Source organism: Martes martes (genome assembly GCF_963455335.1).
Source record: "Martes martes genome assembly, chromosome: 8".
Lineage (NCBI taxonomy): Eukaryota > Metazoa > Chordata > Mammalia > Carnivora > Mustelidae > Martes > Martes martes.
This window is the reverse complement of record NC_137895.1, coordinates 15,628,894-15,831,204: the sequence shown is the minus strand read 5'-3', so window position 1 is coordinate 15,831,204 and position 202,311 is coordinate 15,628,894. Positions and strand designations below refer to the sequence as shown.

At 46.4% G+C, this 202,311-nt stretch overlaps 1 protein-coding gene across 3 annotated transcripts; it reads left to right on the top strand.

Annotated features, from left to right (window-relative positions):
• Positions 1 to 39,268: 39,268 nt before the first annotated feature.
• Positions 39,269 to 196,864, top strand: RFX4 (regulatory factor X4; the record flags this gene model as incomplete). 3 transcript variants are annotated; one of them, XM_080810751.1, is made up of 18 exons in its annotated part: positions 39,269 to 39,311; positions 65,569 to 65,655; positions 86,547 to 86,607; positions 100,021 to 100,144; positions 119,191 to 119,252; positions 123,622 to 123,835; positions 125,464 to 125,541; positions 131,932 to 132,095; positions 151,890 to 151,990; positions 154,038 to 154,096; positions 157,640 to 157,784; positions 162,242 to 162,336; positions 162,764 to 162,881; positions 174,311 to 174,430; positions 174,770 to 174,931; positions 186,153 to 186,315; positions 188,037 to 188,175; positions 196,592 to 196,864. In XM_080810751.1, 18 exons carry the CDS (start codon positions 39,269 to 39,271, stop codon positions 196,862 to 196,864), a joined length of 2,208 nt encoding a protein of 735 aa, XP_080666877.1. The 3 variants fall into 3 exon arrangements, with proteins under 3 accessions (XP_080666877.1, XP_080666876.1, XP_080666878.1); XM_080810750.1 differs by lacking the exon at positions 39,269 to 39,311 and adding an exon at positions 58,355 to 58,424; XM_080810752.1 differs by lacking the exons at positions 39,269 to 39,311; positions 65,569 to 65,655; positions 86,547 to 86,607; positions 100,021 to 100,144; positions 119,191 to 119,252 and adding an exon at positions 121,860 to 121,954.
• Between the last annotated feature and the right edge of the window lie 5,447 nt (positions 196,865 to 202,311).

Sequence of the window (202,311 nt, the reverse complement as noted above, 5' to 3'; positions counted from 1 at the left end):
AGTCAGGGCTAGGAATTCAGCCCGATAGAGCTGAGGGAGCTCCTGAGGCACAGGTCACCTGTGCTTCGGAGACATGGAAACACTTCACAAATGGGAATATTCCCTTTCTCTGGCTGCGGAAATGGAAGCACCACGTGGCTGACCCGCAGAGCCACACCACTAATGAGGGAACAGCTTGGGCCTCGAGACCAGGCTTCCTTACTCTGAGTGCTTTGTTTGGGCTCATCCATGATTGTATTTTTCATTCACCAAATGTGACTTTTTTTTTTCTTTTTAAACTCAAGTGCCCCTGAATGGTTGTGCTTCTTAAACATCTTTTTTTCAAAAACCATTCCAGGCAATTCCGATTCTTTTGAGGAGAGTTGCCTGTCCTTCTAGGAAATTCTCAGTTCTCTAAGTTAGCAAGATCTGGGAAGTGTGGGTTCCAAACTGTGACATCCTTGGAGGAAAAAATTGTGTCAGGTCGATATTTCAGAAACCAGCAGATAGGACGTTTGAATAGGTGTTTGACTCTGAGAAACACCGCAGTAGAAAGTGGCCAGAATTGCTGAGTTAGTCCTATAGTTTTATTTTGTCGAGTTATTTGTAAGTTCCTTGTTTTAACAACTACCAATTAGATTTCTATTTTCAGTAATGACAGAGTAAACTTTTTCAGGCCACCCTCAAAGCCTGTTTTCCCCTCAAGGATTTGCCGTGTTGGAAGTGGCACAAGGATGAGAGGCTGAAAAGCCACACCAAAGCCACTGAGAGGCCACAGCCCGACCTGAGCTTTGGCAGAGTCAGCGAGCTGGGGAGACAAAACTGTGAGCTCAGAGTTGCCAAGACACCAGAACAAGAAAAGCCAAGATCCCACATAGAAAGAAAGCTCATTGAGGTGAGCCCAACTTCTCCACCACTTTTACTCTTGGTTCGTCCGCTCAGGCTGTCACAACAGAATACCGCAGACTGGGTGGCTCACACAGCAGCGTTATTTCCTCGCAGTTCTGCAGGCTTGAAATCCAAGATCCGGGTGCTGACAGGTTTGCTTTCTGGTGAGGACTCCGTTCCTTCCTGGCCGCAGACGGTCACCTTCCCACCGTGTCCTCACACAGCCTTTCCTTGGTGTGTGCGAGGAAGGCGAGCGAGCGCTGGTGTCTCTTCGACTCCTTGAAAGGATGCCTGGCCTGTCAGATTAGGGCTCCTTGTAACCTCATTTAACATGAACTACCTCCTTAAAGGCCCCATCTCCAAACAGTCAACGTTGGAAGTTGGGGGCTTCAACGTATGAGTTTTGGAGGGACACAGTTCAGACTAATACCCCTCAAGGCATTTGGCAACTAGAGTAATGCACAGGTTGAAATGCTCTTAGTATCTGTTCAAGCTGAATGTACCTAGCAGGTCCACTCCTAGGTGTATGTATGCCCAGCACAAGTGTACCCACGTGTGTCACCAGTAGGCATGTCCCAAAATGCTCCTCACAGCATTATTTGTGATGGCCCCAATTTATAAATAACCCCTTCCCATTAATAATAGGATAAATCTTGTTATGTTCACACCATGGAACACTGTAGACAGCGATGAAAAAACTTACACTATCATAGATCCATCTCACAACTGTAATATTGGGTAAAAAGAAAAAAAAAAGGAAAAAACAATACATGCTGTATTGGTTCCATTTAAGTTCAAAAATAGGCAAAACTAATCTTAAGATCTAAGAAGTCATGATAACGGTTCCCTGTGCAGAGTGGGTGGCTAATGACTGGGGCAGGTAGGGTGTGCTGCTGGTATTTTGCGGGGTGAGGGGGGAGATTGAGTTTCTGGTTACATGGGTGTGGTTTTTTTATGCAAATTCACTAGGCTGTATACACTCAGGATTTTTCATTTTTCTGAGTATGTTATACATTGAGTTTTTAAAAAAGGATACGGGTTCTAAACCAGTGTTTCTCTCTTCACTGAGTACCTCTGTCACCCCAGGTAGAATATTCTTTCTTTGTTCTAGTCGTTCTCTCATCTTCAAAATGGGAATGATAACCGTGCTCGCACCTAGGGCCGTTTTTAAGATTCAGTGAGATGACACATAAGGGCTCAGCACAGTGCCTGGCCCCCAACAGGTGTTCACCAACGTTTGTCACGCTTTCGTTGCTAATACTGTTCTCCTGCCAGCACCGCGAGGACGGGCCTTACCCTCGGCCGCTTCGCTGGGAAAGAGGACAGGCAGGCGCTGAGCTTGCTTTGGAAGGAGTTCGGAAACTAGGACCACGTGCAGAAACTGCAGGCCTTTGCACGGGCTGTTATTCGAGAAAGCCGCCTTGCTCGGCCGTGATAGGAAAGCAGGAGGGTGGGAGGATCGGAGAACGCACTTCCCCAGAACAGCCATTTACCACAGACATCAAAGCGAGGCCTGTCGTCGGCACGGGAGTCCCAGAATAGCTTCGTGGAGCCCTCAGAACCGGTTCTCAAAACGCTTCCATGTGGTGAGAGTCAAGAAAAGGGTTTAAAAAAAGAAAAGAGAAGAAAAAGGCCTTGATTGGGTGCTACATAATGGGATAGTTTTCAGCTGCTTCGGAGCATTTGGGGCCAACACCTTTATTTGCAGTAATGAGTCACATGAGAATGAGCACGTTAGGGCTGGTGGCTGGGCCTGTCTGCCCCTCGGCCGGCGGAGTAACAGAGAAGCCAGTTTCGGAGAGACCTGTAAATAATTTGTGAAACGGATGGTCGGAGAAGTGACTTGTAAAAGTAGCACCTCTTTACCGTCCATATTTACTCCATATGTTCTTGAAAACAGTTTATTTCATTTGCTGAGCAAAAGTTGGAGTTTTACTACATCGGTCCTGCAGGGCCAAGGCTGGTGGGAAATTAGAGTCAAGCTTTAAGTTTAGGCCATTTTCGAATGGAAGGGGAAAAAAAAAAAAAAAAAAACTGGGGGCAATCCGGAAGTGTATACTGTTCGTTGCCAAGACCAAGCTACCAATTTGGATCTCAGACATGGGCCTCAGGAGCAATTAAGAGGTTTGCTTCAGCAAATCAGATTCACTGTGACCAGGATGTCATGGCAGAAGGTTTCAGAACAACCCAAAACTCCCATTTTCCCTCCCAAGTCTCAAATCTCGGACCGTGGTCAAAGGAGTTAAAGTATTTTTCAAGTCCAGGTAATAGCCCTCGTTCCATGCGCAATAAATTTTAAGTCTGGTTAACTCCCAATCATTCACGTTATTGGAGGCAAGGAACAGTTTCTATAAATTAAAACATGATGGATCCACATTCTTTCGTATTGGATGTGGGGGTGAAGTTTACATTCACGTTCTGAATAGAACGTGAGTGAAGGCTTGGTTTGCTGTACGTGAAACAGCGACGTCCACGAGCCCCGTCTCTGAAGAATCCGGAATGAGAATGTCCTCTGCAGTTGAAGGAATGATGACAGATCTTGGAGGGTCGGGTAGCCTGGCAACGGGGGCGCTCTAGGACAGTGGCTCTCCGAGTGTGGTTCGTGGGGGCGTCAACATCAGCATCACCTGGGAACTTCTGAGAAATTTGGGTACAACCAGCTGTCTGTGTATTAACACGTCCAATGCAGCCTACAAGCCAAGGCCCCCCGTTGTAAGCTACATGAAGAGCTTTGGGATCCCATCCTGTCTCAGAGCCAAGCGTTGGATTTTTAGGGGTGCCAGAGAACCCACCTCTTGGGAACCGGCCGCCCATTTTCCTCTTTCTTGCCAGCGTTAACCTCCTCTGTAAGCGCTAGCTTGTGCTGGACTGCTCCCCCTACAGGTTCCAGCCGCACCCCTGCTCCTCCCCGACCTCTGCCATGGCCAGTGGAGAGTCTACGCAGAGGACGCTGCCATCAAAAGGCGAGATTTATACCAGAAAAGCTCCTCCCCAGCTGCCGCTCACTTGTGCTGACCGGGTTCTGGCTCCAGCCTGGAGCTTTCTGTTCTCTGCTTCGGCTTTCCGCCCTCCCTGCGCTGCCCGCCGGTCCCACAGAGACAGCCCATATCCAGAGTGGCCCTTCTAGAATCACTCTTCGGAAAGCTCCGATGTCTGTCTGTCTCCTGGCTGGTCATTCCGGTCTGCCCTCGCAGGTCCTCGCAGGGAGAGCACGGTCGCCTCTTCCGAAGCCAAGCACAGAGTCAGCAGAGACGCCCTCGGTGCTGCGAGTCTTCCTTAGGGGCTGTGGAGGTGGCCCGGCGCTGTGCTTTTCCAACTCTTTCCACCTGCTGTGCCTGCAAGGGTCGGGGAGCCCCCACAGCGACTTACCTGCTCTCCCGACAAAGAATGGGTGGAGGTGTCATCAGCAGAGAGACGGAAGCCACCCTGCCCTTTCTGTGTTGTGTGCCCTGGTCTGGCACTGGAAGGCCCAAGTCTTCCCCTAACAGCAGGAGTCTCGTCTTCAGCGTTCAGGAGGGGTGTAACCTCCCCACCTGCCTCGTCCACCCCCACGCCAGCCTGTAGGGCTAAGAACAGTACCTTCCCCGTAGGTTTGCTGGGACAAGTCCTAGTGAGCGCAGGTGAACGGGGCCTTAGAACGGAGAACACTGCCTGCCCCGAGGAAAGGTTAGCCTCAGGAAAAGTTAGCTTTCCTCCCCTGGTACCTGTAAACCTCAAACTAAACCAGAGTTCCTCCCTCTCAGCTCTGTTACCATCTTGAGCCGAATAATATTTTTGTGTAGAATGCTGTCCCGTGTACCTTGGGCTGTTGAACAGCACCCCCGGCCTCCCCCACTAAATGCCAGGAACATGCCCCAGCCGCGACAAGAGCGTCTCCAGACACTGCCGCACGTCTCCTGCGACAGAACCACGGAACTAGACGATGCTAACGAGAGTGGTGTAAACTGCAAAGCCAACAAGAACCATTCCAGCTTTGCTTTTGGGTTTAGTGCTATGAATTGGTTCCCAGGAAATGGACAGCTGCCGTGCTTCTGGGTAATTGAGTGACTCACGTTAGCACGGCACAGCCCTTGCTTTCTCTTCAACGCACCGGCTGTGAGTGGCGTAAGAGACAATTGACGTCAGCCATATGGGTCATCAAGTGAAATAAGTTTCGTTCCCTATTGTAAAATGTGCTTTTGTATGTCTGATGATAATGTTACAATGATTAAAAAATAAGGTCGTTATCATCTCCATTTTTATTCACATTTGCCCACAGCCTGATGTTTTAGATCGGACCTTTTTTTTCTTCAAAGACGCTCCCTGATTTTCATCATTTACCTAATCAAACCTCGGCTGTGCACCTGTCCACCTGCCTCCCATGTGGCAGGCACTGTTCTGCCCCCAGTCCACCCCAAAGCCAGAGACTGTCATCCCTTTGAATGGGGCACAACAGCCCCAGAAGTCAGTGGGGCCATAACCCCCTCCTAGCAAGCTTGAAGGTATGCAGTAGGGTCCCCAGAGCAGATTTCTCAGTAGCAGCAACTGTCTTTCTGAGTTACCGGACAGTTTCCTTCCCCATTACTCTGGGTCCTGCATACTCCAAGTAGGTCTACAATCTGTCAGGACCTGAAATATAACAATGCTGGTCCAGAAAATGCAACAGAAGGCTGTTAGTGATTCATTACCTGCTCTGCCTACAGGGAGAATTGCTCTGATTACTTAGTCAGTGTCAGATGTTACAAAAATCTAGGAGTAAATATTTGTCGAGATTGAGACAGGCACAGTTCTGAGAGTACAGATGCTGTAGGACCTTTGAAATAAAGTCAGGGAGGCAAATACCCGTACATGTGCCTCTAGTCTGTGTCTGGATCCCCTTAGGCTGTTCCCTCATTACTCAAGGCAGGCTACTTGGCTAAACCTGAATTTGGCCTCAGACCCTTGAACCCCCAGCTCAACCAGCCGTCACCCATCAGCCAGGAGGCAAGAGCGTGCCGGGGTTGAGAGAGAGGACTGCAGCCAGACTGCCTACCTTCAAATCCCGCTCCACCTTCTCCTAGCTGTATGATCTGGGGCGTTGTGTTTTGCTTGTTTCCTCCCTGTAAAAATGAGGCACTAGTAGTACCTACTCATAGGGCTAATGGCACCAATGCATGTGACCCGCATAATAAGTGCTCATCTATGATGTGTGTTGCAACGGAGACTGAATTGAAGGGCAAGGCTGACTGAGGGTGCAGCCACGGGCACTCCCAGAAAAGGAACCGCTGATTTACCTCGCAGTGGGTTAGGAGCTCAGTCTCCACCGCTGATTTACCTCGCAGTGGGTTAGGAGCTCAGTCTCCACCTGGGGAGGCAATGCACAGGGCATCGCTGGGCTTCCCATCCAGCATCCCCACTCCCTCCAGTTACCAGATCGTGTCTATACCCTTAGATTCAGCCGTGTGCACTGAACTTCCCGTCAGCATCCCCCCAAGTAAGAATCCGATGACCTGCGTAAGAAAGAATTCGTGTATGAAGGAATCTTTGGCTTACGTGCAAAGGAAAAAGTCTCCCTCGGAAAAATACAGGCCTTACACATTTCGCAGACCCTCGTGTCCACAGAAACAGTCACTGGCAATTAGGCAGCCGCTGAAAGATCAGAGGCAGGAGCCCGCACATGAAACACAGGCAGCGCCTGAAGATCGCCGCCTTCTATCTGAGTTATGGGCGGCCAAGGTTGCCTCCCCCTGGGTCCAATATGCTCTGAGCTTTTCCTGCTGTGGACGGAGGCCCCGGGGACTTTTATGCACCCCAGTTTTCATGCAGCTTACTGATCCCTTTTTCACATGAATGAAAAACGCCTTTGATTTTGAATACTCATGTCTGTTTTGTGTAACACTTAACTGATGTGCCAGAATCATTCTGTACCTTAAAGGGGGTCTTGCGCTGGGTTATTAAAATCAGTCCTTCTGTGAAGAGTCACTTTGTTCACTTAAAGGATAACCGCCCTGCCTTTCTTAATGATGCTCATCTCGTTAAACCTGGATTAGAGAAGAGAGAGGCAAGCAGGCCAGCAGTCGGAACACGGCCAGAGCCCATCGATGAGTTGGTCCAGCCACAGAAGAGGCTTCAAAGACATATTGTCTGCTGATCAGCTGGGCTGGAGGCCTCTGAGCCTTTTAGCCCTGCTCTCCCTCGGGAGCCCTCCTTTAGAGCATTCATTCCAGTTAGAATCCTGATAAGCCAATAGAGACCTTTACCCAATGAGTTCACTTCATTTGCTCAGATGGCATAATGTGCTGTTTCATCATCTGTGGAATTCCCCATCGCTGGAGAGGTCCGTGAAGATAAACCATTCATCCATTCAACCAGCGTTCTCTGTTTCCTCCAGGTGCAGGGCATTGCAAGTCCTGGGAACGAAGTCATGAGTCAGATGTTCAAAATTGGGAGGGAAGACAGAGAAGCTACAGTACAAGGGGTCGAGGCTTCCACTCATATATGTAGCTGTGGCAAGTTCAACTACATGTTCAGCACTGGAAAACAAGAGGAAGGTAGTATTTAAACAAAGCTGACAACTCTGCTCTCATCTCCGCTCTCATTATTGAGTATCATCTGCTGTCTGCTCCGGCCCCTCGCAGTGTGAGATTCTCTGCTGTAGCGTGAGTCTCTAGAATTAAGAAGACTGTAGGTGGTGGCTTTGTATTTTGTACATTATGGACCCTAAATTTAAGACACCGTCCTGTTGGGTGCTCAGCCAAAGAGCCAACTGTTCCAATGCTGAGTGGCTTCAATTGTCTTCAAGGGTAATTTTGACTTCATGGGGTTTTCACTTTAGCTACTCCCCAGTGAGACCAGATTCCTCTATCATAACCGCAGAAGGGGAGCCACGCTGTGACATCGTAAAATGGAAGCCTCCGAGCAGTCAGGATACCCTTCCCAGAGGAGGCAACTGCCAGAGCTGGTTTTGGAAGAATGAATGGACATTAGCCAATGGAAGGAAAACCTGAGTGGAATTGATGGGGAGGAGGAGAAGAAGGATGACGGTGATGACGACGACAGCAGGTGGAGAAAGCAAAGAAGTACAAGTGACAGGACTCTAAGAAGTCAGAGAAAGAAAGGAATCAAGGAGGAGCTCTGAAGTCACGGCTTGGACACCCAAGTAGCAAACTAAGTAAACCAAGTTGAGTAGCAGACCAAAAGCCAGTGATGTAGGGACAATGATGTGCTCCATTTAGAGTAGGCTGAGTTGGGTGCCTGTGGGACACCTGAGTCAACAGCGTGCCTGGAGATGAGAGGCAGGAGCGGCCAAGGCAGACTAGGAATTCACCAGTGATGGAGGGCCCTGGAATGAGTGTGACATCCTCCCCAGAGACGTACAGAAGGAAGAGGACCAGAAATGGAACCTCAGAGACACCAACATGCATGGATGGGCATGGAAAAAAGCAGAAACAAAGCCCCCCCAAAAAGTGTACAGCAACCTAAGGAAGGACAGGTTTTGAAACGAGAGTGGGGATCATGAGTAGGGCACTGGGGAGACAGGAAGAGGATCAGGAAGAGGAAGTTTGAAGGTATCCTAAGCTATGACAGCAGATTCAAGGGCATGAAGGAGCTAGGCATTTGCAGAGGTGGAGGGTGAGTGGAAGGTAGCAATTCAGTAGGGTGCAATGGAGCTCCTAGTCTCCCTCCTACTTAGTGGTTCATAGGGACCAACACCAAGGACACACCCTGGCATCTGAGGATCCTCTTATATGTTTCAATACCCTTTCCCAGAGTTCTCTCTCCATCAGTCCGCCTGAAACCCCTACCATCGGACTCCTGCAGGCAGGTCTCTGGGAGAATGCATTAACTAATGAACACCCTGATCAGTGTCATGACTGATGAGATTTGCTCACCTGTATTCTCAGGTCCCTAATGGGGGTGCACAGAGATCAGGAGGAGTGTATGAGGCCAGTGAGAGAGGAACAAAGTGGGCAGACAGCTAGAGGTCTCTTTCCCCTACCCCATTCCACCACCACCATAGTGGGGCTCTTGGATTCATGATCAAAAGGGACAAGGAGGGTGATATGAGAACCTGATGTTCTCCTCACAGGTTTGACAGTTTTGAGTTTGACAAACTTGATCAATCTTGCTAGTGAAGGAAATTAAATTGAGTACCTACTATGGGCTAGCCCCTTTGTATAAACTATGCCACCACCCAACTCTGCTAGGTAGGCATTATTTCCCCCATTTTATTACCTCTAACCAGATGTGATGGGAAAGGTGTCTTAATACCAATTAGTATTCTAGACTTTTTTCTATATATAGTTATACAAGGGCAGACACACATACACATGCATGCGCAATCTCTTTTTTGAACTTTAATCATGGAAAATTCCAAATATTTACAAGACTAGAGAGAAGAGCATAGTGGTCTCCATGTACCCACCACTCAATTTAAATAATTATCAACTCATTACTGATCTTGTATCCATAACCCCAACCACTTTCCCCACCTAGGTTGTTGTGAAGCAAATTACAGATTTACAAGTATCATTTCACCCGTAAATGTTTCAGTATGAACCGCTAAAAGAACTCTTTTTAAAAACTATAACCATGGTACCATTGTCACACTCAATTATAGGTAAAAATAATCTCTTATTATCAGTAAATATCCAGTTAGTGTTCAGATCTCCCAATAGTCTCATAAATATTTTTCCCAGGTGTTTCAGTTGGAATCCAAGTAATTGACATTAGTTAATAGATCTTTTAAGTCTCCTGGAATGTGTACTACTCGCTATGATCTCCCATGTACCTACCTCTTTTTTTTTTTAAGATTTTATTTATTTATTTGACAGACAGAGATCACACGTAGGCAGAGAGGCAGGCAGAGAGAGAGGAGGAAGCAGACTTCCTGCTGAGCAGAGAGCCCGATGTGGGGCTCAATCCCAGGACCCTGGGATCATGACCTGTGCCGAAGGCAGAGGCTTTAACACACTGAGCCACCCAGGTGCCCCCCTACCTCTTTTTTTAAGTTGCAATTTGTTTGTTGAAGAGCTGGGGCATTCATCTTCTAGTTTCCCATAATCTGGACTTTGCTGACTGTATTTCCTTAGTATTATTTATCATGTTTGTCTGTCCTCTGTATCTTCTGTCAGTTTGCATTAGATAGAAAGTCTTGATTGGATTCAAGGTTGATTTTTGTAAGAGGGCTCATTCATAGATGGTTGTGGTCTTCCAGTGGGAGGCATGTACATCTTGTCTCTCTTTCTGTGATGTCAGCAGCCATTGGTGCTCCAAGCTCCATTCCTTCCATAGAAGTTGTGGAATGGTGATATTACTGATTCTATCACTTCCTCGTTTATTAGCTAGGATACACCCATTTAGAGGACCCCCCCCTTCATCAACTGTTCTGCTACTTAGCGGTATATTTCATTTAGTAAGGGCTGGATATGTGCTTGATTCTTTTCCTTTACTTACCAGTTTTCAAAATAATGAAAACATTCTTTCAGTGAGACCAATGAGATCTCAATGAGGGGACTCAATGAGTTTTGGGGGGGATATTATTATGACTAAACATGTTTCATAGGTCCCAACCCATTGTCATTACTATCTTTCTGATGCTCCTTGTGACCCATCTTTGGCCAAGAGAAACTATTCATGTCAGCTCCTGAGTCTTTTTGATACAAACCCAGTAGCCCTTGAAAGCTTGCTTGCTTTCATGCCATAATGTTCCAGTCTCCTATTGTACACTTCCTGTCCAAGGACTGGACTGAACAATTTCTCCAAGGAGCACGGGTTTTCCGTGTGTGTGTGAGGAATGGTATTTCCAGACCACAATCCAGGTGTTAGGAACACTGATTATTACTAAGCAGGTAATTGTTTCTAGGTCTTTTTGCTAGTTAACATTAAGATCAATGAGAGAAAGAAGGGGGAATGGGGGAGAGAGAGAGGAAGGAAGAGAAAGTGTATCACAAGTTCACGGGAATGCTTTCAATTCAGGACTACAAGGTTTTCTTAATTTCATCAATCTTGCATCTATTTCCATACCAAACTCCCAGTACCCAGCTTTTAACAACATCGGTATAGTAACTCACTATCCCAGAATGCATGCACCAGTCTCTGAATAGCAAAACTAACACCAACACGATTACTGAAGAGAGTTTAATGTTCTTGTGGTCTTAGAGTTCTTTATACAGTCTATCTCACCAGGGATATAGAGTTAAATTACTAGTTGAACAGTAATTTAGAGTTGTTCTCTCTGAGGTTTCCACTGATAGCATATAAAGTTAGGTTCGTTTTTTCATTTGGTTTTGGGTTTTAGGGATTTTTAATTTAATTTTGTGTTATATGAAGTCTAGCTTCTATCCCTATTCTCTATAGGTAACAATTTAAATTTTTTACATTTATATTTTTATTGTTTTTAAAATATATCATATAATCTCCTCCTCCAGAAATAGAAACATACGACATATACTTTTCCAACATGATTTTTTCATGCACGTTATATCCATGAGGCCCTTCCATAGTATTTGTGGAGCAAATGGGTCTGTCAGTGAGACCAGATACTACATGCTATTCTGTAGCTTGCCTTTTATCACCTCATACTCCAGGAGCTGTGTCCCCCTCCCCCAGTGCTCTAGAAATACCATCTGATGCCCACCAGCTTTGTGGGAAGATCCCCATGGCAATGCTTTTTGGACTTTTGGCTTTATCCATCAGTGAAACACTACACTTATGTAGTCCACCAATTTTAGTCTGCATTCCACAGAGTTTCAATACATTTTGTAAACAATAAAAACAGTATTTTAAATTATTCCCTCTTGTTTTAAATCTATGAAAGGGATGATATTCACCATTTTTCACCCAGGATTTATATGTAACGATGGTGAATGGCTGGAGACCTAGGCAAGTGTCTCCATGAGTCCTGTCTTGTTTTTTTTTCCCCTCAGCTATTCCATTTCACTCAGAAAATTTTAACTCACATGTATTTGGTAGTTCTAATTGTTTTGGATGCTCATGTGGAAAGTGTTTCTAGTATTGCCTTAAACTACTTCAAAACTTAGCAGCTTAAAACAGTAATTCATTTCTCATGATGCTGTGGGTCAGGAACACATGCGGGCTTGGCCACGCAGTTCTTCATCTTCATGCCATATGCGTCCAGCTGGTGGCTGGGCTGGGCTGGGCTAGAGGGCCCAAGAAGGCCTCATTTACATGTTTGTAGGGGAAGTTAGGAGTGAAGCTTTGGGGCCAGAGGGCCCAGGTTTGAAACCCAGCTCTGCCACTTGTCACTACACACGTGGACTGTTGGATAGGTAACCAAAGTCAACTGGTCATGGACCGTATTCTGAGAACTCCTGATACTCTACATGACTTGCTCTAAGAGTCCTTGGAATTGCTTGATGGGGAGCGGTTGGAAGGCAGGAGTGAGGCTGAGGCCCAACTCATAAACTTCTCAAAGGTATCTGTGACCACAAAAATTTTGAACTAATGATGTAAAGAAAGCATGCCTTTGTTACACTCTGAATTGGTAGAGGGCTCCTGAATGAGAACATACCAGAGATTATTATGTTGTGTTGTAAAAGGAAGTTAAAATTGGATGCTTTGGGGTTCTCTGTCTTTTTTTTTTTTTCTTTTTGACTAAGGTCCCAAGGTGAGACTTCCTAATTTGAGGTACTAGACACCCTAGTGGGGCATGCTGAGATGAAGCCTCTTCTGTCAATATCAAGAATCACCCACCTCTGCTCACAAAGGGAGGTGGTTAGAGAGGCCAGAGGGGAAGATTTCTTTGGAGAGAGGAATTGGATTGTTGTGGCATTTTCCCTTCCCTTCACATATGAGGGACTCGTGGGGAGCCCAATTCTTTCCTCCCTTTAAGGAAGGTTGGATCTGAAGCTTGACACATGCCTAAGAAAGCAAAAGTGAGAGGCTGAGGGCATGGGACCGAGTAAGTATAGAGGGACAGGGCTGTTCACATTCACAGATGACAGGGACAAGGCTGCGTGAGTTTCCCCAAGGGTCTGCTGGACTCACAGGAGTGAGGCTGCCTCGCACAATTTCTTGGGGACACCAGCCAAGAGAACAGCTTCCAGATATTATGCAACTTCACGAAAGTCAGAGTAGGACTATATTAGTGAGGATTTAGCTTGATGCAAGTCAGGAAAAAAACCCACAATAGCAAGACAAAGAAGTTAGTTTCTCTCAAACAAGACTTAAAGGAGGAAGAAGTTAATTTCTCTCAGGTAAATGTAAGCAGACCAGAGCTGATATGGTGGTTCCCAAATCATCAGCGATCCAGCATCCTTTTGTCTTGTTCTGCTACACTCAACACATAGCTTACACCAGAGGTCCCGACATGAGTTCCGTCTGTCCATCCCTTCTGCATTGCAGCCAACTGGGAGGAAGGAGAAAAGTAGTCTCTCCAGATCTGTGGACAATTCCCAGAAATTGCACATAAGACTCTCATATACCACTGGTGAGAACATGGTTGTTACAGGCCACGTCCAGCTATGAGGCAGGCTGGGAAATTTCATTATGCCAATTTGTCATGTGTTCGGCTGGCTGGGGACTCTACTTCTGAGGAAGGAGGGTAAAATTGCTACTGGGGAGTAATTAGTAGTCTCTATCACATTGGTAGAAGACTGCCCACAGTTGAGAATTGAGTGGCAAGAGACTGGGCATAAGAGAGGCATTACCCAGGTCAAAAGGAATTAAAGGAAGCTCCCAGCAAGGGCATCGCCAAACACATTCTCATTGTGGCTCATGACAGAAAGAATCCACGCCAATACAGATGGTAGTTGAACTCACCGTGTAAGGCTGCATCTCCTTTTCACCAAACTGTCTCTCCCCGCCAGACCTCAGGTCGGAGGATTCGGAAGCCATGACCCATCAGTGACAGAGGAACCAGGAAAGACAATAAAATCCCCCTTTGCCGTACTTCAAGCTGGGGTCCAGCCCAAGCTGGAGGAGGGAAGGCACACTACATAGGTAAGAACTTGGATTTTTAAATTATTATTCTACACTTTTAAATGACTAAGATAAGACTTGCTGTTTTTATAAGTGCCTAGAGGACTTCAAAAAATCTAACAGTGGCATTTCCGCCAAAAGTTGAGCATAGAATTACCATATGACCCAGCAATTCTGCTCCTAAGTTTATACCCCAAAGAACTGAAAACATATGTCCCCACAAAAATTGTCCATGAATGTTTCTAGCAGCATTTTTCATAATTGCCAAGAAGTAGAAACAATCCAGATGTCCATCAACTGATGATGGATATACAAAATGTGATATATCCATACAGTGGAATATTGTTCAGCCATAAAAGGAATGAAGTACTGAAAAACTTGAAAACATTATGCTAAGTGAAAAAAGCCAGACGCAGTAGGCCACATATTGTATAGTTCCATTTATATGAAATGTCCAGAATGGGAAAAAGCACAGAGACAGAAAGTCAGTTAGTTAGTTGTTGTCAGGGATTGGGACCGTTGGTGGGTAACTGGGGAGTGATTGCTAATGAGTATGGATTTTCTTTCTGAGATGATGACAATGTTCTGGGCTTAGATAGTGGTGATGGTTGCTAAACCTTGTGAATATACTAAGAACCACTGATTTATACACCTTCAGAAGGTGAACTTCATGGTATTTTAATTATATCTCCATTTTTTCAAAAATTTTAACCTAATACGAGCCAGAAAGTTATCCTGCCTGAGATTCTACCTGGAGTTGTGACAAGAACTCATGCATGGGCATATCTACAGAGACAGTGGGAGAAAGGGTTGTTTTTTAATTATACTCAAAAAAGCCCAGTCCCTTCCATATAATGGTTACATTTACGGAGCTCATCTATGATCCTTGATATGATAAAGATGTGATCAGAGCAGTAGAAACGATTAGGGGACTTCAGGCTCAGCTCCCACACATAAAGAGCTTGTAGACTGTCATTCCCATTCTTCCAGTGAGAAAAAAACAAAAAAACAAAAAAAAAAAAAAAGAAAGAAAGAAAGAAAAAGAAAAAACCAAGTTAGCTGAAAATTAACTTTTTTGAACCCAGCAGAGAACAAAGTCTGCCAGTAGGCTGCTATAACAGCCTATAACAGGTAGACTGAGTGGCTTACAAACAACAGAAATGTATTTCTCACTGTTCTAGAGGCTGGAAGTTGCAAACCAGGTGCCAGTGTGGTCAGGTTCTGGTGAGAGCCATCTTTCAGGTTGCAGACTGCCAGTTTCTCACTGTGTCCTCACACAATGGAAAGAGGACAAGTGAGCTAGCTCTCTGGATTCCCTTCTATAAGGGCACTAATGCCATTCATGGGAAATCCACCCTCATGACCTAATCACCTCCCAAAGGCCCTATCTCCTAATATCATCACATTGGATGTTAGAGTTTCAACATATAATTGGCGGGGGGGTGGGGGGGGCACCAATACTCAGTTTATAACAGCAGAGCAAACTGCCACCTTGAAATCCAGAGAGACGGGAAAATCCAGAGACACATCGAAGATGGGCTTACCTGGAGCAGAAGCTGCTGGAACCGTAAACTAACAGGAAACTTTAAAGGTAATTTTGATGAATTTCTGGAAGATGAGTGGGGACTAGCCTGAAAATGAGAAACTTTGGGGACCTTCAATTTTGGGAGGCCTTCACACTTTACCTTTAGTAACCCTATCAGGTTACCAGATGAAAATGCTATAAAAATCCCCTGATGGCTCTGGCAGGGGTAGGGGAAGAATAATCATTGTTACTCACCCCTGAGTGTTGTCCATAACAAAGACTACTCCAGGGAAAAAGCCTACACCAGAGCATTATCCCACCTAGGGGAAGGGCAGTGCTCCTCCTTCAGCCCCCTCTAATCTCTGATTTCACTTAGGGAAGAAAATCTATGCCAACAGAGAATCACTTGTGGAGGTCACAGCCAGAGGCATAGCTCACAGGAACACTGAGCTCTGAATGAGGCCATAGTTTACCACCACTCCAACAGAGCTACAATATATTGACAGTGGAATACAGCATAAAGAGCTGCAAGACACTGACCTTCCCTTCACAGATGAGGAGCACTTAGGGAAGCCCAAAGTCAAGACAGAAGACAAAAACAAGAACACTAAGAGGAATTTGAATCCTTTGGCACCTGTAGCTGCAGGAAACCTGAAACACAGTCCAAATCCTAACCAGATTAACATAATCCTCACACTAAGGGCTCAGGCCCTGTTACTCAATACAACATGTCTGGCTTTCAACAAAAAATTACAAGGCACACCAGAGGCATGAGAAAAGGCTGCAGAGATCAAGCATCAGAACCAGACTCAGATATGACACAGATGTTGGAATTATCAGACCGAGATTTTAAGATAACCATGATTCATGTTAAGAACTCTAATGGGAAAAGCAGACAACATGTAAGAAATGATGGGAAATATAAGAAGATAGATGGAAATTTTAAAAAAGAATCAGGAGGAAATGCTAGAGATCAATACTCTAGCATAAATTAAGATTGCCCTTGATGGGATCATGAGTGGACTCACCATGGTCAAGGAAATAATCAGTGAGCTTGAAAATGGATCAATAGAAACTTCCCAGATAGAAATGCAAAGACAAAACAAACAAAGAAACCAGAACAGAACATTCAAGAACTATGAAACAATCTCACAATTTCAAAATATGTAACAGACATGTAATTGGAATATCAGAAGGAGAAAAACAGAGCAAAAGAAATATTTGAAATAATGTCAAGAATTATCCAAAATTAATAACAGACACCAAACCACAGATCCAGGAAACTCAGAAAACACCAAGCAGAATAAATACCAAAAACTATACATAGGCCTATCATACTCAAATTACAGAAAGCTAAAGACAAAGAGAGAATCTTGAAAGAATTCAGAGGGGAGGGAAAAGACCTTACCTATAGAGGATAAGAATTACAGTGAACTTCTCATCGCAAAGCAAGTAAACCAAAAGAAAGCAGAATGCAATATCTAAGATGTTGAATGAGAAAAGCCACCAACCTAGAATTCTATATTCTGCAAAATTATCCCTCAATAGAGGGGATAATAATAGGAGTCCTAGAAGTACTTCTAGAAGTAGAAGTAGTAGAAGAAATAAAGACTTTCTCAAACAAATAAAAACCGAGGGAATTCATGGCTGGCAGACCTGCCCTACATGAAATGTTAAAACATTTTCTTCCAGCAGAAGAAAATTATATAGGACAGAAACTTGCATCCACTTAAAGGAGGAGGAATAAATGAAGGTAAAATAAAGCCTTTTATTTTTATTTTTCTTAACCTTTTTAAAAGATTTTATTTATTTACTTATTTGAGAGAAAGAGAGAGCACAAGTGGGCAGGAGGGGCAGAGGGAGCCTCCTACTAAGCAGGGAGCCTGACATGGGGCTTGATCCCCAGGTCCTGGGATCATGACCCTTGCCGAAGGCAGACACTTAACTGACTGAGCCACCCAGTCGTCCCTACTTTTCCTAGTATTAATAACTGTTTAAGGTAATAATAATGATGATGATGTGTTGGGTGGTTATAGCATATGAGTGAATGAAGTAAATGACAGCAATGTCCTCGGGATGAGTGAGAGGAATTCACAGTACTCTGTTAGAATGCACCTGCACTGCGCATGAGCTATAGAGTGCGATTTGAAAGTAGACTTGGGATGGCTAAAAATGTATTTTGGAAACAGGAGGGGAACCATAAGGAAAGTCTAAAAAGAAGTATAATTGATATCATAACAGAGAGGATAAAATAAAACCATATAAAATGCTTAGTTAAAACCAGATAAGGCAGAAGGAAAAAGGAAAGAAAAAGAAACAAAGAACAAATGCAAGGAATAGAGCATATCACTTTGAATGTGAGTTGTCTAAATATACCAAAAAATCTAGAATAAGCAAAACAATCCTGAAAAAGAAGAACAAAATACTAGTGTTAGATGTTAATAATAAGTGTTCATGGGTGCGGGATATATGTGAACTCTCTGTATGATCTTTGCAACTATTCTGTAAACTTAAATTGTTCTAAAATAAGAAGTTATTGTTTAAAAAATTATAGAGAATTCCTTAGAACTGCAATTAGAATGATTTAAATTTATATTTCATCTCTGCATGCCAGTGAAATAGTAAGCAAAACAATAGTGAATGCTAAAATTTTAAAGAAAAGATTAGAGAAATTTATAATGGAGATACCAATGTACCCATGAGAATGACCAAAATTTCTTGATTGGCAACATTGATATATGATGTTAGCACTGATGTGGAGACACTGGAACTCTCATACATTGCTGATGAAAATGTAGAAATGATATCTCTTTAGTATAAGTTAAACATGCACTTACCATATGGTCCGACAATTTAACTTCTAGGCGCTTCCTCAAGAGATCACACAAAGACTTATTCATGAATGTCCATACAAATTTTACTCATAACAGCCCCAAACTGGTAACCCCACCCAAATAGGTGAATGGCTAAACAAATTCTGTTTTGTTTTGTTTTTTTAAGATTATTTATTTATTTATTTGACAGAGATCACAAATAGGCAGAGAGGCAGGCAGAGAGAGAGGGGGAAGCAGGCCCCCTACTGAGCAGAGAGCCCAACGTGGGGCTCGATCCCAGGACCCTGGGATCATGAGCCAAATGCAGAGGCTTTAATCCACTGAGCCACCCAGGCGCCCCTCATTCTGGTATTTTTATATAATGGAATACTGCTCAGAATTAAAACAGAACAAACCAGGGTTTCTACGTGGCTCAGTCCTTTAACCATCTGATTTCAGCTCAGGTCATCATCTCCAGGTTCTGGGATCGAGCACCCCCATCGGGCTCCCTGCTCAGCAGGGAGTCTGCTTCTCCCTCTCCCTGCCCCCTGCTCATGCTCTCTCTTGCTATCTCTCTCTCTCAAATAAATAAATAAGTAAGTAAGTAAATAAATTCTCCTTTAAAAAATGTACTGATTAGCTCCTGTTTGACAACCTGACTTCGAAGGGTATTAAAGCTGAGATATTACAACAAACAGATATAAAAGGATATATTAGTTTTTTAAAAGACTTCAGAAAGTTATTTAAAAGTTTAGATATTTAAAGTTATATAAAGATATATAAAGGTATAAAGGATATTTAAACATAAATACTAGAAGAACCAACAAACACAGGGAACTGAAAGTTACCATTGAGGGGAGAAATTTGACAGAGGAGGTGGGAAGAGGCAGAAGCATACTAACTTTTATTGCACATAGTCAAGAGTTGATAATTGTTACTTGAAGAGAAAGAAGGTTAATTATATAAAATTCAACCACTAAAATAACTTTAAAAACACTAGCCATTGAAATAACTAAAAGCCAACTTAAAACCTTTCAAATCCTCAGGAAATATGTGCACAAAATTAATACAAAAAACCACAAATCACATAATAAAGAGATTTCTAAAGGGATAAGCAGTACATATTGTAACATAAGAGACTATTAAAAATACCAAATGTAGGGGCACCTGGGTGGCTCAGTGTTATGGTTAAAGCCTCTGCCTTCGGCTTGGGTCATGATCCCAGGGTCTTGGGATGGAGCCCCACGTCGGGCTCTCTGCTCAGCAGGGAGCCTGCTTCCTCCTCTCTCTCTCCGCCTGCTTCTCTGCCTACCTCTGATTTCTGTCTGTCAGATAAATAAATAAAATCTTAAAAAAAATACCAAATGTATCAGTTGTTACCGATAAATTCAAATGGATAAACTTACTAAAATAGAAATACCCAAGCTGGGGGCACCTGGGTGGCTCAGTGGGTTAAGCCTCTGCCTTCGGCTCAGGTCATAATCTCGGGGTCCTGGGATGGAGCCCGGCATCGGGCTCTCTGCTCAGCAGGAAGCCTGCTTCCCCCTCGCCCCCTGTCTGCCTGTCTGACTGCTTGTAATCTATCTCTCTCTCTCTGTATCAAATAAATTTAAAAAATCTTAAAAAAAAAAAAAAAAAGAAGTACCCAAGCTGGATCTCAAAGCAGAAGTCAACTATTTGCAGTGATAACAAAACGTGATAATGAAGGACGTTTAAAACAGAAATACAGGGTAAAACTCTGGGCTATATAAACAAAAAGAGCAAAAATGGTCGCTTAATAAAATTCAGGGCAAAAAATATTAAACGGGGTTAAATAAAGACAATTTATAATAAGGAGAATACTATAAGGAAGACCGATATATATTTATATACCAGTTACGATACCGTTCAAATTCACAAAGCAAAAACACAAAATGGTAAAAGAAGAGGTAGGAGTAGGAGACTTTACCTGAGCTGATGACAAGTAAAGTTCATAAAATAATAAATAAGCTGAGGGAAGACCTACATAAAATAGTTAAGACATATTTTATGCATTAAGCTCACAGAACAGGTAGTCAGTATCTTCTCAAGAACCGCACAAGATAAAACATTTTCCAGTCACTGTCCAGAAAAACTCATAATCAATGACAAAACTAGAAAACAAAGAAGAACAAGCAACCTCACAACTGTTGAATCAAAAACTGTAACAAAAATAGAATTTTTAGGAAATAGCTGTAATGAGAACACTTCGTATGTGGACTTACGAGATATGACTAAGATAGCATACAGAGAAAAATTCAGAGCTAAAGACATGGATACTTATAAATTTAAAAATGAGCCCTGGAGGCCTCAGTCAAGGAATATGGGACTCTTGATCTCAGGGTTGTGAGTTTGAGCCCCATGTTAGGTGTAGAGATTACTAAAAAACATAAATACTAAAAAATGAAAAATTATCTAACTCAAGAAATTAGAATATAATGGAATAAATATGAGGACAGCAGAAAGAAAAACTGATGGGAGACTTTAATGTATTAGAAAGGAAAAGATTTTAACTAAAAAGTAAGCAGGGTTATTTAGGATAAAAACAACCTAATCAAGAAAAAAAAAGGAGAAAGCACAAAAAACACAATAAAGAAGAATGATGAAAATAACCTCAGACTTAGAGTGAATTAAAATAATTACATGTCTTATTTGTTTAGTTGCAAAACTATATAAGATGATCTTCCAGGAAAAAAAAAACAATGTCTAAAACTAACCTTAGAAAAGAGAAAAATCTATACGGACCATTATTTAGAAAAAAATTAAGTTTTAAAGATTTAGTCAGCTATCATCCACCAAAAAAAGGCTGATGTGTTTTCCCACATGGAATTGAACCAAAACTTTAAGGAAGTCTAATGTTTTAAAATTTTTTTCTGGAAAATTATAACGAATAACAGTTTTGAACATTCATGCATTGAGGTACTTCCCTCCTTTTTTATTTCAAACACCAATAATGGACAAAATACACAAACAGAAAATTAGACAAACAGAGCCAGTTTCAAAAACAAATTAAATATCTCCATGCACTAGGAAACAGGACAGTAACACGAGGTGAAAAACCCGAGCTACTGACACTGGGCTCTGAACCGGCCATGGCAGCTGGGAGCTTACCTTTTGTAGGGTCACAGGGTCTAAGCATGATCATATGCGGCCAGGGTCATCACCAGAAAACAGAGGCTGTACCAGGGTTCCTCCATTTAGGAAAGGAGGCTGAAAAGCCATTGCCAACTGTGCCTGGTACGAGGCTTGTGTGAAGCTGTGGTCCTTGGGAAGCAAAGAACACAGCACAGTTTATGACCAGGAATTAAATCAAGCTGTCCACTGACAGCTTGGCAGCCTCTTTGCCATTGCTTCAATATCACCATGGGGCAGGAACCCTACATTGCCAGATAAGACCGGCTCAGGAGTGAGGGAGCCAGGTAGGTCCACTGGGCTGGCTGGTAGGATTGTGAAGAAAGCGGGGAAGGGGAGGGGAGTGATGACAAAACAGTTTCCAAAACACAAAGACTAAAAGAGTGTATTGTACATCAGATGTGTCCTTTAGCAAGAAGAAAGGAAGAAAACTGTGGGGTTCAAGACAAAATGATGAATACAGCAATTAATGAATGTGTGCATGAATTTAATTGTAGACTGCAGACTATAGACTACAAAAACTGTTAACTTTTTTATGTATAGAAAAGTGAAACAAAGTATAGGAATCAATATTAGGTGGGGTTTATGTTCACGAGGCAATATTAAAGCCTGTTGAGATTCTTATTTTGTGACGTGGCTTTTTATAAGATTAATTATTTATGTTAAAACTTCAAGTGCAACCATTAGAAGGACAGAAATACAGTCAACACATAAGGAAGTAAAAGAACATAGAAAACCTTATCAATCCAACAGAAATCAGGAAAGAAAATTAAGCAGAAAAAAAACCGTGGTAGGGGCACCTGGGTGGCTCAGTCGGTTAAGCATCTGCCTTCAGCTCAGGTCATAATCCCAGGGTCTTGGGATCGAGCTCCGCTTCAGGCTCCCTGTTCAGTGGGGAGCCTGTCTCTCCTTCTCCCTCTGCCCTTTCCTCTGGTTTTGCTCTCTCTCTCATTCACTCTGTCAAATAAATAAAGCCTTTTTTTTAAAAAGTGGTAAACAAAACACAAAAATAGGTGTTAAATATAAATAAACCCAACTCTGCTATTTACCACAATAAATATAAATAGAATTATTCATTTTCCAGGTCTGCTATTACCAAGATACCACAAACTCGGTAGTCTGGAACAGCTGAAATCTACTCTTTCAGTGTTCTAGCGGCCAGAAATCCAAAATCCAGGTGGTGTCAGCAGTGTCCTGCTCCCTCTGAAGGGTCAGGAGAGAATCCTTCCTTTGCAGCTCCCACCTTTGGCTTGTAGCTATGTAACTCCAATCTGCCTCCTTCTCATGGCCTTCTCTCTTGTGTCTGCCCCTGGTGTGTCTCTTATAGGAACACGTGTCCTTGGGTTTTGGGTCCATCTGGATGATCCAGGATGATCTCATCTTTACCTCTGCAAAGACCCTTTGTCCAAATATCACATTCACAGGCTCTGAGGGTCAGGAAGGGCATATATCTTTAGGGGTCACCATTCAGCCCACTCCCCAGGTTAATTTACCTACCATAACAAAAAAGAGAGACTATAAAATTGGATCTTTAGTATCAGCTATATGCCAATTACAAATTATATACCTAAAGGTAAATCACCTATAATGATTGAAAATAAAGGGAAAGAAAAGTATATACCAAGGAAGTGCTAATCAAAAAGTTGATATAGGGGCACCTGGGTGGCTCAGTGGGTTAAAGCCTCTGCCTTCGGCTCAGGTCATGATCCTGGGGTCCTGGGATCGAGCCCCGCATCAGGCTCTCTGCTCAGCAGGGAGCCTGCTTCCTCCTCTCTCTCTCTCTCTCTCTCTCTCTCTCTGCCTACTGGTAATCTCTGTCTGTCAAATAAATAAATAAATAAATCTTTTTAAAAAAAGTTGATACAGCAGTAGCAAACAGACAGCCTTAACTTGTATTTTCACTCTATTTTCAGTGTCTTTGATGAATAATTCTTAATTTTATGAGACAAATTTATCAATATTTTCTTTCATAGTTAACACTTTTTGTTTAAGATATTCTTATCTCTCAAAATAATAGTTACCTGTATTTTATATCAAAACTTGTAAAATTTTGCTCTTGACATGTAAGTTTGTGATCTATCTGGGTTAACTATGGTGTGAGGTAGGGATAAATTCCATTTTTTTTTTTTTACCAATATGAATGACTTTTTTTTTTTTTTTCAGATCCACTAGTGGAATAGTACTTCTTTTCACCACCGATCTTCCATGACAGATAAGTAGATCTGTTCCTGGGATCTTTGCTCTATCCAGTGTTTAAATTGTTTATCCCTGCTCCTACACCATGTTCTCTTCATAACCATAGCTTCATCGTAAGTCCTAATTGCTGACAGGACAAGTCTCTCTGCCCTACATTGTTCCTCTAGAAGATACTGACCTCTTTGGGCTTATTATTCTTCTCTATAAATTAAGAGACAATAAAGATCTGAATAAAGAAATCTATTATGTTCAGGAAGATCTATTATTATCAGGAAGATAAACATAACATAATAACATAAACATAACATAAAGATGCCAGTGCTCCCCAAAATGACCTCTAGATGCAATGAAATTTCCAATCACATTCCCAGCAGGATGTTCACAGCACTTGATAAACTGATTCTAACATACTTGTTCTCTTTCATCCAGCAATTCTATTTATAGTATTTATAAATAGAATATTTATATATATAAATATATATATATTTATATGTATAAATATATATATATACTATTTATAGTAACATATCCTACATGTGTTGCACATATAGGCAAAGCGAACATATACAGAAATTCACTGTAGCAGTGTTTATACTAAAAAAAATTAGAAACGACCTAATATCAACAAAGATGGAACTGATTAAATAAATTATGGAACATCCATACAAAGAAACACATAAAAAATGTTTTTAAAGACCAAGGCTACTCCATATACATATGTCAGGAGCTCCCACATACATTGTTAAGTGAAAAAGAAAAGAACAGAAGAATTTAAATTATGCTTTTAAATTATTACTGTGGTATTGTTGTTAATACCACTAATACCTATTGAACATGTATTATGAGACAGGCACTTTTCTAAGTGACAGAACATGGCTGAGATGGTTTTACCCTGAGGAGTGTTGAGAAGTGGCAAAGCAGCAGTCATCTACTATTGCCAGAAGGAAGGGTGGGACAATGGAAGCAGTACACATGTATATTTACCTTGGAGAATTCAGCCCTATGTTCAGGAAGAGGGAGGCAAGCAGGAAGACATCATGTAAATAGTGTGGAAGTCCTATTCACCATTCTACTCAATAAGCACATGGTCAGAGGAGACGGACCCTCTCCATCATTGATGAACATTGAAATAGCGATTAAAAGACATTGACCAAAGCTCTCAAAGGAGAAGAACAGGTATGATTAAAGTCTATGACATAGAGATTATTCATTTATTTGGGACTCTCTTGTTTGCAAGTAGCAAAAGCCAAACTCAAACAGCCTTAAGCAAGAAGGCAAATTTACTGGTTCATTCATTTGAAAAGTCTAAGAGGAGATCATCCTTCAGGCATGGTTGGATCGGATCATTGGGACTGTCCTATCTTTCCTTGGCTCTGCTTCTATCTGTCCAGAACTTAGCCTTGGGCAGCCTCTCCTCTTAGTCTACCTCCGGCAGAACCTGTAATTTGCCCTTCCTGTTTAAACTCTCCCAAGAATTCTAACAAGAGCCCAGGCTATGTTTGGGCCAAATGCCCACCCCTTGAAATGGGAATGGAGTCAGTTCCATATAGGTCAGCCACAGAGACCAAAGCAGATGGTATCAAAGAAAAACAGAGCTGTTTTTTTTTAACAGAATGAGTGTGAATAGAGAGATGCTGAGTGTGCAAAACCTACAGATGTTTATAGTCGGGGCTTAGCCTAGTCTGGAAGCCCAGGAGTGGCTATTTTGGGAATGTGGAACTTAAGACGAAATATTTAGAAAATTCTACCAAATATGCAAATGTTTACCGCTCTTCCAAATAAAGACTCCTGGTGCCTTTTATTGCTTCTACCCTTATGTGACATTAGTGAAAGTTCTCCTAAATTGGGAGGCAGTGGAGGAAGAGGCATGAAAGCCTTGTCTTTCCTTTTTGCCTTTACCCTGCATCTACCCCCAAGTATAGGAACAATGTCTTATTCTTGTCATATGCCTAGAACATAGCCCAGGACCTGGACTGTAGTGGGGAATAGGTAAGTGTTTGACAATCAATGGTAAAATAATGAATAAAATATCACTTCTAAGAGTATCTTTTGTCATTAGATCCTCTTAACTATATTCTTGTACTGAGCTGTTTTGTCTTTCTGTTCTCTTGGCATTCTTTTTGCTAGTATTTCTGCCTCTTCTGCCCCTCAGTTTTGTATCTGGGTTCCCTTTAGCCACTCCATGCTGTTTATGTTTTGATGATTTGCTTCTTTAAAAAAAAAAAAAAAAGATCTTATTTATTTATTTTTGAAAGAGAGAGAGAGAGCATGAATGGGGTGGGTGGGGGACAGGAGCAGAGGGAAAAGCTCCCTTGAACAGGGAGCCCCATGTGGGACTCGATCCCAGGACCCTGGGATCATGACCTTAGCAAAGGCAGCTGCTTAATGAACTGAGCCACCCAGGCACCTTTGATGACTCATTTCAACTTGTTCTCTCACAGAAGTCGAACCCTCAGTTTTTATCCAGGTACCCGAATGTCAGTTTAAAAAGTCTGTTTTCTAACCTCCTTTGTAGCTAAGCATGGTCATACAATCTAAACTTAGTTCTGGATGATGGGAGGTGAGCATAGGTGTCCTATGACAACTTTCAGGAAATTTCTATGATTGCTCATCTCTAAAGATGTCTCCCAACGATTCCACCCTCCAGGACGTGCAGGCCACTCCACATCAGGAAATGCAGCGCGTCCACCACCACCTCTTCCTTGGGCTGCTCCTGTGGCTGCTTTGACCAGTGCAACGCAGTGGGAGAGACATTCAGGGACTCCCCGGCTTCGGCCTTAAGAGGATTAGAGCTATAATTTCCTTCCTCTTGGGACACTCATACTTGGCCCGGTCCTTTTCAAATGCAGCTTCCATGCCTTGAGGGGCCCAAGCAGCTGTGAGGAAAAACCCTCAGGAAGGAGAACTGAGGTTTCAGGCCATGGCCCCATCTAAGCTCCTAGCTAACAGCCAGTGCCGACTTGCCGGCCATGTATGTGGCTGAGGTCTATTTGGACCTATCAGCTGTCCCCAAATGTTGGCCAACACCATGTAATCAGAAGAACTGTGCATTCTACTCACAGAATCATGATTTATAATAAATTACTGTTGTGAAAAAAAGAAGAAGAAAAAAAATAAATCACTGTTGTGTTAAGCCACAATAGTAATGTTAACTTGTGTTAAGTGTTGGGGTGGTTTGTGATGCTGCATTAGAAAACAGAAACACATTCCTTAAAAAACAGTTATCATATGCCCTTTGCCTCTTCTTTTTCCCTTTCTTCTTCCTGTTGCCTGCGAGAGAGGCATAGTAAATAGAGCTAAAGCAACTATCTTGAACTATGAAGTAATCTTAGGGATGTAGGTTATGAAGGACAGGATAACTACATACACACACACACGTGCACACACACACACACACACACATAAAAGAAATAAACTTGTATCTATCTAGAATAAACCACTGTTCTTTTGGGTCTCCTACTCAAGTTGAACCTAATTCTAGCTGTATTGACTCATTCTCCAGGCACATTCAAATGGTAACTTTTGCACATTCCCTCGGTTTCTTCAGTTTCTTGTTGTTCTTTTCATTTTAAAATTAATTTTTGTTTTATCCAAGACACACGTATATACAGTTTTAAAACTCTAAATAATTTGGGCATTCCAGTCTCTGATAATATGAGGGATAAGCTTAGCCTCCCTAATGCCTTCCTTCAAGCCCCCCCTCATAAATGCCACAAAAATCAGAAGAGAGTTGTGTGAAACGAAGGTAAACTTGTGAAAACTCTCTGGAGCACTGGGAGGTGTTTAGGTCCCGGTGTGAGGGAGAAATGGAAGCCCAGAGCTTCCAGAGGTTCATGGCTGAACCTCATGGATGGAGACCAGGGGCAGCTGGGTTGCGGAGACTTTGAGATGCACCTGGGCTCTTTAACACTGTCCTGGGCAGACCTTGCCCAGCCCAGTGCCACAGTGAAGCAGAAAACACAGTGGCCAGCCCTGTACTGCCAGGACTGCCAGTGGACATGCTAGCCAAGCTGGGTTGTTAAGAACTAGTTAACTGTGTGTGCAAACTGACTAGCCAGCCCCTTCGCATTCCTTGCTTGCCCCACTCTGCTTTATGGTGACTCCTGCTTCATAGACGGTTCTTGAAGAAGAATGAGTCTGAACCATCATAGACCGAGATGGGTTCTCACTCTCCCTGCAAACCCCGAGTCAAACTTATCAGGACAGATAGAAGCTAGGGCTTATGCTTTGGCCCTTCTCATCAGCTCAGACATCTAATACTTCTAGGGTAGAACTTCTCTTCCTTGGCTTTAAGGACAGTTTGGGCAGATAAATTATTATTGTGAGAAGATTTCCGGTACCTGGTAGGGTTTTCAGGAGATCCCTGGCCACCACTCCCTAGAAGCCAGTAGCCCGGTTCTAATACTGCATCCCCTCCCCTGAATGCAACCTCATAGGAAAAATAATAATAACAATTAGCTTGTTGGGAGGGCCACTGGGATATGAAAAAAAAAAACACATGGAAAAAATGTAGATGAAGCAAATTCAGCAGACCAAACAGATCAAGAAAGAAAAATAAATATATCGAAGCAAAAAGAAATGATTGTAAAGGCAAAGGCATAAAGGAGCTCTGAGAGGAATTCCTGAGTATGGGGGGAAAAAGGAAGCGAAGGATTCAATAGTTTGAATAGCAGAAAAAGACAGAATAATCGAAGAAGTGGAGGATTTGTTACAGGAAGTATCAGGATGGGTTATAGAGATGAAATATAAGAGAGAAAAGAGACATGGAAAATAGAAGCGTCAACATTCAAATAATAGAAGTCTCAGAAGAAGAGGAAAAAGAGAGAGTGGGATATTTAGCTAAATAATGACAGAGGTTTTCTCAGATTAGAGAAAGTTTTGAAACCTCGAATTACAAATACAAGTACTTAAAGAAATAAGACAGATGAGGAAAAACATACGTAGGTACATCTTTGTATCACTTAAGTACATAAAGACAAAAGAAAGCTTAAACTCTTCTAGATGCAAAGCAAATTGCCTATAAAGGAAGAAGAATCAGACCAACATTATTTCTCAACAGCAACATCTGCAAGGAGACCAAATAGCGATATTTTCAGTAAAAGAACTTGGGACCTAAAATTCCATAGCCAGCTAAACTTTCCTTTAAATGTGATGTCAACATAATTACTGTTTACCATGCAAAGACCCTCTTTTAAAACATTCTTAGAAGAAGTGGTCCAGCAAGAAGGGAAAACACTGGGGGAAGGGGAGGGAGGGTGATGGAATATGGAGGTACAAAGAAATAATTCAGTAAATGTCACTGTTGTAAAAGTCAGCAACCATCACAAAATAAGCAAACAGAAATTTTACGTATACAGCAATCAGTAACGAAGATTGATCAGATCGGGGCACCTGGGTGGTGCAGTTGGTTAAGTGTCTGACTCTTGGCTTCAGCTCAGGTCGTGATCTCAGAGCCTTGAGATCAAGCCACAAGTTGGGCTCCAGACTCAGTGCAGAGTCTACTTAAGATTCTCTTCTCTGCCCCTGTGGCCATGCTCTCTCCCTCTCTCTAAAGTAAATAAATAGGGGGTGCCTGGGTGGCTCAGTCCTTAGGCATCTGCCTTCAGCTGGGGTCATGATCCCAGGGCCCTGAGACTGAGCCCTACATCGGGCTCCCCACTCCACAGGAAGTCTACCTTCTCCCTCTCCCACTCCCCGTGCTTGTGTTCACTCTCTCACTATGTCTCTCTCTCTCAAATAAATAAACAATCCTTTTTTTTAAAAGTTTCAAAAAATAATAAAACAAATACGTCTTTTAAAAAAATTTAAAACATTGGTCAGATATATTGAAATTTTTTTGCCTGAAATTATACATTCAATTTTATTCTCCTGGTGGTTACTCATAACTACTAAACCCAAACTTGGTTTAATTTTCCCCTTTGTAATGGAAAGTAACAGGGAAGGAAAAAAAAAGAAAAAGAAAGAAAGTATGGTAGATAGATTACATGAAAAAATACTGATGGGTTTTTTTTTTAAGAATTTAAATATAAGAGTAATTGCAGTAAGTAGAAATAGATCAAACTCCGTATAAAAGTCTGAAGACTCAGAAGGACTTATCTACAAGAGAAAGCCTTAAAGCAAAAAGTTATAAAAAGATTAAAACCATAGGGATGGAGAAAGTCAAATGAGAGAAATACGAAATTTTTAAAAATGTAGCGATGTTATCAGAACAAATAGATATGACCAAAAGGATGCTATATTTTTATAAAACATACTTCAATAGATAAAGTGATCATATACTCACCTAAGGATTCTCATTAAAATGGTCCTCTAATGACCATTGAAAGAAAGAATTGAGTCAGCAAGTGTAGTTGGCAGACTGAGATACACAAGCATGAGAAGCATTTCTCATCCTCATGGAACTGTACACAAGATCTGAGCATTTTATCGTATGTAAATTATTCCTGTTTCGGTGCAGGTCTCCCAAGAAGTAGGAGCGAAAACAAGATTGGACACAATAGAAATTTATTGGAGTAAAATCTCCATAAAGAGTAAAGGGAATGGAACAGAAAAAGGTGGGGAGACTCTTCACCGCAGGGCATGTTTGATACCTGTGAAAGGAGAGGATGAAGGGAAATTGAGTAAAATACTCTTGGACTTCCACGTGGTTCTAAGAGTGTTTCTGTTAGGCGGTTAGGAGAAGAGGGAGACCTCAAGGCAGAGTCTGCATCCCGTAAGAATGAACCAGCTCTATCACCCCTGCTGTGCCCAGTCATTGAAGTGTGGCCCCTGTAGACAAGAATGAGAGGGGGATTCAGAGTGGTAGCAGCAGAGGATATGCCAGTCAACCTCACTGCCTGAGCAGTTTCCCTTGAAGGAGACCTTAGTGGCACAGCCCCAAGTCTGTCCCATCCTTAAATAAAATAACCCAAGAGTGTTCTTCTGTACCAGCAATAGCTACGTATAAAATATAGACAGGATATCATGCACAACAGCAACCCAACCATAAAGCCTCCTGGAATGAATCAAACCAAAGCAAAGTCCTTTATCAAGAAACTCAATTAAAGGGCATGGGACTTTTTTCAGTAAGTGGAGAGATTATGCGATGTTCATATGTGGAATGAATAACATGTAAACGTGCGGATTCAACTCAATTTAACTCAAGTCCATTTAAAATATCTCACGAAGTTTTAGTAAATCTGATAAATTTATTTTAAAATATATGTGAAATCATTAGTTCCATGAGTAGCTAAATTTTGAGAAAGAATGGGAGAACTTGCTTATATAGCACATATATAAAGAAATGTTAGAGAGCCATAGTGATAAAAACGGAGTGGCGCCGGGCAGGGACAGGCAAAAAGATGACAGAAAAAGACTAGAGAGTACAAGTACAGGAAACTAAAATATGATTGTGAGGGCACCACCAAACGCTGGGGAAAGTATGGATTATTTAATAGATAGTTGGTATGGACTGAATTGTGTTCCCCCTCCCCCTCCCCACAAACCCACATGTTGTAGCTCTAACCCTCAATGTGACTATACTTGGAGATGGGATCTTTAAGGTGGTCACTAAGGTTAAATGAGGTCGTAAACGTGGGGGCCTAATCCTATAGGATTAGTGGTCTTACAAGAAGAGGAAGAGAGAAAGATCTCTTCATCTGTGTAGGCACACACACCAAGGAAAGGCCACGTGAGGACACAGAGAGAAGGTTGGCCATCTGCAAGCCAGAAGGGTGGTCCTCCCAGGAAATCAAGTCAACTAGAACTTGATCTTGGACTACTAGCCTCTAGAACTGTGAGAAAATTAAGTTCTGTTCTTTAAACCACCCAATCTCTAGTATTTTGTTATGGCAGCCTAAGCTGGCTAAGACAATAGTTTTGCGGGGGGGGGGAGTTAACTGTATTGAAAAAAAATTGTTTACAAAGATGAACTGCAGACGGATTAAACATCTCTGATGAAATGGTCAAAAGTTTAAGCTAATGAAAGAAAAATGAAAACATGTTTTATAACCTTGGGGACAACAGGAAGATTTCTTAAATAAGACCCTCAAAGCACAAACCACAGAGTGGGGGAAAACAAAACCTGAAAGTGACATCCCATCATTTTTACCAAATTCTATTCATTACAAATAAATCACTAGATTTAGCTTATGCTCAAGGAGAGAGAATGGCATAAGTACATGAATATCAGAGGTGTGGTCCCTGGGAGCCATTTTAAAGGCTGCTTAACACAGAACAGAAGTAAGCAATTCCTTAAGGACAAAAAGCAAAAACTAAATAAATACATGAAAAGGCACTAAACCCCACTAATATAAATTAAAAGAGCAATTATTCATCATTTTTACTTCACATTTGGCTAAAAATCTTTTAAAGTAATGACATTCAGTGCAAGTATGGGCTTGCAGAATCTGCCTCCTTCATATATTGGTGGTAGAAGTGTGAACTGTTAAACTTTTGGGGAAAGCAGTCCTTCAAAGTCATTAAAATATTAAAGGACTTCACATTGCCGTTCATAACAATCTATTTGATAGAAATAAAAGTGCCAGTACTTAAGAACATATGTGCAGGGATGGTCTGTTGTAACATAATTGATGGCAAAAAAATCCAACAACCTGGGAACAACCCAAATCACATTCAAAAGGAGATTGCAGAAATTACGGCACAACCAAACTGAAATGTTCTTATCCAGTTATTAATGTTCGAGCCTAGAGAAAGGTATGGAGTTACATATACCAAATCATTAGTATGTTATCACAATAGGATTATAGGAGAGAAAAGAGATGATTAATTTTTAATGCACTTTCATATAATTTGAGTCATACAGCATACATGTTACCTCATTATTTAACAAAGACAAACATAATTTTTTTGAAAAGATAAACACTTTCTTACCTGTTGCATTGATTTACACTTCCAGATGAAATAAAACCACATTGGAATTTCTCTCGGAATTGCATTAAGTATGTAAATATTTTCTTCCAAGTTATTTATATATTTTAAAAGCATACATTCATTCATTTGCTCTGTGTATAGTTCCTGAGAATGGAGAGCCCTGGCTCCCGAGAGTAAATCATTTCACTCTGGTAAATCAGTTCTTCTCATGAACAAGAAGGGAGAGAAGTTTTTGTAGGGCGGGGGACATGGGTTTTCTTTACACCCATCAAACCCAACCAGGGAACCAAGTTTGGAAGATCCCATCTTGAGTAATGGGTGGGGTGCTAAGTTTTTGCCATCCTCAGTGAACATTATTTCTCACACGTGAACTGTTGATGGAATCAAACAGGAGAGCATGGAGGTCATGTGCTCCCGCAAGGCAAGGACCTGGAGTGAAGGTATTCACGGACAAGATGTATGTTTTGTTAGTTGAGCAGAGAGCCCTTCCCATTACACAGCATGAAGTTATGCAAGGCTGATCCTCTATTGAATGGTATAGCAGACACAACTGGCTACTCATGCCTCCCCTTCTTCCTTGGTAACTGAACGCAGATTTGGTTCATGTACCTGATGTCTGTCTGTTTTAGAGGAAGGTGGGCCCTTCTTTAGCCCTCGGGGAGAATTTTAGTTCATCTTAGCCTCCCATGGTATTTATTTGCCCTTTGTTACTGGTTAAGGGATGGACAGGTAAATCAGTTATCTGATGGGACAGGAGGAAAAATTATCCAAGAGGCTTCTGAGAAAGTTTTCTTACTCTTAAAGGATGGGGGAAGGGACAGCCTGTCTTTTCTCCTTCCAGTCTCTGAGAAATGTGTGAGGGAAGCTGTGGTACTTTAGCAATTATAGCCATTTTGTGATCATGAAGAATAAATGAATTTGTGATCATGTCCTTAGTAGCAGAAGACAAGAAAAGCGGGAAGCTGAGCATAAGTGGAAAGAACGTAGAGCCTGATAACACCTGAACTTCTCGTCTTCTTAATAACCCAGAGGGACACTATGTGAATTCCTGCGTGCTACAACAGGAAGTACGCATCACCACCAATGTGCTATTTTTGCCATAAACTTGAATCTGAATCTGATCATGTCTCTAGACCCAGCTAACAATTTACAGGAACTATAGGGGACAGAAGAGCATGTTCAATAACACGGTGGGGATGCAATGAACATATTGCAAAATGGTGGGCACACAACAGGAAAGACAACTTGGCTTTTGGCAACAAATAACTGAAAAAGAATGAAATACGGAGGGAAAATCTCCAGATTCAAAGAGACTTCAGAGACATAGCAACCAAATACATTGTGTGGATCTGCTGTGGATCTTGATTCAAGCAAACCAACTTTAAAAAAAAATTATCAGCAGTTGGGCAAATGTGAACAGTGAAATTTGGTTATGGAATGAATTATTGTTGATATTTTAGGTGTGATAATGGTAACATGATAGTGATTTTGTAAAAAAAACTTTCACTTGAGATTTTTGCATTTTGCATTTTCTGGCTATAGAAAACAGTTGTGAGCAGAAATTAATTTAACCTTCAGGTGCTTCCTGAGTGAGCTGGGGGAGTCCCCTCCTTCCATGGCTATCCCAGGTACCCCTCTTGTACAGTACTTATCCAGCTGTTTTATAGTTCTTCTTGACTTTCTCCTTCACTGAGGCACGACTTAAGGTAAACACAGTCATATCAGACTATTTACGCCCACAACTCGCAGAGGTACATAGAAGGTGCTCAGGCAATGTTTACTATTATTATTCAATTATTATTGAAATAATGACTTAGCTAATTAGAAAATGAATCATTAACACACATAAGGTTGGGGCGCATGTCTTTACTATAATATAAGATCCATGAAGGAAAGATTGCTGTATCTCTTAGTTTCTTTGTTTATTTTCAGCTCTCCCAATAGAATGTAAACTCCAGGAGGTGGAGGAGAGAGGAGGACACTTGACTATCCTGTTCACCTCTGAACCTCTACCTAGGGCAAAGCCTGGCACATGACTTGTTGTTCAGTATTGGAAGAAAGAAAAGGAAAGACAGAGAGAAAGAGGGAGGGAGGAAGGGAGGTGGGGAGGGAGGAAGGGAGGAGGAAAAAGTCTTACTCTGTAGAGGTTTCTCTACGGAAGGTGATCCAGGCTTAGACCCACCCGTAATGCAATTCTAAGCTATAGATGTATACAATGTATGCGTATTTGGGAGATTTTTAAAGACAAGATATTTTTCCATAGATTTCATTTTTAGAATCACTTGAACAAAAAAAAAAAAGAATCAGTTGAACAGAGCTCTGATTTTCACTTAGAATAACTAAGAATCTTTCAGTACTATGCAAAGTGCAAATCTTGTGTCCAGCGACTTTGTTGCACAAGGAAATCCACCTGTGCTCTTGTGGGTCTGTGTCACCTGCTTCCAATCAGGCCAGTGGATGGGTTGTTCATGGTGGCAAATAAATGCTGTCCAGAGACAGAGATGAGAGCAGTGAGCAAGAAGGACAAGGTCCCAGCCCTCCTGAAGCTTGCATTCTGATGTGGAGAGGCATACAATGAACAAGGAAACAAACAAATAATTTTAGATGGTGGTAAGCTGTGTAGACAAAATAAAACATCAGACAAGCAAACGATTCCAAGACTTTAGGATTAGCAAGTACAGGGCACCATGGAGAGTGCAGCTGTGGTGGCAGAACATACCAGATGACAGAAAGGGAGGAGTCCTGCACCTTCCCTTTGTGTGTGGCTCATGCATCCATTCTGAGGGTTCCAGCAGCCTCCCAGGGCTATCCAAGCGGTGCCAACCCCATGCTTTTGTGGGACTGCCTGGTAGTGGGCCACTGGGAAGCTTTATGAGCTCTTCAAGTCACCTCTTCCTTGCTGCCAAATCTCTAATCCTGCCATTCCCACCACCTCCCCCTGACCCTCCCCCCGGCCGATGATCTGTGGGAAGGGTGTAAATAGGCCAAGTCAGAAAATTGGACATCCGTCTTCTGTGTCCCTAACTGGCCACACCCAGTCACCAGCAAAGCTGGTGGATGAGTCACCTCTCCCTGCCCCCACTGTCAAGTCTCTATCCCAGACCACCATGATCTCTTTCTCAATGACCTCCACCTCTGGGAACACCATGTGGGCACACCATGACCACACTGGCATCTCCAAAACACAAATCAAGTCCTGTATGCTCAGAACACTTTCAGCATAAATTTCTTAGCCTGACCCTCCCTATCTGATCCTCACCTACCTCCCCAAGAAATTGCCATGGCATGTGTAGCCGTGCCAGGTTCTAGTCCTCAAGCATACTGCACAGGCCCTCCTCATGTCCTTACAGCTGTCGGGAACACCCTCCACCCTTTGGCCTGCTGAGTTTGGCCCCTGGCTTTGTCATCACTTCCGCTTCCTCGAGGGGCCTGCCTCAACACCACCAGCCTCCCAGACTCAGTTTCCCCTCTCCTCTCCTCCCTTGGTCCCCATCGCACCCACACTCTCCCTACTGCAGGCCTTGCTATATTCGCTTTCGATTTCGAGCTCTGGAGACTCAGCGCTGCATTGTTCGTGATTGTATCCAAGGGGACGACAGCCACGCTGAATCCCAATTGTCCTCCTCTGAAAAGTGGAGACGAAAACGATATTTAATGTTAGTTGTATTGTATGGATTAAATGAGATAATGTGTGGAAATGCCTACCACAGTGGAAGCACAACCCACGCATGAAGAGTACATGGTAGCTATTCCTCTTACGTTATTGAACCTGAACAAGCTTTTTATTGAGGTTTGAAATACATTCAGAAAAATGCATAAAATCCTAAGTGTACACAGCTCAGTGAATTTCCACCAGTGAACACACCCTTGTTACTAGCCCCTAGGATAGCACTGTTTTTAAACTCAAATGTTATCACCTCAGAGAGGTCCTCCCTGGTCCCACCTGCTACATAGCACTCCTCACTGGACAACCTCTATAATCTAATTATCTATTTTACCTATTAGCTATTTCCCTTCCTTCCAGTGTAAGTTCCAGGAAGGCAGGGATTTTTTTTTTTTTAAGTTTCCTTTCTTCACTGCTGTATCCCCAGCTCCTAGACTGACAAGTTGTGGGCACATAGTAGGTGCACAATAAAAATTTGCCAAGGAATGAATGATGCCTGCTTATTTGCATTTCTTTCAGCTCCTGGGTGCTGCAGCACTGTCAGTGGGGAGAGCTAGTGCCATTCCAGGTTAGACAGTACAGGGCAGGACAGCCCCTCCCCCCCCCCCCCCCCCCGTGCACCAGCCCAGCCCGACCCACCTGAGACTTCTTTCTCTTCACTTTACTCTCCAGCCAGACCCACCCCACCTCACCCCACCTCCATTTTTCGTGTATAATTAAAATAATATTAACAGACCACCTCGCCCCCCCCGCAGCGTCCCTTAAGAATTGTCCCGCGGACCCCCAACTCTCCGGGTGGTGGCAGCTCCGGCTGCCCTCTGCAAGCACCTGATGGAGCTCCTGGCCAGTCTTCCACCTCCGGCTGGGCCTGCAGGCGGCCAAAGGGGGCTTTTATCATTCGCCCCATTCCGCTCAGGGAGAAATCGAGGATGCGTGAGGCAGACCCAGCCGCTCAAATCCTCGGACTCCGAATCCCGCTGTCTTCACCGCCAGGCACACCACGACGACGTGCCACCGCCACCTTCGGTCGCCACGGGTTGTCATCGGTTTTCCGGTCGTCAGCCGTCGCAGCTGGAAAGAACGCCTGGCTCTGTTCTGGGGCCTGGGCTTGCTTGCGGCTGTGAACAAAGTTTCCGCAGAAACGAACGGGTAATGAAGGCGGCGGCGGACCGAGTCAGAGGGGACCCGCGCAGAGAGGCTCAGCCACTCCCAGGAGGCAGCCCTTAGCGGAGCCCCGGGTGGTGGGAAGGAGCGGGCCACAGGGCGACATGCTTGGGGTGGGGGGCAGGTGGTAAAGAGCAAGTAAATGTTCGACTCCTGCCACATCCACTGCCTCATTGATTCTCCCCCCTAACTTTGAGAGTGGACATCTTTGCCCCATTTTACAGACAAGGAAGCCGAGGCCCAGAAAGATGAAGGAATTTATCGCGCCGGAATTCGAACCCAGTGCTCTGAAATGTGCCAAACCCGGGCTCTGTCCAGCCCTCGTTCGGCGCCGCCGCCTCCTCTCTCCCGCACCGTGACCTTAACTCGGCACGTGCTGGCCCCTTGCGCCTCCCCCCACATTGTCCCACTTAGCCCTTCCTGGAGGGCAGACTGGGGGGCTTTGCGAGGGACCGCGGGACGACGCACCCAGCTTGGGGTCCTGGGTTAGAGACCCCCCTCGCCAGGCGTTAGGGACCCCGCCCGCGCGCCCCGCCCCTTCCGCGGCCGGGCCGGCGCTGCCTCTGTCCATGGTCAAAGCACCCGGGGTAATCCGCCTTTCTCTTCCGCCTGCCGAGCCCCATTCATATTCTAATCACAGCGCTGCCGGCCCGCGAACGGCCACTTTATCGGGGCCCTCAGAGACGCAGCCTGCCCCCCCACTTCCACTTCCAGACCCCCAGCTCCTCGCCCCCCTCTTTCTGCACTTTAAACTCAGCCGGGGAGGGGGTCCCTGGGAAAACCGCGTCCCCACTTGGACGCCGGGCTTCTCACAAACTTCGCGGCTGGCTGGGGGGCGGGGGAGAGGGCGGGAGGAGGGAGGGAGGGAGGGAGGGTCTGGGACACAGACAGACTGACAGAGTTACGGGAAGAGGCGGGGAGGGGGGTGTCAGAGAGACCAAGGGGGATAGAGACAGAGGAGCAGAGTCCTAGGGAGAGACAAAGAGACGTGGGGGCAGGGGCTGGACAGAAATACTGGCAGCCAACACAGGAGAAATAGAGGGACACAGAGGACGAGAGAAGGACAGAGTGAGAGGCAGAGACTGGGAGACAAGCAGAGAGCGAGAGCGAGGCAGGGAAGGGGGAGAGACTCGGTGAAGGAGATGGATAAACCCAGGGAAAGACAGAAAGTTCTGGAGGAGACGAGTCCGCCCCTCACACCCACCCCGCCAGGCGGCCTCCTCGCCGCCCAGGTTGGGGGCTGGGGTCTTCGGGCTGCCGTTCTCTCCCCCACCTTTCGCCCTCCGCTCCCTCTACTCCTCCACGCGTGTCCGCGGATCCGCGTGTGAGGGAGTCGAAGCATACCTCCTCCCGCATTCCCAGGGCCCCCACTCAAAATCTGACCCGGGACCAAACCGGGAGAGGGGCGCAGGAGGAGAGGGAAAGGAGCCCACTCGCGGCCGCGTAGGCGACTCCCCAGGCTCCCCGGAGTCCCCTGCCACCCCCACCGCCCCGCCTGGCCCGATCGGGGGAGGGGTGGGGAGGGAGGAGGGGGCCACATCTAAGCCAATTTTGATTTCGCCTATAATGAGTGCCGGGCGAAGGCTGGAGAAGGCCTCTGGAACTTTAAATAAGAAAAACGTTGCTAATGCTATAATAGAAGGGGGAAGTCGGAGGGCTGGGATTGCGTCGCTCTGAGCCCCCCTTTTCGGAGGCGGCTTTTCTTATTCAAAACAGGCCCACAATGGGCTTCACAGTGCGCCTCGCCACGGCCCCATCTGACGAGCGGCCATTCATCAGGCCGGCTGGCCTATCAATGACATTGCTCCCATCGGGGCTCCTATAAAATGATGCTTTTTCCCATGAAACATCCGCAAACATTTTGACGGGTTTGGCTTTGCCCGGCTGGATTACTGAGTGTCCCCTCGCCCACTCGCTCTTTCTCTCTCTCCCTTCTCCCTCTCTCTCTGTCCTCTTTCTTCTTTCTCTTTCTTTTCCTTTCCTCCTCTATCCTTTTGCCCTTGCATTCTCTACGTCTCTTTTTCTTTCCGATTCCCTTCCTCCCCGGGCATCTCTAGCACAGGGGATCCCCAAACATCAGGACTTTTGGGGAGCGCCCGTGCTGTCCATGGGAAGAGCATGCATTGTGGGTTACTGGAGGAACCCGACATGGATTCCACAGGTCAGTCCTACTGGTGGGGGGTGGGGGGAGACATTGGGAGGGAAAGAAAGGGGAGAAGGGGAACTTCAGAAAGAGTTGCAAAAAGTTCAGAAGGGTCAACTTGACAGTGGAACCCTAGGAAATAGCGGAGAGCGTGCACAAGTTTTCAGTCCATCGCAATGTGCGATGTAAGTGGATGCGTGGAAGTGTGTGTGTGTGAGCGTGATATTGTGTGTGTAAATGTGTGTGTGCGCGCGCGCGCGCTCTGATGAGCGCGCTTTTGCTTGCCCTGAACACAAAGTTACGTAAAGATTCTCTGGCTCGCGGCGAGCTCGAGGTGCCGCTCGCAGAAACTTTGCGAGCCGACCGCCCCCTTCCCGGGCCCGGCTCCTCCCCCGGGTTTGGGGGCCCCGGAATAGCGGTGCGCTCTGAGGCTGGTGGCTAGGGCCAGGAAGCCGAGCGGAACTCCCCAGAGGCGGGGGAGGGCGAGGGCTTCGCACAGCGCCTGGGAGGTGGGGACGGAGGCTCCGACTGGTGGAGACGCGCAGCTGGAGGGAGTGGCGGCGGCGAACACGGTGGTCCTGGGGAATCCGTGCCGGGTCGGAGGTGGGAGCCCCGGGCCGTCCGAGGCGGGGTGTAACCTCCTTGCCCGGAAGGGCCATCCGACAACGCGCTCCGCTGCGGGGCTGTAACTGCGCTGGAGGAAGGGCTGGACGCAGTGCGGCCGGCGAGGCCTGGCCTCAGGGTCTGCAAAACTCCTCGGCACTTTGGAGGCTGTGGGCGTCAGGTTTTGGGGTGGCGGCGGTGCATAACAACTGAGGAAGGAAACCAAGGAATCTCTTACAACGAAAAAGCCCGGCGTCTTGGTTCTCCAGTAGACTTTTCTCCACCTTCCTCTTCCAGCACCTAGGAGGAGCCGCCAAACTTCTAGATCTAAGTTATGCTCCCTAGGCTCGTTCCAGGTGGAAGAAGTTCCCTGGAAGCCCCCCCCCCCCCAATCTCCTTCTCCAACCACAGTCCCTAACCAATCCACTCCCATCGCCAGTCGGATGCAGCCTCTGGGATTCTTGGGGAGATAGGGTCGGGGAGAGGCAGGAGCCGGGCAGTGAGCGCAGCCCGGGCCGAGGCCGCAGCTTGACGAGATCCTGGGGCTGAGGTCTAGGAGCAGAGCGGAGCAACAAGTGCTTTCTAGCAGCTGCCATCCCTGAACACACTCGCGTCCCTTCCCCGAGCAAATAAACCACCACCACCAGAATGTTTCTTCACCGTCCCCGAAGCAGGCTGGAAATAGATGTGGGATGGGGGTAGAGGTCATCTGGGCATCGCCCCAGATGGTCTTTCTTCGGTCTGCGCAGAGATTTCCAGCCTCTGCAGGCTTCTGCCGAGGCCCTAGTGGCCAGGACACCCATTCCCTCGGGCCAGGGGGATCTTCGGTTTTCCTGGGTAGTTGCCTATCTCTGATCCCAAGAGTCAAGTCCCTCTCCCACTGAGTGTGGGCCCCCTCGGAGTAGGGAAAGGCTGAGCCCCACAGTCTTCCTTACTGTATAAACCGAGGCAAGGAGAGGGGTCGCCTGCAGCGCGTTCCAGCCTGCAGGTACCCGGCGGGCCCCGCTGGGGTGCTCTCTGCTGGCGGCAAAGAAGGCACCACAGAAGGGGAAAAAAAAAAAGCCCAGCCCTCTATATTTTTATGTAGAGCGCTTGCACCAGCACGCACCCCGAACACCCCAAATTTAGAAGCAAATACCCTTGAATAAAATTAAACCCACGTCTGCATTGTTTGCAGCCAAGCATTCACAAGGGGAACCACGTAGGGGCTTGGGGTTTCCCCACATCCCACACCAGCCAAGCCCCAGTTTGGGCTTTTAAGTGCCCTCTCCACTTGACGGGACCTCCTTGTGCGTTCTGGGGGAGGCTTATGGGGCGTGAAAACGTTCTGTTTCCTGTCCTCGATGTAGCTGGTGGCCGTGGAGGCATCTGGTCACTTTTACCCCAACCGCAAACACCCCAAACGGGTTCTGAAACAGAAATCTTTTCCACATCCACTCCCCTCTCTTTTCCGAAAATCGGAGACATCCTCAGATCGCCATCCTGAAATCAAAATAAACGTTTCGGGCAATGTCAGGGTGAAGAAATGACACGGGGAGCACCAGGTGACATTTCACAGTCGCAAACCCGACGACTAGGAAAGTGCAGCTCCGCGCGGTCCGGTCCAGGAGCCTCCCCTCACCTCCCTTTCCGAGAACTTAATCCAATTAGCTTTTCTTCAGAGTTTCCCTTGTTATGTAAAGGTCCTTTCTCCCCGCTCGCTGAGACTAGCGCTCCAAGGAGCAGTTCGATTCTGCTCCTTTTACAGCAGATTGCGTGCGACCGGAACCACGAGTGTGATGATCACTGTCTCATCCTCAAAGGGCTCGAGCAACCGATTCGCAGCAAGTGCTGGAGCCAGGCCTCCGATCCCGACTCTCAAAAGGAAAATCCCCGCAAAGTGCCTCGGGCCCGGGAGAACCGTTTTGCAGGGGCCGGGGCTCTAGTGGTCTGCCTCGGGGCCACTTCAGCGTGACCTGAGGAAACGCGGCCCTTTGTTCCGCGCACCGAGTCGGTAATATATTCCTCCAGTTTTCCCCAAATACTCATCAAGTGCGGGGCTAAGACAATGGGCCCGTCGGGGGAGGCCGCGGAACCGGCGCGCGCGCCTCAAAGGGCCTTCCGCGCGCTCGCGGCGGAGCGCGACAAAGCCGAGCCCCTCTCCCAGGAGACCAGCGGCGCAGCCGAGCTCCGGCGGACGGCGAAGGCCGCAGGCGCGCGCGTGGGGCCGTCGACGCGCCGCCCCGCCGGTGCGCGGTTTGAGGTTGGGGCGGGCGCACGCCGCTCCCGGCCTGCGCGCGGGTCCCACGCGGCCGCCGCACGCTGCCCGCCCGCCGGCACCCGGCCGCCCGGCCCACCTTCGCCTTGAGAGCCGACCGCGGCGGCCACGCGCGCCTGGCCCTGTGGGTCCGAGCCGGGCCGCCCTGTCCAGGCGAGCGTTGCTCGGTGACTCAAGCCGGAAATTCGAGAACGAGGGAGAAAAGCAGGTAGAATTTTAGGCCACGGAGAACTTGTGCCAAGTGGGCCGGGGCGGGGTTGGTCGGCTACGCAACAGAGGGGTCGTTTCTTGTTAAACGGGATGGCACGTTAGAAAGGGGCACTGCCCAGCCCGAACTGGAAATTTCTGCCTCGACCACTTTCTGCCCGGAGATCCAGAATCCAGAGCTGGAGAGGCCGAAGTACCCCTGGAGTGGGATTTGAGCACCACGGGCCACAGCGGCGGGGAGGCACGCTGGCCTACAGGCCCCGGCTCAGCACAAGGCCTGACCTGGCCCCATGGGCCCCCAGGTGGGGACAGTCAGTGGCCCTGGCTTGGGGACCCCGGGACGGAGAGCGCTCGGGTGGGAACAGGGCCCGGGGCTCCTCCATCCTCTCCTGGCCACGGTCCTAGGCAAGGAGTAGCCTTCTCCCGCCGGGGGGACCTGTCTGCCGGCTCAAGGGAGCAGAGGGCCGGGGGTCTGCCCTTTGCTCCTGCGCCCACATCAGGCTGTTCTCTCCCTCCCCGGGCCTGTGTGTGTGAGTGTGTGTGTGGCCGGCAAGGGGTGGGGGTCATGAGCGCCCCCTCCCTCGCCACCTGCCAAGCGCCGGGGTCTGTGAGTTTGGCAGCAGGGTCAAGTGAGAGCCGCGTGGTCCTGGGGTCCCCAGGCCGGTGGCTGCGGCCCTCGCCGACGCGGACGCGGCGCTCAAGACAGGTCCGCGAAGCCCCGCAAGCGACTCCGCGCGGCGGCGGTGACAGCGCGCTTTTCCACCCGGCCTGCAGGATCCGGAGACCCGGAAAAGTTTGCCGGGCCGCCGGGCCGCTAGGCCCTAGGATTGCCTTAGCGGCGCCCTCCCCCCGCCCCGGCGCGTCGCCATGGTGACCGCTGGAAGTTGGTGGTGGAAAACAGACCCGGCGCAAAGCAAAATATTATGAGTGCAGTTGGGGTGACTTCATGGGGGGCGGGGGACCGGAGGGCATGAGCGGGAGCCAGAGGCAGAGGCCGACAACAAAGGACCCAGTGCGAGTTGGAGAGAGGAGTTTGCTCGGGGCCTTCCCGCCGCTGTGTGAGAGCTGGACTGACCTGCTCCCCAGAGGCGCCGAGGTCTCTAATTTCCCTCCCGCAGCTACACCTTTTCTCTGCCCCCCTGTGCGCCCTTCCTCCCACACCTCTTCTCCAGGTTCTCCTGCAGCCTCACTCCCCATCCCCAGGTTAGGCGCCAGCTGGGCAGTGCGCCCGCCTCCCCCACGAGCCACAAGCTCACCAACGTGAGAGGTTCAGGCTTCTTTCCCTCCTGCCCCGTAGGTCACCCAGGAGGAATTTCTCGTTGCTCCTTCTCAAAATCATTCTTAAAAGGGTGAGGGAATGGGATAAGGCGGGAAAGAGAAGAGGAGGAGGCTCCTGGTCTGAAATCTGGGGTGGGGGGGGGTATGGGAGCGGGGAGATCCTGTCCAGGTTTTTTTTTTTTTCTCCTTTGCACAGTGGGAAAGCTCTGAGTTATAATTCCAACTCAGCCGCTTATAAATGTTACTTTAGGTAAATCTTATAGAGCTTTGTCAGATTTTCATTTGAAAATCTAATAAAACCTTAGGCAGCTTACAGTCTGGGATTTTCTGATAAATTAGATACAAACCTCTCCGTGATAGAATCCAGGAAACCTCTTTACTTGTAGAACCCAGGAAGCAAATGGGAGCCGGTAACCACCATCTGAACTGTGACCCACTGCACAGTTAGTGCCTCTCTTCCCACACTAATGATACACTAAAATGTTTCAGTGAGCCAAGTACAAGGATTTTAAGAGTCAAGGACCTTGGATAACCACTTTTTAAAGGCCTATAATTTCCTTTCTTAATTATACCTAAGGTGCATTTCTGAAGACATGAATTTTATGGGGCGATACCCACATCAGTTTAGGAAACACTGAAATGCATCTGGAGGATGAAGCCAGTATCACAGACCCTCATCTGTGTGGGAGACGGATACACACTGGCCAAAGAAGGGAAATGTTGCAATCAAAGGAAAGCCAGACTCCATTCTCCCTTGTTCAAGCTTTTAGAAAGGGGAGAGGGTCTTCTCACACAGCCACCCCTCCTGGTGATAATTCGAGCAGAGGAGCCCTTCCCTTCTCCCTGACACCCTGTTACCTCATTTATAGTTGAGTGCACTCGTTGTAAAGATGGCTAGGGCCCACCTAAAATTTTCCATATGGTTACCTGCCTGTATTATGTATGTGGAATCTGCCATACTTTGTAAAGCCATTTTCCAGACATTGATCCTCAAAAGCACCCCAAGAGAGGCTATAATTGTGACCTGCACCAAGCACAGGGTTTCTCTTCCATTTCTAATGCTGTAAGGTGGTGCTTCTAAGTCAAGTTGATGTGTGTGTGTGCGCCTTGGTGTCTGCGCCCAAAAGGCTGAGAAAGCATAGAATGGTGACATCCCAGCATGGGGGGGGGTGTCGGACAGGCAGGTGTCCACTTTCACAGGCCCCTGAGAGCCAACCCCATGTGTTCTGCACGTCACTTGGGACTCCCTTCAGCTGCCCCTCCAGGGCTCTGCGGGGTAGAAAAGGTGCAGGAAATGTCGAATGTTGTTTTTGCCCCTTCCACTCTATTTGAGATATCTGTGCAGTTTTAATTAAGGCTGGAGGAGAGAGAGTGAACTCAAACATGATTTGGAAGCCTCAGGTAAAAGTAAAAGGAAATACTTCTCGTGAGTTTATTGGAGGTTTTGTTCAGTCTCACTCACTGAGCACCTGCTGGGTGGCAGGAGAGACAAGGTCACAGTCTCTGCCGTCAAATGCAGTGCATTTGAGAAGGGAAGGCGTGGACACCCTGAGAGCCGTGAGTGGCCAGGGGACATAGAAATAGGTGCTTCTTGGAGCCTGAAGGAGAGGACGTGCTTTCTTGTCGAGAACCCACTATGGGTCAGCCCCGTCACAGGCACATTTTCACACACTAGTCAAGTAAACCTTACCATAATTCCGCGGCATCCCTTTCGTGGGATGAAAGAGCGTCTGGAACTTGTGTGGGGTCACAGCTCCTATGAGACCAGACTGGGAAAGCCTGCCCCTCGCCACAGCCAGTCCCCCTCCCATGGGCCCCGCTAGAATGCTAGCCTGGCAGGGTTGGTGACGCTTCTGGCCTTGAGATGGATTTGAATTCCACTTAGAGAGAAGTGAACGAAAGCGGAGAATCATGGAAAGTTTTAGTCTTGGCCCCCAGAGAAAACGTCTCTGAAGGAGTCATGTGATTCTTCATTTGGAGAGGATTTTAATGGATGGCTGTGATGGAAAGCCATGGATCATTGTGGTTGAGTGATGATTTTGGACACATTTTAGCTTGCTTTATTCATTCAAGAAAACTACATGTCTCTGGTGTGCCAGGCACTCTCCTGGATGCTAGGCTTACAAAAATGCCAGCAGCGCTCTTCTGAAGCATAAATTCTAGACAAAGAAGGTAACATACACAAACACACAAAATAGGTAATTTCAGTGTGTGATAAGCACTATAAAGAGAAAAACCACTCCCTGGGGTGAAGAAGGTAGAGCATGGTGGTGGGAAGGTTGCTACCTTCAGGGTGCCCCATAAAGCTGGATGCCCTTGATCTGGAAGCTTACTTTAATGAGCCCCAGTGTTCTGATGGAACTGATCCAAGCATCTGAAAGGGCCCTTGTATAAAATGTGAAAATGGCCATACGAAACAGTCAGTACATATCTCTACTGTGCTACTAAGCATTTTTGTTTAAATGCATTGGCTGCACAATGCTCACAACAACCCTATATATATAGAAGGAACTGTTATCATTCGCAGTGTAAATGGGGAAACCAACAAGCTAGAGACAAAATTTAAAGCTAGGAGCTGTCAAGTGTTCAGTGAGTTTCTGAGCATTAGAAGCTGGGCTGGTGAGATGGAATGTGATTGCACCAGAAGCCATGTCCACTGTGTGTGTCTGACTTTTACTGATGCAGCGTGCAAGCGCCGACTCTCGCTTCGCACTTGGGTATTTAAACTTTGTTACGTGCCTTTCACATGCCAGGCATGAACTAAGTGCTTTAAATGCATTATTAGTTGAAAAAAATAAATGCATTTTTGTTCGCATTTTAAAATATATGTCATGGGTACTGTTATGATCTACTCCATTATATGCAGTGATTTCTGGGGCAAAAAGGGTACCCAGGAAGGGAGTAGGTAGCCTAACCTGCGTGTGGTCCTTACTGAGTCACAAGGCTATACTGATGACTTTTTCTTCTTGTTCCCCCTTCTCTCTACCTCTTCCTTCTCATGCTCTCCCCTTCTTCTCCTCTTCCTTCCTCCCCTCCTCTTCCTCCCCCTCCTTCTTCTAGTGAGGGAGAGGGTTGTGTTGGAAAGGATGTGCAATGAGGCATGTATCATTTTAGTGAAAGCAAAGGACTTGTTATTTTTGTCCCTATATGAAAGTGGCAGGTAGTCCATTAAACTGGAGGCAACATTTTGTAACGATTGTTGGCAAAAATAGGGAGATAAAGCATTCATATCTTTACTACAGAGGTGAAATGTACTTTAGTCTTTGGGATTCATTTGAACGTAACATTTGCTTTGTCCCTGAGAATGTCAAAGCTTTCTTCAGGCTCACATGCAGACATACCTCCATAAGATTAAACTAAAGAGGGAACAGCCATTAGGTCATGTGTGAATAAACATGGTCTTCAGGTGACTTATCCAACAGTGTATTGCAGAGAGAAGTCATTCACAGACATGCATTAACCTATGACTGGAGGCAAATGTGGTCTGACAGTGACAAGAACATAAGCTTTGCCATCACACAGACCAAGGTTTAAGTCTCAGCTCATTGGCTTTCTAGCTGTGTGACCCAGGGCAAATGACCTAACTTCCCGAAGCTTTCCGTTTTCTTCTTTGTGAAACCATCTACACCGTACGTCTCAGGGTTAAGAGAATGTAATGAGATCACACGTATTAAGTTAAGCCTGGCTTCTAGAAATTGCTCAGTAAGTGGAAGATAGCATTATTAAAAATATTTATCTGGTCTTCCTACGCCCACTTCTGTGTGTCTAGTTTGGAAAAGGGGTAAGAATCCTGAAACAAACGTGGACTGTTTCAGCATAGCGAGATGTTTTCTGTTACTGCGTAGATACAACCTTGATTCTAATGTCAAGATAAATCACTCTTCTCAAGTTTAGAAGGAGGGATTAATTTCATCCTCGTTTCCCTACCTTTCCATGAAGAAGGCATCTTAAGTGCTCCCGTTGGCCACGATTTCATCCTTGTGTTGTCCAGCTTGTTAAAGGAAGTAGGAAATGTGTCTTGGTAGGGAGAACACATGTTCGCTGGAATGTGAACCCTGGAAGGAAGTTCTGTGGGGCCCTCAGAGTAGACCTACGTTCTGCCCCCCTGCCGGAGGCGCCCCCCCCAACTCCCAAGACCCTTCCCATCCTGGAATAGGAAGGCCTACGTTCTCCGTCCCTGCCCCCCACCCCCGTTCTGCTTGTAGGCATCACCGTTTTAAAGACAACCATTTTACACTTGATCTTCAGGAAGTGGCAAATTCTGTTTCAAATGAGCCACTCTCTGAAACTCAGTTGAACAAGATACACAGAAAGAGTTTCCTCCTTTTGCCTTTCTTGCATACTCTTTTCATGCAAGGGGCAAAATGTTTGCCTGTCTGTCTCTGCCTTTATCGTGAGTTTTTTAAATCTATGTTGTGATTTTTAAATTTTTGAAATGTGAACCAATTTTTTTAAGGGAAAGCGAGAGATCATAAAAAGCAGAAAAGAATGAAACGCGGCCACTAGGTGTTCAGTTGACTGTGATCCAAACATAGGCGAACAGGACTGGATTGCCCTGTACCAGCAGACTATCCGGTTTTTGTTTGTTGTGTTAGATGGGATCCTCAGAGCAGAGTAACTTCCAGATATGTATGTGGTTTCCACTTGTGAGGGTGGTTAATCCCCAATGAAACATAAAAGTGTGATCTGCCCCTGAGGAATCAGTCGTTATTAGTAGACAGGTGAACCTGGGTGCGGTGGGTTTCCATCCCCGTGGGGGTCTTGTTTAATTTAAAGGGCTAACAAGAAGAGCCTTTGCAAAGGCTGCAGCCCAGGGAAGGTCAGTTCGCACTTTGTGTCCTGTGTGCTTTCGGACCAGCCCGTTGTGCTAAACGTCAGTGTTGTTCAGACGCGGCCTAAATGAGCTGGATGAACGTGGCAGATTTTTATTTCCTCAGAATGGAGCATGACCGCTTCGGAAGCGCCGATCCCCTAACTCCATCTTGTTGGCAAAAATGCACCTGGTCAACACAAGTGAACTCCTCTTGAACTAGATTTTAAACTGTCATTTGAAGAATCTGGAGAGTGACGAGCGATTGCTGATTTACACCAGCAGCATCTGATTTTTGAGACGTAGATGCGTTTCGTGAAGAAAATCACGGCAGCGTGTTTGTTTTGAGTCTTGTGATGGCTGCGAAATCATTTCCCGCTATTATTAGACTTTCGAAGAAAGAGGTATTTCTTGGAACGTTACAGTTATTGAATGTATGATTTTTTAAAAAGATGAGCACGAGCGATTTTTTTTTGAGTCCCACGTCCTCTTTTTCAGAATGATTAGTCTAGGTTTGGGGTGTTCATGGGGGGCATAATGGATTTCTAATTTGTGTACTGATTCTCAATGCTCATGGGTAGGCTGGGCTCTTAGTGAAGTTTTTAGGATTTTATAAAGTTCCAGAATTGAGACCAGGGCACACACTCAAACTTAATTATGATGTGATATCAATAACTTTAAATATTTTGTCATGTTTTCGTGGCAGGGTTCCATTCCACTGCTGATAATACATCTAGAGTGGGGGAGGAATTAGGAATTAGTATGTGCCCATTTTTTGTTCCACCCAAAAGAAAACCGAGTTTTGTGTCATCCTTCTGTGACTACGAAAAAGGCTATATTATCTCTGTTTCTAGGAGTTTAATTTCTTCTGCTTGATGACTTCTTCTATGAAAGAGAAGTAGATTCTCTATAAAAGCATTATTTGACCTCATACAAAATAAATAACGTTGGCTGAGAAAGCCCTGGGAGTCCACATGGAAGAGAGATCCCAGAGGGCTAGAGGCCCTCAGTTAAATCGTTGAAACTCTCAAGCATTGGAAAGAAGATTGAGCCGTTATTGTGAGAGAGGTTTTGGTCTCCATGAACTTTTACTTTCAACGCAGTGGGCAGAGTTTTTGAGGTTGCTGTGGTTTGGGTAGAGTAGGGGAACTTTTCAGAAATGCCAGCCTTTTAGGAAAAAAACCCAAAACAACAACACAGCTTTTCTTCTAATCAAGGCTCTGTTTTCAAGTTTGAAAACTTTGCTGCGATTAGAAGAATGAATTATTTCTCTGCTTCACTGGGGTTTCCTCAGGGTGCCCAGGTGGCTGGGCATTCTTGGCTACCTCACTGGGCACAGCCGAGGTGGTGCTGGGAGCAGGGAGAGCTGCCCACCCAGACTCGCACCCCACGCCAGGTGCAAGCCTCACCTGGAGCCCCGCCGGGAAAGCGCGCAGCAGGGCCCAGAGGGCCGCAGAGGGGTCCAAGGGAAGAGCAACCTAGAAAAGGGACTCCCTGTGGGTCTGGGTTTTGTGCAAAGGTTTTCATGATCTCGAGAGATTAGAAAACAAAAAGTCCCATGAAAGTTGTATGATTATAGATAGTACCTGGAGACTATCCGTTGACACATAGATCATTTTTGAGAAGCAAAGAATGGGAGGGAAGAAGAAAACTACATTGAAATCACTTTTGGTAATTGACGTCAGGCTGACTGAGTGAGTTATTTTCAAACTGGTTATTTACTTTCTTAATAAAGTGACCCCCTTCTTTGAAACTGGGTAGCAGATTAATAAACCAAACCGTGTCTTCCAGGCTCTGTGCTAACTGCTCATGCATGCTGCCTCGTTTCATTCTTGTTCTGGACCTTTGGTATCATTGTCCCCTTTTTGCAAGTGAGGAAGCTGAGATTCAGAGCCAAGTTACCGTGTCCAGGCCAAATATCCGGTGTTAAACCGGGTTGGAACACAAATTATTCTGATTTTGAAGCCAGGCTGCCTCCTTGCCTCCCCAAACCTAGAGTTAGAAGGAAAACCCGAGAGATGTCCATGCTAGCTCACCTTCCCTACTTCCTACCTAAAGAAGTTCAGGAGGTCAAGTCATCCCGGATCCTTGATGGTGGGGAAGGTGGGGGGTGGCAACCCACACTGCCATTCTTGGGAGCTCACTGTCCCGGGGGCAGTGAGTGTCTGGCTGCCATGGGGACCTCAATGTCACTTTGGCAACAGGCTGACTGAGGACGCCCATGGGCATTCCTTCCTGCGGGGGTGCCTTGGTGCAGTGTGTACCTTCATCTCAAATCATTTCCCCAGCTTCCAAACTCAATCTGGCCCCACCACTGGGGAGGGAACCCCGCTAGCCAGTTACTTTGGCAAATTTGACATCCTAACACACCATCAGGACTTCATAGCTACTTACTTACAGGCATGATTTTCCTTATAATAGGTTCAACATTGAAAGCTTGCTGTTCAAATAAAACAGCACCTTCCATTTGCATAGCATATTACAGTTTGCAATCACGGGTATAATTGTCAGTAGGGGGAGTTTGCGGTCGTCAACCCAATCATTAACAGCTCTGGCTCTGGAATCCCAAAGGCTTGGTGAGAATTGGTTTTTCCATGAGTTGGGATGTATGAACTCATCAAGCGAGGTAAGCTCTCTGAGCCTCAGTTTGCTTGCCAGTAAAGTGGGGCCATGCATAGTCCCCACCTCCTAGGATATTGTGAGGGTTAAATGAAATAAAGTGTATAAAGGTCAGCACAGGGCCTTGGCATGTCATAAAAGCTCAATAAACAAAAGGTGCTTTGAGCTCCCTGTGCTTCCTGTTTTCCCCTAGTAGCTTCCAAGACCTGTCTTCTCCCCCCTCCCCATGAGGATGGCATAGGAGAAGAAAACAAAGTTGTATACAACAACACGCCCACTGTGTCCAGTCTCTTTAATCCATGACCTTGTAAACCTATAGGCAGGGTCTTTCCCAGTATCTTTTCCTCCTTCTTTCTCTTCCTCCTCCTCTCCTCCTCCTCCTCCTTCTTCAAGATTTTATTTATCTGAGAGAGAGAGAGAGAGAACACACAAGCAGGGGGAGCAGCAGACGGAGAGGGAGAAGCAGGCTCCCCGCTGAGCAGGGAGCCCGATGTGAAACTCGATGTGGACCTTGATCCCAGGACCCCGAAAGCATGACCTGAGCCAAAGGCAGATGCTTAAGCGACTGAGCCACCCAGGCGCCCTTCCCCAGTTCATTCTTAGTGAAACCGCCCCTCAGTGGGCTCAGTCACACGTAATGGCTCATGTAGCGAGACTATCCACCCTGAGGTCAGTTACGGCACCAAAGCTGATGTTGCTTCCTTTAAACCGGGCCATCGCTACCCCACTTAAAAACATCAGGTCGTAAGGAAGGAGATGGCGGTTTCCCTTCCACAAAGAACCAGCATAACCGCACCTCACGGGGGACTTACCCACATGTGCACAAGTGCACACATTTTTCCGGCCTCATTTTTACATGTTTACTTGACGCTTCTTTCTTTGTTTCTCAAGATTTCCCCCTGTGTCGTCACTATCTGGGCTTAGCCCAGGACAAAGCATTTTGCCGACTGTGTCTTGCACAAGTCAGTGCTCAGTAAATGTTTACTTAAGATACAAGTCAATGTGGGATGCCTGGGTGGCTCAGTCAGTTAAGCATCTGCCTTTGGCTCGGGTCATGATCTCGGTCGGGGTCCTGGGATCAAGCCCCGTGTCAGGCTCTGTGCTCAGTTGGGAGTCTGCTTCTCCCTCTCCTTCTGAAGCTTTCAGTTTTCTCCATTGTGAAAGCTTCTATCCTGTACTTTCCAGGGTTAAGAGAACATGATGCAGATTAACTACCCCCTGCCCTGCTCATGCTGTCTCTCTCTCAAATAAAATCTTAAAAAAAAAAATGTCAACCCATCCTTCATATCATGAAGAATGCATCTCTCTGCTTGCTTTCTAGAAAGGCTGGCTCGTAGCTCCATGCAGATGAGTACTTGATTAACTCCGGCTGAGCTGGCCCTCTTCGGAGCCCCTGCGTGGTGCCAGGCATGGATGCTGGTGCTGTTCACTCCCTTTCCTCCTCCCTCTCCTCACTGACCTGCAATTCTATGCCCAGCTCCGTCCTAACTGCAGGGAACAGGGGTGAGTAAGGTGCAGTCAGCTCTTAAGGAGCTTATATTTGTCCTAATCCTCCTAGTAACTTCATGGGGTAGTTTCTTATTTATTTATTTATAAAGATTTTATTTATTTATTTGACAGAGAGAGACACACAGAGAGAGGGAGCACAAGCAGGGGGAGTGGGAGAGGGAGAAGCAGGCTCCCCGATGAGCAGGGAGCCCGATGCAGGGCTTGATTCCAGGACCCTGAGACCATAACCTGAGCCACCCAGGTACCCCGTTTCTTATTTATATATAGGAAGGAATTGAGACTCATGAGGTTAACTAATGTGCCTAGGGTTGCAGAACTTAGTGACTTTTCCGGGGGTGGGGGGACAGAATTAGTGTTCTCCTGGCGTCCAAAACTCTTCACTGCACCAAAAAATCTAAGAATCACACAGAAAGAATGCTCACAGAAGGGACCACCGCGGCATGCCATGGGGGTGGCATAATGCAAAAATTATAACAGCTAAGACTTTCGAGGTGCTTATCATGTGAACATTCTCCGTGTGTTGTTCTCTGAGTCTCATAGAAACTCCATGAGGTGTTGTTAGGACCACCCTCCTTTTGCAGATTAAAAACAACAAAGTGAAGCTTGAGGAGGTTGTGTCCCTCACCCCAGGTCACACGGCAAAGCAATTAGACTTGAACCTGGGAATTGAGCTCCAGGGGCTGTGTGCTTAACACCTACCGTGTCGTGAAAACACACAAAATATCTCTGGCATAGACAGGGCCTCGGGAATCGTGGTGGGTCCGTGGTTCTAGAACAGGCGCTATGCTAAGAGCTCTCCACACCTCCCACCACTAAGATAAGGTTGGCAGATTATCGTTCTCCCCGATTTACACAAAGGGACACTGAGGTTTAGAGACTTTGCCCAAAGAGTGAAGGCCGGAATTCAGGCCACTCATTCCTGGCTTGTTCCTAAGCCCATGTGCTTGCTTTTCTTTCTCCTGGCTGACTCTCAGGAAGTAATTCAAAAGAGAAAAAATATGTACCAAATTCATTAAGACGTTATAAAAATAGGAATATTGCTTGTGGAAACACTGGGCATCAATGAGCGATCGATACGAGGGCTGTAGCAAAACAGGAAAAAGCTGCGTGATGGAAGGTTAAGGGAAAACGAATAGAAACAGTATGTCCGACTGGGCCCTGGGGATGTAAGTCATATGTGTGCCCATGACTGCTTTAGATGCGGAAGCACCAGAAAAAGGACAAGTATTCACACGTGAGAGGGGTGGGATTGTGGACGAATAGGTTTCTCCTTTCAACAATTTAAAATACAGTTTCGAGGATCCATGAACACAGGAATGAAAAAAGCATTTTGCCTAAGAGAAGGATATTTTGGGAAGGTTCAGACTAGTTTGAAGTCTGTTTGGGTCTTGCCGTCGGGAGTGGCGGGCTCCTGAGGTTCTGGGGCAAAGCCCCATCCCCTCAGAGAGGGAGTGAGAAGAAATGCGGATGAGGCAAAGCAAACCCACAGACTAGAAAAGGCAGTGATGGGGGCGCCTGGGTGGCTCAGTGGGTTAAGCCTCTGCCTTTGGCTCAGGTCATGATCTCAGGGTCCTGGGATCGAAACCTGCATTGGGCTCTCTGCTCAGCAGGGAGCCTGCTCCGCCCCCGCACCCACCCCCCCGTCTCTCTGCCTACTTGTGATCTCTGTCTGTCAAATAAATAAATAAAATCTTAAAAAAAAAAAAAAAGAATAAAAAAAAAAGAAAGAAAAGGCAGTGATGTCAGAAATCAGATACCATCAGATGCCATGCATGGTGAGGAGCTTCGGCCCCAGGAACCTTTCTCCAGACTTTTATATGTTTTTTAGTAATGTTCTAATCATAGAAATAGAAACAAAGGAAAAGTCTGCCAGCATTAGGTGGAAGGGAAGTGAAATTTGCCCAGCGTGCCCAGGCAGGAATGTACGTTAACTCTGCTGTTCCCAGGGACATTTCCAGAGCAGAGATCTGCTTTTACATGGAATGTGTCTTTGACAGGAGATGGCACTGAACACCTTAGCTTTCATTTTTTCTAGTCTCCGGGGACGTTGGTGAGTCTGTGTGATCTCCGAGCTAACAGCACTGGGGCACTTCAGGGTTTCCTTGTTAATTCTTGTCTGTTGCCAATAATGACGCCTCCATCCTCTCTGTGACAGCTTTCGAGGTTTCTGTACTGAGTTTTCCTAAAGTGAGAAAGGGCTTAACTTTATTGAGCCCCTGACGAGTACTTGGCAGTACGTCAGACACAGCTGGGTACCCACAGTGAGACCTTAAGGCATGTATAATTACGGGTTTTGTAGTATAAGGTAATGGTTAGGTGTAACCGCTGGTGTGTTTTGAGTCAAACTGTCATTCTTTAAAATTATTCTTTCACCTGCGGATGATTTTAAGTTCTATTTTTGTTGCTTGCGTGTGAACAGTGACTTTGTGGTTTTGGTTTACTGTTGTATCTTCAGAGCCCAGAATAGTGTCTGATAGTAGTTGCTCAATAAATAATTTTCAAATGATAATTGAAGCAAAAAAAAAAAATAAGTAAATGGTTAGGTTAGATTCGCGTTCAAACTCTGGCTTGGCCGCTTACTGGCTGTGTGATTTGGGACAAGTCATTGCCACGACTTTCATGAAGATACGGTGCTCGCATTGGGAGGTCATGTTCCAGCAGATGACATTAGTGTCACCTTGGGCTCACCTGCATTCTGCGGTGATTGAGACCCTGGCCGATGAGGAAGACCTGACAGGACACTGGGCACATGGACCAGCCAGGAGAGGGAATTCCATTAGCCAAAAAGAAGGCAGAGGCCTTAGCTCTTTTCATCCAGGCCTTTCTCTCTGGGCCCTGCTTCCCCCATCTATGAAATGAGATGATAATTCCTGTATATGAAGTAATTACAAGAGGAGGTATGGAGCAGTTTAGCTCAGTGGTACAAAATGGCGGTTCGCACAGTGGTAGTTACTGTAGCTGTAACAGAGAGAGAAACTGAGGCTCAGAAAGGGGTAAGTACGTGGTCACGTTCACAAACCAGTGAGACAGCGAGGCTCAGCAGTCAGGCCTCCTTGTCCTTTTCTCTGTATCGGATCCCCCGCTGACAGGAGGGGCTTCCTTGCTGCGGTTGGCCATAAGGGGGCTCAGGCCCTGATGCTTGCTCATTTCCAGACCCGCAGGAGAGGCTCCCCAGGGTACGGATGGGGAGACAGCACAGCCAGCGGGTGAACTTGGGGAGTCTGGAGAGGCCCCTAGAAACACAGAGTGAGTAGTTTGGGCAGGTGGGAGAGCACCGAGGCCGAGGGGGTTGAGGAAGAGTGGCAGTGCCTGTGGCGGAAGTAAGAAGGCCTTGTGTGCGATCGGCACGTCCGCCTTCCTCAGAGACTCTCGTCCATCGTCAGCACCCGAGGAGTCTCAGGGCAGCCTTCTGAAGCAGGGATTATTTAGCTGAACTGGAAACTGAGACATACCTACAGTGGGAGTTGGGGGTGGGGGACATTATTTTTTAAAGGAAAATATTAGAATTGGGAAAGACATGAAAACATGGCTCAGATTTTTTTTAAAGATGTGATTGATGGATGGATGGATTTTGAGAGAAGAGATCGCACGAGCATGGGGAGGAGAAGAGAATCCCAAGCAGACTCTGCAGGGGGGAGCCTGACGTGGGGCCTTGATCTCTGGACCCTGAGGTTGTGACCAATCTTGTTGTGACTGACGGACCCACCCAGGTGCCCCCCCCCCCGCCCCTGCTCAGATTTTTAAAGAAAAGAAGAAAAGTAAAGAGGCAAACTGGGGAGGGTGTTCTTTAGCAAGTACTGCAAGGAGAGTGAGTGGGGCTGTGGATTAGGGATCTCGTCCCAGTAAAGGGTTCAACTGAAGGAGGAAGCGATTCCCTCCCATCTTTGCAGAGAGCCAGGCCCAGGCTACCGAGAGTTGAGCGGATACTAAGTGGGCTGGTGTTTCTGAGCACCCCGGCCCCTGTGTGCAATGGGTACCCATCAGCTACAGGGACAAAGAGCATACAGTGGACACATCCTGAGGCCCGGGGTGTGGGGATAATGGCACCAAGACATTCACACTCCTCTCTGTCCTGGCCACGCGTCTGTGTAACCTGCACCTTCCCCATCTGCGCTGTTGTGATCGAATGAGATCATCCCCATAAATGACCAGGAGCCCAGCGCCGATGCTCCCAACAGCGAGCCGCCGTGCTGCCTGTGGTGAAGATGGTGGGAGGCCACGTTCCAGGACGTGTCATTACTGTCACCTCAGATTCACCTCCTCACGCTGTGCTTGAGACCCCAGCAGGTGAGGAAGAGCTGTGGGGACATGGGAACACCTGTGTCTTGGACCAGCTAGAGCAGTGGATCCAGTTAGATGGAAAGAGGGCAGAGTTCTTAGCTTTTCTCATCTTGCTGCCTCTGTCCTAAGCCACTCCGAATTCATTAGGCTCTTGCAGCGGCCTCCTACCTGGGGGACCTTGTTAAGTCTCAGTTTGCCTGGGACTGGCTTGCACATGTGGTCCTGGCAAAATCAATTCTCCAAAGTTTGGATAATAATCATGTGGTCTCCTGCTTCCCTTTCTCTGCCCTCTGAGGTTGTGTTCAGTAGCACCCGATGGAGCTGCCCACAGAATGGTTTCTGGTTTTGTTTTTTAAGAGATTTGTTTATTTGGGGCGCCTGGGTCACTTGGTTGTAGAGCCTTTTCACATGACGCTCCTTCCGCCAGAAACACTCCTCCCTCGCTGTTGACCTGGGGTGGCAACAAGATGCCTTCGGAGTCTGCAGCGGTCAGTTTAATGCCACCTCCTCCGAGAAGCTTCCCTGACTCACACATTAGATCAGACTCCCTTTTCTTTTCTCTTCCGTGGCTCTCTCAGGAGCCCCATCTCTACTATCCAACAGCTGACTCTTGTGCTAAACTCTAACCTTCCCCGAAGGCAGAAGCGGTGCCTGCCTGGTTTGCCGCTCTGCCCCTCCCGTGTCGCGCAGCGCCTGGCACGCGGTGCCCCACAGATGCCTCACCAACAGGCCGCGGGGTGAATGTGTGCACGGCCCCTAGCAGGCTACACTTTCTGAGCCTGTGCAGCTCACGTCACCTGCTTCGGGCCCCCCAACAGCTTCTTAGCACATTTGGGGGTAAATGTGGGGTTCTTCCTAGGGCCAGCAAGTGTCTACACGCATTCGGCCCTTCCTGCCTCTGACTTCGTTTCCTGCCGCTCTCACCCGTCCTCCCTCTCCCCGCCACACTGGTTTTCAGGCCCACTCCCTCCTCAGGTCTGTGCCCCTGCCCCAACATCGCCTCTTCCAACAGGCCCTCGGTGTCCCGCTACCTCAAACAGCTCCCCCGTCTCTCTTTATCTCATTCCGGGGCTTCATTTTCTTCCTAACGCTCCTTGTGTTCTGAAGTCATCTTGCACATTTGTTTCTGGGCATCACCACCACAGAATCCAAGCTCCCTGAGAGCAGGGACCTTGTCTGTGGTGTCCAGCACGAGAACCTACCTCAGTGCCAGGCAAACAGTTAGCGCTAAAGCAATGTTTGGTGAGCAAGGGAAGGAATACAGGCAGGGGCAAGGTGGGGTGGCCCCCTGGAGGCAGGGCAGGGGCCCCTTCCTGGAACCCAGCGGCCCCTGGGGCAGGGCCTGTGGTGTTGTCATGGCAACCCACTGACCTGTGCTGCCCCCCCTCCCCCAGAGGCCACAGCTGCCTGCCTCCTGGAGGCAGACTTTCCACGTGTTCCTGTGTGTCACTTCGGTGGGGAGCCCAGGGCAGAGGGAAACTGGGGCCGAGAGAGAGAATGATGAAGAGGAGATCACGCCCTGGTGCCGGGGAAGACAGGAGCAGGCCTTGTTGGCATGGTTCCACTGGTAATGGCTGCGCCTGGGGGAGGGGAGGAGGGGGCGGGGATACCCTGACACCTCCCGGACCTGGGGTCTGGCCCTCCCTTGGCAGCTGGGAGTGTGACGTGTCAACTTTTTGATGTAACATTTCTAGAGCCGTGAGTTCCTAAAATAGGCCCTAGCACAGGGCTCTGAAAGACTGTTGATATAAAGAGTATGAATAACGCCTTCTATTAAAACCCGGTGACAGTTTGTAAGTCAGGCAGCATTTTCTTCAGGTGTTGCATAAGTCAAGAACTCCCTGTTCTCATCCAGTTCCTCAGAAACAAAGCTCGTCGTGTCACTCCCCCACTGCTCAAGAATGATAGCTGGCTCCCAGCTGCCTGTAGGCTTCTCGGTCTGGTGGGTGAGGCCTTGGCAATCTGCTCCTCCCAGACTCTCCCACCTCCACCCCCCCGGCCCCCGCCCCTGATCCCAGGTCAGTAGGCTTGTCGCCTTTCCCAGAACCCACTTTGTGCTCTTGTCTGTGACATGGCCCTCCTGGCCTCTTCTGTCTGGCCGGGGCTGAATCCTTTAAGGACCGGGTGAAATGCCACCTCCCGTACGAAGGCCGACACGGAAGCTTCTCTGTGCTTCCGTGGCATGGTATTAGAGTAACAGACTACTCCCGGTTACCTGCCAGCTTCTCGAGGCCGTGTGTCCCAGTGAGAGCACACCAGCCTCAAAGGGAGCCAGACCTGACCCTGGCGTGGCCACCAGCTAGCTGCCTGCCTTTACCCAGCGTCTCTGAGTCTCCAGTGCCTCCTCCCGAGTCAGAATCATTCAGGTCTCTGTTTCAGAGTGTCGTGAGGAGGAAAAGGGAGACATGTGGCGCAGGGTGACTGGTGTGGGGGGAGAAAGGTCAGCAAATGCTGGGCGTGGCCTTTACTGACTGTCCTCGTCACTCGGCTGTGAGCTCCTGGTGGACAGAGACCATGCTTTCCTCGTCTTTCCATGGCCCACAAAGCCACACCTGCTAAGCGCTTCACCTGTATTATTTCAGTTAATCTGCGGGAAACCTGGAAGGTAGGGCTTTTGGAAGCTTCAGGAATCGTCCTGGTGTTACACAGCAAGTAAGCGGCAGGGCTGGGGTTTGAAATCCAGTTGTTCTACCTCCAAACCCCACATTCTCCCTGGACTGCCTCTGTCTGCTCTTTGATCTTGCACTGTCTCCCCCTTGGTCACTCCATCAGTGAGTGATCAGCCACAGCGCATTCTTGCCATCCTTCCATCCGTGATCACCAGCCACCCAGGATCTCACCTCAGGGCCTTGGCCTCTCCGGGCCTCTCCCTGTGGACCTTTGGAAGACTTACACCCTCCCTGCACTCAGTTGCACTCAGTCTCTGTTCAGATGCCACTACTTCTCAGAGGCCTTCCCGGGGGAGGACCCCTTCTCCCTCATCCTGTTCTTTCGTCTTACTTGACTTCTTCACAACCCACCACTAGCAGCCGAGAGCCCGACACGCGGCCAGGTGCCTGCAGATGACGCATGGCAAAGATGGTCAAGGTTATTAGACTTACATGTTTAAGGCGGGGAAAATAAATAATAAAACAAGAATAAGTAAACAAGGTATTCTCGGGTCCTGAGACCCTGGGTCCTCCAAAGATCTCTTGCTGCAATATATTGGCCCCCGGTTAAAATGTAGGTGTCGTCTCTTCTGTTGCAACTTTACACTGAAGGCACTTGGTAATGACCTGCAAAATGCACGAGTGGATGGATGGCTAGCCTAAGATCACTGTCTGTGCCCGGTATGATGTGGCAGGCAGAAGCAGCATAGGCTTTGGAGATGGAAGTTCTGGGATTGAATTCTGGCTTTGATCCCTCTGACTGTGTGACCTTGGACCAGCCACTGCGATGGTCTAGACCCCAGTTTCCTTATGTTTAAAGTGGGATGAATTTCAATCTCATGAGGTACACCGGGAAGCTCAGATCACGTTCTTCTGTCAGTGTGCCCTGTGAACGTCAAGGATTACCTGGCTTTGGGCCACCATCTCTGTTGGGTCCTCCCGCCAGATCAATACCTGTTCCCGAAGCTGCTCTAAGCCTTGGACACGCCATTTCCCTGATGCAGTTACTTCCTGGTTGCTCTTTGCTGCTGCACAGGGACCCAGCCTTCTAGAAAACCCAATCTAAAGTGGGAAGGCTTGAAGATCTGCCTCCGAGGAGTGCAGGTTAAACTCCTCGGAAAGTAAGAATCTACAAGCGTGGTTGGTGTCTTCCTTCGTGCCGGTGACCCCAGATGAGTCACGAGAGTGATGCTTTGCAGCCTAGAATCCCAACTCACAGCTGTCCGTACATCCTGTGGGACACTTAGAGCACACGGGGTCCTTACTCAAAGATCAGATAATTTATTTTTATAGATCAAGAATGAGGCAGTGGGGAACAGGGAGTTAGCCAAGTGTGAGCTGAACTCTCTTTGTCCCATGCCCAGGTCAGGGCGCAGATACGGCAGCACTGACCACAGCCTGCCTTCTCTTGGAACTTTTGCTTCAAGCCTCAGTTTTCATGTCTGTTAGTAGAGATCTGAAAACATACCGCATACTGTTATTCTGAGATCCCTGTAATGTAAGCCACATTTGTGAAAATATCTTGCATAGTACCCGGCACACAGTGGGAACTTATCGTTATTCTTCAAAAAAAAAAAGGAATGCACTGAACAACACGTTTATTGTGTCACAGCCATGGGGTGGGGCATAGTGCAAGCTACTGGGTACAAGGTGGACAGAAAGGACAGGCTTCCTGCACTCGTGAGGATGGGGAGTAGCATCTTCCCGGCTTTCTAGTGACAACTGCAGGCCAGAAGCCAGTCTTCCTCATGTCTGTGTCACTCACAGCTTTTATTAAAGCTGCTTCTTCCAGAAGGCACAATAGAGACACTCGTTGAATGCTGCTTTCTTTATTTGAAAAATCACCTTTGACGTACCATTTCGTGCCTTCTGTGGTAAAAAAAAGAAAAGATTAGGAAATTCTGTAGACATACGGATCTGTTTATATGCTGTGCATTCTTTGATACCACGTGTGTCAGTGACGTGACATTTCTCAGGACGATGCTATCGGAGCAACTTCAGACCAGGTGCTAGTGAGAGTCGAAAGAAATAGAATAACATGGACTTCATTCTGAAGATATTTAGGATCTAAACAGAAGGGCCTGCTATGTGTAGCCAAGGCTGGCAAATAAATACATGAATGAATTTAACAAAAAACAGTAGTAGGTACGTAGACTTTCAGCGAAAGTCCGAATGCCAGGCAGACTGTGCTCAGTGTTGCAGTGTTGGTACCGTGTGCTGGGGACCGTAGAGGACACAGGAGGAGAAGAGCTCAGCCCACCCTTGGAGAGAGCATTTTGGTCATAATCTAAGTCTAAATGACAGTCCTGCCTCTTATTAGCAGGGTGACTTCAGTCAAGTCACCTAATTTTACTGAGCCTTAATATTCTTGATAACACCTACTTCAAGCTCATTACGAGGATTAAGTATGCTGGTTTATGTAATGTATTTGCGTAATGCTTGGCCCATAAAGAGCCAATGGACAAAGACCTTTATTATTATTATTAAATCACATAATCTTCAAGTAAATAAGTTAGATGAACACAGCACTTTATTAGAAACGCAATATTCCTGTCGCTCTGGTTGAGTAATTCTTGATCTTTGTAAGACCAAAATTCATTGTTAATAGTTTTCAAGTAGATGAAGTTTCCTGCAGGTGACCTAAAGAGAGGCCTTGCAATCATGTGGAGCAACCCGACTTAGGGGGCATCGGCTGCAGATGCCGCTGTTGAGAGACCCGCCGGGGGGGAGGAGGACGAAGGTCAACGAGCACCTGTGGATCCAAGGCCTGTGGCCCGTTTAGCTGTCCCAGTGACATCTGATGTGAGACCTCTGAATGCTCTGAGAACTCTAGATGTCCAGAACAGCAGATACTTCTGCCATATTTGGCACTGCTGGGACCATGGTCTGGACCCTCCGGAGTGCATCCTGGATGCTACAGGTGCAAGTGGCTGTTGATGAGCCAGAAGGCAGCCTGATGCAGGTGAACTGGATGACGCGGAAGTGGGAAGGGCTCCCTCCGGGCCAGAGCAGAAATGGGCGGGGGTACTTTGACCAGAAAGATGGAACCGCGGCGGCTGTCTTCTGATCTGTGCCGTGTGCATGAGAGCCCACCCTACTCTGTGCTGCCCCGGGGAGAAGAGTAGCAGGGTGGCTCCCGGCACAGGCCATGGGGTCGGAGAGACCTGAGTGGGTGCTGTGGGCGGAGCGAACGGTTACTTGGTGAGCTTTCTTCTTTCCTTCCGGCACTTCCAGTCCCCTCTCTCTCCTCATCACCCTGCTCTCATTTCTCTCCAGTGTTGGGCAACCTGGTGGGGGGAGCACAGCCCTCTGGAAAGTTCTTCCTTGACTTGAGCTCTTGTGGGCTAGTTTTGCGCTCTCTTGGCCTTGGGTGTTCAGAGCCATCTCCCTTCCAGAATGTTAGCATGAGTTCTTCAGAGAGTGCCCCGCCAACCACTGGGGCTTCTCACCTGTAGGAACTGGCCCTTTTGAGGACTCCAATGTTAACAGGCCTGATCTTTTTTTTTTTTTAAAGATTTTATTTATTTCTTTGACAGACAGAGATCACAAGCAGGCAGAGAGGCAGGCGGTGGGGGCGGGGGGGGGAAGCAGGCTCCCCACTGAGCAGAGAGCCCGACGCGGGGCTCGATCCCAGGACCCTGAGATCATGACCTGAGCCAAGGGCAGAGGCTTAACCCACTGAGCCACCCAGGCACCCCAACAGGCCTGATCTTGACACAGACGAATGGGTGAGAGGGAGAGTATTTCTCTTAGTTCCCTGTGTCTGGTGAAAAGGGTGTATGTGTGTGTGTGTGTGTGTGTACACGTGTGTGCACGTTCATGTGTGTGTCCATACGCATGTGAGAGTCGCTAGGTGTGACTAGCTAGGAAGACCAGGGCAGGCTCGAGAAACAACAGCAGTCGCTCTCACCGGGGTGCTCTGGTGGAGGAAGGGGCTACGGATTTCAGGAGCTGCCATCCCAAACCAGCCGCACCTGCCGCCAAGGAAAACGGGCCAGAACTCGAGGGGATTAGAAGATCCGAGTGGAGATATTCTAGAGCGTCCTGAAAAGAATTCTGGAGATTTGTACCCCGAAGCATCTTTGGAAGCAATGCGATGACAAACACCCACCTTGTGTCATCACACCTTTGACAGCCTCACAAGCCACTTGTTTCTGCATTGCACAGTTGGTGTCTGGCAACGAGTGGCATTTTAATGTTTTGAATTTCTCTGCCACTCAGTGTTTCCTCAGAAATACCAGCTTTCCATTTCCTCTTAACAAGCTGGCTCCTGTTCCTCCCCTTGGATATTTCCCCCTACTTATTTACAATTTAGGGAGCAGCTTTTAAAAGAGCAGTTTGTTGGGACATAAAATGGAAAACAAAACCCCAGCATTTCTCCCTGCTGTTTGCATTTGCTTGTTCCCTGTCCCCCCACCCCTGCCCCCACCCCCACCCCACGGTTGCCAGCATGCCTCCTTTCTGGAATATGTCACCTACAGTGTTAACTCATGATCTTGTCCTTGGCTCTTTGAATTACAAGGAGTCAAATGACTTAAATCTCATGCTTTCTAGGAAGAAAAATGGAGATTAAAATCTTCTGGGAGTTGTCAGAATTCTGTGAGATGACATATGCAAAGTGCCTGGCAGATTAGAATAGGTGCTCAGTTAATGACAGCTCCTAAATTCTAAAGACAACACGGTATGGAGGGGACTGCCCCCTGCAGAAACACAAAGCTGTAGTCAGCTCTGCTCTAACACCATATAGGCATTCCCCCAAATCACTACGTTCTACAAAACAACATGATAGAAACCAGTTTACTAGAAAAATAAGTGAGGGGCATAACACTCAAAAGCTCTTTCAGTGACACGTTAAAAAAAATAGGAGTCTAATAAAGATGACAGCAGAGTTTTGCTCACGTTAATTCAGTGTTTAAGAGGTGCAGAAATACAACTAAGCCTGGCATTTCACCTTGGAAAAGACCTGAAGTCTGATTTGGAAGTGGATGTCCGAAAGGCTGTCACTTGTGAGTTACGGTTAAGTGGTAGAAGGTGGCTTATCCAGGCATGTGTGGCTCATAACACGCATGGTGAGCTCAAGTAGCTGGTAGATGTCTCGGGCGTGAGCACGTGGGATTTTTGCATATTCCTGTGGCTGGGGGTTTGGTTGAGCTATGTGTGGTTTTCTGCATTCGCCTGATGCTTCTTAGGGAAGAAATGAGTGTTAGCAAACATAAAGTTTGCTGTCTGCTCAGGTAATTTCCTAATGTATTACCTGCATGGGAGCACATGCTTATTTTCAAAACAATTGTTGTAGGAGAACTGACTGCAGTTAGCAGATGTCGTTGAATGAATGAAGGAGGGAGCACTAGCTGGTCTACCCAATAGACTAAACATCTTGCTACATTGTGGAAAGTACTTTTGTAGACTTTGGAATTTGATTAAGAAAACAGAGTCTTTTGGATTTTGAAAGCACTACATAGCTGTTATATAGCTTTTAAATATCTCCTCCCACAGTGGTTTTGGGCCTATGCTTGGAAGCGCTCCTTGGGCAGGGGGTGGGGGGTGTGGCCAGGAGGGTCACCAGGCAAAGGGAAGGGAGCTGCCAAGTTCTCTGCCTTCCTCCTCCAGTTCATCCAGAACCCTCAGGTTATATCTGTTTTCCTTTTTGTTTTTCGCTTGAATAAAGGGTTCTGCTGCTAATTTATCCATAAACCACCACCAGTGGTTTAGTAGACCAAACTTTGTTTTACAAATGACTTCTCCATGCAAAGAAAGATAATCCTCAGTTGGTACTATTGGGATGTGACTACTCCAGAAATAGTAGAATCTGACCGAGAAATACTCAAGGGGGCTTCAGTCACCGTTGTGTCTCCTCCACAGTGGCACCCGGGGGGCTTCGTGGAAAGCCCAGGTTCAGCCGGGGCAGGTCTCAGATGAAAACCAATGGGCAGTTGAGTCGAATGTGTTTATGATGTTCCTGCCTCTTCACAAACACCAATAGCAATTCTGCAATCCTGTGATTTTCTTTCCTCTTTCTCTCTTTCTTTCTGTTTTGTTTTTTGTTTTTTTTGTTTTTTTTAGAGAGCTGGATTGAAAGATGTCTCAATGAAAGTGAGAACAAACGTTATTCCAGCCACACATCTCTGGGGAATGTTTCTAATGATGAAAGTAAGTGCTTGAAATTCCTTCTTCCACCATGTCCTAGACACGGCCAGTGTCCTCATGGGAGGGATGGTGTTTCTCGAATGCTAGGCTGGGGTAAGTCACCTGGGGCAAGAGATTCTGAAACCATTTATGGAATACACTAGCCCCCTACCCCGGGATATTCTGCGCTGGGGAGTGCAGTGCAGTCAGGTAAACACAGAAACGAGCCACAGCAAACACCTGCTATTTACACATTCATATTGTCTGAGTCCCCAAAGACCATGTTACAGTGACACTCCAGTTGGGCAAATGTGGACCCTGAATGGGAAAGGCCATTCTCTGTGTCCCTGTAGATGGCAGGATTAAATCAGTGTGTCATGGGATCGTTGTTTCAGAGTCAGCAATGTCCTCGCTCTTTGAAAGTAAAGATTCCTCCCAGATCTTGGACTAGAGATTTGGGAGTTAATAGGAAGATATAAACTGCTGTGTTTACACCTTTCCCTGGCTTATGTCAGATTGGGTCTTCTGGGGACCTCATATTAAGAGAGAAGACTGATGGGGGCTTGTTTTTGCCCCCTAAACACTGAAAAAGGGGGTCAGCTCATCATAAATGTAATTTCCAGCAGGGACAGAGTGCCTTTCTCCCTTGACTGGTAAAGTACATCGCCTTAGTGGAGCTTTCTCAGAGCATGGCCCAGGGACCGTCTGCTCCACAATCCCCAGCAGTGTTTGCTGGACATGCCAAACAGCTTTCTTCCAGGTTCCTTCTGGCATTGTCATTCTATCATCATGATTTTGCATCATTTTATAAAATTGAGATGAATTGAACATAAAGTTTATAAACCTTATGTGAATGGTCTGATGAATATCTTTTGTTCTCTCATTTTGCATCTACTTATGTAAATACCACCCAGAAAAGAGGCAGAATGTTTCTAGAACTTTGGGAGGTTCCTTTGTGTCTTATCCCTGTTAATAACCACCATCCTGAATTTTATCACTATCGTTTGAGTTTGCCCGTTTTTGAAGCATTATATAAATGGACTTATAGAGTCTGTATTCTTTGGTATATAGCTCCTTTCACTCAATGTAGTATCTGTGAGATGCAGCCACCTGTTGTATGTAGCCGTACTTTTTCATTGCTGTATAGTATTCCACTGTGGGCATATGCAATTTACACATCCATTTAAATGTTGATGGTACATAAATTGTCTCAAGTTTTTAGTTATTTCTTAAGCATCTCTGAGCATTCTTTGTCTTATTGTGCTAGCATATATATAACATAAAATTGGCCATTTTAATCATTGTAAGTGTACAATTTGATGGCATATTAAATACTTTCATCCGTCACCACCATCCATCTCCAAAACTTTTTTCATTTTCCCAAACTTAAACTCTAACAGTAACTCCCCATTCCCGCCACCCCCGTCCCATCTCCCAGTCCCTGGCTACTACTATTCTACTTTCTGCCTCTATGAATTTGACTATATAAGTAGAATCATATAACATTTGTTTTTGTGTAACTGACGTACTTCACTTAGCATAGTATCTTCAGGGTTCATCCATGTTTTAGCGTGTATCAGGAATTTCCTTCCTTTAAAGGCTGGATGACATTCCATTTTATGTGTATACCCCATTTGGTTTATCCATTCATCCTTCGATAGGCATTAGGGTTGTTTCTACCTTTTGGCTCTTGTGAATAATGCTGCTATGAACACAAATATGCAAATATCTGCTCAAGTTCCTGCCTTCAGTTCTTTCGACTGTATACCCAGGAGTGGAATTTCTGGAATGTGTGATAATTCTATTTTCAATATTTCGAGGAATCACCATACCATTTTCCATACCAGCTGCACCATTTTATGTTCTCACCAGCAAAGCACAAGGGTTCCAGTAGTTCCATATTCTTGCCAATATTTGTTATGTTGTGTGTGTTTTTTAAAGTAATAACCATCCTAATGCATGTAAAGTGGCATCTCATGATTTTCATTTGTACTTCACTAGTGATTTTTGGTTTGAGCATCTTTTCATGTCCTTATTCATCATTCACATATCTTTCTTGGAGAAATGTTTGTTCAAGTCTTTTTACCACTTTTAAATTGAATTGTTTATTTTTTGTTGTTATTGAATTGTTGGATTTCTTTATATATTTTACATACAAACCCCTTATCAGATATATGATTTGCAAAAATTTTTTTCCATTCCATGGGTTGCCTTTTACTCTGTTGGTTGAGTCCGTTGACACACAGAATTCTTATTTTGATGTAGCCCAGTGTATCTGTTTTTCTTTTGTTGCCTGTGTTTTTGGTGTTATATCCAAGAAACCATTGCCAAACCCAACACCAGGAAGCTTTTCCTCTATGAGAGTTTTATAGTTTTATCTCCCATGTTTAGGTATTTGACCTATTTTTAGTTAATTTTTTTAAATTTATTTATTTGACAGACAGAGATCACAAGTAGGCAGAGAGGCAGGCAGAGAGAGAGGGGGAAGCAGGCTCCCTGCCGAGCAGAGAGCCCGACACGGGGCTTGATCCCAGGACCCTGGGATCATGACCTGAGCTGAAGGCAGAGGCTTTAACCCACTGAGCCACCCAGGTGCCCCTGAGTTAATTTTTATGCGCAGCATAAGATAAGGGTCCAAATGCAATTTTTTTTTTTTTTTTGCATGTGGATATCCAGTTTTCCGGTTTTTCCAGTTTTCTTTATTGAAAAGACTGTTCTTTCTTCATTGAATGGTCTCAACACCCTTGTTAAAAATCATTTAACCATACTGTGAGGGTCTATTCCTGGTCTCTCTGTTCTATTCTATTCTATTGGTCTGTATGTCTATCCTTATGCCAATGTCACACTATTTTGATTACTGTAGCTTTGCACTAAGGGGTGTGTGTGTGTGTGTGTGTGTGTGTGTGTGTGTGTTGCATGTGATCATCTTGTCCAGCTGCTCTGACTAAGCCTTCCAGGACTATGTTAAATAAAGTGACAGAAGTGAGCGTCCTTGTCTTGTTCCTGATGTTAGAGGAAAACCTTTCCGTCTTTCACCATTGAATATGATGTTAGCTGTGAGTTATTTGTATGGGCTTTTAGTGTGTTGAGATAGTTTTCTCCTATTTCTATTTTGTTGGGTGTTTTATCATGAAAAGGTGTTAAATTTTGCCGAACACTTTTTTCATACCCATTGAGATGACTATGTGGCTATTCTGTTAGTATAGTGTACACACTGATTGATTTTCCTATGTTGAACCATCCTTGCATTTGGGGAATAAAAAACCACACCTGGTCATGGTGTACAGTCCTTTAACACACTGTTGAATTCTGTTTCCTAGATTTTATTGAGGACTTTTGCATTAATATTCATGAGGGCTATTGATCGGGAGCTTTCTTTTCTTGTAGTGTCTTTGTCTGGACTTGGTATCAGGGTAATGCTGGCTTCATAGAATGAGTTGGAAAGTGTTCCCTCCTCTTGCGTTTTTTGGAAGAGTTTGAGAAGGATTAGTGAACATTCTTGTAGATACTGCTTTTGTGATCTGCCTGCTCACATCCTTTGCCTGTTGATTTCTTTTTAAGTTGTGCTGTTTGTCTTTTCCTTAATGATTTGTAAGGGTTGTTTTTATATTCTCAGGAGGAGGTATTTGTCAGATAAAAGTATTGCAAACATCTCTGAGTTTGTAGTCTGCCTTTCATTCTCTTAGTGGTATTTTTTTTGGTGAACGGGAGTTCTTAATTCGAATAACATCCCGTTTATCAGTGTTTTTCTTTTGTAGTTAGTGCCTTTTGTTTTGCATTAAGAAATCTTTGCCTACCTCTGGGTCATTAAGATAGTTTTCATATTATTATCTAAAAGTTTTATTATTTTGCCTTTTACTTTTATATCAGAAGTCAATCTGGAATTTTTGTATATGGTGTGAGGGAGGAGTCAACAACAAAAAATAAAAAATTTTATTTTTAATTTTTGACTGAGAGAGCACCTTTTGTTGGAAAGAATCCTTTACCCACTGGCTGTAAATCAGGAGACTGTACACATGTGGATCTGTCTTGACCTTTATTCTGAACCATTTGGTCTGTTTTTCTGTTTTGGGATCATAGGATTCTTTAAGATCTTTTTGGTTAATTTAAATTATTAACATTTCCATACAAATTTTAGAACCAGTTTGTCAATTGGCACAAAAATCCGCAGGATTTTGATTGAGATGACACTGATTCTATAATCAGTTTGGGAAGAATGGACATCAACATCAAATTTCCTGTCTATGTGTGTGGCCTCACACCTCCATGTATTAAATGGCCTTTAATTTCTCTCAGCAGTATTTCATAGATTTTAGTGTAGAGGTTTTGTGCATCTTTCATTAGATTTATTCCTAGGTAATTGATGTTTTTCAGTGTGCTTGTAAGTAGTCGCATTTACAATTTTTTTCTCATTGTTTGTTGCTAGCATATGAAAATGCAGTTGATTTCTTCGATCATAACCATATCCAGCTGCTTTGCTAAATTTGCTTATTAATTATGAGTTTGCTTTTAAAATGTTTTCAATGGACATAATCATGTCATCTGAGAATAGTGAGAGTTTTCCATCTTCTTTTATAGTCTGTATGTTATTATTTTTCTGTGCTTTAGAGACCTTAGTGCAATGTTGAGTTGAACTGGTGATAGCAGACACGCTTTCCTGTTCCTGACCTAAGGAGGAAAAGCATTTTGTGTTCCAGCATTGAATGTCAGGCTTACTGTGGATTTTGTTTGCAGGTATTCCTGATCAAATCCCTGGTTTGCCGAGAGATTTTTCTTGAACGTATGTTGACCTTCATTAAATGTTTTTCTGCCTCTGTTGAGATTATTGTAGTTTCTCTCCTTTATTCTATTAATATGGTGTATTATATGGATTAAATTTTGAAAGTTAAGCCAATCTTCCATTCCTGGCATAAATGGCACTTGGTCAGATATATTTTTTTTAATCTATTTCTAGGTTGCATTACTTGTTTTGTTAAGAATCTTGGTACCTATTATTTATAAGATTTTATTGCCTTCTGATTTTTCTTTCTTATGATTCCCTTCTCAGGTTCTGTATGACTACAGGCCTTCTAAAAAGAGGCGGGAGTTTCTTCTTTTTTGTTTCTTCTGAAGAGTTTGTGTAAGAGTGACACTACTTCTTTCTTAAACGTTAGGAAGAATTCAGCATCAAAGTCCTCTAGGTTTGGAGTTTTCTTTAAGGATTTTTTTTTTCTTGATTTGTTACTTTTAAGGAATTAATTTCATCTAAATTTTCAAATTTCTTTATATGACACGGTTTAAACTTTCCTTCTGTTACTTTTCCTCATGTATTTAGCACCTAGAGTGATGGCTCCCTCTCATTTCTGATATCGACAATCTGTTTTCCTCAATCAGTTCTGCCAGAGTTTATCAATTTTATTAGTCTTTTCAAAGACGCAACTCTTAGCCTTACTGTTTTTCTCAACTGAAATCTTTTTAAAATTTCATTTATTTCTACTCCTCTTCTGTATATTGCTTCTTTTCTTCTACTTTGTTTGAGTTTTGTCTTTTTCTAGCTTTTGAGACAGACTCTTAGATCATGGAATCTAACCTTTTCCAAGACAGGCATTTAAAGTTACAGATTTGCCTTTAAGAACTGCTTATGTATATCACATAATTTTTCTGATGTCATACTTTCATTATCATTCAGTTAAACTCTTGTTCCAATTTCTACTGTGATTTCTCCTTTTTCTTCGGGCTTACTTAGAAATCTGTTGCTTTGTTTTCCAAACATTTGGTTATTTCCTAGTTATCTAGTTATTGGCTTCTATTATAATTCCATCTTGGTCAGAGAACATATTCTCTCTGATTTCAATCTTTGAAATTGTCTAGACTTGCTTTTTGTCCTGACAGATGGTCTCTTTGGCAAATGCCCACGTACACTTGTGAAGACTGTGTATTCAGCAGATAATGGATGAAATCAGTTAGATCAAGTAGGTAATGGTATATCTTTTTTCATCTTCCTATTTCTAACCTTTCTGAATTGAATATTAAAGTTTTTAATATGTGTTTTTAAACCAGTCTGATCATCTGTAACTTAAATTGTAATATTTACATCATTTAAATGTAATGCACTTAAATTAAATTACATTGTTGGGTTTAAATCAACAAACTTACTATTTAACTTAATTTGTCCCTTCTGTCTTTATTCCTTTATTACTTCCTTTTTTGCTTTTTTGGGAGGGATGATCCAGTTTAAGATTTTTTTTCTTTGATGTTTTCCTCTGCTGACTTTCCAATGACAGATTCTTTTTGAGTGGTCCTCTCAGGTCCACCTCACATTACCCTTTCTCTCCTTTCCAGCCCAGTCATGCATATGCTCACACGTGAATCCTATTTAGCTCCTTCCCACCCTCTGTACTATTGCCTTAATGTATTTTACTTCTAAGTGTTTCAAGCCCCATAAGATGTTATTATTATTGTTTTAAACGGTCAACATTTCTTTCTATTTATTCACATATTTACCCTTTTCAGGGCTCTTGATTCATGCCAGTGAGTGCTTCCACCTGGGACCATTTTTACTTCAAGCCAAATAAACTCCTTTAATAGTTTGGGTAGTGCAGTGTCAGGTAGTGGAGAGCATGAAAAACATCTTTATTTCACCTGTATTTTTTGAAGGATATTTTTGCTGGATATAGAATTCTAGGTTGTTAAGATCTCCCCCCACCCTGCTTTCAATACCTTTAAGTTGTCCTCCCATTGTCTTCTGGCTTTCAAAAGTTAGTCTTCAGATTTATTTTTACCCCTTTGAATGCAATATGTCTTTTTGTCTCCAGCTGCCTGAAAGATTCTTTTCTTTGTCTTCAGTTTTCAGCACTTTGACTACAAGGTACATAGATATGGTTTTCTTATATTCTTTCCTCTTGGGGTTCACTGAACTTCGCTGTTCACTGAACAACTGGATTGTTGTTCATCAAATTGGTAAAATTCTTGACCATTGGCTCTTCAAATAGTTTTCCTGCCCCATTCTGTCTTACCTGCTTCTGGGACTGTAGTTATAGGACTAGACCTTTGACTGTACCTCCTATGTTTCTTAATCTCTGCTTTGATTTGTCCATTTTTCTCTCTTTGTACCTCAGTTTGGTGTTTTCTATTGACTTCCTAAACTTCCAGTTCTCAAATCTCATTTTCTGTTTTGTCCAGCCTGGTAATAAGCCTATCCAAGTGATCTTAATTTCAGATTTTCTTCTGTGGTAGATATCTGTTTGATTTTTCTTTTTTTCCCCAAATCTCAGTTGATATTCCCTGTTTTTCATCTGTGTTGTCCATCATTTCCTCTATTTTGACCATCTTTTCCTCTGTCCCCTTAAGCATATTAACCATAGTTATTTTAAAGTCCCTGTCTGGTAACTGTAATATTTGAGTCGTCTCTGGATTAACTTCTAAGACCTGTTTTCTTCCTTTGGATTTCAGGGTTTGGGTCCTGTTTTTCAGGACGCCTTATAGTTTTTTATTTGATGCGGATATTATGGATGCAAAGCGAGAGAGGCTTTGGGTGAATTATGTTAACTTCCTCTGAAGGGTGTTAAATTTTGTTCTAGCAGGTAGTTAGAGAACCAGCAGGTCTCCTCAATCCTGTCAAATCTTGATTAAATCTGATTTGTTTTAGTCTTGTCTATGCTCCTAGGATGGGGTCTCTACTCCAAGCTCACAGCTAAAAGTTCTGGGTCCACAGCTAAAAGCTCTGGGTGTTTACTAAGTTCCTTCTTCCTCATCCAGCTTGAACTCTAGCCTCTGACTCCCCACTAGTCAGTGATCAGTTGATCAGTTCTTCAGCCTCTAAGCTGATGTGTTCTCCTTGGTTTTTTGGCTTCTTACTCTCTGCATGAGTCAGTGGGCTTAAGATTTAACGGGAATTCAAATGAAGATATGTTTCATTCTCTGAGGCTCTTCTCTCTGGAACATGGTTCCTTAGATCTAAGTCACTTTGTCATTCTGAACTCTGATTTCAGCCCAACAGACCATACTGTTGCTTGGGTTCTGTTTCCCAGGGCAGCAGTTGAGAAGCATCCTCGGGGAAAATCCGGGGTGAACATGGAAGGTACATCCTGTGCTGCCTTTCTCTCAAGGCCTGTGGTTCCTCTAGTCCTGTCTGCATTGACTGTTGTCTGATGTCTTCAAAGCTGTCTAGCTTTTACAGTTATTTTGGTGAATGAGTTAAACCATTGCGAGCGATCTCACCATGGAGAGACCAGGAGTCTGGTTGTCATTAGTTTTAGACAGGGAAATTTAGACTCGAATTGGTGAAGGAACTTTCTACAACTGCACAGCGAGTCAGTGCCAGTGCTATGTCTAGAATGGGGCCACCTGACTCCTATCTGGATAAAAGAACAAAGAAGTTGCTGTCCACATGTTGTTTTCATTTTTGAAACACAAAGATTACATTAAAAAATATATCTCCTGGCCATGAGTTATGTGTATATATATTTTTGGAAAATCTAGGAAAAAATAGAGGAGGAAGAAAACTAATTGCCTCTAGTTTCACTGTCCAGAGGCAACCACTCCTGACGTCCTTCTAGTCTTTATTCCTTAGCATGTATTTTTAAGCAAACTTTTATATATGTATATGTTTATAGTTACAGGTATATATGGTTGTCATTTACTGAGCTACAAGTGCTCTAAGTCTATGACCTCATTCAAATCTCGTAATGGTCTTAGGAAGTATCTTATAATGAGCTTCCTCTTAGACGTTTGAACACTGAGGCTCAAAGGCCCAACAGTACATAGCTGTAAGTGGTAGGGCTAGGATTTGAACTTGGGTCTGTCCATCTGCTTTGAACATCAGTCATTTTGTCTTTGCACTATTCTGTCTCTCAGAAGGCAGTGCTTCAAAGGCTTGCTGTTGACAATTTCATAGCTTGTTCACAAGAAAATGAGACCAGAGCTAAGAGTACTCATCACCCCTTTTCAGTGGCTGAAGGATAGACCAGCTTTTGTCTGTGCCTTGTCACATTTTCTACTCAACTGGAGGCTCCATGAGGTCAGATATGTTGTGGGGTTCACTGTTGGAATACCAGGGTCTGGTACATAGAGAGGGGCTCAGGAGATAGTTAAAGTTTTAAAAAACAGAGAAAAAAAACCCCAGATCTAATATTTTAAGAATGCTTTGGGTGGTGAGAAACCTCTCAGTGGTTTATCATCTTATGTAACTAAAAGATGGGAGGTTGGAGATTCCAGGGTTTATTTATTTAACAGCTCAGCATCATTCAGGACCCAGACTCTGTGTGTCTTTCTACTAAGTCCTCCAAGATTGTTGGCTTTTGTCCTCATATTAGAACCTCATGGTCACAAAATAGCTGCTTTAGAGAATAGGCATCCAGTACATATTCAGGACAGGTGGATGGAGAAAGGGCAAGCACCAGTTAGCTTTCCTCTTACGTGTCTTCCTCTTATCAGAAAACGCCAAAATCTTTCCCAGGAGCCCCCAGCAGACTTTCCTTAACATTCTTTGTGTTGAGAATGTTATCATCTGTAGCTGACAGGGAGGGTAGGTGACTGAAAATTTGTCAGAAGAACAGAAAAGAATAGAATTACTCTTAATGGTTGCACCACCCCAGGCCAAATCCAGCCTGCCTCCTGTGTTCTACAGCCCAGGTCCTAGGATGTTTTTATTTTTGTTTTGTTTTTAATTTTTAAGGAGTAGAGAAAAAAGGAAGAAGTCTATGTGACAGACATCATCTGTGGCCCCCAAAAGCCCAAAACATTCACTATCTGGCTCTTTACAGAAACAGTTTGCCAACCCTATCTTGGACAAATCAGGATTTTTCCTCTGGGGCTGTCCCTTCACTGCCCTGAATAAACCTGGGGTTTTATTAGCAAGCAGGAAAAATAAAATGCAAGATTGGATATTGAGTGGCTAGTGAAAGGGTCTGCCATAGCGTTTATCTCCGAACCAGGCCAAGAAGGTAGAAATGCCTTCCCAGGGTGATGGGAGAGAAGTTAACGTTCCACCGCTAAGAAAGATTTCTTCCACTGGTCTGAGTAATGGTGGACATCAGCACTGGGAGTCCTGGTGAAAATGATATGGAGTGGGAGAATAATCCGTTTATTAGCCTAGAATTGAAAAAACTGAGGCCCGGAGAAGGGAAGTTATTTGTTCCAAATCATACTCTCAGGTAGTGCTAGAGTCAGTACAGCTACCCACGTCTTGACTCTTGTGCAGTGCTCTCTTCCTACTGCGCCCTTTTTAGCTGACAGGGTTTTAATCGATCAACAAGAGCTTTAGTGAGCAGGAGGAAATGGGACATGAAACATTTTGATGGAATGCAGTTGGGAAGAAAACCCCAGATCAGGGAGGTCAAGCCTCAAGTGCCTGATGAGTGAGAGGCTGAACAGGAGTGGATGGGTTGGTTATTCGCCATAACTCAGGTCTTACAAATACCCATTTCCAACCTGAACAAATTGTATTTTCTCTCGAGCAGATATTAGTGGATTTTTATGTTTCTGATGGCATATTCACCAGCAAAGAGGAAGACTTTGAATGTAAAGCATTATCAGGTCAGGACTGATTGGAGTATCATGTCCAGTGAGGAGAGCCCAGGAGTGTGGATTGAGCAGAATTGTATGGGTAGAACAGACATTCCTGCAGAAGATTCCCTGAGCACTTGCTACATACAGGACTATGTAGAAAACCCAAAGTTATACAAAGAAGGCAAAGGCAGAGAGCCAATATTAAAGTATGAAATAAATTAAATTAAATATTATTCAGTATTCATTAATATATTGAATATTATAATAACATTTATTCAATACTAAATGTATTCAGCATCAGGCAGTATGCTAGGCACAATCACAACCACGATTTCCTTTAATCCTCTAGGAGGGAGGTGGTCTTCTAGACAGAGGAGGAAGCAGATCCCGAGGTTGGGGGACTTACGTCAGTGTCATAGCCAGTATGTGACAGAGCTAAGACCCGAACTTAGTGGCATCTGGTTTTACAGCTTTCTCTCTTCCTACCACATGAAGAGCCTCTTCTGTGGTTCTCTGCTCTCAAGGAATTTTTAATCTAGAAGGGAAGGTCAGGCTCAGCCCACTGTTGAATAATAATACAAGGCCGTAGGGGATCCATTCCATTTGAATGAGGCAAGGAGTTCTATCTCCTCTCCCGGAGACTGTCCTGGGCTCGGGAACAACCTCATTGGAAGCTTGTTAGAGATGTTAGATGTTAGAGATGTTCCTTAGACTCTCAGGCCTACTCCAGAACCACCCCGCCACCCCGCTCTGCCTCCTTACACAACCTCCCCAGGTGATGGGAATGCTTGTGGAAGTTGGGAGAGGTCACAGCCTGGATGGTGACCAGGGAAGCATCTTGGAGGAGGTGGCATTTGTTTTGGGCCTCAGAGCATCCGTGTGGTTTGTTCCTTTAACTGGTGATGGTCAAGGGCTGGGAGGCAGAAAGCTACGAGGAGGTTTTTGAGCTTGGAGAATTTTCCAGATTGGCTTGAGCAGAGAGGTTGAAAGACCATGGGAAACTGGGCTGAAGAGGTGAGTTTGGGCTATTCTGTCTCACCTGCCTCCCTGGGCACACAGCCCTACTCCCGTCATCCTCCCTGGCCCCTCACCAACTCCTCAGGGCAGTTACCGATGGTCTGCTCGTGATGGAGGATTTTTACAGCACAAGGGAGGGGAAAGTTGGCATTCAGTGGCATGATGGCCTACGGCCGGGGTCATAGCAGGTCACAGCTTCATGTGACTCATCATTATCCTATTAAAATCTCCTCACATTTCAGGGCTGTGTCATAACTCTGTCACCCCACTCCACTCACTCAGCATGTCAGGTTATTATCCAGTGTGAGATCTTGTAACTTCCTAAGATGGGTTCCGGAGAAGAGGAAAGGTAGCGAAACATTGTCGTATTCCCACCGAGCCGTGGACAAAAGCCCCCTACCAAAAGCAGAAAGGCATTCTGATAACTTCTAGGGCAAAGGCACAGACTTAGAGCCGGAAGTTCTTGGCGGGGGGTGGCAGAGGGGGCGCATCCACAGGGAGTCCTCCCATGATGGCTTCTACCAATCTGATTGCCCTCATGGGGCATCTGCTGCAGTTTTATTCCTGAGTGGGAAGCCAAGGGCAAGACTGCTGGCTGGCCGAGGAGGCCACGGTTTAAGACCGCCCACCAGACTCCTCCCCTTCCTCAGCCATCCACTCTGCCACCACAGGCTGCCCTTCCCCTCCCCCCGAGTGTCCATCTGTCCTCTCCTCTTGCGGAGAAGGGGCTAGTCCGTCATCTGTGACTGGGCCCCTCGGTCCCTCCATGGGCTGTAACCACCCGAGGGGAGGGGAACAGGCCTAATTGAGTCACTTACTAGAATAGGGCCTGGAACATAGCAGGTGCACAGGGTTGGTTAGGAAAATGGATATTAGGAAAGCAAAATGCTGTAGAGTCATGGCAGGTTATGAGTCTTTGTTATTTGCTTACAGTTTAGAGCATCCCAGGACCACTTAACCATATGACCAGATTCTTCCTTTAGGTGCTCCCTGCCCAGTAGAGGAGTTTTTCACTTGTCCATGCTTAGAGTATTTCATATGTTCAAAAATCAAAATGCCTTAAAGGTACTCAGTGAGAAGTCTCGGTCCCACCTATGTCTTCCCACCTCAACACCCTAGGGGTGCATGCTTTTATTTGATTCTTGTGTTTTCTTCCACTATTTCTGGTGCTTTTGGGGGGTGCATTCTGTCAGTATTTTATTTCTCTATGCAAATAAAAATTCAAACATATGGTCTTATTCATCACCTTTTAAAAAAAGATTTTATTTTTAAGTAATCTCTACACCGAACCCGGGGCTCGAACTCACAACCCCCGAGACCAAGAGTCGCATGCTCCAGTGAGTGAGCCAGCCGGGCGCTCCCTTTATTGCCACTTTCTAACACAGAAAAGGGCACGGCCTATAGACCTTTTGCTGTGACTTGCTTTTTTCACTTAATAATAACACCCGGAGTGTTCCTTATCAGTAAGAGCAGGGAGCGTCTTCATTCTTTTCTTGTTTTTAATCTTCTTTCCACAGTCGTGTAGCATTCTGCTATGAGGGTGTATCCTAATTTAGTTCCCCAGATGAGCACTGGGCTGTTCCTGAACTTTGACCATGTCAGACAAGTTGCAAAGAAAAACCTTGCGTGTGGTCATTTCCCACGTTGCCGTAGGATCTGTTCCCAGACACGGGACGGCTGGATAAAGAGCCCGTGGGATTTCAGGAGATTCTGCCAGATGACCTCCTCGTGGGGGGGGGGAGGGGGCACCATTTCACACCCTCCCCACCCCTGTGAGGCAGGAGGGCACCTGTTCCCCGTAGCCTCCGCAGAGTTGTGTGGTCGAGTTTGGATTGTTGCCAATCAGATTGAGAAATGGTATTTTAGTCCAGTTTTCATTTTCACTAATCGAGATTAATCATCTCTTCACATTTCAAGAACATTTGTCTTTTTCTCCAACTGTGTGTCAGGTGCTTTGCCTACTTTTTTCTCTGGGTTCTTAGCCTTTTTCCTTCTGGTTTTCCTGGAGCTCTCTCTGCGGTGAGGAGATGAAATCGTCTGTGGTATGACTGCGATTTTCCCAGGCATGTTGTTATCTTTCTACTTAAGGTGTAGGTGCCCCCCACCCCCCCGCCCAACACACACACACAGAAGCTTTGGATTTCTTATGTAGGAAAGTTTATCAATATTTTCTTTTATGGCTTTCAGGTTTAATATCAAAATTAGAAAGGCCTTTTCTTATTCCAGTGTTCTGAAGGAATTCACCCAGAGGAGGTAAAAGGAGGCAGGTGTGGGGCCCCCTCAGAGCAATGCTGCCAACATCACAGTTTTGTTTGGGACTGAGCCTTGTTCCCACGGGGGGAAGGGTATGCTGCCAGGGGCTGGTGCCCACTGCCAAAGGCTTGGTCCAGGCACCCCGCTCATCAGCTTTGCAGTGGCTGGGAAGGGGTTGGATAAGGGGAAATGAAATGTTTGGCAGGCCAGGTGCAGCCAGGTTAGTATAATGAAAGGAAATAGAATTAGAACTTTGAAGTGAAACTCGAGACTCGCATAAACTTGAACCTTTCCTGGGATTTGAAGAGAAGTAATTAATTTACAAACTTTCTCCTTCAATATTAAACTCTACCACACTCTCTCTGGGCAGGAAATATTCTAGAAGAGGTTCCCAAATACTGTGAATTCCATCAGCAGATATCAAACAGATGATATGTTCTCTGAAATATTTAGTACAGTACTAGAGTTCAGAAAAGAGACTGAGGCTCATAATGTCTGGGTTCGGGAAGTTTCGATGTCAGCTAGGCTGGGTCCTCTCCTGGCCCCACCACTAGCTGTGTGACCTCAGACCAATTGCTTCCCACTTATCTGAGCCTCAGTTTCTTTCTCCCTTTAAAGGGGATACTATTAATAATCAGACCTAAAATTGATTAAGCACCAGGTATCCATCAAGCACTGTATTTGACGTTTTTTGTCTGTTAAGCTGTTCACTGTCTTGGGTAGCAATGAAAATTAAATACAGTGAAGTAAAGAGTGCCTGGCCCCTTATACATTTTCAGTAAAGGTTCTCTGGTGGTAGTATTATTTGTATGCTTATGAAATCAGATGGGTAGGCTGAATTTAATTGTGGTATTATCTTAGCCATTCATTCATTCATTCATTCATCTCATAAAGGCTTCTTGAGCCCCAACCCTGTGTGGGTGCTGGAACCATAGTGGTGAGGCTGTCCGTGCCCTAAAAACTTACAAGTGAGGCAGACACACTGGGGGCAAGCAGTGACCACACCCCATGAGGACTTTTCTAGGGACCAGCCAGGGTGCTGGAGGAGCACTGGGGAGGAGCAAACAGCCTTGTCCCAGAGGCTGGGCTTGCCAAACGCCATCCCGTGGACAGGATGGGGAGCCAGGTGCCTGACCCCTCCAGAAGACTGACAATTATTATAGGAATAGGGAATACTTAGGGTAGCTTGTATCTTGTGCCAGGAGTGGTTAATTAATCCCTACAATACGTGCCTGGTGCTATTATTACCCCTGTTTCTCAAACAAGAAACTAAGGCACCAAAAGGCTGTTGGAGGTCACACAGCTGGCGAGTGGTAGAGCCAGGGCTGGAGCCTGGAAATTCGGCCTCAGAGTTTCTACCAGAAGGTAGATCCAGAGAGGGAAGCAGAGGAGCTCACCACCGGGAAGTGGACTGCGGTTCCCCGGAGTGTGTTTGGAGACAGGACTGCACGGGGCAGCGGGAGGGAGCGGCATGAGCAGCCTCTTGCCGGGAGACGTACAAGCAGGCGGCTGCTCTCTGACTTGGGTAGGACGAGCAGGGTGGGCTTCACAGATAGACGGCCCCACCTGGGCCGTGAGCACTTCCAGGAATCCGCTGGCCTGAAATTATGGTGTGAATCTCATTTGGCTTGAGGCATTTTTGCCTGTTAAAAAAGAAAAAGCATTAGGCAGAACCAGTTCCTGAAATTTCTATCAGCTCTGGCTCTTTTCTTCTACCTAAAATGTGCTCCGCTGTCTTCATTAGCCCAACGGCTCCCGCTCCTCCTCCAGCTCCCAAGGCTCAACTCACAGCCCACATCTGGTCCTGCTCTAACATCCCGGACTCTCCTGTCCAGTTTATTTGCTGATAATTTGACTCTGAGCTTGAGAGAGCAGAGACCCTGTCTGTCTGTCCTCGCCCTTTCGCCCCCGGCACAGGGCTGGAGCAGACAATCAATATTTGATGCATGAATGAGCAACCAGCACTTTTGGTGAGTTGGGATTGACAGCCCCTGGATAGGAGGCGTCTGACTGTGACACACACCCCGTTCTGGAAGAAAGAGGCTGGGCATTCAGACCCTGCACGCCAAGTCACTAGAGGTCTAGAAAGGGGCCTGCAAAGGTGGAAGGCGCCTGTTTGATGACTGAGCTGGAGAGGCCACATTGGCACCAGGGTAGACCAGTTCTTGGTTAGTACCATCAGTAGCCGCCATATGCTGAGTGTGTGGTGAGACCCAGCCTTCCCTCACTGGCTGCACTGCCCTCTGCAAGGGACAGACTCACCAAAGCTCGGTTTCCTTATTTATAAGGTTGGATGTAAAACTTCTTCATAGCACGCTCAGGAGGAAAGCAGTGGGATGGCATATGAAAAATGATGCCTATCCCTGGCTTGAGTACTTGGCAGATCAATGCTATTGTGATTGTGATGGTATTCTTTTTTTCATGTGTCTAGTTGTTAGCATACTCGATTTAATTTTCAAGCTGTCCTTGGGATCTAAGCTATGATTCTCATGTTTTAGGGAAAGGACCCTCAGGCTTTGATGAGTTGAGGAACTACCTACTCAGGGTTCCACCCAGAGTTAAGGACATGGCTGGGATTCAAACCCAGGTCTGCCTTGCCCCCCAAACCAATTCTCTTTCCATTCACTGGTATCTGAAGTGGGCCATCACAAAGTTTAATTGGGGGAAAGCATCCAACACAATAGAGACAGGTCTCACTTGCATGGGAGGTGCTGGACAGAATCCCAAAATGAAGGGCTCTTCCGGCTATGGCCAAGTGGACCCCTTGCGTGCTGCCTTGGGCTCCGGGTTTTGTCCTCCCGGCCTTTCTCATGCTGCCTCCTCTCCGGGAATGCCCCTCCCTCAGAGTCCGCCTCTCAAAGTCTAACTCGTCCTCGTAAAGGCGAAGGACGCAGCCACAAGCCAGGATGCACTGTGTGGCCCTCCCTTGTTTTAAGTTAGGGTTGTGTGTGTGTCCTCAGGTGTGAAAGAGAACACTGAAAACAGACTGGAGGTAAATAAGATAGAAACAATAGTTCCGTGTGTCGAGAGGGGCTTGGATTTACAGAGATTTTTCTCTCTATTTTCCAAAGTTAAAAAATGAACATGGATGACTTTTGGGAACAGGAAACAAAGTTATTTTAAAAACCCAGGCTGTGTCTTTAAGGCGCAGCTCAGATGCCCCCTCCTGTGTGGAGCCATGATGTGGCCTGGTGTGTGTTCACCTGGCAGGGTCTCCGTCCCTGCCTGTCTTTGCCCCCATGCGTTTCTCCGAGCAGGATGGCTCCAGGCCTCCTGGCCGCCAGGGCAGCTGAGGGTAGTCTTGGGAGGTTTGGGAGCTCTTACTTAGTCTCTGTCAAGTTCATGTCATCATTACCCCAACAGCCCTATTTAAGGTAGGCGTGATGATCATCCTCAGTTTAAGAAACGGTCTGGAAGCTGAAACAGACTCATTAGAATGTCCGAAAAGTCCCATTCCAGATCCCTTCCCCACACCCCACAGGGACCTACGCTGTGGTCATCATGATCTTATGGGTCCCCATGTCTTGGTCTGTCCCTCGCCTTCTCTATCTTCTTTCCCCTGACGTGGTCCCACCTTCCTTGCCACCTGGTTCCCATCTCTGACACACTCCAAGACTTACAGCTCACTTACCACTGCCTCCAGGAAGCCTTCTGTGAAGCCTCTGCTTTCTCAGGCTCCCGCTTGCCTACCTGTGTCACAGCATTTATCACTTCTTACTGAACTTGGCCTTTCTCTCCACTGTTTGTCTTTCTCTTTCTCCAGCCAGACTGAAGGACAGGAGTCTAATTTCTTTATCCCCAGTGTCTAGCTGGCATAAATTAGGTATTCAGTGAATATTTGTTGAATTAATTAATATAGTCATTTCAATGGCCCTGTAAAGTGACCATTTACAAATGAAGAAAAATGAGGGGTTTGCTCAGTCACGGCCAGTGAGTTTTGGCACTGATTCTAGAACATAGATCTTTTGATATCTAGTCCAGCTTGGCTGAAATGCTGAAATTTAAAGAAGCAGAGGAGAAAAATTCTGCCAGTTCTAGGCGGAATGGAAACTGGTCCAATCATGGCCCAACATAAGCTGAGAGGTTGTTTATATGCTTTTCCTTGTTTAAGAAAAAAATTCAGTTGATCGTGTTTTTTAACATTGCCTTTTATTTCTTTTCAATTATTTGCTTAGTATAATTTCTAGGAGTTGGGATGTGAGGTCAAGTGACTGGACATTTTAGATGGCTCTCAATATTGATAAGCAGTTTGTAAATTGGTAAGCAACTGCCAAATTGATTACCAACAACTTTGTACCAGTTAACACTACCTTCAGAAGTATGTGTCAGTTTTACCACTTACACACCAGCACTGGGAATTATCATTACTTAACATTTTCGTTACTCTCAAAGATGTAAAGTTGTGCCTCATTATTATTTTCTTTTTATTTCTCTGTGAACAGCTGAGGTCGAGTATTGTTTTCTGTGTCTGTCTGTATTCTTGTGAGACTCACGTGTTCATGCTCCTTATTATGCTACTTATTTTCTGAAGATAGTCGAAGGCATCTGTGGAAGACAGACCTGGCTATTTAGTGGAACAGGCACTGTTAGGAGGAAACACAAAGATGAGTACGTGAGTGTTTGTATTCGTTACGAGGCTTTGGGTGGCAGGGAAGAGAATATCCAATGAAAAGAAGTTTTATGAACTAAGAAAATTTTATTACCTCACAAAACAGGGAGGCAGCTGCGCTGGGGGTTGGCTAATCAGGCACAACATGACACTCAGATCCCCCAGTCCCTCCCCCTTTCCTCTCTGCCACCTCAGCGTGGACTTCATGCTGAGGCTGCTTTCTTCCCAGCTGAAAGCTCACCACTCTGTGTCTGCTCTGCCATGTTCAAGAACAGGACAGACCAGACTCTCTCACCTGTTAGTTTGTTTGCTTTTGCACAAAACAGAAGATACTGGTTTTTTTTTTTTTTTTCACAGTTTTGGAGGCCAGAAGTTCAAAATGAAGGCCTCCAATTCCTTTTTTTGTTTGTTCTGTTTTTTAAATTTATTCATTGGACAGACAGAGATCACAGAGATCACAAGTAGGCAGAGAGGCAGGCAGAGAGAGAGGAGGAAGCAGGAAGCAGGCTCGGAGCAGAGAGCCCGATGTGGGGCTCGATCCCAGGACCCCGGGATCACGACCCGAGCCGAAGGCAGAGGCTTTAACCCACTGAGCCACCCAGGTGCCCCTCCAATTCCTTTTTAATAGGGAAAAATATCTTTCCCAGAAGCTTCCAGAGAGCTTTTCTGTAAGTCTGATAGGCCAGCACCATGTCACTTGCCACACCTACCTCATCAGTGGCTCAATGGGTAGATTTAAATTCATCAACATTCAGCTATCTGGGATTCAAAGGGGAATCACTCCCCCCCCTTGACACATGGTTCCCTCTACACTGCGGTTCTGTAAATGAGCAAGAAGCTGAGCGTGTACAATGGTTGAATAAGCAGCAGCAGTATCTGCCACAGATACTAATTAATCAGAATTATACCAATCTTTTTGTTTTTTTTATTTTTTATTTTTTAATTATTTTTATTAACATATAATGCATTATTAGCCCCAGGGGTACAGGTCTGTGAATCGCCAGGTTTACACATTTCACAGCACTCATCATAGCACATACCCTCCCCAATGTCCATTTCCCCACCACCCTCTCCCATCCCCCCTCCCCCCGGCAACCCTCAGTTTTTTTCGTGAGATTAAGAGTCTTTTATGGTTTGTCTTCCTCCCGATCCCGTCTTATTTCATTCCCCCCCTCCATGACCCCCCGCCCTGCCTCTCAAATTCCTCATATTAGAGAGATCATATGATAGTTACCTTTCTCTGATTGACTTATTTCGCTCAGCATCATACCCTCTACCTCCATCCATGTCATTGCAAATGGCAAGATTTCATTTCTCTTGATGGCTGCATAGTATTCCATTGTCAGATTTATACCAATCTTGATAAATTTTCATCAAGAAAATATTTTCTGAACTCTATTAGGCTAATTTATTTAAAAGTTTCTTTTCACTAAGCATACTTCACTTTCTTCCACTTTCATTTTTGTTTCATTGAAATCTTTTCTCTGGGTATGGATCCTTTTCCATATAAAATTTATGCCAGAGATTTATTTCACTGACCATTTTACATGTTCTTTATAAATTTGGTTGATTGTAGTTGTAGGCTTTGACATCACTAATTTTCTCTTGAGATTATAATCCATACTGGTCTTCTTAGGTCAAGAAATTTTATGTTGACTATTTCTATAAATAGGCTTTATTAGGAATCGGATGAGGGTCATTATATGTATTTCTCAGCTAATCCACGATGAAATTATGAGAGTTCTTTTTAGACGCCAAGTTGGATCTGTTATTCAGGTCTGGCCCGATGCCTGTTTTCATAGGGCTGTAAGCCAAGAATGGCTTTTATAGATGAATATTTGTAATCTGTTCAATGGTAGAGAATACGAACTTTAAACCCCAGTTTAGAAAAATGTTAACCTCCTCCCCCAAAGCGATTTCATTTATTCTTATTAGCAGACATATTACAAAAACTATACTCAATTGCTATTATTTTGTTTTGAATTTTATCAATAAAAGCTTTGTGGAAATTTGTTTACCCTTGCTATATAAATACGACATGGTAGTTTTGATTTTGCCTCTTGGCCCCCAAACCCTGACATATTTAGTATCTAGCCCTTTACAGAGAAGTCGGCTAGTGCTGCTCTGTGATATTGCTATCCTGAGTCTCCTGGGCACTGATTCCCCCTCCCTTACCCACACTGCTCCATGGGTTACCAGGAGCAAATGGTGAGTTCTTAGGGTCCGAATCATAGAGTCAGGCGTCCAGCTGCAGTTGGAAAAATAGTAAATTGGGTGAACGCAGTCATATTGCTCAGTGATAGAGACAGCTCTTCAACTCTAACAAATTTCATCAAATTAAAAATGCCAGGTGCTCTAAGAGTTTTCTGTGTAAGTCAGTTTCCCTTTTTTCCTTTTTCAAGAAGATATCTAACATGTTGGAAGAACCCAACTATCACTGCTTTCAAAGCATCAGAATTTGAGGTTTCTTCAAATGCTTGGGAGCCTTGGGCCGCTTGGGAGAGTACTTTTCCTACTGAAGGTCACTCCTTTTTCTTTCGTTTAACAGATGAGGAAAAAGAAAACAATAGAGCATCCAAGCCCCACTCCACTCCTGCTACTCTGCAATGGTAAGTTCATTTTCAGCAAGTCCTCTCTTGAAGGGGTCCTCACGCAACTGTCACTTCCTACCCGCGGAGCAGGGTGTCACTGGGAGGTCTGACATTGTCCTGAGAACTTGACATCCAATAGCTCACATGCAATCAGTTTGATTGGCGGCTCTGTGTAAAATACTCAACTTAGATCCTGCCTGGAGATTTGGATTTCCATTTTTGTGGTATTTTGGGGGTAGATTTTGTTTCCTTGTCATCAAGACCCTGGCAAGGGCTGGATCCCACAAGGGTGTTGCTCACTGACTTTCTGGAATGCGTTGTTACAATTAATAACGTTGCAGCAAATTACAGAAACATAGGTCTGTTCACCCCTACCAAAGAGTCCTTCATGGGTTCATACTTAATTGCAACTGTACTACAATTATTACTTCAGTGGCTTTCCTGTTGGTATCTGTGATTCCTGGACTTGGTGCAACACCTCATGGATGTTGTTTGAGTGGCTGCTCTCATGTTTGAGGTTTACAGGTAGATTCTCCTGTAAGAGGCTCACTTAGAAATCGTGTTGTAGCTTTTCCCCCAAACGTCGTTTCAGTTAAGGCTGTTATTCCACGGGCAGCCCAGCCCAGCAAACCTGAGGAGATTAAGGAAGGAAGGAGAGGGAAGAAGGACTGGGGAAGGGAAGGCACGAAGACCTATTACGTGCCAGACTCCGTGCCAGGAGCTTCCAACACGTGCCTCATGCCTGGTCTCATTCTCACGGTTCTCTGAAGTTGGTATGTTATGCCCATTTCACAGAGGAGGAAAATAAAGCTTAGATAATTAAGTCATTTGCCTGAATCTACACAGAGCCATGAAGGGGCGCAGGCAAGAACCTGGCTGGGTCTCTTTAACTGCAAAGCCCCTGCTTTGGAAGAAAGGAAGAGAAGACTCGGGAAGGATAGAGAGAACAAATGAGAAGAGGAAGCAGATGAGCTTTAATGAGCAAATCGCATTAGATTCTCCCGACTAATCCACGCACAGGTGGGAGGAAGACAGCATCGGGGGGAAGCGTTCAGGAGCGTAACTCAATCTTCTCTAATGAGGGTCTCAACAGTCGGCTCGCTTGGCTGCAAGGAAAGCAAGGGTTGTTTGCAGGAGCTTGATTTCCAAACTTTGGCTTGTTTCCATCGTTTTGTCCCTATATTCTTTTTCTTGTTGCATTTGCTGCTTTTTGCTTTCTTTAAAATTCTTCTCTGTTCCCTGGTCAAACCTCTGCCTGCACCCTTCCCCCTAAATTATGGCCACACAAATCCCCATAATGCCAGGACATCTAACGAGGCATCCATACAAAGGACTTAGGGCACGGGAGTTTCTAGAAATGCAAGGAATCAGCAGACACTCTGACTTAAATAACCTGAACACTGCGCCTGTTTCAGAATAAAAGATGTGAATGGGAGCAGAAGAAAATCGCCTTGTTCATGCCTATTTCCCTGTGATTCTCGACATCTGCCTGGCAATCGTGAGGTGGTAGACAGTGCCACCTCTTAAGTCCGACTGCCAGAATGAATGCCCAGCTGTGCCTCTCCTCAGCTGGGGAACCTTGGACAAGGTCCTTAACCTCCCTGTGCCTCAGTCTGCTCACCTGTGAAATGGGGAGAGCAGTGGTGTCTAATCCTAGGGAGAGTCATCAAGAGGGAACAAGTTCATGCAGACGAAGTGCTTGAAGTGTCTGCCGTCTGACGTAGATCCAGCTGCTCGGCATATCCTCCCTCCTGAGTCGCCCGGGCATCCTGCGGTCAGGGCTTCTCTCCTTCCTGCTGTAGGCACCGTCGGTTCACTCCTACTCTCCCTAATATCTGTTTCTACGTAAAGGGTCACATAGATGATTCCAGAAGAAATGACATCTTCCAATTCACAAAGTCAGGCAGGAGATTTTTTAAAAAATAACTTTTAATTTCAAGGCCAAATCAGATTTGAGAATTTGGCAATTTTTGTTTTATTATTATCAAAAGACATCGAGTTGTTTGAAGAACATCAAATTGCTCTCCAGTTCTCTTTCTATGTAGAAGACAGAATTTTAGTCACTAATTCAGGAAATGTTGGTCAAGCACCTTCTATTTGCCACACCCTGTTTCTAGGCTCTGAGAATGTGCCAGTGAGTCAGACAGCCCAGGAGTAGGGACCGAGGGGAGGTGAATTTATAATGATGCAGGAGTATCCTATTAATGATATAGAAACAAGGAATACATTAGATGCTGACAGGTGCTGTGCGGAGAATTCGAATCATCTGACAGGGTTGTGTCTCAGAGGGTATTGTAGGTGGAGTGGTGAGGGAAATCTTCCCAGAGGAGGTGACATTTAAGTGGACACTTGTATGACAAGAAGTCCTCACTGACAACATGACAATGTGAGAATCGGGGTTGGGGAACATTCTAGGCAGAGGGAACAGCTTCTAAAAAAGCTGTACTATTGTAGGTTGGGCTTTCCCAGAGGCAGCCTGAGCAGAGACCTGCATACCGGTGTTTTATTCAGGTGTGCCCCCAGTATCGACACGTGGGGGTGTGAGGGGCGCTAGGGTAGGCGGGGCCGGGGGGTGTCAGGTTAACAGGAGGCGGCTGTGGCAGAGCCTTCGGCAATCCCCAAGGGAGTTCTGAGGCTGGGCTAGCCCTTCAGAGAGACCAGAATCTAGGCAATGGATCCAGGCCTTTACCTCCTTCCCGCTTGCCCATCACTGGATGTCAGCGGTCCCCTGGGAGGGGAGTGAAGCTTTGGGCAAGTCAGTTCTCTTCACATTCTGCTGAGGACAACTCCCTGGGATGGATTCAGTCTCAGTACCAACCTCCCAGCAGTGAGGAAGGATGCCTCAGTCCTCAGGAGTAACCTGGGCACACACCGCAGAGTCTGCCACTCCCCCCAGGATGGGAGGCAGGCCGAGCTTGTTCAAGGAACCATAAGAAGCAGCCAGTGTGGGACATAGCAAGAGATAGGAGAGTGATAAAGATAGGGAGAGGGAGTCAGGGGAGAGGATCTGTGAACAGCAGGAAAGACTCTCTTTTTAAAAGATTTTATTTACTTGTTTGTTTATTGAGTTGAGGGGAGGGGGAGAGGGAGAGAAAGGATCCCAGGCAGACTCCATGCTGAACAAGGAGCCCGCCGTGGGGCTCAATCCCACAATCCAGAGATCACGACCTGAGCTGAAACCAAAAGCTGGGTACCCAACCAACTGAGCCCCCCCAGGCACCCCAATATTTCTCTTTTAAAAGTTTCTTTTATTTTTAAAATTTTTTAAATGATGTTCAGTTAGCCAACATATAGTACATCGTCAGTTTTTGATGTAATGTTCAAGGATTCATTAGTTACGTAAAACACTGAGTGTTCATCACAACACATGCCGTCCTTAATACCCATCAACCAGCATTTCTCTTAAATAAAAACAGAGTCATGCTTCAGACTGTGGTGGAAGACACGTGACCTCCCATATATAAAGTTGAACTTGAGCAAAATTTTTAGAATGTAGTTTCAGCACAAATACTTTGTCTCTGAAAAGGAAGCGGACGCACCCTCCATTTCGCAAGGGAAAATGATATCATTCAGCCTGCGTACCCTTTCTGCTCTGGCTGCCAGTGAGTTCAGAGCTAAATCTGTGTTCATGTATTTTTCCCCTTTTTCCCTTGTCCGACTTTCTTCTCTTTCTTTTGTTAACATTGTAGAAAAAGGCAAGATACAAATTCAATACTTATTTTTGCTTCTATTTTATTTTATTTAATTTACACGAGAGATATGTTTCCTCTTTTAAAAACGGAAATATCGGGGCGCCTGGGTGGCTCAGTGGGTTAAAGCCTCTGCCTTCAGCTCAGTTCATGATCCCAGGGTCCTGGGATCGAGCCCCGCATCCGGCTCTCTGCTCCATGGAGAGCCTGCTTCCTCCTCTCTCTCTGCCTGCCTCTCTGCCTACTTGTAATCTCTGTCTGTCAAATAAATAAATAAAATCTTAAAAAAAAAAAAAAAGAAGAGGCTGGAATCCTGACTGTGATCGATTTAAAACAAAAACAAAAACAAAAAACGGAAATATCGTTTATGATGCTAACTTGGTCGTAGTTCCTGCCTCTTCCCCTGGAGCAGCCCTGTCACCAGTGAGAAGTGTGCTTGCGTGTTTACAGTCCTTGTCAACACGTTTACATGTCTGTGTACCCACACAAGTTTCCAAATTGCGATTTTTAGGATTTCGTATTTCTTCCTTTCTGAAAGGAATGCAGACATATTGCACTAAAAATACGCTCCTGCACTGTATTGACTCATGGCTTGCTCTTTCCTCACTGGAAAGTCCCAAAGCCATCCCCGTGTTAGTCGGTAAAGAGCAGCCCCACTGTAACCGCTGCACACGAGTCCATGGATTTCGCCACTTGCCTCTTGATGGACATCTAGGTTGTGTCTGGAGCTCATCTGTGCCCTCACAAACAGCGCTGCTGGGAACCTCTTCATACCCGCCCCCTTGCCCACCTGTGGGAAGGTTCTCCATGTTGGGGTCAAGAAGTAGAAGAGTTGGGTGCTCAGAAAATATTAATGGGAATAAAATTTGCCCTCTCAAATGGTTTTGCCATTTTGTATCTTCACCCACCGTACAAAATACTTAGAAAAAAAGAAGGGGGAGGGGCACCTGGCTGGCTCAGTTGGTTAAGTGTCTGACTCTTGATTTTGGCTTAGATCATGATCTCAGAGGTTTGAGATTGAGCCCCGCATCAAGGTCCATGCTGGGCTTGGAGCCTGCTTGGGATTCTCTCTCTTTCCCTCTCTCTCTGCCCCTCCCCCCATCCCACTCTTTCTCTCTCTAAAGAAAAACAAAAGAGAAATAGGACCCTAGCTCCACACCATTGCATCTCATTCTCTGAGACACGTGCATGCTTCACGCCATCCCCTCTCTGCAGTGGCAGTGTGCAGCCCCTCAGGACCGCGAGGGGGGGCTGGCCCAGAACAGGACATTGGTCTCCTTGCCAAGGAGGCCCGACCGTGCTGAGCTCTCTTGGGATGCTTGGCTTGTTTTGGGAATTGGGGTAGGAGCTATTTGCTTCCCCACCTTCTCCCTCCTTGCCACGAGCCCCCTCACCATCACCCTCGAGACCATCCCCACTCTAAGAACAAATAATACAGTGGCCAAGCAGCCTAAAATAATTGGAGCCACGTGATCTGGAGGCAGCTCCCAGCAGAAAACAGGCAAATATTGTCAAATGCCTTCTGCCAAACACTTTCCAGCATCCTCGGTCACGAGGGTTAGTAAAGCCCAAGCCGCTGGGGAGGGTGAGCGCTGCTGGAGACCCGGCCACACAATAACCTCTATTCAAGCAGAGGATTTGGGAATGGAAAGCAGCCTGTTCCTCCATCCTGGCCCGCTCGCTGCCAGCACATGTCCCCCTGCACAGCCCCGCCCTCTCACACACCTCCCTGTCGCCTGTGCCCCTTCCGGCTCCTTGGGTGCCAATCAGGGTTCGAGACATCCTCCCTTTCAGTAGTTCACAGAGGGAGGGAGACCCTTCCCCAATGGAAGACGGTAGAAGACCAAACTGTCACTTTGTTGGGGGGCATTTTTTCCCCTTTCTTTCGAAAAAATTAAAATGAAGTCTTGGGTGATTGACAGCCTTTCAGTAGTTCAAATTAATACGAAACAAAAGAAATTTTGTGTTTCCCTTTAAAATGCTCTTGGAGGCCAGAGGTAGAACGCTGGGCTTCGTGCTGTTCCAAAGAAGCGTGTTGAAGTTTTACATCAGATCACAGCTCCTAGACCGGAGTCATCGAGTGTGACCGACACCTGACGTTTTGTACCCCTTTCTGACTTGATCCCTTCCTCCATCATAGGAGATCCCCCACCTGGTGCTGGAAAGACAGGCCAAACCTTTTTAGGTCTGACACAGCCAGAGCTGTCAGGTAATGCCAGTAGGTGTGGTGGCGTCTTCTGCTGCCGATAGAGAGATGAAGTCAGGGCCCCATGAGGGGTGGGTCTCAGAGCACGAGAAGATGTGGTGTGGTGCTAGGAGCCTTTTTTTTTTTTTTAAGTATTTTGTGCTGTGTTTAAAATATAATAAGTAAAGGCATTTGAGCTGTCAGTTCTGTAGTTCCACTGATGTTTCCCTGTGTGTCCCCACCACTCCCATTTCTTGACCCCAACATGGCAAACACTCCCACAGGTGTTCGTGAAAGTGAAGTAGAGATGTGTAGAGACAGGGAAGGGATGGAAAGAGAATATCAAGGGGGGGATGGCTCATGGTGGAGAATGGTGCCCAAATCACCTCAGCTGTCAGGAGTGTCCCCCAGAGCTCTGGGCTGCCCTCCCCCAGGCCGGCGCCAACAGAAGCATCAGCAACAGTGCAGAACTGTGCTGTTAGATGATGCCAAATTTTTGTCCAGAAAAAAAGGCGGGGGGCAACTTAAACCAAAAAATGAGCATAAGGATTCTAGAACCTGGCTAATCCCAGGCCTTTCTGGAATACCAACCCAGTAGTTTATAGGCCAATCGGCCAATCACAGGTTATGGAGGAACCTCAATTCCTGGAGGTTCTGGTCCAATTCCAATTCCATAATTACAATGGCAGCGCTAAGTCCCTGAGTCAGTCTGTTGCTCTGCATCAGCCAAACCTACAGGTCAAGTGGGCTTGCACCAGGTGACATCACCAGCTGAGCTCTCTTGTTCCTTGTGAGAACCCTGTAGAGTCAGCAGGACTGTCAGCGCTGTTTAAAGAGGAGGAAACCAAGCTGACAGCTGTATGCAGCAGAGGGTCACAGTCTCACTCCACCCGAGCAGGGGAATGCCTGACTCCCAAGAAGGCCCCTGAAGGGGAGGCAGAGTCAGCCGAGGTCCTGGGAGAATTACCAGAGCCACCTCAACGCGGGTGTCTGGTTGGTGTGTCTACCCAGGAGCAAATCGTGGACTTAAGTGCTGTTGGATAAAATGGATCAGTTTTGTTTATTTGTTTGGGCTTTTTATACCATCCGCCTCAGATCTGGTCGGAGCCAGAGCCCCCCATTTCGTATGTAGTTATTGTCTGGTACTGTTCTCTCTTTGGTTCCCATCTTCTTCGGGTGAACCGTCGGCTTCCTAAAGGCAATGGTGGGAATTGTGTATTGGTGTTCAGTGCTGTCTTCTACAGCCTGGCACATAGTAGGTGCTCAATAAATGTGAGCTGGCTCACTGACCCCACCATGAATGTCAGGCCATAGCATAGTGAGACCTTTAGAAGTTCACACTGCAAGCCCGGCTTTTCCCAGCCCAGCAACTTTGGGCAAGTCCCTTCCCTCCTCCATGTGATGGAGATAATGTTACCCACCTTGTGCCAGTAGCCATAGAAAACGTGACTATGCCTGGCACACTGTAGGCACTGGAAAATATAAATCAAATATGTTCGTATGAATCAGGGTTTTTCTTTAATCACCTAGGTCTTCAGATTCAAAACAAAAAACAAAAAACAAAGGTCTTCTGATCTGTGCAAAAATCTGTTTTCCTTCCGTCCCACCGCCTCCTCTGCTCTTCCTTCTGAAGTATTGACTGACTGTGTTCAGGGCTAGGAACTCTGCTAACATAAACAGGGGTTCGGTTTGGTTCCTGCCTTCGCAGGACTCTCACTCTAAGATGTGAAACATTCCAGGAATCTTCCACCGTAACCTAGAATAACACTCACAGGTGTCCTTACCCAGGTCCCTCTCTGCCGGCCGGCGGGCTGCAGGTTGTGCGTGGATTCTCATTGAGTCCCTCTGTGGCCTTGGGTGAAATTATTTGGGTCATTTTACCGAAGAAGGAGGCAATAATCTGAGAGTTCGAGCAGCACCGCCGAGACCGTGGCGCTGGCGAGCGGCGGAGGCAGGATTTAAACCCAGCGAGTGCCGTCTCCGAACCCAGTGCTGCTTCTCAGCGAAGGCGGCAGGAGCCGCAGAAGGATCCAAGAGCCGTGGAGAGGCCCAGCAGGCGGGGAGAGCTGTAGGGGCAGAGGCTGGGCCTCCTGTCCACACGCTGTGCTCCACACACGGTGCTGGGTGCCGGGAGATGCCCATCGCAGCACCCTGCATGTTACCGAGCGCGCGAATACGGGAATCCAGCGAGGAGGGAGAACCGGTGAAGAGGCTATCCTCAGAGGGGCTGGGTGGGAATCAAACACAGCGTCCCAAGAGAGGAATCCGAGCTGGGCGAGGCACAGCAGAGCGGGTCACCTCTCACCGGGGGAGCACCATGGAACGTGGAGGTTGGCGGGGGCGGGGGGGACCCGTTGGCTGGAACCAAGTGTATGTGCAGAGCAGTGGGTTGGGAGAAGCCTGAAGTAGTCAGGGGTCCCATGTGGGGGTCTTAGATGCCAAGGGAGGGAATTAGGACTTCACAGGGGCAGAGGGAAGCCACGGCTGGGTTTGGATCACCATCTGGCCTCCGATCGCTTAGCAAGTGTGTTTTCACAGATTATTAAGTCTCGGACGACTCTGAAAGCCTCAGTAGTAAGTTACTATGTCCAGCAAAGTTTTTAAAAAACCCTGCTGTCTGATCTTCTGGGAAAATGGAAGAGGAGGGTTCTGTTACAGACATGTCTGCAAGGACCTGGGGAGAGGAGACTCTGAACCGAACGCTCATGTGTACGTAGAAGAGAACAGGTTGCACAGGCGAGCAGCAGGGCCCGTTGTGCTGGTGCTGAGACATTCACTGCGAGCGCGGACACAGCCTCCTCCCGCGCCCCGCGCCCCCAAACCTCGTGAGGAGGTCTTCCTCAAACTGTGTACTGCAGATAATGACTCCTGCTGGCTCCTGGACGGAGTTCATTATCTCCGCATAATAGGATGGGCTTGATTCAAATATGATCGCGTTATTAAATAGAAGATCAGAAAATGGAAGACGGGAATTTTTTGGTGATCATTAAAAATATCCAGGTATAATGGAGTATTGTTCACCATGTCAGACTAATGATGTCCTCCACAAGTGAGGAGGGAAGGGGAGATTTCATCAGATATGAAGAGAAATAATTAACTGCCTTTCTTTCTGCGGTGCCTTGGTCAGCGAAGCGGACATTCCAATTAGCAACTTGAGTACACACGCGGACCTCTGGATTTCGTAAGGAGGTTTGGGGAAAGGTATCATGACGCTCGTTCTGTGGAAACTCATCAAGCGTCGAAGTCGCCCTGAATGCCAGTTACATCTATTCAGTCGCAGAGCTTATTAAAATGCTTCATAGTCATAAGCCACCTGGATACCTTGAGGAATAAAACATGCGTGGAAACGTTCTTCTTTAGAAGGCTCTGGCCTCTGGCAGGTAACTGCTTAATTAACTCAGCCTGTGTGAACTGTGACTTGGACCCATATGGATTCAAATAGTTCGTTGCTGCTATGGGTTTATTTAATGGGATACATTTTAACCTCGGTCTTCCATCTTAATGCTGACCCGTTGGCCTTACTGAGTGAGCAAACAAGCCATAGGAACGTCCAGTAGAAACCGAGGCATGGGGGGGGAGGAGCCTAAATAAAATAGCTAATGGGAAGGGGAGTCAGGAATTTACCTGGGAGCCTGTGCTCTTTCATACCACATCACCCCCGCCCTCCGTAACTCCCTTGCAGTCTTTAGTCATGAGGAACGGGGCCCCCAGCCATGCAGTTGGCCCCCAAAAGCCAGAGCATGCCTTGGTTCCTCCCATCCACCTCACATCTGACAACCACAGCCTAAATGCTGTCTCTGCCCCAACGGCCACTCCTTCACTCCACTCCACGCTCTATCACTTCTTGCCTGGTCTCTTGAAGTAGCTCCTACTGGTCTCATTTGTTCATTCATTCATTCAACAGATACTACTAGTCAGCCACCATGTATGTGTCAGGCCTCACTAATCAGCCGTGGCCTCCCACCATCACGGCGCCACCGTGACCTTTCCAAAGAATGAATCTGATCAGGCCACAATATGCTAAAGAAAATGTAACTGGCCCCTGTCATTTTAAAGGATCATATGCCTTTCATAAGACGATCTCTGAATGGATTGAAATGCATGCACGTTGAATGTACCCATGGATTTTTCCAGCCAAAATTAATTTTAGGAAATTGTTAGCGAGGTTGAGCAAAAAGGGATACTTTTCTCCTCCCCACAGCTTGTCCTGCACAAAGTTGCAGCCGCCCAAGTTGTGTGTGTGTGTGTGTGTGTGTGTGTGTGTGTGTGTGTTGGACTGGAAAATGTTCCCCCATAGTCCAGAGAGTTGAAATCAAAGCTTGCAAAGGAAGTTGCTTAGTAGGACTCTCAGTAGTCTGAGATGGAACCTATGAGACTTGGGTGTTTTTGTTTTGATTGTTATATTCTCTTACAGTCAACCCGTTGCAGCCTAACAGATCATATTAAGCCTTAAATTAATTTTAGTGGCTATTGTTACTGATGACACAGTGATGACTTCTGCAGCATCCCAGAAATACTCTGCTCTTCCCTCCTCTGAGTCTTTATTTTTTCAGTTCTCTGAGTTCTGCTTCACCACCCCCCAAAAATAACACTTTTATTGTAACTCTTAAACTCCAAGGGCTGCCAGACTCCTGTGCCAGGCCGTATTCTCTTGTGGGCACCAAAGGATTCTCCATACCCCCTCCCCCATGGTTTTGTGTTTTCAGAGGTTCCTCTGCAAGCCCGTTCTCTGCTCATACCGTTGTCTTCATCATCCAAAGTGCATGTCGGTGTGTCCTCATCCTCCCTGTTTTCCTCACCTGGAACCCCTCCATCCACCAGAGCAAGGATGCTGTCCCACAGAGTAAGACTGTCCCACTGACCAGCTGCTTGACCACGGGAACATGAGTTCCACTCCCTGAGCCTCAGTTTTGCCGTCTAAAGCATGGGTGTAATACCTACTTCAAATGGTTTTTGTGAGGATGGAAAGAGACACCAGATACCCAGTGCCTGGCATCCTTTGAAGAGAGCAAGAGATGCTAACCATCCTTGTCACAAGGTTCAATCCCAGTCCATCCACGAACCTTTACAGCATCTTCCCACCATCCACGGCTCCCGTTGTGCTTAAGGATTCCTATCTCTGTGCGTTACCCTCTGCAGATAGGCTGCGAAGTGAGCTAGGGCCTAGGTCATGCCTCGTGTCAACCTAAGAGCCTCCAGGAGCCAGACATGGAACAGAAAATCGATTAGGTGTCAGAAAAGGAGAGAGGAGTGGGGCCTCTGCCCGACTCGAGGGCACACATACCTCTGGCCTGTTACTGGTCATACAGGAATATGGGCTCAGTGTTGCCAGATCTCAGCCTTTTCAAAGGGAAGTTAGATTCTTGGGCCAACACTGTTTCCAGGTCAAACAAAGCATGTCTGTGAGACCCCTATTTGTGAAAACTGTTGGATTCAGAGGGCCCACACAGGTTTGTGCATAAGCTGGTTATCTGGACCTCTGAGCTCACTTTTAGTGAGAAACAATGCTGCGAATGGCATGCAGGGGTCCAGGCTAAGCTAGAAGGCTGATTCCCATTCGTAGCTGACCTAAAGCTTAGGACAGTCCTAAGAAATGTCATCTCTGTGTGGAAGCCTTTTCCCACAGGGAATCACATTTAGAGTTCTGATTTACGATGTTGGGGACACGTGTACTAGAATGTAAGCCCTTTCGGGACAGGGCCTTTGTTTTGTTCACTGCTATCTCTTCAATGTCTTAAAACACCACCTGGCGCTCAATAAACACTTGTTGAATTAACGATTACACTTGTGTCTTTATCCATCTGCCCACCAGTAATCTGCTCCTTGTATGCAAACAAGGATGGTCTTGCTCCCCACAGCACCCCCATCCTAGCACTTGGCAGGAGCTAGGAGATGAGTAAGTATTTGTGGAATGAATGCATGACGGCAGCGATCTAACCATCAAACACTTATGGAGCACCTGCTGTGTGCCAAGGGCTATGCTGGCCTTCAGGGATGCAGGAGTGACTCAGACACTGTGCCAGTCTCCAGGAATTAGGTCACACAGAAAGGATTGCACAAACTGTTTCCTGGAACGCTTCTAAAAACGGTCGGGAGTTACTCAGCATCCCCCTTCCCAGAAGAGAGGGGAGTGGGTGAGATGGTGAGACCATTCAGCACCAGGATTCTTCATTCATCTGAGCATGCCTGGGTTGAACTCCTCCGTAGGGTCTGAATATGAAATGACTGAATTGATTTTCTTTCAACCACATGTAGGAACGAGCCAAGCGAGTGCTGTCTTTTCAAGTGGGCACCTCGGGAGGCCGCGTCCTCGTTGCACTTCTTAGTTACGACAGTGCTGGACCCTTTCTTTGGCAAGTGCCCCCGGAGAAGCTAGAAGCCATTTGAGGATATTTGTTTCGCTGCTTTAGGGTCACGCCTTATTTTTGGTCCTTCCCCTCCCCTGACTGTTTGGGGTGAGAGCGTCCTTCCAACCCCTTTATCCCTCCAACTTGGTTCCAAGTGACTTTGGGTTGTTTCCTAAAATCCAATCTGTGATCGAAAGAGAAATATTTTCTCTTGTTGAGTTAATTGAGCAGTGTGTGCCCCAGGCTGTGGATTCGGCAAGCCCAAAGAGAAGTCCCCCAGTTGTCACGTACCCCAGAGTTCTATCAGAAGAAGTGTTCAATCTTCCAAGGGGGAAAATGACAAACTCTACCTGTTTACTTTTATGTGCCCAAGATCTAGCACGGATTCTGGACGTGTAGGTACCCAGAGAGGTTTTACGGAGAGGAAAAGGGGAGGAGGATGAGGTTCGACATCAAAGTGTTGATCACGATTCTCATGGTGCTGGCTCAGGTCTCACGTCACATCTGATTGTTATGTGATCAAAGGCGATCACAGCCAGCATCTCCAAAAGGAAACTGAGGTCTAAGGTTACATAACTTGCTCAAGGTCATCAAGCCAGCAGGTGACTACACTAGGGTCTGAGCCCCCGTAGGAAGCCCTCACCCTGGGCCGTTAAACTGCACTCATTGAGAAGGTGATGGACATGGAATCATAATGATCCCAAAGAGACCAACGGGTTCAGCCTCCACTGTGGCCATAAAAACCTCCCTTCAGTCAGTGGGTCCCTGGCTGTCCAGCTGTCTGGCTTTTCCTTTGGTATTTGTGTTCTCAGGCCATCCCACTGCACTGCTCTGCTCCAACCCTGGGACCCCTATCAGAAAAGGCTGCACAAGGGAGTGTGTGGTTCGAAGCTCGGCTGAATGGGGTGCCTGTAAGCTCCTGTGTATTTTTGGAATATTTTGGAACCTGCCCCACCCAGAATGGGGCCAGACCAGTGACAGCACAGAAGAGAGGGACTGGGAATTTGAGCCAAAAGCGACCCAAAGTCATACCCACAAAGACCACGAGTCTGATCCCGCTAACTTACCAACTCCATGCCTGACCTCGGGCAGGTTGCTTGGTCCTCCTGGGCCTTGATTTCCCCATTTGGAGGAAGAGTTCTCTCCTGGTCAGGACTAGAAGGCGCATGCCCTCTTGCCTGAGGTTTGCTCACTGGGCGTTTGTCCACAGGCTGGAGGAGAACTACGAGATCGCGGAGGGGGTCTGCATTCCGCGAAGTGCCCTGTACGTGCATTACCTGGACTTCTGCGAGAGGAACGACACCCAGCCTGTCAACGCGGCCAGCTTCGGGAAGGTGAGTCGGCCCCCCAGCCCTCCTCCTCTTCCCGTCTTCTTATGCACCATTCTTAAGCATTGCTAACATCTTCATTGCTTTTGTTTTTAAGTTACCAAATGGTAACTTTGCCGCAAGTAAACACATCTTAACGAGCTGATACCAAGCCGAATACCAAACGAACTAATTGCAAAGTATTGAAAACTCCAAATGATTTGGACAGGTCCTCAAGTGAAAAAGCGAACACCTAACTTGAATTTCCTCAGTACTTAATTTGCAGGAACTGGCCTCTTTCCTCTGAGAGGCTAATGTTAAACTCCCCAGCGTGTTGCATGTGTGTCAGTGAGGCTAGGGTGGGCAGGCTGCTTGGCTTTGTACTGGGAAAGCACTGGGGAAGCCGGAAAATGGCCTCACATCATTAGCCTGGCTGTCTGAAAATCCTCTATGGGGGGCGGTGCTATCTGTAACATGACTGCAGGCCTGGCTGCTGTCTGTCCATCTCCTGATAAAAATACATTCCACACTTCAGTCTATGTCCACAAAAACTCCTTGTCGCTGGTCATTCATTTTAACAGGCTAAGGAACGCTGCTGCAACACTCTTCTAAGACTAATCTTTAGTCTGTTTGATAGATAGAAATACAGGTTTGGGGGCACCTGGGTGGCTCAATTGGTTAAACATCGGACTCTTGATTTTGACTTAGATCGTGATCTCAGGGTCGTGAGATCGAGCCATGAGTCGGGCTCTGTGCTCAGTGCAGTCTGCTTAAGATCCTCTGTCTCCCTCCCTCTGTGCCTCTCCCCCTACTCTAAGTAAACAAACAAATAAGTAAAATCTTAAAAATATATACATATAGGTTTTTATACCTCTAAAATACCTAATTTAATTTGAGTCAGTACATCCAAACTCTTCCTTTTTTTATTAGCTTCTTTTCCCCATGTATAAGTTTTGCTGCATTTGCTCACAAAAAGGCAGGTGTGTTTTGCACCAGGATTCCTCACCGGGTTTCCGAGTGCGCCCATAACAAGGACTGAAGTGGCAGGAAGAGGTGACCTTTCATCAGTCATCAGCTGGGTTAGGGGAAAGAGAGCAGCGTCAGGCCTGAGCCAGCAACCGCCCCCCTGCCCCTCTGCCGGAGAGTTCAAAGCCATGTGGCTGAGAATTAGCTCCACTGAGGGAATGGGAGGATGCTCCGTGGTGACTGGGGGGGGGGGGGGTGGGGGGCTATGGTTTTGTGATGCATTCCACGTGCAAATAATTGTTTAAAAAGGTGAATGGGGAAACCAGCTTTGCCGTTTCTTTCACTCATTTCTTCGTTCCTTTGGTGTGGGTCGAGATGGGCTTCGTGGCAGGCACTGTGTTCTGCAGAGAACCAGAAGGGAATTGAGTGTGGGTTCCACTGGTGGAGAGCCTCACAGTCGAGGGAGGAAGTTGGTGAGTGCCTCAGTGGGTGCGAGAAGGAAGGGCATACCAGGAATGCAGGGGGGACTGGAGCTTTGTCACTCATCTGGGGTCCGGGGACATTCGCTCGCATCCACACTCCCTTGCAGCGGCCCCAGTGGAGAGTTCAGATAAGGCCTCCAGTGGAGGGAGAGGTTGGGTGAACCGAAAGATCCAGAATGCTAACTGTCCTGGACTTATCCCTTAACTTCTCTGAGTCCTCCTGACCTGGGACTCTTCCTTCTGCCCAGAGCACCTCTCTCTACCTGTGCTGTTCAGGACAGTAGCCACTATGGTTGTTTAACATAAGCAGAAGAAAAAATTCTGTCCTTCAGGCGCACTAGCCCTGTTCCACATGCTCACGGGCCACAGGTAACTGGAGACTGTCCTACTGGGCAGTGCAAATAGAGCACTTCATCATCACACAAGGTATTACTGGACAGCCCTGTTCTGAACCACTGTGAGCCAGGGATGAAACTCAGAGTCCTCTGGGCTTTGCACCAGACAGCCCGCAGAAAACACCTGTGATCCCAGGGGACGGAAGTCTGCAGGAGGGACTTAAATCCCAAACAGGGTCCTGTGGAACAGGTATCCCCAGCTCAAGACTCCCCACCACACCGGAGGCTCTGGGGCCTCCCCTTGCCTGTTCCCCACAAGTGGTCTCAGCCCTCTCTGCTCGGCTACCTCCTCTCTCCCCCTCCACCACCTCCCACTGCTCACCTTCCCACCTTCCTCCTTGGGACCACCTCCACCAAATCGCCCCTGTTCTCTGATTCGTGTTCCTGCTGACCTCTATGCATCAGATGGCTTTTCAGAATCTTTTTCCAAATAATAACTTTTTCTCTCTAAGAATTATAATGTCAGCTGCTTCCAAAATCGTCACTAAAAAGGCAGCCAATCTCCATCTTATCTTCATTCCAAAAGCAAGGACATGGTCCAGTGGTATTAAAAACACAAATGAAAGAGCTCTTTGCAGGTACCTAGACATTGATTTCAAATGTACCGGGAACTAGGGCTGTCCTTCCAGCCACAGAGGACAGAAGGGGCCCGCTGAGGGTTTCCGCACGAAGCTTCTCGAGCTGGAGCCCCAGCCACGCTCGCCCTTCCTGAGGGCTCCCAGCTGCAGCTGCCTTCCCCAACCCCGAGAGAAAGGGAACAGTTGTTCTGTGAAGCCTGGGATTGTAATCATGGGCAGCCTTGCTTTGAACAGATCCATCCAAACTTTCGATTCATCTATGAACTTTTCACTCTGAGTAGACACGGTTCAATACTTCGGCTTTGCGTTTAGAGAAAAATGTCACTGGTGGCAGCTTCCCCCCATCCCACCCCCACGTCCCCAGCTTGCAAGTGGGCTGAGGTGAAACAGACGTCGGCCTCGAGGCTCTCCCCCCATGTCGCCTGGCTGGGATACTGTCCTTGATAAAGTGAGTAGAGCACAGCAACTGTTTTGCCACAAGTATGATCTGAAAGAGATCCTCTTTCCAGCACTGCGGCCACACTCCATAAGCCCTGGCTTCCAGTAATACCATATTGACTTTGGGTCCCAGAATTAATTTAGGTGTCGCAGAGAATGCTGAAGCTTCGAGCCGAGCTGGCCTTGTGCCTGCTTTTCTGTTGGCCACCACGAAAGGTGACCCAGCTTGGAGTCACTGAAATTTTCTGAGCTCCCATTTCCTTACCTCTAGATGGGAGTAATCTCTCCCCAAATTATGGTAGGGATAAAATGACACAGCGCCTATGAGAACATTTTTAAAATTGTGGCGTGTTCTACCAACAGAAGAAGGCGCCGCTATCGCCTCACTCCATCCGGCCTCTTCTGTTTCCCACCATGCTTTTCTTTTCTCTCTCTCTCTCTCTCTCTCTCTTTTTTTTAAAGATTTTATTTATTTATTTGACAGATAGAGAGAGATCACAAGTAGGCAGAGAGGCAGGCAGAGAGAGAAAGGGAAGCAGGCTCCCCGCTGAGTAGAGAGCCCAACATGGGATCATGACCTGAGCTGAAGGCAGAGGCTTTAACCCACTGAGCCACCCAGGCTCCCCATGGTTTTCTTTTCTTAATAGCACTTACCATTGTCCAACTGTTACCTGTACGATACAACTAATGTATCACATGTCGCATGGGTAGTTATCTACATGTCATTGCCTAGTATTCTACCACTACATCCTACAGATAATACAGACTGCATATAACTATATATCTAGTTATATAGTAGTTATAGACTGTATATAACTGTATAACTATCACATATATGACATAACTAAAAAAATACATATGTGTACGTATATGTTAGTTGCTTGTTTTTTATTTGCCTCCTTCTCTCGAATGGAAGCTCCACGAAGACCTTTTTGTTCACTGTGAATCCCCAGCTCCCAGAATAGCCCCTGGCGCATAATAGATCTTCAGATATTTATTGAAGATTGAGTGACTTATGTTATGGCCAAGGACACTGGAATCATTTGACACTTGTGAATTTGTTTGACCCATATGAAGCAGACATGGTATCCATTTTCCGTTAGCCCATTTGCTGAGCAGGGATGAGCTTGTTCAGGTACCAGTGGAAACTGGTTGTGTTTTCCTGTACTCTGAAGGACCACCTTCAGCGTCCTCTCTTTAGCCTTCCCACTCTGTCCTCTAATGACATCACAGAGAAACCCCGTAGCATCTAATCATCATTTTGGTCTTGGTTGGATAATTAAAACTCCCTCTCAGCTATGAAAAAGTCCCATTCAGTCCACTTTAAAACCTCCATCTGTGGGCGCCTGGGGGGCTCGGTTGGTTAAGCATCTGCCTTCAGCTCAGGTCATGATCCTGGGGTCCTGGGATGGAGCCCCGAGTTGGCCTCTCTGCCCAGCAGGGAACCCGCTTCCCCTCTGCCTGCTGTTCTCCCTGCTTGTGCGCTCTCTCTCTCTGTCAAATAGGTAAATAAAATCTTTTAAAAGACAAAACCAAAACCAAACAAACAAAAAAACCCTCCGTCTGACACGGAAGTCAGAGTCTCTCCCTTCCTGAGTGAGGCGCAGGATCTGTGGAAGAGGGGCATGGTGGGCCCTCCCGGTCTCCTCCAACTTCTCCAGAGCTGGGGCAGAGGGATGTTGGAGAAGGGTGGGAGGAGGAAAGTCAACGGGAGTCATTTTGACCAGCTGGTGCCCTGCGAGGTCTCCTCCTGCTAGTAACCTCTGCTGGGCTCATGGGTTTGGGGGACCCCATGTATCTCCATCCACACGGGCTAAAGGGATGGGCTCTGCAGCTGACCTCCCTTCTACCACCCATCCCCAGGCCGCTCTTGTTCCTCCACTGAGTTGTGTCGGAGGGTTTTGACTAGCTCACTGCATACCGACTGTTATACCCCGACTCTCAGAGACGCCCAGATGAGCCCCCGCAAATGTAGCTAGTGTATGGGACAGGCCGAACTCAGCAGTGTGCACACAGAAGGTGACTTTGCTTTGTTCTACCATGTTCTGGCCAGGCCTCCTCCTTTGACCCCTGATGGTTTCATGGCAGGTTTAAGAGTTTTTTGGTTATTGATTATAAGAGCAAGCCTCTTTTTAATAATTCTGACTCTTTTAGACATTCAGACTCTTTTAGTCCAGTCCAGTACAAACCTGCAGCCTCAAATCCGCTTGAAAATGCCTCCCTGACCTCCAGCTCAGCCTTGACCATGTGTGGCCTGGGGACCTGCAGTGGGGAAGAAGAGAGCGTGATCTGACCTTCGCTTTTCCCTGAACTTTTCCTCCTGCTGCTGGAGTCTGCAGGCTTGTCAGCTTGAGAAAAAAGACTTCCAAAATGGTAACCCTAGTTTTCCAGAAAAAGCAGTAAAATAAATTTTACAATGGAACTGTACATTGAAACAAACACAAGATCATAGGGGTCAGTTGACCTACACGTGACATCATACCCAGCTAAGTTGCCAGAGCCTATTAATATATCATTCTTGGGGCCACTGGGTGGCTCAGTTGGCTAAGCATCTGACTCTTGGTTTTGGCTCAGATCATGATATCATGGGTCATGAAATGGAGCCCCATGTCAGGCTCTATACTCAGCAGGGAGTCTGCTTGAAGATTCTCTCCCTCTGCCCCTTCCCCCACTTGCCTACACTCTCCTTCCCTCTCAAATAAATAAGTAAATCTTAAAGAAAAATGGGTAACTCTTTAACAGATGTTAGAAGTATTTAGCTATGTCTAATTATGAATGCAGCACTCACAGACTTTTTATAAAATGAATAAAAATCACAAACACATATGACCTGGTACTGCTGTAAGCATTTTACATAAATCAGCATTCTCCAAACTACTATTTGAGGTAGGAACTGCTATGACCTCCCCCCATTATAGAGATGGGTAAACTGAGTCCCAGGAAGGTAAATTGTCCAAGGCTACATAGCCAGTAAGTGGATGGGAACCTGGGAAGTCTGGCTCCAAGAGTCCAGGCACTTAAACTTATGTCATTACCCAGAGCATTTATCTTGGGGGAGTAGGGTATGTATGTCTGGAGGCGGGAGGTGGGTCTATGCGGACAAAAAAACGGTGGGACTTTGGACTTCGGTGTGGTCATCAGGAGCCACCTGGCAACCTCTTAGATGATGGAATTTGGGAGTGAAGTTTCCGCCTCTCTGTCTCTCAAGGGCAAGTGTGCTGGTCATTGCAGTTGAGAAAGGCCCCCCCAAGTCCTGCCCCACTGGAGGGTTCTAGGCACTGTGAACCCTGTCGCCAGTATTCCTCATGCTGCTTCCCCCTCAACACTTGGGTTCACCCAGTTATTAGATATTCATTGACCTCATCCTGCTGTGGTGTCAGCCCTGTATGGGCAGGTGGGAACTGGAGTGAAGAAGGTAGTCTGTCCTCGAGGGGTGCAGGCTGCAGAAGGGACAATCCCTACAGGAAACCACAGAGCACAGTGGCAGGTGTGCCCCTGAGCTGGAATGCCCATGAGTGGAGGGGCGCAGAGAGGAGACTGCTGTCTCCTCGAGGTGGGGCAGGGGCGGCAGCCCGAGAGCAGGGTCAATCTGGGAGGACCCCCGACACCCACAGTCATCCTCTCCCCACTGCAGCCCTGTGAGAGCCACAGGAGCTGAAGAGGGTGTTTTAATGTCACCAAATACTTCTTTTTTCTGCGGCTCCATTGGTCTTTTGGAAACTCTTAGCAAAAAGTCTACCTTCACAAAAATGGAGCATCCCTGCCTAGCAGCAAGCTAAGCTTTTTCAGAAACAAAAATGGGTCTCAGATCTCTGAGCCGGAGTACGTCTCTGGCTTACCCGTGGATTGCTTTCCAAGCATCTATTACCTGCGTTGGTGAGAAGTTGAGGGGCAAAAACACGTCTTCTTTAACAAACCTTGGTTGAGGTTCTACCGTGTGCTGTAGGCCAGGAGTTTCCAGTAATGCCAGGTGTGGAGTCCTAAATTTGAAGGTTATCACCCTTGCTCTCTGCACCTCCGTCTCTCCATCTGTCACGTGGGAAAGTTAGTCCAAAACATACAACGGTCTCTACCACATGAGCTGGAAATACTTTGCAGCTAGAAACCGTAATGGCAGTATCTCGTGTCCTCCTCACACAGCCCTGTGAGCTAGACGCTGGTTGGTTTGTTCACTTTGAAAGTTGACATGGCTGACTCCAGGCCACTGGAACCTTCTCCGTGAAGTAAATCCTGGGTGGAAATCAGAAGGTGGAACGGTTAGGAACTGTGTTGGCAATGTGGCTTTAAAAAAATGCCCTTCTCCATCCCCAAAGTGACATAAATAAATGAGTGATTTTACTTTTCTTCACGTAGAATAAGTCTAAGAGATGATCACCCAGTGCTGCCATCCCAGTTCTAGAAGAGTGTCGGACCTGGGTACCTTCGATCTTTCTGTGCTCTGGCCTTTGTAGCAGATGGCTTCCAACTTTGTATTACCTCATGATCCGAAGTGGCAAACGCTGTATTCCAGGCAACAAGTGGGAGAGTGTGGGGGGAAGAAGAGAAAGTTCAAAAACTCCAGCCAAATCAGTGGTCTTGAGGAGCTTTGCCAGAGCCCTCTATCTTGCCTGCCGCCCTTGGTTGTCAGGGGAACAGGAGACTGTAGAACGTTGCCCCCTGGAATAAAAAATTAGAGTTTGGTTAATAAAGAAAAAGGGGGAAACAATGAGACATTTTAGCCACATAACGACACTTTAAAAATCCATTGTATTCTGTTTTTAAAAAATTGAGATATAATGGACATAAAACTTATTAAAGGTGTACAACATAATGATCTGATAGATGTGTATATTGTGAAATATTCACCACACAAGCTTAGGTAACATCTCTCACTACCGTAGTTAATGACTTTTTATTGTGATGAGAACTTTTTTGGTGATAAGGACTATAAGGTCCACTGTCTTAGCACCTTTCAAATGTCCAGCAAGTCAGCAGTAGCCACCGTGCTGACCCTGGCTTCTCCGGGACTTACTCGTCTCCCAGCTACGAGGGGGAACCTGTTGACCCCTTTTCCCTACATGGCCCCTGTGTATCCACTATGAAATGGAACCCAGGATCCTGAAAACATGTACCAAACACCCTCAGATTAGGAGCCCATGGGAAGGAACAGAGGCAGCATAATGCGATCTCTTAAGGCTGGGGCGGGGTAACGTGATTTACGGTCAGCACCGTCCAACATGTCAGCGAGAGGCAGATTCGTGGACAGCTGTGACAGCTGTGACACAGTGTAATTTGGATACGTGGAAAGGCCAGGTCACCTCAAAACTGCATGTCCCCTGAGGACTTGTTGATGTCCCAGAATCCTCAGTTCCTTTCCTTGAGGAAATGCAGCTAGAACAGAGCCGGATAATTCATTAATACGTATGGGTTACTAAGACCTCAAATGGAAAGAGTTCAAGCTATTCAAGGGCCTTGGAGATTGGTTGGTGGGACCCAACCACCTTCCTTTTCTAGCTGAGGTGATGGAGAGAGGGACTGAGTGGTTCTGCTGAGGTCACACGTGTCTTGGCAGGGCTGGGGCTGTGGGGTGGGGGACACCAGGAAGCAGTAGGGAGACTGAAGAAGGGGTGCCGGATGTATGAATTGGGTTCATTTATAGCCTGCCTTTTCCCCGTGAGGACTTAAGGTCATTGGCAGTTTGGGCTGTGGATGGCTTTTCCTTGCATATTTGGCTCCTCCCTCACGGCTGGCCATGCTTGAGCAAAGTCAAGAATCGCCCAGCGTGTTCTGGGGACCCGTGCTTGGGGCAGCTGCATATACCTTGAACGGAGAGGGAACCAAAGGTTCCTCTGACTTTGTGGGCCTGCTATCTCTCCTCAAGAGTGCTGACAGCCTGCCCTGGCCTGGGGTCATGCGCGCCCCCGTGCGGGGCCACTGACCAAGATAAAGGTGCTCTTGGGACATTAGGATCCTTCAGGAATGGTCTCTTTCCAGTTTTCAAAGGAAACCCTTTGGTACATCGATAAAGTTTCCTTCAACTTAAAATTCTCGTGTATGTTTTTCTCTACTTTTAGTGCCTGCTGTGGAGCGTCTGTGTCAGGAGGTCTGATGTCACCCCAGGTCCCATAGTTTGTTATTTCAGGTGTCTCTCCTGTCGTGCCGTGTGAGAGCTCAGAAGTCAGGTTGTGGGGGCTCGAATCCCGTCTCCACCATTTCCCCGCCGTGTGAGCTCAGACAGTTTCTGAATCACTCCGGGCCTCCGTTTCCCCATCCACAGAATGGGACAGTGACAGCGACCACGTGGAGAGCTGTTGACGTGATGGCTGTCAGAGGGGCTTCCTCGGCTCAGTGCCTGGTAAATACAAACACTTACACCACGGGAGCTGAAATCATGATTTCAGTTTACCATGGCAACCTCTCATGACTTTCCTACATGTTTTTAATATATCACCACTAGCATCGATGTTTCGACTCTTCCTCCTGAGCAATCTTGAGAACAATTGTTCTAAAAATGTCCTGCCTCGCACACATGCTGCCGTTGCCACCCTCACCCGCTCTTGTTATCGTCCTCAGAGTTATTCCAGGTTTGACTTAACCTGCCGCTTATGTAACTCACCTCATTCCAAGTAAGTCGGCGTGTGATGACTGGCTCTTCTTATACTCTCACACGTGACACGTCACCCAGGCAGCCTCGGGACGATGCTGGGCTCACCTACGGAATCTGGGACTTCTCGGAATTGTCATCCACGGTAGTTCTCAAGGGGCAACACAGTAGCTATTACCCTCCTGGCCCTGGGGGTGTCCACAGGGTCCCGCATCCATCCATATGCGTGATTTGAAATTCCATTTCCGTCTCATTGCACTAGATAGGAATTTCTTGAGAATGTTTGAAATTGCTCTTGGGGGAATTGCCCATGAACCTGCAGCATCCTACTCCCATTTGACCACTCCCACCCCAGTACCTAGTGCCCAGCAGGTGTGACCAAAAAACCATTGAATGGCGAGGGTTATACAGCATCGTGTAACCACTCTGGCAAACACCCATTTCAAAATGAAAGCATTGAGGTAGGCTGTTTAAAAATCCTTATTGGTAGCACCAGACTTAATTTTTGTTTTCTTTTCTGTTAAAGGGGTGAGGTCTCTTGTCAACATTGACAGTGAGTCCATATCTCACTTTCAGACTTAAAGTTCTGACGGTATTAATTCCTTTAGCCAGTCGGGATCTCTAATCATTTCTTTCTTGTGTTCACGAAATTGTGTGTTTTAAGAGAAGGCACAAGACTTTTGCAGTATACAGTTACAAAACAACTCGTCACGGTACTGGATTTCTCATTTCTTGCTATTTGAGTCGTCCCTCTTCTCTTCCCACACCCAAGTAACCTCTGAACTAAGACCCACAGCTCTTATTTTAAGCACATTTGACTCTTTCTAGACATAGATGTTTGTCTCCTTCAAAGTGTGGGAGGATCTGCACTTATCCCATTACCTTGGAACTCCTTTTGGACCAGTTCTTGTTGGTGGCAGATCTTTGCCTACTGAGGGTGGATTGAATTTTTGGAAACAACCAAAGCCTTTTTTCAGAGCCATCCCTGATGACTAAGTTTGGAGACTAAGCTGGATCAAGATCATATGGTTTGAGGTCAAAGTCAAAGCCTGTCTGTAAGACTAACGAGATGGAGTGGCTCTAAAGGTGTCCCTTGAGGCAGCATCTAGAGAGGACATCAGGGGTCTCACACCCCTTGCTGGCTCCCATGGGTGCCGGCCATACTGAGGAACAGGAGAGACAGTGGAACTGGGACCCCGTTTCTCCCACTGGCAGAGTCTGTGAATCTGAGTGGCCTTGAATGGCCATAGATCCCAGTACCTCATCTGTGAAACGGGGATCTTCATACGTCCCTCCAGTGTCATTTTTAGGATAGAATCAATGTTGTGTGTAAAATACCCCATCTGGTACCTGGTCCTTGCTGACACTCAGTGGGTGGTGGCTCCCCTTTCCCTTCCCCCATCTTAAAGAGGCCAGTGATTTGAATATGCCATTTCAGAAACATGTGCCTAAAACCCACATTTATTTCAAAACTGCACCCTCAAAATGAGGTCAGGGTAGCCCCCATGCGGAGTTTCCTCCGACCTAGAGCAGTGTATTGGTGGCTGGAGAGAAGCGTGGACGAGGGAGGTGGATAACCTGGCCGCCACCACCACCAGCACCGAGAAGAATCCCGGCAGCTCCAGGGAGGGGAGATGGGCAGAGCTGCTGTGCCTCCCACCCTGAGCCCCACAGAGCCCCCTGCCCCAGCCCGGCTGCCTGGGCTGAAAGGGAGAAGGGTGGGATTCCCGAGTAATTAAAGGGAATTTGGAAGGCTGGGATGTTGCGGAATGTTAGATCAGTAGCTAGAACAGCATGTGGCGTTCTTTAGGCAGGCTTCATTGAATCCATACAAAAAGAGAAAGAGGGGCTGCCTGCCGTCTGCTCATTTATCAAACGGCGAAACTCAGCTTTCACAGTTCCACAAAAGTGTTTGACTGTTTGCTGAGTCTTGCTCCAGAAATTAAAAGCTGAACAGCCTTAGTGGTGCTGAATCGACTCTGCATTTTGAGACTCAAACCAAACTGTGCGGGGCTTTCAGGTTCTGGGACCAGCTGATTATCTGGTGAAAAGAGAGGAGAATAATTTGTAATTTGCTGCCCATAAGAAACACTAAAAAAAAAAAAAAAAAAAAAAAAAGCAGCAAACCCCATTCTCACAGGTTTTTGTTGTGGCTGGGAGGAGGAGGTGCACTCTGTAACAGCCCTTTCTGTGCTCAGAGTGGGAAAAGTCTTGACCTCCATTTGGGCAGAAGGGGCTGCGGTCCAGCCGTGCCTCCCCCCATCCCCCACCCCCAACTCGGCACCCCGCCCTTCCTCTTAGTTCTCTGTTTGAAATTACTTTTCCCTCTTTTGGAGGAGGAGGAGAGGGCTGGGCCTTCCCGTACTTCTAGATAAGAAGTATTTTCCCAAAGGGAACTAAATATTCCAGCAGCACAAATATATTGCTTGGGAGACCAGGATATACCACAAAAGCCTGAAAAAAAAAAGTTGAATGAGGCTCCTCTAGAAACCCATCAAAGGGTAACTCCGTCAGTGGAGAGAATGCAGTAGAGGATAGTGGAGACAGAGAGGGGGGTGTTACCACACGTGGCCTCTTCTCTCCAGCCCCCTGCCCCTCAGCGGGTCACTGCCCCCCTTGTGCTGCCAGGAGAGCCCGTTAAGGCAGAGCCTTGCTGTAAGCCTGCGAGGTTAGCTGAGCAAGTGTTTTATCCCCATTTTACAGACAAGAGACCGGATGTCAAATGGAAGATCTCTTTTGGCTCCTCAATTTAGCACAGATAATCGCCTTCTACCCTTCACGGAAAGCAACTTGATGGTATCTTTTACGAACCTTGAAATGTTTCTCCCCTTTAATCAAGCAGCTCCACACTTAAGAAACTATAATAAGGGGAGAACCTCCAAAATGCTAGCAATAAAAATAAAAATCATTCTGCAAAAGGTACCGCTCATAGCGTGATTTATGTCAACAGAACATCGGAAACAATGTCCGTGGCCAGCCCAACAGAGATACTCACTTATTCTTTCATTTACTGAAATCGATGAGTTAATGTGCTGAGCTGTCATGTCTCCTCCGGGGACTACACAGCGGCCTTTTAATGGCCTCTCTGCTTCCACCCTTGGCCCCTATGGTCCCTTCTCCACCCAGCAGCCAGAGCCATCCTTTGGAAAGCTAAGTCAGCCTTGTTTCCCTTTGTCTTGCTTGGAGCCCTCTGACGTCTCCCCATCTCATTAAGGGTAAAAGCAGAAGTGCTCACAAAGGCCTACAAGGCCCCGTGTGAACTGTGCTGCATCGCCCCTCCTGGCCTCCCGACCTCATCTTCTGCTCTCCTGAGCACCTGCTGTGCTCCGGCCACACTGGCCTCCTCGCTCTTCCTGACGTGCGTCAGACAAGCTCCTACCTCAGGGTCTTTGCACTGCCTGTTCTCTGGGCTTGCACCCTCCGTCCCCTAGAGATCCATGAGGTTCATTCCCTCACTTCTTTCAGATCACCCCTCAAATGCCATATTAGTACTTAGCCCTTATCACCCTAAAAAATAACCCCCACCCCCTCATTCCCTCTTCCCCTCCCCCTGCTCCTTTTGTTTCTCTCCGTAGCACTCACCTGATATAAGATATATTGACTTTTTAATGTATTTATTTTTGGTCTTCTCCCACTAGATGTAGGCTTCCTAAACAAAGGCTGTTTCTGTTCATCTCAGTGTGGTGTCCCTCAGCCTGGCCAAATGTCTGGCGTGTAGGAGGAGCTCAGTAAATGTTTGTTGTTGAGTGAATCCTAACTACGTGCCGGCAGGCAACCAGTTGTAGTTGTTGAGGCTGCAACTTGTCAAACATAGGGCAGAGCCGAGGAGACAAGGCTACAGGTCCCGTTCCTGTAGAGTCCCGTGGGCCTACCCAAGGACTTGGTGGGGCTGAGAGGAGGATTAAAAGTATTAAAAGCTGGATAAGTGGGTCCTATGGACCATGTAACTACAGTCCTTTAAACTCAACCAGTGGCCCAGGGAAGATTTTTGGAAAGGTATAAGCTAATATTTCAAAGGTGAGTAGACATGAGGCAGACATGAGGGCATGGGGAGAGGGTTCCAGAAGATGAGAACAGCTTGCAGGGAAAGCTAGAGTAGGAGAGAGCGCAGTGTATTCACGAAACTTGAAAGAAGTTGCATATGGCCTTGGGGACGGAGAGAGGAAGAGGGGAGAGGTGAGCTAGAATGAAGGCAGAGCTAGTCTAGCAGGACGGGTGGGTCTGGACTTCATCTAGGGGGTTCACGGAGAAGTGGTCACGGTGCCATGATTGGATGCAGGTGCAATGAAGAGACCATGTTCACAAACCAGGCACGAGATCGTGGCCTTGGGATTGGTGGTAGCGGGAGGATGTCAGCAGAGTCTGGGTGTGTTCAAGATGAAGGAAGGAGGGAAGTTGGGCACAGATTGGAAGTGGCAGGTGCAGTCCTGGTTTGGAGAAGGGAGAGCGCTTATCTGGCCGGAGAATCAGGAAAGGGGCCTGGAGGAGCCGGGTACATGCTGGGTGCCCGGGGACTGCTGCGGGGGGGAGAGGCGGGAGCGTGGTGCCCAGGGTGCAGGAGCACTCGGAGAACTGGCGGGCGCCAAGTAGTCTGATTTGGATGGAGCATGGGGTCACGCAAGGACATTGTGAGAGCAAAATTGGCAGCAGAGCGAGGCGTTGCACAGTGCGTCTGAGCTCCAGAAGGAGGCTCCGCTCAGGCCGCTGGCGTGGAGAATTGTCAGAGAGGCCTCTAAGGAGACAGGTAATGATCTGGATTGTTCTCTTGGTCAGTCCAGCAGGGGACTCTGAATCGTCCAAGCAGAATGACTTTTGCTTACTATTTCTATTAAGCAGAAGAAGTGTTTAATCGCCAGATTTCACTTTACTGGAGGTGGGTGGATTGAATCTAAAGGAGACACCTGTGGATATCACCTGCCGGCGGCTGTCACCGTCCTCTCAGCTGTTTCTCCCTTTCCCTGGGGGATTGGGGCCTGGGCCCTCAGTGGCTGTTCATAGCAGAGGCCACCAGAACGCTGCCAAGAGTGTCACAGTGAGGCAAATTGGATCTTCATCGAAGAGCCAACCGGAACAAGAAATCATTTCATTCCTCATTTGATGTGTAAATGCAGGAATATGACATAAAAGGGAAAAGAAGTTTGCTGTTAAAAGAGGGGATGAGGGGGCCCTAGGACCCTTTCATTCATTCAGAGGCAATAGTATTGTCATGGTAATGTTGAGTCAGACTGGGTGCCTTCGAATCCTGGGTCCACGTCTTGTGAGCTGTGTGGCTCTGTGCGGGCTACTTAGCCTCTCCAAGCCTCTGTTCCCTCATCTGTACGAGGGTGTAGCAGTGGAACCTGGACCGCTATAATGATTAACTGAGATAATACACATAAAGTGGTTAGCAGAGTGCCTGAACCAGGACTTGACCCCAAAACGTGTGTGCTTAACCACCATACCGACAGCTTCACCGTTCGCCAGGGAAATTTGAGACAGGAGCATCTGAGGTCATGTGGGAAGGTCACAGGGGGACTGGGACAGGCTCAAAGAAAGAGAGGAGTTCCTCTGGTGTGGCGGAGACTGTGGGTCCAGGTGAGGGGTCGCGGCGGGCGAGGGCAATGGCTGGGGGACAGGGAGAAGTGGCCAGGTTCAGTGGGTGTCTTTGTCAGAATCGGTAGGACATGGGGTGGTGTCGGGAAGGGTGTAGTCTCTCCTGCTTCTGTCTTGGGTGACTCAGCGGAGGCTGGTGCTGGCCACAGAGTTGGTAAAATGGCACGTACTGATCCATACAGTGTTCAAAAGGAGCAAGTAAAACCCATAGGCCAGCAAGGAAATCGTAGGGTTCATGGATCCATGGATTCAGAGGCCCCATTCCACAGCTCGATAATTCCCCAAGACCACAGCGTGGAGAATTTCAAACACACTCTATGTTTTATGGCCTCTCAGAGGTAGAACAAACAGCTCCAGAAATCTGTCCTTGTTTCCGGGGGGCTCTCTGGAAGATCTCTAGACCAGAGTCTGTGGCCCTGGCACCTTAGCCTGGGGCCAGGACATCATGTAGGACGCCGTTTGGCTAAGTATGTAGGAAGCTTCAGAAATTTGCCCATTCTCTTCAGTCATGTATGATCAGGCTTAGGAACCACAGCGGCAACAACAAAATGCTGCTTTTTTATTATCTATTTTCAGGGAATAGGCAATGATTTTTTTTTTTTTTAAAGAAAAGTAAAAGAGCCACCAGAACATTATGGAAGATTTCTGGTGCTTCTTTCAAGGTCATCTTGACCTTCTTTTGTCAATTAGGAATATTTCCAATAAGAGAATCCTTTTTTTATTTACAGAAAAAGTCGACCTTGTACAAAATGTTAAAGAAAAGTCTTTTTGTTCTCATCACAATCCTACTAACCTGACAAATAGCCGTTTTTACTTTTTCTCCTTCCGTTTCCATTCCTATATTTGTAAAATAAATTATAAGCATAGCATCAGTGTAGTCTGAGGTTTGCTATTTCATTTAGCATTATGTCATACATAGACTTCCTGTGCTGTGACATAGTATTTGTTACTCTCATTTTTTTAAAAGATTTATTTGAGAGGGGGATATTGGAGGAAGGGCAGAGGGAGAGGAAGAGAGGATCTCAAGCAGATTCCCCAGTCAGCCTGGAGCCTGACCTGGGGCTTGATCTCACAACCCTGAGATCAGGACCTGAGACAAAACCAAGAGTGGGACTGGGACGCTTAACCGACCGCACCACCCAGTTGCCCCTATTACCACCATTTTTAATGCCTGCATCGTGGCCCGTTGAGTGCACATATGATCATTTAACCAGGTCCCTGCCATCAGACACTTACACTGTTTCCAGTTCCTCTCCCTTACCAGTGGTCCTGCACATAGCTTTTTGTTACTTCAGATTAGTTCCTTGGACTTCATAGACCGAAAGGTATGTATGTATATTTTGTGAATATATGTACGTATATTGTGAGGGGTCGTACCCCTAAACTGTGTCACCAGCAATCTGTGAGAACTTCAGTCTTGCCACACCTTGGACAGCACCTGACATTCTTTTCCGAATGTCTGCTAGTATTAGAGCATTAAACATGGTATCTTCCTGTTGTGCCTGCTATATGGGGGGAATCTCCCAGACTAAAATGCAGAAAAATCTCTGCTTTTTCCAAAGCAACTCATCCGTGTTTATCTTGTGGGGACTGGGGCTCTTGGAACTTTATTGTAGTGGCTAGGTGGGAAACGCTGAGCCCAAATCGTAATCCCATGTTTAACCAAGTGCAGCCTCTGTCCATCTTCTTGCTTTCCGTATTTCCCTGCGATCTCTATCGGCATATCTAGAAATGGTCAGTACTGCAGCTTCACGGACATCTGCTTCGTATCTGGGCAGTTCTGGGGGAAGACCAGTTCTGTGACGAAAGTCCGAGGGTGTCCTTGGCCAGACGTTGTGAGGCCCCCAAAACCGTGCCACGTATCATGGGCAGAGTGCGTAGAAAGCCCTGTCCCTGACCCCACTCAGACCCCTCCCCAAATCCTGTTTTTCCTCAGGTCTCAGCCGTTTGAGAGGGACGTAGGCAAAGTGGGAGCCCATAGCCGTAGCTTCCAGGAGTTAGGCTGAAAGAAACCAGGGCTATGTCAGCTACAGATGTGATGTCCTCCAAGATTTCAGAGAATGAGTACATTGTTTCCTGCAGCATCGTCACTATCAGATAACATTTAGAAGCCCTTTTTATTTCCTAAAGCGGTATCGTCATGTTCTCTTATTCGATTTTCTAACCATCCTTGTAAGCAATGCATGTTTTTTGCTTGTTGTTTTGTTTTTTTTTTTACCCGTTTTCAAATGAGAAAAACCTGCGCCATTATTCACACTGGAGACGGCTTCCTAATGTACAGAAATGGTCCATCTTCATGGCACCCATTCCAGAGTCTCAATTTCTCTCTAATTTGTCCACTTCCTTCCATCCCACTGATGCCAATTTAGTTGAGACCCCCATCACCTATCCCTCGGATCTGGGGAGGAGCATATAAACCCCCGTGTCCCCAGGTGTCAGAGGAGGGAGCTAAGCACAGAGAAGTTAAACAGCACGTCCAAGTTCAAATAACTAGCAGGGTCTCAGTAAGTGTCTGTTGAGTGGCTGAGCAGATCCATCAGTGAGAGCATCACTGTCACTGGAAGAGAATGGGGGTGGATCAGGAGAGACTCCCCCATGTCCTTGAAAAGGCACTCAGTGTTCACGCCCCACCAGTGGGAGGTCAGCGGTTGGGTCTCATCTCACAAAGGACAGCCAGCAGGCAGGCTCTCTCTGACCATGTCTGCCTGCTTGGTGAGGTACTAGAAGAGGAGGGAAGCTGGAAGAGTTTGGTGAGAAGAGAAAAGTCCCTCGAAGTAAAAGGGAATGAGTTATCAGGACAATCGGTGGTACTAACGGGTAATTTTTACTGGGCCCTTACCAAGGGCAAGGCATTGTTGCAAATTATCTGTATGCGTTTGCTACTAGATTTTACAAGAATTCTCTAAGGTCGGGGTTATTATCATTCCCATTTTACAAATGAGGAAACTGAGTCATTTGAATGTTGACTTGCCTACGGGTCCCCAGCCAACAAATGGCTAAGTTTGGATCTCTCTAACCCAGGTAGCCCAGCTCCAAAGCCCTTCCACAGAAACCCCTCGTCACCCTGCCTTTCCACAAACATCATCTCTGTGAACACCAAGGCTGAGGCCTGCTGGTTGTGTCTTCATCTTGGCAGATGGCTTTGCTTCCAACTTGCTTGCAAATCCTCATGATTATCCCAGGCAACACTGCACAGGAGCCCAGCGTACCCCTGGGCGGGGGTGGGGCTTCATCCCTGCGTTGAGCAACGTGCATGGAGCTCCTCGCAGGTGCCAAGCCCAGTGCCAGGTCCCTGCTCTCAGGGAGCTTACATGCAAGTAGGGGAGGCAGAAAATCGGCAGGCAGGGAGCAAGTGTCAAGATAGTTTCAGAGTTCAGAGTAAGAAGCAGACGTGAAGCAGGGCCATGAGATGGTAAAGGACTGCGGGTTCTCCTCCCCTCTGGCTGGTCAGAGAAGGTGGCTGGGCCGACGCCTGAATGTTGTAAGCAGAGGAGCTAACCGCGTGGGCATGTGGATGAGGTCGCATTCCGGGGAGGAGGGAGCTGCCTTACAAAGGCGCCCAGGGGCAGTGAGCCTGGTGTGTTTCAGAAATAGGGAAAAGAATTTAAAAAGCCAGCGTGGCTGGAGTCTGCTGAGTAAGGGTGAGTCACAGGAGAGGAAGACCAGGAGTAAGAGCAGGGACTGGTGACCGAGGCCAAGGGCGGGTCTTCGCTCCAGGCACGAAGGAATCCATTGGAAGGCTTGAAGCAGCAGGGCAGACACTTTTGCACACACTTCCCCCACATTGTGAGCAGGAGGGCAAAGCACAGGGCAGCCAAGTGAGACCCCTCAGAGTCCAGGGCCTCACGGTCACTCCCATGCTCAGCCCCCTCCGCCCCACTCCCAACACTGGTGTCTTCTCCACGGTCCCTACCGACTGCCAATAAGTCATTGCAATCAAGGACATGTTTTCCCTTTTCTTTGGATTGTTGTTTGTAAAACACAGTGACTATGCTCCCACCTTTCCCGATGGGTAACTGATTCTTGTGTTGACTTACAGATCATAAGGCAGCAGTTTCCTCAGCTAACCACCAGAAGACTTGGGACCCGAGGACAGTCAAAGTAAGCACCGGCCGCCGTGCCGTCCGCAGAGCGCGTGTCTCTGAGTCAGGCCCGCACTCTGGGCCTTTTATCCCCAGCTCCGTTCCCAGGCCTGGCGGGAAGTCTGGGGCTGGCACGGAGTAGACAGCAGGGCCCCCCTCCCAGGGCCTCTGACAGAGAGGCTGTGGGAAGGCCCAGGGCAGTCGGGCCCAGCCAGCTGCTTTAAGGAATCTGACTTTAGGCCACCCTGCCTTTTGGTGTTTTTGTCAAATGGTCCCGACCATCACTTAGAAGAGCGCTGGAGGCTTCGTGGGCAATCTCTAGTTCCTTGGATGGCTTTGCTGAGCACATTTTCTACTCCCATAGTATCCAGTCGACCAGAAAAGCTACCTGCACCAATCCCTGCAAGGGAGATGGGGTGGAGGGGTCCAGCCAGACCCTGGTACACGGGGCGTGCCGTCAAGCAGCCAGCCCGTATCTGCTGTCACACTTTCTGTGTGTCTCATGGACAGAGCAGATGCACATCACCTGCCCTCCCGGAGGGTATAGTCTGGTGGGGAAGACAGATCAAAACAAGATACGCAGATTGTGACAAAGAGGCTTGTCATAGGGAATAACCAAAGGAGAGTGCCCTAGCTTAGAAAGGGTAGCCCAGGAAAGGCCTTTCGGGAAGAGTCCTGGAAAGTGAGAAGGATGCATGGATCCCTTTTCCTATGTGGGAGTTGGTGGGGAGGGAATCTCTGCCTTCACTGCACAGGCTTCACTAAAATCTGATTTATAAGATTTGCCTCAAAGGGTGTTTCAAAAATTATTGGATGTTAACAGGTATTCTGTGGAAAAGCTGTGTTTGCCACATACGTTTGGAAAGCACGAAGTTCATTCAACAGGTTCCTTTATGCAGGACTTCTCAGAACCTTTATTATGTTGATGTACACGGTGACTCCACTAGAGGGTGCCTTATTATGTAGCATTTCTAATGCTTTGACCATGTCTAGTAGCAGATCAGCACATACTGATACACAAAATATTGACACTTAAAAAGAAAAAAAACAAAAACAAAAACCAACCATATAGGACTTGTTAAGACTTGAGACTGAGGGTTATACTTCAAAAGCAGCATGTCCCGTAATGTCCCCCAACTCCCCCTGTTCCTGCCGTCCCTGGGCAGCATTCCTGTCCTCCCCAGGTGGATTTAACTTTGGAGCCAAGTTAGGTTTAAAAAAAGGTGATCAGGGGCGCCTGGGTGGCTCAGGGGGTTAAAGCCTCTGCCTTCGGCTCAGGTCATGATCGCGGGGTCCTGGGATTGAGCCCCGCATCGGGCTCTCTGCTCAGTGGGGAGCCTGCCTCCCCCCCCCCACCGCCCCCGCACCCACTGCCTGCCTTTCTGCCTACCTGTGATATCTGTCTGTCAAATAAATAAATAAAATCTTTTGAAAAAAGCGATCAAACTGGGAAAACCCCTTTTTTGGTGGGGGGCGGTAAAGCTCTAGAAAATAACAAGACTCATTTTGTGTGTATGTGGCTCAGAAGCTCTTGGGGCAATTTCCAATGAGCTTTACAGAAATATTTTGAGCAGGGGATATTTTGGAATAAATTTCTAATAATTTTCCAGAATAACTGCTCTGAAGTACAAATCTCATCTGTAAAGAAAAAATCCAGTATTTGTTTAAAAGTGAGCCTTCAGCCTTGGTAAGAGCAGGGAGTACAGAACCACACCCCTCCTTACTTATTTGCTGGTAAGCCCAGGGGTTGGCACACGATGGGCAATTCAGTCCTCAGATTGGTAGGAACAGTGTTGCATGAACGGAAATGTGTGGGTCTTTGAAGAGTCCCTGGGTCTAATACATTTTTGCTCATCCCTAAGAGAGAGGAGTAGAAATAAGACTGCAAAAATAGAACCATAGTAGAGACGGGGAGGAAAGGTGGTAAAGATAGACCAGAACCGTTTCCTATCCTTTATAAACTTGGAGAAAGTTACCTTCCGCCTACATGTGAGAACCTGTTTTTGTTTTTGGTTTTCTTCTTCTTTAACCCAGAAGTAGGCAAATTGGGCACTATCTTCTTTAAAAATTCCGTGGTGTCAGTTTCATGGTTTCCCTTCCGCAAGGAACCCCCTGCCCAGGTTAGTCACACTTTCAACCATTTGAAAGGTAACAAGAAGCTCTCGTCTCTGACCTGCCAGTTGGCCTTAGGAGAAAAAAAATCCCTCAACAAATTTACCTTGACAGAATATATGGTGGGGGAGGGGGAGTGTGGATTGTGTTGACCTGTCCTACAGAACTGAAACAGAAAAACTGAGATGTTTTTCAGAGCAGAGCAACAGCTTTGCTGAAATTGCTGGTCTCAGCAACACACACTGGAAAATCAAGAAGTGGTCCGTTCTGAATACGCTATGGGTCCCTTGATCTCAAGAGATTATAAAGGGGAACTTTGTTAAGGTTCAGGAGGCGTGTCCTAACCGCCTGGCCGCCTGGAGGACAGTCCAGGAGCCACGGAACCCGCCCCTCCCCCGCCCCAGGGTACCTCTCCCCGCAGCTGGCAGTTATGACAGTTGGGAAGTAGAAGGCGCAGAAGACAGAGAGCAGCTCAACACAAAGAAGAACTTTCTGATAACTGTCCCGACCCAAAATGAACTGGGCTGCCTTCGGAGGGCCTGAGTTCTTCATCCCAGGAGGCATTCAGATAGAGGCGAGATGCCCACTAAGCAGAAATATCACAGAATGGTATCAGGAGAAGGGGGGCAGGGAGAGGGGAGGTTATGTGTGCTCATCTTCCTTCCCCGTGAAGCCTCTCCCCTAACTCAGAATGCTTTCTTCCCGGTATTATTTGAGGACTACCCCCCAACCGTACCTCCGCGAGCGGAAATGAGTAATTTATGTGCTGTACAGCGTTTCTGAAAGCGAGGTCCATGAATTTCTTCCACTAGCATTGACGTGTGACTATAGAAACCTACTCTAGACCTACTGAATCAGAATCTTTGGGGGGGGGTGGAGCCCAGGAGTCTGTATTTTAATGTTTTGTAGGTGATTCTTATTAGTAGCTAAAATTGGAGAATCCCTGGCTTAGTAGTTAAAGCACTTCAGAGGTTCAAATCCTGCCTCTACTCACTGGGGGATCTTGGGTGGGTTCCTTCAGTTCCCGGAGCCTTAGTTGCCTGGTCTGTAAAATGGGGCTAATAGTTAATTCCAGACTTACAGGGGTTTTGCGAGATTAAGTAAGGTAATATGTGTAGAGTGCTTAGCACCACGTTAGCTGCTGGGATGAGCGTCGTGTAATAGTAAATCGTGACAGCATTTCCAGCGACTGGGGATCGTAGAGCTGGGACTATAATGCAAGTGCTCTACCGAGCAGGCTGGTCAGTCAAACTGGCTTGCGTCGGAATGACCTGAGGTGCTTGCCCCAGTGCTGATCCTTGTGTCCCACTCCCCTGTTCTGAATCAGTAGGTCTGGGAAGGGCCTAGGCATTCGTATTTTTATTATGCTCCGTAAGTGACTCTGAGTTTGTAGTCACCTCCCGTGGTGTTCTCTGCTAGGGCAGCATAGCGCCTTTGTGGTCAGACAGACGGGTGTTCAAGAACCTCTTCTAGAAAGCTGGATGACCTAGGGCACGTGTCATAAGCCTCCTTCCCTCCTTTTGCTCATCTGTAGAAAGACTGTGCTAATAATCCCCATTTCCTAGTAGTAGTTTCCAAATTCCAAATGTAGGTAAAGTGGTTGGCAAAGTGCTTAGCATGGGGCAAGCGCTCAGGAGTTTCTGTAGCTAAAATCCAAACAAAATGTAGCTTCTGTCCCTCCTTCCATCTTCATGGAAAATGTTGCTATTACTAAGCCCACTTGAGTTAATGAAAAGTTTCGGCCTTTAACATATCCAGTGCCAAGGGAGCCACTGAATGTATCTTTTGAAAATCCAGTTAAGACTATCTTTATTGACTAAGGAAGATCTGGGCCAGTGAATTGGTGGCCGTCGTGCAGTTAGGGGTTGCAAACACAACTTTCTTCTTGGGTCTTCACCGAAAAGGACCCCCGAGTTCTCTTCCTCTGAGATCACACTGGCACAATACAAGAGATTAAATACCAATGGAAATTTTTTGCATCACCCCCCTTTCTGCTTTGCAAAGTATTTGACTTAACATTTTCTGTGGGAGGCAATTTGGGTTATTTTTACCTGCCTGATTGATGGCTGGCAACTTGGAACTTTGGTTTAATTCTAGATTTCTGAGATGTCAAGTCTCCCAGGAGAGTTAACTCTTCTAGCCCAGGGAGGGTGGGCCCAGCCATCCTTGGTCTTGGGGACCCCCTCTCTGGAAGCCCCACTTGATAAAGTGCATGTGGGTCTCTCTCTCTCTCTCTCTCTCTCTCTCTCTCCCCCTCCCCCCCACCTCTGGCCCAGGTATCATTACTACGGCATTGCGGTGAAGGAAAGCTCCCAGTATTATGATGTGATGTATTCCAAGAAAGGAGCCGCCTGGGTGAGCGAGACGGGCAAGAAAGAAGTGAGCAAACAGACGGTGGCATATTCACCCCGGTCCAAACTTGGAACGCTGCTGCCAGAGTTTCCAAATGTCAAAGATCTAAATCTGCCAGCCAGTCTGCCTGAAGAGAAGGTGACCACATCTGAGGTGTTGCTGGGAGTGGGTGGCTTCCCTTTCTCTCTCTCTCACACACAACACACACAATCTCTCTCCCTCTCAGTGCAAAATGGTGAGTTTTAAAAATATAAAGATAGAGGGGCGCGTGGGTGGCTCAGACTCTTGATTTTGGCTCAGGTCTTGATCTCAGGGTCATGGGATCGAGCCCCACATCGGGTTCTGCAGTGGGCATGGAGTCTGCTTAGGATTCTCTCTCTCCCCCTCTCCCTCTGCACTATCGTCGCCCCCCCGCCCCGACTCACATGCTTACACTCTCCCTCTAAAAAAAATTAAAAACATATAAAGATAGAAATCGGAATAAAATAGAGAACTTAGTTAATGATAATGTACCCGAATTTATTCATTAGTTGTGAGAAATGCACCATCCTAATGTAAGAGGTTAGCAATAGGACTAATGGGTGTGAGGCATATGGGAGCTCCCCATACTATTTTCAGAACTTGCCTGCAAATTCAGTACTCTCCTAAAATAAAAAGTTTATCTACCTATCTAACCTCCCTACCTCCCCATCTATGATGCCACACTGTCTCATGTCACGAAGGAAGAACCCTTTTGGCTCTAGATTGTAGATTGGTTTTTTAAGAGGATTGAGTTGGTGTCCCCGTGTGCTGCAGAGGATGTGGTGAAATCATAGTCCCATAGACAAAGAAGACTTTATAGGGTACCGTGAGTCAGGTAGTTTGGGTCATAGGGCATTTGGAGAAAATGCCTGGAAATACATCTCTCACCTGCGTATCTTGACACAGCCCAGTGCACTAGGAAATGCTGAGCGGCTGCTGTCTACGGATCCCCCTGGGAGCTGGGACACGCTGTAACTGAGGCATGAGTCCTGCTCCCAGGAGTCCCATGGCTAAGGCAGGGGAGATGGATGTCTGTGCACAAGCAGACTAAGTTTACATAAAATGAATGCATGTCTGCGTTCTGAAACAAAATGACTGTCTGTAAATGCTTTAAATTTAAGAACTAGTAACTTTTTTCCCCCTCAAAGTTGCTTTTTTTTTTTTTTTAAATCAATAAACTTCCTATATTGTAGCTTTAAAATTCTTGGATAAATAGATCTGGAGATGTTCTTCTACTGAGCAGATTCCAGGAAATTTCTGAATGTCTTTTTATGATTTTTGGCAAACATCCTTCTTATAAGTACTCATTGGGTTTTAATTCTTCAGTATCTTAGCTGATGAGGAGAATCTAATTAATAACGCCCTACTGAACTCTGTGGTGGGCCAGGTGCCGTGCAAAGTGCTAGATACACGAGTATGAATAATATGCCATTTAAATTTTCCCAGGGCCCATGGTCTCAGGTGTGGGGAACGGGAGAGAGAGAAAAACCCACGCTTTCCACTGGATCCCAGGGCAGGTGCTCTGCTGGAGAGACATGTCCGGAAGCACAGAGGAGGGACCCCAGGGCCAGAGAGCACCACAAAGGAAAATCAGACTTACTTGGGTCTTACAGGATGTGTAGGTGTTAAGTGGATTTCATCCCCTCAACAGGGAATAAATGACTTGAAAATTGAAATTCCAAGGGAGGACAGTGGTAATGTCTATTAATTATGCTTTTATTGTTGACCCCCCCTTCTCCCCACAGGTCTCTACCTTTATTATGATGTACAGAACACACTGTCAGAGAATACTGGACACTGTAATACGAGCCAACTTCGATGAGGTAGGTCAGTCAAGGTTGAGCCACAGAATACTCTGTATTAAAATATCATAGTAGCAGGAGCTCCTGTTTTGAGAGCCCCTACCGGGTGCCAGGCCTTTGGAAACCCCTGTGGTGCGTCAGCTCCCATCATCTTGCCAGTGATCCCGGGAAGCAGGTGCTGTCCTTACCCCTATTTCACACAATTTCTGTGTGGACAGCAGGTGGCATGGCCCGCTCCTTGATCTGACTCGTGCACCGCCGCCTGCCCCACTGGCTTACGAGAAGACGGTTTCACAGGGTTACTGTTATCCCCAATATTATAGGCTCAGAGAAACGGAAGGAAAGCTTTCCTATGTTTTGGATTTAATCTTGTCTTGAGGCCCCATTTTCTTTTTATTTTAAAATAGTACAGTTAAGGAATGGAGAGGAGAAACAGGAGAGGGTGAAGGACAAGTTACATAACCAGAGAGACCGTAAAATAAATCTTCTTGCCTAAAATGCCATCCAAGAAAGCCTTCCAGAGGGACAGCAAGAAGCCACACATTTCACCGCATAAACCTGAGGCCTTTCTGATTCCAGAAAATGCCTTGAGGCCAAAAAAAAAAAAAAAATCCAACGCCCCCCCCCCCCGCCCCTGCCCTCGCAGACTCCAGTGGGGCTATAAAAACCAGGAGCTATTGGTGGACAAGATCCCAGAGACTCCCTGGTGTGGGTTTCAGGGCCGGGGGGCTGGGGTGCGCACTGTGGGAGAGGGGAGGGTACAAAATGGCATGGAGCACAAAGTGCTCTCTCCCCCACATTCTTGTGCCTTTCTGCCCCCGAGGCAGTGTCACCGCCCTGAGCATTCACTGAGCGCTGTGCTTACTTGTGAGAGGTCACGGACTGTTCCCTCAGTAACCCGGGCACGGGTGGTCGCCTGCGAGCTGGCACTTGGCTCACGGGTCCAAAGGAGATAGCAGGGTGCTGGTAGAGAAGGACTCCTGTTCCTGCTCTTGGCTTTCGTTCATGAGATTGTTGAAATCTCCCAATTCGTTGAGCAACCATTTAAGCGGATTCTTTTTAAAAAAAAGAAAGAAAAATCACTGCTTTCTCTCTTGTTGTGGTTTGGCTATGTCTTACACCCCAAAGATCACTGAGATGAGAGCAAATAAAGGTTCATGCTCAGTTCAGACCACACTGGCTTCTGTAGCTAATAACCCCAAGTCTTAATACATTAGAAGTTTATTTCTCACTGGTGTCACGACCCAGTGTGGACGCTCACAGGGGGCAGGCTGGTTCCTGGGGGTAGTTGAGGGACCCAGGCTCCTTCCAACATGTGGCCACACCCTGCCCTAGAGCCTTGGTGTCCTCATTGTTCAGCTGACAGATGGGGAGAAGGTTACAGGGAAGACATACCCGTTTCTTAACCTTGTCAGCCCAGAAATAAAAGGCATCATTTTTGCGCATGTTCCATTGGCAGAATCTGGTCTCATGGCCCCACCATGATGCAAGGGAATCCGGTCCCTCACTGGGCAGCCCTTCTCTCCCACAGAAGAGGAGCTCAGGGAGCTCTAGTGGCCAGCTGTCCCTCTCCACTACAAGTACTAACCACAGAACTAGAGACAGTCTCCCCTTAACATTCATATGTACTTTATTCATCTCAAAACTCACGCTCATCATCTCATTACACTTAATTCCATGCATTAATTCCAACACTTACTGGGCACTTAACGGGGCCGTGCTCCTGCTGTGGGTCTCAGGAATGGGGCAAGAAGTAAGACCCAGCCCACAGTGGGGAAAATAGGAATGCACATCAGGAATAGGATGCAGAGTATACAGTGAAGGCTGCAGAAACCTTGAGGGTGCTGAGTGCTCTTGTGGGGAAAGTGCCAGACTCGGAGCCCAGGCTCTGCCGTGAAGGCCGTTATTGCTTATCCTAGAAATAAAGGTAAAAATATCATCCCTGCCTTTTTAATGCAGAGCGTTCCTGGAAGGTGAAGACGGGACAATGCCTAGCAAAAACCCTTTGTAGACTATAAAATTATAGGTCATATGAATGCTTGTCAGGTATGTCAACCAGGGAGTTATAAGACTGGCTCGAGGACACACATTCGGTTAGGGCCAAAGTCACGGCTGCCTCTTTTGTCACCTGACACCGCCAGTCCAATATTCTTTCCATGCCCTTGGCAGGGATATTTGGTGGCTGTTTTTAAAATGGGTAATCAAAGTGTGGTTCATTCACCCAGCCACAAAAGAATGAAGGGGGTTATTTTCCTTTTGATGGGCATGGCTTTCTCCCACGGCTGAGGAAAGTCATGGGTAAGTGGATGGTAGGTGCATGTGGTACACCTTGACATTGCAGTTTGCTTCAGGTCTTCAAGATCTTTAAGGGTTGAGGTTATAACTAATGCTGGTATCACATTCTTAAATTACCTTGTTGACTGACTGACTGTCTCCTAACTTGAGGGTAGGGACCTTGTCTGTCTTGTTTGCTCCTGGATCCATGTCACCCATATTCTTAGGCTCTCGGTAAATATTTGTTGGGGAGATGAGAGCATGGATGGATGGGTGGAGGGATGTAAAAGTGCCACGGCCTTGTAGCCCAATCAGGCAAGTACAGAGAGCCCCAGTCTGCACAGAGGGGACTCCCTGCAAAGCCTTCTCCAAACTACGTTGCATAAAGAGCTGTGAAGTCCAGAGGTCTTGTGTTTGAGTCCAGATCCACCACTTACCAGCCTGTGAACTTGAGCAAGGTACTTAATCCCTCTGAGCCTCAATTTCTTTGGCCCTAAAATGGAGATGATCATTTTATCTACATAAGAATTCATAGAAGTGTCTGGTTTTGAAATCAGAGCATAAGAAATGATAGATATTTTGGTGGCTAATGTTTTGTTGAGATCCTTTCAACGCCGTAGCAACTAAGCACCCCTGACTGGAAGTTATCAGATGTGTTTCCAGAAGGTGATAGTATATTCAGGATGAAGTAAAGAGCAGATTTGGAAAAGAAATAGAAAACCCACATAGGTATTCCTTTTTTTTTTTTTTAAGATTTTATTTATTTGACAGAGAGAGACACAGCGAGAGAAGGAATACAAGCAGGGGGAGTGGGAGAGGGAGAAGCAGTCTTCCCGCCGAGCGAGCAGAGAGCCTGATATGGGGCTCCATCCCAGGCCGCTGGGATCATGACCTGAACTGAAGGCAGAGGCTTAACCCACTGAGCCACCCAGGTGCCCCCCACATAGGTATTCTTAAGGAAATCATCTCCTGATGCTTCACTGAGCCAAGAAGGAAAGGGCTGGGAGTTCAGGGGACTGGAGTAGATAATCCAGAAAACTCGTGCTTTTCCATCCTTTGCCTCTGACAATGTCGCCTCTTACACTTAAAAGGAATAAGGAAACCTCCTCCCGTTTCTGTTTGTTAGATCCCTACACACTACCAGACGTTTTGCCTCCGTGATCTTACTGGGTCCTGTACTGGGTAGATGTGATCTTTATTTTACAAAAGCCAACGGGTCTCCTATTTAGGTATTTCTGCGTGAGCTCCAGACTCTGTTGACTTGACATCCAACTTAATGTGGCCAGTGGCTCAAGCCACGAATCTTGATGCTTTTTCTCCCTTCACCCTTCATACCCAGCATCCTGGGAGGTCCCACCCGCTCCCCCTCCTGTGTGACACTGTGCCTGTCCATTTCACACCCAACTTCCAAGTCTAGGCTCTTGAGCTTTCCACTGTCCTCCCTCCTTCCTTTTCCTCCTCACTCTGAAGAAACAGTACCTTAAGATGTTAAATGGCCTGAAATGTGGAGGGTAAAAAGGGAGGTTAAAACTGACCCAACACCCCCCTCTCCAAAGGCTGCTCGGGAGACTGAGGACTGATCAGGGCTCCCTGTGCAAGCTGAGCAGGGTTAAAACAGACAGATGCCTGCTAAAGACTGATTTTCCACAGATTTGTTTTAACTACACAGCGGCTGATCTTTTCCAGAATTTCAGCTAGAAATTGACTGCTCACATATTTTAAAAAAAAAAAAAAAAAGCAGTAGGTCTGCATGCAAAGAGAGCTAAGAAAGACAGACGAATTCAGAATCTACCAAATCAGAGGAATCAACTGGGCAGAGGTTTCTAGGCGGTATTAGAAGGGCAGGCAGGGAGGTCTAGGACCCGGGCACCCTGATGCCCAGGGACAAGCTGGCCTCAGGGAACAGTGGAGGGTCCTCTAGAAAGAGCACCTTAGCCAAGAGCCCTGGCCATCTCTAGGCTCAAGCCAACCAGCAATCAGCCACCAGCCATCCCAATGCCAGAGCAAGAGCCTTGACAGGTGAGCAGAGCTACGGTGGGCATCCTGGCTGGGTGACACTCAGAAGCTGAGGCAAGGGGAGCCCGTGGATTTCTCGGGGCCAGGAGTGGCCGTGTCTGCGTGATGTAATCACCACTGCCACTAATCTTTAGTAAGTATCTACCATGTGCCAAGCATTAACATAGGTACTTACAGGAATCTTTACCAAAACCTATGCTGTAAGTGCTACCTTTACTGCCATTTCACAGGTGAGGAAGCTTACCTATCTCTAAGTGGAGAGACAGTACACCTCTGGTTGGTAGTGGGGCCTGGGCTGGAACTCTGGAAGATAGTCTTCACTGATCTGCATTTTCTGTTTTAAGTTCTAGTCTGCCTGAATACTCTGCAGTATTGTCACTGTTATGGAATAAAGGGGGCTGTGATTTAAGTGTCTCAGTTTACAAACCTGAACTTCATTCACCACATTGATCATGGTTTTGCTCAATACCATGGGCCCCCTAGGAAGTCTGGAGGGGGAGGGCGTGCTTTCTCCCCATGCCTTATCCCATTAGCCTCCCACCCAGGCCAGGCTGTGGGTATCAGGGAAGTCTGTCCACAGGAGGCTGAGCTCAGGTCACCAGGCTGGAGTCAGAGGTAGCCTGGTCAGAGGAAGGTGAGACCCTACCCCTGAGAGGGGCCTGAAGGACACTGCAAGTCGTGAGGACAGGGGTCATGAGGACAGGGGTAGAAAGCTGGGGAGCAGGCAGCAGTCCAAGAAGAGCTGTGGGTGTCAGGAGTGGGGTAGAAAAGCTGTTACCCTGAGAAGAACAAACTAGCCACGAGACTGATCTGTGGACTGATCTGTGGACAGACATGGGCTCCGTCTCATCCATTCCCTGACATGCTGTCTGGATTTGGACAAAGAAGTTAATGTCTCTGCAAAATGGGAGCGAGGATTCTCAGCTGTAGTAATACAAGTATTCAGTGAGAGAACCCATGCAAAGTGCCTGGTCTGTCGTAGTGACTTGATAAATAAAACAGATGCCCACGGTAATCCCATCTCCAAAGTATGAGACCGGGGGGGGGGGGGGGTACCAAATTATCTTTTTCATTGGATCAGGGTTGATTTAGGGAACCAGGAATGTGGGTAATGCTACTTGTGGGGGTTTGAGAGAACCTATCTGTGGGGAAAAGAAGGACACATAGTCCAGGAACCAAGTGGAGCCTCTGAGAATTCACAAAAATCCAGTCATTTGTCCCCTGTCTTCAAGATGAGACACTCCTCAGTGTTAGCTAAACTCTAGGTATTTTTTTTTTAAATTCTAGGTATTTTAATGGTATTATGCACATTAGTTAACCGTCTCTGCTGTTTCCCTTCACTTCCCTTACCTTGTCCTGCACCCCGGGGCCCCCACCCCGCTGTCTCCTTGACCTCCAGCTCACACGGGAGAAGATGGAGGTGTACAGGCCACTGAAGAGTTGTCTGCCTTAGACATGTGCTCTGCCACCACCTCAGCAATGGCGCAGACAGAGCTCCTGCCCTGATGTCGATAACGCTCTCTCCAGTGCCGCCTGTATTTCTCTTCTGTGCTAGTGGTTGGGGTGGGAGTGCCCACGTGGTTCACCGCCCACATACTACCATCTAGCATCCCATAGCGGCCACAGCCAGCCAGGGCTCTTTGGGGAAATGGAGGAATTTGGATAGGAAGAGGTCCTTGCATTTTCTTCCGGTTTGGGTACACACATTTCAAGATACCTTCCAGATACATTCCTTTTACCAGCACCTCACACGTCATTCCCTTCTTTTCGAGAACCCCCAAGGGCCCCAACAGGCCCAAAGAATAGTGAGCACCAGTGCTCTCAGTTTGTTAAGAGCACCTTCCCTTCCTTAAACTTTCTCTGGACCACAGTGAGCATGAAGGAGGGGATGGGTTACCGTGCTAGTCCTCTCTGGCAGGACAGACTTGACCCCAGGCTGTGAGGCAGGTGGTTTTGCAGCCGGGAGCATGCACAGATGGGCAGGGGGAGGTTGGGGCTGGGGCTGGGGCTACCCCTGCACAACGGGGGGAGCAGACGACCCCACTGCAGGCTGGTGGAACCCCCGGCTTTGTTGGAAGGGCCTCGTAACCTCATGGTTCTCCTTTCTGTGGGTCAATACAGGTTCAAAGTTTCCTTCTGCACTTTTGGCAAGGAATGCCCCCCCACATGCTGCCTGTGCTGGGCTCCTCCACGGTGGTGAACATCGTCGGCGTGTGTGACTCCATCCTCTACAAAGCTATCTCGGGGGTGCTGATGCCCACCGTGCTGCAGGCGTTACCTGACAGGTGGGCACGCTTCTTCTTGTGACTCGTCCTTAGCTCGTGCTGTTTCTGCCTCTTTCTCACTGAACGTAATCGTGCACTGTCTGGGGCTCTCCCTTGTAAAGACCACAGACACTGGGCTTTTAAAAATTCAATTTGATCGCTTCTCAGCCTTTTGGCTAAGATCAAGTGAAAAATTCAATTTGATTTACAGTTTTTAATATAAACAAAAATTTGAACATTTTGAACCATTTGTGTGGTTCAAAATTCAAAAGGTGTAATGCAGAAATGGTGAAAAGTCTTTCCCTACCAACTCCTATTCCCCAGGTACCCCAGACTTCTCCATAAAGCATCAAATTGAGTCATTTTCTGGGCACAAGGTGAGGTTCAGGGGGTCCATCCAGATCTACTGGGCACTATACATACAACCGATGCATATATCATAACTCTTTTTTTCTTTCCCACTGAAACAGTGATATACTCTATTATACTATTCTGCACTTTGCTTTAAAAAAACAATCATGGAGCTTGTGCTGGGGCTTCCTTGAGCCTCCAGATCACTCCCTACCATGCCCCACACTGCCCCCTGCCCGGGGGCTGGACCAAATGGAGTACCTCACAAGGCTCCCTTTCCCTATCTTCAAGGGAAGGTAGCATCCAGGAGGGAGGGAGAAGAGGGAGGTCAGGAGACGGACTCGTCTCTCTCCCTAGGAGGTCACCTCAGGCTGGCCATGGCTATCCACATGCCCCCACCACCACACCACCAGATTCAAATTCTCCTGGAGTATCTGTGCTTAGGTTGGAAGCTTGTCCTTTGGACATGGGATGCCCCTAACCCCCCACCCCACAGTAGCATCTCCATTATGGGCTCCTTCATGCCTGTGGACACCTTCATGACTTGTCCCTTGTAAATAAACTTTCCTATTTCGAGTGGCCTCTGTTTCCTACTAGGACTGTTAGAAAACATTTCACATCAGTCTGTGAAGAGATTTTATTCTTTTTTTGTGCCTGCATACTGTTCCCACTGGACTGAATGTAATCAGTTGTCTTCATGTTTCCAGTCTTGTTTCACTACAAATAATGCTGTGATGGATGATGTACATTCTTTTTCAGGCAGCAGGGTGCACTAGCTTTCCCAGGGCTGCAGCAACTAAGTAGCACAAACTGGGTGGCTTAAAACAACAGACATGACTTCTCTCACGGTTTTGGAGGCCAGGATTCTGGAATCGAGGTGTTGGCATCGTTGGTTCCTTCCAGAGATGTACTCTGTGCCTGTCTCCCAGCCTCTCGTGGTAGCTGGAGTCCTTGGTGTTCCTTGGCTTATAGATGCTTCCCTCCAGTCTCTGTTTCTGTCTTCACATTGACTCCCACTCTTTGTGTCTCTCTCTGTCTTATAAAGACACTTGTCAGATTTAAGGCCTATCCAGCTAATCCAAGATCTCATCTCAAGACCTTTAATTTAATCACACTGCAAATAAGGTCACCTTCACACATTCCAGGTGGACACACTGGGGAGTGAGGAGGGGGTACCACTTATCCCACTAGATGACATGTGTGTGCAGAATAAGTTCCTATAGGGCTGAATTTCTGGTTCAAAGGATGTATGATTTAAACTTTTCTCAGTGAAGTTTTGATGGGCATTTCTTTTATTATGAGTGAAGTTGAGTGTCTGTTCATATCTTTAAGAGCAACTTCTGTTTTCTTTCCTGTGACCGCTCAGTTCTTATCTTCTGATCATTTTTCTATTTGGTGGTTGATGGTTTTCTCATTGATTTATAGGAGCATTTTATTTTTTTAAAGATATTATTTGTTTGAGAGAGAGAGAGAGAGAAAGCAAGAGAGATCATGAGCGGGGGGAAAGGGAGAAACCAAGCAGGGAGCCCCGGCATGGGGCTCCATCCCAGGACCCTGGGACCATGACTTGAGCCAAAGGCAGACACTTAACTGACTGAGCCACCCAGGCATCCCCAGGAGCTGTTTATTTATTAGGTATAATAACCATTTCTCTGTGTTAAGAGTTGCAAATAGTTTCTCATTTTGTTGTCTTTTTTCGGTCTTTGCCACACAGAAATAGATTTATGTAGTTGAACTTACCAGTCCTTGCTTTATGGCTTTTGGATTTGGTATCATAGTTTTAAAAGTCCTCGCCATTCCAATGATTAAGTAATTTTCCCATGGTTTATCACACTAACTTTATGGTTTCATTCTGTACTTTTGAATTTTTGTTCAATCTGGAACTCATCCTGGGGTAAGATGAGAAGTGTGGCTTTGTTTTCTCCTCAGCAGCTCTCCTGTTCTCCCAGCACCGTATGCTAATTATTCCATCTTTCTTTCAGAGCTGAGATGCCGGTTTTTTAATATAGTAAATTTTATATGTATTTGGGGCTGTTTCTGGACCTCCTATCCTATGCCATTGATACTTCTCTGCATTCATGTTCCACGGTCACTCTGCTTGAAGTTTTGTGCTTTTAAATATATCTAATATTTAGTAGGACAAGCTCCTCATACTTACTTTCCTTTTTTAATAATTTTCCAATTATTATCACTTATATTTCCATATGAACTACCTTGTCATCAGTTTGCCTATTTCGATACATATACATAAGCTTTGCGCAGTGGCAGTATCGTAGCCAATGAGGTTTATCCGAGGCGTGATACATATACATAGATCACACTTACATATGTATTCTTATGGGGATTACATTACATTTAGAGATCAATTTAGGGAAAATTATGTATTTATGATACTGAGAATTCCTAACAACATGGTTTGCCTTGACATTTATTCTGATCTTCATTTTGTGACTGTAGGAATACAGTAAATGTTTTTCTTTCTTTTTTTTCTTTAAAGATTTTATTTTTTGACAGACAGAGATCACAAGTAGGCAGAGAGGCAGGCAGAGAGAGAGATGAGGAAGCAGGCTCCTTACTGAGCAGAGAGCCTGATGTGGGGCTGGATTCCAGGACCCTGGGATCATGACCTGAGGCTTTAACCCACTGAGCCACCCAGGCACCCCTGTAAATGTTTTTCATATAAATCTTACACATTTAAAAAATTTATTCTTAGGTATTTATCTATTTGTTGCTATTTTGAGTGCAGTCTTCTTCTCTACAGCTCTTGACAGTTGGTGGTTTATGTATATGAAAGCTACTGATATCTGTGTGTTATATTTGGAGCTGGCTATGCCAAGCTTATCTTATTGTATTTCTTTTTTCAGGTTCTTACATTTTCCATGTTTAGAATCCTGTTATCTATAAATACAGATAATTTTACTGTTGTTTTTCTAATTTTTATACATCTCATTTATTTCTCTTACCTAATTACATTGGCTTATGCCTCTAGAGCATGTTGAAGTTCTTGACTTTAATGAAAATGCATTTAGTGTTTCTCCATTAAACATTGTGTTGGTTTTGAATTAAGATTGACATATTTTATCATGTTAAGGAATGTCTGTATTTCCTTAATTCATTAAATGTTTCGTGAAGGGTGTTGTTGAATATTATCCAGTGGTTTTCATCATCTATGGAAATTATTACATTATCTGTCTCCTAATACTGAACCATTCTTGCATTCTTAGAATAAACCCCACTTGCTCATAGTGTATTTTCTTTAATGTGCTACAGGACTTTATTTGTTAATGTTTTATTTAGAGGTTCTGCATCAAAGCCATAAAGTGAGATTGGTCTGCGATTTTCTTTTTGTGTTTAATCGTCATTAGTTGTTGGTATCAATGTTATTCTTGCTTCATAAAAGAAATCTGGAAGCTTCTCCCCACCCCCACTTTTCCTTGTGCTCTGACACACTTTAAATAGCACTGAAATTATTTGCTCTTGAAGTCCATGTAGAATTAATTCTCCTTTGAAGGCATCTGGGTGTGGTGTTTTGTGGGAGTAAATCTTTGAAATTTTTCTTATTTCTTTTTCTATAGTAATTGGTTAGTTTAGATTTTCTGTCTTCTCTGAGGTGAATTTTGGTAAATTATATAATATCCACTTCTAGGTCTTTAAATGTATTTGCTGAGGGTTGAGCAGAGTGGATTTGTAGACTCATTGAGTTTCCTCTGTGTCTCAATATTTCTGCTTTAATACATTTCAGTTGGTATACTTGGGCTTTCTGCTGCTTCTCTGTGATTAAGTTACCGGTTTCATTTTTTCAAGGCCCATGCTCTTGGATATATTTATTGGTGCCATTACTCTTCCTTTTTTCTAATACAGCAAATTATTTGCTCTGTTCTTCATTTATTTAACAAACACTTTACTGAATGCCCACTACATAGTTCATTGTTTCATCAGTGACCCAAACCAACTGACCAAAAAATAGACGATTGATTTACTTACTTTCTTTCATTCTTGTTTAATAACATAACTATTTCAGACTTGGGTTTTTCTTTGAGCACTATTTGAGCTGCATCCTATAAGTTTTGATATGTAATATTTTAACATTGTTATTTCCTAGATATTTTGCAACTTTGGTTTGAAGTTCTTCTTTACCCTAAAAATTTTTAAAGAGTCCTTAAAATCTTCTAGTTGTTAGGAGCTATTATTTTCTGGTTATGTTACTCATTTTAGCTTTTATTGCCTTGTGATTAATGACTATTTTCTGAACTATTTTTTCTTTTGAGATTTTACTTGTTTTCTAATACATGGTCAATATTGTGACACTTGGGAAAATGAAGCACTGTCTGTCTTCAAAGTACAGACTTTGACAGATCTGTATTTGGGCCAAAATTATTGTTATTTATTCTGTTGTCTTAGTACTGGTCCACTTGGACTGTTATGGACCAAGACAGGTAAATAGGTTTCAGACTTATTACTACTACATGCTTAACTATTTCACCTTGAATCTCCCTTAATTTTTGTTTTTGAATGTTGATGCTATGTTATATGGTGCTTTGATATTTCTAGCTGCTTTATCTTCAATGTAATACCTTCATTATGAATCGCAACATCTTCATTGTAAATTGTACTCTTAGCATTATTTTGGGTACACTTAACATTATAAAGTCTAATTCAAAATTTTTTGACCCAGAATTTAGGTTGTCTGATATTAAGATCATGACCTCTATGTTCTTTTTTTTTCATCTGTCTGAATACATTTGCCCATCTTTTTATTTGTGACCTTTATAACTTATTTACATGCAGAACCATTTAGAATTTGTTTTATAGTTCTCTTACTAGGTAAGTCTAGCCCAATTATATTTATTGACACAACAGATACTTTTGTTCTTAGTTCTGTCATTTCATTTTATATTATTACATAATATGTTTATAGCTTTTATTTAATTTTATTTTTAAAATTCAGGCTTATTGACGTATACTTTGTATATAACAACATTAGCCATTTTTAATGTATACAGTTGACCCTTGAACAACACAGGTATTGGGGGTGCCAAACCCCTGTGCAGTTGAAGATTTGTGTATAACTTTCAACTCCCCCAAAACTTAACGACTGATAGCCGACTGTCGACCCCAAGTCTTACCAATAACATAAACTGGCATAAAACAAAACCACAGATTTTGTGTGTTACATGTATTATATACTGCATTCTTACAATAGAGTAAGCCAGAGAAAAGAAAATGCTGTTAAAGAAATCATAAGGAAGAAAAAATAAATTTACAGTGCAGTATTTATTGAAAAACAATTCCTGTGTAAGTGTGCTCACACAGTTCACACCCATGTTGTTCAAGTGTCGACTGTACAATCAAGATGTAGTTTCATCACTTTAAAAATGTTCTCATGCCCCTCTTCCTCCCACTGCCAGCCCCTTATTATTCGGGGTTTGCTTGACATGTCCTTTTCCACCCTGTCACCCTGTATCTTCATATTTAAAGTAGATCTTGTGTGGCCAATATAGTAAACTCTTGCTTTTTTATTCAATCTGACAATTTTTACTTCTAGTTGCCATGTCTAGACCTGTGCATTTAATATTAATGATAGAGTTCATTAAAAAATTCCCTCTAACTAGTTGTTTTCTTTTTTTTAAGATTTTATTTATTTGAGAGCAAGCTAGTGAGTGAGCATGAGCAGGGGGAAGGGCAGCGGTAGAGGGAGAAGCAGACCCCACTGAGCAGGGAGCCCAACGTGGACCTTGATCTTGGGACTCCAGGGCCATGACCTGAACCAAAGCAGATGCTTAACTGACTGAGCCATCTGGACACCCCTCTTTTCTTTTTTTTTTTTTAAAGATTTGTTTATTTATTTTTAGAGAGAGAGCACACAAATACATGGGGGAGAAGGTGCACAGAGAGAGAATTTTCTTTTCTTTTTGTTTTTTTTAAGATTTTATTTATTTATTTGACAGAGAGAGAGTACAAGGAGGAGGAGTAGCAGGCGACAGAGAAGGAGAAACAGGCTTCCCGCTGAGCTGGGAGCCCAACATGGGGCTTGATCCCAGGACCCTGAGATCATGACCTGAGCCAAAGATAGACACTTAACCAACTGAGTCACCCAGGCAATTCAGAGGGAGGGAATTTTCAAGCAGACTCCCCACTGAGCACAGAGCCCCACATGGGGCCCCATCTCACAACCCATGAGATCATGATCTGAGCCAAAACCAAGAGTCAGACATTCAAACGACTGAGCCACCCAGGCGTCCCCTACTATTTTCTATTACTTCCTTCTGTTTTTATCCCTTTTTCCTCTCTCTGTGCCTAGTTTTAGGTTAAATTTTTGTATCACTCTATTTTATCTCCAAAATCAGACTGTTCTTTATACCTGTTACAAAAAAAATTTTCGTGGTTGCCTTCCTTGCAGCCCACCTTCGGATGATATCATGTTGTTTCTCATGTTGTGTAGGGACCTCACAACAGTCTACCCTCCATTCATCCTCTCATTCTTTATGCTGCTGCTGTTACACATTTTGGATTCGTCTATACTCTAAACTCACATTCATTGTTTTTGTTTTTGCTTTAGATAACTATCCTTTAGACTGGTTAAAGATATAGAAAACAGTCTTTAAAATTTACCTTCAGTCTAGTGATTTTTGATCCTCATTTCTTTACATAAAATCCCAGTTTCTGTGATATATTGTCATATCCCCCTGCCTGAAGAATCTTCTAAAACTTCTCTCGTATTGCTGGTCTGGTGCTAATGAATTATTGTGGCTTTTGTTGGTCCAAAAAGTCTATTTTTTTTTTCATTTCTGAAAGATACTTTCAGTGGGTGTGGTGTTCTGGATTCACAAGTTTTCTGTCTTGTTTTGTCTTCAGCACTTTACAGATTTTAATCCCTTTCTTTCTGACTTGCATGTTTGTACATCTTTTCTACTCGGTATACAATGTGCCTTTTTCCCCCCTCTGGCTGCCTTCAAGATTTTCTCTATCTTTGGTTTTTAGCTGTTTGAATATGACATGTCTAGTTGTTTTGTTTTGTTTTCCTTTTAATCCTGCTTGAGATTTCTGAACTTCTTGGATCTGTGCTTTGATGTGTTTCATTGTATTTGGAAAACTCCCTGCCGTCATCTTCTGCTCTGTCTTCTCTCTCTCTTCCGTCTGTTATTTCAGTTACATGGGTGTCAGATCTTTCCATACTGTTCCACTACTTGGAGGCTCTGTTTAACTTTTTTCCACTCATTTTTTATTGGCCTATCTGCAGGCTTACTGACTTTTTTTCTAGTATATGTCAACTTTACTGATGAAGCTGGTGATGGCATTCTTCATTTCTTTTGCCATGTTTTGTTTTTATTTTCATTTCTAACATTTCATTTTTATTATTTCTCTTTCTCTTGAAATTCCTCATCTGTTCATCCTTACTGTTTATCTTTTCCATGGGAGCCTTTGGCATGTTAACTATGGTTATTTTAAATTTCTTGTTTGATGCGTTCTTTTGATTACTTCATCTCTTGAGAGTGGACTCTTTCTCTTTTCAAAATGTTTATTTTTGGAGTATAGTTGACCTACAATGTTACATTGGTTTTAGGCATACAGCCTCGTGATTGGAAAATTCTATACATTATCAGCGCTCACTGCAATAAGGGTAGTTACCATCTGTCACTATCCAACATTATTATAATATTGACCATATTCTCTATGCTGTACTTTTCATCCCTGTGACTGACTTGTTTTAAAACTGGGAGTTGGGGGCACCTGGGTGGCTCAGTGGGTTAAGCCTCTGCCTTTGGCTCAGGTCATGATCTCAGGGTCCTGGGATCGAGTCCCGCATCGGGCTCTCTGCTCAGCGGGGAGCCTGCTTCCCCCTCTCTCTCTGCCTGCCTCTCTGCCTACTTGTGATCTCTCTGTGTCAAATAAATAAAATATTAAAAAAAAAAAAAACGGGAGTTGGTATGTCATAATTCCCTTCACCTGTTTTGCTCATCCTCCCTATCCCCCTTCCGTCAGGCAACCACCAGTTTGTCCTCTGTATTTATGAGTCTGTTTCTGGTTTTTTGTTTGGTCGTTTGGTTGGTTTTTAGAATCCACGTATAGGTGAAATCCTATGGCATTTGTTTTTTTGGTCTGATTTATTTCATTTAACATAATACTTCCTAGCTTCATGCATTTTGTTGCAAATGGCAAAATCTCATTCATTTTATGGTGAAGTAATATTCCGTTGTGTATCTATGCCACATTTTCTTTGTCTATTAATCGATGGACACTTGGGCTACTTCCATATCTTAGCTATTGCAAATATGCTGCAGTAAGTATAGGAATGCACATAGCTTTTCAAGTTAGTGTTTTGATTTTGAGTCAACAGCCAGAGTGGAATTACTGAATTGTGTGGCATTTCTATTTGGAATTTCCCGAGGAACTTCCGTACTGTTTTCCATAGTGATTGGATTAATTTACGTTCTCACCAACAGGGCGGAGGGTCCTCTTTCCTCCATATCTTCACCAACGCTTAGTAGTTTTTGCCTTTTTGATACTAGCCACTGTGACTGGTGTGAGGTAACATCTCATTGTGGTTTTGATTTGCATTTCCCTGGTGATTAGTAATGTTGAGCATCTTTTCCTGTGTCTGTTTGCCATCTGTATGTCTTCTTTGAAAAATGTCTGTTCAAGTTCTCTGCTTATTTTTAATTTGATTACCTGTTTTTTGGTGTTGAGTTGTATATGTTCTTCATATATTTTGGATGTTAACCCCTTATTGATGTATCATTTGCAAATCTCTCCTTCCATTCAGTAGGTTGCCTTTTTGTTATGTTGATGGTTTCCTTTACTGTGCAAAAGCTTCTTTTTTCATAAAAATTATATGTATTATAAAATGTATATTTATATATAGATTTTGTTATATGTATCTATGTATAGATACAGATATATAATAGTTTATTTTGGCTTTTGTTTCCCTTGCCTGAGGAGACGTGTCCATAGACCAGTGTCCAAGAGCTTACTGTCTAGGTTTTCTCTCTCAGGAGTTTTATGGTTTCAGGACTCATATTTACGTCTTATTTTGAGGGGGTTTGTGGGTGTGCTTTTGTCTTGTTTTCCCAACACCATTTGTTGCAAAGACTGTCTTTTGCCCATTGTATATTCTTGCCTCCTTTGCCATCGATAAATTGACCATATGAGCATGGCTTTATTTCCAACTCTCTATCCTGTTCCAGCGATCTGTATGTCCATTTTGTCCCAGCACTTTACTGTTTTGATTACTTTAGGCTTTGTAGTATATCTTAACATCTGGGATTGTGGTGTCTTTGTTCTTTCTCAAGATTGCTTTGGCTATTTGGGATACTTTGTGTTCCCATATGAATTTTAGGATTATTTGTTCTAGTTCTCTGAAAAATACTATTGGTATTTTGAGAGTGATTGCGTTGAATCTATTGATTGCTTTGGGTAGTAGGCCCATTTTAACAATATTAGTTCCTCCAATCCATAAGCATGTATTTCTTTATATTAGTTTATGTTGTGTTCTGTTTCTTTCATCAGTGTTTTATAGTTTTCAGAGTACAGGCCTTCCACCTCCTTGGTTAAAGTTTATTTCTAGGTATTTTATTCTTTTTGGTGCATGTGTAGATGGGATTGTTCTCTTAGTTTCTTTTTTTGGGACTTCATTATTAGTGTATAGAAATGCAACGGATTTCTGTATATTTATTTTGTGTCCTGTAACCTCACTGAATTCACTTATTATTAGCTCTAATAGTTTTAATTCACTTATTATTAGCTCTAATAGTTTTATTAGCTCTAATAGTTTTATGGTGGACGCTTTAGGGTTTTCTATATATAGTATCATTTCATCTGCAAATAGGGACAGTTTTACTTCTACTTTACCAGTTTGGATGCCTTTTACTTCTTTCTCTTGTCTGATTGCTGTGGCTAGTGAGGATGTCCAGTACTCAATTGAATAAAAGTTGGTGAGAGTGAACATCCTTGTCTTGTTCCTGATTTGAGAGGAATAGCTTTCAGTTTTTCACTATTGAATATGATGTTAGGTGTGGAATGGTCATATATAACCTTTATTATATCAATGTATGTTCCCTCTAAACCACTTTGTTGGTAGTTTTTATTATGAACTGATGTTGAATTTTGTCAAATGCTTTTTCTGCATCTATCCATCCTTCATTTTGTTAATGTGATGTATCATTTCGATTGATTTGTGTTAAATGAACATCTTGGCAATAAATCCCTCTAGATCCTGGTGAACGATCCTTGTAATGTATTGTTGAATGCAGTTTGCTAATATTTTGTTGAGGGTTTTTGCATCTGTGTTCATCAGGGATATTGGCCTGTATTTTTCTTTTTCTGGTAATGTCTTTGGTTTTAATATCAGGGTAATGCTGGCCTTATAGAATGAATTTAGAAGCTTTCCTTTCTCTTCTGTTTTTTGGAAAAGTTTGAGAATAGTAAGTATTAACTTTTCTTTGGTTAATGTTTGGTGGAACTCACCTGTAAAGCTTTGGACTTTTGTTTATGGAGAGGTTTTTTTTTATTATTACTGATCAAATTTGTTACTAGTAATCAGCCTGTTCAGATTTTCCGTTGCTTTCTGACTCAGGCTGGGAAGGTTATATGTTTGTAGGAATTTGTCCATTTTTCTCCTAGGTTTCCAATTTGTTGGCGTATAATTTTTTGTAATAATTTCTCATAATTTTTTTCTGTGATGTCAGTACTTTCAGTTTTGATTTTATTGAGTCTTCTCTCTTTTTTCTTAATGAGTCTGACTAACGGTTTATCAGTTTTATCTTTTTAAAGAACCTGCTCTTGGTTCCATTGATCTGTTGTTTTGTAAGTTTCTGTTTCATTTATTTCCACTCTGATCTTTATTCCTTCCTTCCTTCTACTGACTTGGGGCTTTGTTCTTTTTCTAGTTCCTTTAGGTATAATATTAGATTGTTTGAGGTATTTTTTTGTTTCTTGAGGTAGGCCTGTATCTCTATAAACTTTCCTCTTAGAACTCCTTTTGCTACATCCCATAGATATTTGGACCGTTGTATTTTCAGTTTCATTTGTCTCTATGTATTTTTTTTTAAAGATTTTATTTATTTATTTGTCGGAGAGAGTGAGCACAGGCAGACAGAGAGGCAGGCAGAGGCAGAAGGAGAAGCAGGCTCCCTGCTGAGCAAGGAGCCCAATATGGGACTCGATCCCAGGACCCTGGGATCATGACCTGAGCCGAAGGCAGCTGCTTAACCAACTGAGCCACTCAGGCGTCCCAGTCTCTATGTATTTTTAAAATTTTTTTTATTTAAATTCAATTTTGTTAACGTATAGTGTATTATTAGTTTCAGGGGTAGAATTTAGTGATTCATCAGTTGCGTGTAACACCCAGTTCTCATTCCATCAAATGCCCTCCTTAATGCCCATCATTTCTTCTTTGATTTCTTCATTGACCCATTGGTTGTTTAGTAGAATTTTGTTTAGCCTCCACATGTTTGTGGTTTTTCCAGTTTTGTTTTGTTTTGTTTTGTTTTGCAATCGATTTCTGGTTTCATACCAGAAATCAGAAAAGATGCTTAATAATATTTAAATATTAAACTAATGGAGACTTGTTTTGTGGCCTCACATGTGCTCTATCCTAGAGAGTATTCCATTTGAACTTGAAAATAACATGCATTCTGCTGTTTTTAGATGGAATGTTTTGAATATATCTATTAAGTCCATCTGGTCTAATGTATCATTCAAAGCCACTGTTTCCTTACTGATTTTCTGTTTCCTTATTGATTTTCTGCCTGGACGATCTACCCATTGATGTAAGTGGGCTGTTATGTTTCCCTACTATTAATGTGTCACTGTCAACTTCTCCTTTTATGTCTGTTAATATTTGCTTTATGTATTTAGGTGCTCATGTGCTGGGCGCATAGATATTCACAATGGTTTTATCTTCTTTTTGGACTGATTCCTTTACGATTATGTCATGCCCTTCTTTGGCTCTTGTTACAGTCTTTATTTTAAAGTCCTTTTTTGTCTGATATAAGTATTGCTACCCATTTTTTTTTTCTGTTTTCACTCTCATTTTGCATCCCTTCACTTTCAGTCTGTATGTGTCTTAGGTCTGAAGTGAGTTTTTTGTAGGCGGCATAGAGATGGGTCTTGTTCCTTTAATCCATTTAGTCATTATAGGTTCTTTTTCTTAATTTTCTGTGTGTCCTGTAATTTTTTATTGACTTCCAAACAGTGGTTGGAACAGTAGAGACTGAAGTAGAGAGAATTTATGCCTGGAAATAGGCACGCTTCTTTTCTCCTAGACTCTTAATGTGAGGAATTGAGTCCATTGATTTAGGCATTGATTGGTTTGGGGTTTTGTTTTTGCTATGGGTACCCTCAGTGAACTACCAGATTCATATTCTTCTGGGATACCCAGTGCTCAGGTTGGAAGTTTGTTTGTTGAAAGGGTTTTTCTCAATGTTGCTGCTACACTGTTAGCGTTGGGCCTTCCCTGTTAGGGAAGTAGACACACTTGTTAGCCTCTTTGGGGCTGAGGTGGAGGTGTGGGGGTCCCCTGCTGTCCTGGCTTAACCCCAGCAAGCCCTGTGTTTTTGGGGATTCTCAGTGATCCACCCTCCCCGTTGCCCACCCCCCCAAGAGAAACCTCTAATAATCTGAGCTTGTGATGATTTCTACCAAGGTTAGAGAGCGTTTTCTTTTTATTTCCCCCACCTGCAATGGGTCTCTTTCTTTGCCCATGGTCAGTAGTGTTTCTGTCCTTCCCCTAGCCACTTGGGGCTTCTGTTCCATAGCGGAGAGGGCTGGCTAGGACTTCATGCTTTCCCCACAGCAGTGGTTGCCCCCCTCCTGCAAAACAGGCACCTCAGAGATAGGCTTCCTCCATTTTCTGTTCTCGGGGACTCTTCATGAGCACCGGGCACCGTCTGTGGCGATCTTGTGAATCATGTACATTTCCTTTGCATCCATGGCTCTCAGAGTTCTATACCATCATGTGAGTTCACACGTTGCCTTTAGCAATTTGTTTTAAAAAATGAGCTAAATTCTTTTTACTTAGGTGTCCCACTTTCCTCCCTCAGCCATAGACAAACCAGTCCCCAAGTCCTCCTCTCTTTGGAGGTGATTGTCTTTCTGTGTATTCCAAGCTAAACAGTTGTGACCTCAGCTCTCCAATGGGTTAAAGAACAGTTAGGACTTCGAAGATTATCTGGTTTTCTCTTGTTATGGTGGGAGTGTTGCTCTTTCTAATTTTCCACATTCTAGGTGCAACAGAAACACGCCTAGAAAGGCAACAAAGAGTACATCCTGGTGGGATTCTGGTCAAATTTTAATCTCATGCTTTTTTGTATTTTTCTAGTGTTCTAATTAAGACTAGATTATTTTTATAATCCTGTGCATATGCATATATAGCTGATTTTAAAATTTAAATATGCATAGAATTATAAAAATAAACATACACACATATTTTATATATATACATAAAATATGTATATATATATATATATATATATATATAAAATATGTGTGTATATATATGGACCCCTTTAAGCTTTGAGTTATTCTTTCTTGTGCACTGTTGAAGGGAACTAGATAGTGGCCAAATGTGTATCTTTGTTTTGTAGTGAAAAGGTACCTCTGGGGGTGGGGGGACAGGTCAGCAGAAGTATACACACCATTATATGAGGGTTTCACATTCCACTAGTAGTGCTTACTGGGTGTTACACACAGGCCAGGCATCTGTGGTTTGTTACGAAGCAGTTTGTGGGGTGCTAATGAAATGCTAACCCCTGCTGCCTCCTCTGTAACTGGCTTGTTTTTATAGACATAAAAATTGAAGCTTAGGAGCTGAAATAACTTAACTCCACCCTCAGTTGCAAATAAATGAAATAGCCACGACTCAGCTGTTCATTCCATATTAAATAGTATTTATTGATTACTACAACATGCAGGGTGCTATGCTGAGTCCTGGAGCATCACATTAAAGATGACAAACGTGCTCCCTGCCCTCACTGAGCTCACAGTCTGCCCAAGGAGACCATTTTTTAAAAATGGTTTTTTAAAAAATGACAATTGTATGATTTTGCCAAAGTGACCCTTGACTTCAAAATCCAGCCCCTTTCTCATAAAATCAGGAAGAAAAGGTTACTCCAAAGACCAGACTTCATCAGACAGCTAACTTTTCACAATTTTATGTACTCCTTCATCCCTGAAACTTGTTTGAGTGTCTTCTGTGTGCCCGGCCCTGTGCTTGGCCAGGGTAGAAATGAGATTTGACTTGGAGGTTCTCACCAGCTGACTAGCTCAGACCCACCCCTTACCTTCTAACTCAGTAAAGCATGTTGAAATTCTCTCTCTCTCCCTCTCTCTCTCTCTCTCTCTCCATATATATATATATATATATATATATCTTCTTCGGTGAACAAGTGATAATATAGAGATAACCATGAACCATTCGCTGTTTATTTATAAGAAAAGTAGATCATTCTCAGACTTGGGCTTGTCACTTCTTGTGACCTCCCAGGGGATCCTGGCATCGTGGTTGTTAGTGATGATTGGTTTATCGGAAGTAAGGAAGCATGTGTGTGCATGCACGTGTGCACGTGTGTAGGAGTGGTGGAAGGGCAGAGAAGATGAGCTAGCAGAGAAGCAAAGAAAAGACTGAGATACTAGAGCTTTGGAGGCACACACATGCAGTCTTCAGTCTTGGCTTGTCCATTTGCTGGTTGGATCTCCTCGGACAAATCATGTAACTTCTCTGAGCCTCGGTTTCTCACCTCTCTGCTGGGACTAACAATAGTACCTACCTCTCAGGGTAGATGTGAGGGTTAAATAAGAAAATACGTGTGAAGTGTTTAGCACTTGACACGCTGCACTTATTAACAGCAGCTGGTATTAGCGCTATTGCTGTTGTACCAGCATCAGGGCTGGAAGTCATTCAGAGAGTCACAAGTGTAGAATTAAGATGCAGGAGAAGGGCTGAAGCAGGAGCTATAGACAAGAGAGCCACCTGCACAAAAGGGACGAGAAGGTGTAACACTGGATTTTGGGACAGACCCTGGGAGTGCCAGCCTGGGGAGTGAGAAGGAAGGAGACAGGGTAGTCAGCAGAGAAGGGGGTCAGACCACAGGGTGTATACCATCGGAGGAGAGTCTGTGAGAAAGAGGGTGATGGTCAGGGTCATCTGAGGCTGCAGGAAGGTGGAGCGGGCCAGGGGGCATCTCCAGGCTAGGTGATCTGGAGGCTAGCTCCTCACTTGCTCATGTTCAGATCACTCCTAAAAGTCTGTCCCAGTTCCAAGTCCCAAAATAGAATCATTTCCAAGATGAGTCTCTTCCCACTTTTCTTTGTAATAAAATCAAATGATTACACAAAGCAAAAGGACCATCCCTGGTCCTGCTGCTTACTTCCTGCTCCCATACAAAGGGCAGCTCCTCTACTCCAGCTGCAAGTAATGGCCCCTGGGAAAGGTGTCATGGGTGGGCAATGGCAGCCCACCCTCCTGGATGGTACAGCAGCCATCAGATGATTACTCCACATACTTCTCTAAATTTTGACCTCTGTCAAGAGTGGCCAAATACTCTGAGAAGTCTTCTCACTTCAAAGTTGGATTCAGTGTGCTGATCACTGAGAATGTGCTTGGGCTTTATTACGTGTGTAGTACTTTTGGTTCACTCAGTATTCAACATTTATTAAGTACCTCCTGTGTATCAGGCAGTGTGCTAGGCACAGGGGGTACATATATCACTTTTATTTCATGAAGACATCTTTGACAGCCTTCTTTCCTCATACACCCACAACCACTCACCAGGACATCGTGGTTGGCTCTGCCTTCCAAGTATTTTAATCTGACCATACTGCATTATTTCGACTGTTACCATCCTCATCCAGGATGCTTTCTTGCCTGGATTATTGGGATAACCTTCAAACAGCTCTCCCTGCTCTGTTCTTGCCCTTCTAAACTCAATTTTCATCTCAGGAACCAGGCTGATCTTTTTAAAACATATGGCAGGCTCAGTAGTGTTGAGATAGTTGGTAGAGCTGGAAGTGTGAGGAGACTGGCAGTTTCAGATCCTGTGGTCAGCACTTGAACCCAACCTCTAAAGTTGTTAAGGAAGGGAGAAAACTGGCTGCAATCTGGGGCAGGAGCTTTCCAAGCTGGGAGAACAGCAGATGCAAAGGCCATGGTGAGGTTGTCAAGGACCTGAAGAAAGAGAAAGAAAGCTGGTGCTGTGTGAATTGAGTAAGCTGGCAGGAGTGGGGGTGGTGAAAGGGAGTAGGAGGAGCTGAAGTCAGATAGATAAAGGGGGGCACAGTGTGGTGTCTGGCACTATGCTAGGTCCTGAACACACAGTGATAAGCAAAATAGACGTAGCCCCTTGCCCTCCACATCAGAGCATACAGTCTATTGGGAAAGATGGACATGAACCAGATAATCACACAAATCAGTGTATCGTTACGAACTGTCACAACTTGTCCCTTCAAGAGGAACAGTCAGGGGCTCCGACCTAGATTAGGGGGCTTCAGAGAAAGTTTTTCTGTGGACGTGACACTTGCTCCGAGATCAGATCAATGAGGAGTCGAGTAGATGAAGAAGGGTAGGATGCTCTTGGATGGAAGGATGCCAAGGTCAAAGGCTCTGAGATGGGAAAGAACTGGGCAGAGGCAAGAGGGGTTAAAACATGGTGAAGAGAGAGACTGCAAAGTGAGGCTGGAGAGGAAAGCAAGGCTGGAATGTGAGCTTTGGGGATTGTGGTTAGGATTTTGGACTTTACCCTAAGAAGAATGTGAAAGTATTGGTTTTTTTTTTTTTTTTTATCAGAAGGTGAACTAGATCAGAATTGCAAGTGTTTTGGAGAAATCCCTCTTACAATGTGGAAGACGAGGTAGAGGTGGGGAGGTGAGCAGAGCAGGTAGGCTCTTGTACCCACTGTTGCAGTAGCTGCAGTACTGGCCCAGGTGAGAGATAGTGATAGGTGGGAGAAGAGGGAAAGACTGGCTGAGGTTGAGAGAAACTTGGAAATAAAAATTGGCAGTACCTGCTCATGGGACAAGAGACTATTCAAGTGTCAAAAATCAGATACAGTAAAAGAGGAGCAATCAGCCATTATAAGTCTTACGGTGTGGTACAGAGGGCAGACATGGGCCACCTGTGAACTTCTTGTGCCTTAAAAAAAATTGTGACTTCATTCGATTTATTCTTTAGGGCTGTCAGTTTATGAGAAGCACGAAGGATAGATGAACAGGTTAAATGGCACTATGAGGATGTCAGCCAAATCAGAGGGTGGGACATTCCAGGGAACAAATAACAGGAGGGGGTCAACAAACCAATGGAATGAAAGAGGCTTTTTAAAAAGTCTTTAGAAATAGAACAAGGCAATTTTTTGTGCAATGTGTAGACCTCGTTTGGATCCTGATTCAAAGAAACCAAAAGACTGCTCTGAGAGAAATAGAGAAATTCGAGGACAGACTGGGCTTTAGATAATATTAAGGAATTGATGTTCATTCTCTTAAGTATACTAATGGCAATGGTGGTTTTAAATGTGTGTGTGTGTGTGTGTGTGCGTGTGCGCGCGCACGCACACATGCACGCACATACATACATACATGTTTAAGTGCATGTTGGAAGATGGACACAAAGTTTCTGAAACGATACATCATGAATTTGTTTATAGCATTCCAGAAAAGACAGAACAGCATGTGATAAACTGAACTGGGAAAATGTTGCTGTTTATTGGAGCTGGATCAGATATACTTGGAGGTTTATTATACCATTCTATCTTGGGGTCTATTTGAAATTTCTCCATACAAAAAAGTTGAAAACAAAAATTTTAGGGAAAGTAGGGTTCCCAGTGAAATAGGGAACTTAAGAAAAGAATGTCTGACGGGAAGCAATGAGTTCAGTTTGAACGTGTTTTGGTTGATGTGCCTTTGGAACGCTAAGCGGAGGGGCGCTGTACGTGGTTGGTCGAGAGTTCTGAAGACCTTTGCTCTGGGCCTCAAAAGCAAGTGTACATAGTGACTAAAGCTGTGGTCACAGAGAAGTTATCCATGGCAGGACAAAGTGTGACATGTGGGCCCAGGACTGGATGTGGAGAAGTTGGAGGAAGTAAAGGCCAGGTAGAGGGGCTGAGCTTTGTGACTGAGAAGGAGTAGCCACAACACAGAGGGGCCACAACCACCGGGGGGAAGTGAAATGTTTCCAAATGAAGGAGGGGGCCAGCGGAGCCAAATGCTGCCAAGATGTCAAGGCAGATGGGAACCAAAATGAGTCCACTGGGTTCACATCTGGATGCAGCTTGCTGCCTGGTGGGAGCTGTTTAGGCTGAGGGACTGGAGTGAGCGAGAGGCGAAGGAAAGGAACGAGTGTGGACAAGTCTTTAAAGAAGGATGTCTGTGAAGTGGAAGACAGAGGGTGGCACCCTGAAGAGAGAGCGTGAGGAGATAAGAGGGTTTATTTTTAAGATGAGACATGCTTGGTGAGAGGAAGAGGCGGGATACCCCAGAGAGGGGGCAGTCATGGAGATGGGGTTTCCGAGGAGGCAGGAGGGGGTGACATGGGGTTGGCCCTTGATTCTGTCGCGGTGGCCGGGGAGGAGAGCTGTGCTCTAGTGGAGTGTTGGAAAGTTCTCCCTGTGCGGCTGTGTTCCCTGAGAAGTGGGGATGGTGCCCACGGCTGGTGGAGGGTCTTGGAGAAGGTCGGCAAAGTGAGGAGTGAAGGAAAGAGAAACTTGGTGGGACTGCCTGGGGGAGAGAGGGGAGGTCGGTGATTAGGGTCTGACAGGAGAGTCTGCGGGACACTACCCCGGGCCAGGGCCAGGTAGGCGGTGTTGCGGGGTGGAGGGGTGTTGGGGGCGGGGGGCGAGGACAGCATGGACGCTCCATGGCGGCTGAGGTCCCACTGGCGGCAAGCCAAAGGAGGACTCCAGGGATGACACAGGAGCCAGCCCCTGGTGTTCACAGTGAGAGCCTGAAAGCGGTTCTCAAAGTCCTCCTGGTTCCCATCTCTGGTACAAACTGCTGCAAACCTGCTGTCCTCTCACCCTTCACCCCCAGCTCCCAGAGAGAACCTCTGCTCTCCAAACGGGATATGGTTTCAAGGTCAGGACTGTGGGTCGGTGCTTCCCAGTTCCTGCCAAGAGGCGCACGTCAGGGGCAGCTGGAACCAGGCCGGGGTGGGGGCGGGGGGGGGGTTACTGGGCCCAGAGTGGCAACACAAGGTGCTGTCAGGCCCACCACCCTCCCTCCGCACCCTTCACACAGGCTTCTGCAGCAGCACGACCAATGACGCTCAAAGGGAGGGCGTCCTCCGGCGACCAGCATGGGCACCAGAGCACATTCCCTCCGGGCCCTGCTCGTGCCCACAAGTGCCACGCGGGGCCACCCATCTTGCCCCTGAGGCCACTGCTCTGAGTGACACTGGCACGGCCAAAACACGATTCTAGAACAACCTAACCAGGTCGGGCAACACACGAGGCACTTAAACGGATCCTTTCTTCCTTTCAGCTTAACTCAGGTGATCCGCAAGTTTGCCAAGCAGCTGGATGAGTGGCTAAAAGTGGCTCTCCATGACCTCCCAGAAAACTTGCGGAACATTAAGTTTGAATGTAAGTACGGAGGTGGCGAGCTGAGGGGAAGGGAAAACAACATTTTAGGGCCAAACAGTCTTACATTGGGTGTTCATAAAATAATAGTAACAATAATAACTTCCACTTACTGTTTGCAAAGCACCAGATATTAAGCCTAGCGCTTTTCCTGCATGAACTTCCTCAGTGCTCCCAAAAGGTGTGTTACAGGTGGCGCCCTTCTCCTTTAATGGCAAATGAAGAGGCGTAGGGGGGTTAGTCAGTAGCAGAGACAGGATTTCCCCCGAGGTCTGTCTGTCCACACCAGAGTGTCTGCTCGTCACCACTATCTCGTCCCACTTAATCGTCATGCCACCTCTGTGATACAGGGGGCAGCATCCCCACCCTGCAGCTGAGGCTCCGAGAGGCCGAGAAACCTCCCCAAAGCCACCCAGCCACTCAGCCAGCAAGAAGAGGCCAGGAGTCAAACTCAAGTCTGTCCAACCCCAAATCTCTGAGATTTCCTCGAAGCCCCCGCCCCCAAAAAGGTGGTGACGGGAGCCAGAGAAAGGCTTCAGGGCTTCACATATTCAATTCTCTGCCTAATGAGAAAGCCAAATTAATATTTCTCCTACGGGGATTAGGACCGTGATTTTTTTTTTTTTTTTTTTCTGCTGAGCATCACCAGCCATCCTCCCCCATTCGTTTTGCCTGAGAAAACCGGTCCTATTCCTCTGTCCTGGTGTTTCCGTACTTGTGGAAAGACGCACGTGCTACTCCACAAAGATGAAATGATTTTAAGCCAAACAGAGTTTTAAGATATAGGTTTCTTAAAGCAGCATTTGAATACAGCTTGCCATTCTTGCCCGGGAGTAAGTGGCGGCAGGGAAAATGAAGGGGATCAAATTACCCTCTCTGGGCAGGCACAGGGAGCCCTTTCAGACCCGCTCGGGGGCTGAGGCCTCCTGCAGCGCCCAGCACCTACTGATAAAGCCTGCTTTATTTCATGGCTCTCAGTTCTTTTCTTTTCATGAGCACTAAATTCCACATCACAAAGTTAAAGAAAAAGTAATTAAGGAGAAGGATTAACGATTGATCGGTCTGGAAAATTAGAAGTTCATCTGTGCCCCCACCTCCCCCCCACCCCTCCACCCCACGCCCTATTTTTCAAACCAAGCTGGCTCTGAGTACAAATTAGAATAATCCCGGGGAAATTTCTGCTTCTTGACCAGTTCAGAAATTAATGAGAAGAATGCCCTGCGCCCGTTTTAATTATGCTGACAAAACAAACCTGTTGAAAGTTGGCGGCGAGGAGGTCTGTGGGACCTTCCACCTGTCGGGGCCCACGGGAACCTCTCTTCCCAGGGAACCTCAGGGGCACTTCGAGGATGGGCGAGGAGTGGAAATGCTCACCACTCCAGACAACTCTGTGAGAGCGGAGACCTGAGGCTGGCACATGGCTTGACTGCCTGGTCTTGAAATCTTCAGGTCGCCCTGCTTTGAACCATTAGCCTGTTTTATCCCTGTCGTAAACAGGATCAGCGAAAGTCACCAACAGGTCGTAGAGATCATTTGATAAAAATGGCAGATTATGAATGCAAAGCCGCATTCCAAGATACAGCCCGGGGTCCCATCCTAAAAGCTACCCCTCGCACCACACACCGCTGAGGCTCAATCAAGTTTCCCTATTAGATATACTACTTTTAAAGGGCCTTCTTCAAAGCTTCCACTCGATTCCAGCAATTATTTATGGGGAGAAGTGATTGAGCTTGCAATTAGCGAAATGAAAGACAAGTAAATAATTGCTTTTACTTACGGTTGATTGACGCCACAATTTCTCACACCTGCCAGTATGGCTGCGGTTGACTTTGAAATATGTACCCCAAATATCGCCGCTTTAGGAAATCATTGTCCGCACGGGAGAACAAAGAATCAAATGCAGGGTTTTGCCAGCGGGTGCATAAAAAATGGGGTTGGACAGCGAGACAAATTTAGGCCAATAAGCCACTTTTTGAAATCCGCCCCTGGAAAATCCGAGGTGGGACCATACAGCATGCAAATACTTCAGACTAACTCTTTCTTCTTGCAGTGTCGAGAAGGTTTTCCCAAATTCTGAGACGGCAAACATCACTGAATCACCTTTGCCAGGTACGTGTTCCTGCGGAGTCATCACCTGCGAGGGGCACATGCACAGAAAACAGCTCCCCAGGGGAACTGTCGGGTGGGGCTGTTTGGTCGTTGAATGCAGCATAATAGGTGTTTGATATATTCTTACCGTTACCTTTAATTTTACCGATAAAGAATAAAGACATTAAGCAATCACGAAATAGTTTCGACTGACGTACAGAATAACCTCTGATGTCAGTCGCCCCTTAACCGTGCACCGAGTTCTGGTGCAAGTTTGCATTTCCCTTGAATGGATGAGGCTTTCTCAGCCATGGCTGGCACGTGAGCCTGGACCATTCTTTCTCTTGAGACGTGTTTGGTGCAGTGCAGAGATCTGGTGGCATCCCTGGCCTCTTCCCGCATGCCAACACCAGATGCCTGGCACCCCACCTCCAGGTACCCCTGGTACCAGCCCCAGTGGAGCCCGGGGGGCCCAGTTTCTTCCCCCTTCTTGGGAGTCACAGAGATAAACAATTCAAATGGACAAGGGGGGGTGATTCGCTGTTTATATATCATCCCGAAGAGTTCAGAGCCGCACAATATGTTAAATATTTACCCACTTTTATTTATTTTCTCCGGATTTTTGTTCTTTTCAGCACTAAAGTGACATATGCTTCCTATAAAAAATTCAGCAACAACAAAAATGCGTACAGTGAAAGGCGGAATATCTCCCCATGACTCCTTGGTGATGATTTGATGGCATGAATCTTTGCGTTTCTCTTAAGTTTACACCTTAAGGAAGGGAATCAAAGCCTATTAAGGCCCCAGTTAACATTCGTTAGAACATTAATGATCTTAAAGCAGAAGGGGCAAACTGGTGGCTACAGGTCAGATCTGGCCCTCAGATGGGTGGGATTATTTTTTGTTTGATTTGCATGTGTTCAAAAATTGTTTTTACTTCATTGTTAACAGTTGGCCCTAGGAGATGTCAGCTAAACAGCCCCAGAGCCACATTTCCCAGGGCAGGAAGCGAGTGAGTGGGCCGAGCTCCTCTCCATCAGGCACTGTCCTCCTTGTCAGCCCCACTGCCTCTTAAGCTCGGCAGGACCCCCTCACTCCCGCCTGCCACCTGCCTGCCTTCTTTGGGTCCGTGGGTTTTGCCACCTCTCCCTCTTATCGTGGGTTCTGGGTCGGTGCTGTTTATTCAAGGTCAAGGTTGGAGGAAGGGGTTTCTACTTAGAGTGACCTGAAGGAAGCCTCCAGGCCAGTTTTGTATTCTGAAAATACGGAACTACACCCCTGCGCACCTCACTGTTGCTACCCTGTCCCTGGCATAAATGGCACAGCGGGTGATTTGGAAGATCTGGAAACCAGAGTTGTACCCTTCATGTTCATGCTGGTTGTGAGAGAGGCCACACCTGGGCACTGTTCGGGAATAGGGCAGAGCCCGACCAGATTAGTGGGATTTAGGGGAGCAAACAAATATTGGCACAACAGGGAAACACTGCTGTATTTCTGAGGGTGCATGCCTTCTGGTTCTTTCCCCAGCTTGGAAGAGCTGGGCTTGGATCATATTGGAGAACTAGGCATGGCTTTGATGCCTCCCTCTGGGGCTCAGCAGTTTAAGGAAGCCTTTGAGCCTTTAATGCATGCAGGTAAAAACATCCATACCTGTACCTACAGCAGCCAGCACGCGTGTGCGCTCACACACGTGCACACATAAGCTCACTCTCCGCTTCCCACATAGATGGTACGTATTTTAATCAGCATGTGCTACCTTTCCATCTTCATGGGACAAGCTTGCAGACACACTTCTGGACCAGCCGGAGGAACTGGGGTTCGTGACAGGAAAGAAACTCCATGGAACTTCCCAGCTAATATCCCAGCAAACTTTCCTAAACACATACAAGACAAGTCATGCTGAAACCCAGGATCTAAGTATCCAGGCCCTTTTCGGGTACACTAAGCAAGCAGCTTGGCATTCCTATCTCGACCATTCATTGCACAGAATCTTTTGAGCTCCTACTATACGTCAGCCACAATGTTTAGTGGTACTTGCCCTGAGCAGGAAAAAAAAATGTGAACGAAAAAATAATTAATTAAAAGTGCTAAGTGTTAGGAAGGAAACACAATGGAAATAGAGAATAATGGGTCACGTGAGTGTGACTGAGTCGCAGGGGTTAAGGAGGCCGCACCACGGGTGTGACCTTGTAGTTGGAGCGTGCGTGATGGCAGGATTGCGGGGCAGGGTGAGAGAGGACCGCCCCAGCTGGCCCCCAGCCATGAGCCCTGGCCCTGAGGTGTCCCTGCATCACCACAACCAGCACGGACCTAACAGTAGCTCCTGTACTGAGCTCTTCCTCCCTAAACTATGCTCTTTTCAAACATTATCTCAAGGAGTCCCCCCAAGGCAGCCTCCTTCGGGGGCAGGTCCTATTCCCTCCATTTTCTAAATCAGGAAACCGAGGTTAAATCTGCTGTCCCGCCCCAAATCAGCCAGCTGGTTAGCAGCAAGGCCAGGACTCAAACTAAATATATTTGAGTCCAGAATCCCAGACCTTTACTTCTGGTTGTTTTCATTATCATTAGAGATGGACCCAATTCATAGATTCATATATTCGAGGCCTCTGACCTTTAAAAAGTCCTATAGTGATTTAAGTAAGGGTTTACTTGTGCTCAGAGTGGGGAGAAAGGGGTTGTCAGTATTTACCTTTGCCTGGAAATTCACACACATTAGGAGACTTTTAATGTCCATGTGTATCAGAAATCTTTTTTTTTCCCCCATTTTGTTAAAGACATTTTAAAAACATGCAAGCAAAGGAAATGATTCTGGAAATGTTTTTCTTTGCTTATCAGCATTGTTGAACTTGGTGCTCCCAAGTATTGTTCCCATTCACCAACTGCAGGGTTTGCGGAGGAAACCACAGATTGAATGTGCACACGAGCGTGCTCACACAAACACCACAGGCACGTTAATGAGCAACTGAGTCTCAAGGTTTTGTTCCCCTTCCCTTCCTCTCAGTTATTCGTATTTGCTTTCATCATGATAGTCACCTAAAAACCAAAAAGCAAAAAGAGAAAGCTAGACCATAAACTGCTTCAGAATGCATTTCTATGAAAAAGACACACGGTCAGATTGCTGAGATGGAAGTGGTCATTGGCCCACGGGTAGCAGGACCATTCCAAGGTCTGGGCACATTGCTTCTCGGACACGAGAGACACGTGGGTTATTAAGCACAGAGCTCCCATCCCGCAAGCTTACATCAGTAGGCTGACGGGTCTCTGGCCTTCATCGCATTGTTCCCCAGGGGTCAAGACCAAAGGGGCTGGGAACGGCAGGGTGTGGTCTGGCCTCGGCCACCCTGGAGAAATCTTTTACACAGCTGAGAGAAGAGAGCCACAAGAGAAAAGACTGTATAGGCTTCTGAGTGGTGGACTCATCTGCTGATTTCCTGAAATGGAGTTTTCCTGAATTTCAAAGTAGTTTGCAAAATACCCTATGCAGATTCATTCAAAAGAAAATAACGTGCTGGGGTTTTAACCTAACAGCCCTCGAGCTAATGAGTTAATTGGCTTGGATTACAGGCATCTCGTACAGTGATCCACAGCGCAGACATCACATTCCAAATGCTGGAAGACTGGAGGAACGTGGACCTCAACAGCATCACCAAGCAAACCCTCTACACCATGGAGGACTCCCGCGATGAGCACCGGAAACTCATCATCCAGTGTAAGACGCCCCGCCAAGGGGTCTGTCTTTTCTGTTTTTGTTTTTAAAAAAAGAAAAAGTATCTGTGTAAATATTTAAGTGGCATTCCCACCTCGTCCTTCCCCCTAGGATCCCTTCCCTCTTATTGTTCCTGTTAAATGGGTCAGCCCAGATGGGAGGGCTAATTGATTTAAGAGGACGTGTGTCAACATCCCTGGGGGAAAGGGAGCCGGGTGCAGCTGGGCAGCGCACAGTGTCAGGCAGAAGGCCCCACCTGTGACTCTCAGTGCCGGGCGTAGTCCCATAGGTGACATAAAAAAATGAGAACAGCAGTGTGTTGCCTGTCCTCGCGTACATCGGCCTGGAGTCAGCCAGATACGCTGCACCTGTTTCCCCGCAAGAGGGTCACACGAGTCAGCCCAGCTACGGACAGGCGAACCTGCCATCACATTCAGTGTTGGAGGGGGGAGCGGATGGTGGTGTACTTCTGCGAACATGTGTTCATGTCCTGGTGGACAAAGACTGCGGGAATGTTCCAGCTGTTGTCTGGATGAGGTCGGGCCGGGTGTTGTTAGCCGTAGCGGACGTGCAGGGGCCAGAGAACACCGCCACCGTCCGCACACCTCTAGCTGCTCCTCACGTGCCCACCGCAGCCTGCGACCCGGGGGCCTCCCACACCCAGTGGCCCTGGATGCGGGTCTCCTGGCAGCTTCCTTGCTTTGCTCAGCCTTCCTTTCTCATGCCTGGGTGGGGCCAGGAGTGCGGAAACGGGAAGCTGCACGGAGGCTGGCCGTCCCCCGAGAAGCTGGACGCGTTCTCCTGAGCACCCCGGGCCCCTCAGCCTGCCAGTCTGTGCCTTCTCTATGTCCTCTTGAGGGAACGTTCTTCAGCCAGGCTAACTATGGGGTGGTTAAAAATAACTAAGTTCGGAAAGAGGTTCCTATTAGAGACCTCCTCCCCACTGAGTCCTTTTCAGAAGCCACGGGAGCAGCTGAAACCTGAACCCTGGGGTCCTTCCCTGGGGCTTCTGTCCCGGAGCGCCTTGTGTACTCGTTCCTTCCTCCCACAGCAGCCGTCAGCCTGCTTGCCCCTGGTAAGAACTTAGAGGTGGTCACTAAAATAAGACGGGAGCTCACAGATGGCCTCCTCTGTGCAGGCTCTTCGGCCAGACCTAGCACGGGCGTGATCTCGTTAATTCTCTACACCAACCCCACGAGGAAGATACCTGCCCGCATTTTACAGAGGACAAGGCTCAGCCTCAGAGAGCGGGTGACCCTTACCCCCAGCAGTAGAGCGGGGCCCCTGACCTACGCCTGACCTTGGCTTCACCACCATGCTCCAGTGCTACTCCCTTGGAGGAGAAGAGAAGACAAAAATGTTGAGATATGGGCAAGTTCCAGAGGCTGCGGGGTCTTTTCAGATTCTTATGGTCATGCTCCTGTTCTGTTTATCCCCGCTCTCTGCTACAAGGCCAACAGAGAGCTTGGGTGTCAGCTGCCTAGCAGCACTAGCCGTACCTCTGATCACTGTGTCTCCAGGACCTCACCCCAGGCCAGGCATGGATGCATGGGAACCATCTGTCTGGTTGGGCCAGACAGATGAATGGGAACCGAGAATGACACGACTCCCAGCAGCATGAGATCCAGCTCTCCCACCCTCCACCCCCCGCAGCACCTTTTGTGGAGGAGGAAAACATCACCCATACTCACAGGGGACAATGCAGTCCCCATCGCTTGCTGTAGGGACCACGCTCTGAGCCTTTGCTGGAACACCTTGGAGATCACTGCAGCCTCTCCAAGAAGAGAACGTTTCGGGATTTCCTTTTCAAGTTCTCTTAGGCCCAGGACAGAATGGCACCCTTTAAAGCTGTGAGTGTGCTCTTCTTCCAGAGGAAGGGAGTGCTGAGGTTTGGTTCATCCCAGCTGATCCTGAATGCCTGTCGTGGGCCAGGTACTGTGTTAGAAGCTGGGCAAAAAGCAATGAATAATATGGACAGTGCCCTTCCCATGTAGAGCTCAGAGTTAATGGAAGATCAGACATTGAACAAGTAATTCACAAATGGTGGCATGTTACCCAAGAGGACACCTCTGTATGATGCAGTGCCTGGAAAGGGGGGAGCAGAGTGAGCAAGGGCACCAGCCCCCAAGGCAGCAGGCCTGGCACGTGAATATCATCCCTGCAGATCCCTGCCCCGCCCCGCCCCCCGACAGCTGGGCAGTAAGTTCTTGAACACAACTGTGTGCTGCGCCCTCCTTTCCTTATTGGCAGTTGACAAGCCTGCGCGTTCCTGCTTTACGAGTTTCCGTCTCCTCAGTGAAACTGGTCCTTCCTGGGAATGCTCGCTTACCCTAAATTAAAAACGCACATTCGGACTTGAGTGTGCTGATGAGCATGACCGTGGTAAGAGGCAGGGGGTGGGGTGCCAAAAATCCCTGGCTCTTGTGCCCAGTGACCCCGGCCTCCGAGTCTCTGACACGGGGAGACCGCGGGGTGATGGAAGGGGGCCTGGGACAGTGCCGTGCTTGGGAGGCGAGCGTCGGGTCTGGCTGGCTTTGAAACCCGCCTCTGCTGTTTGCTGTCTGAGAGACCTGCGGAGGGTCACTGAGTGCCTCCGCCCCCTCCTTTGGAAAACGGGAGCAATAACAGTACCGGCCTCCTTGGGTGGTTCATCTGTTCACTCAGCCAGCACCTGAGAATCCGCTGTCACATTCCCGAGGTTGCTGCGGGCTTAGACTAGAGTGTCCCTGCGAAGCAGTGAGGAAGGTGCCTGGCACGAGGTATGAGCTGTAAGCACTCTCTCCGCCGCTTCCGTCGTCCTCACCGTCATCGACAGAAGCACGATAGCGCCCGATGCATCCACGGGGCCATCAAGAGGAAAGCACCCCAAAGAGAAATCAGATACCTGGGCTCCGTCCCAGCTCTGGCACTCGCTCACCCTCTGACTTTGAGGGGGACCTTTAATCTCATTGAAACTTCTCATTGAAGCTTCCTCCTCTGTAAAAGGACACTGATATTCACTCAACGGACATTTAAAGCCCCTTCTCGGGGAGCCTCGGTGGCTCAGTGGGTTAAAACCTCTGCCTTCGGCTCAGGTCATATCCCGGGGTCTTGGGATCAAGCCCTGTATTGGGCTCTCTGCTCAGCAGGGAGCCTGCTTCCCACCCACCCCCCCACCCTGCCTGCCTCTCTGCCTACTTGTGATCTCTGTCTGTCAAATAAACAAATAAAATCTTTAAATAAATAAATAAATAAAGCCCCTTCTCATTCTAAAGTGTTCTGCTCTCCCGGGCCGGTGGCTGACGTCTTGTTGCAGTCATCAACTCAGGAAACCGGAGCACCTCCGCTAGGTCTGTGAACGGGAGACCAAACACGACGTGAACAAATGAAAACTGTAAAAAAAAAAAAAAAAAAAAAAAAAAAAAAAAAAAAAGTGGTTCTAAAGGTGTGGTTTGGTTCACAGAGCTCCACGTGCAGAAAGCACAAAACAGTCATGAAAAGAGATGTTTCAAACTGGAGGTCACCCCAGCGAGGTTACTTTTTTCTCTAGTGCTTCACAAATTCCATAGCCCTTCCGGACTGGTTATTTGACGAGCAGCTGAAGACGGGCAATAAAGTGGCACCATTATCCTCCTTTTCCTAATGCAAAAACTAAGGGCACAGAAATTGTTTCCTTTGCACTGTGAACATTTATTAAGCATCTACTGCATGCTGAGCCCTGAGAGGCTGGTTGGGCGACTTGCCCAATATAGTTGTGGTTTAGAAGCATTGAACTATCAAACGTGTCCCACCACAGGGCAAGGAGCAAGGGAGCAGTGCTGCCCGGGTCTGCTCATGCAACCAAGCACATCCTGGATAACAGCTGCATACGGGGAAGGCCCCAGCTAGGAAAGATCCCGGACAGAGAACTCGCCCAGGAGACACACCGCAACTGTCACACAGCATTAGCAATGCAGCAAAGGGGGGGATACAAATAATAGAGTGCTACGGAAGCTCGGAGGACAAGTGACCAGTTCTGCTGGAAGCTTGGAGGACGAGTGACCAGTTCTGCTGGAAGCTTGGAGGACGAGTGACCAGTTCTGCTGGAAGCTTGGAGGACGAGTGACCAGTTCTGCTGGAAGCTTCGAGGACGAGTGATCAGTTCTACCGGCGAGGGTCCTGCAGAGGAGGAAAGGGATTTCACGAGAGGCATCATGTGGGCTGGGCACCAGGAGCCAGACAGTCCAGGCAGAGGCAACTGCCTGAGAAAGCAGGGCTTGTTGAGGGCATGGCAAGTTAAACATGGGAGCCAGGCTCTCAGGCACTCAGAGGCGGCGAAGATGAGCCTGGAAAGGTAAGTTGGGACGTATTTTCTAAAACCTGAATGCTCTGTTAAGACTGGAGTTCCGTTCTATTCAATTTCATTCCTTTGTTCTTTTAAGATGAATCTCTGTGTAGACACAGCTGCAGTGACGTGTGGGGGTCTCTCCTTTGTTTGACAGTGTACCAGGAATTTGACCACCTCCTGGAGGAACAGTCTCCCATCGAGTCCTACATCGAGTGGCTAGACACCATGGTGGACCGGTGTGTTGTGAAGGTTGGTAACCCAGAGTGGAAGGAGCAGCCCGGGTACTGCGACCCACCATTCACCTTTGTGGCACTTGGGAGATAGAGAGCCCCACGCTGAGCTTTCTGAATGTTCCTCAGCAGCCACAGAGCCCTGGGGTTCTGAGGAGAGGCCTGGGCCCCCCTCTGGAGGTGGGGGTTGCAGGAGGCAGGACCATGAGTCTCCTTCCCCCGATTCAGCCAGGTCAGCATCTCTTTTATCTGCTGTGTGCACTGGGTCTTGACATAAGATTTTGTTCTTTAAAGCATATTTTTTGCTGGAAGACACAGCAAGTCAAAAACCATTGTTCCATAGCATTGAACTTGGAGACCCATAAGCCTTCCTGATCTTTTTCAGGGGGTCAGTAATAAACGAAAAGTTACGTTGACCACAGTTTAAGCTGTTCCCTTTCTTGCAGGTGGCTGCCAAGAGACAAGGGTCCCTGAAGAAAGTGGCCCAGCAGTTCCTCTTGATGTGGTCCTGTTTTGGCACAAGGGTGATCCGGGACATGACCTTGCATAGTGCCCCCAGCTTCGGTAAGGCCACCCCAGCCCTCCCCATATCCAAACACTTTCTCTCTGGACTTGGTGCTTGAACTTCACCACTCTAGATTCAGCCTTGATCTCACTTGCTGTGTCTGAGCCCACAAGGACATCACCCTGAAGTGTAGCTCTTCTGGACCTTCAGGGAGAAAGACAGCATTGTATGCTAACGTATGCAAATCTGAAAATGGAGGTTCTCACCCAGCTAGTATTACTGGAGTTTAGAGAGGACTAAAAAACATTGGGTGCGCTCCCCTTTGGCCAGGTGTCCCCAGTGAGCGCCGCGTCCCAGGACTATTACAGAATTCCATAGTGTGGCCTTCCCAAGACCGAAAGCCTCTGAGGGGGAACATTGGCATATAGCTTGGCTAATGCTCCAGGACTGGGGAGAGTGTCTAAAGGTTTCTTTAACACTGTGCCTCAGTCGGATCCCTAGAAAAGGACTTTCATGTTCATTTTCCCTTTGGTTTTGCCGACCCTTTGGGTGCTCCTCACCTCCCTCCCCAAGGGCACACCTCCTGCTCCCAGAGTAATGTGACTCGGAATCTCTGCCCAGGGGTGCTCCACGCTCGTCCACAGGCAGGAACCGAACCACCGACTCGGGGTGAATGCTGTGCTACATTCTGGGACACGGTTTACTCGTTTTCACTGAGTCCAGGTCCTCGTTAGCAAAGTGAGGAAAAACACTAAGGCATCGTCCAGATCTGAAATCTCCAAACACTTTCGCCTCAAATTTTGAGGCATTTCGGCAAAGGGCTGTTGGTAGATTTTCTGGGCAATTGCTTCAGTTCACTACTTGACTTTGCGAGTAGAGATGTGGCTTCATTTCTCATTACCTCCAATTAAGCCAGTCGGCTCTGGGTTTCGCTCTGGGTTTAATTTGACACTTTTCCATCCAGCTTTTTTATGGTCTTGTCACCATTTTCCAGTTGTGCTACACAACAAAGCGAGTATGTGGTAAAACAAAGGCGGCACTATTTTTTCTAAACATCTCTGCCCATGAAAGACTGTGTTTCCCCAGTTGGAGAAGTGTTTTGTTGTGGATTTCTTTAATCTCGGCCTTGGGAGGTTCTCGGCACTGGCCTGCACCGTGGCTACAGATGGAAATTCTCTGTGAATGGTGCATGGTAATGCTCTGGTGGCCGATACCTGGGCAGGGCCATCGGGCACCGCATTTTGATGACTTCCAGCAGTTAGTGTTAGCACATGTCACCACTGGTTCTGGGAAAACCATTCGCGCATCGCTGCTTTCAAGCCAGCAAATGGCTGAAACTTTTTTGCGGTCTGTTCACTGCTTCAAAATCAAAGAATCCACAACATCGCACCCAAATATACGTACCCGCGTCCACAAAGCAAGCCTCCTTTTTCGCTTTATCCCTTAATCTTCAGTGTGCTCCTTCTTAAACTGATTATATAGATTACTGAGCCCCTTCATTAGACAGGGAAAGTAATTTACTTGGCAGGATTCTTTGGAACTCGTTTGTTTTTACTAAGTTAACAACATGGTAGAGGAAATCAAGACAGTAGAACAGAGTTCTGTGAAAGGACTAGATTTATTACCAAGAAACGTTTTCTTCCTTTCCTTCCCTTCTTGAAACACGCACTGTTTTAGGATATACCGGAAACTTGGGCAAATGGCAGAAACGGTCACAGATCCCTTAGAAAAGGCAAGGAGCCGCTCACCCAATTTCACGTTGTCAGTATTTCCCAACCCGAGGCGGGCTGAAATAATACCTGTTTCCAAGTCCATTTAGCACACTGTCTGCCGTGGTCCCGCTCATCCGACTCATTGTGGAATTCGGCAGCTTTGGGGTGACAGGCAAGTTGAAAGAATCCGCGGCAGACAAAAGCCCAGCTCCCCCTTTCTGCCTGTATATGTCAAAGACACAGTTGGTGGTTGTGTTTGGGTCATGTGTTCCCTGTATAAAAACAGCTAATTAGGAAAAAGAGCCCTCTGTTCACCGGCCCCCTCCCCCAGCGGCAGGGGCCAGCTCTATCTTGCCCGTAACTCCCACAGGATCCCTGCCGCCCCAGTGGTGCGGGCTGACCACGCCGTGAGGGTGGGGAACATCACAGCGATCCGAGGGAGGGGGGTCCTCTGCCACCTCTGCCCAGAACGGCCTCTTTCAAAGGTAGTTGACTCCTTTCTTCTCCTTAATTCCTTTTCACTCTTTTCTTCCTAATTCCTTCTCACTGAAAAGAGCCTATGCTGTGAACTGAAGTAGCCAGACGATCTTTCTTTGCCGCCAGCAGCAGTTTCTAGTAAAATCAGTCAGCAAAGGCAGGCTGGCAGGAGATGAACTTTGAGTCCTAACGGGGCTGAGGAAAATAGTTTCTGGTTTTGAAACACACACACACACACACACACACACACACACACACACACTCTCACACCCTCACACCCGTGTATTTTTCATCGACTTCTGTGATTGCTGTTCAGGGGACACCTGGATCCCAAGTCAGTGCAGGTGTCTTTTACTCTGGGTTTTCACCACATGCCCCGGATTTCACTGCTGGGAACATCTGGAGGCAACTGTGGTTCCTGGAAGTACTCCGGCATCAAACTATTGGAAAAGCCACCCCAGATTTGCCCACCAAGGGGACAGGATTGCTCACAGCGCATGTTCTCACCTGCTCATGCACCTGTTTTCTGGCTTAGTGTCGTAGTTCATCTGCTCGGGAAGGGCCGAGGGGGCCACGTGGGAGCAGCCCCGTCAGGCACCCTGCTCCCACACCAGGTGGCCATGACTGGAGACTTCCAGAGTGCTTCTCCTGGCGTAGGTGACCAGGCCTGGCTCTCTTACCCAGACCCTGCCAAACGTTGCACACATCAGCCAGGCCCCTGCCAAGCGCTAGGAGGCAGGAACTGCTTTTCCTGTATTCAGGAGGAAGCCGATCCCAGAGGAGAGGGGCTGGCCCACAGGTGTACCGCAGACTGTGCTCAGGCCCCTGGAATCTTTTCCATCCTAGAGCCCTGTTCTTCCTGCTCAGCCACCACCTCGTCTAGCTTTCTATAGCTGAATATTACTCATAAAAACAAGGTAACATTGATGGAGAGCCTAGCATGCACAAGGCACGATACTGGGCACATCCTCATTTAATTCTTGCAACAACCTGTGAGGTCCGACGGAGAACTCGAAGCAAAGGCAGGATAATGCTGCTCATTATAGCAAATGCTTAGAAGGCACATACTACGTTCAGTCCTCACATTAACTCTTCGAAGCAGATAATAATAGGTAGAAAAGAAGCTTGGAGAATTTTCTTGTCCAAGATCGGTATGGCAAGGGGCAGAGCTTTGTTTCAAAATCACATCTGCCTGACCACGAAACCCACGCTGCTTCAGTTTCCACAACTCAGACAAACATCCTGGACTCAGATGCTGAGCACCAAAAAGTAAGACAAATTTGTTTAATCCTCACTGATGGATTTTTAAAAATCTATATGGATAGATTTAAAAATGTTTTGAAGCTATGAGAGAATAAAACATGAGTAATAAGGGATGCCAGAAATGATATCTTTCAAGTGTTGAGAACAAAGAACTGTCAACCATCTTTCAAGACTGAGGGCAAAGTAAAGACACACTCGGTTCTGCAAAGACTAAGAGAATGTGGCCCCACAGAACATCACTTAAAAAGCACTTAAAGGATGCATTTCAGCAAGAAGAAAAATAAAGGTCTGGGATACAAGAAACAACCAGGTTCTAGTTATTGTTGCTGTGTAACAAATTACCCCAAAGCTTAGTGGCATTAAAATAGTACTTTAATTATGCATGTGGATTCTGTGGGTCAGGAATTTGAACATGGCACAGCAGGGCTGGCTTATCCCTATGATGTCTGGAACCTCAGATGGAAACACTCAAGGGCAGTGGTGCTTTGACAGCTGGAGGCTGGAATCATCCGGAGGCTTCTTCCCTCCTGTGTCTGTGCTCGGGTTTGGATATCTTGAAGACAGGACTGCTGTGATCAGGATGCCTTCTGTGGGCACTCCATGTGGCTCAGTGTCCACACTGCAATGGTGGCCTCTGAATAATTAAACTTCTCACCTGGTGGCTCACTCTTCCAGGGGGAAGCCACATTGCCTTTTATGACCCAATCCCAGAAGTTGTCACCTCCCCCATACTCTCTTGGTCAAAGCAGTCACAAACCGACCAAGTTTGAAGAGGGTGCAGAGACACCCGATTTTCCACGGAAGGAATGTCCAACAATTTGGGGGCCCTCTTTCAAGATGAGAGAAATTATTAAATTTGCAAACAAATTTAATTACTATCATTTTAAAAATAATTTCTCATGTTTAAAAATGATAAAAGCAAGCCCCAGGCTACAAAGTAACATGAGGTGGTGGGAAGAGAAGCTTCACGGACTGGTTAAAGCGCGCTAAGGTTTTTGTCTCCGAATGTTAAATAATTTAGACTTCACTGGAAAAAGTACAGTTTGGATTTAATGTGTGAGATATATGTTAATATATCAAGAGCTCATCACTAAATCATCATAATTTACGAAGGAAAATGGAAAAATTTGAAAAGAGATGGCAAGATAAAAGAAGCATAGAAACAGGATGGCAAACAAAAAACATAAAATAGGATGCTAGAAAAAAGATCAAGTAATAATCGCAGTAGATGTCAAAGTCTCTTCCTTCCAGAACATCAGGCATAAATGTTTTTACAGATAGCTTTTACTAAACTTTTAAGAAATATAAAATCCTTAGTTAATGAAAATGAACATGTTTCAGACAATAAAAACAAAAGGAAAGCTATACAACTCCCGAAGCCGATGTAATCTCAATTATGAAGCTAATACAACCTCAACTTCAAAATCTTGGAAGAATGGTAGAGGAAAAGAAAATTCCAACCCAACCACATATATAGATGAAACCTTCTAAATAAAATACTAGCAGATCAAATCCAGCAGCAAAATTTTTAAGATCATGATTAATAAGGTTTATGGCAAGAATTCAAGTATGATTCAAAGTCAGAAAAATTACTTGTTGACATACACTATTAAACAGATTAAATGACAAAGATCATATGGTCCTCTCTATAGATGTAGAGGGGAAAAAAAGGATTTGATATAATTCAGCTCCCAGGTATAATTTTTAAAAACTCTTAGCAAACTAGGAATAGAGGGGAATTTACTTCACATGTTTCAAGGGCAGCCAAAACCCTGCGGTGAACATCATACTAGCTGGTGAAACTTTAGAAGTCTTCCCATTCAAATCATGAAGACAAAAATGCCTTTTAACACTGTTTCTAGTAAATACTGACTGGAAGTCCTAGCCGATGCAATAAGAAAAGTAAAAGAAATCTAAGAAATGGAAAGGAAAACACAAAAACTGCCTTTTGTTATAGATGTCATGATGGCCGACAAAAGAGTCTACAAACTAATAGCGTAAAGAAGAATTCAGTGAGATCATTCGATTGAGTTTTTTTTAAATCATTGGTATTCTTAGCATAAACCAGAACCTAATTAGAAAATATAATTAAGTGTGTGTATATAGTAAGTGTATACTAACGTATATTAAGTATATATCATACTATATGTAAATACACACTCATATGCCATTCAAAATAGCCAAGGAAACTAAAAAATACCTATAAAATAATTCTAACAAAAATTGAAGAACTTCAAGGAGAAATTTTTAAAATATTGTTGAAATCTACCCTGTTCATGTTTGGAAAGAGTCAACATCAAAGAGATCGTTCTACCAATTAATACACAAATTCAATAGAATTCTAGACCAATTCTTAATTTTTTTCCCTTTAATTTTGACAATCTGATGTTAAAATTCATGTGGAAAGGCAAAATGCCAAGGATAGTAAAGACATTTTGAAGGTGAAGAACAAGATGTAGGGTCTTGCTTACCTGATACTTAACACTTGTTACGGACTAAGACAGTGCGGGGCCGTAACATAGTGAGACTGGTAGAGCAGTGAAACAGAACAGAGGTGCCCAAGACAGACAGATACAAAACTTGTCTTCCCCTCATCAGATCCTCGTTCCCTTATCTGTTAAACAAGAGGATTGTATATATAACAGAGATGGCATTAAAAATCAGTGGATTGGGCAAATTTCTTCTGGACAAGCCTCTTTTTTGTACGGGACAAGTACAAAAGAAAAATTAGACCCCTTGTCTACAACTTCTGAAAGGAAACATCTCAATGGGGAGGAAAAGACCTTAAACCTTTTGGAAGAAAACAAGGAATGATATCTTTATGATCTTGAAATAGTATATTATTTATTTTAAAAGGCACAAAAAAAGACCAATCATAAAATATTACAAAAATAAATATGTTTGGATTTCAAAATTGTGTTTATTAAGCATACCATAAACAAAGTTAAAAGATAAAAGCCACAGAAAAGAACATATTTTGCAGTGCATATAACAAACAACCCGAATATATAAGAAACCCCTGTAAACAAATTGTTTAAATACCCCAATAGAAATTCACATACCCCAATATTATTCCAATACCCCAAAAGAAAAATGAGCAAAGAATATGAATAGGTGATTCACAGAAAGGGAAATTCAAGTTGACAATAATCATTTGAAAAGATGTGTACCTTTCTAGTAATTAGAGTAATACCAATTATAAAGACAATAAGGTAACACTTCACACCCTTCAGACTGGCAAGGATTATATTTCATACACTATCAGTAGGATTGTAAAAACTTTTGGTGAGCAGTGGGACACCATCTCTTAAGACCGAAGATGCAGGCACTCTTGGACACAGCAGACACAAGAAAAGAGGTACAGAAAATATTCGTAAGAGTCAATTTCCAATAGTGGAAACTTACAAACAACCTAAATTCCATCACCAGGAGAATGGATAAATAAAGTGTGGTATGTGCGGACAGTGGCCATCGGACTCGAGCTGCGCGCCTCCATGTGGATGGATTATCAAAAGCAAGCAGTAGAGTGCTCTGTGAGGTATGATACTATTTACGTCACGTGTGAAAACAGAAAACAGCACCATATGTTATTTATGGGTACATAATTACATGTAGTAAGAGTAGAACAAATAAATACCAAATTCAAGTCAGCGATTACCTCAGGTTGAACGCCATGAGGCAGAGAAATACAATTAAGGAAAAGAACACAGAGGCTTCATCCTTATCTTCAATTAAAAAACAAATCTGATTCAAACATAGTAAAATATTAAGACGCTATAAAGCCAGGAGTTGAGTACACTGCCATTCATTTTAAAATTCTGTGTACTTTTCTATATATTTGAAATTGTTCATAAGAAAAGAGAAATGCTTTCATGCTATGAAATGTGTTCAACTATGTTAACACGTAGCAACAGCAATAAAAATCTCCTTTGTCTGTGTCCTAATACCTTGTTCCACAGCAGACTCAAATGCCAACTCTGTGACTTTAGGCAAGTTGTTTAAAGCCTCTGAGCCTTCATTCCCCCGTTTGTTAGTTGAAGATAATAATAATGCCCGCCTCACAGTGTTGCCGGAAAGAGAGCTCAGTACAGTGCATATGGTACACGGGGCTTGCGCGTTTGATTGGTTGATCTAACAGATAGTCATTGAGCCTCTACTCTGTGCCTGGCACTGTTGTGGACACTGGGTATGGAGAACAGTGGGGAAAAAAAAAAAACAGATAAGCATCTGCATTTATGGAGCTTGTAGTCTAGTGCAGGGAGGCACGTGATACAGGTTATAAAGTACAGGGAATGGTGATAAGCACTAGGGAGAGAAAGCCCAGGGTGTTAGCTGTAACTGCCTCTCTCCTGTCTGTCTGTCTTTGATGTTTCTCTCTTCCTCCCTCCATCCTGCCCCCCTCACCCCTTTTTCCTCTCTCAGTCTTTGTCTCCTCCTTTTCACTTTGTCCTCTTCTCCTTGCACTCTTCCTGTGGCCAGGAAACCTCCCCCCCACCCCCCACCCCCCGCCAAGCACTGAACTATTTGTTGCCCAATTATCTTAATGATTGATTTCTCCTACGCAGGACCCTGTAGCTTTTGTGGAGTCAGGATCTGAGCTTTAGGTTTCTTGTGGACTCAGAGCACTTGGCACAACAGTAGGCAGGCAGCAGTAGCTCTACAAACTCATCAAAAGGTGATTTAAAATTAGAGACCAGTTGGGTAACTGACCAGAGCCATTAAGGAAGAGAGCTTGAAGCTTAGAATCAACACTTGCCCCAGAGTACTGGCCTCCCAGCCTGGATATGATGCTTCTCCCTGTGCGGTCTTGGGCAAATTTCTTCACCTCATCAGATCTTTGTTTCCTTGTCTATAAAAGAGAAGGGTGTATAGATGACTTCAGAGGCATCTGCCTGGGATAAAACTATGACACCCATTTCCATTATCTAGAGTTTTCCATTCTAATTCATCGTTCCGTGTTTCTATCTTTCTATCCTTTTAGACCTAGAGCAACATTGCAGCAAATATTTTTTTCATTTTGAAGGCCCTTTTAAGTATTTGATGCTATCTTTTGACCTCTTTGGCTGTATGAACAAAACAATCATATTATGATATGATATCCTACGGGATCTTAAAACATCAGAAGCAAAAGGGACTTTACAGATAACAGTAGTTACCATTCATTAAACATCTAGTGTGTCCTTTTCCTCATTATGGTTAGTACTTCTGTAACCAAAACAAGGGGTTGTACTACCCCCCCCTTTAGAGAGCTATGTTGCCTAATGAGCTGTACAGAATCAGACAGCCTTAGGTTCAAGTCCCAGTTCTGCCAGTTATTAGTTGTGTGACCCTGGACACTTACTTCACCTCTCTAGGTCTCAGTGTCCTCCTTTGCAAAAGGAGAGTATCACTCATCTCCTATAGTTGTGATGAGGACTAAGTGTGATAGTAAATCTGCACATTTACACAGATCTACGTACAGATAATGAATCTGTCATAGAGCAAGGGCTCAAGAAGTGGCTGATTTTGTTGTTAACATTGACTAGGAGTAACTCATCCAGGGTCTAAGTCACCACGTGGCAGAGCTGGATGTCAGCCTGGGAGGATTGATCCAGCGCCCACGCAGTTACCCACAATGCTGAACCTCCTCAGTGGTTCACGGGACCCATTTGGGGGAAGCAGATGAAAAGTTGAGTTTCGGAGGCTACATTTCACTGTGGCTTAGCACAATCTACCCCTTTCTGAATTTCAAATGGACACAACACCCTGGGGACGAAGGAAGAATGTGGAAAAGGTATAGGACAGGAACCCTGGCCTTGAGCTTCGTGGATACCAGGACCAGCGTCTGTGGCAGGCTGTGAAGAGAGAGGGGCATAAGGGTTGGTGTATGTGACCTGTTGGGCATCCACTGGCCTCAGAGTTAAGCTGAGGATTTTCTCCTGTAGCCTTCTATAAGGGGGTGTGTATGTGTGTCCGTGTGTATGTGCAGAAGCCAGGTGCAATTAAAAAGAAAATTGACAAATTCTACCAAGAAGGTGGAATTTAAAAGGAAAAATTGATGAATTCCACCAAGGAGATGTTGTCCAGTTACTCCCCCACTGGCCCCAACACCTTAGTTCTTACAAGAATCATGCACTAACCAGCTGTACAGCTGGAGCCATAGCCCTAGCACTCTGTTCCTGAGACTTGAAAAGGCACAGCTCCCAACTCAAAGGACCCTTCTGGGACCTGGTCTTTGATTTTCCCTTCTGTGCTGTGAGGAGACTGAACTGGATGATCTGTAGGGGACTAGAAACAGATTTGGGAGCCAGACCAAACCAAGGCAAATCCCTACATATCACTAACGGAGGGACTCCTTTCCTGCTCCCTAAGGGAGGACAGGGCCACCTATCCCCGTCTGTGGTAAGGAGGAGACCTGTGTTAAGTGTTTCGTAGAGTTCGGGCACATGGTAAGCGTTCAGTAGACCATGACGACGACGATGACGACTATGACTAGGACAGTGATAACAGTCATGGTGGTGATGATGGAATCATAGTAGAAGTAATACCAGAGAGTCTTCCAGGTCCTCTAAAAAAGTAAACTAGAGGGAAATGGGAAGAGGAGGCCAGCTGTATGTACATAGGTGGGTGAGAAGTTTTGGACATTTCATGGGTAGCAGAATAGCCCCATGGAGATGTCCCCTTGGGAGTTGGAAGCATGGGACTAGAGAAGAAGGTTTGGCCCTTCTGGCTCTGGCTTTCCTGAGGCTTGACTACAGCAGACATTAATCGAGCCCCTTCCACATGTGGATCATTCCACTGGCCACGGTGGCAGCACGACATGCAAGAAAAGATGGTTTTGAAATAATGTGTTATAATGGGAACATAACTACCTTGTGGGGTGGTTGTAGAGATTAAATCAGAGGATATGATTTTGAGCACAGAGACTGGCACTTTGGAAAAATCTTTGGGGAGGATTGTTGCCATCCCTTTTCATAAACAATCTAAGAATGAAGAATGCTATTTGAGAATACCATACATTCTCGATCTAACACCTTTTCTCTCTTTTTTTTAAAGATTTTATTTATTTATTTGTCAGAGAGAGAGAGAGCACATAAGCAGGCAGAGTGGCAGCCAAAGGCAGAGAGAGAAGCAGGCTCCCTGCTGAGCAAGGAGTCCGATGTGGGACTCAATCCCAGGACCCTGGGATCACGACCTGAGTCAAAGGCAGCGGCTTAACCAACTGAGCCACCCAGGCGTCCCCTAATGCCTTTTCTAATAACCATGTGTTAAACAGATGTCTCAGAAACATTTAAGGAAATAATTCAGTTATTGCAATTTTTAATTTTCAGTTCTGCTCCCAGAATTATGTCAGGTACATCAGTATAGGGAACTAGAAGGCAAAATCCCTGCCATGGACATCCTTAAAGTCCAATCGGAGAAATAAGACATACTTGTGGAAGAGATAAAAATGAAAGATTTTTGAACAAAGTGAGTGGTGCCCAGATGAGGGTGAGGCCAGCGGGTCTGTGAGGGCTCAGACGGCTCAATGGCATTTGGGCAGATGGTTCAATTGGTCCCTTTTTTTTTTTTTAAACCAAATGATTTTCTTTTTTTTTTTTTTAAAGATTTTATTTATTTGACAGAGATCACAAGTAGGCAGAGAGGCAGGCAGAGAGAGAGAGAGAGGGGGAAGCAGGCTCCCCTCTGGGCAGAGAGCCCGATGTGGGGCTCTATCCCACATCATGGGATCATGACCTGAGCCGAAGGCAGAGGCTTTAACCCACTGAGCCACCCAGGCGCCCTGATGGGTGCCATTTTTGAGGAGCCAGATTGAGCAAGGAAAAGACTCACTTGCTACAAAGTGTTAGTGACCCTTACCTGATGTCCAGCACTAGCTTAGGCTGAGGATACAGCAAAGAGGAGCAACTTTTGACCATGTGGAGATGATTTTGGATCGTCGAATGAGAGACTTGAATGGAGCATTGGAGCCCAGTGTACCATGGACTGCTGAGCAGGTGGAGGGGTGTACCTGAGCTGCCCTGACTTACCTTTCTGTTCGGATCTTCTCTCACCAGGGTCTTTTCACTTAATTCACCTGATGTTTGATGACTACGTGCTCTACCTGTTAGAATCCCTGCACTGTCAGGAGCGCGCCAATGAGCTCATGCGAGCCATGAAGGGAGAAGGAAGCACTGGTAAGCTGGCATTTTCCTGGGAATTGCCCTACTTGGCAACTTGATTTGTATCCTTACTTGCATGTTCTGTGTTTCTTCAGCTCTGTCTTCCAAAGAATTTAGCTGTAGTTGGCAGGCCAAGTGGTGTGAAACCAATGATGTCTTCTTCTTCTTTAGAGTGGGCACATGCGTGTGTGGAATTGTCTTGCCCGCCATGATGGTGGTGCCCAAATCATCAGAGGGCTTGAAGCAGGGGGTGACATGACACAGATGAGAAAGAATATTCCAATTGTTAAAGTCCTTTAAAGACAACTTGCCTTGACCTTTGGTTCTGAGGACCCACCCTTTCTCTACCCGTAGCAGAAGTCCGAGAAGAGATTGTCTTGACAGAGGCCGCCCCGCCAACCCCTTCCCCAGTGCCATCGTTTTCGCCAGCAAAATCTGCCACGTCCGTGGAAGTGCCACCTCCGTCCTCCCCGGTCAGCAACCCGTCCCCTGAGTACACTGGCCTCAGCACCACAGGTAATGAAAGGCCTCCCGCAGGCTCTGAATGCGGAGTTGGTATTTAAAGCCAGAGCTTTCTGGAAAAACGTTCTTCCCCTCAGCACCCTCCCCCACAAAAATGCCAAGTATTTGCCTGGATTTACAGATGCCTTGCCTTTACTCATTTATTCGTAGGTACATAGTCTTCATGCTTCTGTTTTCAAGTTGGCAGATGGAGTACATGATAACCGCCACCCTCCCCAATTAAGCCACTGAAACGATGAGAATGATATGACATAAATTAATACACAGCCATTCTTTCTTGAAAACGAGAAAGGGAGCTCTCTGTGAACCAGAAACTGAGCGGCATCTCTGGAAAGTGGGGCAGCCAGGAAGCCATATGCTGAGACATGGCAACCATGGCAAGGCGGGGGCGGTAAGCAAGGTGCAGGCTGGTGCTCTGGGGCTCCCGAGGAAGCCGAGACTCCCTCGGGTGGGGGGCCCGAGGAGGACCTCACGCAGGAGTGGCTCTTCACTTTAACTGAGGACAGCGGAGCAGAAGGGCCTTCTAGACAGAGGGCAGTGCAAACAGATGCACAGGGCTGGGGGCGTGTGAGGCTTTCTCAGGGCACGGGAAACTTTTCAGTAGGAGGTCCGCGAAGGCATCCTGTGAGGCTGGACATGTAAGCTGCAGTCGCATCCTGAAGGATCTCGAATGCCAAGACACGGTTCGGAAAATGGAGAAGAGGTGATACAAGGATAATAGTCACTAGTTGCTAAGGTCCGGTGTCACTGGGGTAGTTGTCTCAGAATAACACTGCAAGGTTGTGGCGGAGAAGTGAAGGGTGACAAAGCTTCAGTCCCTTGTTCCGGGCACGGCACTCACTGAGCCATTCAACAAATGTCCTTAAGACATTGCTCATGAGACTTGTGGAAACGAGACTGTCGAAGTGGCATATTCAACACGTGTTCGCTAGTATATGGTAACACATTGTGCATGCGTGTGCGTGTGTGTGCGTGCGTGTGCGTGCGTGTGCGTGCATGTGCGCGCGTGTGCCTCCAGAGCAGCTCGTGTGCCTCCAGAGCAGCTCGTGTGGCTGCTGTGGGATCAGAGGACGTACGAAAGCCAAGAGCACTTTGCTAACAGTGAGGTTCGATCCAGATAGAAGGGGTTACTGTGATTAATGCCTAGAAGGTGGGGGCTACGGGGAAGCTCTGGAGGCCAGAGGAAGCAGCGGTCCCCTCCCCTCCCACCTGAACTCTGGCAGGCAGGAGGGGAGCCTGCAGGAGCGAGGGGACCTGCCAAGGCAGTCTTAGAAGCTGACAGAGAACCGGCAGGAGAGGAATGAAAAGCAGAGACGACCTTCTGCTAGATGGGCCCTGGGTCGGGCTGGGCCAGCCGAAGGACCAGTCCTTGCAGAGTGGAGGGCTTCTGAGACTGTGATGATCCATTCGTCATCTTTCCTTCCAAACCTGCTTAACTATTCTCCCCGTTACCCAGATTGAAATCTGGGAGTCAGCTTCAAATCTTACCCTCAGCTCCTGTATTCGTTAGGTTAGGCGAAGCCACTGTAACAAACAGATCCAAAAGGTACGGAGTTAACACAGGAGAGAGCGATTTCGTGCTTACAGACAGTCCTGGCAGGGTGTTCAGGTCAGAGAGGAGGCCCTCTTAAATGCAACCATTTGGAAACACTTGGTCTTTCGGTATTAGGTTGCACCACACCGCAAGGCAGTGGTTCTCAAAGTGCGGTCTGTGGACCAGCAGTCCCAGCTTCTCCTGGGAACGTCTTAGAAATGCTCGTTATCAGGTCCCATCACAGACCTTCTGAATCAGAAACTCTAGGGGCGAGGCCTACAGATTCGCTCAACACGCCTCCAGGTGATTCGGACGCACACCAGCTAGAGGCCCACTGCCTTTGGGCTTTGTCAAGTCTGCAACCAGCTGACGGAAACAGAAGGTGGGTGGGGAGAGGAGAGCGCACGCTCTCAAAGCATGCACCTTCCTGGCCTGCAGGGTGTCCGTGTCCCTTCCATTTCCATCCCCCCAGCGAGGACTCAGTCACCGGGGCTCATGGGACTGCAGAGAGCAGCTGGGAAATGAAGGCTCCTTTGACGGACCTGTTTCTTCCCATCCCACTGTCGCCGTGTGTTCAGGTCTTCCCCACCTCTTGCGGACATCGAGCGGATTCTCAAGCTGGTGACCTGCCTCCCCTCTTGTCTGTCCACTTTCTTGCTGCCCACTGCACTGGTTTCCCTCAAAGTGCGGGGGCCGCGTCCACCACCCCGCACTCGGGCCTGTGAGCAGGCTCGTCTCCAGTCGCTGCTCACCCCGCTCCCCCTGCACCTGAGGAAATCCCAGTCATCTTCATTTCCCTCACGCTCCAGGTTTGCATTTTCCTCCAGACCCTCACCGCATGCTTGAGCTTACTTATATCTTAGTTCTACTTAGAATTATTTTCAGAATAGACTAGGGACTAAATCGCATGGTTTTGAAGACCAAATAAATAGGGCGAGATTGCCCTATTTAGGATGTTATGTTTTACCCATTCATTGGTTTACGGGTCCATCCATTTATCTGCCCGTTTATCCAATAAATATTTCTCCGGTGGCTTTTATGTACTAAGCACTTCAGATCTTTGCCTCCTGGGACGATGTTATTTAGAGGTTCGGGATCTGATGGGTGCTAACCAGGGCTGATTTTGGAGCAGGGAAGAGAGGAGCAGGAAAGGAGGGTCTGTGAAGACTGGATAATGCGAGAGCAGGTAGTCTGGGCAGAGGGAGGAAGCATTAGTACAAAGATCTGGAGGCAAGAGACAGCATGTCCTTTTCAGAGAAGATAAAGTATATATCCTAGGAATCTTCTATTAATTCCTTCCCTCAAGTCTCCTTCTTCTCCAGAACTAGCGCTACTCAGGGAACGAGCAGGTGCTTAAGAGCCTATCAGGTGCCTGCCCTCGTGTGCGCTGTGCCAGGGGCGGAAACTTGCCAAGGAATTCAACGTCCTTTGTCAGGGACTGCTAAGGAGACTGGATTCTTCAGAGTCTTGCGAAGGAAGGGGGTCAGAAACTGGCATTAGATAGAGCTTCGATTTTGCTTTGGGTTCGCGGCTGGAAAGCGCCCTCGCCTTCTGTGGGAATTTACATTCCGCCATCACATACGTGTTTACATGGATGCACCTGGAATCGTGCTTTGTCTCCACTTTGAGGAGGAAGAACACGCCCCCTCCGTCATCCCTTCCATCTTCCCTCCGTCGTGGGCTGTTGTAGTTCCTGCTTAGGAGGCTTGGGAAGAGGAGCCGTAGGGGAAAGAACCACCTGAGTCGCGGGGAGAGAACTCGAGCCCTGTTCACAGCTCTTCAGCCACTCGGGGGTCCTTCCCAGGCCGGAGCATGGGGCAAGGCAGGAGCCAGGACGGTGAGAAGGGCTCTCAGCCTCACCCCCACCGCCTCGGGAGACACACGTGAGCCAATCGGTGACAACGTCCTTACTGTGAAAATAAAATAAACAGGGACACCATGCACACCAGACAGTTGTGCATTGTGGAGAAGTGGTGTGTGGGGGGAGCTCTTCGGCAGCACGGCAGCTTGTCCCGCCAGGAGACTGTGAGGCAAGAAGGGGACGGGAGGGCTGTGAAGGCAGGACGTCCAGAATCTCTTCATAATTCTCGTCCGGCTAGTGGGTCTGCCTGGCTTTCCTCACAGCGCTGTGGAGGCCTCGAGGTGCGGCAGGTGTGATCGTCAGACCCCCAGGAATATCATAAATGTGTTCAGAGATTTCTGCGCAATGTGTTCAAGAGTCATAAAAGTAGCTTCTTAGAAATACAAATGTGAAACAGGTTCTCTTCAGATGATCATAACCTTTGAAGATTTTGGCACATTCCTGCTTTGTTCTCAGACATCTCCAGGGGGCATTAAAAATGTCATCCTAGATAAAACTATGTGTAATATTTCTCTCAAACACCACTTTTGAAATATCCCACGGCTAAATTGGACTGGATCTTGGCATGCATGTGGGTCATGGTCTTGGAGGAGACATAAACATAATTTCCTAACAACACGGATAGTTTTATAGATATTGCATTATAAAACACACGTATCCCTGATATACACCAAGGTATTAGGAAATGTACTGTGGTAGGTTTCTTAAATTTGGGGATTTGGGCAAATATTCCATTGACCAGTATTGTGAATTGGAAAACAATTATTGTGTATCTTATAAAATGCATTTGCCTTTTTTTTTTTAAGTTAACTCAACATATGGTCTTCATGCCCAGTTAATTTTTATTTTCGTCTTAAAATTACTGGCTGTTTTATATACCATGACTTTCCAGAAAGTATCTGATGTGATTAACAATTAAAAAAAGAAAGAAAAAGCATTTTTAAAAAAAGACCCAAACCAGAAAGTAAGAAATAGAGAAGTGGGGAAAATTAAACAATACAAACCACCCCTGCTATAAACAGTTTACTAATATGTTAAGTGAAATTTTAAGTGACCTAGTTATTTTGCTGGGTCTCTAGCATCACTCAGATGTTGTACATATTATCAAGATCGAGTCAGAGTCAAGGCCAATCAGGTGTCTCCAATTCTTCCACATATCAGTGTCTCACTTTTGATGGACACTTCCCCATTTTTCAGCTGTGAAAAAGAGAACAGTATTATGTCTGCTTGGTGAGCACAAAGAGAAAATTAATTCATTGCACATAACCTCTCGGCATCCTTTGGTACAAGCTCTAGTGAATACAAAGTCCTTTATTATAGATAATGAGTTATGACTTACTAGGAAAATAGCCACTCTGCTTATCTATGGCTTTGTGTCGTTCTATGTCCGTACCTACATGTATTTCTAAATATGTTTTCTTAGGACTGTTTTCATTAATTGTTTTTAAAGGGGTGGAGGGGGGTGTGGAAGAAAGTGAAAGGAAAGGAATATGGGGCACTTAACATGGAACCTGATACTGGCTGATTTTGATTGGGCACATTCAAGTCTATGGCAAGGCCATGATAGGTGACCGGGTAAAGGAGTCCGTTTCAACAGATTTCCACAAGGTAAAAATCTAACCCATTTATCTGTTTTCTTCCCTAACTTTTTGAGCTTGCCGCCTCACTCTTGGCCTAGCAAAGGTCAGAAACCTTCATTTTTGTTAAGGGAAACTGGCTCTTTTCCTCCTCAGGAGTGTGGCAGGTGGTGCCAAACCGATCAGCCCACTTAACATGACATTGGGCTGCAATTCTTTAATGTCATTTAACGCAAACTGTAAAGCTCCCACTCCATCCCGCTGAGGCCTCGGAAGGGCTCGAAGACCTGGTTTATGATGTCATTTGAAGTATTCCCTCCTTTAGCAATGACAATAAAAGTTAACTATTAAACGCATGTTTTCACCTTCCCACCATGGTTTCCCTGTGCCACAAAACCGGCAAATTAAATCACTGAGATCCTAGGATCCCTATAGAAATAAAGGCAGATTCCTTACAAATGGCCTGAGCTGTAGAACATCTGGCCTGCCCAGCTGCATTTTCTCTCCGCCGGTTGGGGATATAACAAAGCTAACTGGCCCCTACTCTTTCCAAATAACAAAAGCTCAGTTATTCCGAGGGGAGCTAAAAGGAGTGGGCCACGGGGGCCACCGCAGCCCCACCCCAGAGCCCACGGTGACTCACTGACACATCCTCAGAGTTGTCCCTGCCCGTGAAGGCCTCCTCCTCCAGCCCCACTGCTTCCTCTCCCCAAAGGAATGGAATTAGGAAACATAAGCTGGGCCTGAAAACAAATTGTTGAATCTCTTCTTGACTTCACTTCGTCAGGTCTTGGCTTGGTGCTGGGGCCTCTGGCGTTGCTCGTTCATTCTCCTGTTGACTTCTTCTGGACCTAATCTGTGCTGTGTCCTGGGGGCACAGAGTGATAAGAACAGGCAGAGGCGCCTCCTTCTGATACTTAAATCCTAGTGGGTAAGGGGATTCAATACAGAAGTAAACTACCAGGTCCATAAACCATTTCAAACGCTCATAACAATAAGAGCGTGCTAGGAAATGGTTAGAGGAGGCCTCTCCGAGGAGGTAGCATTTATCCAAGCCCCGGAATATCAGAAAGGGTCAGCCACATAAAGTCTGGGGAGAGGGAAAGATCATTCTAGGTCATGGGGAACAGCATGGGCACAGGCCTGAAGCAGAGAAGAGCCTATCGTAGTGAGGACTGACTCCTGTGGCTACATAAGCGGAAAGTGGCAGCAGGGGAAACTGTGGAGGGAGGCAGGGCCAGATGCCCAACCAGCATCTCTCCCTGGGAAAGGATCCCCGTCAGCTCTGTCAATGAGATTTTGGCCAGGGAGCGACCAATAAAGTCACCCAAACAGTTGAGGTTTTCAACTTGAGCAAGTATTCTCCTTAAGCACTGTTCCCTGGAGGATGGGTAGCCCGTGGGGTAAATATACCTATGAAGTCTTCTTTTCCTGTCTCAGTCTTGAAGGTTATACCAAACGTTTGCTTCGTAGCAAATGCTGTAAGAGGACACCGTTCAAACAGAATTTTCTGTGATGATGGCAACTTTTTTTTTTTAAATCCGAGCTGTCCAAAGCCGTAGACGCTGAGCACACAGGGCTACTGAGCACTTGAAAGGTGGCTAGTGCAATTAAGGAACTGAATTTTTTTTTATCGTATTTTGTTTTAATTAGTTTAAATTTAAAGAGCCATCTGTGGCCTGTGGCTACTGTCTAGGCAGCTCCGGAATCTAGACATACTTAAGGGAGCTTATTTCTCAGGAAGGTACTAACAAAAGGCTTAGGTTAGATCAAAACCTGAGCAACATCTGTGATGGTGCATAGAATCCTTGCAGGGGGAAAAGGTTCAAACAGTTTGTTCAAGATCTGAAGGAAGCCTGAAAAGTAGTAGCCTGAAAAGTAGCCTGAATTTTCTCAAGTCTGTACCGGATCCTTACAACCTCTGATCTTGACGGGCCCTCTACGCGCAGCGTGTGTGACAGGAGGCAGTGGCTTAGAGAACCTTGCTACTCAGAGTGTGGTCCACCGACCAAGAGCATTACCATCATTTAGAAGCTTGTTATAAACGCAGAATTGCTGGCTCAGCTCCCAACCTGCTGAATCAGAATCTGCCTCTTAACAAGATCTCCAGGGATTCAAAGGCACATTCAACTGTGAGAAGCCACTGCTGTTGTGGAAAGGCTTTGGAGTTGGGCAGGATCTGGGTTCCAATGTGCGTAAGTCTCCGGCCACAATTGTCTCACCTGCGAAAAGGAGGTAATACCACCCACCTCAAAAGGTTATTGCCAAAATTCAGTGAGTTAGTGTATAAAAAAGAAAGTAGCTTGAGGTCTTGTTTATGTTGGATGATTAATCATTCATTCCTTCATTTATTCAACAGGTTATTCCTGACTGCCTGTTTTATTCCACACCCCCTTCCTAGCCTCTGTTTAAAACCCCCTCCAGGAAAAACAACAACAGTAACAAAAACTCAGGGATGGGAAGGAAAGAAAATCTTCCTCTCCCACAGTTTTAATACTAGAACATGGACAAAACTTATCTCTATAGGATTCTTGGATCTTTGGGGATCTTTATGGATTCTCAAAGCCCAGGGGATTTTCTCTACGATCCTCAGACTTTTAACTAAGGATGGGTGTGTAGAGAGGGAAGAATAAAAGAAAGATGTGGGAATTAGGCACATAGGGAAGGTTTGTTATTGTCTTGCCAAAAAATAAAAAGCACGGAGCGGTCTTAAAAATTAAGCACAAACTGTGAACCACACACATTTTCTTTTATTAGTTTCCTGAAAAGAGCAGCAGCAGCCGTTCTCAGTGGAGGCCCCACTGATAGGACAGGAAGCGTAAGGGGTGTTCTTTTCTAGTCCCCAGGCAAAAAGGGTTTCTCACCCGAGCCAGTAGGTGTTACTCTGCTAAAGCCTGCTTGAGTGGGTCTGTTCCATGGCTGGCACATGGCCATCTAGGGGTTTTGTTTCCCAGACCACAGGAGCCCATTTTCCCAAGAGTTCCACTAGCTTTTTGTTTGATAACGCCTATTTCTAGCAGCATTTACTCCTTCAACAACGACTTCAATGAAACAAAGATTTACTGAACACCTACTATTTGGCAGACCCTCTGCTGGGGGATACAGAGACGAATAAGGAACAGTTGCTCCACTCCAGGGGCTCAGACAAAAGTAACTTCCACTGCATTCCCTCAGGTGATGGCTGTTATCATCACTGTGTCTTCTTATTGCTGGGTGGGGTGGAAAAAGAGAAAATCTTTTGGCTTCCTTGGCTGCCTCCTTTAAATAACCTCTGACCTCACAGTGATCTGCCGTTGTCCCAGGGGCTTGAGGGGTTAATTACTTGCTTGCTGTGCCTGGTTCATTGTTCTCCTGTACTTCCCACCCCTCTCCAATTCTATCTCCAGTTGTAAAATTTGTTTAATATATGTTAATAATGTTTTTCTTTTCACAGAGGTAGTGTACATTCATTCTAAAAAAATACAGATAAGCAAAATGAAGAAATGTTTTAAAGCCTTCCTCAATCCCACTGCCTAGAGATAACCCGTTTTAATAAAAAGGATCCTTTTAAAAATTATGACAGTAATATAATTTCATAGGAAGCACAAAATACAAAGGAGGGCAGTCAGGCATAATCCAGTCTTCTGGGGCATGATCATTTTGGAATTTTGTCTTTCCAGTCTCCTTGCAGTTGCTATAAATGATGCCTAACAGATAGCCTGCTAAAGTCATTATCTCCTTGTATATGATGTACACGTGCAAACCAGGAAGGGGTACTTTTAGCCACCCTGGTGAATAAGAACACCTATGATTTTATGGAAAAAAATGTTTAGAAGTTTGGTGTAATTAGCTCAATTTTTTTCTGCTGTTCAAATCTCATCCCTGGTGACAGAATCTGACCCAAGAAAAGTGTCTTTCTTCCCTGTCATCTGAAATGGGACATAGAGAAATCTCTACTTTAAGAAAGTCCAATACAAGAATTTCTAGTGAATTCACAGGGAAGAGTGCGTGAATATCATCGAGAGCCTCCCACGGGCCAAGCTCATGTCAGTTACCGCTCACGACAGTTCTGCAAAATAGCTATTATCATGCCTGTTTTACAGATGATGAAAGAAACTTTCAGAGGCTTGCCTAAGATCTTCCAGCCAGTACACAGTGGGACTAGACCCCAGAGCGGAGAGGCAGTTGGTAGAGAGAATGGAAAGCCTATGCCAGACTGGGGTTCAGAGCCCCACTCGTCCCACCCACAGGGACCTCGGGCAAGTTAACAATCTGAGTTTCCCTGAACTGGACTTGAGTGTGACGCCACTAGCCTGAAGGGCGGACCTAAGGAACGGTCCTGAGAATCAAGCGTGGAATCCACTGTAAGGGTGTTGTGGGGGACACTGTTGGGCAAGTCCCAGTTGCCTTTTACGGGGGCATCTGAAAGAAATTCCTGTTTGAGCTTAACTCCAAGGACAGTTGACTCCTGAGCAGCTTGTTTGCTATCTTATGGCTTCCAACTTGTCAGGTTTCCCTGTGGCCTTGTTTCCTGGAAAATCTCTGAGCCCAGGTTAAGGCCCACCTCTACGAAGAGTTAGAGTAGGCACGTTTAGCCTCACTCCTGTTTCGCTCCAGTTTTAATTTCTTTGTTTGCTCCCACATTCGCATGATTTTCTTGAATCCTTTGTATTCCTATGCACTCTCTTACACTCTTTCAGATTTAACCTTCTGTTTCCTCATCTGTGAAGTGGGGGTAGTATTTATTTTAAGGGTATCTGTAAGGCACTTAGCACGGTGCCTGGACTGTATTAGATGCTCAATAAATGGTGTCACCTTCATGCTCTTGGAATAAACCTTTGTCCCTTCATTTAAAAGGTGCGCTATTTGCATTCTGAAAGATTCTCCGGTTTACAACAGAGTTCAATACAGAGTTCTTTTAATAATAAACAAATGTGTTCAAAGTAGGACTCCATTTTCACTTGCCTTCCAGAGTATCCCTCAGTGAACCTGTCTGTAATTGGCACAGGGCTGGCCCACCAACTCCTTCTTCCACCTGCTCTACGCCAGTGCAGCTACTCGTGTGCTATTTGCGAAGTCCTTGGGATGGAAGGGACCGCATCCTTCAATGAAAACCGTTCCTTCAGCTTCCCTCAGGGATGTTAGGATAGAAAAGATCTGCTGCAGAAAACAGAACTAAAGCACCAAGTTTTACTTCCCTTTAAGAATGGCCTCCCATAACCAGTTCTTCAGTTTTCCCTGTGCCTGCAAGGGGCCATTCAATTCTAGTCACCCCCATCTCCTAAAATAGGTTTCATTGTTTCCACTGATCAACATTTTGAAATTTATCAGAAATCGACAAGTGTATCATTTAGTGATTCCTTAAATTACCATTTTTATAGTCTAACCATCTCGTAAAATTCTTAAGCATCTTGAGGGTTTTAAAGTTTGTCAATTTCCCTTCCCAATCCCTAGCACTTTAAAGGTATCCAATTAAAAAGTGAGTTAATGGAATTAGTAATATGTATGGAATAGGTCACCGTGAAGGTCACTATCTAATAATCTTCAAAAAGACCTGGGCAGGCAGAGCCCAATAATCTACTTAGGGCTGCTTAGAGCAGTTTGTTGGCTCTCTGACACCTGTTTAGTTGAGTGTTGAGAAGTTACTTGGCCGTGCTTCTCTGAGCTTTCTTTTGTCCTCTCTCCTTCCTTCCCTCTTTCCTCTCCCTTTTCTTCTTTTTAAAATGTTTATTGAAAAATTTTGGGCCACCAGCCTCTGTATCAAGCACCAGGGTTCCAACAGGGGCCAAAACGGACAAGGGCCCTATCCTCACGGAGCTTCTAGTCGAGGGGGGATAAGCATTAAGTAAATCACATTCATGAATGGGGGTAAGATGACAAATTATTGTAGGCACCACGAAAGACTATAGTGCGGTAGGGGATCAGACTCCGTCTGGGATTAGGAGACAGCTTCTCTCTATTGAGATATGAGGAATGAGTAGAAACTAAGGGAAGAATACGGTTTCAGGCAGCAGAAAGAGCATGTGCAAAGGCCCTGTGATGCTGGGAATTGTGGTTCTCTGGGGAAAAAATGAAAGAAATCTTTTGTGGCTAGATCAGAGAGAACAAAGGTGGTCATGAGGTCAACTAGGACAGAGACACATGCTCTGTAAAGATTTTGACTTTCAGCTTAAAGAGCATGGGAGGAGGCCACTAAAGTGTTCTAAGAATGGGGGCATGGAGGAACTTCGTGAGTGACTTACGCATCTTAATTTGTCTCTGCAGGAGCAATGCAGTCATACACGTGGTCTCTGACCTATACGGTGACAACGGCGGCAGGGTCCCCAGCGGAAAACTCCCAACAGCTGCCCTGTATGAGGAGTACCCATGTGCCTTCTTCCTCCGTCACACACAGGATACCAGTTTATCCGCACAGAGAGGAGCACGGGTAGGCGACCTGCCTGAGATGCCACTGGACTTTTACATTTGGGGTCACTTAGCAGCTGTTTTCTCAAAGGACAGGAGGAATGCTGTCCTTCGCAGGCACTCAGCACCACCCTGAGTATAACAGACTCTTGCAGTCCCCACGGGGCCCTGGAGGTGGGCATTAGCAAGCCCATTTCCCAGATGCAGAAATTGAAATGATGGCTCAAGTTCAGTCCCTCGGGGTCACACAGTTGGTAGACGTAGGGCCCAGACTGAGCATCTGTCCTGTCACATCCAAAGCCTGTATTCTTCCCTCTCTTCTGCTTCAGAGCCCCAGCAGAAGACCCCCTTCCAGCAGTTTCCCCAGGCAGCAGAGTCTTCTGGTGGGCCCAGGCCTCCTGTGAGTAGATAAAAGGAGGACTTCCCCACCTGAGGACTGAAGGTCTCTGGACAGCGGCAGTTGTTAAGGGGGCTCAGGGAACCCCCGGGGTTCTCTTGGTGCTTTGTGCCCAAAGAAATAAGTCATCGATTTTGCCCATTTTTTCTCCAAATCTGTTGGGGAAAAAATGTTGTTGCTGTGATGAATGAACCGCAAATCCATTAAGAAGTGTTACCTGAAGCAGAGGAGCTTCTTGTCATCATGCAGTGTCTTCATCAAAAGACACTAATCCTAGAATGTCTAATGTGCAGTCATCTGAAAACCACATGACATTAACAAGGGCCCTTATTCTCAAGAAGGCGAGACTCTGCCACACGGCTACTGGGAGGCATTTCCAGCAGAGCAGCTGTGGGGGACAGGGGAGGAGGCCCCCTCAGGTGTCATCCACATGGTGGCCCAGCAAAATGCAGCAAGACGCCAACCCCGAGGCTGGACGTCGGCCTGGCTGCTGGCTGACCGACTCCAAGATCTGTCCCCAGGGTCAGGTCCCCCTGACTGGTGGGGTGGGCAGACTTTATTTTCTCAGGGGATCTCTTAGGGTATCTTCCCACACCTTTAGAACAGACTTTGAAAATGGTTTCAGGAAGCCTTTTGATTCTGGGGCAATGGCAGAAGAAAGGCCCACGTGGTCTGAGGTCCGTGTTTTTGCTGAGAAGATGTTATTAAGAAGAACAGTGATAAGAATATCCTGTATTTCATAGGACTTTCTGTCTTATAGAGGGTTTTCACATATCTGACCCTCAGAATAACCAGGGACAGCATTTTTACACAAGTGAGAAACAAGGCTACGGGCTGCCCAAGGGTCCCACAGCTAGAAAGGGGCGGAGGCAGGCTCTCTGGCACCTGGGTGAGAGGCCCATGATGCATCCCCCGTGGGGCAAGCTCACATACAACACCCTGCCCCACTGCGGGCAAGCAAAGGCCTGGACGATACAAAACATAAATCCCCAAGTAATTTCTTCTTTCTTTCCTATTTGACTTCAGGCTATAATATGGGGCTTTCCAACAGAACAGGAGTAGAAGTTTCCGTCCCTAATTATGTTTTGCTCTGGGCTGGCTTTCATTCCCTGAGCGCACTCAGAGTGGTAAGGGAGATGTGCCGAGGAGAGAAGGAAAATCAGCCTGGGAGTTTATACTCACAACAGGGTGGCGATGGTAAGAACCAAAAAGAAGGAGAAAAATGGAAAAGAAGAAAGAAGAATAAAAAGGAAAGAAAAAAAGATGAGGTTGATTTTTAGAGGCACGAAAGTGATCCGCCATCCCCGCCCGGACTCCCACTCTTCACTGTGTTTCCTGCGTTTCAGATACACGGGAAGCTACAACTATGGGAGCTACGGCAGCCAGCATCCTCCCCCCATGCAGAGCCAGTACCCGGCCCTCCCCCACGACACGGCCATCTCTGGCCCGCTGCACTACGCCCCTTACCACAGGAGCTCCGCACAGGTGAGTCCACCGTCCTGCTTGCGGGCCCGCCCAGGCCTCGGGACACTTGGTGGCAGATCTAGCCAATTTAACACAGTTAATAGGTACCTTCTGCATACCACGTGTGTGTGTCACCAAGGAGAGGGGAGGGTCCTTTCCTCAGGGTCACGTCCACCTTTTGGTGGCTGCCCACTGAAGTGGGTGCTCGGCCACTGTTCAGGCTCCACTCCCTCTTGCCACATGGGTGCACACCACCTGTCTTTGGTTCCATCCTCTCTAATCCCAGGATCCAGTCAGCCACCGTGTCTGCTGCCCTGTCTCAGGCAGCCGCCCCCACACAGGATCTCTGTCAGCCATCTTGCTGGTGTCAGCCCTCGTCGAGTCCTGTCAGGACTGTCACCTGGCAGCATTCTAACTGTCCTCTGGGTCTCACGTCTGTTCCTTTCCAGTCTGATCCACACACACAACCTCCCCAGAAGAGTGCTCCTGAAATGAACCCTTTATCAGATTGTTCTCAAGCCACACACTTCCGTTGGCTCTTCACTTGTCTAACAAACCAAACCAACCCTCTGTGGCCTGCGGTGAATGGAACTCGTGGTTGCACCTTTAACGCCAGTGCCGGGCCCTCTACTTGTCCCAGACACTTCCTGTCGCTCTGGCTTCAAAGGCAGCTGGTCTCCGGTTCTGTTCAATTCTACATCCTCAACAGCTCTGCACCCCGCACTGTCCTTGCCTCAGCTCCGGGCTAAGCTAGATGGTGACACAATCCTCCCACCGGTCTCTGTGTCACTGGACCTGCCCCTCTCTGGTCCATGCTCTAGACTGCAGCTGGAGGAGTCTTTCGGAAAAAAACCCGATGGGCCATTGACACTCTCCCTCTTTTCGTGTCATCGCATTCAGAGTCATGTTCAGTTCTCTCGTCTCTTATGACGTGTTCCCTTATGACGTGTCTTGGCATGTCTCTTGTGACTTGTTACCATCTGGCTTTTGCCTGCCTCTGTGACTGACCAGCCACCCTAGTCCATTTCCTCCAGCCATGCCAACTCCTGTGCGGTTCACAGATGCTCCTCTCCCAGGGTAGGACTTTCTTTCCCCAGACTTGTGCGTGTTGTTCAGAAGCCGCACTTGTCTCTGCGGTGCCTCCTGACACCAGCCCTTCCTTCCTCCAGGACCTTATGAGGTCCCAATGCTCTAGACTCACATAGCACCTCTGTCGGCAACCCTCCTCCCACCCTGTTATCATCACTGACTTCTCTGACTCCTGCAGGAGACCCCAGAGCAACTCAAAGACCAAAAATAAGTCTAGTGTCCTCGGGTCACAGGCCCTGGCACCTGTCAAGAGCCACAGCTACCTCTGACTGAACACTTGTCATGGGCCAGGCACCATGCTGAGCACTTTACACATCGTCACGGTAATCCGTGCAGAACCACCTGCCTGAGGATCTGAACCCAGGCAGTGTGACCCCGTGTGTCCAAGCTCCTACACGCGGCCCTCTGCCCCCTCTCCTGTGTCGGCATTCACTAAGGGTTTCTGGAACCAGTGAGACAGGAAGTGAGGCAACACAAGCAACGGGAGTGCAGAGGACCCTCACTCCATCCTGCTGGGGGGGCTGGCAGCCAGGCAGGCAGGATGAGAGCACTGCTTGAGGCGGGGAGTACTCAGGATAAACTGGAAAGGGGCCCAGTACAGGCAGGGAGCTCTGCTGCGGAGCGGTTGTGGGAGTCTAGAAGAGAGATGGCAGGACCTGAGGGAGGGCGGAGGCCGGGATTGCATCAGCTGCCAGCCCGAGGACCAGCCTCGGAGGGGAGGCACTGAGGAGCCCGTATCCACAATACACGGGCACTCGGGGCAAACAGGCCTCTGTTTTGATTTCCATCTGCGGTACCAAGGGAAGCCCCAGCATAATCCCCAAACAAGCCAAGAAGTTGATTCCACTAAACCATCACCTGGGGCATTCATTATAGGTCTCCCAACTGCGTCACACAGAGAAGCCGGCTCCTGAGGTCCTGCTTCCCTCGGGAGCAGAGTCTGTGCTCCTCACTGTGATCTGCAAAATGCCTCCGAGCTGCTCTGGAGGCCAGCTCACACTGAACAGAAGCAGCTCATGTGGGCCTTTACTCACTCACTCATTCATTCATTCACTCCTCAAATGATTGTGGGATGCTTGCTGTGTGGCAAGCAGGCGCCAGTCCCTGATCAGACAGTGGAGAAAGGGACAGAAGCACACCTGCCCTTGGAGAGCTCAGGCTCCAGTAGGAGACAGTCATCTAAGCAGCAGTGGCCAGGCCAAGCTCAAGTCCTAAGCCACAGTGCCCGTCATTGTCCTCCCTCTTTCTTCCCTCCCTCGTCCTTCCTCGTGAAATTTCAGGGGTGATATCTTTAAAGCCATGGCCATAAAGAGAAATCAGGGTCTCCTAAAGGCCCATGTGGTCCCTTGTGATCAAAGATAGGTCTGCAGCCTCCACTCTGGAAGCCACAGAAGTCCCCGAACGGAGCACTATCATTTAATAGCAGCTCTTAATCAAAGGACCAAGGACTAATTGAAAGCCCACGGAGGAGCTCTTTGAATCCAGACGAGGGGTGAGAGGTGACAGGGTTGGGCAGCCTCTTCAGCACCATGCCCTCCGCCCCTCTGACAGGGCCTTTTGACAACCTCTGACCCCCACCACACACTCACACTCTGTGCTTGAAGGGTTATGCCTTAGCCTCCATTTGTTAAGTGAGGTGAGAAGTTAATTATATCACCTCTCTACCCCAGTTGATTGGGGGAGGGGGTGGCCAGTACAACACAAAGAATACTTTGTTTTTTCATTAACATCTATGCATCAAGTCCTGTTTTAGGCGCTTGCAAATACACAGACTCACTTAATTCTCATAGCAACCTGGGGAAGAAGGCGTTTTTTTCTAGCTTCTAAAGATGAGACGGCCTCATTAGGTCATATGCCCCAGCTTATGCATCCACTAAGTAGCAAAGCAGACTCAAATGCAGCTCTGAACCCCAAGCCCGGAGCCATGAACACTATACCCAATGTGTTTTTGGAGGGTAGGTGCGAATTCGAGAATTCGCATCTACCCTTGAATTCAAGATGCGAATTCAAGAAGTTACTGCAACTATTCCCAGTCAGTTTCAAGGGACCAAAGAGAAGAATCCCATACCCCAGACTCCCTCTTTCTTTCTTCCTGTGGTACTCTGGTTTAACGTTGAGCATAGAGGGGAAAACCCACTGCAGGGCTGCTTAGTACTTAAGTACTGAATATCACACTTCATTATATCAGACTCACTGGGGAAAAGATCAGTCTGAATTGGAGAAAAACCAGAATTATAGGACACAGCTAAGGAATGCAGGTGGTCATCGGCACTAGAGTAACTGAAACCAATCTCTGCAAATGAATGCCTGTCAAGATGAATGCAGTGTGTCGGTGAAGTGTCGCCATCCTGTGTCCCAGCCCCAGCAGGTGTATGCTCAGAATAATCAGAACCCATTTGTTTTTTTGTTTTTTGTTTTTAAGATTTTATTAATTTATTTGACAGACAGAGATCACAAGTAGGCAGAGAGGCAGGCAGAGAGAGAGGAAGGGAAGCAGGCTCCCCACTGAGCAGAGAGCCCGATGTGGGGCTCCATCCCAGGATCCCGGGATCACAACCTGAGCTGAAAGCAGAGGCTTTAACCCACTGAGCCACCCAGGCGCCGCCCCCATTTGGTTTTCGAACTGGAATATGTGTGTGCCCTTATCTGTACTAGTTATTTGCACGACACATGCTTTCCTCTTGGGTAATAACAAACATAGACCTCCAGTCCTGCTTGAATTCTCGTAATTTCTGAATTAGTGAGTCCCGATGAAGGAGGTTTCACACTGTAAGAAAAACACCCTTCTTGCGACTCTGCCATACTTGTTCACATCCAACTAAGTGAATGAGGGATGGTCTCGGCTGCCTCTTCCCAGGTGCCCCATTCCCATGCCCGACCAAACAGGGAAAACCAACCAGACCAAATATGTGGCTGCAAAATATTTCTGAGCCCCATTCAACACACATTTGTGGAACTTCTGCCCCCTCAGCGGCCATGAATGTGCACTGGGCCCTGGAGCCCAAAAGCCATTTGATCAACTAGAAGCTGGAGGGCTAGAAATTCCCCTAGCGTAGACTAGAAAGCTGTGCTTTATTCCCCGTCTGCATGGCCAAAGCCTGGCCTTGCCAGCTAATCCCACAACTCTCACAGAATCTCCAGTGACCCGGCCCAGCCCAGGGCCAGTCTGCTTAGGGTGTTCCACTTCGGGAGAGCAGGATGCTGAGCCAAAGGGGAGAAAAGTCAAGCAGCCAGAGTAGTAGAAGATCTGTGACTGCAGAGCCACCTTCCTGGGTTCAAATCCCAGCTCCGCCTCTAATCAATTTCCTTATCTGAAAAATGGGGAGGATTGTAGTACATATTTCTTACGGTTGTGAGGGTTAAGTGAATTGATAAAGATTGGAACAGGGCCCGGCTCATGGGTAACACTATTTGTGTATATCAGCTTTTGTGACACCATACTTGTTATATTTTGTGTAATTAAAGAATATCTATTTCCCTCGCTCTACTAGCTCTACAGACACAGGGACCACCTCTTTTCTTCCCGACCATTATATCCCCAGGGCTCAGAATAGATGTGGCTTTTAGTGGGTGTTCGGTTAAGTATCTGTCCATGAAAAGAAATGAATGAATGGCTCCTCACTCTGGTACTAAGTTGCTCTGTGACCTCAAGCAGATCGTTTCCCCTCTCTTGACCTCGGTTCCCACATCTGTGGAAGGAGAGGTAGGACCAGATGGTCCATCACTAAGGCTCTTCCTATCATTAACAGACCATGATCCTGTGATGCGAAGAACAACACTAGTAACAGCTAACACATTTTGGAAACTAAAGCTAACCAAAAGCTAGCACATTTGGAAAAATGTGTATTAACTCATTTAATCCAGACCCTAAAAGCTCAGCGGATGTGGCTTGTCTGGCCAAGATTTGTGGGGGGAGCTACATCCTCTTCCAGAAGAGGCTAAGAGGAAGCCTGCCCAGGGGCAGGCCCACTGGCAGAACCTCGGTGCGGCGTGAGAGCCGCCTTTCATAGGAAAACAGTTTGTGCTCCTGACTAGGCCACCTTTCACCCCTTGCTCAAGGAGCAGCCCATTTGCTGAGGGTCAGGGATAAAGGGCTCATTCTTCCCTCTTCATGTGCAGGAGCGTCGAGTCAGCCTTGGGGTGGGGACTTGTTTCTCAAAATAGAACTTCCTAATGTGATTCCAAAGAGGCCCAGAATCAATCACAGCTGGGATGGCCACCTGACAGAAAGTCGGACTCCTGATGCACACGCACACGCACGCACATGTGCCCACAGGCCCCCCTCACACACCTCTCTCACCAGGCGGGGACCGGGGACTTATCCCCAGCTTAACATCAGTGGCCACAGCGTGTGATTTAAGCCAGCAAATGGTAACTTCCTGTTATGGGCCCTCAACAAAAAGCGCCTTTATTCTGGGCAGAGCTCTCTGGACCCCAGGGTTTGTGCCCAGCACGCTTGAGGACCCCCGCACGAAACCGGATATAAAGTGTGAAAGGTGAGGCGGGTGCCACAGGCCAGCCTCGGCCGCTCCTGACAGACTGAATAGAAGCTTCATTGGTGGCTTTAATCACCAGGCTGAGGCAGCGGGCACTTGAGCCTCTCATCTTTCAATGGTCTCTTCACCACGGGGAAAACGAGTCACTGACTCATTTGCAATTAGCTGACCTAACGGGACAGATTTTTCCATGCTGGATTCTGTGGTAACAGGATTTTATTGTCCCATTAGAGATATTTTGAGCCAGTCTCATTTCCAGGCAATTACGCTTTTGAGCCTGTGACACCACCCCTGGGCACAGCTGCATCTAGGGTCCTGGATTAGGCACAAAAGCCACACTCTCTTGGGTTCTATGGGAAAGAGGCTCCATAAGTCCATATGGCGACATTTTACCTACACAGGCCAAGCCAAGGCAGGTTCTGTCAGAATGAGCAAGAAGAGGCCTGGTCAGCGCTCTAAGACCCCATGGGGTCTTAGAGGAGGGGGCTTAGAGCAAGAGGGACAGAGACATTAAGGTGTAATGGGGTGTGTTCCAAAACAGGCATGTCTTCCTCTCTCATGTGATTCAGTCATGGCCGGTTATGCCTGGTTTGTGCACAGCGATGTGGGGGGAAACTCTATCCCAGCCCTGGGTTTCCATGCCAGCCCTCACGTTAGCCTGCAGGTGGCTGTGGGCAGGGTTCTTCACCCCACGGGTCCTGGGGCTCTCATGTGCATACACGGTCTGGAGTATGTGATCCCTAAGCTGCTTTCTAGTGGTAACACCCTGGTGTTCGGTTGCCAGATAGCTGCTGGGATGCCCAGCATCATTCCAGATATTGGGAATATGGTAGAGAACATGGCAAAGCCCAGCCAGGAGCTTATGAATAGAAAGCAGTGAAAAGAGACAGCTAACAGGCAGGATGGTAAGGGCCTGACCTGAGAGGCAGAGCGTGGAGTATTTAGCATCCTGAGATGGATGTCCCGAAAAGTCTCTGAGGAGATGACATTTGAGCTGAGATCTGAAGGAGGTTAAAAAGGCAGGCCATGCAAGGAGCTTGAGGCTAGGGCTGGAAACAAGTGTTCTAGGCAGCGGGAACAGGTAGGACCAAATTCCCTGAGAGGGGAACCAGCCTGGCATGCCACAGGATGGGAGAGGGGGGCCTCTGGGCCAGGGAGAGCACCGTGAGCCAAGGTGACATGCATGTAGGGAGCTTACTTGGGAGACTATCAGGAGGGGGAAGCAGTCTTTTGGGAAAAATGCAAGACTGTTTTGTAATATTAACACTACCTGTGTGATACCTGGGATCTTGTTATCTTGGGCAAGGTCAAGTACCACTATGATCTCAGGCCTGAGGCTTCACCATGGCTGCCATACACACAGGACCCTGCAGATTCTCGTACTGGGCACATGGGTGCACTCAAGGGTTTCTGATCCAATTTGGGGATATGAAAGCCTTGGTATGCGTTCGGAGCCCTTGAGTTCCCGGACACCATCTCCACTCTTCTCCCTCTTTCTGACCTGTTCTTGGGCTGGAAAGTGGCTGCAATTTAATACAAGGCATGCTTTCCCATATAAAGAAACCCTTCCTACCAGGAGTTGGAGCTGTCTCTCTTGATCCCTGAGTAGCTGTTTCTCTCTGCATGCTTTGGGCCTAACAGCCTGCCCCTGCTTTCCTTGGGCTCCCACTCAAAGCCGTAGAATGGTTCCCTGTGGCCCCCTTGACTAAAGGGAGCAGCCACTGTTGTCAGAATCCCTTCTCAAGGCTGTCTAGGCTTCAGCCTGTCTGTCTCCCTCCTACCTAATCCCTCGGGGCTCCACTCTCCAACTGTCAGGGAAGACAGATGGGGAGCAGAAGAATTCATACTTACTCTCTCCCCCCTACTTGCTGCCTTTGCCATCCTTGTTGACTGGCTCCCATCCTTGCTGGGGTGGCCCTTCTGTAGCCCAGGGAGGAAGTCTGTGTGTGAACCGGCCTGCAACTTGGAGCTCTCAAAGGGTGCCTGAAGCGCCACCCGTTCCTCCCCTCTCAAAGGGGCTTATTTGCATAGCTGTCTTGGAAACAGAAAAGAATGTTGAAGAAGCACTTCTCTTATTCCCAGCTCTTTCTAGAGCTACTTCCCCTCTTCTGTCCTCCACAAAAGCACCCCTCCCATCCCCTCTCCATTGGCTTATCTCGACTCCTTCCTCCACATTCACACCAAGCCCAACAATTCACCATTTCCTACTTTGTGCCTCTTTCAGGACTTCATTGAATGTGAACCAAAAAGAGAGATGTTCTCTAAATGATAGGCACTAATAATAACCTTTGAAGCTGTTGGCTGGCTTCCTCTTCAAAAGCCTGCTTTTAGGCTGCAGTTCATAATTGAATTCAACTGTAAAATGCTATTTTTAATAATGTCACTGTGTTTTACTTGGTAGTATTGTTCTCTTGGGTTGATGAAATGAGACCTATCCCATCTCCCTAATGGTAAAATTCACAACCATACCTCCATACGTCTGTATCTGTTTGGACATGCTGTTACTTGTATACACACACACACACACACACACACACACACACCCCTGTACTCCCAGTGGGGCTATTCCTTCTTTTGGATTTGACTTCCCCAAATATTCTAGATTCCAAGCACAAAATCAGTACTCTTACTTGAGTGAACACCAACTGTGGATACGAAATCCTTTGCATTTCTCCTGTTGGTTCCTTCCTAGACGAAGGTTCAATCTTTCAGAAGTTCACTGATTTCCTTCCTATCAACTTTCATTAATAGCATCTTAAGAAATTAACTTAAACTGTGAGCATGACCAATATTGTGTATAGGCAACTTGCAAGCTAAGTTTAACTTTGTGGAATTTCTTTCCCCTCAACAAGTACCCTTTCAATAGCCCTACTTCCCGGATGGAACCCTGTTTGATGAGCAGTACTCCCAGACTGCATCCCACCCCAGTCACCCCCCGATGGCCAGAGGTGCCCACAGCCAACACGTGCTACACAAGCCCGTCTGTGCATTCCACGAGGTACGGAAACTCTAGTGACATGTACACACCCCTGACCACGCGCAGGAATTCTGAGTACGAGCACATGCAACACTTTCCTGGCTTTGCTTACATCAACGGAGAGGCCTCCACAGGATGGGCTAAATGACTGCTATTGCAGGAATCCATATTTAATATTAATAATAATTATTAATAATAATAAACCCAACAACCCACCCCCAGAAGACTTTATCTCTATACATCATAACTCATGGACTACTCCTAGGTGTCCATTTCCCTAATGAACGTGAGTCTGGGATTCAGTGTGGAATGAATCAACTTTAGTTCAGAAACAGGACTCACTGAAAGTCCGTGAGATTGGGTTCCTGTAGCCAAGCCAGACTTGACTGTTTCTATAGAGCACTATTTTGGGCAGGCCAATCTGTGCCTTTTCCCTCTGTTCCATGACTTTGCTTTGTGTTGGCAAACACTCCCCGTAAGCTACTTATTTTCCTGTTGACAAAAGCTCATTAGTCTTGATGGATACTAGAGACAGAGTCTGGTTTGTGTTCTTGGATGGGCACATAATTTACCAAGAGCATTCACCTTGCCATCTGTCAGTCACCTTACTATACAATGAACAGCCCTCAGGTATGTTCGACGCATCCCTTCTTCCTGGTGGTGCCATCACTGCTTCCAGGAGCACCAGAGCAAAGTGCTGGTGTCTGGAAAACTCTAGAGTCCCTGTTACTACACCCATGTCTTTCAGAGTACCTGCATTGTCTTGGAATGTAAGCACTGTCTAGAGGGAAGGAAGAGACCTGTTCTGTATGCCTTAAGTTGATTGAGGTTTGTAGGGGACCGGCTCTTCTACATACAAGTATTTGTTCTAAGTTTGCACAATGGCTAGTGTCAGCAAAAGGCAGAAGAGGGGTTTTTAAAATTCTGTGAGAATGTGGGTTTATGGTATTGAGTATCACACTCAGCTCTGCTGTATTAACTTTGTGAAACCAGATGGACCAAACGTTCACTTACCAAGCACCAAGTGTGAAAACGACTTTCATGGTTCCTTCATAAGACCATAATAATTTCCGACACTTTGATAGAAAAAAAAAATTCAAAGCTGTGCCTTTGAGCTTATACTATACTGTGTATGTGTGGAAATAAGAAAATGTATTGTACTTTTGGAAAATTTTTTCGTAGGCATTTTTCTGTCAGATTTGTAGCAATTTGTGAGGTTTGTTAGAGATTAACATAGGTTTTCTTTCTGTATTATAAAATGCACCAAGCAATTATGGTGGACCTATTACCCTATGGGTAAGAAATAAATGGAAATATGACATCGGATGTTTTAGCAGTTGTTCTGTAAATAAAATCTTTGATCACACCACTCAGTGTGATAATCATGTCTACAGCTAAAATGGAAATAGTTTTATCTGTACAGTTGTGCAAGATATGAATGGTTTCACACTCAAATAAAAAGTATTGAAATGACCTCTTTCTTCATTTTCATTTTGCATTTGACATTTGACAATTTGTGTGTGTGTGTGTGTGTCAGAGAGAGAGAGAGAAATAAAGAGTAATACATAGCATTGTGAACACTTAGGGTATAAGTAGGCAAAATTAGGTGGTCTCATCTGGTTGTGCTTATCCACTTTGCCCATCATCTTGTCATAAAACAATCACTACCATTTGGATGGGCCACACATCCGGTCCTTGAATGATTTAGCATCGATAGCTTGATGGAGGTTTGTAGGGGACCAATTCTACATACAAGGATTTGGCTTAGGTTTGCACAATGGCTAGGGTCAGCAAAGAGCAGGTCTTATAGGGAATATTATTCTTCAATACCAGCATCATGAAGAGGTCCCCTGGTACTTAGTTCATTATGCTTTAATGATCACTGGGTGTAAAGGTATTTCAAGTGCAGGGCTTTAAATACTAATAAACTTCTGGGATAGAACAGTAACATTACTGAATACTTAATAAGTTTCAACAAATTCTTCTCCAGCTCTTCATTTTAACTGTAGTGCTGAGGAGTGAGGATACAGAGGCAAAACGACTATTTTGTCCAAACATTAAGGAGTAGGATCTATGAGAAATTGAGAGCCACAGATTTCCAGAAATGGCAGCAGTGACTATTTTAACTAAAAGGCAAGAGAATTTGACAACTCAATTTGCATGTTGAAAGATTTATTTTTAAAGCCAAGCTCTTACTTGCCATTACATAACATATTTATACCTAAAAATGATTTTAGGATTAAAATGATATATTTTACATAGCATCCCCTTAAAAATATTTCCCTATGTTGTTCAACAAAAAGAAAGCAGATGTTGGATTTCACTCTCTGAAGGTAAATTAGTTTGATCTCTCGGCCACGACGTGTTAGTTGGCCCAGTCTGAGGAAAGCAGCGCTGGGGGCGGGGAGGCGGTGGTGGTGAAGAAGAAAAAGTCAGATTTAGTCACCGTGTAACAGGAACCCGAGAAGAACCAGGCCTGTTGCTCTCTTACAATAGAAAGCTAGTGCTCCGTAAAGGAAAGGATGTAGTCAGTCTGACATTGGACTTACCCAGCACGAAAAAAAATGAAGCATTTGCCAAATTTTCTGGCCAGGTAGCACATAACGAACAACACTCGTGTGCAAGTAACAGCCCCAAGGTTGTTAAATGGACAGATCTTGAGGCAGAGATCATCTCAACCAACAAGGGCCCAATCCCAGAGAACAGAGTGGTCATTCCATCGACTTTGCAGGGGAGAGAAGGCATGCCTCCTCCTCACCGCAGAGCCGAGGATGGGGTTCAGCGCTGTAGGAAGACGGCAGCTTTCCATGAGGACAGGGGGTCGCTGGGCGCTCTCTCCAGAACGCAAGGTGCCCGCTCTTGGGAGTTGAGTGTACTGCCCATGTTCCCAATTGTTCTAAACCTTCCATTTCAGAACTGAGAAGGATCTGATTAGGAAAAGACAACAGCTGCTGTGAACTCGTGATTCAAATGCACCTTCTCTCCCCTCTGATGGTTCCTCGCCAGTGACCAGAATGGGAACGGGCAAGGTTGGCAGCTGGGAGTAGGGCCAGTCACTTGTCAGAGGAAGAAGAGAGGAGTCTTGGCAATAAAGGGACACTCCCCTCCTTAGGACTCTTTCTGAAAAGGACTCTGCCAGCTTGAAACTGGCTGAAGTCATGAACAGCAGCCAGGATGGCTCACCCACGTTGCAGGCCTGTGGCGTCCTAGGCATCCATCCTGCTGTGTCCCTTTGTCAGGCCTCTCGTGTGCCCCAGGTCTGGGAAGAAAGGGAATCTGTGGCCCTTCTGAGATTGCAACCCAGAGACCAGTCAGAAATGTGTGCCATTGGGCAAGCCCAACCCAAATGGGGAGAGAGACTGAAATCTTGGAAAGAGATCTGAAAGGGAGTCTTGGCTTCACCACCACGTGACCTCGGAGGCATTACCTTCTCACTGAGGACCTCAAGTGGGCAGGTTCTAGGACTATAACATCTCAGATTATGGCCTGTGCACTGATGGAGCAAGGCCGGCAGATCCGGGTGAGGAGGGCAGACAGCTCAGGGGAGACAAAGAATGGACTGGCAGCTGGGCAGTGACTCAGAGAGGGAGCCACAAGAGAGAGGCGACGGCTCCACCAGCTGGTGCTCAGACACAGCCCAGGGTTCGTGCCCATGAGCCGGGCCCATAAACCTGCCTCCGCCACTGAGCAAGGCGTACCCTCTTCCTCAGAGCCAGTCCCCCCTCTTCACGGCTCTGGACTGCGGTCTTCTGCTGTTTCCCCTGCCTCCAGCTCTGTCCTTCATACTTGCTTTAGAGTGACATCAATCAAAAGGTCGGAAGCGAATCGGCCGATGGAAAGAGCAAAAACAAACAGGCGGTTTGTCCCAACGTCTTGTACGTCTTAAAGGCAGAATCACAAGATTTAAAAAAAAAGAAAAAAGTAAATTCTGGGGAGGGGATAGTATAAATACTCCCTTTATTACAGGGAAAAGGGCGTGTGTGTATATGGGGGGGGGGAGGTTGATGTAGGTCTCCTGAAGTTCACACTTAGTCAAGAGCCCGAAATGTGCAACACGTTGTCATTGGAAGCTTAAGAGAAAAACATGGCTCTCCTCCTTGGCTTCGAAGTGAGGAAGCCCCGAGATTAAATCTCGCTCCCACCAAAGATGCTGTAGAAGGGACATTCCTGCTAGGCCTGGACTTCAGCGGCTCTCAACTCTGGCTGCCCAGTGGAGTTAACCCTGTCCACGTTTTTAAAAATACTGGCGTATATACGTCCTATCACAGTAAGTAATTGGCCAGGCATGTGACAACCCACCCATCCCCCCACCCCCAACAACAGCACCAGCAGCTTTCAAGCTCCCCAGGTGATTCTAATATGCAGCCCAGGTTGAGAAGCAAGCCCTTCCACCTTGATGCTCTAAGATCCAGGGGACTGCTACTCCCTGAATGTGCACCCCAGGGTTCCAGTCTGTCCAGAGTGGAGAAGGGTGCCACTCCCCATAATCTAGGCCGCTTGGGTTCCCCGCAGCTGATGAAGCTGCCCCTAAGGGCACTGTGTGGTTTGCCTTTCAGCCCAGCCCACCTTCCTACCGCCGCCTGCCCTCCTAACCTGGACCTTCTCTGCTTCAGTTCCTTGGCAACCTCCCAAGCTGAACCCGCTTGGACGCGGCCCCTATGCTTTCCTCTTCTTCCAAGGAGGTCAGAACCTTTTGTGCTTCGTCAGCCTCCTCCCTGAAGCTCTTCCCCGGCCCTCCTCCTGCACCTCGCGCCCCCCCCCCAGTCTTCTCACCCCCATATTTTGCTGCTGCTGGTGTAGGTGCGACAGAAGACGTGGGCCCCAAGAGTTGAGAAAGGAGCTGTTGCTAGGAAAGGAGTGTGGGTGAAAAGAGTTGGTGGGCGGGAGAAACAGGGCTCCCCAGTCGTATTCCTCCCTTCGCCATCATAAATGCCTAAGAGCTAAAACCAGTTGTTTGAGAAGGATGATGAGAAATGATGAGGTCTGACCGCAACAGCAGGGGTGAGAGAATCAGCCTCAGAAGGGCTGCAGGGCTGCCGCTCGGTATTGAGACTGGCCCCCTGAGAGGAGGGAAGAGCCTCAGAGAGAAGCTGAGAAGAGTGGGTTCTCCGGGAACTGCCAGACTGTGCTCCCACCGGGGCTGACCTCTGGAGTGTCCCGGCCCGCGCCTCTCAGACCCCATCAACCGCGAGAAGCGAGATGTAGTCAAGGCAAGTGAGTCTAAGCGAGGAGCCCCGCAACACGCTCCCCTCCCCTCGCTCTCAGCGATAGGCTGCACATCTCCGAATTGGGTCTGCCTCCGTGGATGGAGGTCCCCATTTCTTGGGGTCTGCTCTTTGCCAGGCATATCATCAGATGGCCGGTCTCCATCCCTCACAACCTCCTTGCAATGTCAGTGGCGTCATCGTCTCTGTGTACAGATGAACAGACGGAGGCCCAAAGTCACACACGGTTAAGTGGCAGGGCTGGGATCTGAACGTGCAACAGCCCCATTCCAGCGTCTATGCTCTTCCTACAACCACTCTGCCTTCTTCCTCCTTCCTCCTTTGTCTCCACACCACCCCCCACCCCCTCACCCCTGCCAGCCTCTCTCCT